Source organism: Oncorhynchus masou, chromosome 22, assembly GCF_036934945.1.
Source record: "Oncorhynchus masou masou isolate Uvic2021 chromosome 22, UVic_Omas_1.1, whole genome shotgun sequence".
Lineage (NCBI taxonomy): Eukaryota > Metazoa > Chordata > Actinopteri > Salmoniformes > Salmonidae > Oncorhynchus > Oncorhynchus masou.
In genome coordinates, this window is record NC_088233.1 from 52,850,331 (window position 1) to 53,138,688 (window position 288,358).

Sequence of the window (288,358 nt, forward strand, 5' to 3'; positions counted from 1 at the left end):
AATCACCTCGAAAACCAAACATGTATTCCTTTCGTATTTTATCTAACAGGTGGCATCCATGAATCTAAATATTCCTGTTACATTGCACAACCTTCAATGTTATGTTTTAATTACGTAAAATTCTGGCAAATTAGTTCGCAAAGAGCCTGGTGGCCCAAACTGTTGCATATACACTGACTCTGCATGCAATGAACGCAAGAGGTGACACAATTTCACCTGGTTAATATTGCCTGCTAACCTGGATTTGTTTTAGCTAAATATGCAGGTTTAAAAATCTATACTGTGTATTGATTTTAAGAAAGGTGTTGATGTTTATGGTTAAGTACACATTGGAGCAATGACAGTCATTGATTGATTGTTTTTTTATCAGATAAGTTTAATGCTTAGCAACTTACCTTGGCTTACTGCATTTGCGTAACAGGCAGGCTCCTTGTGGAGTGCAATGTAATCAGGTGGTTCGAGCATTGGACTAGTTAACTGTAAGGTTGCAAGATTGGATCCCCCAAGCTGCCAAGGTAAAAATCTGTTGTGCTGCCTCGTTCCTAGGCTGTCAAAATCGGCGCCCGAAAATACAGATTTCCGATTGTTATGAAAACTTGAAATCTGTCCTAATTAATTGGTCAACCTCTAGTTTGTATTACAACTAAAGTGGCCAAATAACTTAATAAGCACATTCATTTGCTTTACAAGTGGTTTAGAGCCTAACTGGCATCTATAAGCAGCGCGTGAGTTTTAATATTTGGGAAGATCATTTTCACCATAAAAATGCACTTTTATAATAAAGCATTTCATGCATAATCACATTTACGGTAACTTTTGATAATGGAGTTTTCACACTTATTGCCTACAAACATGTGCACATTGCTGCGCTTATAATGTGAAGAAAAATCGTAAAAGTTTTCGACATTTTAAGCTAAACGTTCTGATCTGTTACGTCAGCCACATTGCATTAAAACATTTTTTTATTCATTTGGAATTTATTGCACCCCACAACTATCTAAGACTACGTTTAGAATATTGATTTCTTGCACAGAATATAATAGGTCAAGTTTTGTACAATGGGAAGATATTAGATTGACATAGGCTAGTGCTTATGCTGTTCGTTAGGTCTACTCATCTTGTTTGCTGACGAAAAGGAAAGATGGAGAGTTCTTCCAATATCTTCAATATGCACCTCGGAATTGAATAAGGACACACTCAGTTGCTTCCCCGATGTGTCTTTCTTCACTTGTAGCCTGTGAGAAAGACCTGATCAAGTGATGGAGAGCCATGAGCGTGAGAGGTGCTTCGGAGCACGCAGCACTCAGAGAAAAGGGCACAACGCAGCACTCCGGGCTGCAAAAGGCATGGATTTTTTTAGGGTGCGTTACGGCCAAAGGGGATGCCACCGTGAAATTCGTAGCATCATCAAGTGCTTGTCAAATTGTGAATGAAAAAAGTACAACTGTTTGTATGATATTAGTTTAGTCAGATTGAGTTTGTCTATTATTGCGATTTAGATGAAGATCAGACCAGATTTAATGAGTAATCAATGCAGAAATCCAGGTAATTCCAAAGGGTTCACAAACTTTTTCTTGCAACAGTAAGATTGTATGTGAGTGTGCGTGTGGGTGTGTAGTAAATGTATGTGCATATTATGTGTGAGTGAGCAAATTATGGAGTGAGTGTTTGTTTGTATTGTGTGTGAGTGTGTTGGGCCCTTGGAGTGAGCATGGATACAGTGCAAATATTGAAATAAAATGTCAATAAAGATACAAGGTGAACTCAGATAGCTCGCCCCCCGTTGCCTGTAGTCCACAATCAGCTCCTTGATCTTGCTGACATTGAGAGAGAGGTTGTTGCTCCCACACCACACTGCCAGGTCACTGACCTCCTCAATGTAGGCTGACTCATCGTCGCATGTGATCAGGCCTACCACCGTCGTGTCTTGATAATGGTGTTGGAGTCATGCATGGCCACACAGTCGTGGGTGAACAGTGAGTACAGGAAGGGACTAAGCACACACCCTTGTGGGGCACCTTTGTTAAGGGTCAGCGTGGCAGAGGGGATGTTGCCTACTCTCACCAACTGGGGTCGGCCCGTCAGTAAGTTCAGGATCCAGTTGCAGAGGGAGGTGTTCAGACCCAGAGTCCTAAGTTTAGTGACGAGTTTGGAGGGGACAATGAACGCTGAGCTCTGGTCAATGAACAGCATTCTCACTTATGTATTTCTCTCATATACTGTAGGTGGGTGAGGGCAGTGTGGAGAGCAATTGAGATTGCGTCGTCTATGGATCTGTTGGGACAGTATGCAAATTAGAGTGGGTCACGGGTGGCTGGGATGGTGGAGTTAATATGTGCCATAAATAGTCTCTCAAAGCACTTCATGATTACAGAAGTGAGTGCTACAAGGTGATAGTCATTGTGGCATGACGCCTTAAGAGTTTTCAGGAAAAGGAATGATTGTGATCATCTTAAAACCTCTCTGGGATATGTGGGACGCTAGTGTCCTACCTGGTCAAAAGCCAGGGAAAACACAAGTGCCAAATTCAAATAAATTACTATAAAAATCAAACTTTCATTAAATCACACATGCAAGATGGCAAATTAAAGCTACACTTGTTGTGAATCTAGCCATCATGTCAGATTTCAAAAAAGCTTTTCGGGAAAATCAAACAATGCTATTATCTGAGGATAGCACCTCCGTAACCAAAAGAGAGAAAGGATGTTTCAACCCTGCAGGCGCAACACAAAACGCAGAAATAAAAATATAATTCATTCCTTTGACGAGCTTCTTTTGTTGGCATTCCAATATGTCCCATAAACATCACAAATGGTCCTTTTGTTCGATTAATTCCGTGGGATATATATGTCCAAAATGTCAATATATTTGGCTCGTTTGATCCAGAAAAACCCTGGTTCCAACTTGAGCAACGTGACTAAAAAATATCTCAAAAGTTACCTGTAAACTTTGCCAAAACATTTCAAACTACTTTTGTAATACAGCGTTAGGTATTTTTTTACGTAAATAATAGATACAATTGAAGACGGGATGATCTGTGTGGGGCGGCAGGGTAGCCTAGTGGTTAGAGCATTTGTCTGTAATCCCTAATGGATTTTAGCCCGTGCCACATGTGGTGGGCGTCAGAGCCTGCGTATTATGATTCCACTTCATTCCTATATTGTCATTTTGTTCGTTTGATGACGCTGCAGAGGTCATAGCAGTCTAGGTTTTCTTGGTCTTCTTGTACTTATTCCTGTCTTCGGCCATAGCGTTAGGGTTGTCTACAATAGCTCTCTGTGCGGTTGTCCCATTCTTTAGTTTTGCGCCAACCTCTGTGTTAATCCAGGGCTTTTGATTGTGGAAGCAGCAAACCCTCACCACGGGTACAATGTCACCAATGCATTTTCTAATGAAGCTTGTGACTGAGGTGGATAGCTCGTCAATGTTATAAGCGAAGTCTCAAAAAATGGCCCAATCAGCGCTAGCAAAGCAGTTCTGTAGCATTACCTCTGATTCTGGTGACCATTTCTCAACGGAGCAAATCGTAGGTATTTCCTATTTCAGCTTCTGCTTGTAAACAGGAAGCACGAGTATGGAGTTATGATCTTATTTGCCTAATGGTGGACTAGGGAGTGCTTTGTAGGCTTGCCTGTGGGTACAATAGCAGTGGTCTCGGACTTTATCGCCCCTAGTGGCATTGGGGACATGTTGATGGAAGTTGGGCATCACGTGTCTTAGTGACGCCAAATTAGCACACCAGTTGTGGTTGATGAAGAGGCAACCCCCCCCCCCGATTTCCCCGACTCCACTGTCCTGTCTGCACGGTGAATGGTGAATCCATTGAGTTGGATGGCCTTGCGGCGTATACATGTTTCTGAAAAGCAAAGATATTGCAGTTCCGAGAGTCCCCATTGGCAGCAAATCCGCGATTGTAGGTCCTCTTATTATCAAGTGCCAGTAGAATGGAGGGAAGAGCTGGCCGGTGTTTCCTTTGCCTTAATCTCACCAGGACCCCCCCCCTCTCTTGCCTCTGTAATGCTAACGTTTCCTCTTGGCTAGCCCAAAAATTGGGTTGGAATTACAAAAACGCCCAGGGCAGATCAGTCAAAGTAGAAGCCGGAATTGGGGTAAGTAACTGCTGATCTGATGTTCAAGAGTTTCTATCGGTTATAAGAAATAATAGCGGATACATTTTCTGAAAATATAATAAAAATAAACAACAAAATAATCACAAAATAGCAAAGTTGGGTCGGAGCTTGAAAAATGGTGGCCATCCAACCATCATTGCTCGTGTCATGCGTGACTTTTCTCCCTGTGACACTGCCTTCTAGATTACTGGGTCTACAGCCTATTATTAACTAAAGACAAAGGCAGGCAGAGGGAGAAGTGTCGAAGAAGAGCAGGCGGAGGGAGACGTGTTGAACAAGAACAGGTTATCAATTATTTACCACTGAGGGGCATTTACCAAGTGCATTGTTTAATGTGGCTGGAGAGAGCAATGTGTTATTTCTATGTTACAAACAACTCTGATAGTAGTCAGGGTCATCAGAAGAATAAATCCCATAGACGTCATGACTGACTGACATTATGAACCCAACAACTAGGATGCCTTCTCAGTTGCTGTTAGTACAAAACAGGGCCCGGTTCCCAATAGCGTTACGCTTACGAGTGTTCGAAGGATGCATCTTTCCTACAACGGCCAAAGATGTAACAACGGCCAACGATGAAACATGCATTTCCCAAAACACAACGCAGATAAACGTTCACTAAGTAGGTTGATGAGGCATATGTCGATAATGATAGAATCGAAAGAAAGACAGGGCTGCTCTCGGATCAACATTCTCCCTTTCAAATCTTACCTTAACATTATTGCACATTACTGATGACGGATCAGCTCCTATGAGATATTATTATGTCTACAAATATGGCAAAAAATACATATAAACATCATGATATTGTGCCTATCGGAGATCTAATGTGTATAAAGTCGGCAAAAAAAAGTATCGAACAACACACTTAGCTGTTCTACCATTAGTCTGAGGCAGTTGTTAAATAACAAGCCTTTTCGAGTGGAACTTTAGAAAAAATGGATTTAGGAAACAGCTTTGAGATTTAACGATGCTCCTACAAAGGTTCTAATGAAAAACGTAGCCTTAACATGTTTTTGGGAAACCCGGGCTATGGTCACAAACAGGTCACAAAACAAAGTTTCAATATAGTTTGAACTCTTTCCATCTGGGACATGCTGTGCGGAAATCGACTATTTGCAATATTGAAGACTAAGGTCTAGATTCAATCAATTTCAGTGCTAACCAGTGATAATTGACAACTGCATGGCAGTTTCATTGTTCTTCTTAATTGAATATCCAAAACATACAATATACTTGCAGTGAAGCCGCTCAACTACTACACCACACCAGTCATCCAACAGACTCCCATTCAGAGCGACACACAGAAGCATCCAGGGTCAACGCCCTGCTCAAGGGCATATCAACAGATCTCTCACAAAGCCAAAAGAAACAGGGACGCCAAACCTCCAAGATTCCCCCACAGTTCCCCATAGCTGTCCCTCAACCATCGGAGACCCCTCCCACAGTCACCCCCCCCAAAAAAGAAAAGAAAATAATAAAAAATCTAATTGATTCCATTCCTCACCCCCAAGAACCCACCCCACCCCCACCCCCAAATGCACCAACAACCAAGAAAATGAACTCATGAGAAAAAAGAAAAAGCAAAAGGACAAAAAACGAAGGACATCAAGGACAACTAAAATCATAACAGCAAGGCCAACTGTATATGTTTGAGTGCATGTCTGGCACCATTTACATATGTTTGTGTCCGTGTATGTGTGTATTTGAATGAGATTGTGTGCATATGCATGTGTACAAACTCCTGCACGGCATCAGCCTCAGGCAAACCGGCATTAGCTATAAAAACACTGCCCCTCAGTGACATTCAAATGTACTTTTTATTATATTTGATTTAGACTTTAAAAAAACGTTTATCTTTGACAATCTTTCTATCTACACAGAGCAACTCCACTCCCACTTGTCTCCAATTCCACATACCAATCCTCAGCTTCCCTCAGTCCATCCCATCTATCTCTGCTTGCCACCATCTTTGGGTTTCTATGCAACACATATCTTTCAACTATGCTGTGATGTTTAACGTACAATTTCAATCTATCTGATCAAATAGAATCCACAGACTGCGAGTTGAAGATAAATACATTTACTAAGAGTATTAGTATATTAGTCATTGACTGACCCGGTCTCTCCAGATCTCCTAATAGTACTATTTCCAGGGGCAATTTTAGATCAATGCTATATATTTTCAGCCACTCCTGAACCTGAGACCAGAAACAGGCTACCTGAGGGCAATACCAAAATAAATGGTCTATTGATTTTGTATCCTCAAAACAAAATCTGCAGAGCTTCGATGATTTTTTGCCCCAAATATTCAACATGTTGTTGGTGGCAAGAAATCTATATAATAATTTTAGCTGAAAAGCACAAAGTCTTGAGTCTTGCGTTGTTTTATATATCAACTCATACACCCTGTACCATGGAATAGGTACAGTGAAGGGGAAAGTATTTGATCCCTTGCTGATTTTGTACGTTTGCCCACTGACAAAGAAAGGATCAGTCTATATTTTTAATGGTGGGTTTATGTGAACAGTGAGAGACAGAATAACAACAAAAAAATCCAGAAAAACTTATGTCAAAAATGTTATATATCTTTTTTAAATGTTAAAATAGTGTCTGTGAGTATAACAGAACTGATTTAGCAGGCGAAAACCTGAGAAAAATCCATTCAGGAAGTAGTTTTAGTTTGTTTTTGTACATTTCTATTCAATGCCATTACAGTATCCATTGACTTAGGACTCTGTTTGCAGTTCCTATGCCTTCCACTAGATGTCAACAGTCTTTAGAAATCATTTAAAGCTTGTATTCTTATAAATGAGAGAGTAAGACCAGTCTGAAAGAGTGGACCCTAACATGACGCAGTTTTTTCAGGCGCATGTGCATTTCTTGTTTACCTTTTATATTGACGACGTTATTGTCCGGTTGAAATATTATAGATCATTTAGGCTAAAAAACAACCTGAGGTTTGAATATAAACATCGTTTGACATGTTTCTATGAACTTTACGTACACAATTTGGATTTTTTTTGTCTGATTGTTTTGACTGAGTTTGAGCCTGTGGATTATTGAAGAAAACGCACTAACAAAACAGAGGTTTTTGGATATAAAGAGACTTCATCGAACAAAAGGAACATTTATTGAGTAAATTAATGTCTTCTGATTGCCACCATATGAAGATCATCAGAGGTAAGGGATTCATTTTATCTCTATTTTTGAGTTTTGTAACGCTTCTGCTTGGCTGGTTACTGTTTGTTCTGGGCTAGTTATGTTCTGGGCTAGGTATGCTTTCACCGAAAAGCATTTTATAAATATGAAAATGTGGTTGGTTTAACAAGAAGTTAATCTTTAAACCTATGTAAAATATGTTTTGTTTTCTGAATTTTTATAATGAGCATTTCTGTAATTGAATTTGGCGCTCTGCAACCTCACTGGATGTTGGCCAGATGGGACGCTAGTGTCCCACATACCCAAGAGAGGTTATTAACCTCTTACACTTATGGTGGCGCTATTTCATTTTTGGAAGAAAAACGTTCCCGTTTTAAACAAGATATTTTGTCACAAAAAGATGCTCGACTATGCATATAATTGCTACTGTTCGAAAGAAAACACTTTGACGTGTCCAGAAATACAAATATCTTCTCTGTGTGTGCCCTTTAACGTGAGCTTCAGGCAAAACCAAGATGACTTGGCATCCAGGAAATGACAAGGATTTTTGAGGCTCTGTCTTTCATGATCTCCTTATATGGCTGTGAACGCAAGAGGAATGAGTCTGCCCTTTCTGTCGTTTCCCCAAGGTGTCTGCAGCATTGTGACGTATTTGTAGGCAGATCGTTGGAAGATTGACCATAAGAGACCACATTTACCACGTGTCCGCCCGGTGTCCTGCGCCGAAATTGGTGCGCAAAAGTCACCTGCCAGTATTTTTCCATGGGGCAGAGAGAGAGAAGCAAGCTTCCAAGAACTGCATGTCAATGAAGAGATATGTGAAAAAACACCTTGAGGATTGATACCAAACAACGTTTGCCATGTTTCGGTCGATATTATGTAGTTAATCCGGAAAAAGTTTCACGTTGTAGGTGACTGCATTTTCGGTTCGTTTCGGTAGCCAGGCGCAATGTAGAAAACGGAACGATTTCTCCTACACACAGACGCTTTCAGGAAACACTGCGCATTTGGTATGTGGCTGGGAGTCTCCTCATTGAAAACATCAGAAGCTCTTCAAAGGTAAATGATTTTATTTATTTGGTTATCTGGCTTTTGTGAAAATGTTGCGTGCTACATGCTACACAAAATGCTATGCTAGCTTTGCATACTCTTACACAAATTAGTCAATTTCTATGGTTCAAAAGCATATTTTGAAAATCTGAGATGACAGTGTTGTTAAGAAAAGGCTAAGCTTGAGAGCAAACGCATTATTTTAATGTTATTTGCGATTTTCAGAAATCGTTAACGTTGCGTTATGCTAATGAGCCTGAGGCTTAGTCACAATCCCGGATCCGGGATGGGGAGTTTCAAGAGGTTAATCCATAATATTTGTCCTGTCTTTTCAGGGAGATGAAATTGAAATTATAGACAGCTCTGCAATGCCTGTTTGAATAGAGAGAGACATGTTGAAAAAATTATATTTTTCAATTAATCGGAAATGAGACATGGCAATGTGCACAAAGGCAAAAAGGCCATTTTTAAACAATAGAGGAGCTTTTCTTAGTAAACTACTTGAGAACCATTTAGGGTTCAAACTAAACTTTTGAATGAGTGAAGCTTTTAGAGAGAGGTTTAGTGCTTTTATATTTAACAATCTCAACCCACCTAATTCATTATATAAATAGCCACGTTTAATTTTGTCTGGTTTAGCGTCCCAGATAAAGCAATAAAAAATTGCTCAGATGATTTAAAAAACAAATCATCAGGAGTAGGCAGCGCCATAAGTAAGTGAGTAAACTGAGATATGACTAAGGAGTTAATCAATGCAATTTTTCCATAAATAGGCAGGTATTTACTTCTCCACGGTTGCAGGATCTTGTCTATTTTTACATGTTTTCCATTGCAATTCATTGTGAAGAGCTTATTTATATATTTTGTGATATGAATACAGAGTATGTCTACTTCACCATCAGCCATTTCATAGGTAAACTGCAAGGTAATGTAAAAGTTTTATTTTTTAAAGATCCAATACGTAATATTGTACACTTATCATAATTAGGTTTAAGTCCAGAGAGTACAGAAAAGTTATCTAGATCTTCAATGAGACATTGCAGGGATCTAACTTGCAAACGTAATATAACACTTGAGTCATCGGCATACATGGACACCTTTGTTTTATGCCTTGGATTTCTAATCCTCTAAAATTATTGGATCTGCTTTTAATAGCTAGCATTCCGATGGCCATAACACATAGATATGGTGACAGCGGACATCCTCGTTTGGCTCTTCTTGACAATTCAAAACTCTCTGAGAAGTAGCCATTAATTTCTATTTTACCCATTGGGTTGCTATACATTATTTTTAACCATTTTATAAGAGAATTACCAAATTTAAAAAAATCCAGTCTTGCCTTTTGAAAATTTGCTATAAATACCATTCCTCGCTTCTTATATGTGTCATGATCTTCTATTATTTCTAGTAGTTGTCGTATATTATCTCCAATGTATCGTCCATGTAAAGAACCTGTCTGATCAGGATGAGCAATACCTGGTAAAACCCTTTTAATTCTGAGTGCTATGCATTTCGCTAGTATTTTTGCATCACAACATTGAAGTGTAAGGGGCCTCCAGTTTTTTAGATAGACTGGGCCTTTATATTAGCCATCTGGGTCTTGTTTTAATGATAGAGAAATCAGACCTTCCTGCTGAGTACCTGACAGACTACCTTTTCTATAGGAGTAGTTAAAAACAATCTAACAATGGAGCTTTTAGTATATCAAAAAATACTTGATATAATGCTACTGGTATGCCATCAAGCCCTGGGGATTTTCCAGGCAGGAAAAGATTTAATAGCCTCAAAGTTATTCCTCTGTAATTTGGCCTTCACACTGATCTTTGTGTACATTTGTTAATTTTTAATTTTTTATATTATTTGGATAGAATTCCTTACCATGATCTTCATTCAGTGGGAGAGGATGAGAAGGAAAAGAGAACATCTGCCTAAAATAATTAGCTTCCTCTTTTAAAATATAATTTGGAGAATCATACAAATGACTCTGTCTTCAGTAACGAGTTTCTGCAAATTATTTTTGTTAGCGTTCTTGTATTGGAGATTCAGGAATCATTTTGTGCATTTCTCTACATATTCCATCAAGTTTGCTTTATTTTTTTAAAGATAATATTAGATCATTTTTTGATAAGTTCCTCAAGTTCTTTTTGATTTTCCTCTAACCTATTTCGTGTCTGTCTGTACTATTAGTTCATGGATTTCCCTTGTTATTGTTTAGCCAGAAACAGTTTTTTATTTTATTATTGATGAATGTTGAATTGAATGACCCCCGAAGGTACATTTAAAGGTATCCCAAATCATAAAGGGATTTTCTGAACCTATGTTACACTGGACAAATTCAGTTATAAATTATTTTGTCTTAGTTCAATATAACTTGTCCTCCAGTAAACTTTGATTACATTTCCAATAGCCCCGTCCACGTGGAAAATCTATAAGACTTAAGTGAATGCCAATTAGATGATGATCTGATTTCATTCTGTCTCCAATTAAAACTATTTTAACCTTTGATGCAAGAGAGAAAGAGACAAACATGTTTGTCGTCTTCATTACTTTCTTAAGTGTCCTCCATGTATATCTCACTAGGTCAGGGTTTTTAAGTCTCCAAATATCCACAATATTTGTGATTTCCTTAAGGGCACGGTGATGATAGTTGGTAGAGTGATTCCCTTTACGGTCCATTGAGGTTCTTAACAGTATGTTAATGTCTCCTACCATAATGATTAGATCAGTTGTTGACTGTAAGTTCAATAAATTTGTATAAATGTTTTCAAAATACTTTCGAAGAAGTATGATGAGCCAAATCTCTTTGCTTCCACTTTCATATTCAAAAGGATCCTTGCGAATCATTCCTGACTATTTTCACATTCACACCCTTTGAGTTCCTTTGTCCATGACAGAAAATTATTTCACCACCCCATTCCTTTTTTCCAAGCAATTTCATCTAAAGATGTAGAGTGAGTTTCCTGTAAACAGTATATGCTATATTCCTTATCTTTTAGCCATGTAAAGGCTGATCTTCTTTTTTTATAATCTGCTAAACCGTTAATTATAACTGGCTACACTTATTTCCCCCCTACTATAACCAGATACTATTCTCAGTCTAAATTGACCATAATTAGTGCTTGTAAAGTCATTGCCATCAGAGGTATTATGATGGTCAAAACTAGAGCTTTTAAATATCTGATATTTAGAATTCAAGAAATAGGTTCTAGCAATATTTGTTTTATTCCCTTGCGTGTGAGCCAATGCCACAGATGTTAGAAAATTGAGACAAGATATTATGTGTGTAGTAAATCTGAGTAAGTTGATGTGTATTATATTGGATGTGATTAAGTGAGAGTGTGTACGATATCTGTATGAGAATAAGACTATAATGTTTGATGTCCAAATAAATAATAACCCCACCAATTTGCATGGTTGAGTGTCTGTATGTTTAACATGTAGTGCCTATAGTCTTAACATTCATTATGATAATTGTAATCCATTTTGTATCACCATCATAGTTGCATACATTTTTACCTTGAACATCATTGAAAAACACATCCCAGCATTTCCATAGCTATTGACATTTCACATGATCATGAGAGAGACCTTGCATTACCGTAGAGAATATCTGCAATATTGAAGACTAAGGTAGATTCAATCTATTTCAGCACTAACCATTGATAATTGACAACTGCATAGCAGGTTCATTGTGTTTGTTTAGGCGATGCCGGAGGTGTAACTGTTTTGGAGCTGTCAAATCAGTGAGCGACTGCTCTTGTCGGAAGTTCAGAGAGAGAAAATGTAGGCCATATAGAAATAGTGACACTCAAATTGAAAATAATTAAACAAAATAAAAATGAGTTACACTGATGCTGGGCCATCTTGACTCCAATGCTTCCCACAATTGTGTCTAGTTGTATGGATGTCCTTATGATGCTGGACCATTATTAGAGACACAAATGGTGAACAGTTGAACATGAAAAACCCAGCAGTGTTGCAGTTTTTGACACAAACCGGTGAGCCTCGCATCTACTACCATACCACGTTTAAAGGCACTTATATATTTTGTCTTGCATGTTCAGCCTCTGAATGGTACACATACGAAATCCATGTCTTAGTTGTCTCAAGGCTTAAAAATCCATCTTTAACCTGTTCCCCTTCCTTCATATACACTGATTGAAGTGGATTTAACAAGTGACATAAATAAGTGATCATAGCTTTCACCTGGATTCACCTTGTCAGTCTTTGTAATGGTAAAAGCAAGTGTTCTTAATGTTTTGTATACTCAGTGTATATCAGCATAATCAAGGTGTAGATTACAACACACATTCCAGTGTTCAAATTTGTAACCAGGCTGCATAGGATTATTACTAATGCTTCCAATGACATGAATGTCCACGATAGGTATAAACGCAGATAGCCGCTTGCTGATTTGACAGCTCCAACGCGGTTATACCTTGACATCAGCTAAATAAAAACAAGGCAATGTCGTTCTCCATGAATGATGCAGCACCCCGTCCCCCTTAGGACAATTGAGGAAACGCACGTGACTCACAAATGTAAGTTCTTTACTATAGCTCCCGCCTTAGGCCAATAAGTATAATTTTGTAAATCTCTATGGCAAGACGCAATATTCACCCATATTTCCTCAAAATCGTTCCAGTGATGTCTGAGATTTCATCTCGGGGTACATCAATGAAACTGCTATGCAGTTGTAAGTATTCACAGGTTAACATTTTCAGTGATTGAATCTAGCCCTCGGCATGTTGGATCTGGTCTCTTGAATGGGAAGACTTACTATTACAGCTTTGTTCACTCAGAATAAAAGTGTTTCCTGATGCACCAAAATTATTATTTAGAATTGCTACCTCACTTAACAATTTCAAAAGAAGGAAGGCAACTGCCTCATGTGGAATGGAAATGTATGTTTCTTGCTAGCAAAGTGGGGTTGAATGAACACAGTCTCATTGCCCCTAAAGATGTTCCTTCCCATTGGGAAATTGAACCCAGATCTCCAGCGTGACAGGTGGGGATACTGAGTTGTGCAAGGCTATGTATGAGCAAAGAAATACTGCGTATCATGTGGGCTGATGTCTTTGTTAAAGCGAAGGCACTGACAGATTTGCCAAATGTTGGTCTTCTTTAGAAGGGAAAAAACACTCACCTCATTTTCTGTCAAATTGACCCTTGGTGAGATCCTCCATGAAAGATGTTTCCATAGGAGATGGATAAATGTTGTTGTGATATGAGTGGGTTGTGGTGTTTGAGTTTCTATTAAGTGAGAGTGAAAATTGTTCTCACCGGAGACCTACACAAGCTCCTTGCCCGCCACTCATGGCAAAATGAAGCTCTTATATTTGTCTCCTCATCTATTGGGATATGCACAGACCTTGGCTTTTAAGTGTTTTTTTTTCATCAAATGACACAGTTATTTTCAGTGGTATTCCACAATCATCATTCCGGTAAATCTCTTTAAACTATGTACCTTATTTAATCAATAGCAGAGATAAAATCACACCAGTCTTAACAGCTTCTACCCCCAAGCCATTACACACCAGTTATATGGCTTAGGGGTAGAAGCTGCTAGGCTTTCCTCTGACACCGCCTAGTATATAGGTCCTGGATGGCAGGAAGCTTGGCCCCAGTGATGTACTGGGCCATACGCACTACCCTCTGTAGCACCTTATGGTCAGATGCATGGCAACCGGTCATGATGCTCTCGATAGTGCCGCTGTATGTGAAACCATGCCAAATCTTTTCAGTCATTTGAGGGGGGAAAGGTGTTGTCGTGGCCTCTTAACGACTGTCTTGGTGTGTTTGAACCATGATAATTTGTTGGTGATGTGTACACCAAAGAACTTGAAACTCTCCACCTACTCCACTACAGCCCGGAAGATGTGAATGGGGTGTGCTCGGTCCTCTTTTTCCACGATCATCGCCTTTGTCTTGCTAACGTTGAGGGAGAGGTTGTTGTCCTGGCACCACACTGCCAGGTCTCTGACATCCTCCCTATAGGCTGTCTCATCGTTGTCGGTGACCATGCCTATCAAGCATCAAATAAAGTAACAGGGTTGACTGTAACGGGGTTGACCGTAAAGGCTGGTTTATAGTCTGTAGACAATTGTCATATTGACATTGTGCACATTCTATTGTCGTCGATGTCGTTGTAAAAAAGTATGAAGACAAAGCGACAGCCTCTGCATGGCATGTTTAACAATACTACTCCACTTAAACATGTGTGGGATTGATTGATAAACAGCATTACTCCAAAGTCAAATAAGAGTGAGAAAATATTGTGTGCTAACTGAACAAATATTATCTCACTCTTATTTGACTTTGGAGCAATGATGTTTATCAATCAATTCCATGCATGTTTACATGGAGTAGTATTGTTAAACATAATGGGCAGTACTTACTGATGATCATCAGCTGCAACTGATCGAAATTGCAGCATATTATGATTGTTAAAGTGATGTACTCTACAGTTATTTTCAGCACAGATAACCTGTCATGAATTGTTCATTCAGTTTTCTGAATTTTTGCAATCACTCAACCTGATACCTTGAGTGTCCCTCCAGCCTCGTACATTGGGAAAATATAACGTAACCTCCCATGTTCCCCTTTGCACCTCTTGTTTCCATGGCAACTTGACAGGGAAGAAGGACATACTATTGGCTGAAAATACTCTAGAAAGAACATGCTCAAAGTTGAACTCTCCAGTAGGTAAAGCTGAAGTAGACCCTTTTGCCAATAGCACCTTCCTCCCAAAATGTGATTCTGTTCCAAAGGGTTACACCATAAAAACATACAACAGGGTTCTTGTTTTGGAACTGGGGCATGTGTTTTTGTCATTACACAATTATGTACTGAGAGTGTGCTGGGGAGAGTACACTGTCTTGTATCTTCAGCATTTCAGATGCTACCCTTAGTGGCTCTGGCACTTGTGATGTCTTAGTGGTCAAACTTCAAGAACATCTAAATGGCCTTTTGAACTCTAAATTATGTTTGCTTTGACTTACAGAGTTTAGACCTAGTTGAAATTATAGATGTTCACACATCATCGGAAGAGTTTATTTAGCAAGTTAATAATGAAGCTTGAAGCTTGCACAGTCGAGCACGATTTTCTACCCACACTTTTTTTTCTGTCTACAAATTATCTGAAAAGTCCCTGTGAATCACATGCAAATAGAGGCTAACACCACCAATGTTCTGATGCTGTATTTTTGCACAGCAAGTAGTAATTACTCCATATGGCAGAAAGAGGAAACCATGACAAAAAACATCAATCTTTTCTTTGCATTCACATTTTGATAAAATGATTTGTGCAATATTTTCCATATAGGCTGTAGCATCAAGTCAGTACTGTATTTTACTATTTGGTATGTCCCAAATAGTACACTTATATGGTGCACTACTACTGTATGTGCCATGGTCAAGAGTAGTGCACTATAACAGGATGCTGGTTTAGACCTAGTGAAAGTATACAATTAGATTTTATCCCTACAGACCTACACAACCCTACTCCACATTTTCAAAGTGAAAGAGTAATATAACATTTTCCAAATTAATAAAAATAAATAAAAATAATGATGATGTCTTGATTGCAGATGTCTTTACACCCCAGAGTTAATATTTGTTGGAAGCACATTTGTCTGCCATTTTATTTACCATAAATTTACTGAGCTTGAGCAATTTTGACAAAAATAATGGATATGTGTTGGCCTAAGAGTTGTGTGAAGTTGGTGGAATCTTATTGAAAATGATGGTGCTTCCACCAAGTATTAACTCTGGGGTGTGAAGACATGTTTCTTATTTTTTTTATTAATTTGGAAAATGTTCTATAACTTTCTTTCACTTTGAAAATGTGGAGTAGGTTGTGTTGTGTATATCTTTAGGGATTAAAATCCAATTCAAACCCTTTTAGATTTAATTATAAGGCAGCAACATATGTGCGTAGACTAGGTACTGTATATATATACAGTGCCTTCAGAAAGTATTCATACCCCTTGACTTATTCCACATTTTGTTGTGTTACAGCCTGAATTCAACATATATTTTTTAATACTAATACAATTGCTCAGAGAAAGACATTTTGTTAATTAAGTCTTCAAAAATAAGATAGGAGTCAAAATATTTGGAACCCCTGTTTTCAATACTCCAGCACGCTCCCCTTGCGGGGATAATGACACTGAGCCTTTTTGTAAAATGTTTTATGAGATTGGAGAACACATTGGGAGGTATCTTACACCATTCCTCCATACAGAATCTTTCCAGATCTTTGATATCCTCTGGGTTTATGGACTGCCCTCTTCAATTCAAACCACAGGTTTCCAATGGGCTTCAAGTCCAGAAACTGAGTTGGCCATTGCAAAATATGGATATTATGGTGAATTTACCATTTCTTTGTTGATTTTTTACATATTTGTTTTTATTTCACCTTCATTTAACCAGGTAGGCCAGTTGAGAACAATTTCTCATTTACAACTGCAACCTGGCCAAGATAAAGCAAAAGACGTACGACACAACAACACAGATTTACACATGTATACAACATCTGTATACAGTGTGTACAAATGTAGTAAGATTAGGGAGGTAAGGCAATAAATAAGCCATAGTTGTGAAATAATTACAATTTAGCAATTAAACACTGGAGTGATAGATGTGCAGAAGACGAATGTGCAAGTAGAGATGCTGGGTTGCAAAGGAGCAAAAAATAAAATAAATAACAATATGGGGATGAGGTAGTCGGTGGGCTATTTACAGATGGGCCTTTGTACAGCTGCAATGATCAGTAAGAAGCTCAAAGTTTGTGAGGGAGATATACGACTCCAGCTTCAGGGATTTTTGCAATTCGTTCCAGTCATTGACAGCAGAGAACTGGAAGGGAAGGCGGCCAAAAAAGGAGTTGGCTTTGGGGTTGACCAGTGAAATATATGTGCTGGAGCGCGTGCAAAGAGTGGGTGCGGCTATGGTGACCATTGAGCTGAGATAAAGCGGGGCTTTACCTAGCAAAGACTTATAGATTACCTGGAGCCAGTGGGTTTGGTGACAAATAAGCGAGGGCCAGCCAACGAGAGCATACAGGTCACAGTGGTGGGTAGTATATGGGGCTTTGGTGACAAAACGGATGGCACTGTGATAGACTACATCCACAGGTGCGGGCAGTGATCGTTTGAAGAGCATGCATTTAGTTTTACTTGCATTTAAGAGCAGGTTGAGGCCATGGAAGGAGTGTTGTATGGCGTTGAAGCTTGTCTGGAGGTTTGCTTACACAGTGTCCAAAGAAGGGACAGAAGTAAACAGAATTGTTTTGTCTGCATAGATGTGGATCAGAGAATCACCATCAGCAAGAGCGACATCATTGATGTATCCAGAGAAAAGAGTCGGACCGAGAATTGAACCCTGTGGCACCCCCATAGAGACTGCCAGAGATACGGACAACAGGCCCTCTGATTTGACACACTGAATTCTGTCTGAGAAGTAGTTGGTGACGCAGGCAAGGCAGTCATTTGAGAAACCAAGGCCAGGTCGACGATGATAGCTGCACAGTATTGTCTTTTATCGATGGCGGTTATGATATCGTTTAGGACCTTGAGCGTGGCTGAGGTGCACCCATGACCTGCTCAGAAACCAGATTGCATAGTGGAAAAGGTATGGTGGGATTCTAAATGGCCGGTGATCTGTTTGTTAACTTGGCTTTAGAAGACTTTAGAAAGGCAGGGTAGGAGAGGTATAGGTCTGTAATAGTTTGGGTCTAGAGTGTCTCCCCCTTTGAAGCGGGGGATGACCACGGCAGCTTACCAATCTTTTGGGAGCTCAGACGATAAGAAAGAAAGGTTGAACAGGATAGTAATTGGGGTGGCAACAATTTTGACTGATCATTTTAGAAAGAGAGGGGCCAGATTGTCTAGCTCAGCTGATTTATAGGGGTTCACATTTTGCAGTTCTTTCAGAACATCAGCTATCTGGATTTGAGTAAAGGAGAAATGGGGAGGCTTTGGCAAGTTGCTGTGGGGGCTACAGAGCTGTTGACCGGGTTTGGGGTAGCCAGGTGGAGAGCATGGTCAGCCGTAGAAAATTGCTTCTTGAAATTCTCGATTATCGTAGATTTATTGGTGGTGACAGTGTTTCCTTGCCTCAGTGCAGTGGGCAGCTGGGAGGAGGTGCTCTTATTCTCCATGGACTTTCTGAACTTTCTGGAGTTTCTGCTACAGGATGCACATTTCTAGCCTTTGCTCTCCTAACTGCCTGTGTATATTGGTTCCTAACTTCCATGAAAGGTTGCATGTCGCGTGGGCTAATCAATGTTAATGCAGTACGCCACATGATGTTTTTGTGCTGGTCAAGGGCAGTCAAGTTTGGAGTGAACCAAGGGCTATGCCTGTTCTTATTTCTACATTATTTGAATGAGGCATGCTTATTTAAGATGGTGAGTAAAACACTTTTAAAGAATAACCAGGCATCCTCTACTGACGGAATGAGCTCAATATCCTTCCAGGATACCCGGGTCAGGTCGATTAGAAAGGCCTGCACGCTGAAGTGTTTTAGGTAGTGCTTGACAGTGATGAGGGGTGGTCATTTGACCGCGGACCCATTACGGACGCAGACAATGAGGCAGTGATCGCTGAGATCCTGGTTGAAGACAGCAAAGGTGTATTTAGAAGGCACGTTGGTCAGGATTATATCTATGAGGGACCCCGTTTTTATGGATTTAAGGTTGTACCTGGTAGGTTCCTTGATAATTTGTGTGAGATTGAGGGTATCTATCTTAGATTGTAGGACGGACGGGGTGTTAAGCATATCCCAGTTTAGGTCACCTAACAGTATAAACTCTGAAGAAAAATGGGAGGTAATTAATTCACATATGGTGTCCAGGGCACAGCTGGGGGCTGAGGGGGTCTATAACAAGTAGCAGCAGTGAGAAACGTATTTCTGGAAAGGTGGATTTTTTAAAGTAGAACCTCGAACTGTTTGGGCACAGACCTGGATAGCATGACACAACTCTGCAGGCTAACTCCACCCCCTTTGGCAGTTCTATCTTGGCGTAAAAGTTTGATAAGTGCTTGGACTTATTGTTTTTCTGGAAGATCCACTTGTGGCCAAGTATCAGCCTCCAGGCAGGCAATCAGGTTTTTGGCTAAAATGTCCCGGTACATGCTAAAGTTCATGATAACGTAGACCTTAACTTCCCCAGGACCAGTGGAAACAAAATAGTCCCATAACATCAAAGATCCACCACCATATTTTACAGTAGGGAGGATGTATTTTCTGAAATGTGACTCATTTCATGAAACTAGGTATATGTCGCACATCACTACTACACTACTTGAACGTAAACATTTTTTTATCGAAATGCATTCTGGATCATGTGAACTTTCATGTGCCTTAATATCAAACTTCTATGCCATCTGTAAATATGAATACAATTGTTAAATTACGTGCCTAGTTAGTTTGGCCATGGAAAAAGTCAGGAACCTTCCCGCTAGCCATGATTGGCTGATATAATGGAATGGCTGGATGTGCCGAGCGATGAGTTCAGATTGGTCTGCCATGTAGCACACTTCTGTCTGTAACAAAGGGCTGCTCAGTATGTGTAATCTTGTCTAATGAGGCTTTTTTTGAAAGACATCACGAAAAATGGCAAAGTGTTGCTCTCTACTTTCTGGAAGACAGAGATTTTGAAATCAGTGGAATGTCTGGTGGAAGCAGAGTATGATAGCTATGTAGATGGAGAAAATTCTGCAGTTTGATTGCAAATCTGTGATGGGACACACAGAAGGCTATTGTACAAAACACCTGTCTCCGGATTACATCTTTAAGGCAACCATGGCATCCGTGACAGAGAGGATGAAGTGTTCATCCGTGAATACGGTAAGAGAGTTTTGCTAGCTAAATTTCCAGATATTATACGCTTCTAATTTTGTCAGAATGTTAAAGTGTACTGATCGCTAACTAGCTAACATTAGCTGGCTGACTCGCGAGCTAACCTTACGTGTATGGTCTGTGTACGAATAATCATATCTCAGAGCCATTCAGAGCCATTGCTAGTTATAGGCTAATGTTAGCTACCTAGCTAACATTGCATCTAGTTGGTTAGCTACCTGCAGATTCATGCAATGTAATAATGTTATGAGTTGGGATTATGGTTCATGTCTTGCTAGCTACATGTCTAATCAAAAGACTCCACTATGCAAGGTACCAATTCAAATTGTAAATAATGATTTTGTTGTAAGTTTATTTTCCTGTAATAATGAATACAAATTAGCTAAAGTTAAGACGTTGTCAGCTATATGATGTGGTCTTTCTTTTAGCGAGCTAACAAGATATAAACAAACCAAAACATTGTTTAAAAGTTGCTTTAAATTGCCTGTTTTGCTGGTTTGACATATACTAAATACATTTTCAAACGGATGGGTTTATTGATGTTTAAAATATATCACTTATGCTATTTTGGACCAATACGTGTACCAAAACATTCAAGGGCCAATTTCTCAAAAGTGGGGTTACAAGTTTATCAACTTTCAAAGCAGAATTACTTTCCCATTTGTTCCTCAACTGTACAGTATGATATACCATTTTTTTATAGCTCTGAGTAGTTTTATCCAATTTCAAATTTTGCTACATAAGACCGAATCGAGCCAATTGATCTCATATGCTTTGTTCTTTCGAAGGCCAAACCCACCGCTGGTGTGTGTGGCCGAAGAGCTCTATTTCCGTGTCATATGACCCTTGCTCCGCCTGGAGTTTAATAAACGACATTGGCACTTGGATTTGAACCGATCGGAACTGCCTGTTCCTATAGCTGACATTGTTTCCTGTAAATCTAGGTCAGTGACAGCTTTGAGCTGTTGGTGATGTGTCTAGCTTAACCTCAAGGACATTAACTAGTTGTGCGAGTCGGGGAGAGGGAATATGTTGATGCAGCACTCGCTACTCCACTGAATCATGAATGCCTGATGCGTTCTGAGATGTGTCGAAAATCAATAGCATGCAGTGTAATGAGTGTGTCTGAGTGTCCTACAGGCATCCTTATGACGATCAAATTGGATGCAGTCCTGTATATCATGCTGTTGACACAGCCATCCCTGTGTAGCAAGCAAAGGTCAGGCTAGATTGCGTACATCAATTTCCTTCAGTCAGAAAGATGCAGTTGGGACTACAAGATTCCTTTGACACAGTTATTCAACACTAAAACAAGTGCATCTGAGTGTAAGCATGCATGCACACACACACATACATACTATTTGAATTCCACCATCAACAATTTCACTATCTTGTGACCGGAGGGGAAATTAACATGGGTCACCACAAACCCATCAAAGATAATATGATACCCATGTAGGTTTGAGTAAAGATTCCTTGCAGCATTGCCACAGATAGATTTAAAAGCATACATGTTTAATAGGCATGGAAATTAAGTGATATCATCTAGGATTTAGGATTAACTCCCAACTTGCTTTTAATGGATTTTTTCTGTTACCTTTTTATCAACCTAATTGAACAATGTTGTAGATAGACAATGGATTTACTTGAGCAGAGGGCTTGTGCTCCTTGTTTTATGAATTAATAAGATTTCAGAAGGCACTTATTCTATCGAATTATTATTAGTGATCATTGTCAGTGAGCCGAGAAAGAGCTTCATGTGGAAATAACACCAATTAGATGTTACTTAGCCCTCACACACTTATATCCATTTCTCAGAGGACAACAAAGCAGTCGATTTAGAGGCAAATGAGGTTTAACCGAGAGCACAATACATTTTTGACACCTTGTGGTTTTAGAGGAATATTATTTGATCCATAAGGCCATAAGACTGATCAGCCAGATGCACACTAACATATTCCGAAGATTTAACTGGCCTACCTTAATTGATTTTATGGAAATGACTTGTTTCATAACTGTAAACAGCCCTTTGTCTTCTCCCAGGAAACAACAAGCTGTGAATATTCCATGCCTTATTAATATTCTGCTTCATCATTCTCATAGCATCAGACATATCACATTGTATTTGTCAGTCTAGTGGCGTATGTCTGACAAAGTCATTATGGACGCCATTTGATCGAAATCATGCAGAGTTTGACTTTCCCCACGTACTTGTTTAGCTTATTTACCTTATTAGGGAAGGACTCAAAGTTGAATGAAATATGTCATATTGTAAATATGTCAAATTGATGCACATTTTTATTCTAGGTCACTTATTAAGTGTTTTGCTAGGCTCCCCATATATTCTCTGTCAATTGAGGCTTACAAAAAGGAAAACAACCTGGCAATAACAATGTCTTCTTGTCTGCAACATACACTTTGAAAGTGGCTGGGTAGAACATTGTGATAATGAGAGTGAGGGGGAGGAGGCACAGTAGGATTTCACATAGCTTCAGATGTTTTGCCATCTCTCCCCCTGCCTCCCTCTCTCTTGATTTGCATGTTGTTACAGTGAGACGACATTGTGAAAAGAAAAGCTCTCTGTCTTTCTATCACCGGGGATAATAGTCTCCCTAGTTGAATCGCCCTGAATCATCTGGCATCGAGACACCTTGCGATCTCTAAGTCATCTGATCTGAGCTCGATCCATCTGGGAGGAGACATGTCATATGTATGCTGTGCAAAGTGCTGTGGCAGGTACAATGCCAGTGTGACTAAAGCCTCAAATAGAGGTACACAAACACAGGGATCTATCTGACAGTCCTCGTGACTAATGCTAGCTGTGTCGTTCCACGAAATGGGTACCTTTTGGACATGCAAACTTAGAAGTTAAAGTTAATTTAAAGTTAATTTCTTCATTCAACATTCAATTGCATGGAGGATATGTTTAGCACTTTCCCATCTCAGGCATTACAATGCTATGAATTAAGAAAATGTATCCGCACTTTTACGACTGTCTGCCAACCCTGTATGGACACTTACAGTGGGGCAAAAAAGTATTTAGTCAGCCACCAATTGTGCAAGTTCTCCTTCTTAAAAATATGAGAGAGGCCTGTAATTTTCATCATAGGTACACTTCAACTATGACATACAAAATGAGAAAACAAAATCCAGAAAATCACATTGTAGGATTTGTAATGAATTTATTTGCAAATTATGGTGGAAAATAAGTATTTGGTCAATAACAAAAGTTTATCTCAATACTTTGTTATATACCCTTTGTTGGCAATGACAGAGGTCAAACGTTTTCTGTAAGTCTTCACAAGTTTTTCACACACTGTTGCTGGTATTTTGGTCTATTCCTCCATGCAGATCTCCTCTAGAGCAGTGATGTTTTGGGGCTGTTAATGGGCAACATGGACTTTCAACTCCCTCCAAAGATTTTCTATGGGGTTGAGATCTGGAGACTGGCTAGGCCACTCCAGGACCTTGAAATGCTTCTTACCAAGCCACTCCTTCGTTGCCCGGGCGGTGTGTTTGGGATCATTGTCGTGCTGAAAGACCCAGCCACATTTCATCTTCAATGCCCTTGTTGATGGAAGGAGGTTTTCACTCAAAATCTCACGATACATGGCCCCATTCATTCTTTCCTTTACACGGATCAGTCATCCTGGACCCTTTGCAGAAAAACAGCCCCAAAGCATGATGTTTCCACCCCCAAGCTTCACAGTAGGTATGGTGTTCTTTGGATGCAACTCAGCATTCTTTGTCCTCCAAACACGACGAGTTGAGTTTGTACCAAAAAGTTATATTTTGGTTTCATCTGACCATATGACATTCTCCCAATCTACTTCTGGATCATCCAAACGCTCTCTAGCAAACTTCGGATGGGCCTGGACATGTACTGGCTTAAGCAGGGGGACACGTCTGGCACTGCAGGATTTGAGTCCCTGGCGGCGTAGTGTGTTACTGATGGTAGGCTTTGTTACTTTGGTCCCAGCTCTCTGCAGGTCATTCACTAGGTCCCCCCGTGTGGTTCTGGGATTTTTGATCACCGTTCTTGTGATCATTTTGACCCCACGGGGTGAGATCTTGCGTGGGGCCCCAGATCGAGGGAGATTATCAGTGGTCTTGTATGTCTTCCATTTCCTAATAATTGCTCCCACGGTTGATTTCTTCAAACCAAGCTGATTTCCTATTGCAGGTTCAGTCTTCCCAGCCTGGTGCAGGTCTACAATTTTGTTTCTGGTGTCCTTTGACAGCTCTTTGGTCTTGGCCATAGTGGAGTGTGATGGTTTGAGTTTGTGGACAGGTGTCTGTTATACTGATAACAAGTTGAAACAGGTGCCATTAATACAGGTGACGAGTGGAGGACAGAGGAGCCTCTTAAAGAAGTAGTTACAGGTCTCCGAGAGCCAGAAATCTTGCTTGTTTGTAGATGACCAAATACTTATTTTCTACCATAATTTGCAAATAAATTCATTAAAAATCCTACAATGTGATTATCTGGATTTTTGTTTCTCATTTTGTCTGTCATAGTTGAAGTGTACCTATGATAAAAAGTACAGGCCTCTCACCTTTAAGTGGGAGAACTTGCACAATTGGTGGCTGACTAAATAATTTTTGCCCCACTGTATGTAGCTTCCTATCAATTATTTAAATCTTTTTTTGAGATAAATCAAATCAAGTTTTGTTTGTCACATGCACCGAATACAACAGGTGTAGGTAGACCTTACGGGGAAATGCTTACTTACAAGTCCTTAACCAACAATGCAGTTGTAAGAAAAATAAGTGTTAAGTAACAAAAAGATAAGTAAAAAATAAGAAATAAAATTAACAAAGAATTAAATAGCAGCAGTAAAATAGCAGTAGTAACACCATATACAGGGTGGTACCAGTACAAACTGGTCCCCCCCTGTTAGTAGAGGTAATTAAGGTTAATATGTACACTACCGGTCAAAAGTTTTAGAACACCTACTCATTCAAAGGTTTGTAATTATTTTTACTATTTTCTACATTGTAGAATAATAGTGAAGACATCAAAACTATGAAATAACACATATGGAATCATGAAGTAACCAAAAAAGTGTTAAACAAATCACAATATATTTTATATTTCAGATTCTTCAAATAGCCACCCTTTGCTTTGATGACAGCTTTGCACACACTTGGCATTCTCTCAACCAGCTTCATGAGGTAGTCACCTGGAACACATTTCAATTAATTAATATAATATCAGTTTGGATCCATGACTCACAGAAAATACCCTATTGAAAGGGACCACACTAATCAACATTAGATTGCAGTGCCTCAATTGAACACCAATTCCTTCCAAACTGCAAAGGCAGAAAAAGATTCAAGACACCTCACTTTATATTTTATTTTTTCACTTTCAATTCCCCTGATAATTTGAAACTAATTCAGCCTTGATGAAGTTTGTTCTTGCAGGTTTGAGGTTAATATGGATCTTTAATTGAATTAATAAAGCACTTGGACTCACACAATTTATGTGTACAGCCAAGCATGGCATGCCCAGAATCCGATTACAGGAATACCCTGCACACTATAGTGACGTTTACCTGTTCCACAGAAACCTGTTTAAAAGAAAATGAGTAAACCCGACAAACAGCCAATTAGTTAGTTAGGCCACTTCTCTCTACCCCTAAGTGGATGGACTTGATGAGGTATAGCTATGCCCTGTGTATAATGTAACTAGCTGTATCAGAGATTATGGTACTCCTTTGAGGAGGAACTCTTAAATAGTAAAGGCAACATACATTTTGGATGCAATCTTTGGCAAAGAGAATGCCAGTGTAGATGTAGGGTACTGGTACCTTTACCAGATTTAGAATGTAGGACACCGGCTTTTATGTTTAGTTTTAGACCTACACATCTTGTGAATTTGTTGCTGATGAAAACCGATACTTTGCGTTGTCCAAGTTTCTCCACTTGACATGACTAGAAGGAAGGGACACTGATCCTTTCCATTGAAGTGAAGATTCTAGCTCTTATGGAGTCTGCATTCTTCCATAATGCTGGAGTCTGATAAGGCTAGAGCACCTCATTTTAGCCGTAGCATAATATTTAGAGGCTAAAAAGCTCCAAGTGGTTAGACATTGACTATGGCCTTTTGTAACAATTCAGTATTTAAAGGCTGACACTATGTATAGTAGAATATAATCATTGAGATGATGTGTTGTACATAGGTCATTTTTGCTTTTCAAGCATCAGACAGGAAACATGCTGATTGCTCACTCTCATACTACCTATCTGGTGACATCTGTGTCAGACACACACACAAAAACAAGAAGATAGTATTTCTCTCTCTAAGACTTAAATTCACCCCAAAAAGCTGGGAGAATAGTCATACATTTGGAGTAAACTGCCCGATGTAGGCTGACATCAACCGCTAATCTTCTATTCACTTGGCTTTGTGAATGAGAGTGGAACTGGATGGAAGTTGGGTAAGAGCTGGGTAAATTGGGCCTCGGGGTAGGTAGAGCATGCTGGTGATATAACTCACAACAGGCCAGTTTTCTTGCACATGGAGCACTGGGGCACTTCCTGTAGGATTGACGGCCAATGCCTCCCTTGTCTTCTCCAGCTGAACACAGAGACTGAAAATAGAAAGCGCCGGCAACAATGCCAAGAAGTGCCACTGGGTCACATGTAGTTTAGCTTAATGAAAATAGGACGGTTTTGTGGGGATTGTCAGAGTTCACTAAAGGGATGACACATTATGTCCAGTGGTGTGGTTGTGTGGGTACCCTCCTCATCCATTCATCTTGCTACAATAGAGTTGAAACTCAGGGGTATTCATTTGAAGGCTTAGTGATCCAAATGTTTTTTTTAAAAGAAGTGTGCACCAGCTTCTGGTCAGCACAATTTTTTTTGTCTTGTAGATGTTCAATGTACCACTATGTCAGGATTGTGTGTAATCTAGGGCTTTGAATATATATATATTCACCTTTCGGTCAATTAAGAACAAATTCTTCTTTACAACGACAGCCTACCAGGAAACAGTGGGTTAACAGCCTTGACATGGGGCAGAAGAACCAATTTTTTACTGTGTCAGGTCCGGGAGTTGAGCCAGCAACCTTTCAGTTACGAGCCCAATGCTCTAACCACTAGGCTACCTGCCACCCCAAATTAAAATTGGTAAGATGAGGAGCATAGGTCTATAGTATACCTAGAACATACAATATACTACCTATGGATAGCATATACAGTGATATGTTAGTCTTCTACATCCAAAAACATATCAGAATGACTCATACCCTATACTGTACAAGGCAGACGAAGATGATAAAACACCTCCCCTCTAGTTCATCTTTTGATTCACTGTTGAAGTCTTATGAAACTGCTCAAATTATGCCAAGGATTGTGTGTTTACCCTATCCCAAGCTGTATGCCAGTTAGCACTGTAAGTCAATTTGGTTCAGGAGCAGACAGGTAGATTTTGAAGTAATAAAGAAAGACATTTGCATTCCTGTTTTGCTGCCCTGCAGAAAGCACCTTAACTATAATGGACCTTGTCCATTTGTGGCTGTCAGCATATGGCTGGGTCGTCCCACTAAATGGTATTTAGATATTTTATGAAGAAATTATGCACCAATATTGAATTTTAAACGGTGGATATATTAAATAAAGTGCACTTTAATATAAACCAGATTTTTAATATGAGTAAAGGATTGCTAATGTCACTTCTAGAAAGATTTAAACCCAATTAATCTATTAAAAAAATCCTAGTTTCAACATCAGTGAAAAGGCCTAATTATTTTTCTACTTTGTCATTTCTGAAGATTATTATTTATATTCATGTGATTATTGATCCATTTATGTCTGTCCTTCATTTTAAGTCTGTCATACAAACAATTTATTCCTTGAAAATAATGGACCATTCCACCAAGTTGAGGTAGTGCGTAGTGCGAGGGTAATGCATACGGCCCAGTACATCACTGGGGCCAAGCTTCCTGCCATCCAGGGCCTCTATAACAGGCGGTGTCAGAGGAAGGACCTAAAAATTGTCGAAGACTCCAGCCACTCTCTTCATAGACTTTTCTCTCTGCTACCACATGGCAAGAGGTACCGGAGCGCCAAGTCTAGGTCCAAAAGGCTTCTACCCCCAAGCCATAAGACTCCTGAACAGCAAATGAAATGGCTACCCCCCCAACCTCTCTCTTTTACGCTACTGCTACTCTCTGTTTATTATCTATGCATATTCACTTTAACTCTACCTGCATATACACTACTTGATAAAAGTTTTGAACACCTACTCATTTTTTTTACTATTTTCTACATTGTATAATATTAATGAAGACAAAAAACAATGAAATAGCAAATATGGAATTATTTTGTAACCAAAAAATATATTAAATAATATATTATATAATTTTGCACGCCCAATTTTTCAGTTTTTGATTTGTTAAAAAAGTTTGAAATATCCAATAAATGTCGTTCCACTTCATGATTGTGTCCCACTTGTTGTTGATTCTTCACAAAAAATACAGTTTTATATCTTTATGTTTGAAGCCTGAAATGTGGCAAAAGGTCGCAAAGTTCAAGGGGGCCGAATACTTTCGCAAGGCACTGTATATAGCCCTTGGTACATCAGCTGATATCTCAAAGTGCTGTTCAGAAACCCAGCCTAAAACCACAAACAGCATTCAATGCAGGTGTTGAAGCACGTTGGCTAGGAAAAACTCCCTAGAAAGGCCAAAACCTAAGAAGAAAAATAGAGAGGAACCAGGCTATGAGGGGTGGCCAGTCCTCTTCTGCTGTGCCGGGTGGAGATTATAACAGAACATGGCCAAGATGTTCAAATGTTCATAAATGACCAGCATGGTCAAATAATAGGTCTGGGACAGGTAGCACGTCCGGTGAACAAGTCAGGATTCCATAGCCTCAGGCAGAACAGTTGAAACTGGAGCAGAGGCACGGCCAGGTGGACTGGGGACAGCAAGGAGTCATCATGCCAGGTAGTCCTGAGGCATGGTTCAAGGGCTCAGGTCCTCCGAGAGAGAGAAAGAAAGAGAGAAAGAGAGAATTAGAGAGAGCATACTTAAATTCACACAGGACACCGGATAAGGCGGGAGAAGTACTCCAGATATAACAAACTGACCCCAGCACCCTGACGCATAAACTACTGCAGCCTAAATACTGGAGGCTGAGACAGGAGGGGTCAGGAGGCACTGTGGCCACATCCGATGATAACCCCAGACAGGGCCAAACAGGAAAGATATAACCCCACCCACTTTGCTAAAGCACAGCCCCACACCACTAGAAGGATATCTTCAACCACCAACTTACCATCCTTAAACAAGTCCGAGCATAGCCCACAAAAATCTCTGCCACGGCACAACCTAAGGGGGGGCGACAACCCAGACAGGAAGAGCCCATCAGTGACTCAACCCACTCAAGTGACTCACCCCTCCTCGGGACGGCATGAAAGAGCACCAGTAAGCCAGTGACTCAGCACCTGTAATAGTTAGAGGCCAGTTGAAAGAGAGGAACCGTCCAGGCAGAGACAGAAAGGGCGGTTCGTTGCTCCAGAGCCTTTCCGTTCACCTTCACACTCCTGGGCCAGACTACACTCAATCATATGACCCACTGAAGAGATGAGTCTTCAGTAAAGACTTAAAGGTTGAGACCCAGTTTGCGTCTCTCACATGGGTAGGCAGACCATTCCATAAAAATTGAGCTCTATAGAAGAAAGCCCTGCCTCCAGCTGTTTGCTTAGAAATTCTAGTGACAATTAGGAGGCCTGCGTCTTGTGACTGTAGCGTACGTGTAGGTATGTACGGCTGGACCAAATCAGAATGATAGGTAGGAGCAAGCACATGTAATGCTTTGTCGGTTAGCAGTAAAACCTTGAAATCAGCCCTTGCCTTGACAGGAAGCCAGTGTAGGGAGGCTAGCACTGGAGTAAGATGATCAAATTTTGGGGTTCTTGTCAGGATTCTAGCAGCCGTATTTAGCACTAACTGAAGTTTATTTAGTGCTTTATCCGGGTAGCCGGAAAGTAGAGCATTGCAGTAGTCTAACCTTGAAGTAACAAAAGCCTGGATGAATTATTCTGCATCATTTTTGGACAGAAAGTTTCTGATTTTTGCAATGTTACGTAGATGGAAAAAAGCTGTCCTTGAAACAGTCTTGATATGTTCGTTGATAGAGAGATCAGGGTCCAGAGTAACGTCGAGGTCCTTCACAGTTTTATTTGAGACGACTGTACAACCATTAAGATTAATTGTCAGATTCAAAAGAAGATCTCTTTGTTTCTTGGGACCTAGAACAAGCATCTCTGTTTTGTCCGAGTTTAAAAGTAGAAAGTTTGCAGCCATCCACCTCCTTATGTCTGAAACACAGGCTTCTAGCGAGGGCAATTTTGGGGCTTCACCATGTTTCATTGAAATGTACAGCTGTGTGTAATCCGCATAGCAGTGAAAGTTAACATTATGTTTTCGAATGAAGCCCAAACCAGACGGGATGGCGTATCTCTACAGAATGCTGTGGTAGCCATGCTGGTTACATGTGCCTTGAATTCTAAATAAATCACAGTGTCACCAGCAAAGCATCCCCACACATCACAGCTCTTGCTCCATTCTTCAAGGTGGGAACCACACATGCGGAGATCATCCGTTCACCCACACCGCATCTCATAAAGACACGGCGGTTGGAACAAAAATATCCAATTTGGACTCCAGACCAAAGGACACATTTCCACCGGTCTAATGTCCATTGTTCGTGTCTCTTGGCCCAAGCAAGTCTATTTTTCTTATTGGTGTTCTTTAGTAGTTTCTTTGAAGCAGTTCAATCATGAAGGCCTGATTCAAACATTCTCCTCTGAACAATTGATGTTGAGATGTGTCTGTTACTTTAACTCTGTAAAGCATTTATTTGGGATGCAATTTCTGAGGCTGATAATTCTAATGAACTTATTCTCTGCAGCAGAGGTATCTCTGGGTCTTCCATTCATTTGTTGGTCCTCATGAGAGCCAGTTTGATGGTTTTTGCGACTGCACTTGAAGAAATTTTCAATGTTCTTGGAATGTTCCGGATTGACTGATCTTTATGTCTTAAAGGGCTAGATGTCCCACCAGCGGGACACCTGTCGACAACTTCCGGTGAAATTGGAGGGTGCGCAGTTAAAATAAATAATCATTAAAATTATGGGTATTAATTAAACATTTAGGTACATACAAGAGTCTTATATTGGTTAAAAGCTTAAAGTCTTGCTCATCTAACTGCATTGTCTGATTTCCAATAGGCGAAAGCGTGCCATGCGATTGTTTGAGGACGGCGCCTCACATTTAAACCAGCACAGGCTACATAAAATCACAAATAGCAATTAAATATTCACTTACTTTTTGAAAATCTTCCTCTGATTTGCAATCCAAAAGGTCCCAGCTACAACATGCATGGTCGTTTTGTTAGATAAAATCCTTCTTTATATTCCAAAAGTCTGTTTAGTTGGCACCATCAAATTGAGTACTCCACCCATTCAACATGCAGAGTAAGGAATCCAAAAATCTACCTCTAGACTTTGGTAAAACAAGTCAAAATACGTTTCTATTTAATCGTCACATACCCTTAAATGTAATTAAACTATAATATTTCATTCGGAAAGAAGTATGTTCAATAGGAAAGCAAAATAAGCAGGTGCACGTCCTCTTCATCGAGTGTACACAGACTGATTTCCAGCTCTGACTCCCAGTACAAAAACTCAAAATTCTTCTTTGTTTGGGAAGAAACAAGCCTGAAACCTTGGATAAAGACTGTTGACATCTAGTGGAAGCTATAGGAATTGCAATCTGGGAGCTGGAATTGCATATGCCCCATAGCTTTCAATTGTAAGAGCATGGGCTCTCTCTCAAAACAATTCAGGTTGTTTTTTCTTTGGATTCTCTCCTACCATATCGATTGTGTTATCGTCCCATACATTATTTTAACATTTATAAAAACTTTAAAGTGTTTTCCCTCCAATGGTACCAATTATATGCATATTCTGGCTTATGGGCCTGAGTAACAGGCAGTTTACTTTGGGCACATCAGTCATACAGGAAGTGGAGAAAAATAGACCCTAGCCTGAAAAAGTTTTAATTTAACATTGCACTCTTTGCCTTGATACAGTAATCACAGATAACATACTTCTACAAATATAGTACCTATCGCATGTACATTAGCTACCATACAAACATGGAACTGTCAAGCAAGTGTATGTTTTTACAATAATGTATCAGTGTGATATTCTATCTAGGTCTACAGCTGACAAACTGTCTGGAAAGCATTTTCCTTTCAATCTAAAAATAGAGATTGTTAGTTGGAGGTCAGTCAATATTTCTGTAGACATTGAGTTGTTGGATCACATACTTCTCCAGTTGCTGTTCTGCTACTGTACTGTAACTGAGTGCAGTCATCATGGAAGTGATAGAAGCATAACATATTATGTAACTTCAAACATAAATGAATCACCCAAGATGGTTAGTGACAGGGCACACATTGATTGGCAGGTCGTTACGATAGACAGCGAAGCAAATTCTACTGGACAAGTTGTTGGCAGTGAATAGAAGCAGGCACATTGAAGGATGCTTTTCGTCAGACATTGGAACAGTGCCCTTCAGTTTATGGTTTTAAGTTATTTATAGACCAATTTAAATGTAAGTGCATACAGCAAAGCCTACATAATCATGCCATAATTTATTACCGATATGTTATGTATGATGTACAGTAAAATCTCTGACACATATTATGTAGTGTGTTTTGAAATTTAGTTTATATGTCAGTGCTTTGAAATGGTCACAAGTTACGGACTAAGCTTGTATGGTAATTTACCAAAGAAATTCTGATCGCTACTGGTGAATTACAATAGTTGGAGTCTGGTGTTCTATTCATAGTTTTAGTTCTCAAGAGTGTGAAATTAAACGTTTAAATTTCTCAATTTTAATGGCACATGCACAAGTACAGTGAAATGCCTTTCTTGCTCTTTCCCAACAATGCAGCAGTCATTCAGTAGTACTATAAAGAAAATACGAAATTCAAGTAAACAAAAACACACGAGAAGTACAAACAAGAAGAACAATATATGTATATATTTACAATATGCAGAGATAGGATTAGATGGTAGGATTAGATACAGTGCCTTTGGAAGGTATTCACACCCATTGACATTTTTCACATTTTGTTACTTTATTCTATAATGGATTAAATAAATCAATTCCCTCAAAAATCTACACACAATACCCCATAATGACAAATCGAAAACAGAAATACGGAAATACCTTATACCTTATTTACATGAGTATTCGGACCCTTTGCTATGAGACTGGAAATTGAGCTCATGTTTCAAATGATAATCCTTGTGATGTTTCTACAACTTGATTGGTCCACCTGTGGTAAATTCACTTGATTGGACATGATTTGGAAAGTCACACACCAGTCTATATAAGGTCCCACAGTTGACAGTTCATGTCAGAGCAAAAACCAAGCCATGAGGTTGAAGGAATTGTCCGTAGAGCTCCGAGACACGATTGTGTCGAGGCACAGATCAGGGAAGGGTAACAAAACATTTCTGCAGGACTGAAGGTCCCCACGAACACAGTGGCCATTTTTTAATTAAAGAAGTTTGGGACCACCAAGGCTCTTCCTAGTGATGGCCAACCAGCCAAACTGAACAATCGGGGGAGAAGGGCCTTGGCCTTGGAGGTGACCAAGAAGCCAATGGCCACTCTGACAAAGCTCTAGAGTTCCTCTGTGGAGATGGGAGAACATTCCAGAAGGACAACCATCTCTGCAGCACTCCACCAATTAGGCCTTTATGGTAGAGTGGCCACATAGAAGCCACTCCACAGTAAAAAGCATATGACAGCCCGCTTGGAGTTTGCCAAAGGCAACTAAAGTCTCTCAGACCATGAAAAACAAGATTCTCTAGACTAATGAAACCAAAATTGAAACCTTTGGCCTAAATGCCCAGTGTGAAGTCTGGAGAAAACCTAGCACCATCCCTACAGTGAAGCATGGTGGTGGTAGCATCATGCTGTAGGGATGTTTTTCAACGTAAGGGACTGGGAGACTAGTCAGGATCGAGGCAAAGATTAACGGAGCAAAGTACAAAGAGATCCTTGATGAAAACGTACTTCATAGTGCTCAGGACCTCAGACTGGCGCGAACATTCACCTTTCAACAGGACAACAACCCTAAGCATACAACCAAGACAACGCAGGAGTGGCTTCGGGACGAGTCTCTGAATGTCCGTGTGTGGGCCAGCCAGAACCCGGACTTTAACCCAATCGCAAATCTCTGGAGAGACCTGAAAATAGCTGTGCAGCCACGCTCCCCATCCAACCTGACAGAGCATTAGAGGATCTGCTGGGAAGAAAAGGAGAAACTCCCCAAATACAGCTTATAGCATCATACCCAAGAAGACTGTAATCACTGCCAAAGGTGCTTCAACAGAGTAAAGAGTCTAAATACTTATTTAAATATGATATTTCAGTTTTATTCATCAATTAGCAAAAATTAATAAAAATCTGTTTGAACACTTTCCGAAGGCACTGTATGTGTAGGTGTAAGGTGACTAGGCATCAGGATATATGATTAACAGAGTAGCAGCAGGGTATAGGATGATTCTAAGTTGTATCTAAGTTTGTATGTGTGTGCAATGTGTGTGTGTGTGCAATGTGTGAGAAAATGGCACGTGTGTGTGTGTGCATACACTCTTAGAAAAAAAGGTGGCAGTAACAATCTTCTTCATCTGTGTCACGCCCTGGTCGAAGTATTTTGTGTTTGTCTTCATTTATTTGGTCAGGCCAGGGTGTGGCATGGGTTTTTGTATGTGGTGTGTTTGAATTGGTATTGTAGCTTAGTGGAGTGTTCTAGTTAAGTCTATGGCTGTCTGAAGTGGTTCTCAATCAGAGGCAGGTGTTTATATTTGTCTCTGATTGGGAACCATATTTAGGCAGCCATATTCTTTGAGTGTTTCGTGGGTGATTGTCCCTAGTGTCCTGATGTCCTTGTTCTGTGTTTATTTACACCAGTATAGGCTGTTTCGGTTTTCGTTACGTTCTTTGTTTTGTAGTGTTTGTAATTGATTCGTGTTTTACGTTTGTTTATTGAACATGGATCGCAATCTACACGCCGCATTTTGGTCCGACTCTCCTTCTCACCTAGAAAGCCATAACAATCTGATGAGGAGTATGAAAGATCTGACCAAAACGCAGCATTGTAAATGTCCATTTTAATGAAAAATAACTGAACACTGAATACAAAATAACCAAGTGAAACAACGAAAATCGTAACAGTCCTATCAGGTGACGAAACACAAAACAGCAAACAACTACCCACCAACACCAGGTGGGAACAGGCTACCTAAGTATGGTTCTCAATCAGAGACAACGATTGACATCTGCCTCTGATTGGGAACCATACCAGGCCAAACACATAGAACTATAACACACAGAACAAAAACATATCAAATCAAATCAAAATCAAATCAAATGCATTTATATATAGCCCTTCGTACATCAGCTGATATCTCAAAGTGCTGGACAGAAACCCAGCCTAAAACCCCAAACAGCAAGCAATGCAGGTGTAGAAGCACGGTGGCTAGGAAAAACTCACTAGAAAGGCCAAAACCTAGGAAGAAACCTGGAGAGGAACCAGGCTATGTGGGGTGGCCAGTCCTCTTCTGGCTGTGCCGGGTGGAGATTATAACAGAACATGGCCAAGATGTTCAAATGTTCATAAATGACCAGCATGGTCGAATAATAATAAGGCAGAACAGTTGAAACTGGAGCAGCAGCACGGTCAGGTGGACTGGGGACATTAAGGAGTCATCATGTCAGGTAGTCCTGGGGCATGGTCCTAGGGCTCAGGTCCTCTGAGAGAGAGAAAGAAAGAGAGAATTAGAGAGAGCATATATGGGGTGGCCAGTCCTCTTCTGGCTGTGCCGGGTGGAGATTATAACAGAACATGGCCAAGATGCTCAAATGTTCATAAATGACCAGCATGGTCGAATAATAATACGGCAGAACAGTTGAAACTGGAGCAGCAGCACGGCCAGGTGGACTGGGGACAGCAAGGAGTCATCATGTCAGGTAGTCCTGGAGCATGGTCCTAGGGCTCAGGTCCTCCGAGAGAGAGAAAGAAAGAGAGAAGGAGAGAATTAGAGAATGCACACTTAGATTCACACAGGACACTGAATAGGACAGGAGAAGTACTCCAGATATAACAAACTGACCCTCGCCCCCCGACACATAAACTACTGCAGCATAAATACTGGAGGCTGAGACAGGAGGGGTCAGGAGACACTGTGGCCCCATCCGAGGACACCCCCGGACAGGGCCAAACAGGAAGGATATAACCCCACCCACTTTGCCAAAGCACAGCCCCCACATCACTAGAGGGATATCTTCAACCACCAACTTACCATCCTGAGACAAGGCTGAGTATAGCCCACAAAGATCTCCGCCACGGCACAACCCAAGGGGGTGCCCACCCCAACTCACACCCTGACCAAACTAAAATAGAGACATAAAAAAGGAACTAAGGTCAGGACGTGACAGTGATCTAGAACCAATAAGGGTTCTTCGGCTGTTCCCAAAGGAGAATCCTTTGAAATCCCATTTTTGGTTCCATGTAGAAACCTTTCCACAGTTCTATCTTGAACCAAAAAAGGTTTATCCTATGGGGACAGCTGAATAACCCTCATGTTTTGGTATTGATTTATTACAATCATTTAGTCACAGTAATATAATGTGCAATGGCAGCATCCCATTGAATGTTATGAACCATCATTGTCTAAGTCTCCTGCTTCCAAAACTCCTAATAGTTTACCCCATGAATGGCAGGCCTGTTTGAATGTACTATTGGAATCCTGTTGACAGAGTTCATAGACAACAAACTCCCTCCATCGCCAACCCTTTAATACGATGACTTTCAAAGTCAGAATGGCCTGTGAGAGTAAAGCTGTGTTCGAATACTCATACTACCCAAGCTAACCGTAATATTTGTGACGTGAATTGAGTATATAGTATGCTTATTGGTCATAGTATGGATATAGTTAGTATGCCAAAAGCTCCCGGATGTCAAACTAAATTCGCCAAAATATGAAGTTTAAACGCAGAGGACACTATTTCCGTACTTTAGGGCCCATAATGTAATTATTCAGGAAATGGGCTTGGTTTCACATCATTTTCAGATTTGAAGAAATGGTGGAAAATATGCAGCCGAAGTCCAACGAGAGCGGATACAAATTCATTGCTTAACTAATTATGACAAATACTTACAAAATGTTGAGCAATGTAATCAAGTAACTACTTTTCAAATAATATACCTTACAGGTTAAGTGGTCCTTACGAACCACATAGCATATCACTACAGCAGTATGTACCGGAATGTTAGCTAGCTACCTAACATTAATTGGCTACTTATACATCAAACTTGCCAGTATATTAACTATAGGCTATCTAACTAACTAATCAACATTTAGTGACTTGATTATTGTCAGGGGATGACGCTGGAGAGGTGAAGCAGGTACGGGGAGTCAAACATTTAATATGGAACGGTCATAGAACGAGACAGGAACAGTGTCAGCACAGAGGTAACACAGACAAAGAGCAATCAATGCAGCAGCGAGGAACGGAGCTGGGGAACTGACAAATATAGGGGAGGTAGTAAGCAGGTAATGAGTGAGTCCAGGTGAGTCCAATGCGCGTGACAAGGGAAGGTAGGTGTGCGTAATAGATGAAGGCAGGAGTGAGTGATGCAGGGCAGTCTGGCGCCCTCGAGTGCCAGGGGGAAGAGTGGGAGCAGGCGTGACAGTACCCCCCCTCTAGGGCGAACCGGCCAAGACATGGGTGCTGGGCAAGCCGGCTGGGGGTAAACTCTCCACGAATCGGCAGGGATGTGGGAGCCTGGTCAATCCGGCTAAGGAAAGGACCCCCGTCGATCCCGCTGCGGCGTGGGAGCCCGATGATCCGGTTGAGCATGACGTGGGTTGGAAACCTGCCGAGACAACCGGGGCAAGGAAACCTCTCGAGCCAGCTAGGGCATGGAAGCCCAACGAGCTGGCTAGGCACCCCCGGTTCCATCGGCCACGACCCAGGAGCAACGTCACCACCAACCGGAATGCCAGAACTCCCTGATGCTTTGTGAAAAGGCTGCTGCATTCTGTCAGGGGATGATGCTGGAGAGGCAAAGCAGTTATGGGGAGTCAAAGATGTAATATGGAACAGACATAGAATGAGACAGGAACAGCATCAGCACACGGGTAACACAGACAAAGAACAATCAATGCAGCAGCGGGGAACATAGCTGGGGAACTGACAAATATAGGGGAGGTAATAAACAGATGATGATGCGAGTGACAAGGGAAGGCAGGTGTGCGTAATAGATGAAGGCAGGAGTGCATGATGCCATGCAGCCTGGCGTCCTCGAGCACCAGAGGGGGGAAGAGCGGGAGCAGGCGTCACAATTATTCCTGTCATTCTTAGCTTAACTAAATGCTATGGTTGTTTTGCGTTCTCAATAGACATTCAGGTGTTTTCGTAAATTCACTCTGGCTATCTACTGCAATTTCAAAACACTGTCGACTTAGTGTACCAGAGCGCAGAATAATGATTTTACGAGCATCCAGTGTGCGCTTCGAGAGCGAAACGCTCTGAATTTACAAACGACCAATCTGATAACGCTGTGAATTTAAGAACAAACCCGAAGTAGTAAAATGTCTAACTTGTCATTTGTTATGCTAACTAGCTATCATGAGTTTGCATAGCAACAGCATCAACTTCTGGTAGACCTGCAAAGAGCTAGTATGCTCAACTGAAAGGATACTGTTCCGTTTATGGTATACTAAAATTAACTATTAGTATATAGTATGTAGTATATACTCATTAAGTATGTAGTATACAGTATGTTACTATGGGTATTCAAACACAGCTTAGGTTTCTCTCAGGAAGCATACTTTTGTTTAGTCATTAACATACATTAAAGGGGGACTTAACTTCCTGATTTGGCCTAGTTTTTCGGCTTGGTCATTAAGAAAGGCAGAGGCCATGACTAAAGCCAATCGAGAGTTTGTTAATGAGGGTGTCTCGTGTCTGTGTTCACAGGTGGCAAGCTTTTGTACATTTACTCTGCCAAAAGAATACACAGTCACTCGCCTTTCTAGATAACTTGAAACAGTCTAACCAGGTCTTGTGTCTTGAAGTCGCCCAGGCTAGCGAGTGCTTGCCAACTTCTTTCACCAATTAGCTTCAGCCTTGACTGGAGTGGGACCGTGGCAAAGTTGGTTTGACACTGGATAGCCCAACTCTGGGACTAGTTAGGGACCATCAATAAATTAGAAAAAAATGTAATGTTGCACGACTTTTAGTTGTCTCATTAAATGCTTTCAAATATTTAAATGTGAATTTGTACAATTTGTAGTTGGTTTGAGGTTTTTAAGTCATTGAGATTTGGAGCTATTAACATTTTAAAATATTGTCCCATGTACAGTACACTGTGTAATTTACTGATGGTCCTAACTAGCCCCATAGGGATAGCGAATGTCAAACAAAATTGACCATGATCATTATGATCTGGTTACTTGCAGTTGCTCTGCAAATGGATGATTACTTGAGTGCTAGCAGATGTGGGCAGGATTGAAATAAACCCAACCAAATTTAAACTGTTAAGGTACCCTTCATACCCTTTCTTGCAAATCTGTTTTGGACCAAACTGATTTAAAACTGACCAACATTAGTGGTGGCTAATTACACTTCCTCTTCCAATTATAATGAGGTCAAAATAATGAAAACTATCTGCCAAATCTATTAATTTTAAAATGTTGATTAGGTTACTTCTCCTTGCCAGTATCATTCACCTGGTGACAAGACAAGGCATGTTAAAAAAATATCTATAAGACTCAAGGTTGGTTGCCCTCAGAAAATTGTACTCTGCGACCTTATTTTTCTTATGGCTAGGGTAAATGTTAGTAATGGGGAAAAATTGCTACAGTTACATAGAGATATTATTTTTGACAATAACACAACATTACTTTTGTGCTAATTGGCTGTACCTGCACCAAGAAGTGTTATCCTTCATAGCTCGTTCCCCATCTTCTATTTTAAATAAGGAATCAATTTGTTTTAAGCACTTATATTTCTATGACTGATCAAAACTCGTTCTCATGGCTCTCTCTTGTCCTTTTGCTTCAGACATATGGTGAGCAATATGTTTGGAACATTAAATCACAATGAAATCACAGTATTGAATCGTAATGCATATAATACTGGCACCTAAATATAATGATAATATTGTATTGTGATGTCCCTTGTAATTCTCAGCCCTAGTAGCTGTCTAAAATCCAACATGGTGTCACTGTGGCCCAAACTCTGTAAGGTCAGATTTTTTCATTCATGTGCTCTTGATGCTTGATTCAGTCTCAATTGAAATAGAAATGTATTAATGCCTGTATAGCAGTTACTTATTACATATGTACAGTTGAAGTCGGAAGTTTACATACATTTAGGTTGTCATTAACTTGTTTTTCAACCACTTCACAAATTTCTTGTTAACAAACTATAGTTTTGGTAAGTCAGTTAGGACATCTACTTTGTGCATGAAACAAGTAACAATTGTTTACAGACAGATTATTTCACTAATCATTCACTGTATCACAATTCCAGTAGATCAGAAGTTTACGTACACTAATTTCACTGTGCCTTTAAACAGCTTGGAAAATTCCAGAAAATTAGAAGCTTCTGATAGGCGAGTTGACATCATTTGAGTCAATTGGAGGTGTACTTGTGGATGTATTTCAAGGCCTACCTTCAAACGCAGTGCCTCTTTGCTTGACATCATGGGAACATCAAAAGAAATCAACCAAGACCTCAGAAACAAAATTGTAGACCTCCATGTCTGGTTCATCCTTGGGAGCAATTTCTTAACGCCTGAAGGTACCAGGTTCATCTGTATAAACAATAGTACGCAAGTATAAACACCATGGGACCATGCAGCCATCATACCGCTCAGGAAGGAGATGCGTTCAGCGGCATGTTGTGGGGTGCTTTGCTGCAGGAGGGACTGGTGGATTTCACAAAATAAATTGCATCATGAGGAAGGACAATTATGTGGATATATTGAAGCAACTCAAGACATCAGCCAGGAAGGTAAAGCTTGGTCGCAAATGGGTCTTCCAAATGGACATTGACCCCATACTTCCAAAGTTGTGGCAAAATGGCTTAAGGACAACAAAGTAAAGGTATTGGAGTGGCCATCACAAAGCCCAGACCTCAATCTTATAGGACATTTGTGGGCAGAACTGAAAAAGCGTGTGAGCAAGGAGGCCAACCTGACTCAGTTACAACCGCTCTGTCAGGAGGAATGGGCCAAAATTCATCCAATTTATTGTGGGAAGCTTGTGGAAGGCTACCTGAAATGTTTGACCCAAGTGAAACAATTTAAAGGCAATGCTACCAAATACTTATTGAGTGTAAGTAAACTTCTGACCCACTGGGAATGTGATGAATGAAATGAAAGCTGAAATAAATAATTCTCTCTTTTATTATTCTGTCATTTCACATTCTTAAAATAAAGTGGTGATCCTAACTGACCTAAGACAGGGGCTTTTACTAGGATTTAATGTCAAGAATTGTGAAAAGCTAAGTGTAATGTATTTGGCTAAGGTGTATGTCATCTTCCGACTTCAACTGTATATATGTATTACAGGCCAGTTTTTCAAGGAATTTGAATGATGAAAGGAAAGACACTGCCAGGCCACAATCCAACCGGCACAACTGTGATTACTGAGTGCTCTAACAACCGACTCTAGGTTTCCACTATTCACACCAGGAGGACATAGTCTTCAGGGATAAATAGAATTCTGACACACTATACATAAAATGTGCCCGGTCACGTTTCTTATTACATCCCTTCCATCCCTGCCTTCTTGAGTGTCAAAAGCCTTTGCTTCATGATGATGTGGTGTAAGGATACAAGACCTCGTATCACCAAGGGTCCTACTGCAGATCTCACTATGACGTAAGTCCTCTCCTTTCCCTGCTTCTGCTTTTGAAGTGTGATGTAGCACCGCATTACATGGCCAATCCTATGAGCAGGCAGCTTTGCAACAACGCAGGTAATTATTTACAGGAGGAATTGTGAGACCTGCTAAAAATATCCCCTTTCCCTCCCTACAAGGTCTCCCTGGTGGTTTGAGAACGGGAGAGGAAGATATGGGGATGCAATCTCTCTCTCTCTCTCCCTCTCTTATTTTCTCTCTCACTTTTTGCTTTTCACTTTCTCCCTCTCTCTCGCTTTTTCTTCTGCTGACATTCTTTTCATTTCAACAGATGACAGTTGAAAACAACAACAGACAGAGCAAAGAACATTGAATATGTCCAAAAACGTACTATTGTGGGAAAGGGTAGCTTTATATTAATGTTTAGCATATAGCTCTAAGAGACTGTTATTATTCAAACAAGCTAATGGAAAAGACATTCTTGTCAAAACAAAATATAATCTGCCTTTGGCGTAAGCGAAGAAAACAAACAGTCTTCACACAACTAAGCAGGTTGTAACCTGTAATGACAGCTAAGTGCCTAAGTCATTAAGACAGTAGGTTTCCTCTAACACTCCATTCTCTTGACGTGCATCTGGAAATAAAATGTCTTTGCAGATCATTTTTAATTCTGGTACTTCTGTGTCTTCTTGTTGGTACTGGTCTATTTCTATTTCTATGTAAATATAATATTTATATGGTTGCTATTGAGTGTCATGTGTGTGCTAAGTACTATAGAAGGAGTTCTATGTCAACTCCTGATAAAAGTAAAGGTATGTGGCTGTAGAACATATGGGCTACAGGATTCTGTATTGTGCAAATTAATTGTTTTGACTCAAAATGAGAGTGGGAACTTGATCAATGGAAAAAGAACTGGGCCATGCAATAGTTATTTATTCATCGCTCCCCAGTAAACTAAATCACACAAAATATTGATGGAGTCATCTGTGACCAGGTTCCCACTATGCTATTTTGAGCTCTGTCTAGTTGACGTCTGCAATTTCCCTGCGGCTAATTGAAGTGTGTGCAGTCTAGTACCTGTCATGTCTGGTCTATGACATGTCTGATAGGTCTGGTGGTCGTCTGCTGGCTGTAGTGCATAAGTGATGTGATCATTACAATTAAATGGTACTCTACCTACCATTCATTGGAAGGGGATTTATAGTTTTAGGATCTGTAGTTTTTCTTTACGTAGCTGACAAGATAGTTGTATGATGGTTCCTTCAGTGTTCTTATAGAGAGGCAATTCTGGTTTTACTGAGAAGGGAGTGTGTGAGAATGAGCAGTTTCTTCACCTTGTCTTAGTTCAAGACTATTGTAGATCAAAGGAGAAAGTTGATTCCTCCACTGATTTTGTTGACTCTCTGGATCTGATACACGCAGTATATTTTCACAAAAGTGTCACTTTCTGTGGCTTATCAGTTGATAGCAGCCACAATCTAAATACACTAGAAAGAAAGCAATATGACAAAGACTAAATTTAGTCCATTCAAGGCTGTTTGTGTAATGAATCACCTTGCCTGAGAGGTGAAGCCTTGTATATTGCCTCCTTGAGCTAATGCCTAGTCTTTAGGTCGGTGGGCTAATGCAGTCAATATAGGGTTCCTCTAAACACTGTTGAAAGGTCAAGGTAGAGTGACACCTTTAAACTGATTATGTTTCACAAAAACTCTATTTTCAAAACTGGCCGTGATTGGGTGGGACTCCCAATCACGGCCAGTTGTGATACAGCCTGGAATCGAACCCTCTACCACTGAGATGCAGTGCCTAAGACCGCTGCACCACTTGGGAGCCCCCTATTATAATCTTGTATTTATTAGTCAATGTATGAGATTGATTGATTACATCACACTATTACAGAGAAAATAACACTATTGATACGCCCAATTTTTCAGTTTTTGATTTGTTAAAAAAGTTTGAAATATCCAATAAATGTCGTTCCACTTCATGATTGTGTCCCACTTGTTGTTGATTCTGCACAAAAAAATACAGTTTTATATCTTTATGTTTGAAGCCTGAAATGTGGCAAAAGGTCGCAAAGTTCAAGGGGGCCGAATACTTTCGCAAGGCACTGTATGACTCAATCGGAAGCCACACGCTCCTTCCTCACTCAACCACTACACTTTTAGAAAAAAATGTTCCAAAAGGGTTCTTCGGCTGTCCCCGTAGGAGAACACTTTTTGGTTCTAGGGAGAACCCTTTTGGGTTCCATGTCGAACCCTCTGTGAAAAGGGCTAGACTTGAAACCCAAAAAGTTTCTACCTGGAACAAAAAATGGTTTGTCAAAAGGTTCTCCAATGGTGCACGAAACCTTTTAGGTTCTAGATAGTACCTTTTTATAAGATTGTACTAAGCAAACCAAGATTGATTCTGTGAAAGTTCACAGAACATTTGTTAGGTCGCGACATATGTTCTCATAACACAAGAACAGTCCTGTCGTGTCGATTATAGAATGTTTGTGTAAAACGTTTGCCTGATGTAGCAAGAATATTCCTAGAACCCATTTAATCTGTCCCAGAATGTTTCATTAGGTTGTGGGAACAGTCTGTTGAGAACAAAACACTAAAACTGTCCAGTTGTGCGGATGATTGTACAATGTTTCTTTTAGGGTGTAAAAAACATTCACCTGATGTTACAAGACTGTTCACAGAACACATTTTGTCTGTCCTTTTAAGGTTTGCACAATGTTTCTTTCGGTTGTGGGAACGTTGTGGGGACATGTGCTATAATTCAGATAATGTTTCTATCAGGGTGCCCAAAATGTTCCTTTGGTTTTGCAAGAATGTTGACAGAACACCTGGTCTTTGTTCCTTAGGGATTAGGCATCCCTTGTTGGCTAGCGGGACACCAGCCTAACAAAATACAATGAAATTTAAGGGCGCCCAATTCAAATAATTAATCATAATATTAAACATTCATGAAAATACAAGTGTCTTATATAATTTAAAAGCTTACATTCTTGTTAATCTAACTGCCTTTACCGATTTCAAAAAGGCTTTACGGTGAAAGCATGCCATGCGATTGTCTGAGGACGGCGCCCCACATCAACGTTTTTCAACCAGCACAGATTTCATAAAATCACAAATCGCGATTAAATAAATCACTTACTTTTGAAGATCTTCCTCTGTTTGCAATCCCAAGGGTCCCAGCTACAACATGAATGGTCGTTTTGTTAGATAAAGTCCTTTATATCCCAAAAGGTCAGTTTAGCTGGCGCCATTGATTTCCGTAATCCACTCGTTCAACATGCTGACAAAGGAGTCCAAAAAGCTACCGCTAAACTTTGTCCAAACAAGTCAAACGACATTTCTACTTAATCCTCAGGTACTCGAAAATGTAAATAAACTATAATATTTCATAATGAAAGTAGTATGTTCAATAGGAAATGAAATGTATTAAGCACGCACATACTCCCTCGTGAGCTGAAAGACTGATTTTGTTCCGGTGCTCTTCTCACCAAAACTCCAAATACTTGTTCGTTTTTCAAAAAACAATCCTGAAACCTTGAATAAAGACTGTTGACATCTAGTGGAAGTCATAGGAATTGCAATCTGGGAGACAGATTTACATAGAAACAATAGGTTCCCATCATAAGAGCCATGGAGCTCAAAAATAAAATTCAGGTTGGATTTTCTTTGATTTTCGCCTGCTATATAAATTCTGTTATAGTCTCAGACATTACTATAATATTTTTAGAAATGTTAAAGTGTTATCTATCCATTGCTACCAATTATATGCATATTCTGGCTTCTGGGCCTGAGTAACAGGCAGTTTTCTTTGGGCACGTCAGTCAGGCAGAAATTCAGGAAACTAGACCCTATCCCAGTTGTCTGGGATGTTGCAAAAAATATTATTGTGACATTCACATAGGTTGTATAGAGCATGTTCCACAATTTCCAAATAAGTCAGTTTTTATGACAGTCATAACATATGTTTTAGGTTTAACATAATATTCTACTGATGTTCACACAATATACATGTTGCCTTGTCTTGGAGGTCCTCAGAACATTTAGAAAATGTTCCACAGTATTTAAGTTTGATCTAATATTACCACAACATTCTCAGAATATACATTTGTAGCTCCTTAAATGGGTACTTTCTGAAGGCACTGTAGGTGTTTGTCGTTATGTAGTCTAAATTCAGTGTCCTTGTCTAACTGCCATTTCCTGAAAGTCAGACTCTTACCAAACACCAACTCACTTTTCTCAGCCTCAGAATGATCTGCATTCACAAAATGTGTGATTATCCTTATATATATTCTCCAGACTTATACATAGGAAATTGTTGATATGTTATCCAACGTTTATTTTAGATTACATTTTCTTTCAAACAATTCACTCAAAATGCATTTTACGTACCTTTCTTTATTAATTTACAGATTGAAAAAAGTCTACATCCAAAATTGGCTATGTATAAGTCCGGTCCTGGAGTGTCTTAACAAAATTAAACCAAAATATTTAGGCTGACATCCAGTCTCCAGATTGGACACGATATGCAAATATGTGCATACTTAATGATATATCACTTAATTTGCCTAATTTTAATAAAATATTTATGTTTTTTTCTTTATACAAAAGTGGTAACCAGTTAATAATAGCAATAAGGCGGCTCTGCTTTGCGTCGTGCCCAAGAACAGCGCTTAATTGTGGAATATTGGCCATATACCCCACTTACTCGGGCTTTATTTCTTAAGTAGGCCAATCCAGGTTATTTGGTTGTGGGATTAGAGGGAACACAGTGCAGACAGTTTTTCAAATCATATCAAATTTGGTTATGCATCTAAAAGATGGAGGGAAGCATAGTAATAACACATTGTGAATTCAGCAAACTTCTGGCCATCTTTTTGAATGGTTGAATAAAGGTTGAAACCTCAATGACCAACGCTTCAACCAAATATTACCCACATTTCAACGTTGAAATGATGTGGCGTGAGAAAAATTCATCATTACTTAGCACCGTACAAACTATCAATCCTCTATCTCCCCAAAAAAGCAGTGTGTCGCTACCTCTCAGCTTCTGATGAATGGAAGCTTGGGTTCTGTGCAGAATTTGCAATTACTTCCCAGTGGCATCTCGGCTTGGGCAAGCTCACAAGCTTTTTTGAAGGACATAAAGGTGAATGCAAAAGCTTCTGTAGCCTCGATTTTCTCCCAGTCTTTGAGGTGTGAATCATTGTGAGTGTCCTTTCTTCAAGCATTTTCTTTCTGGTTCGACCCTGTGCAATCACTTTTGATTTACCACTGAAAAAATACTGGACCTGGAATCTTGCTTTTTGAAAACACTTATTGTCAAGATTTTGTCAGTCAAGCTGCCTGGTTTGATGTGTATAAAATTTCTCCCCATTGCAATGTTCCCGGGTAGGCTTTTGTTCACCTTATTTTTAATGTATTTTTATTTAACATTTATTTAACTAGGCAAGTCAGTTAAAGTCTGCAGGGTAATCGAACAGGCCACATCTAAAGTCAAGCCACAGTTAATAGGTGAGAAACCTTGTTAAACCCTAAAAGAAATAGAAAAAACACGATTGCATTGAAAATAACCATTAAGTCATTCAGGTCGCAGACTTCCTATAGGCATGGTTTGAAACCCACTCCTGACAACTTTTTAGCGCCTGCATGTCATGCACCTTTGTAAAATCCAGTTGAAAAATAAATGACTTAAGGTAATGTAAATGACACCTAGTTAATATGAGTAGTGAATAACTACCGTATTTTTAATATTCTGCAAAAACAGCTAGTTGATGAGCGGCTGAAAGACAATTGCAAGAATCGCGCAATTTCACTGGCGGGCCGGGCCACAAACATGCAAATAACAAAAAGCATCTCGGAACACACAACTCGTCGTGTGTTGCCAGTGGATTGTATTGGCGGGAAGAACAAAAATATTGTCTGCAGGGTAATCGAAGTCGCCACATCTAATGTCAAGCCACAGGTCACAGGTGAGCTGCCTTGTTAAACACTAAAAATAAATAATAACACGATTGCGTTGAAATTACCCATTATGCCATTTGTTAAGATTTCCCCCATGTGGACCTGTTGTTACTCTTACCCTGATGATTGCTGATATTTCCAGACACTTTTTCGGTCTCATCTGAGGAATTTTATCATTTATATCAGAATGGCCATATTCTGAGACCAGTTTAGCGCTCATTCAATGTCGATTTACTACTCTTTTCCCATTTAAGGCCAAATTGAGGTTAAATCAATAACTGGAGTTTTTAATTGATAAAAACAAATGACTATTGAAAGTGCAAGTCAGTATCGTGCAGAAATTTACTACTTTTACCCCATACTCTTTAACCCGATACCCAGGGACTGTGGTCAAGTCAGGTTGGCCAAGCGGTCTAAGGCGCTGCGTTCAGGTCGCAGTCTCCCATGGAGGCGTGGGTTCAAATCCCACTTCTGACAGTCATTTAGTGCCTCTCAGGAGTCCTGCTGCTTAGCAGTAATAAGATGATGAAATAACCACTTCACACAGTGAAATAAAACTTTATAATAAACACTTTCAAATGCAAACCTTCTGGAGCTGAGCAAAGATCTAGGAAAATAAGAAAACTGCTGTACTTAAAAACAAATGAATGAGAGGAACATTTCATGTTATTACATTATAATGAGTTACTGCATTATCTTTCAGCTGTTAAATTATCACTTTCTGTAGGCTATGCCTGTTGGCCCAATCACTCCTATCAAGCCTGTTTACTTCTATCAACGTTGTCGTGGCCGAGTGGTTATGGCTGCTGTCCCTGTACAGGGATCAACATCAGGGGAAATTTCAGAGTGACAACTAAAAATACAATTTTGTAACATTAAACATTCTTGAAAATGCAAGTGTCTTACACCCTTCAAAAGATTAGAATCTCGCTAATCAAACTATTTTTTCCAATTTAAATTAGCTATTACAGAGAACAAATCCCATGCTTTTGTTTGAGAAGAGCAATCAATAACAGAAACATTTTCTGCCATGACAGTTTTTACACATTTACATCTGAAGGTAAATTTATGACTTACATTCTGATATCTTGCTCTTATTTCTCTTCCTGAGTATCCCATTGATCAAATGAAGTGCCGTTTTCTTTGATAAAATCCATTTTTATAGCCTAAATCTAAACATTTTGTAAACTATTTGTGCCGTGAATTGCATCTCTATCATTTTTTTACGGAGCATTTGGCGTGATTCGCCCCTGTAAACAATTGTTTACATAGTCATGGTGGGTGTCAGTGCATTCCTATGGATGTTTGCAACACAGTCAAATAACGTTGTTTTTTTGCGGGGACAATTGACCGAAGTGAGCTGATTTGAAGACAACGATAAATGACTACCTGACGCACCAATAATTTTAGTGAAGCTTAATTGATTGACTATAGTTCTGCCCAATGACCACTTATCTTCTTGAAATCTAGCTGGGTAGATAGCCAATGAGCTGAGGTAAACGCCAGTATGTAATGGTTTGGGGTTGGACCACAATTCCTTGGTTGTAATCGCACGCGCAGGGAACTCCATTTTCGCCTTGACGATCAGAGGGGTTGCTGTAGTAAGGCTTTTTACGCGCAGCTGTATTTCGTAAAGTTGTAGTTTCAACAATTTCATTGAAGATATCCTGGCAAATACTTCATGTAAAGCGAAGTCAAACTCTAAAGTAAAAGTGAAAGTGAGACAGATTTTTTGTTTGAGGAATCTTGGAGTGTTATCATTCAAACGAACTGAGGAGCTGTTTCTGCAAGGACAGGACGTACTTCTGGACGGGTAAGTGCTAATGCCGTTTTATGAAATATAAAAATATATATATATTATATATAAAAAATAATAAAAATGTTTTTATTTTTTTTGCAATGAAATGTGTAGTTTGTTATGTGTGTGTGTGTGTGTTGGTTTGTTTGGGTGTGTGCGTGTGTATATATATATATATATATATATATATATATATATATATATATATATATATATATACACACACAACAATGGCCAGAGTTGAATGGAACACCTTAGTGACTGTGCCCTCTGCTCTATACAATCAATACATATCTGTTTATTTTATGTGATGATAAAAGGCTCATACAATACAAATATGTTTTTTATGTTTTCTTTCACAGTGATAGCAACTCCGACTGGGAGGCCCCGGTGCCAAGCTGCCCGCTCTACCTCTGCCCCCAGTGGTGTTCATATGCTACAGTTCATTACTGCAGGCATGACTGTGCCTCAGAGCCAAAGGGCACAGCATGGAGGCGTCGTTGTGTTCTGTGTCGCATGAAATGCACCACTTGTTCAGTTTGCCTCTGCTTTACATCAGAAAGAGACTGCTATGGGACATGGCACAGGCAGCAAAATATTATGACGAGGACTTCCAAGGGGTGTGTACAGTTTTTTTTAAATATAAAAAAAAAAAAAGAATGTAAACATTTTTTGTGTGTGTGTGTTAGAATTGCTTTTTGATATGTTGTATGTAGTTATTTGCACTGCTGTATACAGTTATAGGTAATTTCACCAATTCGGCCACTTGGGTACATTTGGGCAACTTGTGTGGGACACCTGGGTGACTTCATGCTAAATGTCATGTAGCTCACCCATTCCTGAAGTTATCAGTCTCAAACTTTGCACACCTACAGTTGCCCTCTTGTGTTATCCATCAAAATTATCTCCAGAATCCTATCTGACTGTGTGGCTATTCTAGTACATGTGAAAGATGATACTACAACAATAAAAAACAGAAAACGTATGCTCTTTCTTTCTCTTTTCTTCCACCAGATCTACTGTGTTATATTCTCCTACATTCAATTAACATTTCCACAAACGTCAGAATGTTTCCATTCAAATGATACCAAGAATATGCATATCCTTGCATCTGAAGCTGAGCTACAGGCAGTTAGATTTGGGTATGTCTTCAGGTGGAAATTGAGAACAAAGGGTTGCAGCCATAACAAATTCTTATTTACAATGACAACCTACCAAAAGGCAAAAGGCCTCCTGTGGGGGCTTGGCAGTTCTGAGAAGTGCCTCACTCTTATTTACTTACCGATCAACAAAACAATGAGACGAGGCCTGTTATTACTGAGGTGTACGAGCCGAGCCGCCTTATGATTCCTTGCTGGTCTTGGTCAAAATAAATACAGGCTCTTTGAGCAGTAGAAAATCAGGCAGTGGATGTTTTGGCAAAATGCCCAATACTGTATTAAGGAAAAGTGTGAAGCTGCTCTTTTGTTTCCCTCTATCTCCCTGTCTCTCTCTCTTCCTATGTCTCTAAATATCTCTTTCTTTCTCACCACATCTCTCTCTTTTTGCATTCTAGTTCATTTACTTGTGATGTATTGAACTGAACAAGTCCACAGGCCACTTTTTTCTCCCCAAATAATGATAGTGATTTAAGCTCAGGTGGCTCTAGGGACAGATAAAGTATCCATCCGCCCATTTGTCTCTAGTGCCCTTTCCACCTTGTTTCCAGATTGGCTCTCAGGTCTGTATTGGTGATGTGCAGTTCCCAAACAATTCATTATTTTTGGAAAAACTCTTTTTACTGACTCAAGAATCATTTGTTTTTCTGAGTGACGCGTTTATTTAAGTTGTTTGATTTAATTGCAGGCCATAATTAACTCTACAGCAATATTGATACGCGCCTCAATAAAACAGTTGTCTATCACATGTACATATAGAAAAATAGATCATGCTGCAGACATGCCCCCATTAACATCGATGGAGTGGGTCGAGAGTTTCAAGTTCCTTTTTTGTCCACATCCCAACAGATTATGATGTTCCAAATACACAAAGACAGTCGTGAAGGGGGCATGACACCTTTTCCCCCTCAGGAGACTGAAAAGATATGGCATGGTTCCCCAGACCCTCAAAAAGTTAAACAGCTGGCCAGTTGTATCGCTGCCATCCAGGACCTATATAACTAAGCAATGTCAGAGGCCCCAAAATTGTCAAAGACTCCAGTCGACCAAGTCATAGGTTGTTCTATCTGCTACCGCACGGCAAGCGGTACCGGAGCACCAAGTCTAGGTCCAAAAGGCTCCTTAACAGCTTCTACCCCCAAGCCATAAACTGCTGAACAATTAATCAAATGGACACACGGACTATTTACATTGACACCCCCTCACCCCCCAACACACACTTTGTTTTTACACTGCTGCTATTCTTTGTTTATTATCTACGCATAGTCACTTTACCCCTACCTACACTACCGTTAAAAGGTTTGGGGTCACTTAGCACATTTTATTGCCCATTAAAATAATATTAAATTGTTCAGAAATGCAGTGTAGGCATTGCTAATGTTGTAAATTACTATTGCAGCTTGAAACGGCAGAACACTCCTGTGTTCCAATGGCACATTGTGTTAGTTAATCCAAGTTTATAATTTTAAAAGGCTAACTGATCATAAGAAAACCCTTTTGCAATTTTGTTAGCATAGCTGAAAACTGTTGTGCTGATTAAAGACTGGCCTTCTTTAGACTAGTTGATTATCTGGAGCATCAGCATTTCTGGGTTCGTTTACAGGCTCAAAATGGCCAGAAACAAATAACTTTCTTCTGAAACTCGTCAGTCTATTCTTGTTCTGAGAAAGGCTATTCCATGCAAGAAATTGCCAAAAAACTGAAGATCTCTTACAAAGCTATGTACTACTCCCTTCACAGAGCAGTGCAAACAAACTCTAACCATAATAGAAAGAGGAGTGGGAGGCCCCGGTGCACAACTGATGCAAGAGGACAAGTACATTGGAGCATCGGGCAAGTACATTGGAGTCTAGTTTAAGAAACAAACGCCTCACAAGTCCTCAACTGGCAGCTTCATTAAATAGAAACTGTGAAACACCAGTCTCAACGTCAACAGTGAAGTTGCGACTCCAGGATGCTAGCCATCTAGACCATTTTGAGCCTGTAATCGAACCCACAAATGCTAATACTCCAGAAATCATGAATCAGCTTGCATATGTGTTAGCTTTGTCGTTGGCTAGCTCCTTTGAACAACAATGTCATGACAAGTGAGCAGATGTTCTATGCCAGGCGAAATCATGCCTCATTAACTCATTGTTATGTTTGTATCCAAATACGAAATAGCTTCAATAAATGCAAATGCAGCTAATTTTCTGTTATTTTTGATGTGACTGTAATTTAGCTGTAGTTGACTAGCTAGCAAGTAAGGGATAATGATATTACCAGCCCATATGGGAATGGTACATTTAGAACAAACGACAGGGTCGCATCGATAGGTACAGAACAAAAAGACTGAACGACTGGTTTGCGTCTCCAGCAAACAAACCGATAGAACGAACGACCAGCTGGCTTGGGCAGCAACCCTAGATTTGTGTTGGTATTATATATTGTGTATACAACGGCTTCAAACTCATTACCACTTAAATATACACTACATGACCAAAAGTATCGTTGAATATCTAATTTCAGAATCATGGGCATGAATATGGAGGTGGTCCCCCCTTTGATGCTTTAAAAGCCTCCACTCTGCTGGGAAGGCTTTCCACTAGATGTTGGAACATTGCTGTGGGGACTTGCTTCCATTCAGCCATGAGCAATAGTGAGGTCTGGCAATGATGTTGGGTGATTAGCCATGGCTCACAGTCGGCATTCCATTTCATCCCAAAGGTGTTCAATGGGGTTGAGGTCAGGGCTATGTGCAGGCCAGTTAAGTCCTTCAACACCTGTCTCGACAAACCATTTCTGTATAGACCTCACTTTGTGCACAGGGGCATGTTGAAACAGGAAAGGGCTTTCCCCAAACAGTTGCCACAAAGTCTCTCTCCGCTGCCAACATGTGGAAATCCACCGGATAGTCAGCCACACCGCAGGAGACCTGTCGAAGCTGGATTAGCTTCCGGGAAGCTCCTCTCCCGGAGAATGGGCGTAAAAAAAAATTTTCACCTTCCCACAAACCCCTCCAGACTAACACATATGGCCAGCTGCTGTTCCCATACAGCAGTAGCCCAGGTGAGAGTTCTCCCAGACATCTGCGTGATGAGAGGCTATCTTGGAGAGATTTGAGGGGAAGGAGGAGGACTGAAGCTGAGGGCACACCGAGCTAGAAATGCCCGAGAGGTGCTCGACTCTCCATTGAAGTGTTCTGAGGGGGTAAACGGGGCTCCTGCGAAGGTGGAGTGGCCGATGAGACGGCGCTGCTAGCAGTTCTGTTACTGAGGGGCTGTGGGGTTACCACCGTGGTAGGCTGCCTCCCGGACAACCCACGGAATTACTCCAGCAAACTGTCCAATGCCCAGTCATGGCGTTCCGCCAACATTTGGACCCCTCCATAAGGCCACGAAGCAGTTCCTCGTGCCTCCTGATGGTGGCTCCTTGGGAGGAGATGGCGTCTGTCAGCTGGCTTGCGTCTGCTGGGTCAGTCATGGCCAGTTCATACCCAGATGCAGATTGTGTCGGAGTAACAATGTTTATTACGGCACCAGGGCAGGCAAACGACAGGTCAAGGCAGACAGGGGTCGATACCAAGAGTAGTGGGGCAAAGGTACAGGACGGCAGGCAGGCTCAGGGTTGGGTCAGGCAGAGGTCGGTAATCCAGAGGTGGGGCAAAGGTTCAGGACGCCAAGCAAGCTCAGGGTCAGGGGCAGGCAGAGTGGTCAGGCAGGCTGACTCAGAGACGGGACAGGCAAGGGTCAAAATCAGGAGGTTGAGAAAAAAAGAGACTGGGGCGAAGCAGGAGCTGAGATGCAAAATGCTGGTGGCTTGACAAACAAGTCGAACTGGCAACAGACATACAGAGAACACCGGAATAAATACACAGGGGATAATGGGGAAGATGGGAAACACCTGGAGGGGGGGTGGAGACATTCAAAAAGACAGGTGAAATAGATCAGGGTGTGACAACTTTAGTTTATTTAGGAAGTATTTAACTATATTTAGTTGCATGGTTGGAAAGCATAATTAGGGCTAGGCCCCTTTTTTTCTCAATTTCTGCCTGAATGATGTGTCCAAAGTAAACTGCCTGTTACTCAGGCCCTGAAGCCAGGATATGCATATAATTGGTACCATTGAAAATAAAACACTTTCAAGTTTGTAGAAATGTTAAAATAATGTAGGAGAAAATCCAAAGAAAAACCAACCAGAATACTTTTTGAGAGAGGTCATCCTCTTAGAATGACAAGTAAAAGGTCATATTGAATATTAGCTCCCTGGATGCAATTCCTGGCATCCACAGGGTGTCAGCAGTCTACATTCAAGGTTTTAGGCTTGTAACTTCAAAAACTAATAAGAAATGTCAGTTTTAGTACATGGACACAGTCTTGGAAATCCGTGTTTGCGCGCCATGAAGACAGAACGCAACTGCTAAAACCAGTTTCCTACTGAACTTCTTTCCGTAAGAAATATTATAGTTTGATTACATTTTAGGGTATCTGAGGAGTAAATATAATTGTGCTTTGACTTGATGAAATGAATGGATTACTCAAATCGGTGGCGCCAACTAAACAGACTTTTTGGGATATAACGAAGGTTTTTATCTAACAAAATGACACTACAAGTTATAGCTGGGACCCTTTGGATGACAAATCAGAAGAATTTGTGCTATTTGTGAATTTATGAAGCCTGTGCTGGTAGAAAAATATTTTGATGTGGAGCGCCATCCTAAAACAATCGCATGGCATGTTTTCACTGTAATAGTTACTCTAAATTGGACAGTGCAGTTAGATTAACAAGAATTTAAGCTTTCAGCCGATATAAGACACTTATATGTACCTAAATTTATAATATCCATAATTTTTATGATTATTTATTTGAATTGTGCGACGTCCAGTTTCACCGGAAGTTGTCCCGCTAGCGGAACGTCAAGCCCTAAAGGGCTTGTAAGTAAGCATTTCACGGTAAAGTCTACACCTTTTGTATTCGGTGCAAGTGACAAATACAATTTGATCTGATTTGATTTTTGCATTCGGGCAGGTAGCCTTCTCGTGGCATCCGCCAAGCCCAGATTTATCTGTCGGACTGCCAGATGAAAGCGTGATTCAACACTCCAGAGAATGCGTTTCCACTGCTCCAGAGCCCAATGGGGGTTAGCTTTACACCACTCCAGCCGACACTTGGCATTGCGCATGGTGATCTTAGGCTTGTGTGTGGCTGCTCAGCCATGGAAAACCATTTCATGAAGCCCCCGACAATCAATTCCTGTGCTGAAGTTGCTTCCAGAGGCAGTTTGGAACTCGCTAGTGAGTGTTAATAACCTCTTGAAACTCTAGGGGTGCTATATCATTTTTGGATAAAAAGACGTGCCCGTTTTAAGCGCAATATTTTGTCACAAAAAGATGCTCGACTATGCATATAATTAGTAGCTTTGGAAAGAAAACACTCTGACGTGTCCAGAACTGCAAAAATATTCTCTGTGCGTGCCCTAGAACGTGAGCTACAGGCAAAACCAAGATGAGACGGCATCCAGGAAATCAGCAGGATTTTTGAGGCTCCGTTTTCCATTGTCTCCTTATATGGCTGTGAACGCGAGAGGAATGAGTCTGCCCTTTCTGTCGTTTCCCCAAGGTGTCTGCAGCATTGTGACGTATTTGTAGGTATATCATTGGAAGATTGACCATAAGAGACCACATTTACCAGGTGTCCGCCCGGTGTCCTGCGCCGAAATTGGTGCGCAAAAGTCAGCTGCAAGTATTTTTCCATGGAAGTCAGAGAAGAAAACATGCTTCCACGAACGATATATCAATGAAGAGATATGTGAAAAAACACCGTGAGGATTGATTCCAAACAACGTTTGCCATGTTTCGGTCGATATTATGGAGTTAATTCGGAAAAAGTTTGACGTTGTTGGTGACTGAATTTTCGGTTCGTTTGGTAGCCAAATGTGATGTACAAAACAGAGCGATTTCTCCTACACAAAGATGCTTTCAGGAAAAAACTGGACATTTGCTATGTAACTGAGAGTCTCCTCATTGAAAACATCCGAAGCTCTTCAAAGGTAAATGATTTTATTTATTTGGTTATCTGGTTCCGTGCTAAATGCTACTCAAAATGCTAAGCTAGCTTAGCATACTCTTACACAAATTAGTGAATTGCTATGGTTCAAAAGCATATTTTGAAAATCTGAGATCACAGTGTTGTTAAGAAAAGGCTAAGCTTGAGAGTAGGCGCATTATTTTCATTTTATTTGCGATTTTCAGAAATCGTTAATGTTGCGTTATGCTAATGAGCCTGAGGCTTTATTCACGATCCTGGATCCGGGATGGGGAGTTTCAAGAGGCTGAGGGCAGACAGTTTTTACTTGCTTCAGCACTCGGCAGTCCTGTTCTGTGAGCTTGTGTGGCATACCACTTTGCGGCTGAGCCGTTGTTGATCCTAGATGTTTCTACTTCACAATAACAGCACTTACTGTCTTGTTGGAAAGGTGGCATCCTATGAAGAAATTGAATATTTAAAGAGGAGCTGTGTTAGAGAAGTCTATACTGCCACCGACTGTCGTAACAGCAGACGGTTAAAAACATCTTAGATATAGGGGGCAGCATTTCTACTTTTTGATAAAAAGCGTGCACAATTTCAACTTCCTGCTACTCATGCCAGCAATATATTATATTCATATGATTAGTAGGTGTGGATAGAATACACTCTGAAGTTTCTAAAACTGGTTCAATCATGTCTGTGACTATAACATAACTTATGTAGCAGGCAAAACCCCAAGGAAAAACTGTTCAGAAAAAAAGAAAAAAAAATCCCTCTGACAGTTCCCTAAAATTGTCTTTGTCAAGGGAAATTAGATAGTGCCCATTTTACAGTCTTTGGAATTGGGTTGAAGTTAATCATTGGTGAAAAGAAGAAGAGGCACTTCCTGGCAGACGTTACACTGTTGATAGTTATGTAAGAGGGAAAATCGTGCATGTATTGTTGACTTGCTGTTATTGAATACAGATCGCCACGTCAACAATTTGATCAATTATTAACGTTTAAAAATACCTAAAGTTGGATTACAAAAGTAGTTTGAAATATTTTGGCAAAGTTTATAGGCAACTTTTGAAATGTTTTTTAATGACGTTGTGTTGTGGGAAGCTGTTTTTCCGGATCAAACCTGCTTTATGAATGGACATTTTGGGTATACATGGACGGAATTAATAAAAAAAAGGACCAATTGTGATGTTTATGGGACATATTGGAGTGCCAACAAAGAGGCTTGTCAAAGGTAATGCATGTTTTATATTTTATTTCAGCGTTTTTTGTAGCGCCTAAGCTAACGCTAGTTCTATTGTTTACAACTGGATCAGCTGGTTCAGGGGGTGCATGCTATCAGATAATAGCTTCTCATGCTTTCGCCGAAAAGCATTTTTAAAATCTGGCATGTTGGCTGGATTCACAACGAGTGTAGCTTTAATTGAGTACCCTGCATGTGTGATTTAATGAACGTTTGAGTTTTATCGCGTATTATTTAAATTTGGCGCTATGCATTTCCCGAGGCTATTGGCCACTTGAGACGCTAGCGTCTCCATATCCCTAAGAGGATGCATCTTGATAAATTAGAATACACCTTTTTCCCTTACATTTTTTAATTTTTTATTTCACCTTTATTTAACCAGGTAAGCTAGTTGAGACCAAGTTCTCATTTACAACTGCGACCTGACCAAGATAAAGCAAAGCAGTGCGACACAAAGAAAAACACGGAGTTACACATTAAATAAACGAGAGTACAGTCAATAACACAATAGAGAAAAAAGAAAGTCAATATACAGTGTGTGCAAATGGCATGAGGAGCAAAGGCAATAAATAGGCCATAGCAGTGAAGTAATTACAGTTTAGCAAATTAACACTGAGTGACAGATGAGCAGATGATAATGTGCAAGTAGAAACACTGGTGTGCAAAAGAGCAGAAAAGTAAATAAAAACAATATGGGGATGAGGTAGGTAGATTGGGTGGGTTATTTACAGATGGTCTATGTACAGCTGCAGCGATCGGTTAGCTGCTCAGATAGCTGTTTAAAGTTAGTGAGGGATATATAAGTCTCCAGCTTCAGCGATTTTTGCAATTCGTTCCAGTCATTGGCAGTAGAGAACTGGACCAAGAAGGCCGTTTTCTAATGTTGAATTGTACCTTACATGGTGAAAAATACACATTGATTTAATTGTATATCCCCTCAGACAAATCTGGTGTTTTTTTATAGAATTCAAGCTATATTAGATTCAATCCAGACAGGAACTACTATTTTTGCAGGTGACCTAAATCACAGACAGGCAGAGCAATAAAAAAGGCAAATTCAAGTAGCTTCCTGTAACGACGGGTGAGTGAAATGAGTGAGGAGTCAGATGCAGACAGCGAAATGAACGGAAAAATGCTTTAATGTCCTTCAAATCGTAAAAGGTCCAAAACATGGGTCAATGCCCAAAACACTGGCGCTAAACCAACACAAAACCTAGACGCACACTGAACAGCGAGAAACCCAAAACGAAAACAAGATACATCACCAAACGTAACAACCAACAAGCCCGCACAAACACCAGCGGCAAAACAAACTTAAATAACACCCATCCCAAAACCCCAACAAGGAACAGGTGAAAACAATTAGAGAAAAACAAACGAAAAGGAAAAAGGGATCGGTGGGAGCTAATAGACCGGCGACGACAACCGCCGAGCGCCACCCGAGCAGGAAGGGGAGCCACCTTCGAAGGTATTCGTGACACTTCCAAAGAGGCAGAAATCTACAAATAAATTACAGGTCACCTAGAGATTATTATTCCAATGACAAGTTACTGTACGTCCCATGCACTCAAAAATTTACTGGGTTCGATAATTCATGTCATAGTGATATTGGCTCATTCTGCTGTATCATGAAGAGAATGCAAATTTAAAACCTGAAATGATAAAAGCCCAAAGGCTTTTTACAAGGTAAAGAAGAATTTAAATGGGAATATGATCATCACTTTTGAAGAGAGCCATCAACTACAGGTTAAACTCAAATAAAGCATACTATTTAACGTCAAATAAACCTGGTAAACATCTCACTGCCCTTTTAAATGAATACACACCTAGCCAGTTATAATTTAAAATATAAGGATACAAATGCTTTAATTAGAACCAACAATGCTATTAAAACCTCTTGATACTCCCCATCCCGGATCCGGGATCGTGAATAAAGCCTCAGGCTCATTAGCATAAGGCAACGTTAACGATTTTTGAAAATCGCAAATAAAATGAAAATAATGCGCCTGCTCTCAAGCTTAGCCGTTACTTAACAACACTGTCATCTCAGATTTTCAAAATATGCTTTTGAACCATCGCTATTCACTAATTTGTGTAAGAGTATTGCAAGCTAGCTTAGCATTTTGAGTAGCATTTAGCACGCAACATTTTCACAAAAACCAGATAACCAAATAAATAAAATTATTTACCTTTGAAGAGCTTTGGATGTTTTCAATGAGGAGACTCTCAGTTACATAGCAAATGTTCAGTTTTTCCTGAAAGAATCTTTGTGTAGGAGAAATCGCTCCGTTTTGTACATCACATTTGGCTACCGAAACAAACCGAAAATTCAGTCACCAAAACGTCAAACCTTTTCCAAATTAACTCCATAATATCGACCGAAACATGGCAAACGTTGTTTAGAATCAATCCTCAAGGTGTTTTTTCACATATCTCTTCATTGATATGCAGTTTGTGGAAGCCTGCTTTCCCCTCAGAATCGCATGGAAAAATACCAGCAGCTGAAAAAGACGATGACACACCAATTTCGACGGAGGACACAGGGCGGACACCTGGAAAATGTAGTCTCTTATGGTCAATCTTCCAATGATATGCCTACAAATACGTCACAATGCTGCAGACACCTTGGGGAAACGACAGAAAGGGCAGGCTCATTCCTCTCGCATTCACAGCCATATAAGGAGACAATGGAAAACAGAGCCTCAAAAATCCTGCTGGTTTCCTGGTTGCCGTTTCATCTTGGTTTTGCCTGTAGCTCCCGTTCTAGGGCATCCACAGACAATATCTTTGCAGTTCTTTAAAATTCAGAGTGTTTTCTTTCCAAAGCTATCAATTATATGCATAGTCGAGCATCTTTTTGTGACAAAATATCTTGTTTAAAACGGGAACGTTTTTCATCCAAAAATGAAATAGCGCCCCCAGAGTTTCAAGAGGTTAATGAGACTTTTAAAAGTTTCTATAAATTATGTATATAAATCAGAATGAAACAACCGTTGGACTGATCCTGCAGCTGAAATTGCTTTAGAAGGGGGTGCAAGACAGGGATGTCCTCTTTCCCCCCTTCTGTTTCACTGGCAATTGAACCGCTTGCAGAAAGATTTAGACAGGACACAAACGTAACCCGTATCAGTATTGGTAAACATTAATATAAACTAAACTTATTTGCCAATGAGCTCCTGATATACCTGAACAATATTGGAAATGCAATGCCCCCATTGCTAAAAAATAATGTCAGAATACTCTAAAATCACATGATATAAAATGTACATGGACAAAATTGAAATAGTGGCAATAGGAAAAGTGGACCACAAAAAAATATAAAATACTAACAATGCTTAAACATAGGACATTTAGGCTTAATCCACTATAAACTAATGTATAGAATGTATTATACAAGAGACAAAATGCACAAATTCTACAACAAAACGACAGTCATGCCGTAAGTGTAAAAGTAACAATGACTCAATAATCCATGCCTTCTGGGGATGCTATAAAGTCAAAACAGTCAGCTGACCCACATGCCACTAGAGTGTACACTAATTCTAACTGAAAAAGAGAACTGGGTATTCAACAAGAAAACCCGCCACGTTGCAGACACCGACGTCTTCTTACCGGACAAGCTAAACACCTTCTTCGCCTGCTTCGAGGAAAACACTGTGCTGCCGACGTGGGCCACCGCTGCTTCCGAGGAGTGTGATCTCTCATTCTCCATTGTCATGACGTTGGCCTGGGGGTAGTTTTATGACAGTCATAAATACCTCTTCCCCCCTTTTTCCTCTCTCTACCCTACTGATGTTACATTTGCAAAACCCTTGGTTAACATAGAGATTCTGGGAACATCAGAAGGTGGGGGGAAATGAACAATATTTTGGTAATCTGACCAATTGAACATATGCGGTGGTACTTAATGAATATGATGTCAGTTCGGTTGTCATCTGAGATATTCTCATCAATGATAAGATGATGGAAAGTCTACACATCAGAGTTATTGGATTCACATGGAATTGTTGTTCAATTTAAATGTTTGAACATTAAATTATTTGTGATGGGATGAAATGTGATTTTAGCTTCTAAAATGTGAGATTTGGGTTTTCATAAGGTAGGGCTCTGCTCAATCAGTGGCCCGCCCCTGTGAAGGGACATGGGCTATAAAGCCTTTCAAACACGCCCTCCCTTCTCCCTTCCTATATAAAGCCTTGATGACAATGTAACCTCCTGTTCTGAGGATGTGGGGACGACAGTCCGATGTCAGAATGGTTCAGATAATAACCACAAAACGAAGCCAACATCAGCGTGAGCTTTGGTTGCGAATGGTATGAACTTTTAACTCTTATTCACTACAAAAGTGATACCTCCTAGCCGTTGAGTTAGCAACAGTCGCTGCAAATGAGAGTTAGTATCCCGACTACCACACAACGACGTTACTACAAAGTATTCAATTTACCAGCAGAGACATTCTTCAAAGGACAAAGGACTCGGTTGAGCAACACTGCCTTCCATCTACCACCAACCTACCGAAGCGCAGCTCAGAGTAAATATTTATTGCATTTTCCTGTTCCAAATGGGCGGTAATTTAGAATGCATAAGATATTTACAATAGCACAGCTTTGCCCTTTGTTCCTCAGTCTTCCCGCTCTTTCACTCAAACCCAGCCCTTTTTCTTTTGTGTAACCAGCTGTCATATCTGTTCCACCCGCTAGGGACGTTTTCCTTATGAATTATTTATGTGTATTTGTAATTCTGTGTGATTAGTTAGGTATTTAGTAAATAAATAATTAAACCCAATTTTTTATTGCTGATACAACTTGTTATCCAGGGTTCGTGCAGATAACCAAGAATTTACAACTTTCAGATGAGACTGAATTAAGATGACGATTAATATTGACTGGTATTGATGTAAAATATTACTAGGTCTTTAAGAGTTTATTCCCCGACTCTCTAGTTAATTACATTTACATGATCAGGTAATATTAATTACGGAGAAACGATTTTATAGAATAGCATGTCATATCACTTAATCCGGCATAGCCAAAAACACTACACCATGGATGAAGTGAGTCAGTCATTTAAGCGTGATAACCCTCGCAAGGATGCCAGCCCAGACGGCATCCCTAGCTGCATCCTAAGAGCATGCGCAGACCAGCTGGCTGGGATGTTTAAGGATATATTCAATCCCTCCCTATCCCAGTCCGCTGTCCCCTCTTCCTTCAATATTACCACCATTGTTGCTGTATCCAAGGAATTGAAGGTAACTGAACTAAATGGCTATTGCCCCATAGCACTCAATTCATTCATCATGAAGTGCTTTGAGAGGCTAGCTAAGGATCATATCACCTCCACCTTACCTGACACCCTAGACCCACTGCAATTTGAATACCGCCGCAATAGATCCACGGATGACGCAATCCCCATCGCACTGCACACTGCCCTATCCCATCTGGACAAGAGGAATACCTATGTAAGAATGCTGTTCATTGACTACAGCTCAGCCCTCAACGCCATAGTACCCTCCAACCTCTTCATTAAGCTTGGGCCCTGGGTCTGAAACCCGTCCTGTGCAACTGGGTCCTAGACTTTCTGACGGTCCGCCCACTGGTGGTGAAGGTAGGCAATAACACCTCCACGACACTGATCCTCAACATAGGGGCCCCACAAGGGTGCATGCTCAGCCCCCACCTGTACTCCCTGTACACCCATGACTGCGTGGCCACACATGTATCCAACTCAACCATCAAGTTTGCAGATGACACAACAGTGGTAGGCCTTATTACTAACATCAATGAGACAGCCTACAGGGAGGTGGTGAGGACCCTGGCAGAGTGATACCAGGAAAATAACCTCTCTCTCAACGTCAACAAAAATATTGAGCTGATCGTGGACTTCAGGAGACAACAGAGGTAGCACGCCCCCATCCACATTGATGGGGCCGCAGTGGTGAAGGTGAAAAGCTTGGTGAAGACAAGCGCCTCTTCAACCTCAGGAGGCTGAAGAAATTCAGCTTGGTCCCTAAGACCCTCACGAACATTTACAGATGCACCATTGAGAGCATCCTATCGGCAGTATCACCTGGTCTGATGAAAACAAGATTGAACTCTTTGACTTGAATTCCAAGTGTCACGTGTGGAGGAAACCTGCCAGAATCCCTACGGTGAAGCATGGTGGTGACAGCATCATGGTGTGGGGATGTTTTTCCACGGCAGGGACTGGGAGACTAGTCAGGATCAAGCGAAATATGAACATAGCAAAGGACAGAGAAATCCTTGATGAAAACCTGCTCCAGCGCGCTCTGGACGAAGGTTCACCTTCCAACAGGACAACGACCCTAAGCACACAGCCAAGACAAAGCAGGAGTGGCTTCACTATGAGTCTCTGAATGTCTTTGAGTGTCCCAGTCAGAGCCTGGACTTGAACCCAATCGAACATCTCTGGAGAGACCTGAAAATAGCTGTGCAGCGACGTTCCCCATCCAACCTAACAGAGTTTGACAGGATCTGCAGAGAAGAATGGGAATAACTTTGTAGCGTCATACTCAATAAAACTCAAGGCTGTAATCTCTGCCAATGGTGCTTCAACAAATTACTGAGTAAAGGGTCTGAATAGTTATGTAAATGTGATATTTAAGTTATTCATTTTTTGGGCATAAAAATCTAAAACTCTGTTTTGCTTTGTCATTATGGGGTATTGTGTGTAGATTGATGAGGAAAAATAACAATTTAATAAATTTTAGAAGAAGGCTGTAGCGTATCAAAATTTGAAAAAAGTCAAGGGGTCTGAATACTTTTTGAATGCACTGTATACTGTATTGTAGTCAAGGCCTATCCTATTGCACTATTGCTCTACATATACTATTATATCCAATGTATTTGCAAATAAATTCATTAAAAATCCTACAATGTGATTTTCTGGATTTTTTTTCTCATTTTGTCTGTCATAGTTGAAGTGTACCTATGATGAAAATTACAGGCCTCTCATCTTTTTAAGTGGGAGAACTTGCACAATTGGTGGCTGACTAAATACTTTTTTGCCCCACTGTATACTACATATTCTATCCATACACTGTCCATAATGTATATACATCCCATCATATATACAGTGCCCTCCTGAATTATCGGCACCCTAGGTAAATATGAACAAAAAAGGCTCTCAAAATATCATATGAATCTAAGCTGTAATATATTTCAAATTGTAAAAAATATATATATTGTCATCAAGAAGTCAATATTTCTCAATAATTGGCACCCCTGCATCTAATACTTTGTGCCCCCTTCCTTTGCGAATAATGTTTGATGAGGTGGGAGAACACATAGGAAGGGATTTGAGACCATTCATTTATACAGAAACTCTCCAGATCCTTCAGAGTCCTTGGTCCTCGCATGTGGACTATCCTTTTTCAGCTCACCCCACATGTTTTCAATGGGGTGGGTCAGGGGACTGGGATGGCCATTGCAAAGATTGATTCTATGGTCAGTGAACCATTTTCGTGTGGATTTGGAGGTATGCTTTGGATCGATGTCCTGTTTGAAGATCCAACGATGACCAAGTGTTAACCACCTGGCAGAGGCAGACAGGTTTTGGCCTAAAAATCTCCTGGTACTTAATAGAGTCCATGAATACATGTATCCTACCAAGTTTTACAGGGCCTTTGGAAGTAAAACAGCCCCACAACATCACAGATCCACCACCATACTTCACAGTGGGGATTAGGTTACGGCTCTTTTTACACCAATAGCATCTTTTGTTTTTGTTGCCAAAAATCTATATTTTAGTGTCATCAGACCATAGAACCTGGTTGCAATCAAAGTTCCAATGACATTTTAAGCAAACTCCAGGTGCTTATGTTTGTGGTTTCATGACAGCAGGTGCTTTCTTCTGGCAACCCTTCTAGTTTTGGTGACCCCAACTTGTAATTATCTTCTGCAATTCTCCAACTGTGATCCTTGGAGATGTTTTTTTACCACTTGAACCATCCTTCCCACTGTGCGTTGGGGCAAAATAAACTTGTGTTCTCTTCCAGGCAGGTTCATCACAGCTCCAGTTGTTTTACATTTCTTAATTGTTGCCCTAATAGTGGAGATGGGTATTTTCAGGCGTGTAGCTATCTTTTTATAGCCATTGTCTGATTTGTGAAGGTCAACAACATTTTGTCTCATTTCATTTGTGTATACTATGGCTTTTCCCATGTTGATGGATGACTAAGGGAGTTTAGCCTGTGTGTCACCTCATATTTATACCTCAGTGAAACAGGAATTCATGGATGACTGTTTAAGAGTTCCGAAAAGACTCAGATGTACTTTCAAAAGTAAAATCTTAATCGGAATATACATCAATTTGATTTTGTTTATAAAAATTTGTGGAGGTGCCAATAACAGTGACACAGATGGTGAAAGGTTAGATTCACATCTTTTGAGTGTAAAATCAAGCTGATAAACAACAATTATATTTTTTTAAACCCTTTTTTGGTCATATTTACATTGGGTTGCAACAATTCAGGGAGGACACTGTATATATATTTATATTTCTACTTGTCACACCCTGACCTTAGTTATCTGTGTTTTATGTATTATTTTGCTCAGGTCAGGGTGTGACGAAGGTGGGTATGTGGTTTTTGTCCTGTTTAGGGTTTTTGTATATCTATGGGGTTTTTGTATGTCTAGGTAATGTAGGTCGATGGTGGCCTGAATTGGTTCCCAATCAGAGGCAGCCGTTTATCGTTGTCTCTGATTGGGGATCCTATTTAGGTTGCCATTTTACATTTTGGTTTTGTGGGTTGTCGTCTGTGTAGTTGCCTGTCAGCACTTGGTTGATATAGCGTCGTGGTTGTTTTGTTAAGTGCTCTTTCTTTATTAAAGGAAGTATGTATTCATATCACACTGCCTCTTGGTCTCATCAATACGATGAATGTGACAATACTCCGGATCCCGACCTTGCTCATCCTAATATAGAAATATTAGGATGATCAATGTAATAGAAATATTAGGACCAGCAATGTCAGAGTCCGGAGTATAAATATACAGTACCAGTCAAAGGTTTGGACACCTACTCATTCCAGGGTTTTTCTTTATTTTGACTATTCTGTCATTTCTCTTTGCTTATTTGAGCTGTTCTTGCCATAATATGGACTTGGTCTTTTACTAAATAGGAATATCTTCTGTATTCCACCCCTACCTTGTCACAACACGACTGATTGACTCAAACACATTAAGAAGAAAAGACATTTCACAAATTAACTTTTAACAGGCACACCTGTTTATTGAAATTAATTCCAGGTGACTACCTCATGAAGCTGGTTAAGAGAATGCCAAGAGTGTACTGTCATCAAGGCAAATGGTGGCTACTTTGAAGAATCTAAAATATACAAAATATTTTGATTTGTTTAAAGCTTGTTTGGTTACTACATGATTCCATATGTGTTATTTCATAGTTCTGATGTCTTCACTATTATTCTACAATGTAGAAAATAGTAAAACAAAATAAAGAAAACCCTTGAATGAGTAGGTGTGTCCAAACTTTTGAGTGTTATTGTGTATATTTTTCTTAATTCCATTATTTTACATTTTAGATGTGCATGTATTGTGTGTTACTAGATTACTTCACTGTTGTAGCTAGGAGCACAAGCATTTCGATACATCCACAGTAACATCTGCTAGATATTTGTATGCGACCAATAACATTTGATTGGATTTGAATGTTATACAGTATATTCAATTGCTGCAACTCCCCTAAGGACTCGGTAGAGGCCCATGCGTCCTCCAAAACATGATCCTGCCAAGCCGCACTGCTTCTTGACACACTACTCACTTAACCTGAAAGCAAGCCGCACCAACGTGGCGGAGGAAACCCTGTCCAGCTTGCGACCGAGGTCAGCTTGCAGGTGCCCTGCCCACCACAAGAGGTTGCTAGAGACTGATGAGACAAATAAATCCTGGCCGGCCAAACCCTCCCTAACCCGGACTACTCTGGGCCAATTGTACGCTGCCTCATGGGTCTCCCATTCATGGCTGGGCCGAGACACAGCCTGGGATTGAACCTGGGTCTGTAGTGATGCCTCAGGTACTGCGATGCAGTGCCTTAGACTGCTGCGCCACTCGAGAGGCCTGACCTTATCTTTCATATCAATGAAAAATACTTAATAAAAACAAACTTAGGGTTAAATTGATACACACCTTCACAGGTTAGATTTAGTATTCCCTCATAGTAATATATTGTTGTTACAGCGTAACACTGGAAGGTTAGTGGAAGTGTAGTTTTGTTGGATGGAGGCACCCATAGCTGTATGGAACAGTGCAAAAATTCAACAGTAATTGCATCTTTTATATTTGAAGGATTATTTCTCGCTGATGAAAGATAAGGGCCATATGATTTGAAAGCTGTACTGCAAGTGATAATTATTGGCGTTTCTAAACATTAAAACACAGCCTTGGGATTGTAGTTCACATGAACCTGTCGTGGGCGAAGCTTACCACTGAAAACGGTAGGAAAAAAAAGGCAGAAAGCTGCCTAGAGTTTTTTAAAGCTAATGTTACACATTGACTAATAAGTTACAAACGTGAGGTGTGGCGCATGGCAAACTTGCAGGTACCAGGCTAACTAGCCAACTCCAGTCATGTTCTAACATTTGCTGGTAAACCTAGCTTTAGGTTGCTGGTTTAGGTGGCTAGTCAGTTGCTTGCTGTTTAGTTCGCCATATCTATGACTAAAAAGAGAAAACATTTTACAATCGAGATACAAGAGTAGGAGGCACCACCCCACACCGAGTTGTAGTCTTCAAAGAGTCTGGAAAAATTTGTCACTTTGTACATTTATCAATAAATCTGCCGATAGGAACAATGCTGAAAGACGTCCAATGGCTCTATCAAACATGGATAACCATATCTACATGCATTAATACATATAATGCAATCAATATAACATGGAGGCTTCACAATATGCCACAAAGCAAATATCCCCCCCTCGACCCAATACACCAGTTGTCATAGAGTGTATTGTTCAGCGCGCAAAGCCCAGACCCGCCCTATTCGTAGGCAGTTACATGATCAAATTAAATCCAGATTCCCCCAGGGTGAAATTTTCCTTTGTCTGAGTGAAGATGAAGGAAACCAAGTGGGAAGTGTGGAATACTGATTGAGGGATGCTCAAGAGCAGTGGAGTACTGTCGTATTTATCTCCCTTATACCTTACTCATACAAATAGATAGCTCATGGGATTTAGTTTGGTGTTATACTAGCCTCGATTTACAGGCTTCTCCTTATGTAGCTTGAATCCTGGGGAGAAAAGAGGGTTCAGTAAGAACACAATGCAAGAATATGGCATTTTGCTCTGTTGTAGATATCTGATGAGTATACCAGCGCAGCTTTTCCCTCCCATGTGTATACTTTACATTTGAAATCTGTCCAACGGATGGATGAGAAAGTTTATCTAGTCCTATCAAGTCCAGCCCACTACAATGACTGCTAAATTATACCTGTCCTCTTAGATACAGTATGTCAGTCAAGCTGATGGACAGTGCTTATCTCTCTGGGAGAGAAATGGATCAGGGCCTTTCTCTCTGTCAGTTGATCCATACGTGAGAAGCCGAGTATCCTCCTGGTCGTTCATCAGTTGCAAATCACAGATAAGGCCATTGAGACTACAGAGTATTCTCTGTGGTTGTTCTCATATAGGTACAGGGATGATGGAAACTGTGCACATTGTCCATGATTTTGTTACGGTTGCAACTGTTTTATGCATAGTAAATGTTCAGAAAATTGGGCATCTGGTAATGTGAGGTGGCATGGGATACAATATCAACACTGACCAGAACAGTTTGGAGAACAAGACCAAACAGTTTGTCCTTAAGGCTGGGAACTAAGTATGATTTATGATCAAAGACTTCCTGCTGTTCATGTGTAATGTTGTTATGTCAGCAAACATCTGTATGGTATGCATGAACAAGATAATAATATGTATTCATCACCAGACATATTTTGTAAGTTGGATAAATTGTGACAGTATTTAATAGGCAGATTCTGCTAGCCATTGTGAAATGTTTGGAGAAAGCACCAAAAGTCTGCACAGAAGTATGTGCCTCATCATAAAAATTATTCAGACTCATCTATATTTCTGAGATCAAGCCAGGCACAGTAAGTCTTGCTGTATCACAATTTGCATTCCCCATTAATCTCAGGACTTAAAAATGTCATTCCATTGCACTTTATTTTGTTTATGCTTAAGAAATAAGCTTCATTCCTTTTGCCAGCAATTTCTTTTCTTAGTCACGCAGTAAATCTTGTCATTTCACACCATCTGGCGCTCTAGAAGAACTTGCCTGTTTTCCTATTATTCTTGGACTGATTTCCTTCCATTTGTGCATTTAACATCCCTGGGGTATAATTGTTACTAACTATTATGCCTCTAGCACCTTACAGTAAATATGGCCCTGGCCAATGCCAGCTAGCAAAGATACTTTCATACTAGTCAGTGTGGGAAAATTACAATTAATGTATCACGAGACCTTGAGTCATTGGGGTGGCCCGAAACGGCACTGCCATGTTATTTTTTGTTTACAGAGACAGAGCAGTGTTCTTTCGTCTTCCATAAATGACTTGGTTTTCATTGGTGGAGAAAAATAATAGGTGCTGGAGTCAGCAGAAACTTGCCTGTTTTGGCCTTAAATGGGTAGGAGTCAAGGTGAAGACCTCTGTGGATTCAATGGTTTGGTCTCTCCATAAAGTCACAATAGCAAGGTGCCCTACTTCTGTTTTCCCATTGAGCAGTGCAGCATTTAGCATGATTAACAGGCGTTCTGAGAAGTAGAGCACGCAAGGCAGTAAACCTGCGTCAAGCAGATGCATGGAAATAGATTCACATTTTGCAGGCTTTGACAGTTAGCATGAGTCATGAAACACGAACTCAAGAGGCATTCTCACACACGCACTATCCTTGTGGATCAAACCAAACCAAACAATTGATTGATTCCTATTCAAAATCCTATGTTCCCTAACCCTAAACTTAACCTTAACCCCTAACCCTAACTCTAATTCTAATCCTAACCCTAATTGTAACCCTAAACCTAACACTTTAGCCTAAAACAGCCTTTTTCCTTGTGCGTACTGGCGAATTGTCCCCACGTTCCTTTTTTTACTATCCTTGTAAGGAGTTCTGCAAATTAGCAGGGAAAATAGACAGATAGTAAATAATTCCTGCTGAATTGTGATAATTTTCAGTTTAACGATGAGATCCACATAAAGTGAAACAGAGCCACCAGGTGCATTTGTAATTGTTCTGTTTATGAAATGGAGCAGAGGTGCATTCAGCATCATGATAATACATACTGTACTTTGCTGTACTATGATGTTCAAGGGGGAAAAAAGTTTGTTGTTGGAGTCCTTGTTGCTGTAATATTGCAAACAGACGTCCAACTTTAAGTTAATATGTAGTTTACCATTAGAAAACAATAAATGTAACTCAGTATCTCCTTGACTCATACATAAATGAGAAGTATTTATGAAATCATATACAACACTGTTTGTTCACCCATTGTTGAGTTCTTGTGATTATATTTGTAATGCTACCATGTTGCACTTTAGTCCTGCGGTCAACTTTGGCCATATAGGGCAGTTTCTCGGACACAGATTAAGTCTTGTCAAATCAAGCTTAATGGAGAATCTCAAATCTGTGTCTGGGAAACGGTCCCAAAACATTGATAGTCATTTTAGTCTGACGCTTCCATATCCTTACTCTAAAATCCATTCACTGGATTTATTTAGTAGATATTAAGGAAATCCACCAGACAAACTGCAATTACCATAAGTGAGGGCTAAATTATCCCTTTTTAAATAAGAGACAGATATATATTTAGATATTACTAAAATCATCACTGGCTGTATTATGTCAGCAACAGCACGTCATTATAAAGTTGTCTGAAATACTGAGTCATTAACTTTTACATTCGTTATATATTCATCAACAATCTCAATTTGACATTACATTGTTTAAATTGGAGGATTCCATGGAATTAGACACAGTCAATGCAAAACCCACTTCTTGGAGGCAGACCAAATTATCTGATAAACTTTAAAAGCTTCTTGTAACATTTGAGAAAATGTTATCTGCTTTAGCATTGGGGCCTAGTTGAATTAATAAATCATTGAGACGTTCAGTTTGACTGAACACTGGCTGATTGAATTTGCAAGTCACATTTGGGAGACCCCTGTTGATGGTCCAAATAATTGTGCATGTCAACATAGTTGCAGTTTTATAGTTTAAGCATTTATATATCATCTCTGTGGGTTCACTCAGCACATTTACGCTGTGTAAAACTAATATACCCTTGGAAAGGATCCTTGATACTTTTGCCAGTTTCAGCCTGTAAGAAAACATGCAGGCTTTGTCTATGTCTGACACTTCTCTCACTGACTACAACCTGGTGCTATTTGCGGAACATCGATTGCCCTATTTTCTGGGAAATGTAGCATTTTAACGGTATTATAATTACAGGTTGAAGATTAATATGACAGTGTGAAGCAAATGCATGATGGATGATCTGGAAATTGGCATGGAATAATGTAAACTGTTCTGTGGATCACTACCCATGCAAATTGTACAGTAAAAACGCAAGTCTGCCAGAAGAGCATGTGCTTTGACTTGTGATTAACCATTCGCTATTTCAAATACGAAAAAGTTGTTTATTTATTTATTTGCTTATTTATGTGTTTTCAAATGAGCCCTGTGTAGTAGCTGTGACAGCTTGAAAAGGCCCCCAAAACAGAAAGTGTGTATTTCAAACAAATAACACACAACAATTTAGAATTAATTTGGCAAATTCTGATTAATTACCTTTGCACCTAACAAATGAGTAATTGATTAATTGTTGCTCCTTTAATTAAAGTGGATCTGCCTGGGTCCCCAGCCGTCTTCCTCTAGTTCTATTAAAACTGCTCGTCTCTGATTAGAAATGTAACTAATTCAGTGGCAGGGCTTTGAGCGTCGCTGCTAAGCCACATATTTAGGCCTGTCTGTCTCCCAGGCCTGATGAGGCCCCCTTAATTACCAAGATTGTTTTGTAGCCTCAAATGAAGTCATTAGAGTTAGTTTTCAACTGTCTTCTTTGAGGAAGAGTGTGGTAAATAAGTCTCTTAAACCACAGAAAATTGAGGTTTGGGGGACCACTTAATTGCTTTGCATGTCAACAGAGGACATCCGGGATTGAGAGTTGCATTGAGGAGCTCACTGGGGTTGACTGAGCTGTGGTGTAGGGCTGGGATGGTGTTTTTGTCAGCAGCAGCCACTCCTCCATGCTATTTATTAATTAATGGGGATGTCAAGGGGGAAGGCCATCAAAGCCACAAGTGTTATTGTCCAGACTAGAATGGCATCAATACAACATGAGCCCTAAGGTAGTTAGCGCAGAAGACTCTTGTATACAGTATACCTGGAGGATCAGGTTAAGAACATTCAGTGCACCAACATTGATCATTGTTACTGATTTGATGCATAGTGCACATACCTGGTTTCTCGGGAGGTTAACAGTCCCTAGATAAAAGGTAAGGACGGATAGCTACATGACGGTAGCCTTAAATGATAAATAAATAAATAAAAGCAAACATTCACTAAGATGAAGCACTTACTGTCGTTCTGGCGCGGACAAGGCTTAATTGTCCAAGGCTTACTCGGAAGGGTTACTCACTACTTTTTAGCAAAATAAATGTAATCTTCTATTAAAGTTGTATTTAGCAAAAGTGTGAGAATGACTATATGGGAGATATCCCTCACTTTCTTCCCCCAGGTGATATGGCCTCAATATTCACCACTGTCTTCTGACAGATGTCAATTTTAACGCTACACATTAAATTAACAACCAATGCATACGAAGTCATTGCGTTATCTCACATACGATAATGAAATACCCCCTAGTCATTTTACATGATTGATTTGACCTAATGGACAAAGTTCACAGCTGACTGATTCCAGCATACCTAAATACATCAATATGAATGGCAGAAAATGAATGGTTAAAACTAAAAGCCTGAAAATCATGCTGTACTTATTTGAGAGTATTCCTGAATAAAAACTGCTGTCAATGTTTCAGTTATTGCTTCAAATTCTTGGTTTGAAGAATTCTTGGCGAAGGATTACTAGGGTTAGATTTAGGGAAAGTAGTGGTGTAATATGGCGGCATGAGGTAAACGATAAGTGAGAACTGCTATAGCAACGGAATTTGAAATCATTAACCAACACAATGTTTTCAGAGTAAACATATAGCGGAGACATAAACTGGAGTGAGTAAGCGTTTTTGGAATATATTGGTCAAACTTTAGCATGCATATTGAATAAATCATTATGTTGGGCTACCAACTTTGGGACATGACTTATTGGATTCTGTAAGGGTCAGTAATGGATTTCAGATCGAAATCCAGTAAGGCAACTGATTTCACTGACATTTACACCATAATCAATTTTCTGGTTATCATAGATCAGATATAGCACCTGTGAGTATCCCAGGGTTGTTTTTTGAAGACATTCTTGATTGTTGAATGGTGAGTGGGTCCAGGATAATAGAGTTGGCTACTGTGTATAAAAGTGAAATAAACATGCCATATGCCACTGACAAGGACTGGCATAAGGTCGACTTACAATGCCCCTGTTAGTCATTGAGGAGATTATATGTTCGGTGGGGTGCCAGGGGAGAGAACGGTGTGGCTAATTCTGTCGCCTATCAGGTGGCTTGTGGGGTAACTAATCCTGTTGAAAATATACATGTTTTTGGCCTTGGAATCGAGAGAGGGGCAACAAGGATGCCACTGGCCCTAAGGAGTCAGTCATGTGCACAAGGAGATAGCCTAATCTTGCGACAGGCACTGGAGAAAAAGTCCTCAGCTATTGGTGGCAAAGACTCATGCTAAGGGAAACAATTTGTAACATGCACGCGAACACGAGCGGCCGAGAAGAAAAATGTTTTGGGGGTCGTTTCTGTTTATTCTGTAATTCACTTATGCATACAGTTATAGTCTGTTTCTTATCGTCTCTTCTTGCCCTTGAAATTGCTTTCTGTTCCCAGGCATGCTGGTAGTGTCTTTGCACTGGACTCCTATGATCAATCGAATATGGCTTTCCATTTTGTTTATTTTTTCCCCTTGAGAGGACTTTGGCATATATCGCCCTCCCATTATCCCCCCTCCCTCACCACAATTCCTCTCCTTTGCACTTCCTTGATGCTGTCACTTTTCACAATGACCAGATATGCCATTGCCTCTCCTCCACTTCTCTCCACTGACACCTCTCCTGAGGGTGGGTGTCTGAAGAACTGTCCACCCAACCCACCCCACTCCATCCCAGTCGTTTACTCATCTTTTCCTTACATTGTCAGAATAATCCTCCATGTGCCACCAATCCTCCATCAATTCTACCCTCCAAAGTGGTCAGGATTAGACACTTTTCTACATGTGACTGGAGAGAGAATCCTCAGTGGTCCTGTCAATGTGACGGTGGTGCAGGAATAATTACAGACAGACTGATAAATGATAATAGACCATGATAATGATACTTGATCATGGTAATATATCATTATCAATAGATGATAATAGGGCCATTTGCCTCCCAATGGTGGGGATTTTCTTTATTTGCTGCTGCACCATTCAAACAGATATTTTCATGTAGTAGAATGGAAAGGGGGGCACCAAGATTACTGTTATTACTGGAACTTTATGACAAGCCTTGGAATTATTTGAAATTGTAAGTAATTAAAGCTTTCATCAGTAAAGCAATGACTAAAATTCTATTGAAAAGCTCCAAAATATCATGAATTTTACATACATGAAAGGCTACTAATGTTTCCTGGCATTTGTAGCCATACCTATAATTCCACATACTGACGATATAGTATTTATCTCAAGGGTGGGCTTTCTCAACTATTTTTGTATTCTTGTAGGCTATATGGAGGGGCATGTAAGTCAATCAAATACATAAAAAAGACAATTCAGTCCAAGTAACAGCCAGCTCTGGATAGGCGGCATCAAGAGAGCTGCTAATAGGAGTCAGTCAGTCAAAAGGAAAAGTGTAAGCTAGTGTGTAATTACACACAGTGACTGAGTGCATCGGACAATTACCAGCTCTAATGCTTCATAAATCCACATCAAGGATCTCTCAATCAATATCTAATTCATCACTCTTAGCATTGACTCATTTATTAATTACTCTAGTCATGGACACAGTCTCAACAGCCACTATGAGAGGATTTAATTATTTTGGAGGATGGGGGATGGTTTTGGAGGAGGTGATGTTGATATGTCAGTATATGTATGAAAGCTAAAAAAGGCCTGTTTTTGGTGTGTACAGCCTAATCTCGTTTGGTTACAGCATCTCACAGCTCATCTCTTGCCTTATTGTGTATTATTTACAGTTTGGAATGCTCTACACCCGACTGAATATCTTTAAATTAATTCATAACTTCATAGCATCTCAATTAACATGTCTGTGTGTTCAGTTCACAGTCCAAGATTTGTGTGAACACACATTTTACACATATGATTGGCTTTTGTCTTTTTGTTCCTGATCCAACTCTGGCCAAGATAGTTTATCATGAAAAAACACAACATTAACACATCACAGCTGCTTGAAAACAATCTGCATTCAAATTGTTTTTGCCAGTAATGAGGGAGATGAAAAGTGAGATGTTTTGTTTGGGTACAACAAAATCTCCCCATTTCTGCCAGCACCTCAACCACATAAATCACACCGCAGATGTGAATACTTTGCTTTGGATCCATTTGAATGGCTTCCTTTTCTCCTGCAACAAAATCAAAGCAAAAATATTCCCCTTCTGATTTCCATGTAGTCACCCACTTCGCAATGCAGCATGTAAGTATGTTGCATTCAGATTGAGGGCATTTGCTATTTGCTAAGGCATTCCTACGGTCCTTTCCAAACTGTGGGTTTGTCAGCTTGGCTTAGCTGATTTTGTGTTGACTGGGATAAGATGTGACATCATAGCCAATTAGTCCCAGCTGCAAATTCTATAGTAGGAAACTTTTATAGGGCTCTTGCTTGAGTTCTTATGGGTCAAACTCTCCAAATATTGACATCCCAACCATCTGCTGCCAAAAAGGATTTCAGCTCATTATGAGATGGTGGTTCATTCAGGGATGCAGTCATGTTTATCAAAGGAACACACTTAATTCAACAAGACATACAATGCCTTCAAAAGTGTACTTACCCTTGACTTATTACACATCTTGTTGTGCTACAGCCTGAATTAAAAATGGATTACGTTGAGTTTACCCATCTACACACAATACCTCATGATGAAAAAGTAAAAACATGTTTTTCATTTTTTTGAAATAGGTAATTAAAATGAAATACAGAAATATCTAATTTACAGAGTGCATTTGGAAAGTATTCAGATCCCTTGACTTTCTCCACAGTTTATGTTACAGCCTTATTCTAATATGTATGCAATAGTTTTTTATCCTCATTTAAACACAATACCACATAAATACAAATAAAATAAAAAATGAAATATCACATTTGCAATTGAAGTCGGAAATTTACATACACCTTTGTCAAATACATTTAAACTCAGTTTTTCACAATTACTGACATGTAATCCTAGTAAAAATTATCTGTTTGAAGTCAGTTAGGGTTACCACTTTATTTTAACCTCTTGGAACTCTAGGGGCAGTATTTCATTTTTGGATAAAAAGACGTGCCCGTTTTAAGCGCAATATTTCGTCACAAAACGATGCTCGACTATGCATATAATTGATAGCTTTGGAAAGAAAGCACTCTGACGTTTCCAGAACTGCAAATATATTGTCTGTGAGTGCCCCAGAACAGAATCTACAGGCAAAACCAAGATGAAGCTGCAACCAGGAAATGAGCAGGATTTTTGAGGCTCTGTTTTTCATTGTCTCCTTATATGGCTGTGAATGCGACAGGAATGAGCCTGCCCTATCTATCGTTTCCCCAAGGTGTCTGCAGCATTGTGACGTATTTGTAGGCATATCATTGGAAGATTGACCATAAGAGACTACATTTGCCAGGTGTCCGCCCGGTGTCCTCCGTCGAAATTGGTGCGTCATCTTCAGCTGCTGGTATTTTTCCATGGGATTCTGAGACGAAAGCAGGCTTCCACGAACGGCATATCAATGAAGAGATATGTGAAAAAACACATTGAGGATTGATTCTAAACAACGTTTGCCATGTTTCGGTCGATATTATGGAGTTAATTCGGAAAAAGTTTGACGTTTTGGTGACTGAATTTTCGGTTTGTTTCGGTAGCCAAATGTGATGTACAAAACGGAGCGATTTCTCCTACACAGAATCTTTCAGGAAAAACTGAACATTTGCTATGTAACTGAGAGTCTCCTCATTGAAAACATCCGAAGTTCTTCAAAGGTAAATGATTTTATTTGATTGGTTTTCTGGTTTTTGTGAAAATGTTGCGTGCTAAATGATACGCTAAATGCTAAGCTAGCTATCAATACTCTTACACAAATGCTTGATTTGCTATGGTTCAAAAGCATATTTTAAAAATCTGAGATGACAGTGTTGTTAAGAAAAGGCTAAGTTTGAGAGCAGGCATATTTACTTCATTTAATTTGTGATTTTCAGAAATCGTTAACGTTGCGTTATGGTAATGAGCCTGAGGCTGTATTCACGATCCCGGATCCGGGATGGGTAGTCTTGTGAAATGTCAGAATAATACTAGAGATAATGATTTATTTCAGCTTTTATTTCTTTCATCACATTCCCAGTGGGTCAGAAGTTTACATACGCTCAATTAGTATTTGGTAGCATTGCCTTTAAATTAGGTCAAACGTTTCGGGTAGCCTTCCACGAGATACCCACAATATGTTTGGTGAATTTTGGCCCATTCCTCCTGACAGACCTGGTGTAACGGAGTCAGGTTTGTAGGCCTCCTTGCTAGCACACGCTTTTTCAGCTCTGCCCACAAATGTTTTATAGGGTTGAGGTCAGGGCTTTGTGATGGCCACTCCAATACCTTGACTTTGTTGTCCTTAAGCCAATTTTTCACAAATTTGGAAAATTGCTTGGGGTCATTGTTCATTTGGAAGACCCATTTGTGACCAAGCTTTAACTTCCTGACTGATGTCTTGAGATGTTGCTTCAATATATCACACATAACTGTCCTTCTTCATGAATCCATCTATTTTGTGAAGTGCACCTGTCCCTCCTGCAGCAAATCACCCCCACAACATGATGCTGCCACCACTGTGATTCACGGTTGGGATGGTGTTCTTCGGCTTGCAAGCCTCCCCCTTTTTCCTCCAAATATAACAATGGTCATGATGGCCAAACAGTTACATTTTTGTTTCATCAGACCAGAGTATATTTCTCCAAAAAGTATGTTATTTGTCCCCATCAAAACTTCCAAATTACATATTACAGGTCGACAAAACTGGTCAAACTAAGTGCAGAATCAATCTTCAGGAAGTTATGATCATACAGATCGAATAGCATTCAAACCGGGTCATTCATGTTCATCTGGGGCTGATTGGGACAGACGAAGCACTCAAACGCATATGCGCCTTCAAGCACATGGAAATCTTTTGCGACACTTAGTACTTTCCTTCCCATTAGGTCAAAGTTCACAGCATATGCTCCAATACACTTTCTACTGACTGAGGAGATCTAGTGGAAGACATAGGAAGTGTTTCCAGATCCATAACTTTTTGGGAAGGGAGGGGGCGATGACGTCAAAGTTCCCCCAACTTTCAGGATTTCAAAACTAGTTTGGAAGATTGCCTGCCCTGTGAGCTCTGTTATACTCACAGACATAATTCAAACTGTTTTAGAAACTTCAGAGTGTTTTCTATCCAATATTAATAATAATATGCATATATTAGCAATTTAGGACAGATTTTGATGCAGTTCGCTATGGGCACGCAAATCATCCAAAGGGGAAATAATGCCCCCTATCTCTAACAGGGTACTCTCTGTGCACGGAACCCGCTTGCAGGCTGAAATTCCACAACATACGGTGATCGCTACATAAATAGTCATATTAAACATTCATGAAAATACAAGTGTCTCACATGTATCGAAAGCCTAGAATCTTGCTAAACAACTGCGTTGTCAGATTTCAAAAAGGATTTACTGCAAAAGAATACGATGTGATTATCTGAGCATAGAGCCCCATAAAAATAAATTATAATTTAACCAGCACAGGCGTAACACAATCACAAACTGCTTTAAAATAAATTGTTTACCTTTGACGATCTTCGTCTGTTTGCAATTCCAATGCTCATTGTTACACAATGAACTTTACTTTTGTTTGATAAAATCCGTTTTTATAGCCTAACACGAAACATTTTGTGTACCGCTTGTGTCGTGAATTCCGTCTCATTCCATTTGATGACACATTCCATGTAAATAACCCACACAGAACGTGACTTTTCCAGTCATGTTTGGTTTCACTGCAATCAACTGGTTTGTTTGTAACACAATCAAACCTGATGGCCATTTCACGGGACGTATTGACTGAAAGAAACCGATTTGAAGACAACAAGTCATGACATCATTGTGCACCAATGATTTGCCCGCTGTTTCGTTGATTGACTGTCTTTTAACCCAATACCCACTGATCGTCTTAAAATCTAGCTGGGAAGATAGCCAATGAGAAAGCTAAAGCTAAGTCTAGATATACAGATGTACACACAATTTTAGAATAAATTGATTCGGAAGGTGAGACAGAGATTGTTGTAGGACACTTCATTTAGAGATTGTGGGGGAATATTTTTTGAACGGGAGAGGACATCGTTTTAGACTGGTAAGTTCTTATCATGCTAATGCCCTTGTTTGAAATTAAAAATATAAAATTTTATTTGTGATTTATTTATTTATTTAGAAGCAATATATAAACATGTCATGTCATGAAATGTGAGATGCGTGTGTCTGCTGCCCCACCCCAAACCACATGAAATAGCCTATTTGAGGCTGTTGAGGAGAGGGCAGGACCACATCAATGGCCAAAGTGAAATGGAGACAGTAGATACAGCTGGTCTGTTGTAAAATAAGAAAGACAGTAGATCTAGCTGGTCTGTCAAAATATAATAGAGACAGTAGAACTAGCTGAAATGTCATAATATAAAAGAGACAGTAGATCCAGCAGGTAATAATAATATAAGAATATATTCAACCTAATATATTCAACCTTCAACCTTCAACTCTCTATATACATCTGTTTATTATACCTGTTGATACAGGGCTCATATGTGAAACTATTCTAACTGAACATTTTCTTTCACAGTGACACTGACTCCGAATGGGAGTATTATCCGTTGTTCTGTGTGTATGCTCTCTCGAATTCTCTCATTCTCTCTCTCGGAGGACCTAAGCCCTAGGACCATGCATCAGGACTACCTGGCATGATGACTCCTTGCAGTCCCCGGTCCACCTGGCCTTGCCACTGTTCCAGTTTAAACTGTTCATTTTTACTCTTGAGGTGCTGTCATGTTGCACCCTCTACAACCACTGTGATCTCCACCCGGCAGCCAAAAGAGGACTGGCCACCCCTCATAGCCTGGTTCCTCTCTAGGTTTCTTGCTTGGTTTTTGCATTTCTAGGGAGTTTTTCCTAGCCACCGTGCTTCTACACCTGCATTGCTTGCTGTTTGGGGTTTTAGGCTGGGGCTATATAAATTGATTTGATTTGATAGAGGACTGAGGGTTTTCCAAATATTGAAAGTGTGTAAATGTATATATATATATTTTTTCATATATTTTAATCAATTATTATTATTTTTTTCCATTTGTTTCTTTTCATTTTTTTTCTCCATTTTTTGGGGAGAGTGTGTTAGAATACCATTTTGGTATTTTGTACATAGTTATTTGTTTCAAAATGTATACCTTCACCAATTTGGCCACTTGGGTACATTTGGGCTACTTGTGTGGAACACCTGGGTGACTTCATGATAAATGTCATGTAGCACACTCATTTTGGAAGTTATCATTCTGAAACGTTGCACAAGTACTGTTGCCCTCTTATATTTTTCACTGAAAATTTCCCCATCATCCTATCTGAATGTTTGTTTTATCTTGTTCATTTTAAAGATGATGACATAAAAATAAAAAACATATGGTTTTTTTCATTGTTTTATCTAAACCAGATCTATTATGTTATATTCTCCAACATTCAATTCACATTTATACAAACTTCCGAGTGTTTTCTTTCAAATGGTACCAAGCATATGCATATCCTTGGTTCTTTGTCTGAGCTACAGGCTGTTAGATTTCGGTACGTCTTCAGGCGGAAATTGCACAAAGTAGGGGGGAGCTGTAAATGCAACCACTGTGTCAGATTTCAAAAATCTTTATGGAGAAAGCAAACCATGCAATAGTCTGAGTACAGCCTTTAGACAACAAAGCAGCCAAAAGGATACCCACCATATTGGGTAGTCAACATTACTCAGAAACATCATTTTAAATATTCACTTACCTTTGATGATCTTCATCAGAATGCACTCCCAGGAATCCCAGTTCCACCATAAATGTTTGATTTGTTCGATAATGTCCATCAGTTATGTCCAAATATCATCTTTTGTTCGGGCGTTGGTACACAAATCCAAAAACGCGTTCAGGTCGCGCCGAACTTCGGACGGAAAGTTCAAAAAGTTCCGTTACAGTCCGTAGAAACATGCCAAACTAACTATGGAATCAATCTTTATAATGTTTTTAACATAAAACTTAATTAATGTTCCAATCGGACAATTCCTTTGTCTGTACAAATGAAGTGGAACGTAGCTACCTTTCACCTGAGCGCACAAGACCGAGGCTGTGGCACTCTGCCAGACCACTCACTCAAAGAGCCCTTATGAGCCCCTCCTTTAGAGTAGAATCCTCAAAACAGGTTCTAAATACTTTCAACATCTAGTGGAAGCCTTGAGAAGTGAAACAAAACTAATATCACCCTGTATTTTCAATGGGGGCTGAGTTAAAAAACTACAAACCTCAGATTTCCCACTTCCTGGTTGGATTTTTTCTCAGGTTTTTGCCTGCCATATGAGTTATGTTATACTCAGACATCATTCAAACAGTTTTAGAACCTTTAGAGTGTTTTCTATCCAAATGTATTAATTATATGCATATTCTAGCTTTTACGGCTGAGTTAGCAGGCAGCTTAATTTGGGCACGTTTTTAATCCAAGCTACCCAATACTGCCCCCTACCCCAAAGAAGTTAACGGGGTGCTAAGTTTTGAATTTTCTTTCAATTTTTCAAAATTTGGGTCTTGACTTGATGTGCATTTGCAATATGAACATTTACTGTGGAACACACTCGCCATCTATTGGATTTTTGTTGTGTGACACTTGGCATTTGCCATATGACATTTGCCATAAGCTTTGAATGAAATGATATCCATTTGAGTGGTATTTGACATTGTGTATATGTTTCATACAGTGCCAATATGTTCCTATTCATTTTTGTCCATTTCAGGGGGGTCTTCCCTTACATTAGCTGTTCAGTAGTCTATGGTTTGTGGGTAGAAGCTGTTAACCTCTAGCGTCGAGCAATCCCGTATCTGGGAGCGTAATCATAGCCTCAAGCTCATTAGCATAACACAACGTTAACTAATCATGAAAATCTCAAATTAAATTAAATAAATATATTGGCTCACAAGCTCAGCCTTTTGTTAACCTCTTGAAACTCCCCAAACCGGATCCGGGTTTGTGACTAAGCCTCAGGCTCATTAGCATAACGCAACGTTAAACGATTTCTGAAAATCGCAAATAAAATTAAAATAATGCGTTTGCTCTCAAGCTTAGCCTTTTCTTAACAACACTGTCATCAGATTTTCAAAATATGCTTTTGAACCATAGAAATTGACTAATTTGTGTAAGAGTATGCAAAGCTAGCATAGCATTTTGTGTAGCATGTAGCACGCATTTTCACAACAGCCAGATAACCAAATAAATAAAATCATTTACCTTTGAAGAGCTTCTGATGTTTTCAATGAGGAGACTCCCAGCCACATACCAAATGCGCAGTGTTTCCTGAAAGCGTCTGTGTGTAGGAGAAATCGTTCCGTTTTCTACAAAAGCGAAAATGCAGTCACCTACAACGTGAAACTTTTTCCGGATTAACTACATAATATCGACCGAAACATGGCAAACGTTGTTTGGAATCAATCCTCAAGGTGTTTTTTCACATATCTCTTCATTGACATGCAGTTCTTGGAAGCTCTCTCTGCTCCATGCAAAAATACTGGCAGGTGACTTTTGCGCACCAATTTCGGCGCAGGACACCGGGCGGACACGTGGTAAATGTGGTCTCTTATGGTCAATCTTCCAAGATCTGCCTACAAATAAATGCTGCAGACACCTTCGACAGAAAGGGCAGACTCATTCCTCTTGCGTTCACAGCCATATAAGGAATCATGAAAGACAGAGCCTCAAAAATCCTTGTCATTTCCTGGATGCCAAGTCATCTTGGTTTTGCCTGAAGCTCACGTTCTAGGGCACGCACAGAGAAGATATTTGTATTGCTGGACACGTCAGAGTGTTTTCTTTCGAACAGTAGCAATTATATGCATAGTCGAGCATCTTTTTGTGACAAAATATCTTGTTTAAAACGGGAACGTTTTTCTTCCAAAAATGAAATAGCGCCACCATAAGTGTAAGAGGTTAACAACACTGTCATCTCAGATTTTCAAAATATGCTTTTCAGCCATAGCTACACAAGCATTTGTGTAAGAGTATTGATAGCTAGCATAGCATTAAGCCTAGCATTCAGCAGGCAACATTTTCACAAAAACAAGAAAAGCATTCAAATAAAATCCTTTACCTTTGAAGAACTTCGGATGTTTTCAATGAGGAGACTCTCAGTTAGATAGCAAATGTTCAGTTTTTCCAAAAATATTATTTGAGAAATCGCTCCGTTTTGTTCATCACGTTTGGCTAAGAAAAAACCCCGAAAATTCAGTCATTACAACGCCAAACTTTTTTCCAAATTAACTCCATAACATTGACAGAAACATGGCAAACATTGTTTTAGAATCAATCCTCAAGGTGTTTTTCACATACCTATTCGATGATAAATCATTCGTGGCAGTTGCCTTTCTCCTCTGAACCAAATGGAAAAGTGCACGCAGCTGGAGATGGAGGACACCTGGTAAATGTAGTCTCTTATGGTCAATCTTACAATGATATGCCTACAAATACGTCACAATGCTGCAGACACCTTGGGGAAACGACAGAAAGTGTAGGCTCATTCCTGGCGCATTCACAGCCATATAAGGAGACATTGGAACACAGCGCATTCAAAATCTGGGGCATTTCCTCTATGAAATTTCATCTTGGTTTCGCCTGTAGCATTAGTTCTGTGGCACTCACAGACAATATCTTTGCAGTTTTTAGGAACGTCAGAGTGTTTTCTTGCCAAAGCTGTCAATTATATGCATAGTCGAGCATCTTTTCGTGACAAAATGTTTTGTTATCCAAAAATTAAAAGAGCGCCCCCTATATCAAAGAAGTTAAGAATCCTTTTGGACATAGATTTGGTGCTCCGATACCGCTTACCGTGCGGTAGCAGAGAGAACAATCAATGACTAGGGTGACTGGAGTCTTTGGCAATTTTTAGGGCCTTCTTCTGACAACGCCTAGTATAGAGGTTCTGCATGGCAGGTAGCTTGGCCCCAGTGATGTACTGGGCCATACGCACTACCCTCTGTAGTGCCTTGCGGTCGCAAGCCAAGCATTTGCCATACCAGGCGGTGATGCAACCAGTCAGGATGGTGTCGTGACATGACTTTCATTAATGTGATGACTTATTTATTGAATATTTATCTACTATGTTTATTTGTTACTAGATTAAATTAACCATGTAACAATTAACTCATTAGGAATTTGGGGCACCACGGGAGAAGTTGTTTAACAAGTTACCATTTCCTGAATTAACTCAAGAATATAATATATATATATCGATACCAGTCACTTATTGATTGATCAATTACCTCATATCAGTCTCATTCTGAACGTCGCAGACCTATTGAATCTGTACAAGCCAGACTTACTGATCATTCCCTACCACACAAATTGGTTTGATTATTTATTTACTAACAAACTAAATGATGATACACATACACACGGTATAGGTTATTGATTACAACTTAATACGATGACAACAGGTCCCTCATGGACTAACACAATGACACTTGTTACAGAAGATGGAAAGCTAAAGAGAGAGCGGAAGCAACACTTGGATACATTTGGGAACTACGCTCACAGTAACCCTAATACCTTGGCCTGAACTGCCGCTCTTCTTGGTAGGAAGTAATGCATGTACTTACGTGTTGAAGATATTCGTTGGGTATCTCTGTTGGACCCAGGTCTTCATGGAAAGGGTTCCGCTTTGTGAGAAGGGTTTGATTGGGCCTTCTTCTTCGGGTGGCCTTCTCCAGTGTGGTCATGTGAGGACTGCTTATCTGTGTTGATGATCCCCAGAGTGGTGATGAGAGCAGTGTAGGCGACGATGATTTGAAGAGAATATCCGGATGGTCCTACTTAAACTTCGCTGGTTATAGGCTTAAGTCCACAAAGAAGGGTAAGATAGAAATCTGGATTGTGTTCCTGATAAGCTACAACTGGGGGTGTGGCAATTTTTACATGGATGCTGTCGCACCAAAACCCTACGTTTAGAACTGCTTTCAATCTATAGATATTCTCCAGTTGAACATCTGCCAGCGTCAGTAAAAATCCCAATTCGACGGAATCGCCAACCCCAGACTATAGGTGTCACGACGCTCGCCGAAGTCGGTCCCTCTCCTTGTTTGGGCGGTGTTCGGCGGTCGGCGTTGCCGGCCTTCTAGCAATCGCCGATCCACCTTTCATTTTCCATTTGCTTTGTCTTGTCTTCCCACACATCTGGTTTCAATTCCAATGTTGTGTACTTAACCGTCTGTTTCCCCCATGTCCTTGTCCGGAATTATTTATTGTAAGTGCTTGTGTACGTTATGTCTGGTGTGCGAAGGGGTTTTGTCCCATTGTATGTATTGTTTTTGTTCACGGTGATTTTTATATTTAACTATGCCGTTGTAACACAGTCTTTGCTCTCCTGCGCCTGACTTCTCTGCTGCCAGGACGCACTCCTTACAATAAGCCAAATGTGGCTGTAATGGCTTTATAGTGGTAGCTGAAGTCAATACTTTGTGCACCATTGAGAGGGACACTCGATATGAGGAGAGTATATTCATGGCTAAGTGGTCCATAGAAGAGATAACTTCATGGAGAAAATCCTCCAATAATAATTAAACCAATTGTACATGGGTATAGTCATGGTTTGTGACCTCTACTAGCTTTCCTACCAACAAGAGGGTTTTGTTCAGGAGAGTGGCGTGTGTGTTTACCACCAGAATAGTGTCATGGAGAGACTTTCCCACGTTGCAACCTGAGTGCCTGTGATTTCATATGTTGCTGGAGAAGTGGCATCTCTTCAGTAATCTCCCTAACATTTATTTTGACTGTGGCTAGACTGACTGCGTTGATGGCAGTGGTAGAGCAAATAGTGACACTACGGCTGAACCTATAGCGAGTAGCGCCTCGATGAATCGTTTTTCTGACTGGGTGGTTGAACTTTGAGTTGGGCCAACATATCGGCCTTGTCTAGCTGGGCGTGCTTAACTGCCTGGGTGATCCAGTCTGCCCCGGCCCAACTCAAATGTGCCACAGCTGGAATGTGTTGGTGGTACACATTTTCTTTATCTAGTTATAAGGAGTCCTGGATAATTGTGGAGAACAATTCCCATAGAGGTCAGCTTGTGAGTACATCTGCTGGGTTAGTTTTGGCCAGGTTGCAGAGTGTCAGGATCAGCCAATGAAACTCCAGCTTACAAAAAAGCATAATTGGAGATATTGTTTAACTATTTCAGTGGTTTGTTTTTTTGTAAACTAAAATGTTTTGACAACCAATAAGGCACAGCACGGGACAATATTGAAATGACGGAGCTGTGAGTCGGGAAGCAGAGGTGCAGGTGAAACGTATAATAAAACAACAAAACCTGTAACTAGAAAATTTCATAAGGCTACACGCCGGGAAACAAGAATAATACCAACTAGTGAGAAAACACAAGGGAATGACATGGAAAGGGGAGGAAATGATGAAGGCAATGATTCCAGGTGTGAATCCTAATTATTAGCAGGTGTGCGTAATAATGAATCCCAGGACCGGTGATTAGTATTCTGGCGACGTCGTACACCGGAGCAGGAGGAGTTGTGACAGTACCTCCCCCCTCTGATGTGTGCAGTTCAACGCCGACCAGAGGGACAACCCAGAGGATGAGGAGCGGGTCGGGCCAGGCGGTGAAGGTGGAAATCACAAATTATGTGGGGGCCAGAGTGTCCTCCACCAAAACCCAACAATGCTCCTCTGGGCCATACCCCTCCCAGACCACCAGATACTGGAGCCGGCCCCCACGACATCGGGAATCCAGTAGGGATCTGACAGCATACACCGGGTCCCCCTCAATATCCAGGGGGTGTGTCGTGGGGGACAGTATCATCTAGGACCAGGGACCAGGAACCACCGGCCTTAGAAGGGAGACATGAAAAGAGGGGGAGATGCGATAGTGAGTGGGTAGTTGTAACCTGTGTCACCTTGTTGATCCTCAGGAGAACATGAACACAAACTGGAACACAGGGGTCTCACTGCTGTGGTGGTCTTCCGGTTCCTTCTGACAATGGATGGCACGCAGGACGGAGTCTCACATGTCACTCCACACTTCCTCATCACGCCGGAACTATTCATCTACCGCAAGAGCAGTGGTCTGGCCCGAGGTCCACGGGGCCAGAGCCAGCTGGAAACCCAAAACACACTGGAAGGGGGTCAACCCAGTGGAGGAGTGATGTAGGGAGTCCTGGGCGCACTCTGTCCAGGGAAGGAATCATGCCACTCACCCTGCCGATCCTGACAGTGAATCCTCAGGATCCTCCCCAGCTCCTGGTTCATCCTCTCCACCTGCCTGTTGGACTGAGGCCGATAACCAGAAGTGAGGCTGACCATGACCCCAAGCTTCTCCAAGTAGGCCCTCCAAACTCAATGTGAATTGGGGACCACGGTCAGACTGGAAGGCCATAATGCTGGAAGACTTGCTGAAAGAGTGCCTCTGCAACCCGGAGAGCAGTGGGGAGACCAGAAAGAGGGATTAATCGACATGACTTTGAAAATCTATCCACTACCACCATTCTGGTGAAACCATCAGAGGGGGGAGAGATCAGTTTCAAAGTCTATGGATAGATGTGACCAAGGTCGCTGAGGCACGGGAAGCAACAGGAGCTTCCCTGCTGGGGCATTCTGGGGGACTTGGTTTGAGCACATATGGAACAGGAGTTGACATACCGAGTAACATCCTGCACCAAGGTGGGCCACCAGTATTTCTCAGAGATGGAGTGGATGGTGTGAAGAATACCTGGATGTCCAGGTCAGCAGCCAATCCCTTATCCCTGTGGGAACGTAGATGAGCTCGGAAGGACATTTGGCCACATCTACGTCCCAAACCGCTGGACACACGACTCGGGAGGATGGGATTATGGGTGCCCTCTGGACAGGATCCCTCTCCCAAATCATAGATACGGGACAGAGCATCGGCCTTGATGTTCTTAGAACCTGGGTGATAGATCAGCGTGAAGTTGAACCTGGTGAAGAAAAGTGCCAACCTAGCTTGGCGTGGATTCAGTCTCCTCACTGTCCTTATGTACTCTAGGTTCCGATGGTCTGTGTCTCCACTCCTCTAATCCCATCTTCACCGCAAGGAGCTCCAAATCGCCGACATCATAATTCCTCTCTGCGGAGGACAGTTTCTTAGAGACAAAAAGCACAAGGAAACAATTTCAATGCATTACACTGTCTTTGAGACAAAACTGCTGCCACGCCACCTCAGATGTGTCTACCAACCTACAAGGCCCACTCTTGAGGGAGGTGTGAGTGGTGGCGCTGAAGTTCCTGATGAAGCAGCGGTAGAAGTTGGCAAACCCCAAAATCCATTGAAACCCCTTGATGGTGGTTGGGACTGGCCATGACTTTGTCCTCCATCCTCACTCCCAGTGGAGTGATTTGGTAACTCAGGAAGGATACAGCCCCCTGGTGGAATTGACACTTCTCCACCTTGACGAACAGGTGATTGACCTAGAGGCGTTCCAGGACTGCTCGAATGTGGGTGATGTGATCTTACAGGTTGGTCGAAGATCAGGATGTCATCAATGTATACAATCACCTGCCGTCCGAGCATGTCCCTGAACACCTCGTTGACAAATGCCTGGAACATTAATGGAGTATTAGGGAAGCCAAATACTCATAGTGACCAGATATCGTTCTTAAGACCTTCTTCCACTCATCCCCCTCCCAGATGCGGATGAGATTGTTGGCACTTCGAAAGGTCCAGTTTAGTAAAGAACTGAGCCATGCGGAGTTTCTCTATGGCTGACGGCACCAACGGGAGAAAGTACCAATACTTCTTGATGATGTCATTGAGTCCTCGTTAATCGATACATGGGTGTAATTCTCCCTCCTTCTTGGCCACGAAGAAGAAACCAGCCAACACAGGGGACGTGGATGTGTGGATAAAACCCTGTTGGAGAACCTCTTGAATGTAATCCTCTATGGCCTGGGTCTCAGCCACAGACAAAGGGTAAACGCGTCTGCAAGGAGGTGTAGCACTGGAAAACAGGTCAATGGCACAATCCCAGGGGCGATGAGGAAGGAGACAAGTTGTGCGGGTCTTGGAGAATACCTCCTTAAGGTCCTGGTATTCCTCCAGGATGTTGGGCTGAAGGGCAACCATAGGACTCTCAACCAAAGGGGAAGCAGGTCATTTGGCATTCAGGTGACCAGTTTGTGATTTTTATCCTCGACCATGAGATGATAGGGTTATGGCGTTGGAGCCAAGGGAGGCAGAGGATGATTTTGTTTCCTGGGGCACTTGTGATGAAAAAATATATGCTCTCCTTGTGACTGGACTCTATGGTGAGGGTGAGTGGTTGAGTGATGGTCCTAATTCCTACTGGCCAACAGTCGAGTCCTTGAACTGGACAAGGAGAGGAGAGCGGATAGATTGTAATTTTGAGGGAGGAGGCAAGGGTCTGATCCATAAAGTTTCCTACGGCGCCGGAATCCACTAAAGCTGTAGACACAGTACATGAGGGACAGTCAGACAGAGTGATGGACACCGAAAAGAGTCTAGCAGGAAGAGCTGAATCTGGATTACTCACTCCTGGTCTAGGGGATAGAATATCATGTGACCATCCCTCTGCTCTAGTGGATCCCTCATTCTGAAGTACCGGACACCGCTAGAGCTTGTGCCCTCCTTGCTCACAATACAGACTATCCGCCTGCATCGTTCTGCCATGGAAAGGCTCTGATCCATGGGTTCATGCTCTCCATGGGTTTAGGCTCTGATCCAGAGTACTCGCCGAAGGAGGGAGAGAAGTGATGAGAATGCCTACGCTCCCGGAGAAGGTTATCCAGGCGGATGGCCATCGCAACGAGTGCGTCCAGGGTGAGGTTGTCGTCCCAACAGGCAAGTTCAGTCTGGATCTCCTCGCGTGAAGCGCCGGCTCATTCCATCCACTGGAAGCTGCTACTGTCCAGAAGGTGAACGCATACTCAGCAGCCGTCTGATTCCCCTAGCTGAAGCAGATGCTCACCTCCCTCTCTGCCCTCCGTGGGATGATCAAAAAAGCATTTAAACATAGCCATGAACCCCTCATAAGAATCTAGCTCCTCCTTTCCTCTCTCCCAGATGGCTGTAGCCCATTCCAATGCCCACCCGGTCAGCAGAGAAATAACCATGGCACCCTCTAGGTGGTGGGGGCTCCCAAAAGGTGTGAAAAATAGAGGAGGAATCCACGACATTTGGATGGTGTACCATCGTATTTATCCGGGAGGGATAGACGGGCATCGCTGACCTGAGCGGGTTGCTGAATGAGCCGTTGCGTTGGCTCGTTGGGTAGACTGGCTCTAGAGTATCCTACAATACTTGGTTGCAACGTCAACGAGACACAGCAGACTATGGAGAACCTCTTCCATGGCCATCCCCAGTTGAGCAGGCTGGTCATGGTGTTGACATAGAAGGTACCCTTGTCTGTCTGAGAGATTTCCGACCTACCTGCTGCTTCCATAGTTTGAGTTGGTACTCTGTAATAACGGCGCTGTGAGCAGGTGCAAGTGAACCGTTTAATCAAACAACAAAACCCGCATCAACACAATTCCATAAGAAAAATACCAACTGGTGAGAACTTAAAGGAGTGACATATAAAGGGGAGGATATGATGAAGGTAATGAAGTCCAGGTGTGAATCATAATGAGATAACAGGTGCGCATAATGATGAGTGCCAGGTGTGCGTAATGATGAATCCCAGGACCCGTGGTTAGTACGCCGGAGGGGAGGAGCAGGAGAAGATGTGACAAATGTCAACAGTGATAATGAACATCTTACAGCTGGGAAGAGAAGAAACATACTGATCTGCGACATACTGATCTCCTGGAAGGGATCAGCTGAGGATACTTAAGAATTTTATCTGACTCTGACTTTGCTAGGTTTCCATCTATTCGGTGCTTGTTTGCATCCCTTCTATTCCCATGAGGGTAGGGTACAACTTGATTTGGTTGCTCTGGACCCACTTGAATGTGTTATTTTGTTGACCTTTGCTGATTCTGATTTGATAAAGTACAGGTGACAGCTTCACTATAATCTCGTGTGGTTCCGTCCAGTAGGGCAGGAACTTTGTCACAACCCCCACTGGTTTGGCGTATATGTAGTACCACACCTTATCCCTGACCTCGAACACCTGGTATGAGATATTTTTGTTGTGATGTGTCGTGTCACCTTTTGCACTTCTTTCCAACTTTCCTTGAGTGAACGCAAAGGTGGTCTGGAGGTGGGTTTGCAAGTCTGTCATGTATCATGGCTGCAGTGACTTCTCTTAGTTGGTACAGGAGATGCAGGGGAAGTATAATTTGCCGGCCCGTCATCATCTCAAATGGTATTATTACCATAGACCTGTTGTGTGTGGCTCTGATTGCAATCAGTACCCGTGCGAGTTTGAGGAACTGTGTTTTAGGATCCACCCACCTTTGTGTTGCGTTGGTTTCTGAAACATAAGCCAGTAGGTCCTCTACAAGCGGGAGGTGCTGCTTAGTTGTACACAGCGAACGCGTCGTGTGAGCCTGCCAAAGCCAGCTCGGACACTGGGTGATTGACAGGATCAGACAAGAAAGCCATCAAAATGGCGAGGGACACATCTTGGTGTTGTATTGCTACTAGGTCACCATTCAGGAATGAATGAGTTAGCAACACATTATGTTCTTGCGAAGATGTTTTCCACAGTGCTACATGGCTACCGCAGATACCATGGGTGCCTCGGTGCTGTGAATTGCACCACATTTCGCCATGCTGTTTGCATGGTCATTGAAAAGTTTGTCACGACCAGGTGATTTGGACTTGACTTTCTTCCAATACACCTGTATGTCGTGTTTGGTTATGATGTCATCGCAGGCTAGAATGAGCTCTTTGTTTTTCACTGCTTTGCCATTCAAAGTAGTCATGTGCTTTTGTTTCCAAAACGGAAAGTGGCATAAGAAGGTGAGTCTGGCATAGTTTGAGTTGGTGCAGATTGACAGTTCTGACAAGTTGGGTTTCAGCGCCATTTGTTGTGTGATAAGCATGCCAGCAACTGGCTGGTCTTGTTGCCGAGCTGGATTTGAAGCGGTTTGCACGGAATCTTGTTGTGCCTTACCAATCCCACACCAGATTGCAAGTGGTCTAGATGACAGTAAGAACAGCCATCCATAAATGCATGCCAAGACACACATTCTCTCCAAAGTAGTGATGGTTCAAACGCAACAGTGGAGCTATGTTACACGGGGGTGGTGCGAAGTCGTTGTCGACACACCGCTAAAGCTCCGCCCAAAGGCAGGTTTTCTGCTTTTGCATGGTTGACTACCACATCATGGCTCATCATGTCCTGAAAAAATAGCCCGTTTACTTTGGGAACGTTATTTTTACAAAAATGAAAATAGTTTCAAGAGGATAAGGCACTTCATATTTATGTAACTAAACTACATATGTGTAATTACCCTCTTACCATTAGAATCTAAACATGTCAAAGAGGATCAGATTAAGTAAGGGATAATCAACAAGGAGCAATGCATTCAATGGAGTTGCATTATTTTTCAAAGAATGAATAGAACCCAGAGTTGATTATACCGCTTATACGAAGGCTATATTTGCTGCTAGAAATGTGTTAATTTGCTGTTATAAACTGGGTGGGTCGAGCACTGAATGCTGATTGGCTGACAGCCGTGGTATATCAGACCGTATTCCACGGGTGTAAGGTTCTGCTTTTCTTTTCTCAGTCTACCTTGTGTTCTTGAACAAAGCCCTGTTTCTTTGTGTTCTAGAACGTAGCCCTGTCTTATTATTGTTCATTGATTTCACCTGTGTTCATTTCTCACCTGGTCTCATCAGCTCCCTATTTAGTTCTGTTACGTACACCTCTCGGAAGAGGGAACACAACATCCTGCTACAGCTCAACTCCCCGTGGAGCGAAAGAGGTATGGGATTGTTGGTTGCAAGCAAGAATGACAAAGGCAGAGAGTGGTACCGTTTTACAGGGAATTTATTCCGTCACACTGTAATTTTGGGGAAAAGGGGCTGGACGGAACCAAGGCAAAGAAAGTAAATATCAAAGCCCATCTCCTACCTAACTAGCACCACCTGGTGCACTAATCAAAATACAATTGAGTGGTTCGCCCAGGTCTTACCTAGTGTGTATAGACAGTATATATACTACGGGTATATGTATGCCCGTGGGCCTCTTGCCTAAGAACTCCCTAGGTGCCTTCCCCTTTCCCCCCTGGGAACAAAAACCATTTCAATAGTCAAAACCACTGCATCCTATTGGCACACAACATACACAACCAATCAGCTCTCTCACTCAACACAGGACACACTAGCAGGCTCAATCAACCAATGACATCATTGGTTGAACTCTCCCAGTGCGATAATTCTATTCCGCAGTATGAAATACTTTAATAAAACATCAATGACTAAGTCAATACAATAGGGTTCATAAGGGTTTTAGGTGAGCATTTCTTATTTTCCCTTTTCCGTCTAAAATGAAACCTGTGGTTTCTCTGATCTCCAAAACTTTGACATATCTCTGACATTACCCAAATCTAATCACCTTCCCCCTACAGAGAGGAAAATTAAACAGAACGTTGTCATTATTTGTATGACGTACAACTGTAAGGTATTGGGGCAGAGCTGAAATTATGAATTTCTGCCTTCACTAAAACTGACTTAATCATGAGAATGTATGATAATCGGTGGATTTGTGTGACATGGTAGACTTTTTTTCTTGTATTTGAAAATATGCTTGTGTATTGAAATTCTTCTGGTCAGCATTGGCAACCACGGAGCCATTACCGCTCGTGTGTTGCTACCTCTATTGGCCTAACAACATTGCCTGATGTTTCATAGGGAATAATTGATTATCTATGCAAATGTTGTCTGCTGTTTTATCCAGTCTAAAATTTGACAATAAAGACCAGGACTTTCAAGTGTTGAGGAACTGTCTCGGGAACAACTATGTTGTAATGGCTCAGTGAAGGTATTCTGACAGTCTCCCAATGTATCATTGTGTTAACTATATGATCAAATATTCATGAAATATAACACAATGATAACCAACAAAGATATGAGTTGTGACTAGACTGGCAATAACCAGTTTGTGTACTATGGACCAGTGGATGCAAATACTGTATATTTAATTCTGTTGAATTAAGTATGCATCTTTCATGATGGACAACCTTAAAATGTGTAATATCAACTTATACACCTTCCTGGGTATCAGAGTATGTGTTCTTTCGATAACTCGTATTTCACTTTCTGTCTTGCCATCAATACACCAGCCTGTACTGAGGTTTGTAATGGGTTGTTTTCTGTTGCAGGTGGATGGTCTGTTGAGCAGGGATGCAGCGAGGGAATGTGGTTTAAGGGGAGACAGAGCCAACCTCACACCAGCAGCCTTCTGCCCTCCTCGCAGTGACAAGTTCCCAGTTGGAATCAACAGGCCAGCATTTACTGCCTGTAAGTATATGGAATTTTACCTATACCAATACATCTGTTGTGATAGAGCTATGCTTTTCTGATTTAAAACTGCATATTGTTTTGACCTGCATGTGTATCAATCCTATATGTTTGATAGCCAAATGGATTACGTTTCAGAGAAGTTTATTCTTCTTACCTGATAGATCTCTTTTGTCAAACGTTATGAAATGGATGATACGTCTGGGGTGAATATATTACCCTTCCTCAATCAAAATAGATATAACTAGATTATAGTGTCACCATATGGCTGTATGCAGGAATACCACCCTGTACCCATCTGCTAGCTGGCCCATGAAAGCAAAGCAGGGCACCTCAGAATATCAGGTAGCATTAGTATTGAAGGGCCAGTAGGGGCTACTCATTGTCCCGCTAAGGGTTTTGTCTTTTGGCGGACAAGCTAGAAGGTCTTGACTAACTGTGGACATTAAAGATTATTTGGCACTTGTCCCATGAGCAGAGATATTGTTGGCTGAATTCCTGACCCAGCCCTGCTTCAGATGCACTAATTCAACACTCCACTGCAACCCCCCTGGGTAGTTGCTGTTTTTAATCTTAAAACATAGTTATTTCCTCTCATAGACAAGTTCTGATGCTTTATATCTCATTTCAAAATGGGTCAATATGTGTTGGTGTGGTGATGAAGCTCTACAAACCTGTGTACATGTATACACAACAATGCTGTGTCTTGGCACATCTGTCTTTAAGGGTTTTCTGGCTGATATCCAGCACAGAGCTTGATTAATGGCTTGTCAATAAGGAAATAATTTCCAGCACCACAATCCACTCCTTTTAAGCATAATGGCAAATTGGCAATTTGAAAAGCATTAGACCCAGCAAAGCTTTTCAACAGAGCATGAATTTAATATTCCTTCAGTTCTTTTACACATGCTTGTGCGCACACTGCCTTTTTTATGAAGTTAAACTGCAGGAAGTATTTGTGCTCCTGGGATGTCACCAAGGTAAAGATACATATTAGCAATTAAAACATCTGTTCAAAACAACAAAACACATCCGTTCAGACTCATTTCTCACTCTGTGTATGACAACTGTTTGAGGTTGTAATTTAAATGGTCGCCAATAGCAGGGACATATGTTACTGCTGACCTCAGTAATGTGTCCATGCCCACTCACCCATGGTGGAGGCCTCATCATCACCACTGCCAGCTCTATCATTACATGTGAGCATCATTACCTGGTGACCCATTGCATCTTGTCTGTGCGATTAAAAACATTCTAATACACATTCTGATCCGTTGTTTTCACACACCTTATTAGAAGGTGATGAACACATTTTCTCTGTTCATACAAGCTGTGGTGGACCGCATCTGTATACGCTCATATTTGACCATTTCTTAGACGTCAGTGCTATTTACAGTACCTTCCCACTGGGCACACACTAGTTGAATTAACGCTGTTTAAATGTGAATTTGTCAACTTATTGTGACGTGGAATTAACATGGAAAATACATTGAATTTGAAAAAAAGTAATCAACCAGTATTGATTTCATATAATTTCAACCAGCATTGTAAAAATTTAAATTAGGGTAAAACTTCAACTCAAATACATTGAATTGATTAACATAATCTTCAGAACTATGTGAAGAGTGTAATTTCAAAACACTATATATCCATTTCCAGAAATGTTGGTAAATTATCTTTTATTTTTGTAAGAACTTGTAAGAAACTGAGCTCCGGTGCATCCTGTTTCCACTGAGCATCTACAACTTGGAGTCCACCTGTGGTAAATTCAATTGATTGGATATGATTTGGGAAGGCACACACCTGTCAATATAAGGTCCCACAGTTGACAGTGCATGTCAGTGCAATAACCAAGCCATGAGATTGAAGGAATTCTCTGTAGCGCTCTGGATTATGTCGAGGAACAGATCTGGGGAAAGGTACCGAAACATTTCTGCAGCATTTAAAACCCACAAGAACACAGTGGCCTCCATCATTTTTAAATTGAAGAAGTTTGGAACCACCAAAACTCTTCCTAGAGATGGCTGCCTGTCCAAATTTGAAAGAAGGGCCTTGGTCAGGGAGGTGACCAAGAACCCGATTGTCACTCGGACAGAGCCCCAGAGTTCCACTGTGGAGATGTGAGAACCTTCCAGAAGGCAGCCATCTCTGCAGCACCAATCACCAATCAGGCCTTTATGGTAGAATGGCCAGATGGAAGCTACTCCTCAGTAAAATGCACATGACAGCCCGCTTGGACTCAGACCATGAGAACACAAGAAACCTCGCACCATCCCTACGGTGAAGCATGGTGGTGGCAGCATAATGCTGTGGGGATGTTTGTCAGCAGCAGCCACTGGGAGACTAGTCAGGAACAAGGGACGATGAACAGTAAGATCCTTGATGAAAGCCTCTAGAGCTCTCGGGAACTCAAACTGGGGTGACGGTTCACCTTCCAACAGGACAATGACTTTAAGCACACAGCCAAGACAACGCAGAAGTAGCTTCGGAACAAGTCTCTGAATGTCCTTGAGTGGCCCAGCCAGAGCCCTGAACCCGATCTAACATCTCTGAAGAGATCTGAAAATAGCTGTACTGTAATGCTCCCCATCCAACCTGACAGAGCTTGAAAGGATCTGCAGAGAAGAATGGGAGAAACTCCACAAGTACAGGTGTGCCAACCATGTAGCGTCATACCCAAGAAGAACCGATGCTGTAATCGCTGCCAAAAGTGCTTCAACAATGTGATATTTCAGTTTTTTTTTATATATTTTAAAAACACATTTTTGCTTTTTCATTTTTGGGTGTTGTGTGTAGATTGATGAGGGGAAAAAACATTTAATCAGTTTTAGAATAAGGCTGTAACGCAACAAAATGTGGGAAAAGTCAAGGGCTCTGAATACTTTCCAAATGCACTGTACAGTATATCCGCCTCACTCTCAGAGAAATAAGTAGTAATTCTAGGTTTTACAAATCAAATGTAACAAATAACTACATGTTTAGCTCTCTCTGGTCTGAACGGGGATTTTAGAAGCTATAACTCAGCATCTACATTGGTCATTAGCTATATGTTCACTGAGGCATTTCAATCTATTACATACCTGCTACTTAGCATTCATTTCTTAGAGACTGTACTGAATGTGCAGTTTTATGCAAGGCAAAATGTCAATAATGCAAAGGTCAAGCCATAAGACAGACTGCAGAGGTTTCAGAACACAGTGTTTTTCCCTCCCATTAGAGCCTATAATACAGCAATAGTGTAATTGTGCAAATGTATAGACTCAATAACTGATTATAGGAGAAGGTCCAAAATATTGTATTGTAACAACCGAACAGACAGGGAGTTTTTGCTCACTGCATCTGCCACTGACTGAAATGTTATGTTCAAAGTGGTCGATTGAATTGGAAGTGATATAAACATGGACATTTCTCTATTTACCTACCCTCTGGTGGTGAGAGAAAGAAATGGAATGTAAAAAAAACCTGCATAGCGGTTTGGCTGTGTCATTTGTCTTTAGTCATGCGGAATGCCGTCCATCAGTTTTACTGCACATTGGCTGCCTCTCAACGCAACAGTGATGAGTGATGGCCAAAGTGCCTCCGGATAGCTCTGGCAGGGATGATGAAAATGTGAAAACACCAAGTTACACAGGAAATTGGCCGTTTTGGATGCAATTGACACGAAAGGCGGCTTTTAGAAATGACACAAGCTTAACAGTTCAAAGTGGTGTCTGTTGTAAGGGTTGCAAGATAGTAATGGTCCATTGAGCTTATTGCTGAAGTATTCTCCCTTTATAACTGCAGTTTTTTTCACTGCCCTGGGGCATTGGGATATATATATATTTTTTAGACCAGAGGAGAGAGTGCCCCCTACTGGCCCTCCAACCCCACTTCCAGCAGCATCTGGTCTCCCATCCAGGGACTGACCAGAGCCAACCCCGTTTAGCTTCAGAAGCAAGCCAGCAGTGGTATGCAGGGCGGTATGCTGCTGGCGTACAGAGTCCCATTATCAGCAACCATCACACCTGTGATCCAATGGCACGTTGTGTTAGCTAATCCAAGTTTATCATTTTAAAAGGCTAATTGACCGTTAGAAAACCCTTTTACTATTATGTTAGCACAGCTGAAAACTGTTGTCCTGATTAAAGAAGCAATAAAACTGGCCTTCTTTAAACTAGTTGAGTATCTGGTGCATCAACATTTGTGGGTTTGATTACAGGCTCAAAATGGCAAAAAAATGTCAACAGTGAAGAGGCGACTCCGGGATGCTGGGCCTCGGCAGAGTTGCAAAGAAAAAGCCAGGACTGGCCAATAAAAATAAACGATTAAGATGGGCAAAATAACACAGACACTGGACAGGGGAACTCTGCCTAGAAGGCCAGCATCCCGGAGTCGCCTCATCACTGTTGACGTTGAGACAGGTATTTTGTGGATACTATTTAATGAAGCTGCCAGCCAGTTGAGGACTTGTGGGACGTCTGTTTCTCAAACTAGACACTCCAGTGTACTTGTCCTCTTTCTCAGATGTGCACCGGGGCCTCCCACTCCTCTGTCTGTTCTGGTTAGAGACAGTTTGTGCTGTTCTGTGAAGGGAGTAGTACACAGCGTTGTATGAGATCTTCAGTTTCTTGGCAATTTCTTGCATGGAATAGCCTTCATTTCTCAGATCAAGAACTGATGAGTTTCGGAAGAAAGTTCTTTGTTTCTGGACATTTTGAACCTGTAATCGAATCCACAAATACTGATGCTCCAGATACTTAACTAATCTAACGGCCAGTATCAGCTGTGCTAACAGAATTGCAAAAGTGTGTTCTAATGATCAATTAGCCTTTTAAAATGATAAACTTGGATTAGCTAACACAACGTGCCATTGGAACACAGGTGTGATGGTTGCTGATAATGGGCCTCTGTACGCCCATGTAGATATTCCATTAAAAATCAGCCGTTTCCGGTTACAATAGTTATTTACATTAAAAATGTCTACATTGTATTTCTGATCGACAAAAAATTGTGCTTTTCATTCAAAAACAAGAACAATTCTAAGTGACCCCAAACTTTTTAACAGTAGTGTAAATTGAAATATAATGTGAAGCCACAATCCAATGATTCCTACTGAGGGGTAATGCACTTCAGCGAGAAAGTGCAAGACAAAAGATTGAAATTACTTTGAACAGGGTATGTGTTACGCACTTCTATGAGTAGTGGGTGCGGACACAGGCGCAGAGAGCAGAGGGTAACGGTCACGCACCGAAAACGGTCACGCCACAACACCAGGAGCATACAAATGACCGGCCCAAAAACAGGACCCAAACAGTCTGGAGGAAACGAGAAAATAGCACTACCACAAAAATGAACAGAGGAACAAGCCCGCACAAAAGCAGGGGGGCAAAACCGGCTTAAATAGCCCTAACCAAAAAAACAGGTGTAACCAGTAAGACAAAACTAACAGAAAAGTAAAAGGGGATCGGTGGCAGCTAGTAGACCAGTGACGAAGACCGCCGAGTGCCGCCCAAACAGGAAGAAGAGCCACCTTTAGGTGGGAGTCGTGAGAGTATGGTAGTAGGTGCCAGGCTCACCGAGGATTCTACAAGAGAAAGTCAGGCCATTCCTCTGTGAGCTGAAGCTGAAGTGCAGCTGGCTAATGCAGCAAAACAATGATCCAAAACACACAATCAAGTCTACATGAAAATGGTTAAAAAACAATAAATTAGAATTTTTGCAGTTGTCAAAGTCAGTACCTAATCCCGATTGAGATGTTGTGACAGTGCTTGAAAAGCCCAAAATGTCGCTGAGTTAAATCAGTTCTGCATGCAAGAATCGGCCAAAATTCCTCCACAGCAATGTGAGAGACTGATTAACAACTACAGGATAGCATTTGGTTGCAGTCATTGCAGCAAAAGGTGGCAGAACCAGTTACTGAGTGTTAGGGAACCATTACTTTTTCACACAGGGAATTGGATGTTGGATAACTTTGTTAATTAAATAAGTATACATTTTTTTTGTTATTTGTGAACTGAAGTTCCCTTTGTCTAATGTTAGGTTTTGTTTGAAGATCTGATAAGATTCAGTATAAAACATATTTAAAAATAGAGACAATCTGAAAGGGGGCAAATACTCACTGTCACTGTACAATGAAGAGTTTATTTTCAAAATGCTGTATCCACACGTTTCACATTAGTGTTTTTCACTAGAAATGATTGCTAATGGGTACCTCTGTGTGTGTGTAAAATATTGTTTTCAGATGTGTATTAAAATATACATATTTTTTGCAAAACGCTACATATCCATCGTTTAGCAGGAATGGAATGTTTGTATACTGTATATTTAACTGATATGTGGTTGTCTTACCTAGCGATCTTAAGATCAACTGTAAGTCGTTCTGTGTAAGAGCATCTGTTAAATGTCAAATGTTAATGTAAAAATAAAATGTAATATTGATGTTACAAATGTGTTCTTTGTAAGGATCGACGCTGGTAGATGAGAAGCAGGGCAGGGAGTGAACATTTAATTAACAACAGACATGGAACAGGACAGCGTTTGGACATGAACCTATAACACCATTAATGCAGACACAGGGATCAAACGAGGGAGCAGACTGTTATAGACGGGACAATCAACAAAGGGAAGGAGTCCAGGTGAGTCCAATGAGCTGCTGCGCGTATTGATGGTGATAGGTGTGCGTAATGAAGGGCAGCCTGGTGCCCTCGAGTGCCAGAGAGGGAGAAGGCGTGACATTACCCCCCCCCACACACACTCTAGGGGCGCCACCCGGTGTCCCACCTGGGTGAGCCTGACGGGCCGGGCCGAGGAATGGGCGCTGGAAAAGCCAGGTGGGGCGTAGAAGTCCAATAAAGCGGCAGAGGCGTGGGAGCCTAACGATCCGGCTGAGGCATGAAAGCACGATGATCCCACTGAGGCGTGGGAGCCCGACGAACCGGCTGAGGCGTGGGAGCCTGATTGGCCATCTGAAGCATGAGCTCACCGAGGCAAGACGACCTCTCGAGCCAGCTAAGGCATGGTAGACGAGAAGCAGGTACAGGGAGTGAACGCTAAATTAACAACGGACATGGAACAGGACAGCGTCTGAACATGAACACATAACGACATTAATGCAGACACAGGGAATAAACGGGGGAGCAGACAGTTATAGACGGGGCAATCAACCAAGGGAAGGAGTCCAGGTGAGTCCAATAAGCACTGCTGCGTGTAATGGTGGTGACAGGTGTGCGTAATGAAGGACAGCCTGGCAACCTCAAGGACCAGAGAAGGAGAGCGACATGTTGGATTCACGTCTCCAACTAAACCAAAAATAAAAGTTAAATTGGATTTAAACCAGTAGCTCAGATGAAACTCTCCTGTGTTGTCAACCAAACACAATTCAATATTTGTTAAGGCTATCTTACAAACTAATGTAACATAATGTATTCAAATTTAAATGAGTAACGCATCCATGGCAACATTTTGAGGTTAACCTACTGTAACTATAAATGTCTTCTTATGTAATCATAGAAAGCATGCATGTTCAAGATAGAAAGAAAAGGTGGTGGATATTTGGAGATTTTCACCAATAATCTGCTCAGAATCGCTCAATTGCATTATGTACTTTTAATGTAACCTCAACGGCAATCCAGGTCATTTGGTTGTGCTATTAGATTAATCACAGTGATATCACTGTGTTGTTGTATAAATACAAGATACCTGACATTGTATTCCCATTTGAACTTTTTGTAGTTTTAAATGGCAAAAACGCAGTGAGAGAAATTTGGGTGACCAAAATCAGACATTGTTTTTCCATTGAAATTTGATTGTACTTTTATATGGTTGAATTAAAATAACTGTCTTTTTGAGTGGGTGAAAATAGGTTGTAATCTCATTGATAAACGCCCCAACCAGATATTGCCTAATTATCCACATTGAAATGATTCTCTTTGCCCAGTGGGATGTTTTTGAATGTTAGCAAAGTGTATAGCATTTGAGATAATTGAGCACACAAGTTATATAAAATATAACTTTCTTTGTGTACATTGTCAATTCACATTATTGTAACTATGAAAAAAGCTCTCCTTTGCTTTCCCGTGTGGCACATCCACTGCACTCTCAACACGTCTCTATGGGTAAACTGTAATGTACTACAGTGCCAAATTACAGTATGTGTTTTGCACTCCAGTTGGAGGTTGTAGGGCTGTTATTGTTAACCATTATTTCTTGTTGAAAAAGTGTTAAAAAGTTGATCCAAAGAAGCACGCTGTAGGTCTTGTTTTCCAAATTGTATGACTCGGATCGTTTAATGTTAATGGTACTACAGGTCTAGCAATGTTAACAGAGCAAAGAACATTGAATATGTCCAAAAATGTACTATTGTGGGAAATGTTCAAATCAAATCCAATTTTATTTGTCACATACACATGGTTAGCAGATGTTAATGCGAGTGTAGCGAAATGCTTGTGCTTCTAGTTCCGACAATGCAGTAATAACCAACAAGTAATCTAACTAACAATTCCTAAACTACTGTCTTATACACAGTGTAAGGGGATAAAGAATATGTACATAAGGATATATGAATGAGTGATGGTACAGAGCAGCATAGGCAAGATAGAGTAGATGGTATCGAGTACAGTATATACATATGAGATGAGTATGTAAACAAAGTGGCATAGTTAAAGAGGCTAGTGATACATGTATTACATAAGGATGCAGTCGATGATATAGAGTACAGTATATACGTATGCATATGAGATGAATAATGTAGGGTAAGTAACATTATATAAGGTAGCATTGTTTAAAGTGGCTAGTGATATATTTACATCATTTCCCATCAATTCCCATTATTAAAGTGGCTGGAGTTGAGTCAGTGTCAGTGTGTTGGCAGCAGCCACTCAATGTTAGTGGTGGCTGTTTAACAGTCTGATGGCCTCAGATAGAAGCTGTTTTTCAGTCTCTCGGTCCCAGCTTTGATGCACCTGTACTGACCTCTCCTTCTGGATGATAGCGGGGTGAACAGGCAGTGGCTCGGGTGGTTGATGTCCTTGATGATCTTTATGGCCTTCCTGTAACATCGGGTGGTGTAGGTGTCCTGGGGGGCAGGTAGTTTGCCCCCGATGATGCGTTGCGCAGACCTCACTACCCTCTGGAGAGCCTTACGGTTGAGGGCGGAGCAGTTGCCGTACCAGGCGGTGATACAGCCCGCCAGGATGCTCTCGATTGTGCATCTGTAGAAGTTTGTGAGTGCTTTTGGTGACAAGCCGAATTTCTTCAGCCTCCTGAGGTTGAAGAGGCGCTGCTGCGCTTTCTTCACGATGCTGTCTGTGTGAGTGGACCAATTCAGTTTGCCTGTGATGTGTATGCCGAGGAACTTAAAACTTGCTACTCTCTCCACTACTGTTCCATCGATGTGGATAGGGGGTGTTCCCTCTGCTGTTTCCTGAAGTCCACAATCATCTCCTTAGTTTTGTTGACGTTGAGTGTGAGGTTATTTTTCTGACACCACACTCCACACCAAAATGTTTTGGGAACACACATGTTTTGGGAACATTCTATGTGACATTATGTTACTGTTCATGGTGTCTGATTTTCATTTCTAGGCTGTTAACCATCCTATTTCTGAATAACTGCATAAAGTTTCTGTTTAATTGATCATAGCATTGTGAACTGTGGTTGGGATCAAAGGGTCTGGGGGTTTAGTTTGATTTTGGAAAGTATTTTTTCCCAAAACAAAAACTTTCCCCAAATTGTTCTTGACCTGTTTTTAGCACAACAAGTAAAATATAATGAAGCTGGTGTCAAAGGCCATGTGTTAGAGGACACATGTATATCCACTCCAGTGGCGGTCAGTGCTGTTTAGGATTAGGGAGGATTTTTTTTTTCATGAGCATGGAGTTATTTCTATTACAGCATATTGGATGACTGTCATTCATATTCCATTCACCCAGCTCAGTGTAACAGTGAAATGTTTTAGGCTACATCATGATACTCCAAAATGCCCTATATCCATCATGAGGTGGCTACAACCAACAGGTGGAGAATTCTTTACTAATCAAGGTGCCAGACACATTCAATACCACCTTGCACACTCTTGCCTGCATCTAGCGGATCTAGGTTGTAATCTTTAGTCCTAACAGTTGCAAAAGGTTTTGTTTTGCAACTCAAACAAATTTCTATTGGACAAATTCAGGTAGGTCCCTCCCGTTTAGTTTGCTTCTGTTAAAGAAACATTTTGCAACAGAATTGTCGGAATGAATACACCCCTGATCACCCGCACATACATCGTCACTTTGCTCATTGTATAATTCCTTCTCGCATATATGCACTCTCCTCCTCTCATCTTTTCCAACACAACAGCTGTCTGTTACCAGGCACAACAACCTCTCCATAACCGCTAATGCTAACCGCTACACAGCCTACATCATTGTCACCATATTAACGTTATAGTCAACATAGTAGAACTAATTTGTTATTATACCACACGATATAATCCATGTGTACAATCACACAGTACAGTGTACAGCAAGCAGTTTAGCAATTACACCAGGTGGCCCTTGTGGCAATAGATTAATACAACCGAAAGCTTACCTTGACTTGGAAGAGTTGCAGTGTTGGATAGCTTTAGCAAGCTAGCTAACATACATATAATTATTCTCGGATTGAGTAGGCTAAATTAGCTGCATTAGCTAAGTTAGTGAAACAGAATATCGCTCTCTCTCTTTCTCACTCTGCTGCTTCTCCTTCATTCTTTTTCGAAATTACTATTGTCTTTCTCTCTCTTTGTCACCTACTCACCCCACTTTATGCACTGCATTGCTACTGTAGCTTATGGTTTCAGTACTAGATTCATTCTCTGATCCTTTGATTGGATGTACAACATGTCAGTTCATACTGCAAGTACTCTGATATGTTGGAGGATGTCCTCCGGACGTCATAATAATTACTGTGTATGTTTATGGTGAAACCATAAGCCTCCTAGGATTTGTGTTGAAGTTAATGTACCCGGAGGAGGATGGAAAATATCTGTCTTCCAGCTACACCATGGTGCTACCCTAGAGGGTGCTGTTGAGGCTACTGTAAACCTTCTTTGCAAAACAGTGTGTTTAAATCAGTTATTTGTTGACGTGAATATATTTAGTATAGACTTATCGAAAAAGTTTCACTTTTAATGTTCTTCTGAGCTGCCTCCACTGCTCCACTCATGTCTCTAAATTACTTGTTTCTGCTATGTTAAAGCAAATATAGGGCTAAATAGGCACACATCTCGGAGCTAAATGTGTGTCTGAGGAAGATTTCCTCTAATCCTCACTTCACGGCGCAAAGCGAGAATCCAAGGTCAGCTTTGCCTTGGATGGGGGCATATTTCCATGCTGAAGATGAGGGGATTTGGAGGGCAGGGCTTTGCGATAAGCCTCGCACACACAGGGAACAAGCGTGCACGAATGGCACCTGAGGATCTTCTCGACCCGGCAGACGAAGGCAGTGGTGGCATGTGTGTCTTGTGTAAGGTGGCATGCCTTTAACCTTGAGTGACATTTGGAACTTGGCAGGCTAGTCCATGGGCACTGCTGCGCAAGCTAGCTATAGGAAGACTATTGTTTCTTTGTGGTCTCTCTAGTGTGCACTGTCAGAGCAGGAAATTAATGTGAGCTCTCTATTCTGCCACTGTCAGACAGTGACACTCAGCAGGCGGTGTGCTAGCTAGTGCAAATGTCCAGGGTTTTTCTGGAGTTTGAAGTATGCTAGCTTGAGCCCAGTGCTGTAGCCCACACAACCCAACCACCATACAGCAGAGAAGTCCAGGTCTAGGGTCGATATCTAATTTCATTTTCAAAGGACCCCCTAATCTAGCACAGGTAGTATAGAGACCTCCCATTGACACTAATTTACTGAGAGTCACACCCACGAAGTTCAGTGTTCAGTTAAATTAACACCTTTGTCTGGAATGAGAACCAGCATACTGAGGAGTCCAAGAACCAAGTATATTCCATAATGCCGCAAATCAAACTAATGCGATTCAGTTTGAAACAACACAAATGAGCCTACATTGTGTGGGGAAGGTATGTCATAATGGGAGAATTAGGTACCATAAAATATGAGATTAAATAAACTGACATGCAATTTGTATGACGGCAGTTATAATTGGTGGACAAAAAGTGACCCATTTGTTGATTCAGGGAGCCCTGAATACGCTACATAGGTCACGTAGAGTTCTCAAAGCTTTTCTGTTCAAACAATGTCTGATGATATTTTTTTGAGATTGTGTACTGCACTGCACTTAGGAACCAAAAAAATCCCCCTGTAAGGTTTTTAGTGTTATCTCTATGGTGTGGTCAGGCCGTTGTGGCAGTGTGAAGGTCACCACAGCACCACACCTTTCGAAATGGCATTTAGGCCATTTTAACACAAGAGTCAGGACCCTGCATTGGGAAAGCAGAGGCTTTAACTTGGCTGATGATCTCAAGTAAAATAAATTTTTATTTGTCACATGCTTCGTAAACAACAGGTGTGGACTAACAGTGAAATGTTTACTAATGGGCCAATCCCAACAATGCAGAGAGAAAATATATATATTAATAAGTAGCAGTCAAAAGTTTGGACATACCTACTCACTCAAATGTTTTTCTTTATTTTTACTATTTTCGACATTGCAGAATAATTGTGAAGACATAAAACCTATGAAAAAACAAACATGGAATCATGTAGTAACCAAAACAACGTTAAACAAATCAAAAAATATTTGAGATTCCTCAAAGTAGCCATCATTTGCCTAGATGGCAGCTTTGCACACTTTTGGCATTCTCTCAACCAGCTTCATGAGGTCAACTGGAATGCATTTGAATTAACAGGTGTGCCTTGTTAAAAGTTCCTTTGTGGAATGTCTTTCCTTCTTAATGCGTTTGAGCCAACCAGTTGTGTTGTGACAAGGTAACGTTGATTAACGGAAGATAACCCTATTTGGCAAAAGACCAAGTCCACATTATGGCAAGAAAAGCTCAAATAAGCAAAGCGAAAAGACAGTCCATCATTACTTGAAGACATGAAGGTCAGTCAATCCGGAAAATTTCAAGAACTGAACGTTTTTTCAAGTGCAGTCGCAAAAACCATCAAGCGCTATGTTGAAAGTTGCTCTCATGAGGACCACCTCAGGAAAGGAAAACCCAGAGTTACTCCTGCTGCAGAGGATACGTTAATTGGGGTTAACTGCACCTCATAAATTGCATCCCAAATAAATGCTTCACAGAGTTCAAGTAACAGACACATCTCAACATCTGTCTGTGATTTACTCAGAATTCAAGGCACACTTAACCAGCAGAGATGATCTGGCCTCCACAAACACCCGACCTCAACACATTTGAGATGGTTTGGGATGAGTTGGACTGCAGAGTGAAGGAAAAGCAGCCAACAAGTGCTCAGCATATATGTGGGAACTCCTTCAAGAATGTTAGAAAAGCTTTCCAGTTGAAGCTGATTGAGAGAATGCCAAGAGTGTGCAGAGCGGTCATCAAGGCAAAGGGTGGCTACTTTGAAGAATCTCAAATATGCAGTATATGTTGATATGTGAAATGTAATAGTTTATATGTCTTCGCTATTATTCTACAATGCAGAAAACAGAAAAAATAAAGAAAACACCTGGAATGAGTAGGTGTGTCCACATGTTTGACTGATACTGTAAATACACTGCTCAAAAATATAAAGGAAACACTTAAACAACACAATTTAAGTCCAAGTCAATCACATTTCTGTGAAATAAAACTGTCCACTTAGGAAGCATCACTGATTGACAATAAATATCACAGCTGTTGTGCAAATGGAATAGACAACAGGTGCAAATTATAGGCAATTAGCAAAACACCCCCAACAAAGGAGTGGTTCTGCAGGTGGTGACCACAGACCACTTCTCAGTTCCTATGCTTCCTGGCTGATGTTTTGGTCACTTTTGAATGCTGTCGGTGCTTTCACTCTAGTGGGTAGCATGAGACGGAGTCTACAACCCACACAAGTGGCTCAGGTAGTGCAGCTCATCCAGGATGGACCCTCAATGCGAGCTGTGGCAAGTGACAGACGTGACAGAGTCTGGAGACGCCTTGGAGAACGTTCTGCTGCCTGCAACATCCTCCAGCATGACCGGCTTGGCGGTGGGTCAGTCATGGTGTGGGGTGGCATTTCTTTGGGGGGCCGCACAGCCCTCCATGTGCTCGCCAGAGGTAGCCTGACTGCCATTAGATACCGGGATGAGATCCTCAGACCCCTTGTGAGACCATATGCTGGTGCGGTTGGCCCTGGGTTCCTCCTAATGCAAGACAATGCTAGACCTCATGTGGCTGGAGTGTCAGCAGTTCCTGCAAGAGGAAGGCATTGATGCTATGGACTAGCCCGCCTGTTCCCCAGACCTGAATCCAACTGAGCACTTCTGGGACATCATGTCTCGCTCCATCCAACAACGCCACGTTGCACCACAGACTGTCCAGGAGTTGGCGGGTGCTTTAGTCCAGGTCTGGGAGTAGATCCCTCAGGAGACCATCTGCCACCTCATCAGGACCATGCCCAGGCGTTGTAGGGAGTTCATACAGGCACGTGGAGGCCACACACACTACTGAGCCTCATTTTTGACTTGTTTTAAGGACATTACATCAAAGTTGGATCAGCCTTTAGTGTGGTTTTCCACTTTAATTTTGAGTGTGACTCCAAATCCAGACCTCCATGGGTTGATATATTTGATTTCTATTGATAATTTTTGTGTGATTTTGTTGTCATTACATTCAACTATGTGATGAAGAAAGTATTTAATAAGAATATTTCATTCATTCAGATCAAGGATGTGTTATTTTAGTGTTCCCTTTATTTTTTTGAGCAGTGTATAATAGAAAGGTAAAATACACAATGAGTAATAATAACTTGGCTATATACACAGGGTACCAGAACCGAGTCAATGTGCAGGGGTACGAGGTAATTGACGTAGATGTGTACATTTACAGTGTCTTCAGAAAGTATTCACACCCCTGATTTGTCAACGATCTACACAAAATACTCTAATGTGAAAGTGGAAGAAACATTTGAACATTTGCAAAAAAAGAATATATATAATGTTAAACACTAATATATCTTCATTACATTTGTAAGGTACGTAAGTATTTAACCCCCTGGATCAATACATGTTAGAATCACATTTGACAGCGATTACAGCTGAGTCTTTCTCGGATAGTTCTAAGAGCTTTGCACTCCCAGATTGTACAATATTTGCACTGTATTCTTTTTTAAATTCTTTAAGTTCTTTGTTGTGTTGGTCATTGCTAGACAGGCATTTCCAAGTCTTGTCATAGATTTTCCAGCAAAACTGTAACTTAGGCCACTCAGGAACAGTCAACGTAATCTTAGTAAGCAACTCCTGTGTACATTTGGCCTTGTGTTTTAGGTTATTTTCTTGCTGAAAGGTGAATTTGTCTCCAAGTGTCGGTTGGAAAGCAGACTGAACCAGGTTTACCTGTAGAATTTTGCCTGTGCTTAGCTGTATTCAGTTTTTTTTTCATCCTAAAAAACTCCCTAGTCCTTCCCGATGCTGATGACGAGCATACCCATAACATGATTCAGTCACCACCATGCTTGAAAATATGAAAAGTGGTACTCAGTGATGTGTTTTGTTGAATTTGCCCCAAACATTTCCCCAAATGTATTCAGGACATCTATCTTTGCCACATTTTTGGCAGTTTTACTTGGTGCATGTTTTGAATATTTGTGTTCTGTACAAGCTGCCTTTGTCACACCCTGACCATAGTTTGCTTTGTATGTTTCTATGTCTAGTTTGTCTATGTTTCATGTCTAGTTTGTCTAGTTCTATGTTTGGCCTGATATGGTTCTCAATCAGAGGCAGGTGTGAGTCATTGTCTGTTTGGTGTTGGGTTTTGTGGGTGATTGTCCTTGTTCCTGTCTTGTGTTAGTTTGCACCAGTTTAGGCTGTTTCGGTTTTCACGTTACATTTATTGTTTTTGTATTGATTCGTGTTTCCTTTATTTCCTTTGTTTCATTAAACATGAATCTCAATAGCCACGCCGCATTTTGGTCCGACTCTCCTTCACATAAAGAAAACCGTTACAACCTTCTTTACCGTCTGTAATTTAGGTTTGTATTGTGGATTAACTACATTGTTGTTGATTCATCCTCAGTTTTCTCCTATCGTAGCCATTAAACTCTAACTGTTTTAAGGTCATGGTTAAATCCCTGAGCAGTTTCCTTCCTCTCCGTCAACTGAGTTAGGAAGGACGCCTCTCTTTGTAGTGACTGGGTGTATTGATACCCCATACAGAGTGTAATTAATAACTTCACCATGCTCAAAGGGATATCCAATGTCTGCTTCTTTATTTTTTTACCCTTAGGTGCCCTTTTTTGCAAGGCTTTGGAAAACCTCCCTGGTCTTTGTGGTTGAATCTGTGTTTGGCCCATGCCAAATATTTTCAGCCTCCTGAGTGGGAAGGGGTGTCATGCCCTCTTCACAACTGTGTTGGTGCGTCTGGACCACGATAGATCTTTTGTGATGTGGACACAAAGGAACTTGAAGCTCTCACTACAGCCCCATCGATGTGAATGGGGGGTGGGCTCTGCCCTCTGTTTCCTATAGTCCACGATCAGCTCCTTTGTCTTGCTGATGTTGAGGGAGAAGTTGTTGCCCTGGCACCACACTACTAGGTCTCTGACAAACTCCCTATAGGCTGTCAAATCAAATCAATGTTTATTTGTCACGTGCGCCGAATACAACAGGTAGACCTTACTTAGAGGCTCTAACCAATAGTGCGAAGAAAAAAAAGTGTGAAGGTAAGTAAAGAAAAAACAAACAATAAAAAGTCATTTGAAAATAACAGTAGCAAGGTTATATACATACATTGGTTAGTCAGGCTTATTGAGGTAGTATGTACATGTAGGTATGGTTAAAGTGACTATGCAGTTATGGTGAACAGGGAGTAGCAGTAGCGTAAAAGGAGGGGATGGAGGGTGGTGGGACACAATGCAGATAGCCCGGTTAGCCAATGTGTGGGAGCACTGGTTGGTTGGGCCAATTGAGGTAGTATGTACATGAATGTATAGCTAAAGTGACTATGCATAAAAGATAAACAGAGAGTAGCAGCAGAGTAAAAGAGGGGTTGGGGGGCATGTAAATAGTCCGAGTAACCCTTTGGTTACCTGTTCAGAAGTCTTATGGCTTCTTTGACAATTTTCAGGGCCTTCCTCTGACACCGCCTGGTGTAGAGGTCCTGGATGGCAGGCAGCTTTGCCCCAGTGATGTACTGGGCCGTACGCACTACCGTCTTTAGTGCCTTGCGGTAGGAGGCCAAGCAATTGCCATACCAGGCAGTGATGCAACCGGTCAAAATGCTCTCGATGTTGCAGCTGTAGAACCTTTTGAGGATCTCAGCACCCATGCCAAATCTTTTTAGTTTCCTGAGGGGGAATAGGCTTTGTCGTGCCCCCTTCATACTGTCTTGGTGTGTTTGGACCATTCTAGTTTGTTGTTGTGGACACCAAGGAATTTGAAGCTCTCAACCTGTTCCACTACAGCCCAGTCGGTGAGAATGGGGACGTGCTCGGTGCTCCTTTTCCTGTAGTCCACAATCATCTCCTTAGTCTTGGTTACGTTGAAGGATAGGTTGTTATTCTGGCACCACCCGGCAAGTTCTCTGACCTCCTCCCTAAAGGCTGTCTCGCCGTTGTCATTGATCAGGCCTACCACTGTTGTGTCGTCAGCAAACTTAATGATGTTGTTGGAGTCGTGCCTGGCCATGCAGTCGTGGGTGAACAGGGAGTACAGGAGGGGACTGAGCACACACCCCTGGGGAGCTCCAGTGTTGAGGATCAGCGTGGCAGATGTGTTGCTACCTACCCTCACCACATGGAAGTCCAGGATATAGTTGCAGAGGGAGGTTTTCAGTCCTAGGGTCCTTAGCTTAGTGATGAGCTTGGAGAACACTATGGTGTTGAACGTTGAGCTGTAGTCATTGAACATTATTCTCACATAGGTGTTCCTCTTGTCAAAGTGGGAAAGGTCAGTGTGGAGTGCAATAGAGAGTGTCATCTGTGGATCTGTTGTGACGGTATGCAAATTGAGTGGGTCCAGGGTGTCTGGGATGATGGTGTTGATGTGAGCCATGACCAGTCTTTTGAAGCATTTCATTGTAACATATGTGAGTGCCACGGGGCGATATTCATTTAGACAGGTTACCTTGCCATTCTTGGGCACAGGGACAGGGATGGTCTGCTTAAAACATGTAGGTATGACAGACTGGGTCAGGGAGAGGTTGAAAATGTAAGTGAAGACACTTGCCAGGTGGTCAGTGCAGGCTCTGAGTACGCGTCCTGGTAATCCGTCTGAACGTTAACGTGTTTAAATTTAAATCACCGGCCACTAGGTGCGCTGTTTCTGGATGAGCATTTTCTTGTTTGCTCATTGAGTGTGGTCTTCATGCCAGCATCAGTTTGTGGTGATAAATAGATAGCTACAAAAAAATATACATGAAAAATCTATTGGTTAACAGTATGGTCTACCGCTTATCATGAGGTATTCTAGCTCAGGCGAGCAGAACATCAAGACTTCCTTAATATTTAATTTTTTAGCACCAGCCATTGTTACCTCTTAGGGATAGTGAGATGCTAGCGTCTCAAGTGGCCAATAGCCTCGGGAAATGCATAGCGCCAAATTCAAATAAAAAGCGATAAAACTCAAACGTTCATTAAATCACACATGCAGGGTACTCAATTAAAGCTACACTCGTTGTGAATCCAGCCAACATGTCGGATTTTTAAAATGCTTTTCGGTGAAAGCATGAGAAGCTATTATCTGATAGCATGCAACCCCTCCTGAACCACCTGAACGAGTTGTAAACAAAAGAATTAGCGTAGTCGGCGCTACAAAAAACGCTGAAATAAAATATAAAACATGCATTACCTTTGACGAGCTTCTTTGTTGGCACTCCAATATGTCCCATAAACATCACAATCGGTCCTTTTTTTCGATTAATTCCGTCCGTATACCCAAAATGTCCATTTATAAAGCAGGTTTGATCCGGAAAAAAACAGCTTTCCAAAACACAACGTCACTCCAAAACATTTCAAAAGTTGCCTATAAACTTTGCCAAAATATTTCAAACTACTTTTGTAATACAACTTTAGGTATTTTTAAACATTAATAATCGATCAAATTGTAGACGGGCAAACTGTATTCGATAGAGAAAGTAAACTAAACATGCTCCTTTTTCCCTCCCTCGTAACTATCAAAAGTGTAACGTTTTACCAGGAAGTGCCTCTTCTTCGTTTCACCAATGATTAACTTCAACCCAATTCCAAAGACTGGTGACATCCTGTGGAAGTCTCAGGAACTGTAAAATGGGCGCTATCTAATTTCCCTTGACAAAGACAATTGAGGGAACTGTCAGAGGGAGGTTTTTTTTATTCTGAACAGTTTTTCCTTGTTTTTTGCCTGCTACATAAGTTCTGTTATAGTCACAGACATGATTGAACCAGTTTTAGAAACTTCAGAGTGTTTTCTATCCATGCCTACTAATCATATGCATATAATATATTCCTGGCATGAGTAGCAGGAAGTTGAAATTGTGCACGCTATTTATCAAAAAGTAGAAATGCTGCCCCCTATCTCTAAGAAGTTAACAAAGAGACACGCTTACCCGACGCTGCCATTCTGTCTGCTGATTTATAGAAAAATCTGCTAGATGGACGTATATTATCCATGTCCTTGTTCAGCCACAACTCTGAGAAACATAGTATATCACAGTTCCTCAGGTCCTGTTGATTGGATAGTCTCGAACGTAGCTCGTCCAGTTTGTTCTCCATTGAGAATGGAGGGTAGAGGCGGTTTTGAATGGAGGGTACTCGCCGACCTAGTTTTGTCAGGGTGCCCACACTTCTCCCTCTCTTACACTGCCTTTTTATTTTTCGGCCTGTTCCAGGGGTGAGCGGCATGTCCTGCGTCTCTGACACATTGAAGTAGAAATCTTCATCCTAACAATGTCCAGAATCTCTTTTGGGTCATGGTGGAAACATTGTGTACAAAAAAGTTTAGATCAACGCAAAGTTGGTCAGAGTCCATAAAACGGCTGCTTTCCCTTGACACTTATTTTGATACAGGTGCAGCGAATTGAAATTATACCATCGCTGAGAATCTTTTTGCCACTGGCTTTATCCCTAGACTTGACTTGAAATAAGAAATGTAGCTGCTTAGAAGACAAATATCTTGAGTACCTTTACACCACTGCCGCACGTTTTCTAATGTGGCTGTTGAGAAGACAAGGGTGGCTCCAAATATGCAGTAAATTCAGGCTTTTATTACGCAAGCTACATCTATTTACATTGATTTATGTATTCTCCACCCCACTATCTGTCAGTAATAAGTAATAGGATATTGTTTTTCTTTCGCCTGTCGAAAGCCCCTCCAACACGTTACTCTGTCGTCTTATTTATCACACCCCTTTTTCTTTTACCATCTAAATGCATTTCGTAAACTGCCTTCGTACTGCCCGAACCCTTCGACTGAGAAGTAATGAGATGAATGCTTCATTTGTTAAACCATATTGATCTACTTTAAATTCATTCGTTCGGTATGCTGAAAATGAGGCATGTATCTTTCCTGATCAATGAATGTATAATGTAATGGTTTAAATTATAGAGACCCTACATTCCAAGCAGAAGTCTGATGCTATGGTAACTGGCTTGATGATAGATCTGAAGATTTAAGCAGTAATGTAAAAAATAGCCTGAAATTCAGAAGCTGAGTTCCTATGTTCTAAATCTTCTCTCCACTCCAGCTAGTTGTTTCTCTTGGGAGTCTTATTCACTTATAAGGTGATTTTATGAATTTACAATCAGACCTTTAAGTAGTATATTTAAGTCAATATATTTAGAAAGGATTGCCTAGGCATTTTAATCATCCCTGGAATTGGATAAGATTTACAGAGGGATTAATGGTTGAACAGGCCACCACTTTGCTTAATTATGTCACCTTTGGGGTGCTTCTGTAATGAAAAGTATGGCAGAGCCTTACATGAAATTCAGGATTTTACCTTGGTGCAGGTTAATTCTGTGAATTGCATGCAACACTAGTGTCTTTTTACAAATAAATTATGTAAATCTGTGAATATTCCAAAAAATGCAGGGACACGTTATGACAATTCATGCATAATCCAGCACTTTAACTTTGTTACCATTCCCTGTAGATTAATAATGAATTATCTTTTCATATTAAAAAGAACACACAATGCCCAGTGTGCTCTTTATTTCATGATAATGATTTACATATGATGTGACAATTTAGAAAAAAATAAATTACATACCCAAATCTAACTGCCTGTAGCAAAGATATGCATATTCTTCGTACCATTTGAAAGGAAACACTTTGAAGTTTGTGGAAATGTGAATTGAATGTAGGTGAATATAACACAATAGATCTGGTAGAAGAAAAAAACCCACCCGTGTTTTTTTACCACCATTTTTGAAATGCCAGAGAAAAGGTCACTGTTATAGCCATCACTCTGGTTGGAATTCCGTGTCTACAAGATGGCAGCAGTGTATGTGCAGTTTCAGATGGATAACTTCAAGTATGAATGAACCTCCAGATTTTAGTGTGAATACCCCAGGTACATTTGGGAAAATTGTGAAGGAGACATTCGCATTCATATTCCATTTTTCTGCAAGAAAATCATGAAATCTGTATACTTGGACTTTGATTTAGCTTTCCAAGTATTAGTAGCCATATAGTTCAACATTTGCAAAACAACCAGTTTTTATAACTGAATATCCTAATAATTTTTGTCCAAAATGAAAAGACATGTTACAAGTACAAGGTTACATTTTACAACTTATACTCCCGTAAAGCCCAACTCATTGGCTATCTAACTAGCTTTTTTTGACAAAGATACAGTCGTTCAAGTGATGGCCACCCGCGTCATCGGCATGCTATGAAGGCATTGCTCTCTGACCAAATACGGTGTACTAGGATATACTACACCCCTAACGAAATAGTGAAGTCTTGTTACCTTCTAGGATCTCTGAGGAATAGATACAAATGTGATTTGACTCATTTGAAACGTGGTTTTGGGTGAGGTTTTCACAGATTCCTTTCTTTGCAAATTGAACGAGTGGGAATACAAAAATGGATGATTTTAGGATATGAAAAAGGATTTTATCTAAAGAAACAACACTTCATGTTATCTCTGGGACCCTTTGGATGATAAATCAGAGCAATATTTCTGAATGTAAGTACACATTTCACCTTCAGAGGTGAATTTATCAAACCTATCGCTGTGAAAGAACTCTAGGAGCTCTCCTCAAACAATAGCATGGCATTTTTTTTCAGTAATACCTATTGTAAATTGGGCAGTGCAGTTATATTAACAAGAATTTAGGCTTTCAGCCGATGTAAGACACTACATGTACCGACATTTGTTGTTTATCTAAACTCTACGATCCTGACAACGCGCTGCATGATTTACAACTGTCCTGTTGATGGGATGCCGATACTTCTTGCGTCGAGCAATCCCGGATCCGGGATCCTATTTATAGCCTCAAGCTCATTAGCATAACGCAACGTTAACTATTCATGAAAATCGCAAATGAAATGAAATAAATATATTTGTTCTCAAGCTTAGACTTTTGTTAACAACACTGTCATCTCAGATTTTCAAAATATGCTTTTCAACCATAGCTAAACAAGCATTTGTGTAAGAGTATTGATAGCTAGCATAGCTATAAGCCTAGAATTCAGCCAGCAACATTTTCACAAAAACAAGAAAACCATTCAAATAAAATCATTTACCTTTGAAGAACTTCAGATGTTTTCAATGAAGAGACTCTCAGTTAGATAGCAAATGTTCAGTTTTTCAAAAAATATTATTTGTGTAGGACAAATCGCTCCGTTTTGGCTATGAAAAAAACCTGTATCCAGTTATAGCCTCAAGCTCATTAGCATAACGTAACGTTAACTATTTTTTGAAAATCGCAAATTAAATGAAATGAATGTGCTAGCTCTCAAGCTTAGCCTTTTCTTAACAACATTGTCATCTCAGATTTTCAAAACATGCTTTTGAACCATAGCAAAACAAGCATTTGTGTAAGAGAATTGATAGCTAGCGTAGCATTTAGCAACATTTGCACAAAAACCAGAAAAGGATTCAAATAAAATCATTTACCTTTGAAGAACTTTGGATGTTTTCAATGAGGAGACTCTCAGTTACATAGCAAATGTTCTTGAAAGATTCTTTGTGTAGGGGAAATCGCTCCGTTTTGTACATCACGTTTGGGTACCAAAAAAAACGAAAATTCAGTCATCAAAACGGCGAACTGTTTTCCAAATTAACTCCATAATATCGACTGAAACACGGCAAACGCTGTTTAGAATCAATCCTCAATGTGTTTTTCACATATCTCTTCATTGATATATCGTTCGTGGATGTCTACTTTCTCCTCTGAATCGCTTGGAAAAAGACGTGCAGCCAAAGATGACGCACCAATTTCGACGGAGGACACCGGGCGGACACCTGGCAAATGTAGTCTCTTATGGTCAATCTTCCAATGATATGCCTACAAATACGTCACAATGCTGCAGACACCTTGGGGAAACGATAGATCGGGCAGGCTCATTCCTTACGCATTCACAGCCATATAAGGAGACAATGAAAAACAGAGCCTCAAAAATCCTGCTCATTTCCTGTTTGAAGTTTCATCTTGGTTTCGCCTGTAGCATCAGTTCTGGGGCACTCACAGACAATATCTTTGCAGTTTTGGAAATGTCAGAGTGTTTTCCTTCCAAAGCTGTCAATTATATGCATAGTCGAGCATCTTTTTGTGACAAAATATTGCGCTTATAAATGGCAAGTTTTTTTATCCAATAATGAAATAGCGCCCCCATAGATGTAAGAGGTTAATTAAGAAGTTTTAAAAGAAAATAAATTTGCTAATTTCTCAGACAATCGTAATGCGTGGAAAATGTTTTGCATTTACAAAGTTTATTTTGTGAGGCTCTTTTGAGTTATTCTTCAATGCTATGCCTTTGGAAAGGTAAGGCTGGAGTAAATGTAAATGAACGTCCCACACACAGACAAGTCATCCATACTGACACCTACACACAGACACGCACACTCAGACACATACAGATACACACAAACACATGAACACACACTCAGTGACATTTAATAATTTGTAAAGGGGGAGACTTAGACCCCTCCCAACTATTGGTTATTCCCTCTGCTTAGCAGCTCTTGACAGGTCAGGTTGGGAGGGTGGATGGGAGAGGTTGGTCTGGAGGAGGAAGAGGAGAGAGACAGGACACTGATCTCTGTGATATTACTGCAAGGTCATGAAAAAGAGAGCCAGGGAGATGGGGGGAGAGAGAGAGATTGCAGATCACATTTTCCCCAGAGAGATGAAACCCGCCATTACACATAAATGTGAAACATCAAAAATGTAACTGATGAAAAAAACAATGATTCCTGCCAATTGTCACCACACACATAACTATTAGATATCAGGTTAGCTAACCTGAACCTTAAACTAGTATGTGCATACCGTTTTAATTATAGTTTTACCTGATTAACTGTTCTATACGCCTGCCACATACTTGATTGTCTGTGCAGTGGAAAGCTTCTTAAAAGTTTAGCCGAAAGCAACCGCAATATGCTTGTGTGACAAGTTGACAGACGATTTGACTGAATTAGATTGACATCAAACAATAGCCTGCAGCTCCACATGCGTAACACCCAAATTAATACCCGTCACTCAAACCTCCCAAACCCTCCAACCCCCATGCCCCTCATTGTGGCAACTGAAGCAATTTGCAGTTTCATCTTTGAAATAAATCCCTCTTTATGAAATGGAACTTCATACGTAGGCCATCCATTATCAGTAGCCAGAGCGGTGGTGGGATTGCTGGAGTGCAGGTGAGGCTCTTCATCATGTTGGCAACCACACAGTGTAAAAAAAGGCCCAGAGATGGAGTGTGCAAGTGTGACGGTAAGCAGACCTTTAATGGATCCCGCCAATTACCCTGGCTTTTGTGTTGATGGAGCGTGATAGGTTACAGTGAGCTGAGCTGCAGAGAGGCATGGAGAGGCGGAGAGAGCAGCAGAGCCGGGCCTGATGGGACGAGGGGAGGGGGGGGTCCCAGTAATGGCTTCACATGGCTCGGAGGGTGGACCATCCACCACCAAGAACAATGCATGTCAAGCCACGAGACGGTGGTCTCTGGAATAATTCACGAGCAACGGGTGTACAATGGAGCTAGGACGGACTTGTCGAGAAGGTGGGGTAGCCAGGTTGTGCTCTTCACATGACAACTCTAAATAGGGTAGGCTTCAATAGGATTTCAACCGAATACTAATGGGTGATTTTCCATCATACTCCAATCCTTTGTGGATAGCCCTATACAGCTCCATTCTGATAACCCAGCCCAAAGTATGCATACAGAAGGCATTTGACAAATTACCTACGAACATGCCTGGTGACAAAAACAAATTTGTAGCATCCAAGGAAAATAGCATTGATTGTGAGTGAATGATTTTACTGCGCATTGAGACACGATTTGTTGGGTGTAGTTTGTCTTGGCATGTGAAGGATCGTTTTCTGATGTTGGGAGACGGCTGGAGATGTGTGCCAGACAGAGGTTTCGGCGAAGGCACTTTAATGATCTGTAAAGAGGATCATTGAGGAGGCGCAAGGCAGAATGAATCATTTCAGGAACGAGAGGTATCAAGGTGATTACATTGCATACAGGTTCTCGGGGCACAGAGACCAAGGAGCCTCCCACAAAATGTTCTAGGGTGACGATATTAACGCTATAGATTATAGGGACAATCCTTGACCTTAAATTTGAAGTGTTAATTGGAACTCCATTTGGGGTGTAAAGTCAGACCCTGTGACAACTACTTTCACCAAGAAAACGTTTTCAACTGCACATGTTGTCGACCTTCCAAAAATATTCCCTTTGTGAGCAACAACCCTGTAATAGAAGGCAAATAACAATTGGATTGTAGTACTATTGACATACCCTATGGAGCATTCCAAAACTTTAGACAATGCAAACTTTCACCATTTCTTGAAAAATATGTGCAGTGAACATTGGGACACCTTCAACATCAATTATACATTGCTTTTCCAAGTGCCTGAAAAACATTTATTGACTTAATGTAGTGTTTATCTCCATGTTGGATTCAATTGAGCAATTTGGCTCCTTTATGTCAAAGCACCACTTTGCACACATAATGTTGTAGTTTCCACTTTCGATTATATATACTGTTTGCAATGACAAAAACTTTAACACAATAAAGCCAGTGGTGTAAAGTAAGTTGAAGAACTACTGAAGTACTTTTTAGAGGTATCTATACTTTACTTTAATATTTTTATTTTGGACTTTTACTTTGACTTTTTCTCCAACAAACACCTAAAGAAAATATGTACTTTTTCCTTGACACCCAAAAGTATTCATTACATTTTGAATGTTCAGTCAGGCAGGGCAGCAATATGGTCCATACACGCACCTATCAATATAACACGTTCTCATCCATACAGCCTCTGATCGTGCGAATTTACTAAACACAAACACTGCGTTTCTAAATTATCTCTGAGCTTTAACATGAGGAAATTGATGTGTAGAATTTACTTTTAGTCAAGTATGATAAGTGGGTACATTTCCCACCACTTCACTTCAGTACATTTTAAATCAGATACTTAAAGGCGGCTAGCATAGTCGTTAATTAAGAGCAATAGGCCAGTAATTTAAAAGGTTGCTGATTCGAATTTCTGAGCAGAGTATGTGAAAAATCTGTTGATATGCCCTTGAGCAAGGCACTTAACCTTAATTGCTCCTGTGACGCTATGGATAAGAGTGTCTGCTAAATGTAAACAATGTATTTTTACTCTAGTAGTATGTTACTGGGTGACTTTTTTGAGTCATTTTCTTTTAAGGTACACTATATATGGGAAAGTATGTGGACACCCCTTCAAATTAGTGCGTTTGGCTATTTCAGCCACATCTGTAGCTGAAAGGTGTATAGAATTGAGCACACCGCCATGCAATCTCCATAGACAAACATTGGCAGTAGAATGGCCTTACGGGAGAGCTCAGTGACTTTCAATGTGGCACCATCAACAATTCAGTTTTTCAAATGTCTGTCCTACTAAAGCTGTTCCAGGCAACTGTAAGTGCTGTTATTGTGAAGTGAAAGCATCTAGGAGCAACAATGGGTCAGCCACTAAGTGGTAGGTTCACGCAAGCTCACAGAACGGGACCACCGAGTGATGAAGCGCGTCACTAGTGAAAATTGTCTGTCCTTGGTTGCAACACTCACTATTGAGTTCCAAACTGCCTCTAGAAGCAGCATTAGGAAAAAGCTGTTCTTCGGGATCTTCATAAAATGGGTTTCCATGGCTAAGCAGCCGCACACAAGCCTAAGATCACCATGCGCAATGCCAAGCATCGGCTGGAGTGGTGTAAATCTCGCCACCATTGGACTCTGGAGCAGTGGAAACACATTTTCTGGAGTGATGAATCACACTTCCACCATCTGGCAGTCCAACACCAGGAGAAGGCTACCTGCCTCAATGCATAGTGCCAACTGTAAAGTTTAATGGCCCGGGGCTGTTTTCATGGTTCGAGCTAAGCCCCTTAGTTCCAGTGAAGAAAGATCTTAACACAATGACATTCTAGACAATTCTGTGCTTCCAATTTTTACGGTAACAGTTTGGGTAAGGCCCTTTCCTGTTTCAGCATGACAATGTCCCCGTGCACAGAGAAGTCCATACAGAAATGGTTTGTCAAGATCGGTGTCGAAAAACTTGACTGGTCTGCACAGAGCCCTGACCTCAACCCCATCGACTACCTTTGGGCTGAATTGGAACAACGACTGCGAGCCAGGCCTAATTGCCCAACATCAGTGCCCGACCTCACTAACGCTTGTGGCTGAATGTAAGTAAGTCCCCGCATCAATTTTCCAACATCTCGTGGAAGACTTTCCCAGAAGCGTGGAGGCTGTTATAGCAGCAAAGGGGAGACCAACTCCTTACTAATGCCCATGATTTTGGATTGAGATGTTTGACGTGCAGGTGTCCACATACTTTTGGTAATGTAGTGTATCTTTGCTTTTAATCAAGTATGACAATTGAGTACTTTTTCTACCACTGGCTAAAGCACAATAACATGACATGGAAGCGAAGAAAACAACACTCTTTCTACTTCCACTATTCTATTACCACTCTTTCCAATGTTCCTGTACTGCCTCAATGCCAGTCAAGCGTTACATAACAGGTTAGACATGGTCTGTTTGCTTTGGTGTTTGTATTTTCACAGACACACCCTGGGACATTTTCCACAAAGACTTGTCTGGTTTGGAAAGCAAAGAAGTGGCTGTCACCCTTTCATCAAATGTATTTAGCTCTAAATGGAGGAAAAATACAATCCAATGGTTGGTAAAAGGTCAACACAATTTGACTGTGTACCTGGTTTAAGTCGTAATCCACCACAATGACACATAGGCTGCAGCTATTTTGTGAAATGCAAAAACATATGTTCTATCCATAACATAAACAGACACATAAAGAGCAACTCATTCTGATGCTAGGTAGTTTCAACTGGCTGACTTGGGTAGCTAGCTAGCAAGTTATAATGACAGAAACATAGCTTTGTATACCTTACCAACTTCATTAGCTATTGCAAGCTACATCTTTTCTGTACAGTATGTACCTGTGCTTGTCTGTGTCTTGGCTGAGAAACACCAGACAGGTGTGTTCTTTAGCAACTCATTTTATTTGTCTCCAAGTAGTGGGGCTGATGTTTTTCTTTTACTGAAATGGTTTTAATGAGAAAGGGAATGATTAGTATTATGGCATATGAATCACACAGTAAACACTCGAAATTGGAAGTAAACAATTACCAACTAAACTTCTATCCCTTCAGTTGGTATAGCCTACATTATAATTCCCAACCTGCAATCTGCAGTTCAAACAACAACAAAGTGGTCACCCCACCAGCTTTTTGGGTAAACAGCTTAGGGAAGGGGCTGGAGAAATGTAACCACTCTAAAATTCATAGAGGCTATGGATGCAAGGACTGACCATCCATGAGATCAAAATGATCATTTGAACAATGTTTTGAAGCTATACAGTGTTTGTTTACAATTCCATTGTTTACAAACAAAGCAGTTAAATAAGCTTATATTTGGGGTTCTGATGGGGTTAGACAGTTGAACTAAGCTCATGAGGCATTTCTAAATTATATTCTTCAAGAATCAATGGCTTACAGGTGTAGTAAAAGTCTACACACTCCTTGCACAGTCTTTTCTCTACCAACCTACTTTACATTTTTTTTAAATAAGAAAAAGATCATTGCCCAGATAAAAGGTTAGAGGAAACACTGCGTCAGTCTTCGGAATACTTAAACCTGGGATAGAGTTTAATTTTTTTCAGTGGGACAATTACACACATTTTAGTGCCAGAGACACACTAGAATGACTGTCCAATAGATGTTGAGTTTTCCTGAAAGGTCCAGTCTCAGTCTTGATTTAAATCTGCTTGAAAATCTGAGACAAGGTTTGAATATTGCTGTCCGTCAAATTTACTGAGTTTGGGCAATTTTGGCAAAAACAATGGATATATGTGCAAAGTTGGTATACTCTTATTCTAATTGGTTCACAGCTGTATTGGCTGCCAAAGGTACTTCCACCAAGTACTAGCTCTGGGGTGTGAAGACATACGCAATGAAGATTTTACAAGTGTCTGGAACTATTGGTGGCATGCGACACCAGAATCTTTCAAGCACAGTCACATATCAGCACCGTACAATATATTCTTCCACAAGAAATTCCATAATTTTATGTTTTGTTGATGGTGGTGCATCCCATGGGGGCATAGCCATGCTAGCCAAAATAATGGCCATAATAACTGCCTGTACCATTGGGATGTTAATTGCTTAATTAACTCAGGAACCACACCTATGTCGAAGCATCTGCTTTCAATATACTTTGTATCTCTCATTTACTCAAGTGTTTCCATTATTTTGGCAGTTAACTGTAGGATCAGGCATCATTCTAAAAACATGCTGGGAAATCCCCTTTACATCAACAGAGGGCTCCAGGTAGACTTTTAGATCTAGGATCTTCCCACCCCCACCCTTAACCGTACCCAACAGGACCTATACACTTAAATCAGCTCCTGGATCTGTGCTTAATTTAAGAACAGTTACCACCTACACCCAATCTAACAGGCTATAATCTTATTTCCAGCAGCTCACAACCACCCCATCTCGTCCTTGATTTACTACCGGTACCTGCTTGTGATAGCCACAGGGCTGCTTTGAGATACACAAACAGAATTGTCAATCACCTTACATTAAAGGCCCATTTTAGTCAAAATGCAGTCTTCCCTGAGTTTTGTATCATATTGTACAATAGCTGATGAAAATAATTTACTTTTTTTTATCCAACAGGGTTGGCAGATTTCAAAAAGGCTTTACGGCCAAAGCATACCATGCGATTATCTGAGGACAGCGCCCCACAATAAAACATTTTTTTTAAACAGCACAGGTGTCACAAAATCCCAAATAGCGATAAAATAACATCACTTACCTTTGAAGATCTTCCTCTGTTTGCAATCCCAAGGGTCCCAGCTACACAATGAATGGTCGTTTTGTTCGATAAAGTCCTCCTTTATATCCCAAAAAGTCTGTTTAGTTGGCGCCATTGATTTCAGTAATCCACTCGTTCATCATGCATACGAATCCAAAAAGTTATTGGTAAATTTCATCCAAACAAGTCAAATTATGTTTCTAATTAATCTTCAGGTACTCAAATGTGATCATTTATTTAGATATTAAAGACGAGAATAGTATGTTCAATAGGGAAGATAAATAATGAAGAGCGCGCACCTTATTCACACACGCAACAAGACTACTTTTCTAATGAGGGACACCTTGGATAAAATACAACTACTTGTTTGTTTTTCAAAAACATCTCCTGGAAGCCATAGGTAGTGCAATAAGGGGTCCTATCTATTTGTTTTGAAATGCATTGAAATGGCCTGTGACCTCAAAAACACATTTTCCGGTTGGATTTTCCTCGGGTTTTCGCCTGCCATATCAGTTCTGTTATACTCACAGACATTATTTTATGTTTTAGAAACTTCAGAGTGTTTTCTATCCAATGCTAATTATATTGATATCCTAGTTTCTGGCCTGAGTAACGGGCAGTTTACTTTGGGCACGTCATTCATCCAAACTTCCGAACACTGCCCCCTAGCCTTAAAAGGAATGTAAAGTGTTACCGAACTGTCATTACAGGATGTGTGTGCTTGGAAATAGAGGGACATTCTAGGGGGACAGTGTGGCTACAGTAAATTGTGTTTTTATGCTGGAAAACCAACTGTAAAAGGCTGATTGATTACGTTTAGTGGGATTGGGATGAAATTCATTATAATCGGGGTGATAAAAAATATACAATTCCAACCTGTTTCGTGTGGAGATACTCCTTATCCTATGGGTGTTATCGCATGTATCGGCAGTCTGTCGTCAGTTCCCACCTGGCACATATTACAAATCAACTAGAGACACCCCTCCCTTTCCTTTGCTCTCCCAGCATTTGTGTTCAGCTATGAGCAGCAAGAGATTATTGGCTTTGGTGTCGGGCGGACACCGGCAGTGGCTGAGTCAGCCAACCGGCTGCCCTTTGAAAGCCCTGAGCTCCGTGTGGGGCGAATCCAGCGATGCCCACTGTACAAGTATCACTCTGTCTTCCACAGTCACACAGAGCCTCTCACTGGCATCAACACCCTCTTCTCTGATGCAAGGCCCATGCTGGGATTCATCCCTCTCTCGTTGACTGGTGTAGAAAGAAAGGCCTGTATACAGAGTGTGGTCATGAAATGGAAAAATGTCTCAATGCCTCTGTTCTTACAACAGAATTAAACAGAAAATAATATCTTTGCTGGGAGGCCCTGAGTCAGAGATATGAAAGAGTAAGGGATATAAAAAGGATGTTTTGAGGAGAAAGCTGTGGAAGGACAAGGTGAAAACATAATCAATAATTTAATTAATGTATTATGTTTACTGGAGGACACGATTTTACACAGTGCAGTTATATGTAGTCGAATATAGAAATGTATGCATAACATGGTTTTCATATCATTCCAATGATCCAGCAGGATTTGTTTTGGTTGGTTGGGTTCTGGCCGAACCTACTTTGACATTGTAACACGCCAAAGGCTTGGCCTTGAGGAAGGCTGAGCTGATCTAATGTCTTATTATTGTATCTTTTCAAGAGAGAATACTTCATGGTAGTCATGGTATTGGTGCTATGACATTCTTAAGGTGCACCAATTTCTCTCTTTCAATTTCCTCAACTCCTCTCTGAATTTACACCTATGAGCATAAGCCAATCACCATTAACCCCTTGTGTGTCAAGACCTATTCTCAACAAGAACTTCAGTTCACCAGTCTGTGCAACAAAGGAAAAAAGTCATATGTATTTTAATATTGGCCTTTTTATATAGCCCTTTTTATATAGCCCTTCGTACATCAGCTGATATCTCAAAGTGCTGTACAGAAACCCAGCCTAAAACCCAAAACAGCAAGCAATGCAGGTGTAGAAGCACGGTGGTTAGGAAAAACTCCCTAGAAAGGCCAAAACCTAGGAAGAAACCTAGAGAGGAACCAGGCTATGTGGGGTGGCCAGTCCTCTTCTGGCTGTGCCAGGTGGAGACCATAACAGAACATGGCCAAGATGTTCAAATGTTCATAAATGACCAGCATGGTCGAATAATAATAAGGCAGAACAGTTGAAACTGGAGCAGCAGCACGGCCAGGTGGACTGGGGACAGCAAGGAGTCATCATGTCAGGTAGTCCTGGGGCATGGTCCTAAGGCTCAGGTCCTCCGAGAGAGAGAAGGAGAGAATTAGAGAACGCACACTTAGATTCACACAGGACACCAAATTGGACAGGAGAAGTACTCCAGTACTCCAGATATAACAGACTGACCCCAGCCCCATGACACATAAACTACTGCAGCATAAATACTGGAGGCTGAGACAGGAGGGGTCAGGAGACACTGTGGCCCCATCCGAGGACACCCCCGGACAGGGCCAAACAGGATATAACCCCACCCACTTTGCCAAAGCACAGCCCCCACAACTTTTCTTAAAATACCTCAAGTACTTAATTCCTGGTGACATGCTTTAATATTTGACAATCTGTGCTGTCAAACCATTCCTTAATAGCAAGGAATCCTTCACCACATCCCACAAAGCTATACCAATAATGTAGCTTACTTTTTCGAAAAATCACACTTTGAGAATGACATACAGTAGCAGTCAAAAGTTTGGACACACCTACTCATTCCATGGTTTTTCTTTATTTTGTAATATTTTCTACATTGTAGAATAATAGTGAAGACATCAAGAACACTTATGGAAACATGTTTTAACCAAAAAAGTGTTAGATAAATCAAATATATTTTATATTTGAGATTCTTCAAATTAGCCACCCTTTTCATTGATGACAGCTTTGCACACTCTTGGCATTCTCTCAACCAGCTTCATGAGCAAGTCACCTGCAATGTATTTCAATTAACAGGTGTGCCTTTGTAACAGATGTATATGTACTCTCCATTCGTTGTGTTTTCTCAAAATAAATCACTTCGGCCAGTGGTCCCAGTTGAGCATTTATTTCTGCTGTTGTTAAATGGGAAACAGCACGTTAGTTGTGCAGGGCTTAACGGTATTGATGGCTGTCGATGGCAAAATCCCTTGCATCACATTTTCATACTGGGCGAACAAAATACAAAAATACAACATGTGTAAAAACCTGTTGTTAAATGGGAAACAACACGTTAGTTGTGCAGGGCTTAACGGTATTAACGGTATATAAATCTGTAGCATGAAGACAACTGTGTTAGCAGTGGGCTTATGTGACCATTACATCGGTGTATGATAGCTAACACACTTATTTACAGCAATCATATGCCAAAGCACATCCCAGAAAGCCCCTCAATCCCTAACAGGTACCATATACCCACACATGTATAAATCAGTAACGTACAGCAAACTTGTGCACATTGTAAAATAGAAAACAGTATTCAGAACGTGACCTAACCCTTGCATCACATTTTCATACTGGGAAGACCTGACGTTCACGATCTCCCCCTATCTGCAAGCGGGGCCAATCACAACACACCTTATTGTCATCAGAGTTGAACTGACCAATAAGAATGCTTGAACATTAAGTACACATTTCTTTAGAGGCAAGTGGATACATAACCAACCCTGTTACACCTTGTTAATTTGTGGAATTTCTTTCCCTTTTAATGCATTCGAGCCAATCAGTTCTGTTGTGACAGGTAGGGGTGGTATACAGAAGATAGCCCTATTTGGTAACAGCTCAAATAAGCAGAGAGAAATGCAGTTCATCATTACTTTAAGATATGACGGTCAGTCAATCAGGAACATTTATTAAAGAACTTGGGCAAAAGAACACGAGCAATGGACATTAGACCAGTGGAAATCTGTCCTTTGATCTGATTAGTCTAAATTTGAGATTTTTGGTTCCAACCTCCATGTCTTTGTGAGATTCAGAGGAGGTGAACGGATAATCTCTGCATGTGCGGTTACTACCTTGGAGATGGAGGTGTGATGGTGTAGGGGTGCTTTGCTGTTGACACTGTCTGTGATTTATTTAGAATTAAAGGCACACTTAACCAGCATGGCTACCACATCATTCTGCAACGATACGCCATCCCATCTGGTTTGCACTTAGTGGGACTATCATTTGTTTTCAACAGGACATTGACACAAAACACACCTCCAGGCTGTGTAAGGGCTTTTTGTACAAATATTTCGCTACACCTGCAATAAGGTCTGCTAACAAATGTACGTGACCAATACAATCTGATCTGAATATGTTTTGATATGTTTAACAATTATTTGGTTACTACATGATTCCATATGTGTTATTTCATAGTTTTGATGTGTTCACTATTATTCTAAAATGTAGAAAATTGTAAAAAATAAATAAAAACCCTTGAATGAGTAGGTATGTCCAAACTTTTGACTGGTACTGTATGTCACTGTCACGACTTCTGCCGAAGTCGTTGCCTCTCCTTGTTCGGGCGGTGCTCGGCGTTCGACGTCACCGGTCTTCTAGCCATCATTGATCCATTTTTCATTTTCCATTGGTTTTGTCTTGTCTTCCCACACACGTGTTTTCATTCCCATTCATTACCTGTTGTGTATTTAACCCTCTGTTTCCCCTCATGTCTTTGTCAATGTTGTTTGTTTGTTGTGTTGGTGCGCGACGGGTCCTCGTACCCATGTTTGTTCATGTCTGTACTTTTAGTGTTATGGAGCATGTTCCATGGACATTTATTAAAAGACTCCATTTACACTCCATTTTGACTCTCCTGCTCCTGACTTCCCTGCCACCTATACACACGGTGCTGACAGTCACGGATCAGCAATGATGTCATACCGTATTAAGTCATAAAACAATCACACAGAGTAGGCTTGACACCCTTCCTCTTTTATGAAGACCTTCGGCCCTATACAGAAACAACCCCTAGGCACACCCTAAGCCAGCGGTTCCCAAACTAAGGGTTGCGACCCCACATGAAACGGCATAGGGGATGTTCAGTGTGTTGCGTGGCTATATTGACGAAAAACAGATTCCATATGTGATCAAATGGGGGGCTTTCACAGATGGGGCTCCATCTATGGCAGGGTGACGGGCAGGCCTCTGCACTCTAGTTATGAATGTGTCTCCCTCTGCCTTATGTACGCATTGTATGATACACGAGAACAACTGGCGGCAAAAGAGCTGAGCACAGAACTCAGCAATACTGTATACCGCAGCAGGTAAATTCAATTTTAAACTACATCAAACCACATCCACTGTGCACACGCCTGCTCTCAAAAATATTTGGAGATATAGAATCATTGCATGACAATGTTCTATTTCACTCCATAACAGACTTGGTTGACTTTCTGTTTAATGAAAAGAAAATAACAGAAAACAGCATCAGTAAGTATCTCACACGAGTGATGACTGCTCACCTCCAACACTTGGAAGAGCACTTGGGATCTACTTCCCAATCCATTTGACTGTGATCCTGGATCAGTTGACATGCCAGTAAGTGAAATTGAATAGCTGATCAAGCTATCATGTGAACGAATGCTGCAGACAATGCATTCATGGGTCACTAAGGAACTTTGGTTCCTGACTCTAAGGGAATACCCTGCCATCTGACCTAAAGATCACTGAAGCTCTAAGGTTCTGTATTTATTGTCTTAGTCAACGTTGTGTTCTTGAACTTTCATTTTTGTTCATTGATTTTACCTCTATGACCATTGCCAGCCTGTGACCACGATTCCTGCCTTCTGCGATGGCGAAAATAAACACCTGCCGCACTCTGCACATGAATATACACATTTTACTCCCTGAGTATTCATTATTAATTCAGTATTCAACAAATTAGGATTTGTTGCTAGTTGTCTGGAAAGTACCATAAAACTCATGGTAGTCTACCCTTTTGCCAGCTCATATCTGTGTGAAGCTGAATTCAGTGCTCTCGTCTGCATTAAAACTAAATGTCGATCCAGGTTGGATGTGGCAGCAGAGATGAGGGGTGCACTGTCGACCACGTCCCCTGACTTTGAGAAGCTCCGACACTACATGCATCAAGCACACCCATCTCATTAGTGGATGTGAGACAATTTGCAATTGACTGTCATAACTCCGTATTAAAGGTATGTGATGGTAAGTTGAAAAGTCAATCAGAAATACTGTTCGAATGTTTTTCAATTTACTGCCAAACCCCCAAATAAAAAAGTTAACATTAGCTGTTAGTCATCATTTTTTTACACATGTCTGGGGTCACTTATGTAGATTTAAAAGGATTGAATACGATAAGACATATGGCTGAATGTACTTATCAGAAGGCAAGATGGAGCTACTAGAATATGCTTGTATCTATCTAATTATTTCAGATCTACATGAAATTAAATGCATTTGGGTACAGAGGCTAGGGTTTATTTCTGAATCACACCACTGTGTACAGACTTAGAGAAGGTGCTGTTTTCCATGATGGTTCTTTACTCCCAGGGAGGTTTTCAGGATTACCAGTGGGTTTGTTTAGTGTTCAACTACCCATTGGCAGGTCCTATACACTCTTAGGAAAAAAGGGTTATTTGGCTGTTGCCATAGGAGAACCCTTTTTGGTTCCAGGTAGAACCATTTTGTGTTCCTTGTAGAACCTTCTGTAGAAAGGATTCTACCTGGAACCAGAAAGTGTTCTTCAAAGGGTTCTCCTATAGGGCCAGCCCCCCAAAAAACGTTAGGTTCTAGATAGCACCTTTTTCTCTAAGAGTGTAATGACTAGTCAGGGAGGTTTAGGTAGCACACAGTTATAGCCCAGCATTACTGCTTTATTGATGCACATTCCCCTTGTGTCATGCTCATCCATTTGGATTTCCCTGTAAAGCTTTCACAGGCTTTTTTCGGAAGCGTATTAAGATGGGTCTATTGAAAAGGAGGAAATTAGGAAGCTGGAAATGGATAGAAGATGGAATAAAACCTTCAGCCATTGTTCAAGGATGTGCTACATTCAGCCTCTTATCTCCGTTCATTTCGGCATGGGCTAATTAACGGATTAGAGAAGCAGAAAATCCCCTTTGACCTTTCTGTCAATTGCTAGCAGACATGACAACCATTTCACATTGGATTTTGATGTTGTTCTACAGGGGTGAATTGTGGGTAATGATCGCACTCCCCCCTCCCAAGAGGGTCTCTTGTTTTGCTGGAAGCCACACGTTGAGAAATTGTCATTACCCAGGAACAAATAAAGCTTTGCAATTGAGATCTGACATAACATTTCTCTGGTCAATAATCTGCCCAACAACTGCACTGAAATAACGAGATTCCATCGAGACAGTGTTGTGTAGACAGAGTCAGTGTTATTTATGTCTTAGCCTCCCTGGTGTTATCTGGTCTATGGGAATGGTGATGTTGGGGGAATGGTGGGGTAATGGGGTATGGAGGTTAAATGATATTCTGTGCGCTAGGCCTGTACTTTGTTTACCTTTAGACACCTAATCCTGTGGAATGGATGCCGTATTCATCTTCTCTCCGATAACAAATACTATCAGTTACCAGTACAATATATGCACCCTCTAAGCTTTCTGTGTGTTTCTGAGGTGAAACATATTGATTGAGTCATTCAACTTTATAACATGCAGGTCTTGTCAGTATAGTTTGGTTTATGTTTTAGGGTATGTGCTGACAGAATGAGACCAAATGGTTCCTTTATAAGGTGCGAAATAGTTTGAAAGTCACAGTTAAGTTTTAAGTTTGGGTGCAATGGCCTCAAACCTCAAGGAGACTTGGTGCAGGGTAAGACCATCCTCTCTCTATTTTTATGAATTTGAGATGGCTCCCATCTTCGGAAATGATACTGCACTCCATTGGTATGTCTTCTTTTTAAGTCTTTTCAGTCAAGGATTTGCCGATACACCATATAATACACAAGTCAAGGCACTCCTGTACAACCAATGACTTCAGTGTCAAAATGTGGCTTATGAGACAACCCATGCTCGCAATCGTTTATTGGTTTATGTGTCTTTGTGTATGTAGAAGGTTACTTGCAATTTGTCCTATCTTTTGATCCTGCAGAGACTGCACCTGTGACTGTGTCCCACCAATCTAGTCCATGTCATTGTTGTTCACCTCCCAGCTAGTTTTGATTCACTTCTCTCCCCTTCTCTTCTTATTTGTTTTCTCAGCCTTTTGCATGGCATCATCTTAACCCTGACCCCGTCTGACCCAAACCATGTTGGGGACACAGCCCGGTATAATCTCCTCATCCGAATGACATTATATGGCTCCTTGTTATAGATTTTACATAAACACAGTTATTCCACTCCCTTAGATCATATTTTTCACTTCCATGTTAGTGTTTTAGAGAGGGCATGGAAAGTTCAGCGGTCAAGGGCAGGCTTTTGTTTGTTTTTTGTTGAAGGGCCAAGGCTCACTTTCTAAGTTTGGGCAGCGTTAGTACAACTACGTTTAATGCTGGAAATTGTATGTATAATAGATAAAACATTTGTGATACCTTTCAATTGTGGATATTTGTCCTAACAGTCTATGAGCCAGGGGGTCGATTGGTACCATCTGGGGGGAGAATGTCTGATAGTGGTAGTAATTTGAAGGTCTATGCCTCAACATTTTGATAGCTATCACTCTTTTTCTATAACCTCATGTAAGTGCAATATGTGAGTACAATATCTGCTATTTGATATTCATTCTGGCCAATTCCATGGTAGCTGAATTACACTTTGACTCAGATTTTTTACTTTAAAATGTATGCCAAACAAAAACCATTGATTAAAAAGTTTAACAAACTATACAACTTTCTTTGAACAATTTAGACAGTAAATTTCACCAAAACACATTTACTGAAAAATCTGTGCAGATGCAAACTTTGGTAACAGAATTGCGGTAAAATCTCTCTCAGATTTTCAAAATCTGCACCGAATTAAGATTCAAAGATGTCTGCAGAAACAATGGAGTGTGAGCTATGACATAGCACATTGAGTTTGGTTATTTAACTACAGTACGTGAAGTGGATTTACATCAAGTAAGGGAATTACGTGAACAGAATTACATTATGGGTCCCTTATCTGTACTATACAGAAATACATAATTATGGATATGAATATAATTATCTTCATGGTGATATGTCCTGAATAGGTACACAAAGGTCAAAATATGCAATATCATTATTTTGCATATTTCGGTACTATTCTATAAACGGGCTATTATTGTAATGAGCTCCGTCCCCAAACAATACCACATTTGGTTCGTCCGGACCAGACCAAATCTGAAACAATCGTAGACATCTATGTTTCACAAGTTTCGACACAGTAGAGCACAGCACAGTACATTAAAGTAGATATGTTCAGTACAGTAGAGTACAGTACAATAAGGCACATTATACTGTACTTTACTCGTGTGCTCTATGGTACTGAACTCTACAGTACAGTACTGTACTGTAATGTTCTCTACTCTGCTTTACTGTACATACTGCACTGTGCTGTCCAAATCTGTGAAACATAGATGTCTATGATTGGTTCAGATTTGGTCCGGCCAGAGCGGACTGACCAAATTTCTACTTATTTTCAAAGTCCATGGACATCCGGTGTTGGTTAGTGCTCAGTGGGTGAGGATGCTTGTTATAGTAAATAGAAAGAGGTAGGTGTCATGGTATTTGTCAGTAAGAGCTGAGAGGTGGCATTAAGTGGTGAGAGAGAGAGAGAGAGCGGCAGAGAGAGAGAGGGAGAGTGAGAAGGAGGGGTTGTCCAGACTGTTTTCACAGTCTAGTTCTGACCACCAGACAACAGAAAGAAGAAGAAAATAAAACAGTATGCCAGTGGAAAGGAAGAGGTGACTCAACTGTGGTTTGTGACTACTATAATTTTCCATTGCAGCCAATTCAATTGCAGTAATTCCATTATTAATTTGGTAACATAATTACAAGTTTTAATCACTTAATAATTAATATACAAACTTGATATCAGTAAAAACATTAAGTAATTGGTTGGTCTACCTTCACTTGTTACTTCTGTGAACTGTCATTATCATCTGTCCTCATGAGGGAAGGAAGGTAGAAAATATCTTAAAAGTGCATTTTTGGTAACGGAATTACAAGTCACAATGCAATGTTTGTGCAACTTACAAATTTAAATATAAGTTTAGATATTATATTTTGATGTATTTCTAATACCTTTTTAAGACTTTTCTGGTAGATGTTGTCTAAGACCCTTTTTCCATTTGTTTGACCAGAAATCAATGCCTTGGCCTATTCCTAGTTTTTAGGATTGACATTTTTGGAAAAATGCCTTGATTTCTCAAAAGTATAGACTCTTAGCTTTCATTTGACAACCAATTTCACATCTGGGTTCTTATGGGTCCTTTTAGATGTAAATTCCCATACCTGATTTTACAGCTATATTGTATCACTGTATCTCCAACCAAATCGGTATCATGTTGTTCATATATTGTAGTTTCCGTCACCAGAATAACAAATATATAGAATTTACTGCACAAGTTCCTCAGTGTGCTTTTACGTTATGGCTTCAGTGAATCAACAGCGCACATAATAAAAACATGACCATGAACCCACAGCTTTGCCTCTTCTTATTTTTATTCAATCTTCAATAGATAATAGCTTAGTAGGCCTAACCAATTTTTAGTCCGTAACATGGTCCATTGCATGCTTGTTTTTTGCAATATTGAGATTAGATCTTAAAGCCATTGAAAGATAATGGAGATATGCACAATTGTTTGAAATGGTGTTGGCCTTTAGTTTAAACAGCTGAGAAATGTGTGAAGGGTTAATGTGTGAGCTGTCTTTTAGTCACTCCCAGTACATGGCTTCTACCAAGCAAACAAATAATGCATTGTGTGGACATGTGGCATCGTGATGTACTGTATCTTTGATGCCCCGAAGAGCATTAATGTGAGCAAATGAGAAATAATTTCTATGTGTTACCAATGGTTTGTCATGTTGCAAGCATATGAGTTCGGGAGGGAGGCTCTGCCGAGACGTGATCACAATCACGTTATACCAGCTGCCTTTTGATGTAGTGCTTCCTGGATATTCCTATGGTAGCCCGGACAAATCAGTTAGCATACACATAAAGAAGATCTAGTCGAAGATATGCTGTTCGTTGGCTCTGTTTCTTTTTGGCAAAATAAATATCCTAAAAATAAATAAATCATAGCATGTTTTTGGACTCTTTCGGCAGTTTTTACCTGATTATTAAGTAGAGTACTACTGGACATTTTTGAAGATCCATTTACACTATATTCCTAAAACATAAATTAAAAAAGATGCTGTCGCTGCTTTTGATAAATAGCCCAATGTCAAAACCCTGCTTTTAAGTGTCCAAATCAATAGCCAATAATATGCATTAACAGTTTGTGATATATTGAAAACATAAAATTCACTACCTACACATACAGTGCCTTCAGAAAGAATTCATACTCCTTAACTATTTTCACATTTTGTTGTGTTACAGACAGAATTCAAAATTGATTAAAAAAAATGTTTTCACCCATCTACACACAATCCCCCATAATGACGTAGTGAAAACATATTTTTAACATTTTTGTAAATTGATTTAAAAATACAGAAATATCTAATTTACATTAGTATTCACAACACTGAGTCAATACATGTTTGAATCACCTTTCTGTGTAATTCTCTAAGAGCTTTGCACACCTGCATTGTACAATATTGGCACATTATTAGAAAGAGGAGGAAGGGAAGCGCTACTAAGGGACACAATAGTACATTTTGGTAGATAGAAGGTGCTCTTTGTTAAAAGGGGTAAATTGTTCATCAAAAAGAAGGGAGGACCAAGGCACTCTTCATATAATTGATTAAAATGCCTTTATTAGTATGACATTTTCAATAGAAACAAAGTTTTTAAAAACCAACGCGTTTTGGCTGCATGGCCTTCGTCAGGGAGTACAAAAAAAAAGGAATGCAATGTCCTCTTTTGAACAGCTTTTCAATTAGCCCTAATTGGAAGAGGGAGTGGTTACACAATTGATTGGACACACCTAGTAAGCAATAGTATACACATTAAAAGGTGAAATACTGTAGCTATGTTATCATAAAATTACAACTCCAAGCTAGAAGTAACAGAAGACTAAAAGGTAGTTCTAACCTTAAGTATAACTGGGAGAATTGTCAAGAATAAGAAAGCAATATATCCCATAGTACACTAGAACACAGCAAAACATGAACAACAACAGTCTAACCATAGCTATTGGCAATTGAGCAAAATGTCCACTAGATGAGAGCAAATGGATCCATCACGACAGGAAGGGGGAGAAATCCACATCTTCACTTAAACCAGGGTATTTAGTGGCCTGTAGTTTGTAAATCCATATCTCCATTTAAACCAGGGTATTTAGTGGCCTGTAGTTTGTAAATCCCAAAACTTTCCCTTTGGTTTAATTGTTTAAGACGGTCCCCTTTTCTAATAGAGGCCGGAATATGATCAATACCCATAGCTTGTAGGGAGGCAGGGCTGCCATGGTGTAGGGACTTGTAGTGCCTTGCCATGGGGTAGTCTTCATTACCTACCCGTAAGGCGTACTTGTGTTCCGCTAAGCGGTCTTGAAGGGTCTTTGTCCGTCCAATGTAGAACACCTTGCACTGTGGACATTCCAATCTATAGATGACATGAGTGGTTTTGCAGTTAATGAAATGCTTGACGTAATACTCCATTTTGGAAGCTGTGTCAACAAAATACTTCTTCTGTGCAATATTACTGCAATGGTTTCAATGGTTACATTTAAAAGAGCCCTTGGGTTTGTGGTCAAGCCAAGTTTTTTGAGAGTCACCCGGAAGATAACTGTGTACTGACGAAGTTTTTAAAAACTTTGTTTCTATTGAACATGCCACACTAATAAAGGCATTTTAATCAATTATATGAAGAGTGCCCTGGTCCTCCTTTCTTTTTGATTGGCACATTATTATTTAAGAAGTTGTTTGTTATTGCTAAGTGATTAACCCCCAAAATAGTTTTTCTTGATTATTAAACAACTAACTGACCGGCGTCTGTAAAATTACTTGAATTCCATTTATTTATTTTTTTTTTGTGTGCCCAACGTGTCGTTTCTCTAGTGAGAAATAATGAGAAATCAAATTAGTCACGATTAAAATTAACTCAGTAACTCGGTGGGATGCTGGTCTGAAGGAGGTTTTCATTCAACAAATATTCAACCTCGTTCAAGGCAGAAACATGATAATTACTACAATCACCATAATCCATTGCGCACTTTTTTTCCCATCTCAGGCAGAGATGGATTGACTTTAAAGCCTGCTACATTAGGTTAGATACACACAGACCGCATAGACTGCATGAGAGGAATGTACACAACACAACAACAAGAGAGAGGAATAGAGTTTGTGAAAGTATGCCTTATCTTCTTTGACAAACTACTAAAATAATTTTGTCAGACAGCTCTGCAGCTAGCCTCGCTAAATAGGATGACGAATAACAGAACAGTATGAGTACTACAGAGATAACATTGTCTGGCTGTTTGGCTGCTACTGCCTGAGCAGATATGAGATGATGACTTTAACATAATAAAGTCATCAAATAAAGTAATATAGACAAATGCACAAAATGTAATCTCCTATGTTTCTATTGATGTCTATGCAATGTGGACCTGACAGAGACAATGGAATATTTTCAATGTTTTGGCTATTAAAAAGCAAAAATATTTTTCATTTAATTATTTCATAATACATTTAATGTTTAAAAAAATTACTGAAACCAAAATCGAAAACAGTGATAATCAAACCGACCTATAAAAGTGCTTGTCACTCAGCATTTCTAGACAGCCATTTCCAAGTCTTGCCATAGATTTTCAAGCCAATTTAAGTCAAAACTGCAACTAGGCCACTCAGGAACAGTCAATGCCGTCTTGGTAAGCAACTCCAGACTATATTCGGCCTTGTGTTTTAGATTATTGTCCTGCTGAAAGGTGAATGTTTCCCAATGTCTGTTGGAAAGCAGACTGAATAAGGTTTCCCTCTAGGATTTTGTCTGTGCTTTTCTCTATTCTGTTTATTTTTATCCAATAAAACTCTCTAGTACTTGCCGATGACAATAATACCCATAATATGATGCAGCCACCACCGTGCTTGAAAATATGAAGACTCAGTGATGTGTTGTGTTGGATTTGTCACAAACATAACGCTTTGCATTCAGGACATAAAGTTCATTTCTTTGCCACATTTTTTGCAGTTTTACTTTAGTGCCCTGTTGCAGAAAGAATGCATGTTTTTGAATAAATGTATTCCGTATAGGCTTCCTTCTTTTCACTTTGTCATTTACAGTGCCTTGCGAAAGTATTCGGCCCCCTTGAACTTTGCGACCTTTTGCCACATTTCAGGCTTCAAAATAAAGATATGAAACTGTATTTTTTTGTGAAGAATCAACAACAAGTGGGACACAATCATGAAGTGGAACGACATTTATTGGATATTTCAAACTTTTTTAACAAATCAAAAACTGAAAAATTGGGAGTGCAAAATTATTCAGCCCCCTTAAGTTAATACTTTGTAGCGCCACCTTTTGCTGCGATTACAGCTGTAAGTCGCTTGGGGTATGTCTCTATCAGTTTTGCACATCGAGTGACTGAAACTTTTTCCCATTCCTCCTTGCAAACCAGCTCGAGCTCAGTGAGGTTGGATGGAGAGCATTTGTGAACAGCAGTTTTCAGTTCTTTCCACAGATTCTCGATTGGATTCAGGTCTGGACTTTGACTTGGCCATTCTAACACCTGGATATGTTTATTTTTGAACCATTCCATTGTAGATTTTGCTTTATGTTTTGGATCATTGTCTTGTTGGAAGACAAATCTCCTTCCCAGTCTCAGGTCTTTTGCAGACTCCATCAGGTTTTCTTCCAGAATGGTCCTGTATTTGGCTCCATCCATCTTCCCATCAATTTTAACCATCTTCCCTGTCCCTGCTGAAGAAAAGCAGGCCCAAACCATGATGCTGCCACCACCATGTTTGACAGTAGGGATGGTGTGGTCAGGGTGATGATCTGTGTTGATTTTACGCCAAACATAAAGTTTTGCATTGTTGCCAAAAAGTTCAATTTTGGTTTCATCTGACCAGAGCACCTTCTTCCACATGTTTGGTGTGTCTCCGAGGTGGTTTGTGGCAAACTTTAAACAACACCTTTTATGGATATCTTTAAGAAATGGCTTTCTTCTTGCCACTCTTCCATAAAGGCCAGATTTGTGCAATATACGACTGATTGTTGTCCTATGGACAGAGTCTCCCACCTCAGCTGTAGATCTCTGCAGTTCATCCAGAGTGATCATGGGCCTCTTGGCTGCATCTCTGATCAGTCTTTTCCTTGTATGAGCTGAAAGTTTAGAGGGACGGCCAGGTCTTGGTAGATTTGCAGTGGTCTGATACTCCTTCCATTTCAATATTATCGCTTGCACAGTGCTCCTTGGGATGTTTAAAGCTTGGGAAATCTTTTTGTATCCAAATCCGGCTTTAAACTTCTTCACAACAGTATCTCGAACCTGCCTGGTGTGTTCGTTGTTCTTCATGATGCTCTCTGCGCTTTTAACGGACCTCTGAGACTATCACAGTGCAGGTGCATTTATACGGAGACTTGATTACACACAGGTGGATTGTATTTATCATCATTAGTCATTTAGGTCAACATTGGATCATTCAGAGATCCTCACTGAACTTCTGGAGAGAGTTCGCTGCACTGAAAGTAAAGGGGCTGAATAATTTTGCATGCCCAATTTTTCAGTTTTTGATTTGTTAAAAAAGTTTGAAATATCCAATAAATGTCGTTCCACTTCATGATTGTGTCCCACTTGTTGTTGATTCTTCACAAAAAAATACAGTTTTATATCTTTATGTTTGAAGCCTGAAATGTGGCAAAAGGTCGCAAAGTTCAAGGGGGCCGAATACTTTCGCAAGGCACTGTAGGTTAGTATTGTGGAGTAACTGCAATGTTGTTCATCCATCCTCAGTTTTATCCTACCACAGCCATTAAACTCTGTAACTGTTTTAATCACCATTGGCCTCATGGTGAAATCCCTGAGCAGTTTCCTTCCTCTCCAGCAACTGAGTTAATAACTTCACCATGATCAAAGGGATATTCAATGACACTTTTTAGTTTTTTACCCATGTATCAATAGGTACGCTTCTTTGCGAGGCATTGGAAAACCTCCCTGGTCTTTGTGGTTGAATCTGTGTTTGAAATTCACTGCTCAACCGAAGGACCTTACAGATAATTGTTTGTGTGGGGCAGTGGAGGCTGGTGGGAGGAGCTATAGGGGGCGGGCTCATTGTAATGGCTGGAATTTAATATGGAAATAGAGTCAAACTTGGTTTCCATATGTTTGATAATATTCCATGTATTCCATTCTAGCCATTGAAATGAGACCGTCCTCCTATAGCTCCTCCCACCAGCCTCCACTGGTGTGGGGTACAGAGATGAGGTAGTCATTAAAAAATCATGTTAAACACTATTATTGCACACAGTGAGTCCATGTAACGTATTATATGACTTGTTAAGCAAATGTTTTGAAGTAAATATGAAGTAAATATGTTTCTAAGTAAACACTTCTACATTAATGATGCTACCATGATTACGGATAGTTCTGAATGAATCATGAATAATGATGAGTGAGAAAGTAACAAACCCACAAATATCACACCCCCAAGACATGTTATCCTCTCACTATTACAATAACAGGGGAGGTTAGGATTTTTGGGGGCGTGGTATGATATTTATTCTGTATTTTTCTCCGACATCATTATTCAAGAAATAATCTGAAATGGAACCAAAACAAACAGTGAAAGCTTCCAACAAATTTTTAGAGTCACTAGCTTGGGACCAAATACTTAACTTTTGACTTCTTTAATACACATTTAAGTGAATTTGTTGCAATACTTTTGTTCCCCTAAAATGGGGTGATTATGTACAAAAAAGTGCTGTAATTTCTAAACGGTTAACCCTATATGGATGAAAATACCTTCAAATTAAAGATGACAGTCTGCACTTTAACATAATCATTGTATATTTTCAAATCCAAAGTGTAGGAATACAGACCCAAAACAACAACAAATGTGTCACTGTCCCAATACTTTTGGAGCTCACTGTATTTGTAATGAATAGGAAACCAGTGCAAAACAGCATCGACCACTCATTGTGTGCAATCACTCAAAGGATATGGCTGGGATTTGACCGTCCACAATTTACTAAAGCAACGGTGCCGCAGGAGGCTTTAAAGTGATTGAAATCCCTATGCCCTTCAGGGCTTTTTATACAGGTTTGTGTTTCCCCACCGCCAAAGCCTTCTGAAATAGTGATTATTCTTCAGGCGTTGCTGCACCCTACTGCAGCCTAGCCCAGCACTCATGATCACTACCGCCTGAAAAAAATAAAGGGATGAGATTTGATTTTGGGCCAGATTAGATGTGTGCTGCAGAGCGCAGGGGCCTACAACATATTTTACGAGGAGCCCTCATGTCACAGGGCTATTGTCTGTGCGATGAGATGACAGCCTTGGCCGCCCAACAATGAATTGTGCCTCACCAGTGGAAAAAATAAATTAAAAAGGACATTGTTTCAGAGGCCATGAGCTAGATTCCTTTAGGGGTCTGGGGTCTTGCCTCGATTCATAATAGACCCTTTTTCCAGTAACACATCTGTCAAGATTGGTGGTGGATGGAAAGGAAGAACGAATGACCAGCTCTCAAATGAACAGGAAATGCTGCATCTGACCCTCTCTAATAAAGAAAATGATGCTTCTGGCCTGCATCTGTAAACGTTGCATGATCATAATGCACCTTGACAGCTTTGCACACTCTTGGCATTCTCTCAACCAGCTTCATGAGGTAGTCTGACATAATGCATTTCAATTAACAGGTATGACTTGTTAAAAGTTCAGAAGTGACCCGATTCAGGAAACTAGGCGTATGTCACAAGTCACGACTTCACAGGAGAGCTGTTTGAACGTTTAAAAAAATGTTTTTTATTGAAATGCCTTCTCGAACATGAGAACATTAATATCAAACGTGTATGCCATCTGCAAATACGATACAATTGTTAAATTACAAGCCTAGTTGGTTTAGCCACAGAAAATGCAAGCAACCTTCCTGCTAGCCATGATTGGCTGAGATAATGAGTGGGCTGGACATACCGAAAGAGTTTGGATTGGTCTGCCATATAGCACGTGTCTGTCTATTGGACCCTGTCAGTATGTCTAGGTAATCATGTCAAACGTAGATTTTTAAAAATGTATCTTGTAGTAAAACTGCATAAACCTAATGTCCAGTTAAAGCATATTGTTAGCAATCTATCGCTAGCTGGCTGGCTCGCTAGCTAACATTATGTGTATGCTCTCCACTTTCTGGAGGACCGAGTTTTGATATCAATGGAGTTTGAGTATAATAGCTAAGGCGATGGAGATAACTCCAGTCTGGATTACATGGTCAAACTAAGGGCAACCATGCATAGCATCCAACAGCATCCAACAGACAGGAGATGCATCCAACCATGATGTAAGATATTCTAGCTATCTACATTGTCTCTATTACACATTTCTAATTTTCACAGAAAGTGGTTTCATTTCAAGTGTCATGTTAGCTAGCTAACATTATGTGTATGAGCTTATACTTCGTATCTCAGACACATTTGCTTGACTAGTGCCTGCAACTTGGATCAGGGTAGTTGAAAACAGAACAGGAATTACATCATCAACATGTATTGATCATATTTTTATTAACTCTGCAGATATTTGCTTTAAAGCAAAATCAAATCAAATCAAATTTATTTGTCACATACACATATCTAGCAGATGTTAATGCAAGTGTAGCGAAATGCATGTGCTTCTAGTTCCGACAATGCAGTAATAACCAACGAGTAATCTAACCTAACAATTCCAAAACTACTACCTTATACACACAAGTGTAAAGGGATAAAGAATATGTACATAAAGATATATGAATGAGTGATGGTACAGAACGGCATAGGCAAGATGCATGAGATGGTATTGAGTACAGTATATACATATCAGATGAGTAATGTAGGGTATGTAAACAAAGTGGCATAGTTTAAAGTGGCTAGTGATACATATATTACATAAAGATGCAGTAGATGATATACAGCAGTATGCAAATCCATAGGATGTAGTGATCACAATATAATAGTCATATCTAGGAAAACCAAAGTTCCAAAGGCTGGGCCTAACATAGTGTATAAGAGGTCATATAAGGAGTTTTGAAGTGATTCATATGTTATTGATGTAAAGAATATTTGCTGGTCTGTGGTGTGTAATGAGGAGCAACCAGACACAGTACTTGACACATTTATGAAACTATATATTCCAGTTACTAATAATCACGCACGCATTAAGAAAATGACTGTAAAAACTGTTAAATCCCCTTGGATTGATGAGGAATGAGGGATGAGGCAAAAGGTATGGCAATTAAGTCTGGCAGCCCAACTGATTGGCAAATGAAGAAATCATTTGACTAAAGGAAATAAAAATAAAAATAAACTACACTATGAAACAAAGATAAATCATATAAAGAATGATAGTAAAATGCTTTGGGGCACCTTAAATTAAAAAATTGGGGAAAAAGCCAACTCGGCTCCTTCATTCATTGAATCAGATGGCTCATTCAACACAAAGCCCACTGATATTGCAAACTACTTTTAATGACTTTTTCATTGGCAAGATAAGCAAACTTAGCAAACATGCTAGCAACAAACGCTGACACTACACATCCAAATATATCGGACCAAATTATGAAAGACAAGAATTGTACTTTTGAATTCCGTAAAGTCAGTGTGGAAGAGGTGAAAAAATGATTGTTGTCTATCAACACTGACAAGCCACCTGACAATCTGGATGGAAAACTGACAATCAAGATGGAAAATTACTGAGGATAATAGCAGACGATATTGCCACTCTTATTTGCTACATCTTCAATTTATTTAATATAGTGTGTGCCCTCAAGTCATTCCACTACCCAAAATAGTAAAGCCCCATTTACTGGCTCAAATAGCGAACTAATCAGCCTGCTACCGACCCTTAGTAAACTTCTGGAAAAAAATTGTGGTTGACCAGATAATGCTATTTTTCAATTTTACAATGCTATTTTACAGTGAACATATTGACAACAGAAAGTCAACAAGAACAGCACTTACACAAATGACAGATGATTGGCTGAGAGAAATTGATGATAAAATGTTTGTGGGGGCTGTCTTGTTTGACTTCAGTGCAGCTTTTGACATTATTGATCATAGTCTGCTGCTGGAAAAACATATGTATTATGGCTTTACACACCCTGCTATAATGTTGATAACGACTGACTTGTCTAACAGAGCACAGAGGGTGTTTTTTTATGGAAGCCTATCAAATATAACCCAGATAGAATCAGGAATTCCCCAGGTTAGCTGTTTAGGCCCCTTGCTTTTTCAATTTTTACTAACGACATGCCACTGACTTTGAGTAAAGCCAGAGTTTCTATGTATGCGGATGACTCAACACTATACACGTCAGGTACTACAGCAACTGAAATGACTGCAAAAAAACAACAAAGAGCTGCAGTTAGTTTCAGTCTGGAGACTGGCTAGGCCACTCAGGACCTTGAAATGCTTCTTACCAAACCACTCCTTCGTTGCCCGGGCGGTGTGTTTGGGATCATTGTCATGCTGAAAGACCCAGCCACGTTTCATCTTCAATGCCCTTGCTGATGGAAGGAGGTTTTCACTCAAAATCTCACGATACATGGCCCCATTCATTCTTTCCTTTACACGGATCAGTCGTCCTGGTCCCTTTGCAGAAAAACAGCCCCAAAGCATGATGTTTTCCACCCCCATGCTTCACAGTAGGTATGGTGTTCTTTGGCTGCAACTCAGCATTCTTTGTCCTCCAAACACGACGAGTTGAGTTTTTACCAAAAAGCTCTATTTTGGTTTCATCTGACCATATGACATTCTCCCAATCTTCTTCTGAATCATCCAAATGCTCTCTAGCAAACTTCAGACGGGCCTGGACATGTACTGGCTTAATAAGCAGGGGGACACGTCTGGCACTGCAGGATTTGAGTCCCTGGCAGCGTAGTGTGTTACTGATGGTAGGCTTTGTTACTTTGGTCCCAGCTCTCTGCAGGTCATTCACTAGGTCACCCCGTGTGGTTCTAGGATTTTTGCTCACCGTTCTTGTGATCATTTTGACCCCACGGGGTGAGATCTTGCGTGGAGCCCCAGATCGAGGGAGATTATCAGTGGTCTTGTATGTCTTCCATTTCCTAATAATTGCTCCCACAGTTGATTTCTTCAAACCAAGCTGCTTACCTATTGCAGATTCAGTCTTCCCAGCCTGGTGCATGTCTACAATTTTGTTTCTGGTGTCCTTTGACAGCTCTTTGGTCTTGGCCATAGTGGAGTTTGGAGTGTGAGTGTTTGAGGTTGAGTACAGGTGTCTATAATACTGATAACAAGTTCAAACAGGTGCCATTAATACAGGTAACGAGTGGAGGACAGAGGAGCCTCTTAAAGAAGAAGTTACAGGTCTGTGAGAGCCAGAAATCTTGGTTGTTTGTAGGTGACCAAATAATTATTTTCCACCATAATTTGCAAATAAATTCATTAAAAATCCTACAATGTGATTTTCTGGATTTTCTCATTTTGTCTGTCATAGTTGAAGTGTACCTATGATGCAAATTACAGGCCTCTCATATTTTTAAGTGGGAGAACTTGCACAATTGGTGGTTAACTAAAGACTTTTTTGCCCCACTGTATATATATATATATATATATATATATGTTAGATACAACTTGTTAATACAACATTATCTCCAAGACATTCAATATGGACATTGATACGCCCTCACAAATGGTAGATGCAATGTTTTTAGACTTGTGGGACTTTCTGCTATGCCACAAGCTTAGTGGGATGCCTTTATTTGTTACAGAGGTGATCAAGCAGCACCTACAATTAAAACATTGTTGGTGGATAGAGAGTTGTCATAGGGAGAGATCCACGTTCTACATCTAGCGATAGCGTGATCTCCCCAGATACCTTGAATTTTCACCCAGAGTCACCACCAGTCTCAGACAAGGCTAAATTGTCTGGGTCACAATCACCTACTCCAGTGAGGACCAGGAAGTTATTTTTGGGCCAGTAAGAAAACGCTTGTAAGATAGGGTGTCCTCTCTTGTATACTGTAGGTCAAGCCTGAAGATCTGACCTGCATAAAATCCATCTTGCCTACTACTTAATAAAACAACATACTACTTAGAATGCACTGTTTAGTAAAAACGAATTCAGTAAGCAACAAATATCAACGTACTAGGCTCACCCATCCTGAGAATTCCTCATCTAATTTGCAATTGTGTTGATTCCCGCCATTTGTTCATTTGTGTACAGGACACATCTCATTATCAGCTGCTGTCAAACACACCTGAGCCGGGAAAGACGATTATCTTCCTCCAGTGTGCTGTGAATTCTACTAGATGAAAAGCCGAAATGAGTATGACATCCGTGGCTGTGGAACCCATTTCCAGACACAATTAGGGCTAAAGAGTCTCTGTCCATGTTTAAGGCACTGCTAAAGACCGTGCTGTTCAGAAAAGCTTTCAAGGACCTCTTAATTCTGTTCTGGATTGTTTTTATTATTATTATTATTATTAATACAGTATTATTAAAGTAAACTCCATTTTCAAAATTTCACATACTGTAAATTCGGACACGGCCTATGCTCTTGGCTCTCTTCGTGTTACAGCAGGGTTCATGCAATAGACATACAGTAGATATCAGAAATTGCAGTTTGCTATGGTGGCCTCAAACACTTTATTGACGCTCAAGTGGTTATGGATACACTGAAAAGTATAATTTCTTTTGCACTGACAATGGGTGCAACACAATCTCACACTCAATTCGTGCAAATATGTACAAAACGTTTTTCAGCAGCTTTTGTGTGTTTTTGTGCGTTTTTGGGTAGCTTAATTCATGCGAAAATACACATGTTTGTGCGACTTAATTCATAGGAAATGACAAACATTTTTGTGCGACTTCGTTCATAGGAAAATACACTGCTCAAAAAAACTAAAAGGAAACACTAAAATAATAAATCCTAGATCTGAATGAATGAAATATTCTTATTAAATACTTTTTTCTTTACATAGTTGAATGTGCTGACAACAAAATCACACAAATTTTCAATGGAAATCGAATGTATCAACCCATGGAGGTCTGGATTTGGAGTCACACTCAAAATTAAAGTGGAAAACCACACTACAGGCTGATCCAACTTTGATGTAATGTCCTTAAAATAAGTCAAAATGAGGCTCAGTAGTGTGTGTGACCTCCACATGCCTGTATGACGTCCCTACAACTCCTGGGCATGCTCCTGATGAGGTGGTGGATGGTCTCCTGAGGGATCTCCTCCCAGACCTGGACTAAAGCATCCGCCAACTCCTGGACAGTCTGTAGTGCAACGTGGCGTTGGTGGATGGAGCAAGACATGATGTCCCAGATGTGCTCAATTGGATTCAGGTCTGGGGAACGGGCAGACCAGTCCATAGCATCAATGCCTTCCTCTTGCAGGAACTGCTGACACACTCCAGCCACATGAGGTCTAGAATTGTCTTGCATTAGGAGGAACCCAGGGCCAACCGCACCAGCATTTGGTCTCACAAGGGGTCCGAGGATCTCATCTTGGTACCTAATGGCAGTCAGGCTACCTCTGGCGAGCACATGGATGGCTGTGCGGCCCCCGAAAGAAATTCCACCCCACACCATGACTGACCCACTGCCAAACTAGTCATGCTGGAGGATGTTGCAGGCAGCAGAACGTTCTCCATGGCGTCTCCAGACTCTGTCACGTCTGTCACATGTGCTCAGTGTGAACCTGCTTTCATCTGTGAAGAGCACAGGGCGCCAGTGACGAATTTGCCAATCTTGGTGTTCTCTGGCAAATGCCAAACGTCCTGCACGGTGTTGGGCTGTAAGCACAACCCCCCCCCCCCCCCCCGTGGACGTAGGGCTCTCTTACCATCCTCATGAAGTCTGTTTCTGACCGTTTGAGCAGACACATGCACATTTATGGCCTGCTGGAGGTCATTTTGCAGGGCTCTGGCAGTGCTCCTCCTGCTGATCCTTGCAAAAAGGCAGAGGTAGCGGTCCTGCTGCTGGGTTGTTGCCCTCCTACAGCCTCCTCCACGTCTCCTGAAGTACTGGCCTGTTTCCTGGTAGCGCCTCCATAGTCTGGACACTACGCTTACAGACACAGCAAACCTTCTTGCCACAGCTCGCATTGATGTGCCATCCTGGATAAGATGCACTACCTGAGCCACTTGTGTGGGTTGTAGACTCCGTCTCATGCTACCACTAGAGTGAAAGCACCGCCAGCATTCAAAAGTGACCAAAACATCAGCCAGGAAGTATAGGAACTGAGAAGTGGTCTGTGGTCACCACCTGCAGAACCACTCCTTTATTGGGGGTGTCTTGCTAATTGCCTATAATTTCCACCTGTTGTCTATTCCATTTGCACAACAGCATGTGAAATGTATTGTCAATCAGTGTTGCTTCCTAAGTGGACAGTTTGATTTCACAGAAGTGTGATTGACTTGGAGTTACATTGTGTTGTTTAAGTGTTCCCTTTATTTTTTTGAGCAGTGTATATTTGGGTGGCAAACTTGTGCATTTTTTTTACGTTATTGGGCGATGGTGTTCTGCAGTGCCTTTTTTTATGTCCAACATTTATTTATATTAAAAAACAAACGTGTTAACAACCAAATATCGTTAACTTGTTTAAACTCCCATCCCATCCCGTGAACGGGATCGTTGTCATCATCTGACACTAATTAGCATAACGCAACAGACATAAATACTACTAGAAAATATTCCTATTCATGAAAATCACAAGTGAAATATATTGAAACACAGCTTAGCCTTTTGTTAATCACCCTGTCATCTCAGATTTTCAAAATATGCTTTACAGCCAAAGCAAGACAAGCATTTGTGAAAGTTTATCGATAGCCTAGCATAGCATTATGTCCAGCTAGCAGCAGGTAACTTGGTCACGAAAATCAATCAAATTAAATCGTTTACCTTTGATGAGCTTCGGATGTTTTCACTCGCGAGACTCCCAGTTAGATAGCAAATGTTCCTTTTTTGAAGGCGAAATAGCCTTGTTTGTTCTTCACGTTTGGCTGAGAAATCGACCGGAAATTGCGGTCACGAAAGTGCCGACAAATATTCCAAATTGGCTCCATAATATAGACAGAAATATTGCAAACGTTGTTTATAATCAATTCTCAAGGTGTTTTTTTCAAATATCTATTCGATAATATATCCACCGGGACAATTGGTTTTTCAGTAGGACCTATTGGAAAAATGGCTACGTCTGTATTTTACACGAGAATCACTCTGAGAGCCATCAGGTGACCACTTACACAATGTAGCCGCTTACGGGTATTCTTCAACATAAAGGCGTGAAACTACGTCACAATGCTGTAGAAACCTTGGGGATTACGTAGAAAAAGGAATCTGGTTGATAGCCCATTCACTGCTCAATAGGGACGCATTGGAACGCAGAGCTTTCAAAACATGAGGCACTTCCGGATTGGATTTTTCTCAGGCTTTCGCCGCTAATATTTTTACAGTTTTGGAAACTTTGGAGTGTTTTCTATTCTAAGCTGTCAATTATATGTATATTCTAGCATCTTGTCCTGACAAAATATCCTGTTTACTTTGGGTACGTTATTTTTCCAAAAGTGAAAATACTGCCCCCTAGTCACAATAGGTTTTAATCCACCAGGTTATTACCAAAAAACGTATAATAGTGGCCTTACGTTTATTTTACATTTTTGATTAATCCCAATGTTGTTTTCTATGTGTCACGTTCTGACCTTAGTTCTTTTATTAAGTCTTTGTTTTAGTATGGTCAGGCCGTGAGTTGGGTGGGTTGTCTATGTTCGTTTTTCTATGTTGTGTTTTGCATTTGGCCTGGTATGGTTCTCAATCAGAGACAGGTGTCGTTAGTTGTCTCTGATTGAGAATCATACTTAGGTAGCCTTTTTTCACCTGTGTTTCGTGGGTGATTATTTTCTGTTCTGTGTTTTGTATTTCACCGTTCAGGACTGGTTTATTTCGTTCTCGTTGTTTTTGTTTTGTGTTCATATAATAACACTTATCATGCTGCGCATTGGTCCTCCGATCCTTCTTACTACTCCTCCTCAGAAGAGGAGGACAAGAATCGTTACACTATGCTTGTTTTCGCTTAATACTTTGGGATACTGGTCGGATTTCATGAGGGTTGCCAGAATGGAGTAAAGGTGTATTTGTCTGTTTTTTTGTGGTATTGATGAAGGTATTTAATTGGGGAATGGGGATACATTTTCACGATGGGAAATGAATTAATCAGTAAATGTGGGAAATCCCTGGTATTTGCAGCTTTAACGAGTCTGGATTATGATCATCAAGGACATCAACCACCTGAAACACGGCCTGTTTATCACGATGTCATCTATAAGGTGAGGTCAGTACAGGTGCATCAAAGGTGGGACCGAGAGACTGAAAAACAGGTTCTATCTCAAAGCCATCTGACTGTTAAATAGCCATCACTAGCTGGCTACCACCTGGTTACTCAGCCCTGCACTTTAGAGGCTGCTGACCTATGTACAGAGAAATGGAATCACGGGTAACTTTAATAATGTTTACATACTGCTTTACTAATTTGATATGTATGTACTGTATTCTATTGTATTTTAGTCAATGCCATTCTGACATTGCTCATCCTAATATTTATATATTTCTTAATTCCATTCTTTTACTTTTATATTTGTGTGTATTGTTGTATGTTGTTAGACACTACTGCACTGTTGGAGCTAGGAACACAAGCATTTCCCTACACCCGCAATATCATCTGCTAAATATGTTTGTCACCAATACGATTTGATAAATTAAGCCATATCAATGCAGTTAAACAGGTTAATATAAAATAATGAATTATGTTGGCTTACAATTATGGCACTTCCAAGGCCGTTTCATGATGATTATTATGGTTGGGTATATCACGTTATATACTTTGACTATTCTAACAAGGCATATGCCAGCATTGTAGGACCTACTGCCACTGCCCAGAGGACTATTAGGCTTTCATGGTAATGGCCATTAGAGCTCACTTTGCCACGTATGAGGCCTGGTTAGAATCCCTGTTGCAGCTTTCACTTTCTTCTGCTACACTGGTGGCAGCGTTGGGATCACATCCAGCTCATGTTTAGTTACGTGATCTAGTGGTGGGAAGCATTCTGTTTTTCAACATTGTGTTGGGTGTAATTACATTGACATATTTAGTGATATAAGCAATAATGGGCGTGAAGGAAAGAAGTAGTCACTACAGGTGTGATCAAGTTACCTGAAGCTCAATGGAAAGGGCTATGCTCTGACCAGTTATTCAGAAGAAAATCCTCTGACTGTCTAATTTACTTGCCAGTGTGGACCCAGAGCAAACACATTCTACACATTTACAAACTACCTGTTTAAAGTGTCTGTCACTCTTCTTTATTGAAGAAAGAACATGAAGTAAACTGAACCAAAACAACCGTGACGCTATAATAAGAAAACTGTGCTGACACAAGGAACTGACATAGATAATCACCCACCGAGTACCCAGAGAATATGGCTACCTAAATATGGTTCCCAATCAGAGACAACGATAGACAGCTGCCTCTAATTGAGAACCAATCTAGGCAACTATAGACATACAATTTACCTGGAAAGGAAACAGCCCCATAAACATACAAAACCCCTAGACAAGTCAAAACACATACATCACCCATGTCACACACTGACCTAACCAAAATAACAAGGAAAACAAAGAATACTAAGGTCAGGGTGTGACAGTGTCATGACAACCATGGTGTTCTTCTGTTCCTGAAGCTTATATATCAAATAACCTGACAATGATCCACATCATATGGGTAGACAAATAATGTGTGTGTTATGCAGCACAACACAACCAGCCTTTTTTTAGGAGGAAAACTAGTAATATGAATCACTGTTGATCCATCCTGTTATGATCTAATGAGATGGATGTAGGATTTTCTAAGGCCAAGAATCGAGGCCTTTCCCAGTCATGAAGGACGAAGCTAGGCCCCTCTTGGTTCTTATTGCCGAAGACTGAACTGGGGTTACAGTGCCTTCGCAAAGTATTCAGACCCGTTGACTTTTTCCTTTATTTTGTTACATTACAGCCTTATTCTAAAATGTATTAAATCAAACATTTCCTCAGCAATCTACATGCAATACCCCATAATGACAAAGCAATTTTTTCAAATGTATTAAACATAAAAAACAGATACTTTATTTAAGTAAGTATTCAGACGCTTTGCTATGAGACTACACATTTAGCTCAGGTGCATCATTTTTCCATAAATCATCCTTGATGTTTCTACAACTTAATTGGAGACCACCTGTGGTAAATTAAATTGTTCGGACATGATTTGGAAAGGCACACACCTGTCTAAATAAGGTCCCACATTTGGCAGTGCATGTCAGAGACAAAACCAAGCCATGAGGTCGAAGGAATTGTCAGCAGAGCTCTGAGACAGGATTGTGTCAAGGCACAGATCTGGGAAAGGGTACGAAAACATTTCTGCAGCATTGAAGGTCGCTAAGAACACAGTGGCATCCATCATTCTTAAATGGAACAAGTTTGGAACCACCTAGACTCTTCCTTAGAGCTGGCCATCCTGCCAAACTCAACTACTCCTCAGTAAAAAGGCACATGACAGCCCGCTTGGAGATTGGCAAGTGGGCTGTGATGTGCATCATGGCTTCGGGACAAGTCTCTGAATGACCATGAGTGGCCCAGCCAGAGCCCGGACTTGAACCCGTTCGAACATCTCTGGAGAGACCTGAAAATAGCTGTGCAGCAACGCTCTCCATCCAACCTGACAGAGTTGAGAGGATCTGCAGAGAGGAATGGGTAAAGGGTCTAAATACTTATGTAAATGTGATATATATATATATGCAACATTTTCTACAAATGCTTTTGCTTGGTCATTATGGGGTACTGTGTGTAGATTGATGTGGGAAAAATAAAAAAATTATTAATGCATTTTAGAATAAAGCTGTAACCTAACAAAATGTGGAAAAAGTCAAGGGGTCTGAATACTTTCCGAAGGCACTGTACATGGCAGACTCTCCTACTGCTGCTTACATTGAACATAGCTTAGGTTTAAGGTATTTCATTAATTTCAAATGTATCCCAAAGCAAAAGCATTGGTCGAATATTTTGATAATTTATTAAAAAATACACAGTACCCCATAATGACCAAGCAAAAGCATTTGTAGAAAGTGTTGCTCCGTCTCATGCTACCACTAGAGTGAAGGCACCGCCAGCATTCAAAAGTGACCAAAACATCAGCCAGGAAGAATAGGAACTGAGAAGTGGTCTGTGGCGCCCACCTGCAGAACCACTCCTTTATTGTGGGTGTCTTGCTAATTGCCTATAATTTCCACCTGTTGTCTATTCCATTTGCACAACAGCATGTGAAATTTATTGTCAATCAGTGTTGCTTCCTAAGTGGACAGTTTGATTTCACAGAAGTGTGATTGACTTGAGTTACATTGTGTTGTTTAAGTGTTCCCTTTATTTTTTTGAGCAGTGTATATATATATACACTATGAGCAGTGTATATATATATTATATATATATATATGTATTAATGTTAAAATAAATTAGCAAAGCAACCTAATTAATTTCAGAGTCTCCTATACCACTATTCCCTACATATTATACCTGTCACTCCCTGGTCGAAGTATATTGTGTTTGTCTTCATTTATTTGGTCAGGCCAGGGTGTGACATGGGTTTTTGTGGTGTGTTTTGTCTTGGGGGTGTATAGCATAGTCTATGGCTGCCTGAGGCGGTTCTCAATCAGAGTCAGGTGATTATCGTTGTCTCTGATTGGGAACCATATTTAAGCAGCCATATTCTTTGAGTATTTCGTGGGTGATTGTTCCTGTCTCTGTGTTTGTTGTCACCAGATAGGCTGTATAGGTTTTCACGTTCCGTTTGATGTTTTTGTATTATTCGTTTTTCATTCGTCATTAAACATGTATCAAGAATACCACGCTGCATTTTGGTCCGCTTCTCCTTCACCAGACGAAAGCCGTTACAGAATCACCCACCACAACGGGACCAAGCGGCGTGGTAACAGGCAACAGCAACAGCAGGAGAAACAAAATAAGGATTTCTGGACTTGGGAGGAAATCCTAAACGGAGAAGGACCCTGGGCTCAGCCTGAAGAATATCGCCTCCCCAAAGAAGAACTGGAGGCGAAGAAAGCGGAGAGGCGCCGGTATGAGGAGGCAGCACGGCGACTCGGAAGGAAGCCCGAGAGTCAGCCCCAAAAATGTATTGGGGGGGGGTCAGGGAGAGTGTGGCAGAGTCAGGAGTCAGGCCTGAGCCAACTCTCCCTGTTTATCGTGAGGAGCCAAGGAGGAGACAAGAACCAGAGCCGGTGTTGGAGGTGAGCGAAGCAGAGACTGTGAAGGAGTTAATGGGGAAATTGGAGGAGAGAGAAATGAGGGAGTTGCTGTGTTGGTGCTTTTTGCATGGTATTCGCCCGACAGAGCGTGTCGGGGATTTGCTGGCACCTGGGTCAGCGCTCCATACTCGTCCTGAGGTGCGTGTTAGTCGGCTGGTTAAGATGATATCAGCCTCACGCACCAGGCCTCCCATGCACCTTCCTAGCCTTACACGTCCTGTGCCAGCAGTGTTCTCAAGATCTCCAGTACGCCTTCACAGTCTAGCCCATCCTGTGCCACCTTCACACACCAGCCCTCCGATGGCAGCTCCCCGCACCAGGCTTCCTGTGCGTGTCCTCGGCCCAGTACCACCAGTGCCAGCACCACGCATCAGACCTACAGTGCGCCTCGCCTCTCCAGCGCTGCCGGAGCCTTCCTCCTCTCCTGCGCTGCCGGACTCTCCCGCGCTGCCGGAGTCTCCCGCCTGTTCAGCGCTGCCGGAGCCTTTCTCCTCTACAGCGCTACCAGAGTCTCCCGCCTGTTTAGCGCAGCCAGAGCCTTCCTCCTCTCCTGCACTGCCGGAGTCTCCCGCCTGTTCAGCGCTGCCAGAGCCTTCCTCCTCTACAGCGCTCCTGGAGTCTCCTGCCTGTTCAGCGCAGCCAAAGCTGCCAGCCTGCATGGAGCAGCCAGAGCTGTCAGTCTGCAGGAGCAGCCAGAGCTGTCAGTCTGCAGGAGCAGCCAGAGCTGCCAGTCTGCATGGAGCAGCCAGAGCTGACAGTCTGCAAGGAGCAGCCAGAGCTGCCAGTCTTCATGGAGCAGCCAGAGCTGCCAGTCTGCATGGAGCAGCCAGAGCTGCCAGAGCTGCCAGTCTGCAAGGAGCTGCCAGAGCTATCAGGCCTGACCAAATAAATGAAGACAAACACAATATACTTTTCAGGGCGTGACAGAACCCCCCCCAAGGTGCGGACTCCCGGACGCACATCAAAACAATAGGGAAGGGTCCGGGTGGGCGCCTGTCCATGGTGGCGGCTCCGGCGCGGGACGTGGACCCCACTCTATCAATGTCTTAGTCCCTCCTCCTCGCGTCCGAAGATAGTCCACCCTCGCCGCCGACCATGGCCTAGTAGTCCTCACCCAGAAACCCACTGGACCGAGGGGCAGCTCGGGACAGAGGGGAAGCTCAGCACCGAGAGGAAGCTCAGGCAGGTAGTTGGATCCGGCAGATCCTGACTGGCTGGCGGTTCTGGCAGATCCTGGCTGACTGGCGGATCTGGAAGAGTCTGGTTGACTGGCAGATCTGGAAGAGTCTGGCTGACTGGCGGATCTGTAAGAGTCTGGCTGACTGGCGGATCTGGAAGAGTCTGGCTGACTGGCGGATCTGGAAGAGTCTGGCTGACTGGCAGATCTGGAAGTGTCTGGCTGACTGGCGGATGCTGGCAGACTGACGGATCTGGCTGCTCCATGCTGACTGGCTGCTCTGGCTGCTCCATGCTGACTGGCAGCTTTGGCTGCTCCATGCAGACTGGCATCTTCTAGCTGCTCCATGCAGACTGACAGCTCTGGCTGCTCCAAGCAGACTGACAGCTCTGGCTGCCCCATGCAGACTGGCAGCTCTAGCTGCTCCATGCAGACTGGCAACTCTGGCTGCTCCATGCAGACTGGCAGCTCTGGCTGCTCCATGCAGACTGGCAGCTCTAGCTGCTCCATGACAGGCAGGAGGCTCTAATGCAGCGCTGTAGAGGAGGAAGGCTCTAGAAACGCTGAACAGGCGGGAGACTCCGACAGCGCAGGAGAGGGAGAAAACGCTGGCTGCGCTGAACAGGCGAGGCGCACTGAAGGCCTGATGCGTGGTGCTGGCGCTGGTGGTATTGGGCCGAGGACACGACAGGAAGCCTAGTGCGGGGAGCTGCTACCGGAGGGCTGTGATGTGGAGGTGGTACTGAATAGAGGACACGCACAGGAAGCCTGGTGCGGGGAGCTACCATCGGAGGACTGGTGTGTGAAGGTGGCACAGGATGGACTGGACCGTGAAGGTGTACTGGAGAGCCTGAGAGCAGGACTGGCACAGGACGTGCAAGGCTAGGTAGGTACACAGGAGGCCTAGTGCGTGAGGCTGGCACATTTTTCACCAGCCGACTAACACGCACCTCAGGACTAGTATGGAGCGCTGACCCAGGTGCCATTAAATCCCCGACACGCTCCGTCGGACGAATATTGTACCTAAAGCACCAAACTAGCAACTCCCTCATTACTTTCTCCTCCAATTTCCCCATTAACTCCTTCACAGTCTCTGCTTCGCTCACCTCCAACACCGGTTCTGGTCTCCTCCTTGGCTCTTCACGATAAACAGGGAGAGTTGGCTCAGGTCTGTCCCCTGACTCAGCCACTCCCCCTCTGAGCCCCCCCCCAAGAAAGTTTTGGGGCTTCGCTCTGCGCCGCCGTCTCTTTCTTTTCGACTCCATTCTCCTATAGCCCTCTTCGCATTGCTCCAGCGAATCCCAGGCGGGCTCCGGCACTCTCTCTGGGTCGGCCGCCCACCTGTCTATTTCTTCCCACGTCGTATAGTCCATACTGTACTCCTCTTTGGGCTGCTCCTGTTTCCTCTTCTCCTGCTGCACCTTTGGGCGGCTACACTCCCTGGTTTAGCCCGGTGTCCTCTCCCGTCAAGGATTTCCTCCCATGTCCAGAAATCCTTAGTATACGCAGCTCCTCTTTGGGCTGCTCCTGCCTGTTGACACGCTGCTCGGTCCGTGTGTGGTGGGTGATTCTGTTACGGCGTTCTTCGTTTGTCGAAAGAGAGTCGGACCGAAATGCAGCGTGTTGGTTACTCATGTTTTTAATAGACAAATAACGATACATGAAATAACAAAAACAACAAACGGAACGTGAAAAACCTAAACAGCCTGTCTGGTGAACACTAACACAGAGACAGGAACAATCACCCACGAAATACAAAGTGAAAACCAGGCTACCTAAATACGGTTCCCAATCAGAGACAACGAGAATCACCTGACTCTGATTGAGAACCGCCTCAGGCAGCCAAGCACACACAACACCCCTACTCAGCCGCAATCCCAAATACTACAAACCCCAATACGAAAATACAATACATAAACCCATGTCACACCCTGGCCTAACCAAATATATAACGAAAACACAAAATACAATGACCAAGGCGTGACACTTGCCCTGCATTTGGCAAATCCGACCATAATTCTATCCTCCTGATTCCTGCTCACAAGCTAAAATTAAAGCAGGAAGCACCAGTGACTAGATCAATAAAAAAGTGGTCAGATGAAGCAGATGCTAAGCTACATGACTGTTTTGCTAGCATGGACTGGAATATGTTCTGGGATTCCTCCGATGGCAGTGAGGAGTACACCACATCAGTCATTGGCTTCATCAATAACTGCATTGATGACGTCATCCCCACATTGACCGTGCGTACATTCCCCAACCAGAAGCCATGGATTACTGGCAACATCCGCAATGAGCTAAATGCAAGAGCTGTCGCTTTCAAGGAGTGGGACTCTAACCCGGAAGCTTATCCCGCTATGCCCTCTGATCAAACAGGCAAAGCGTCAATACAGGACGAAGATCAAATCATACTACACCGGCGCTGAGGTTCGTCGGATGTGGCAGGGCTTGCAAACCATTACAGACTACAAAGGGAATTACAGCCGAGAGCTGCCATGTGACACGAGCCTACCCCAGACGAGCTAAACTACTTATATGCTCGCTTTGAGGCAAATAACACTGAAAAATACATGAAAGCATCAGCTGTTCCGGAAGACTTCGTGATCACGCTCTCTGCAGCTGACGTGAGTAAGACCTTTAAACAGGACAACATTCACAAGGCCGCAGGGTCAGATGGATTACCAGAACGTGTACTTCGGGCATGCGCTGACCAACTGGCAAGTGTCTTCACTGACATTTTCAACCTCTCCCTGTCCGAGTCTGTAATACCAACATGTTCTAAGCAGACCACCATAGTGCCTGTGCCCAAGAACATTAAGGTAACCTGCCTAAATGACTACCGAACTGTAGAACTTTGTGCTATGAAAGGCTGGTCATGGCTCACATCAACACTATTATCCCAGAAACCCTAGACCCACTCCAATTTGCATACCGCCCTAAAAGATCTACAGATGATGCAATCTCTATTGCACTTCACACTGCCCTTTCCCACCTGGACAAAAGGAACACCTATGTGAGAATGCTACTCATTGACGACAGCTCAGCGTTCAACACCATAGTGCCCTCAAAGCTCATCAATCAACTAAGGACCCTGGGACTAAACACCTCCCTCTGCTAATGGATCCTGTAATTCTTGACGGGTCTGCCCTAGGTGGTAAGGGTAGGTAACAACACATCCCCCACGCTGATCCTCAACACAGGGGACCCTCAGGGGTGCGTGCTCAGTCCCCTCCTGTACTCCCTGTTCATTCATGACTGCACGGCCATGCACAACTCCAACACCATCATTAAATTTGCTGATGACACAACAGTGGTAGGCCTGATCACCAACAACAATGAGACAGTCTATAGGGAGGAGGTCAGAGACCTTGTCATGTGGTGCCAGGACAACAACCTCACCCTCAACGTGATCAAGACAAAGGAGATGATTGTGGACTACAGGAAAAAGAGAACCCAAGAGGGCACAACAAAACCTATTAACCCTCAGGAGACTGAAAAGATTTGGCATGGGTCCTCAGATCCTCACAAGTTTCTACAGCTGCACCATCTAGAGCATGGTTGCATCTTGCCTGGTATGGCAACTGCTCGGCCTCTGACTGCAAAACACTACAGAGGGTTGGGCGAACGGCCCAGTACATCACTGGGGCCAAGCTTTCTGCCATCCAGGATCTCTATATCAGGTGGTGTTAGGAAGAACCTAAAAATTGTCAAAGACTGCAGCCACCCTAGTCATAGACTGTTCTCTCTGCTACCGCACGGCAAGCGGTACCGGAGCACCAAGTCTAGGTCCAAGAGGCTTCTAAATAGCTTCTACCCCCAAGCCATAAGACTCCTGAACATCTAGTCAAATGGCTAGCCAGACTATTTGCATTGCCCCCCCTCCCCCTCTTTTACACTGCTGCTACATCTGTTGTTGTCATCTATGCGTAGTCACTTTAATAACTCATTGACTCTGTACCGGTACACCACTGTATATAGTCTCGCTATTGTTGTTTTGCTACTGCTCTTTACTTACTTATTTGTTATTTTTATAAACTGCATTGTTGGTTAGGGGCTCGTAAGTAAGCATTTCACTGTAAGGTCTACACCTATTGAATTCGGAGCATGTGACTAATAATATTTGATTTGAAATTAGGGCTAAAAAAAATTGGGGTCAAAGTTTAGAAAAATCTAAAAAACATTTAGTCTGCGAAGAAAGAAAGAAATAAAATACATTATATTGAGGAAGACAGGAACAAGATCACAGAACTGGCTTTACATTTCACTTGGACCATTCACAAACTCTTCCCTCGTGCTAAAGTTGACTTTTTCTGTCTCCCTCACTGATTTTCGATTCCCATATAGCTTGGAGAGCTGGTGAAATGACGGTGCAATTAAGTCCAGTCAATGTAGTGCTCCGGAAAGCTGAGGCATGTTTCCCCACGGAGTGGTTGAACACACAGGCCAATGCCTCAAAAAACACCTTGTCCTCAAAGCCAGGGCCTCTTGCCCATGCATGAACTGATGCTGATGACATTCACATGTAGCTGAGATGCCTTGGTGGCAAAAGTTGCACTGAGGGGTCCACAGATTCCATGCAAGAGGCTGGGGAACACATGGAGTGGAGGGAAAGTATTTTAACACCATGAGACAAGTACAGTATTATCTGAAAAAGCAAAGGTACTTGCATTAAGTGGAATGGTGAGGTATACTTTGATCAATATATAGATACATAACATTTATTTCAATTGCAGAGACCAATGAGCCATTATATCGTCCTCCTCAACATTATTTGAGAGCATGTGTCATGGCATTTCCAAAATCCTTGTAAATGTTGAGGAGTCAGAGTGTGTGGATTATTTAAGGCAGACAGTGCCACCAGGTCTTCAAAATAAGTACTGCTTTCTTTACAGAAAAGGCACAGGCTCTATTTTCTAGAAACCTATATGTTAAAGACTTAATTATCTTAACTGTATTTAAATCAGACACTACATTCAGGTTCATGGACTAGCATCATCCCTCAGTCTTCAAGTAATGAAGGTTTATTGAAGACCATTGGGTTTACTTGGAGTGCATACCCACTGAGATGAATGAATGGCCCTATAGGCTATGTCTTATAATCTCATTTAATGAAAACTGCATTACTAAGTAGAGAGTTTTGTGTTTAATCATCCAATCGATGCATCACTCTGGTCGCTCTAAAATAAGTGTGTGTGGGATGAATAGGCTAAATCACGTGCAAATTAATATGCGTCAAACATGCGTGAGAACACTAATCTACATACACTGACTGTGGTCCGAACAAGGTGCATGCATCAGTTTTGTGCCTCCCTCAACTCTGAGGACAAGAAAGCGAACTGCAGCTACAGACGACAGTCACACAATATCCATCTCGAGTCTGACCGTGCAGACTTGCCTCAAGGAGAGAGAACAGTGTTCTTAGGAACGAATGCGTGGGAGTTGCTCACTTCACTCGCATCCTTTTCCTAGTGGACGATTGAAGGCGCATTGGGAGCCCCTTTCCGACCGAGGGATAGCGAGCTGGCGGAGAGAGGAACCAGTGCGTCGTCGGTAGACAGAAGAACAGGGCAGTTCCTCCGGACTATCCATTTCTATTAAGTCACAGGCGGTATCGGAATCTGGGGGAACCGTGTTTTTTTTATCGTGTCTTTCAAAGCAATGGACTCGAGATAGGGGGTCTCAATTTGCCTCTTTCTTGACAGGGAGTTGCCGTTGGGAGATATGCGTAAGGATGTTTGGAAACAGCAGTAGTAGGTGAGTATCCCTTTAGACTCGCCCGCTGCTCGTATTGTTGCTGTGGTACCAACCTGATCCATTTAGAAAGGACACTCGAAATGGATACCATTTGTATTCATGTTCAATTGATGTCAATAATGAGTACGTTTACATGCATATTAATAACTCGATATTAAACTGATTTTTGCAGTAGGCCGAGTATGGCATTATTCATGCCATTTGTTTATCTTAATCGGCGTAAAGTCATATTTGATGCAAGCATATACCAATTAAAACATCTTTCGAATTATTAAGACGTGTAACATTACGTTTCAGTGGTGTATTTGATTTGCGCATGTGCTAGCAAGAGCAGCGCGAGCCTCCTGCTTTTGCCCCAGTGAAGTGAGTTCGGAAAAATGGAAAGTATGCATTTTAGAAATAGTTTACCCATACAAACGTTATACGTCCGTATTTTTCACAAAAATAACATGATCGCTGTGGTATAACGTTTATTTTGATTGGCGATTTTCTTCATGTATCAAAGTCTTATCAGCTAGTCTGATTTCAGATGTGTGCATGTAAACAGGTTTTTTCGAGAAATCGTTATTCTTGCAACGCATGTACATGTTTACATCGAACTATTACATTACTATTCACAATTATCGTATTATTGTGTGCATGTAACCATTACTCAGTGTCGGCCAAAAGTCGTGTTACAGACGGTGCAAGGGGAGAGAGAGCAGGGCGGGCTCCGGTTTACTAGACTGGTGCGTGGGTTTCGACATATGTATTGTAGCCTCTCCAAATCGGTATCCAAATACAGAATGTATTTCAAACAATTTAGATGCCTAAATGCCTCCGTCTTCTTATTACCACAATGCATTAACATGTGTGGTCATTAATTAAATTGCCTTTAATAATGTTCCAATACAATATTGATTATGTACCTGATTTATAGAGACTGAAAGCTGAATGTTGTAAGTTTCCCTGACAATAGTAAGGCATTTGAATAGGCAGTAGGCTATAAATAATAGAGATATTCACATCCTCTTCAGGTGAATTACCAAACCATTAATGTGCTAATTCAAGTGTAGTAACCTTTTCTAATTCATCCTGTGTACTTGTAGGTATGATTGAGATCATTAAGACTATACCCTCTCGATAGACTACTGAAAAAGGGGTACCAGTTGGTGATTCAGGACATGTATTTCTCTCTCTCCCTCCTCTCTTTCTATTCTCTGTGTGTGTGTGTGTGTGTGCCATGATAGTGTATGTGTGTGTGTGATCTTTCTGTGTGGCGTGTGTGTTATCAGTGAGGATGGTGAAGGATGAGTATATTCAGTATCATAAAAGGTTTCTCGCCTATGCCCGTGAAAATGTATGGTTTACAACTCAGTCACACTGTGACGCAGGAGTGAGCTTTGTGATCAGTCATATTTTATTTATAGGGAAAAGAGTATTTGAAAAGAGGCAGATGGCTCTCACTACATGTGCAGCATAACAACCACTCATTGTTCTTATGTTGTTGATTTGGTTGGAATAATGTGCATCCAAAATTAGTCTCAATGCTGGTTTCCATAATGTTAGTTGATCAAGTATGCAACTAAAATGTGTTTTTATCCAAGACCATATCTTGCATATTTAACTTGAGCATAATGCTACATTGTTCCTTTGTTGTAGCCTACCTGGATTCCAATGTCTGTCCCCTTTTTTTAAAAACAAATACTAGTTTCTTATTGTCATAACTATACATCATATAAATATTATATCATAAGACGATGCGATGCTGGTGCCCTTCTGACATTCATAAACTGATGTATTTTGGATTATAAATAGCCTAAGGGAGGAGAGAAACAGGGAGAGCAGCTTCACTGTAGATGTCATCTCGGATAATAAAGCAGCATCCCTGCTATCTGTGAAACACAAGCCATGTAGATGATGGATGCTTGAACTCTGGAGATGTTGGAGACAGCTTAACATCTGCAAGGGTGTGGCAGTGTGTATTCTCATTGTTTTCACCAATATTGTTGTTGTTTGTTCCGTAAGAGCTTTTGGTTGTATGCCTATCTGGGCATTAAATCAAGGGGGTTGCTGCTAACCGTAGCTGATAGTAGGCTAAGTGTTATCCGCTTTATCCAATCACCCTGCCTTCATTAAACAAATTAAAGCTTGGCAACCTTGCTGTTGCACTGCCTGTCAATGGCGTTCACCTTTTCACCCCCGATGAAGGATAGACAGATGCAGATTAAATGCCCCAGTATCTGTGTGTAAGATGTCGACGATGAGTATAACATTTCTCCTCAGTAAGGGTCAGACACACCAATAGCGTTTGCTGTCGGAGAGTACTTAGCAATTCTGAACGTAATTTGAGAACCGAGTGCGCAACGATCAACAGCGGGTGGTACCTAAAACACAGGGCGCTGAGCGATTGGCAGACCAACTCTAGATTCACATTAGGTGCGAAGTGTGCAAGCCTTCATGCCCAGGAAGCTCTGATTCAAACTCCCATTAAACAGCTTTGCAAAGCGTTATAATGTCAAAATATGTGTAGTTTCGCTGAGCACCCAACTATCTTCTTTTACACCCGTTACGGCCGTTATGTACTTCCAAAAAAGGTTGAAATACTTTTTATATCATAAGGAAGAACACACAGGACGTAATGGGAGTAAATGAAGGTAGTTGCTCAGTGAAACTCCATCTTTGGTGAGTAACAAACTTATTTTGACAACATAATGCTTGCAGAGCTGTCTAATGGGAGTTTGAATCGGAGCTTCCTGGGCGTTAGAGAGGAGACACGTCATACTCATTGTCGGCATCTCTAATGTACAGATACTGGGGCAACCCAACCCCAAAGCAGATGTTATAATATATTACTGGTTGCTTATTTTTGATTTGATTTGTTTCACCTTTATTTAACCAATATATTGTGATATACAACAAGGCACTTAGCAACCGGCAATAAAGGATTTTTCCTTTTAGTATATTTGTTGTGACAAATGCAAAGCTTACACTTAATACCATTAGGTTTTGACATATTTGATGGTTACATTGTCTTTATTTGATCAAATACAGTCCAATATTCCCATGTCATGCATGCAGTAAACCATACATAATCCCAACATCAAGCGGGGATTATTGCTGCATTATAATCACCTTCATCAGATTTTGCATTTTGACTGGTTGCAGTTCAATATGTAACCTGTGTCTAGTTTGAGGTTGGGGAAAAACCGAAAAACCAGACAGTACAACCTAAAGTGCTTACCTACGCCACATAACCTCAAGGTTGGGAAATAAGTGTAGTGTGTAAATAAGACAACATGACTGAAGGCTTGACAACCTACAGTGCAGTACTTAGTTCCACCAAATGACCAGCAGTGCCAGTGAGTCTAATATTGGCTTATGATGTGTTCCAGTGTCGCTGAGAGACACTCATCCTTAGTGTAACGCTGACACCTTCTGCTGTGTTGACAAGGTGTTTATTAGTCCCCGTTGTGAGGCAGTCATTTGGTCATTTCTGTGATGACATAGCACATTATTTTCAGTTGACATAGGGGAGACCAATTAAGTTGTTTACTTGGCCCTTTTCACCCGATGCTACCTCAATGTTGTCAGTGTAATGCCTCAAGGCAAATGCATTGTTCAAAGGACAGTTCGAGACTGGCACTGAGTTTGTTAGCGGGAGGTGTCTTTTTTATTTGGTTTCCAGTCTCCTCTGTACCTCCGTGTTTGTCCTTGGTAGTCCTCCTTTGAATCTTAGTAGCAGCAGTCTCCTCTGTGTGATTCATTCCAGGACAGCCATATGCAATTTTTCAAGGTCTGCCAGAGTGACAGTGGCAGTGTTTGTTAAGATGCTGTGTTGCAGTGTTTCATGTTGCCTCAGTTGTGGACTCCAGCAGTGAGCTGCATTTCTCCTTCTGGTGTGAAATCCTCCCGAGCAGCTTGATGTGGATGGTTTGTCTTCAAATGTGTCACTTGGGGAACAGTTGTTTTACATTGCCTTATCCCTCGCTCCTCTTCTCTCCGCTCAGTCAGGGTTGAACCTCCGTATGATGACATGTATTGTTTCCTTCCATGGCCTTGAGATAAAACTCAGTGACATGTAAAACAGCCAAAGCCTAGTCCCCCCCTCCCCCCTCCCATTTGATGGTGTTTATGAGGCGTCGTAACTAACGTACAATGTTAATATGGTGTGCTTCATGTAGGGGAGAATGGTGTAAGTTGAGCCAAATTGGTTTGTTGAGCCACCCAGTGTGTATAGGAAACCATACACAAAATGTATCTTGACTAAATATTTAGGTCCAACAAACGGATTTTCACAAAGTCAAGTGAATTTGTATTATAGGTTTCATGATTATGATTGTTTTGGACATCAGTTGGTGTTTGCTACAATATACAGTGGTAAACCTAGCTTGCAATTCTGTCCTTATAGCAGTGTGGGCTAATATAGTGAAAATGTTTGCCTTGGGGTTAGTTGCCACTATACCCCATACCAATAATGATTACATTTGGTCAGTTTTATGCATAATGGCCCTGATTCCATTTTTGGGTGGAGATCTAATAAATTAAAGTGTGGCGGAGGTGTGTCTACAGATACTATTCTGACCTTGACTTCATTCCATCACCTTCACACGCAAGGAAACCATGAATAAGGTCTAGCGAACCTACTGGTTCCAAGTGGAAAAGCATCTACTTAATTTGTTTTTAGATAGAAATAACACCAGTCTCCTTGCACTGTAATTTAGTAGTCAATGTGATAAGAGCTATTGATAAGAGCTAGGTAAATTAGTAATCTGTTTGGATAAGGGAATTGTAAATATAAATTACACTTGTTTTAGGTACATTTTACTTGATAATCGCTGCCAACAAATGTAAAACAGTCATATGGCCGCAAACTGAAGTATATCAACCTTCCCACAGAAAAGTTTATGAAATGCTATGCCATTATGCAGAATTTAAATTGTACTGTCTTTTAACTTGCAGGGATGGGCACTATAATGTCTTCAGTAAAGGCGAACTTTCTCTGTTTCTTATTTCTGTCATGTTAAATATTAGCCACTATCAGTGTCGACCATCAGTAAGCATAATAACACATATTCAACTGCCCATTTACTGTTAGTTCCCTTCAGGTGGTATAGACTACATTATCATTCCATTGTTTTGTTTACCTTCATTCACCTCCTCTGTAAATGGTGTCACAGCCTTGTGGTTGTTGCTAAGGATTATTAGTAACAAGTGATGATATAAAAAAGACATGTAGGCTAATTAAAACGTTATGGAGCGCAGACCAAACATGAACAGTTTGAACCTGACACATGGCGCAATACTTGGCTGTGTCATCACACAGTTCCATGGTTAGTGCAGGCAATAGATCAGGGTATAGCCTACTATTGTACACTATCTCCCTATCATAATTCTGTGTACACTAATCTTGCAACAGTACCATGGGTTAAAGAACTGAATTGTGGCAATTTTCAGAATGAATCAAACCACCATTTTTTAGTCATCAATATATTTAGTGCATAAAGGCTCTCCAAACCTGTTATTTTTTATTCATACATACTTTCCTAACACTAAAATCTTCCTAAATAATCTACAAGATCTGAGTATTTTTAAAGCTACCACTTGGTGTTGAAACGGAGACGAATATGCATATATTTAGATGGCTTTCTTTCATTGATGCCTAATACATGAACCCGTTCTCTCGTCTGTCGCCAACATTCTAATTAAAGGTGCGGCTAAAGATAAATGTCCTGAAAAGCCTATTGAATGAAAACTCCATAAGAAAATCTATTGGCCAGCAAGTGTTATGGTTTTCAGAGGTTTAATTCAATCTTTTCAGCCTGTTCAAGGGAACCACACCTGCAAAGCCCGTTACGCCCCATCTTAAGGTAAGTCTGAATACCACCTACTCAGAAGTGCCTAGGAAATCACACTTTTCCTAAGTCTGAATCAGGCCCAACATGCATAGTAGTATTGCAATTTGTGGCCGACTGGCTCATTTCGATCTTATGTAGCAACATTTTAAATGGTCTTTGTTACATAGGATACAAGTAGAGACTCAGTGGTAGAAAATGGTATATAATATTCTACATTTGAGGAACAATTGGAAAGTAATTCTGCTTTGATCAACTTGTAAACCCACTTTTGAGAAAATGGCCCTTAAATATTTTGCTGCACCTACTGGAGAGCTCCTCTTTATCTACACCCGTTCAGCATCATTCACACCATCTTAAGCCTTAGCCCCGCCCATCTCTTTTAGGATTCACATGTGAGGCATGTGCTAAACAACCAAAGATTAAGACTTAAAGCTAGTTTATACTACGTCTATCGACATGTTTGTAGATAGAATATTCATGATGTCACTGTGACACTATTGTTGTCCAACATCAAACTAGTCGTTGTCGTTATGACAAAGAAATTACCATATCATATAGCTGACAAGGTCTTAGTTTGTATTCATTATTCCAGGAAAATAAAATCATAACAAGATCCTTATTTGCAAGATAATTACAGAAAATAGCTTACGGTTGTGAGTGTGACGAAATAAAAGCAGGGCATTCTACCGGAGAATTTTAAAACTTGGACACTGTCTCGTTGGCATAACGTTATATCCTAATTTGACTTTGGTGCATGCAGGTCATGTTTTTCACATTACCATCTCTGGTAAACACATACTATATCAAATCAATGTTATTTGTCACATGCACAGGATACAGAAGGTGTAAACGGTACAGTGAAATTATTACTTGCAAAGACATGTACAATGGAAGTCGGAAGTTTACATACACTTAGGTTGGAGTCATTAAAACTATTTTTTTCAACCACTCCACAAATTTCTTGTTAACAAACTATAGTTTTGGCAAGTCGGTTAGGACATCTACTTTGTGCATTACACAAGTAAGTTTTCCAACAATTCCAGTGGGCCAGAAGTTTATGTACTCTAAGTTGACTGTGCCTTTGAACAGCATGGAAAATTCCTATAAAATTATGGCTTTAGAAGCTTCTGATAGGCTAATTGACATCATTTGAGTGGATTGGAGGGGACAAAGATCATACTTTTTGGAGAAATGTCCTCTGGTCTGATGAAACAATGACCATCGTTATTTTTGGAGGAAAACGGGGGGTGGCTTTAAAGCCCGAAAAACACTATCCCAACCGTGAATTACGAGAGTAGCAGAATCATGTTGTGGGGGTGCTTTGCTGCAGGAGGGACTGGTGCACTTCACAAAGTAGATTGCATCACGAAGAGGGAAAAATTATGTGAATATATTGAACAAACATCTCAAGAAGTTAAAGGTTGGTCGCAAATGGGTCTTCCAAATGGACAATGACCCCATGCATTCTTCCAAAGTTGTGGCAAAATTGCTTAAGGACATCAAAGTCAAGGTATTGGAGTGGCCATCACAAAGCCCTGACCTCAATCTCATAGACAATTTGTGGGCAGAACTGAAAAAGCGTGTGCGAGCAAGGAGGCCTACAAACCTGACTCAGTTACACCAGCTCTGTCAGGAGGAATGGGCCAAAATTCACCCAACTTATTGTGGGAAGCTTGTGGAAGGCTAGTTAAACAAGTTAAAGGCAATGCTACCAAATGCTAATTGACTGTACGTAAACTTCTGACCCACTGAAAATGTGATGAAAGAAATAAAAGCTGAAATAAATCATTCTCTCTACTATTATTCTGACATTTCACATTCTTAAAATAAAGTGGCGATCCTAACTGATCTCAGACAGGACATTTTTACATGGATTAAATGTCAGATATTGTCCCTCCTGCAGCAAAGCACCCCCACAACATGATGCTGCCACCCCCGTAATTCTCGGTTGGGGTGGTGTTTTTCGGCTTGACAGCCTCCCCCTTTTCCCTCCAAACTTAACTATGGTCATTATGGCCAAACATTTCCAGTTTTGTTTCATCAGACCAGAGGACATTTCTCCAAAAAGAACAATCTTTGTCCCCATGTGCAGTTGCAAACTGTAGTCTGGCTTTTTTACAGCGGTTTTGGAGCAGTGGCTTCTTCCTTGCTGAGCGGCATTTCAGGTTATGTCGATATAGGAGTCGTTTTTACTGTGGATATAGATACTTTTGTACCTGTTTCCTCCAGCATCTTCACCAGGTCCTTTGCTGTTCTGGGATTGATTTGCACTTTTTGCACCAAAGTATGTTCATCTCTAGGAGACAGAACGCATCTCCTTCCTGAGCGGTATGAAGGCTGTGTGGTCCCATGGTGTTTATACTTGCGTACTATTGTTTGTACAGATGAATGTGGTACCTTCACGTTTTTGGAAATTGCTCCCAAGGATGAACCAGACTTGTGGAGGTCTACAATCTTTTTTCTGAGGTTTTGGCTGAGTTTTGATTTTCCCATGATGTCAAGCAAAGAGGCACCGAGTTTCAAGGTAGGCCTTGAAATACATCCACTGGTTCACCTCCAATTGACTCAAAATATGTCAATTAGCCTATCAGAAGCTTCTAAAGCCATGACATCATTTTCTGGAATTTCCTAAGCTACTTAAAGGCACAGTCAAATTAGTGTATTATAATTGAAATAATCTGCCTGTAAAAAATTGTTGGAAAAATTACTTCTGTCATGCACAAAGTAGATGTCCTAACCAACTTGCCAAAACTATAGTTTGTTAACAAGAAATGTGTGGAGTGGTTGAATAACAAGTTTTAATGATTCCAACCTAAGTGTATGTAATTTTCTGACTTCAACTGTATATATATATACCCCAATTTGTGTGGAGTCTCCTCCTTCTCTCTAAACATTACATCTTTATTGCTAGGCAGGAAGTTAAGGGATACGGGAAATACACTGTTTATTCTCCCTTAAGGTGACCTGACCTTCACCCCCTTCCTCACTAAACCACATTTTTCCACCCTTATCATTGCCATCCACATGTGATTGCCCTTCCTTTACTCAATATATTCCAAGCTTAATTGCCTCCCATATATATTCCTCCTACAGATAACCATTATCCTCTGGTGTAGACAATGACTATAGCACTCAATATTTCAATAGGATACCTGATAATTAACAATATTCCAAGTTTAGCCAGAATTCAGAGTGTATGCTCAACTTACCCCATACCCAGGTAAAGTTGTTTATCTCTTATTAACCATTTATTCCCATGACTTTACTTTAATAAAATATTTGTTTAATTTGATAACTTTATTTCAAACTATCAATCACTTAGAGAATATATTTTTAGGCTTGCGAAGCAACTGCTTTTTGTCCCTCTCGATTGAGTGTTCTCTCTTCTCTCAGTCTCTGTGTTACGCATTGGATTACGGTGTAGTTAATTACCCCCAAAGTTCTGCCCTAAACTATGTAGAATATTGGCTTGTTGGAAACGACAAGGCCCTACTAAATCGCACAATTTAGGCTTGATCTGATTTCTCTCTACAGAATCTGCACATCGCGCTAACAGAAAAAAACAGGACAAAATGGAATTCAAATACTTGAACCGACATTGGTCAATTAGTTATTTAACAACCGAAAATATCTGATATTTCAGTTAATTGCTCAGCACTAGTTGCAACAGTGTTTTTTTGGGAGACAACTCGGATGCAAACAATGCAGTTGAAATGGGATTTATTGCACTTTTTTGTAATTCAAATTCTTACTTAACGCTATGGAGGTTTTACAGGCCTTGGGCTGAGGCCCCATTTACAGATAATTGTTTTAAAATCTGTAAATGGGATGGGATAATAGTTTCTATATGTCCATATGGGATAATAGTTTCTACATCTGTATATGGAACCTTAGCCTGAGACCCGTAACAGATATTGGGGGTTTGTTCGAGATCGAGGAAACAAGACCCAGATCCACTAAACAAAGGCCTACACTACATATCTCTGTCACAGTTGGTCAGATGGAGTGCATGTTGACATATTCACATTTGGAGACCATGTTGTGGATCTAAAAGCTCTGGCATAATGACTGTGCGTTTCAGCTTTTCAGAAAGCTGAAGTATGGCTCGTACATAACCACTTTCAGAACAAATCAGGTGTATTGTCATTGAGACTGGCAAAAATAGAACAGCCGCTAAATAGAACAAGCACTAATCTTTAAATAAAATGTTCCACTTCAGTGGTAAGAGCCATGTTGAATCACTATTTTCTCTGCCGAGGTGCCTTAAAATGAAAGGACAGTTTTAAGACCGGAGAAAAGGGTTACATCTTGCATAAAGGACAGGACATACTTTATGGGTGATCGTGAGGGTATTACAAGACATTGGTGGTAGGTTGCAATCCGAGGCTTTGTTGGCCACATTAACTGTTATCTATTCATGGACATACCATTGTACACTCCAAATGTCTTACAGTAATGATATTTACCATTACTCTCCATTTTATTACACCGATAGGCACATCATGTTGGTGAATTGAAAAAATAAACCAAACCTTGGACTTCTGCTTTAACAACATAGTAATGCAGTGTTGTAATCGATCACAACTGCAGTTCACCGCTCAATCCCCATGTGGTACTTTGCTATGCGATGAAATGGAAATGACATACCCAGTTTAATCATCTGTGTTAAACCCTGAGAGTTGTCCGTAAGAACCAAAGGAGAGAAGCAGGTCTGTAAGAACCAAATAATAATTGAAATGGACCATGCACTGACTGATTGGATCCTTGAGAAAATGCCAGTGGGCATTTATGAAGTTCAGAGTTACTGCCCATACACATTGTGAACCCTGAGGTAACAGAAACAATAGCTGCTTGTCTTAAAATGGCAATAGCCACCAGAATTGGATGCCTGACGTTCACTTTGACAGTGATATTTCCAGAAGCTGTTCCTTGCCTCATTTATTCTGCCATTAGGATTAAAGCAAGCATCTTCTTTCCAAGCTCAACTTTTGTCTCCCTGTTGCGTAAATAGGGAACTGTAGAGAGCATTCACTCACATTGGATTAGAAAATACTTGATATACACGGAGTGTACATAACATTAGGCTGTTTCCATGACATTTACATTTGACATTTTATTCATTTAGCAGACGCTCTTATCCAGAGCGATTTACAGTAGTGAGTGCATACATTTTCATGCATTTTTTGTGTATGTGTGCCGTTCAGAGAGTGAATGGGCTAGGCAAAATATTTAAGTGCCTTTGAGCGGGGTATGGTAGTAGGTGCCAGGCGCATCGGTTTGTGTGTGTCAAGAACTGCATTGCTGCTGGGTCTTTCGCGCATATTTCAAGAATGGTCCACCACCCAAAGGACATCCAGCCAACTTGACACAACTGTGGGAAGCAGCTGCCTGTGCACATCCAACATCCTCCACGTCCTGTGCCATGTAAAATGCATCATTGACGTTCACTCTATCATCTCGGTCAGTGGTAGGAATAACAGCCTGTCATACAGCACTTGTAGTGCTCAGGAGGATGCATTATTGTGAAAGGCTGTTGTGGTGGTGTTGGGTCAAGGGCTTTGGAGGTGTGATTGTGCTTACTGTGGCCCTCCATGGGGGGAAATCAGTATTCAGTGCACATGGGGCAATCAGTGCCTCGGCCGGTGCCGGCATTGCTGGGAACAAATTAAACTGCATCACCCATCATTGGAAGGATGTGATGATGGACATGCGTGTCACTCACCAAATGGGGGGAGCTGTAAATTGCATTAAGATGGGCGGTTAACGGCCCAGCGTGGGGTCTCCGTAGGGTTTCCTGCCTCGCTGTGAGAGCAGAGACAACCAGCATCAGCTAGCACCACCTGGGTAAAATAATAGAAGTAGCTGAGGTAAGCAGCGCCCAAAAGCAGTTCTGTAATTTGGGTTTGTTTATTTTTTATGGCGGCCATAATGATATACACTGAGTTTATAAAACATTAGGAACCGTTCTAATATTTAGTTGCACCCTCCCCTTTTGCCCTCAGAACAGCCTCAATTTGTTAGGGGGCATGGAAAGTGTTGAAAGTGTTCCACAGGGATGCTGGTCCATGTTGACTCCAATGCTTCCCACAGTTGTGTCAAGTTGGCCGGGATGACCTTTCTGTGGTGGACCATTCTTGATACACAGAGGAAACTGTTGAGCGTGAAAAACCCAGCAGTGTTGCAGCACAAACCAGTGTGCCTGGCACTTACTACCATACCCCTTTCAAAGGCACTTGTCTTGACATTCTGAATGGCACACATACGCAATCCTTGTCTCAAGGCTTAAAATGTATTATTTAACCTGTATCCTCCCTTTCATCTACACTGATTGAAGTGGATTTAACAAGTGACATCAATAAAGAGCTATCACTTGGATTCCCAAACCATAAGACTGCTGAACAATTGATCAAATAGCCACCTGGACTATTTACATTGACCCCCCACTCCTCCCCCCTTTGTTTTTACACTGCTTTTACTGTTTATTATCTATGCATTGTCACTTTACCCCTACCTACATGTGCAAATTACTTCGACTAACCTGTACCCCCACACATTGACTCAGTACTGGTACCCCCTGTATATTTTCCTCGTTATTGTGTTACTTTACATGTTTTACCTTAGTTTGTTAGGTTAATATTTCCTTAACTCTTTTTCTTGAACTGCATTGTTTGGTAATGTTTGAATTGCAATGTTTGGTATGAGCTTGTAATTAAACGTTACTTACAAATAAAATTAGATTCACCTGGTCAGTCTGTCATGGAAAGAACAGGTGTTCTTAATGTTTTGTATACTCAGCAGTATATGTTATGGAGCTGTGACAGGGTTCATTATTCATTAAGTTTCGTCAGTTTAGGGTTTTTGTGGCCCATTTCTGTTTGAGATAAACTGTACTTTGATCCAGGTGTAAAACAGATGCATAGGCATAAGTGAGTTTTCAATGGTTACTACTAGAACAACACTCCAGTGTGACATGCATTTTTCAATGATAATAAGTAGGGGATAAGGGCTAGAGTTGTGTACTAAATCCCAGAAATAATGGCTGTGAAAATACCCTGTTGAGATAGTTGGTGCAACGTTTCAATATGAGTGCTCTTCTCCACACTCTCATCTGCCTCCGGTTAGCTTACCCCTTCGACTGATGAGAAAGAAAGTCAGAGCGTTCGTACGACCCCATGGAACCCAGCACCCTTCAATTTCGACTTGAATGACAAATTCAGATCAGAATGATTTTTATTTGTTATTTTTTATTAAATCACTAAGAACAGTTCACAGTATTGTCAAAGCAAAGATTTTTTTTATCCTACAAAAGCGACATTGATGCAGGCCCTTTGGTTACCAGCTTTGGATTGATGGAAAAGCTTTTGCTGGATAGAAAAAAAATATCCACAGTCTCTTAATGCATACTCTCAAAGCCAATACATTTTTAACCAGATCTAACGTTTTAATGGGTGCCCATCTCTTTAAAAAGATCCAGACGTCTAACAGAGGCCCCTTTTTTTTGTTGCCCCGACTCAGAGACATTAATGTCAGTTAATCACATTAGAATTCATTAAAGACGTGCTCTCTGCATTCAACCACTGCATGAAAATGGGCCCTCCCTGATGCTCGAATTACAGCTTCTCAGATAATTCTAATATTTGAATGTGTTTCAAGCCCATTGTCTCTTCAATTCACGGGATCAATGTGGTTGCTTTTAATCGGTCTGTCAACAGCCACAGCCAGTGTATTCATGGTCTGCAATAATGTGGCCTTTTCCAGTGGAACAAAGGAAAATCTTGATTTTTAGTACTCTAAAAGAGCTGAATTAGAATAGTGTTCATAGCCTTTCATGAGTCTGTGGCTTTGTGGAATGAGCAAGTCAAGAAAAGCAGTGGTGTGTGTTCTCTAAGAAACATGTGTTTTTGCCAATGTCTTAAACAAGAGAAACAACCTGTGCTTTCTTACCAGGTTTCTAATAAGGGTCGGTCAGAAAGAGAGGGAAGGAGAGAGGAATGGTTTGAGAGATAGTGGAAGAGATGGAGAGGGATTCAAAACAGAGTGACAAAGCTATCGATGGAGGGGAAAGTGCAGGAGGAAACAAGAGGTCAGATTTCAGTTTATCGACCAGTAGGGAGGCATGCTTCCATGAGGAGATATCTAGTGTACAGTGCATTAGGAAAGTATTCAGACCCCTTCCCCTTTTCCACATTTTGTTACGTTACAGACTTATTCTAAAATAGATTAAATTAAACAATTTCCTCATCAATCTGAGTATCACATCCGGCCGTGATTTGGAGTCCCATAGGGCGGTGCACAATTGGCCCAGTGTCGTCCGGGTTTGGCCAGGGTAGGCCGTCATTGTAAATAATAATTTGTTCTTAACTGACTTGCCTCGTTAAATAAAGATGTTTTTTTTTATCTGTGCACAATACACCACAATGACAAAGCGAAAACAGGTTTTTAGAAACATTTTTTTTTTATATATTCAGACCCTTTGCTATGAGACTTGAAATTGAGCTCAGGTGCATCCTGTTTCCATTGAGCAACCTTGAGATGTTTCTACAACTTGGAGTCCACCTATGATAAATTCAATTGATTGGACATGATTTGGAAAGGCACACACCTGTCTATATTAGGTACCACAGTTGACAGTGCATGTCAGAGCAAAAACCAAGCTATGAGGTTAAAGGAATTGTACGTAGAGCTCTGAGACAGGATTGTGTTGAGAAACAAATCTGGGGAGGGGTACCAACAAATGTCTGCAGCATTGAAGGTCCCTAAGAACACAGTGGCCTCCATATTCTTAAATGGAAGAAGTTTGAAACCACCAAGACTCTTCATAGAGCTGGCTGCCTGGCCAGCCTGTGCTGGTTGAAATAGTTATTTTTTATGGGGCTCTATCCTCAGATAATCGCATCGTATTCTTTCGCAGTAAATCCTTTTTTAAATCTGACAATGCAGTTGGATTAGCAAGATTCTAGGCTTTCGAAAACATGTGAGACACTTGTAATTTCATGAATGTTTAATATGACTATTTATGTAGCGATCACCATATGTTGTCGAATTTCAGCCCGCTACCGGGTTCCGTGCGCAGATGTTAAAAGGAACCACCAGCTTTCATATGTTCTCAGCAAGGAACTTAAACGTTAGCTTTCTTGCATGGCACATATTGCACTTTCTTCTCCAACACATTGTTTTTGTCAAAAAATAAAAGAGCATTCAATATTTGATTTTTGGAGAGGTTGGTGTAATGCCAGTCGGCAGAGAGGAGATGGGAAGATGGTTGGTTCATGCTCTTGAGACAGCAGGAGCGGTAGAGATACTCTTAATCTTGATACTACCCATCCCGGATCCGGGAGCGTAATCATCGCCTGAAACTAATTAGCATAACGCAGCGGACATAAATATCCCTAGAAAATTTTCCTATTCATGAAAATCACAAATGAAATATATTGAGACACAGCTTAGCCTTTTGTTAATCACACTGTCATCTCAGATTTTCAAAATATGCTTTACAGCCAACGCTAGACAAGCATTTGTGTAAGTTTATCATAGCATAACATTATGCCCTGCTAGCAGCAGGCAACATTTTCACGAAAATAAGAAAAGCAATCAAATTAAATCATTTACCTTTGAAGAACTTTGGATGTTTTCACTCAAGAGACTCCCAGTTAGATAGCAAATGTTCCTTTTTTCCAAAAATGTTATTTTTGTAGGCGAAATAGCTCCGTTTGTTCTTCACGTTTCTCATTAGAAGCGATTGGAAAAATGGCTACTTGTGTACTTTACGCAAGATTTTCTGCGGGAGCCATCGTGTGACCACTTGCTCAATGTGGTCCCTTACGGCTATTCTTCAACATAAATGCGTAAAAAGACATCACAATGCTGTAGACACCTTGCGGAATACGTAGAAAGCGTAAGCGCATTCGTAGCCCATTCACAGCCATATAAGGCGTCATTGGCATGCAGCGCTTTCAAAATATGGGGCACTTCCTGATTGGATTTTCATCTGGGTTTCGACTGTAACATCAGTTCTGTTGCACTCACAGACAATATCTTTGCAGTTTTGGAAATGTCAGAGTGTTTTCTATCCAAAGCTGTCAATTATATGCATAGTCGAGCATCTTGTCGTGACAAAATATCCCGTTTAAAACGGGAACGTTTTTATCCAAAAATGAAATACTGCCCCCAGAGTTTCAAGAGGTTAATGATCGGCTATGAAAAGCAAACTGACATTTACTCCTGAGGTGTTGACTTGCTGCACCCTCGACACCTACTGTGATTATTATTATTTTACCATGCTGGTCATTTATGAACATTTGAACATCTTGGCCAGGTTCTGTTATAATTTCCACCCGGCACAGCCAGAAGAGGACTAGCCACCCCTCATAGCCTGGTTCCTCTCTAGGTTTCTTCCTAGGTTTTGGCCTTTCTAGGGAGTTTTTCCTAGCCACCGTGCTTCTACACCTGCATTGCTTGCTGTTTGGGGTTTTAGGCTGGGTTTCTGTACAGCACTTTGAGATATCAGCTAATGTACAAAGGGCTATATAAATACATTTGATTTGATGCTTGTTTTAATTTGACTTACTGCAGTCAAGTGTTATTGCTCTCTGAGTTTCTAAACTATAAGACCTCCTGCAATTCAACTCTTGAATGCACCATAGAAGAAGACTTCTCTGCCACTCTCCACCCAAATTCTCTAATAGCTAATTGTATGAATGTAATAAGATTTGAGGAAATAATTTAATTAATTGAGTAATGATACATTTGATACGCCAACATCCAATATTCCTAAAGAGCATGAGGGATATCATAATTGTTTCAATCTTCTTTTAGGTAATTGAAACTGACTGCTAATCTCTGTTTTCCAGCAAATGAGTAATATCCCATAATGTGTCATCTAAAGCCCTATTCGTACGGGACTTGTATTACTGTAGAGCGTCAGTTATGTTTTAAGCATCATTTTGTTCCCATGTTCTAACAAAAACTACGTTTAGCACCTTTTAAACAGTAATATCCCTCAAAACACAGGAATGTCTGTTCACACGGGATAAGAATTATTGGAAGACCTGGGAGGTTGACAAAAAAAGTAGGTTATTCGGGCTGGGATTATTACACTACCACAATGTGAAAATTACTGACATAGCAGATTTGACAAAAATTACAGATGTGTTGTTTTGTGCTCATACACTTAATTACATTAGTGACATAAGTAAAAACAAATCCTGTCCGAATAGGGCTTTTGCCATGTAACAAAATAGTTGTCAATTTGTTGAGGTAATCTGAATAGATTTCACCCCATGCTTCCTGAAGCACCTCCCGCAAGTTGGATTGGCTTGATGGGCACTTCTTATGTACCATACGGTCAAGCTGCTCCCACTACAGCTCAATACGGTTGAGATCCGGTGACTGTGCTGGCCACTCCATTATAGACAGCTGACTGCTTCTTAAATAGTTCTTGCATAGTTTGGAGCTGTGCTTTGGATCATTGTCCTGTTGTAGGAGGAAATTGGATCCAATTAAGCGCCATTCACAGGATATGGCATTGCTTTGTAAAATTGAGTGATAGCCTTCCTTCTTCAAGATCCCTTTTACCCTGTACAAATCTCCCACTTTACCACCACCAACGCACCCCCAGACCATCACATTGCCTCCGCCATGCTTAACAGATGGCGTCAAGCACTCCTCTAGCATCTTCATTTTTTCTGAGTCTCTGTACTTGTTTGTGATCCGAACACCTCAATATAAGATTTGTCTGTCCATAACACTTTTTTTTACAATCTTCCTCTGTCCAGTGTCTGTGTTCTTTTGCTCATCTTAATCTTTTATTTTTATTGACCAGTCTGAGATATGGCTTTTTCTTTGCAACTCTGCCTAGAAAGCCAGCATCCCGGAGTTGCCTCTTCACTGTTGATGTTGAGACTGGTATTTTGCGTGTACTATTTCATGAAGCTGCCAGTTGAGGACTTGAGGCATCTGTTTCTCAAACTAGACACACTAATGTACTTGTCCTCTTGCTCAGTTGTGCACCGGGGCCTCCCACTCATCTTTCTATTCTGGTTTGAGATAATTTGAGCTGTTCTGTGAAGAGAGTAGTACACAGCGTTGTACGAGATCCTCAGTTTCTTGGCAGTTTCTCGCTTGGAATAGCCTAAATATCTCAGAACAAGAATTATACTGACGAGTTTCAGAAGAAAGGTCTTTGTTTCTGGCCATTTTGAGCCTGTAATCAAACCCACAAATGCTGATGCTCCAGATACTCAACTAGTCTAAAAAAGGCCAGTTGTATTGCTTCTTTAATCAGCAATACAGTTTTCAGCTGTGCTAAGATAATTGCAAAAGGGTTTTCTATTGATAAATTAGCCTTTTAAAATGATAAACTTGGATTTGCGATTGTGCCATTGGAACACATGAGTGATGGTTGCTGATATTGGACCTCTGTCCACCATAATTTGCAAATAAATTCATTAAAAATCCTACAATGTGATTTTCTGGATTTTATTTTCTCATTTTGTCAGTCATAGTTGAAGTGTACCTATGATGATAATGACAGGCCTCTCTCATCTTTATAAGTGGGAGAACTTGCACAATTGGTGGCTGACTAAATACTTTTTTGCCCCACTGTATGTAAACTTCCGACTTCAACATGCAGATGTTCTATGCATTGGCTTTAGTGATGGATTTTCCCTCGCCTGCTTCCCATCAAATGATGTAATGTTAATGGGATGAGCACACCGAGTTTAACGGGAGAGATGGAGGAGTGTGGCAAGATTGATGAAAGAGTAAAAGTGACGATCAAAGACGAGAACATGAAATGCCATTTGACCTTGTCGGTCTGTGAAGCTAGTAGTTGGGTACCTGCGGGACTGGGAAGGGGAAAGAACAGGTTTTGGGGGCCCCAAGATGCAAGAAGGGGGGCCAAAGTGAACTCAACTCTATCTCATTAGGGATGATCGACAGGTGGGACTGAAAAAAAGGGAAATCAATTCAGGAAGACATCGAGAGTCTAAAGTGCATAAATGACTTTTCTCCGGTGTGTCTTGTACTGAACTGTAATACGACTCCCTATATGCATTCAATTTTTTACTTAAGATGACAAGTAATGGGCTTGGTAAATTGGTGAAGCTGGTGTTAGGCTATGCCTAAAAAGGAGCCTTGGAATTAATTTCCCCCCACTAATGCAGTTTCCCCCAGCCTGAGCATTTGGTAGATATGCAAATGTAAAATAAATAATTCAGATTCTTTGCCGTTCATGGAGCTGTCTCCTGATATGTTTTTAATAAGGAGCGCCGATAAGGAATGCCGGCAGTCAGTGCCATTCACCTTGGCTGCTCGGCCAGCCTCGAGTGTTGGCTCTGTGGACAAATTGAAGTCTCATGCCTTGGGGCAATCCTGGGCACGCGTTCAGGAATCTGCCTTGTCAAGAAACCTGCTATTTTAGTATTTTCCCTAGTTTAATATTTTTACATGTTGGATATTCAATTGAAACTAATTTAAATAAGAAACTACTGTATAAAAGTCCCATGTCATATTCACTACCAATGTGGAAACCAACACTACACAATGGAGATCTCTAAAAGTGTCTCCAAAATGGTTTGATATCAACAGATGATGCATTGCCATGGTATATTACTGTTCAATATCTAGGAATGGGGCAAGGGTGCTCCACCTATGTAATGGTATAGGAGAAAGACCACACTCAGAGGCTAGCTTGGCTATAGCTCACAGTTCAAATACAGTGCTTCATATTGATACTATTCTGACAAGGAGGCAAGATGCCCTTCCACAGGGTGTATTTGATAACACATCTCAAACAGCGAGTGTGTGCTTGGCTTATAAAGGAATCCTCTCATAGAAGACACTTTCATTTCACAGGAAACAAAAGCAACAGACAATTCATTCTCATAAATGAATGGCTGAGTGGCAGAATGCATCACAGATCTCAACACGCAGATAGGTTTTGATTTGTGTTGATATGAAATGTTTTTGGGACCTAATTAGATTTCCCAACACAAAGAGATCTGTAAATTCACATGCGTATGAGCCACCTGAAATACAGTGTCAGATCTTTCATTGCTTTGAAATTGCCATGGAGATGTTTTTTGGGGTGAGTGAGAGCTGAGAAGAGGCCTCGTGATTGTTTTATTTTTAATTTTTTCCTTGTTGAGGGTCACAAGTGTGTTAAAAGTCAAGGCGTTGTCATTGTGTATCCACACAGAGTCACCTTGTCATTGATCTAGCCATAACGTTTGAAATAGATTTCCCTGCCAGGAGTATTCTGCCTCCTCTTGAACTCCTAGGATTAGCAGAGCTTCCAAAATGTGGTTTCTTCCATTCGGTATCTTCTTCACGACCTAAGCAGGAAAACAAAGGCGGTGAAAACAAGGAAGGGAGGACAGCTTAGACAAGTAATTTTGTATTTTAATTACACAGAATTCCCATGAGCTCCCCACTTTTAAACACTTTGAAATTGTTTGTTGTTTTCTTCCCATATAATCTTTGATTATGTGAAGGTCTGAATTCTTTCCCATAAGCCTCTTAGGTAGAACTGGAGAAGGTGGGGATTGCTCGAGGGGGGACCTACACCAGAGTCAAGGGAGGACAGCTTCTTTTTCCAACCACTACTTTTTTATTCACCATCCACCCCTCAGCCCAGTCTTCATTCTGCTTAGTTTCCATTTCTAAGTCAGTATCAATATCGCCATTGAGTGGGTTTTTATCTGACTTAATTAAGGCTTCATCTTTCTATGCGTTCTCTCCAAGGACTGGGATGAGGCTCTGCTATCTCCAAGATGGAGTCTCTCTGGCCTGCTGGCCTTGTTTGTTCTCTTTTGCAATGAGAAAAGACCTGATCAGGAAATTGAGAAATATGGACCTCCTGCAGTCTGGCCAAATCCTTGAGATATAGGCTTGTGTAACTAGGTATTTCTGCATATATTCCATGAACATCAATGCATGGCTTATATGGAAGTTGAAGTTTAGTGTGTTTTGTAGATAGTCAAACCCTATGTGTGTACTAGGAAGATGATACTTTTGATGAGGTGTGTTTTGAACCCTTCAAAGTAGTCTAGGTTGTCAACAACCCAAAATGTGGGTTTGAGATGTTTTAGGCATGCATTTAAAAGTATTGTTGTTTGTTTTGTAGGCGAACTGTCTTTAAGTTAAGAATTTGCAATGTTATTTTCAACCAGTGAACTGATAATGTCAAGAATTTCACTCCATAATGTCTCACCATTAACATCACATCCCCGGTAGGTCTGAATTCTCCTTTTAACCCATATAATCCATAACACACTAGACCGTAGCCTATTATACAGATGCCTTGCCAAGCGGCCATGTTTTGGAGCATTTTTAAATCAGGAGATTCATTCTACACTCTTGGTTCCTAAAGGGTTCTTCGGCTGTCCTCATGGCATAACCCTTTTTTGGTTTCAGGTAGAACCTTTTTTGGTTCCATTAGGAACCCTCTGTGGAAGGTGTTCTACATGGAACCCAAAAGGGTTCTTCAAATGGTTCTCCTATGGGGATGGACAAAGAACCCTTTTAGGTTCTAGATAGCACTTTTTTTCTAAGAATGTAGTTGCGGCGTGGACAATGACTCACTGGCTTGGCAGAGGCATCAGTCCCTGAATTTTAAACAGCCTGTTGTCCTGAGTCAGGATGGGCTCGACACCCATTAAAACCTAGCATAGCAGAGCCTTTTAAATGGTGACTTAAGAGGCAGAACTTTCCCTAGCTCAATATTATATTCTGGCAACCTGTTTATGATTATGTGGGTGGTTTATGAAGCCCTTTGACTTTGCTAGTATTGCGGGGAGGTAAGCTAATTCTGGGTTGTGGAAAAAAACTACGCTTTTTTCCCCCCTCCGTGTGTTAATGTGTTGGTTTCCGGTGCGTTTTTAAAAATTTGCCGCCGTTTTTTGATAAAGCACTTATGATAAATTGTTTTCTCAAGTCACTGCATTGGCATTTTAGAAGATAAATTATTAATGAGTAAACCCGAAGTGACTGCTGAGGCAGTTTTATTTATTTATATATCATTCAAGAGCGTGGGCATTTAAGGGCCCTAAATCAAGAACTGTTTTGGAAAAACAACGGCATTTTTCCTCCTTTATGGATCGCGCTGAGATGAAATTGCATCTCTTGAATCTTTCACTGTTTGTAGACTTGTTTGAAGGTGAGGACGAAGTTGGAGTCTCTTGGAAACTCTTAATTTAAGATGAATATCTCACAGGGTAAACCTTCTGAAAGTATATCCTTTTTAAAAAGTATTACTGTTGGTAAATAACTTGCCTCTTCAAATATAAAGCCTAGCTCTCTTTTGAATGCATTTCTGTGAGTTGTACGCCAGGACTATTGATAGCCAATGGCAGAGTTTGATAAGGTAGTACTATGGGCGTGGGAGGAAGGCCTTAAAATGCTGATTAAATTTTTGCAAGGCTGTTCCACAAAGACTGGCTTGTAATCTGAATTATTTAGCCCAGGGGTATTCTAATCTTACCCTCTGAGGTTCTACCTGATATATAATTGTACCTACCTGGTGTCCCAGGTCTTTTTATTTATTTTCCTGGGCAAGTCAGTTAAGAACAAATTCTTATTTACAATGACAGCCTAGGAACAGTGGGTTAACTGCCTGTTCAGGGGCAGAATGACAGATTTGTACCTTGTCAGCTCGGGGGTTTGAACTTGCAACCTTCTGGTTACTAGTCCAATGCTCTAACCACTAGGGTACCCTGCCGCCCCAAGTCAGTCCCTGATTAGAGGGAAAGAATGAAAAAAACTGAGTTCAATGTCCAGATTTGAATTTGAGGACTCTAGACCATACAATGTGTATATCCAGTTTATTAGTCACTAGGGCTTTCAATTGATTGGTCAACATTTTTAAAGGTGTATTTTTCCATATATAGACACATCCTATGTGGTTTAATCAAATCAACTATACTGAACAAAAATATAAATGCAACATGCAACAATTTAAAAGATTTTACTGAGTTACAGTTCATATAAGGAAATCAATCAATTGAAATAAATTCATTAGGCCCTAATCTATAGATATCTATATCATAATCTATCTATGGATATATCTATATCCAGTGGGGATATAGCCTCTACTAGGAGCCTGGAGGTGCTGTGCCATTTTCTAGCACAGGGTCACTCCTCCCCGCATGAATTACAGCTAATTTCCTAAATATGTCTTTGTGAGCTGCAGGCCAGCAAAGCGATTGGGACATTTTTCTGCTGCAGTGGGAGGAAGACTTTAAATGCCAGCCGTGATTAAAGTCAATATTGCCCAAAACCTGTGGTTGTATTGAAAAGTGCAGTCCATAAGCACAGATGAAGGATATCAAGGATATGGAAGGATTCTGCATGGAGGGATGGTATAAGGTCCCTCCCGACTCATCTTTTTTTTATAGGAAAAAGGCTCAGTTCCTTTATCCTTGCAAGGTGAGGTATTGAAGGTATTGACCAAACATAATAGACCAAACAGTTATATTTTTGTTTCATCAGACCAGAGGACATTTCTCCACAAAGTATGATCTTTGTCCCCATGTGCAATTGCAAACCGTAGTCTGGCTTTTTTATGGCAGTTTTGGAGCAGTGGCTTCTTCCTTGCTGAGCGTCTTTTCAGGTTATGTCGATATAGGACTCGTTTTACTGTGGATATAGATACTTTTGTACCTGTTTCATCCAACATCTTCACAAGGTCATTTGCTGTTGTTCTGCGATTGATTTGCACTTTTCGCACCAAAGTACGTTCATCTCTAGGAGACAGAAACGTATCTCCTTCCTGAGCGGTATGATGGCTGCGTGGTCCCATAGTGTTTTTACTTGCGTACTATTGTTTGTACAGATGAACGTGGTACCTTCAGGCGTTTGGAAATTGCTCCCAAGGATGGACCAGACTTGTGGAGGTCTACAATTTTTTTTCCGGTGTCTTTGCTGATTTCTTTGGATTTGTCCATGATATCAAGCAAAGAGGCACTGAGTTTGAAGGTAGGACTTGAAATACATCCACAGGTACATCTTTATTATACTCAAATAATGTCAATTAGCCTATCAGAAGCTTCTAAAGCCATGACATAATTTTCTGGAATTTTCCAAGCTGTTTAAAGGCTCAGTCAACTTAGTGTATGTAAACGTCTGACCCACTGGAACTGTGATACAGTGAATTATAAGTGAAACAATCTGTCTCTAAACAATTATTGTAAATATCACTTGTGTCATGCACAAAGTAGATGTCCTAACCGACATGCCAAAACTGTAGTTTGTTAACAAGAAATTTGTGGAGTGGTTGAAAAACAAGTTTAAATGACTCCAACCTAAGTGTATGTAAACTTCCGACTTCAACTGTATTTATTTCTGCCCTGCTAGCATTGCCAGTCAGTGCTGTTATTTGTGAAGTGTAGTCTAGGAGCAACAACGGCTCAGCCACGAAGTAGTAGGCCACACAAACTCACAGAATGGGACAGCCAAGTGTTGTAGCACGTCTGTTCCAAACTGGAAGGAACGTCAGTACACCAACTGTTTGTCTGGAGCTTCATGAAATGGGTTTCCATGGCCAAGCAGCCGCACACAAGCCTAAGATCAACATGTGCAAAGCCAAGCCTCGGCTGGAGTGGTGTAAAACTATAAAGTTTGGCGGAGGAGAAATAATGGTCTGGGGCTGTTTTTCATGGTACGGGCTAGGCCCCTTAGTTCCAGTGAAGGGAAATCTTAAAGTTACAGCATACAAGGACATTTTGACCGTTTGGGGAATGCCCTTTCCTGTTTCAGCATGACAATGCCCCCGTGCACAAAGCGTGGTCCATACAGAAATAGTTTGTCGAGATCAGTGTGGAAGAACTTGACTGGCCTTATGTCCAGATACTTTTGGTCATGTAGTGTGTGTCATTCCTGTAAGACAAGAAATGTTGTTGTACAAGCCCTGTTGTACCAGGAGTGCCATAACTATTTGTCATTTTGCTTGGTTGGTTCTGTGATGAGCCCAATTCCTGGACTTTGTTGTGTGGGTAGTCACTGAGAAAAAGGTCATACTCTGCCTGCTTACTGCAAGTGTGAATGGAATGACTAACCACATGTCCAAGACTCTGTGGCCCCCACATTTTAAAACAGAATTCTGTAGAGCACCTTGGGGGCCTTGTTACCACTGTGAATCCTCCCTGCTAAATAAGCAGCGGCGGTGGTGTGTGAAATATGAGACAAGGTGACCTTTGAATCAATTACCTATTTTCTTTATCCATGGCTGCGCAGTTTTCATTTTCGCCAGTTTAGAAGCAAGTGGCACTAAGGAGCTATGAAGGTCGCCTGCTCCTGGGGAGGTAGGAGAACTGACAGAGTGTGGGGAGGTTTGCAGCTATAAGTCTAGGGAGATTGTTCCACCCTGAAATAAGTTGGTTCCCGGTGGGGAATGTGGCCTGTCCTTATTGTACAAACATTGAACTGAGCTGAGTTGTATTTCCAAGGTTGTGTGTTTTTATGTGTGAAAAACAGACCTCCCGCCTGGAAAACATTTTATGAGACTAAAGTAACTGGAATAGTCAGTCCCCACAGCTCAGTGGCTCAGCAGGACTTCAATCTTTCATCTGTAATCAAGTTATTCTTGTCATCGCGTTTCCTCCCTCCCTCCCAACATTGAAACTTCAATGTAGGGCAGATGCCAAGTTTAATTGATTTGCGTTCACCCCTGTTTTTTGGTCAATTAATGTTTTGATTGGAACACTGGAGTGCGATATCAAAAGAGGAGCACACGTTTTTTGGGGTGATTTAATGCCTCAATGCCTCGTCATACTCTGCTGCTTCTCCTTTGAAACGATGCACCATAACAATTTGTGGCTAATTCTGATTCATTCAAAGAGTTTGGGAAGGAGGATAATGAACTACTTCAGACCTAATGAGGGAATCGTGAGCATGGAGACCCTACCTCTTCAGTAGGAACAAACCCTCCACTATCTGCGAAACAATGTGTTCATTAGGACTTGAGGGCTTGGGAGTAACAGAATATAACTTTCTGCTATAATCTAGAAAAGGTATGATCATAAAATGTTACAGATCCTAACTGTGCACTGGCTTCATCACCCATTTCGGAGTGCTAATGTTGCTCTACTGGGGAGACAGCAGACAAAGTCCTTTGAGGCGACAGGTCTAGTTAGACTACTTTGTGGACTACTCTGTGATGTAAATTAGGGTTGGGTGGTATCCAGACTTCCATATCGTCTTTCTCTCATCCCAGGATTTACGGTATTAACAGTTGAGTACACAAGGAGGGACCCAAAAATTGTAAAAAGCCCATTGGGTGTCTACTATCAGAATGCTAAAAAGAATTGCAAAGGTAATAGCGAATTTCTATGTAAACTGCTAGCTGAATATGCTAACAAGCGCAAACGAATATAAACAAATTACAAAGACAGGTAATCCAGTTCATGAAGTTATACATACAGTGCCTTCGGAAGGTGTTGAGACCCCTTGACTTTTCCATATTGTGTTAGGTTACAGCCTTATTCTAAAGTTGATTAAATTGTTTTTCCCCCCCTCAATCTACACACAATATCTCATAATGACAAAGCAAAAACATATTTTTTGTTGTTGCAAAATGAAATATTATATTTCCATAAGTATTTAGACCCTTCGCAGTACTCAGTTGAAGCACCTTTTGGGAGCGATTACAGCGTCAAGTCTTCTTAGGTATAACGCTACAAGCTTGGCACACCTGTGTTTTGGGGAGGTTCTCCCATTCTTCTCTGCAGATCCTCTCAAGCTCTGTCAAGTTGAATGGGGAACGTCGGTGCACAGCTATTTTCAGGTCTTTCCACAGATGTTTAATCCGGTTCAAGTCCCGGCTCTGGCTGGGCCACTCGACATTCAGAGACTTATCCTGAAGCCACTCCTGCTTTGTCTTGGCTGTGTGCTTAGGGTTGTTGTCCTGTTGGAAGGGGAACCTTCAGCCCAGTCTGAGGTCTTGAGCGGTCAAGCAGGTTTTCATCAAGGATCTCTCTGTACTTTGCTCTGTTGATCTTTGCCTCGATCGTGACTAGTCTCCTAGTCCCTGCCGCTGAAACACATACCCACCGCATGATGCGGCCAGCACCATGCTTCATTGTAGACATGACGCTTGGCATTCAGGCCAAATAGTTCAATCTTGGTTTCATCAGACCAGATAATCTTGTTTCTCATGGTCTGAGTGCCTTTTGGCAAACTCCAAGCGGGCTGTCATGTGCCTGTTACTGAGGAGTGGCTTCCGTCTGGCCACTCTACCATAAAGGCCTGATTGGTGGAGTGCTTCAGAAATGGTTGTTCTTCTGGCAGATTCTCCCATCTCCACAGAGGAACTCTAGAGCTTTGTCAGAGTGTTGACCATTGTGTTCTTGGTCACCTCCCTGACCAAGGCCTTCTCCCCTGATTGCTCTGTTTGACCGGGCAGCTAGGTCCACGAAGAGTCGAGGTGGTTCCAAACTTCTTCCATTTTAAGAATGATCAAGGCCACTGTTCTTGGGGACCTTCAATACTGCAGAAATGTTTTAGTACCCTTCCCCAGATCTGTGCCTCGACACACAATCCTGTCTCAGAGCTCTACAGACAATTCCTTCAACCTCATGGCTTGGTTTTTGCTCTTAAGTGTGCTGTCAACATTGGGAACTTTATATAGACAGGTGTGCCTTTCCAAATCATGTCCTATCAATTTAATTTACCACAGGTGGACTCCAAGTTGTAGAAACATCTCAAGGATCATAAATGGAAACGGAATGTACCTGAGCTCAATTTTGAGTCTTATGTAAATAATGTTTTGCAGTTTTTTTATAGCTTTGCAAACATTTCTACAAACCGGTTTTTGCTTTGTCATTATGAGGTATTGTGTGTAGATTGCTGAGGATAATTGTTTTAGGTCCTTTTTAGAATACCGCTGTAACGTAACAAAATGTGGATAAAGTCAATGGGTTTGAATACTTTCCTAAGGCGCTGTATATAGGAAGGGGCTACTGAATGTCATTTTTGGTGATTTTGGAACTTTGCAAGCGATTGTGAACAAGAGACATTGTGCAACTGAACAAATTTGAGGCATGCTTGTCTGAAGGAAGAACAGTATTGGCTCTGGAGCATCATGTGTACACGCTGTGTCTGTTTTGAGTCTGGAGTCGCTAGAGAACAGGCCTGCCTTATCTGCTCATTGAAGAGGGAGAGAGGATCAGACGGGCCGAGAACAAAGAGGAGAAAAAAACAAGGAAATCAAGATAGCAGGGGGAGCTGTACAGATTTCTCAAACATGGCAGAAAGCTATCACTATGATGCCTCGTCTCCTTATTAATTCAGCCGGTTACTTAGTTAATAACTAGCGAGTTAAACCTATGGGTCTCGTTAATGCAGAAATCTGCATTTTTCAAGGAGAAAAAAATACAACGCTGCGTTTTATCACGCTTATTTTGTAGTATCTGCTCGGCATCAGACTAATTTTCTGCTTCAGTTACACTTCCCCACTCGGATGTGAATTCACACGGTCATTCTATCAGCAGACATTGCTCTTGCCTGATATGTTTCTACTTTTCTCTGGTACTTTCTTGTGTTGCTTACTTTTCTCTGGTAAAATGCAAGATTAACTTTAGCAAACTTAGCTGGCTACATTCGTTCTATGAAAAGCATTCAAAATATAATGACCATACCTTGCTTTTTCATTGTAAGTTCATTAACTTGTATGGTTCCCAAACAGACAGAGTTGTACTTCTGTAGTATATATGTATCTTGTGAAAATAAACCTACTGTATTTTCCTGACAAATGTGTTTAACTAATACATTTTCTGTGAAGGAAATCTATAGTTGTTGTCAGAGTCTAGGTGATGTGGGTAAGGCGGAGTCAGGACACAGAGATGAGTAATAATAGTGACTTTACTCAACAATAATCTTCCAACAAGGAGAACGAAAATCCAGAATCACATAAACGAGACAACTGACAAAAATAAACACGCACAAAACCATGATGGCTCCAGAAGGTTAAATAGGGAAATAATTTAAACGTAATGGGAACCAGGTGTGTACAAGGTACAGGACAGACAAAACAAATGGATAAAGAAATGTGGATCGGTGGAGGCCGTTGTGCTATTTACAAACAAACACGTGGCTGTGATCTGCTTTATCTCCTAACGAATTGCACAAGTTGACTGCATGTGTTTACTTATGAGGTTGCTACCAATATTAACATTTTATTAAAATCTTCAAATAAATAGTTTCAAAGGTTTTGACGGTATTGGAAAAACCAAACCTAATGGAAACCAAAACATTTCTGCAGCTTTGAAGGTCCCCAAGAATACAGTGTCCTCCATAATTCTTAAATGGAATAAGTTTGGAACCACTAGCGTTGCACATTTTGGGGAATATTCAGAGGTGGAAACTTCTCATGGGAATTAATGGAAATATATGCAAATGAATATTAATACCATTTAAATGTAGATGTTTTTTGCATTGGATCTAATCTCAGCAAAAAAAGAAATGTCACTTTTTCAGGACCCTGTCTTTCAAAGATAATTCTTAAAAATCCAAAGGGTTCATTGTAAAGGCTTTAAACACTGTTTCAAATGCTTGTTCAATGAACCTTAAACAATGAATGAACATGCACCTGTGGAACGGTTGATAAGACACAACAGCTTACAGACGGTAGGCAATTAAGGTCACAGTTATGAAAACTTAGGACACTAAAGAGGCTTTTCTACTGACTGAAAAACACCAAAAGAAAGTTGCCCAGGGTCCCTGCTCATCTGCGTGAACGTGATTTAGGCATGCTGCAAGGTAGCATGAGGACTGCAGATGTGGCCAGGACAATAAATTGCAATGTGAGGCGCCTATTGGCAGCACTACAGGGAGACGGGATGGACAGCTGATCGTCCTCGCAGTGGCAGACCACGTGTAACATCACCTGCACAGAATTGGTACATCCAAACATCACACCTGTGGGACAGGTACAGGATGGCAACATCTGCCCGAGTTACACCAGGAACACACAATCCCTCCATCAGTGCTCAGACTGTCCGCAATAGGCTGAGAGGCTGGAATGAGGGCTTGGAGCGGGATCGATTTGAAGGTGTAGGGTCCGTCATGCTCTTGGGCGGTGTGTCACAGCATCATCGGACTGAGCTTGTTGTCATTGCAGGGAAGACATCCTCCTCCCTCATGTGGTACCCTTCCTGCAGGCTCATCCTGACATGACTGTCCAGCATGACAATGCCACCAGCCATACTGCTCGTTCTGTGCGTGATTTCCTGCAAGACCGGAATGTCAGTGTTCTGCCATGGCCAGCGAAGAGCCCGGATCTCAAACCCATCTATCACGTCTGAGATCTGTTGCATGGGTCAGGGCTAGGGCCATTCCCCCCAGAAATGGCCTAGAACTTGCACTGCTGTACTTAATGCAGCTTGTGGCCACACCAGATACTGACTTACTTTTGATTTTGAACCCCACCTTTGTTCAGGGACACATTATTCTATTTCTGTTCATCACGTCTGTGGAAATTGTTCAGTTTGTGTCTCAGTTGTTTAATCTTGTTATGTTCATACAAATATTAACACTAAGTTTTCTGAAAATAAACGCAGTTGATAGTTAGAGGACTTTTCTTTTTTACCATATCAAATGTAGACAGAAACATAAACCTTTTACCTTATCATAAGTAGACATACTTGCAAATTATTAAATTCTTCCAAAATAAATTTAAAAAACAATTTAGTTACGAATTGAACTTTAATTAAATTATTTGACTCTTCACATGGGAAGATTTCACTGAACAACCAAAGAAAGAGAATATTAAATGATCCCAAGTGTTCCATCATCGCTCCCCCCAAAAACTTTTTTAACAAGCATCTGTACAATTATAGTCTAGAAACTAAAGCTTTGGTTGTCTTCTTGTCAGACTTCCATGTCTTCTCTCTGGACCTCCTCAATGTCCATCTCTTGAACATCAGTCTCTGAGGCCTTATCTTCACTGTCACCTTGCAACCTTGTTGAGGATGGCTTGTTGTCTGGCTCAAAAATTCTCAAATATGCCCGGATGGCCACCAATTTCTCAACCCTTTTATTGGTCAGTATGTTGCGTGCTTTGGTGTGTGTGTTCCCAAACAAGGACCAGTTGCGCTCTGAGGTGGCTGATGTTGGTGGGATTTGGAGGATGATGGAGGCAATGGGAAAGAGCCTCAGATCCACAAAGTCCCTTCTACCAGGTAGCTGATGAGATATGTTGGCACGACTGCCATATTGCATCTCCATCCCAAAGCCCTTGCTTGAAAGTGTACTTCGCCAGACTGCTAAGAACCTTGTGCTCATCCAGGTCAAGGTGGCGGGACACAGTAGTGATAACACCATAGGCCTTGTTGATCTCTACACCAGACAGGATGCTCTTGCCAGCATGCTTTGGGTCCAACATGTACGCTGCAGCGTCTATGGGCTTCAGGCAGAAGTCTTCACGCTTTTTGATGTATTTCAGAACTGCAGTTTCCTCTGCTTGGAGCAACAGTGAAGTGGGCAGGGCAGTACAGATTTCTTCTCTTTACCTCTGCAAGCAGAGTCTGAACATCAGACATGATTTTTTAAATTATATTTATATTTCACCTTTATTTAACCTGGTAGACCAGTTGAAAACAAGTTCTCATTTACAACTGCGACCTGGCCAAGATAAAGCAAAGCAGTACGACACAAACAACACAGAGTTACATATGGGATAAACAAACGTACAGTCAATAACACAATAGAAAAGTGTGTGCAAATGTAGCATGATCAGGGAGGTAAGACAATAAATAGGCCATAGTGGCGAAATAATTACAATTTAGCAATTCATCACTGGAGTGATAGATGTGCAGAAGATGAATGTGCAAGTAGAGATACTGGGGTGCAAAGGAGAAAAAAATAAATAACATTATGGGGATGAGGTAGTTGGGTGGGCTATTTACAGATGGGCTGTGTACAGCTGCAATGATCAGTAAGCTGCTTTGACAGCTGATGCTTAAAGTTAGAGAGGGAGATATAAGACTCCAGCTTCAGTGATTTTTGGAATTCGTTCCAGTCATTGGCGGCCAAAGGAGGAGTTGGCGTTGGGGATGACCAGTGAAATATACCTGCTGGAGCGCGTGCTACGAGTGGGTGCTGCTATGGTGACCAGTGAGCTGAGATAAGGCAGTGCTTTACCTAGCAAAGACTTACAGATGACCTGGAGCCAGTGGGTTTGGCGACGAATATGAAGCGTGGGCCAGCCAACGAGAATATACAGGTCACAGTGGTGGGTGGTATATGGGGCTTTGGTGACAAAACGGATGGCACTGTGATAGACTACATTCAATTTGCTGAGTGTTGGAGGCTATTTTGTAAATGACATCGCCGAGGTCAAGGATCGGTAGGATAGTCAGTTTTATGTTTGGCATTGGATGGCATTGTCTCCCTCAATCTGTGCAATGACTACTGCTATAGGTTTCAGGAGTTTCAGGCTGCTTACCACCTTCTCCTAAAATACATCATCCAGGAGGATCCACTTGATGGGTCTCTCCATATCGGCAGACTGTGATGTGCCCATATCTTGGAGAGACTACTTTCCATCCAGGAGACTGTCAAACATGATGACAACACCACCACAATGGGTGTTGCTGGGCAGCTTCAATGTGGTGCTCTTATTCTTCTCACTTTGCTTGGTGAGGTAGATTACTGCTATGATTGGATGACCCTTCACATACCTAACCATTTCCTTGGCTCTCTTGTAGCGTGTATCCATTGTTTTCAGTGCCATGATGTAGATAAGGCATATCTGGTTGGAGGGGTGTATACTGGGAGAAGAACATTAAAACATCTCTTCCAACACACATTGCCTGTAAGCATCAGGGGTGAACCAGTTGCATACACAGCTCGAGCAAGACATTCATCAGCATTTCTCTGACTACGTTCCCCATTGATTCAAAAAAACTTCTGATTCCAGGAGGACCATGAGCTGTTGCTATCGATAAGGTGCCTGATTCATAATTTTCACCTCGAATAGAAGTAGAGGGACTTTTGTCAGAGGTTGCTTGTTGTGAGAGCTAAGGGAACTTTATGCTCTTGGCCAGATGATTCTTCTTCTGTGTTGCATTCTTCACGTATGATTTGGCAAAAATATGTATAAATATATATAAAATAAATAAATATATATATATATATATATAAGTATACAATAATTTGCAAATAAATAAATTAAAAATCCTACAATGTGATTTTTCTGGATTTTTTTCCTCATTTTGTCTGTCATAGTTGAAGTGTACCTATGATAAATTACAGGCCTCTCTCATCTTTTTAAGTGGGAGAACTTGCACAATTGCTGGCTGACTAAATACTTTTTTGCCCCACTGTATGTCATTTAAAATATATTCACCCCACCCAGTATTGTAATCAAACTTACCAGAAAGCATGTAGTCCATGGCTCAGACAATGTGGTAGTGTGGGCTCAATAGCATCTCATTAGTGTGCAAGATCTTGAGACCTAGAATTGCCTTAATTGTGTCCCACAAAATGTTAACTGTTATAAACTAACGTTTTTGATGAATTTAAGCATAATACCCCAGATTTCGGGCTTAACTTCCCATGGAAAATTTCCTGGAAAATTCTGACCCTTTGCAACCCTAGGAACCACCAAGACTTTTCCTAGAGCTTGCCGCCCAGCCAATCTGCGGAAAAGGTGACCAAGAACCTGATGGTCACTCTGACAGAGCTCCGGCGTTCCTCTGTGGAGATGGGAGAATCTTCCAGAACGACAAGCATTTCTGTAGCACTCCACCAATCAGGTCTTTATGCTAGAGGTGGCCAGATGGAAGCCACTCCTTAGTAAAAGGCACATGACAGATGAACAGAGCAAAGTAGAAAGAGATCCATGTAAATGTGATATGACATTTGTTTTTCTTTGTCATTATAGGATATTGTGTGTAGATTGAGGGAAATAACAATTTAATCCATTTTAGAATAAAGCTGTAACATAACAAAATGTGGAAGAAGTCAAGGGGTCTGAATACTTTCCGATTGCACTGTATACTAAGGCATTTCAGGTCAGCATCCAAACTCTGTGCTTAGTGAGATGCAGCATTTCAAAAACACAGAGCCATGGTGTGTTTTTATACATTTTCATCCTACTAAGCAATTGGGATACACTTGTTATTATCAAAGCTCCAAAAGTGTCTAGCAAAGAAGTGAAACATTTTGCCGGTTTTCTGCGAAACATCTGTTCACTCGATTCAAAATACTTGCATGTCTATGCATGAAAACAGAGTTTTCAGCGTTGTTAGGCCTCAGTAAGGTGGAGGGAGGTGGTGAGTCTCCGACCCTGCTGGAGGTCGGGTTCAGGACGTGTGTGTCGACAGTCTGAGTCGGTGGGGAACAGCTGGCCGCTGTTGGAATTCTGTACCTTGTTGCACCGACCTGCTTCTTTCTGCAGGATTAAAGCTTTGCGACCCATCTGTCTGGCGTCAACTCAAATCTAAGCCTTGCCATATCAAGGGCAGCCAGAGATGTCCTACCACTTGGCTGAGCATCACAATGACACAGAGGGTCACTTTTGCCTTCAGATTCTGTCAGAGAAGTGAGGATAGGTGGGGAAATGTGGGACTTATACACCTTTCAAACCAAAAGGTTATTCCGTCAGCTTTAGCATGTAGACTTTTCTTTGTCTAAAAGGTATTGCCGGCAACAAAGCTGTAACTTTTTTTCCACCAGCCGACATGGTCATGAGGTATTATGTTTAAATATTCCTGCCAACCCCTCAGGTATGATTGTCCCCTTTCATCTTACCGGCTTTTGTCATACATTAAATCATGAACATTCTGTTTTTCTCCGACATCAAACTTGCCTTTGTCAATATGCATGCCAAAACCTGGTCCAAATAATAACGGTATCTGCTCTATTTTTTGCAACAAAAAAACATCTGTTTAAAAAACATTTAGGATAACGCCCAAGCCTAGCAAACCAGGCAATTAAAAGCAACTTTCTAGACAACGTTTTGGTTTAGTGCTAGGCTTGGGCGTTATCCACACAGTCATACCTTCATACCAACGTTTTACCAAACTGGGATATTTGGTAATACTGGCACTGAACACAAGGAGTGCTATTTTCAAACCCCACTGAGCCTTTGTAACCCAAAGGTTAGCAATGCTAACAGGTACATGTACATGAAAATCCCATAGAGAATGAGCTAATGAGCACATTGTGAACATTTTATACAGTCTGTGACCTAAACTATTTTCAGGACAGACATCCCAGCTCATGAAGTTATACAAGTAACAAAAAAATGTTACTCAGTTTGCTGCACGCACAAAACAAATACTACACAGCAAAGTTCTTGATGCAGAAGGGGATTCTCTGCTTTTACCGGCAAGCAAAACTTAAGTTTGGAAGAAGCTAACCTTAGCTAAGTAGCTAGTTAGCTAACCAAATGCACAACTGCAGAGCATTTAGACCGTTAACTTAATAGTGATAAGATATCTAGTTGGCAAATATTTAGTTGTGAATTCCGTACTCCAACTAGGTCACCTGCCGCATGCTGCACAACAGTGAGTGACTTGTAAACAAACAATTATTTGACAGGTTTAATAAAGAATGCAATTTTATTTATCTCCGAACATATTGCACAAGTTCACTGCAGGTATTTATTTAACATTTGAATATTTGTTTCTACTTTTTATCAAAAAACTTTTAAGAAATTGTTTTGACGGTATTAAAAAAACATCACATGGCTATTTCCAAGCCCAGAATACGGTATACCACCCAAGACTATTTAGTGCTAGCTTGTTAGCTAACTTGGCTATAGCCATCTCATATAAATTACCAAAACATATCTGACAATGTTTTGAGATTAACTGGAGATACATTACAAGGTAGTTAAGTATGGCGAACTGCAAAGTTACTGGTAGGAATGTGAAGAAATTAAAGCAGTGCATTGCATTCTGTCTTTTTGGCATAACTTAGAACTTGATCAACACTGCTATTTGCAGGTTACCATGACAAGGGTCGCAACAACAGGGTCAAAGTTGAATGTCTCTTGCTCAGTTGCCAGCAAATCAATGGCAATATAGAAGGCCAACATGAGGTAAAGATGGGACTGTTTTGAAAAGGCATCATATAAACATTGCCCAATTGTTTTTACAGGAAACATGCTAGGGCTTGTAATTGCCAGGGACCTCACAATACGATTTTATCATGATACTTAGGTGGCGATACAATATGCTGTGCAATTCTCACAATGTGCTGGTTCAATACCGAATCTGATTTTCCAAACATATTTCTCACCATATGTCTGAAGCAAAGGGACAAGAGAGAGCCATGAGAATGAGTTTTGATCAGTCATAGAAATATAAGTGCTTAAAACAAATTGAATACCTATTTAAATGGAGAACAATCTATGAAGGAAAAATACTAGAGCTTTGGTGCAGGTTCGGTCAACTAGCGCAAAAATATTGCGATAATATTGCTATACTGTCAAAATGATATGATATATCACCAAAAATAATATCCCGATATGTAACTGTATCAATCCTATTCAGGGAGCAAATACAAAACATTCATTTGCTAAACTGATTCGATTGGAACCAGTGCTTTGGACAGATGACATGAGAATGCATGAGCAGAAAATAACCACATACCTACTATAAAATACAGTGGTGGATCTTTGATGTTATGGAGCTATTTTGCTTCCACTGGTCCTGGGGCCCTTGTTAAGGTCAACGACATCATGAACTTTACCCACCACCAGGACATTTTAGCCAAAAACATTGTTGCGTCTGCCAGGAGGGCTGAAACTTGGCTGCAAGTGTATCGTCCAGCAAGACAATAACCCAAGCATACATCAAAATCCACAAAGAAATGGTTAAATGGCCACAAAAATCCAGATTTTGCAATGGCCATCTGTCTACGGACTTAAATGCTAGATGCTCTACAGATTTGTTGATATTATGACCATCTGTTGATAAGCAACTGTTTGCTAAGGTTAGGGTTAGGTTTAATTTTAGGGTTAAGGGTTAATGTTAGTAGATTGATAGTTGAAATTGTACTGATAGTCCATCTGTAGATGCGCTAGAGACTATCCAAAGGGTGTCAATTTCGAATCCCACTCTACATATTGCAGATGGTACTAGCAAAGTCATGAAAATAGAATACTAATAAAAAGGAGAGGAGGGGGGCCCTCAGGATTAGACTGGGAGCTGAGTGAGCAGTTTGTCTTGGCGTTGGCTTAGGGCTTTCTTTTAACACTTTGTGAGACAGACACTGTCAGCATCATCAGAAGGATTTTCCTCAGGCTCACAGGTATTTAACCAGAGTAGTTAAGAGGGATTGGTTTGGCACTGAGATAATGTGACAGGTATAATACATGTTCCAGCTGTAGCTAAACACCCAGCAGCCCCTCTGCTCATCTTTGTGGATGTGCTGGTTGTGGAGGATCATTTGTACTGTACAATGGTGTTACTGTGATAATAATTATACAACTTGTTTTGACACTTATACACTGCTCAAAAAAATAAAGGGGACACTTAAACAACACAATGTAACTCCAAGTCAATCACACTTCTGTGAAATTAAACTGTCCACTTAGGAAGCAACACAATTTCACATGCTGTTGTGCAAATGGAATAGACAACAGGTGGAAATTATAGGCAATTAGCAAGACACCCCCAATAAAGCAGTGGTTCTGCAGTTGGTGACCACAGACCACTTCTCAGTTCCTATGCTTCCTGGCTGATGTTTTGGTCACTTTTGAATGCTGGCGGTGCTTTCACTAGTGGTAGCATGAGACGGAGTCTACAACCCACACAAGTGGCTCAGGTAGTGCAGCTCATCCAGGATGGGACATCAATGCGAGCTGTGGCAAGAAGGTTTGCTGTGTCTGTCAGCGTAGTGTCCAGAGCATGGAGGCGCTACCAGGAGACAGGCCAGTACATCAGGAGACGTGGAGGAGGCCGTAGGAGGGCAACAACCCAGCAGCAGGACCGCTACCTCCGCCTTTGTGCAAGGAGAAACACTGCCAGAGCCCTGCAAAATGACCTCCAGCAGGCCACAAATGTGCATGTGTCTGCTCAAACAGTCAGAAACAGACTCCATGAGGGTGGTATGAGGGCCCGACGTCCACAGGTGGGGGTTGTGCTTACAGCCCAACAGCAGGACGTTTGTCATTTGCCAGAGAACACCAAGATTGGCAAATTCGCCACTGGCGCCCTGTGCTCTTCACAGATGAAAGTGGAGGGCTGTGCGGCCCCCCCAAAGAAATGCCACCCCACACCATGACTGACCCACGGACAAACCGGTCATGCTGGAGGATGTTGCAGGCAGCAGAACATTCTCCACGCCGTCTGTCATGTGCTCAGTGTGAACCTGTGCGCTCTCCAGAGGTAACCTGACTGCCATTAGGTACCGAGATGAGATCCTCAGACCCCTTGTGAGACCATATGCTGGTGCGGTTGGCCCTGTGTTCCTCCTAATGCAAGACAATGCAAGACCTCATGTGCCTGGAGTGTGTCAGCAGTACCTGCAAGAGAAAGGCATTGATGCTATGTACTGGCCCGCCCGTTCCCCAGACCTTAATCCAATTGAGCACATCTGGGACATCATGTCTTGCTCCATCCACCAACGCCACGTTGCACCACAGACTGTCCAGGAGTTGGCGGATGCTTTGGTCTGGGAGGAGATCCCTCAGGAGACCATCCGCCACCTCATAAGGACCATGCCCAGGCGTTGTAGGGAGGTCATACAGGCACATGGAGGTCACACACACTATTGAGCCTCATTTTGATTTGTTTTAAGGACATTACATCAAAGTTGGATCAGCCTGTAGTGTGGTTTTCCACTTTAATTTTGAGTGTCACTCCAAATCCAGACCTCCATGGGTTGATACATTTGATTTCCATTGATAATGTGTGATTTTGTTGTCAGCACATTCAACTATGTAAAGAAAAAAGTATTTAATAAGAATATTTCATTAATTCAGATCTAGGATGTGTTATTTTAGTGTATTTTAGTTATTTTTTTGAGCAGTGTATATATAGTTGAAGTTGGAAGTTTACATACACCTTCGCCAAATACATTTCAACTCAATTTTTCACAATTCCTAGTAAATTTAATCCTAGTAAAAATTCCCTGTCTTAGGTCAGTTAGGATCACCACATTATTTTAAGAATGGGAAATGTCAGAATAATAGTAGAGTGATTTATTTCAGCTTTTATTTCTTTCATCACATTCCCAGTGGGTCAGAAGTTTACATGCACTCAATTAGTATTTGGTAGCATTGCCTTTAAATTTAGAACTACCCAGAACTACCCATCCCGGATCCGGTACATTTGTCATCAGCAACTCTGATTAGCATAGCGCAACACTCAAAAAATATTACTAGAAAATATTCATATTCCTGAAATCACAAGTGAAATATAGCGAAACACAGCTTAGCTGTTAATCTTGTTAATCACCCTGTCGTCTCAGATTTAGAAATTATGCTTTACAGCGAAATTAATACAAGCGTTTGTGTAAGTTTATCGATAGCCTAGCATAGCATTATGTACACTTAGCATCAGGAAGCTTGGTCAAGAAAATCAGAAAAGCAATCAAATTAACCATTTACCTTTGATGATCTTTGGATGTTTTCACTCACGAGATTCCCAGTTTGACTGCAAATGTTCCTTTTGTTCCATAAAGATATTTTTTATATCGAAATACCTTCATTAGTTTGGTCCGTTATGCCCAGGAATCCATCGGAAATAGCAGTCACGACAACGCAGACAAAAATTCCAAATTATATCCATAATGTCAACAGAAACATGTCAAACGTTTTTATAATCAATCCTCAAGGTGTTTTTCAAATATCTATTCGATAATATATCAACCGGGACAGTTGGCTTTTCACTAGGACCGGGAGGAACAATGGCCGCCTCTCTATTTTGCGCAAAAATCACTCTGAGAGCCCCCACCTGACCACTTACGTAATGTGTTCACACTCATTCTTCAAAATAAAGGCCTGAAACTATGTCTAAACGCTGTAGACACCTTAGGGAAGCCATAGAAAAGGGAATATGGTTGATATCCCTTTCAATGGTCAATAGGGATGCATAGGAACACAGAACTTTCAAAATAAGAGTCACTTCCTGATTGGATTTTTCTCAGGCTTTCGCATGCAATATCAGTTCTGTTATACTCACAGACAATATTTTTACAGTTTTGGAAACTTTAGAGTGTTTTCTATCCTAAGCTGTCAATTATATGCATATGATAGCATCTGGTCCTGAGAAATAGGCTGTTTACTTTGGGAACGTTATTTTTCCTAAAATAAAAATAGTGCCCCCTAGCTTCAAGGGGTTTTAACTTGGGTCAAACGTTTCGGGTAGCCTTCCACAAGCTTCCCACAATAAGTTGGGTGAATTTTGTCCCATTCCTCCTGACAGAGCTGGTGTAACTGAGTCAGGTTTGTAGGCCTCCTTGATCGCACATGCTTTTTCAGTTCTGCCCACAAATTGTCTATTGGATTGAGATAAGGGCTTTGTTATGGCGACTTCAATACCTTGTCTTTGTTGTCCTTAAGCCATTTTGCCACAACTTTGGAAGTATTCTTGGGGTCATTGTCCATTTGGAAGACCCATTTGCGACCAAGCTTCCTGACTGATATCTTAAGATGTTGCTTCAATATATCCACATCATTTCCATCTTCATGATGCCATCTTTTTTGTGAAGTGCACTTGTTCCTCCTGCAGCAAAGCACCCCCACAACATGATGCTGTCACCCCCGTGCTTCACGGTTGGGATGGTGTTCTTCGGCTTGCAAGCCTCCCCCTTTTTTCCAATGATGGTAATTATGGCCAAACAGTTCTATTTTTGTTTCATCAGACCAGAGGAAATTTCTCCAAAAAATGAGATCTTTGTCCCCATGTGCAGTTGCAAACCGTAGTCTGGCTTTTTTACAGCGGTTTTGGAGCAGTGGATTCTTCCTTGCTGAGCGGCCTTTCAGGTTTGTCGATATAGGACTCGTTTTTACTGTGGATATAGATACTTTTGTACCTGTTTCCTCCAGCATCTTCACAAGGTCCTTTGCTGTTGTTCTGGGATTGATTCAAACTTTTTGCACCAAAGTACGTTCATCTCTTGTAGACAGAACGCATCTCCTTCCTGAGCTGTATGACAGCTGCGTGGTCCCATTTGCGTGCTCTTGTTTGTACAGATGAACGTGGTACCTTCATCCCAAGGATGAACCAGACTTGTAGAGGTCTACAATTTTTTTCTAAGCTCTTGGCTGAATTCTTTTGATTTTCCCATGATGTCAATAAAAGAGGCACTACATTTGAAGGTAGGCCTTGAAATACATCCACATCCACCTCCAATTGACTCAAATGATGTCAATTAGCCTATCAGAAGCTTCTAAAGCCATGACATAATTTTCTGGAATTTCCCAAGCTGTTTAAAGGCACGGTCAACTTAGTGTATGTAAACTTCTGACCCACGAGAATTGTGATACAGGCAATTATAAGTGAAATAATCTGTCTCTAAACAATTGTTGAAAAAATTACTTGCGTCATGCACAGAGTAGATGTCTTAACCGACTTTTCAAAACTATAGTTTGTTAAGAAATTTGTGGAGTGGTTGAAAAACGAGTTTTAATGGCTCCAGCCTAAGTGTATTTAAGCTTCCGACTTCAATTTTGTGTGTGTGTGTGTGTGTGTGTGTGTGTGTGCGCGTATATATGTATATACATATGTAGTATATTACCACACTGTCTTCAAATATGAGCATTTCTAAGTATTTATCTGATTGTTCTAAGAATGAATAGGCAGAGAATTCTTTGGGTCAATTTGTAGATGATAAATCCGAGTCTTCCATTTCCCCAGAAATAAGAACATTTAATGAGAACCTTTATTTTCTGTTAGCTTTTACATTATATTGACATAATTTCAGGCTAGGGTCACTAAAGGTGAATAAGTCCTGAAATTGTATGGTATGTACATTCATTATTTACCTGTGATATGTCTGTGTGACAGCACTGCATCATTAGTATTTTTTTTGCTCATGCCAATAATGTATTGTGATGATAATTATGAAGCTGCCAATCACCCATTCCTGGTGTTTTGGAATAAGAATCTCAGTCCTCTATAATTATCTTGTAAACAGGGAATATAATCACGACAAGTGACACTTCTCTAGAACTTGTCAATTGCACATAGCATTAGCCACACCCTCTGTGCATGATCTCACCCAGCATTTCCATAGCTCTCCAGTTTGCTGTCACTTACACGTTCATCTAGCCGTTCGTTGATATTATCATTGGTCTTGGTCCAATAAGAAGGTCTGTTCTCACTACTGCTGAAATTAATGTATTTCTTCAATGGCGAGTTGATTGGAGTGAGGAACTGCATTCGGATTGCCATGCCTGCAAGGGACAGATAACACAGGATTGTTAACAAAATGGAGCCATAAATGTTTCAACATGGCTAGCATTTCATATAGCCATGTCCTCTGCATCTTTCCCTTTATCTGTCTTCTTATTTAATTGCAATGGAGCATTAGCTGCCGACATATCCTTATTTAAAACAGTCTTGAAAAAGATGTGAAACTGCTTTCATTTCATTTGAACAAAATGAAATAGGGAATTTTTTTGCTGCATCAAAACAATGGAGCTTTTTTGTTTGTTTCATATGAGGCTCGGAAAATCAGGTGCTAGAATGAAATAATCAGACTGGTATTATTTCATCTGGATTTTGACCCCAGTTTTGTGTTGAAGGACTGCCTGTACTCATTACCATCCTAATACCCTACTGTGGTCCTAGACTTCGAATGTTGCAGCCATGTAGCTTTACCAGCAAGGGATTACAGTTGAGCGCTTCCTTGATTAGGTTTTGGTGTCAATGAGGAAGGAGTGGGACATAATAGCATCTCAGAGAGCGATATCCAATGTGTAATAAGCACACACAGCAAAGGCAAAAAGGTGAGGGGAATATAAGGAATGGCAGCTGCACTTCCTCTCCCTGTCAGATGTTCCACCAGCTGCTTAAGCCATCCATCCTGTATGGCGCCCTCATCAGACTGCTTTCACTTGGATCAATTTAGGCAAAAGCTGCAATGTATATATTTTTAGGCGACCTGACCAAGTTCACATAGAAATGTGAGATATAGATAGGTCATTCTCATTGAAAGCAAGTCTAAGAAGTGGTAGACCATTTCTATGCGCGCTATATCTATGCTTCCTGTTACGTTTTGGTTTTGAGTCTTGTACTTTCTGGTTTTGTACACCATCTTCAAATAGATGAAAATATATATCACAGCGGTTTAGATGGTACAATGATTCTCTATACTATACTTGCTTGTTTTGTTGCAAACTATTAGAATTTTATCAACCAGGAAATGTCGGAGCGATTTCTGCATAGTGCACCTTTTATGTAATACAAACAGGAGAAGGATAATTTAGTTACTTCGAAGGCCGCAATGTCTGCTCTGGGACATATGGGCAGTTCTTCAACTCAGACTCATTGACCCCAATTCACTATCCCGCAGAGATGGTGCCTATAAACTTTTTCTTTAAACCTTTTCTCATTGGTTTGAGATGGTATTGACATGCGGGGTGACAAGTAGCCTTGTGGTTAGAGTGTTGGGCCAGTAACTGAAAGGTTGCTAGATCGAATTATCGAGCTGACAAGGTAAAAATCTGCCATTTTGCCCCTGAACAAGGCAGTTAGCCCACTGTTCCTAGGCCATCATTGTAAACAATAATTTGTTCTTAACTGACTTGCCTAGTTAAATAAAGGTTCAAATAAATAAAAAATCTCAGTCTGACCCTTGACCCCCGAGAAGAATCAAATTAAATTGAGAGTGAGGGAAAAAAACATAAACCCCTCTAATTCATCTAATGTCAGTTTGGGGCTTTGCAGAAAGAATTATTGACAATGGTAGTTATATGTCACAATTTAATTAACTGTCTACCATAACAATATTTTGTTTTAAATAGCACATTATTTATCAGATTGTTGCATGGAAGCCTTTAGCTTAGTGTATTTACTTCACACAAAATCTCCATAATTCAAAGCACATGCAATATTGACACTGCACACGCGACCCAATTTCAGTTAATAAACTCTACAGGAAACCCCTACAGTATAGCCTATGTGTGCCTCTTTCAGCTGTCATTGTGGCTCTTCAGACAGTCACAAATTTGATAGTGCTATGCACAATCAACTACATAGGCATCTCTGTCACAGACATTAAGTCTGTTAACAAATCAGAAGAGGAATGGGGGGAAATTATATCTTCTCTTGTACAAAAAATCACAAGAAAGAGGATTTTGACATCCATCATCTGATTGTTTTGAAACAGAAAAGCGTTCCTGTGAAATTATTTTGTTGAAATATAACTATCTGCGAAATTAATCTAATTGATTGCACCCAGATTTGCCATTTTAATTTATAGGACTCATAAAACAATGACTTAGACATGAGGAATATTTTTGTCATCAGTTCATGCAAATTTGATGTATGTGCCACCCAGAACCAATTATAAGGTTAACTGATAGTTGCTAATGGATGCTATTGAGACACAAAACACAGAGAATGGAGGTGAATGTCAATGTTTAGGATCTTAATTTTTGACATTGTATTTAAGATAGATTTTTGTGTATTGCTTGACTTGTGTGCAAGGCCAGATTACAATATTAGTAAGGACATTTGAGGGTTCTGCTCCACATCCTGAAAAATAGGGTGTACAAACCCAACAATACACCACCTATGAAATTGGGTTACAGGTCTCTGCATACTTACAAGAGAAAAATATTTATTATACAGAATTATACTGTATATTGTTAGAATACAAGGCTGAAATTTGGGAATTTGGGAAGAATTTGAGCGAATATCATGAATTATGTCCCCTTTTGAATCGATATCAAATAATTTCTGGGTAACAATTAAGTACCTTACTGTGATTGTTTTAAATTAAAATGGTCAAATAGATTCTTACCAAAGACCAATTTCTCAACCAAGCATTTTGTCTAAGAGTGGTCTAAGTTGGGAGGGGGAAACTGAAAACTAGCTGTTGTTGTTGGCAGATAGATTTGGAACTCTCTTTCTTATTGGTCTGTTGAAACTACCCATCCCGGATCCGGGAGCGTCATCATCATCTGCCACGAATTAGCATAACGCAACGGACATAAATATTACTAGAAAATATTCAGATTCATGAAATCACAAGTGAAATATATTGAAACACAGCTTAGCCTTTTGTTAATCACCCTGTCATCTCAGATTTTGAAAATATGCTTTACAGACAAAGCAAGACAAGCATTTGTGTAAGTTTATCTATAGCCTGGCATAGCATTTTGCCTAGCTAGCAGCAGGCAACCTGGTCACGAAAATCAGAAATGCAATCAAATTAAATCGTTTACCTTTGATGAGCTTTGGATATTTTCACTCACGAGATTCCCAGTTAGATAGCAAAGGTTCCTTTTTTCCAAAAATATTATTTTTGTAGGCGAAATAGCGCCGTTTGTTCTTCACGTTTGGCTGAGAAATCGACCGGAAATTGCAGTCACGAAAACGACGAAAAATATTCCAAATTAGCTCCATAATATCGACAGAAACATGGCAAACTGTCACGCCCTGGTCTTAGTATTTTGTGTTTTATTTATCTATTTGGTCAGGCCAGGGTGTGACATGGGTTTTTGTATTTGGTGTGTTTTGTCTTGGGGTTTTTTCACATGTATTGGGATGGTAGCTTAGGGGGGGTTCTAGGTGAATCTATGGCTGTCTGAAGTGGTTCTCAATCAGAGGCAGGTGTTGATCGTTGTCTCTGATTGGGAACCATACTTAGGCAGCCATATTCTTTGAGTGTTACGTGGGTGATTGTCCTTATGTCCCTTTCCTGTCCTTGTTCCTGTTCGGTGTTAGTTTACACCAGTATAGGCTGTTTTCGGTTTTCTTGTTACGTTTGTTGTTTTTTTGTATTTTGATTCATGTTTATTTTTACTTATTAAACATGGATCGCAATCTACACGCCGCAATTTGGTCCAACTCTCCTTCGCATTTAGAAAACCGTAACACAAACATTGTTTATAATCAATCCTCATGGTGTTTTTCAAATATCTATTCGATATTTTATCCACCGGGACAATTTGCTTTTCAGTAGGACTGAGAGAAAAATGTCTACTTCTGTATTTTACGCGAGAATCACTCTGAGAGGTGACCACTTACGCAATATAGTTGCTTACGTTCATTCTTCAACATAAATGCGTGCAACTACATCAAAATGCTGTAGACACCTTGGGGAATACATAGAAAAAGGAATCTGGTCAATAGGGACGCATTGGAACACAGAGCTTTCAAAACATGAGTCACTTCCGGATTGGATTTTTCTCAGGCTTTCGCCTGCAATATCAGTTCTGTTATACTCACAGACAATATTTTTACAGTTTTGGAAACTTTAGAGTGTTTTCTATCCTAAGCTGTGAATTATATGCATATTCTAGCATCTTGTCCTGACAAAATATCCCGTTTACTACGGGAACGTTTTTCTTCCAAAAATGAAAATACTGTCCCCTAGTCACAAAAGGTTTTAATGGTGGCATAATATTATCTATTTTTGCAAACTTTCTATTGAAATTGATTTTGGTAAGTTCATTTATATTTTTTAAGATGACTAGCGAATAGGTCTACTTCACCATCCGCCCATTTTGTTGGTAAACTAATAGCCCGTTTACTTTGGGAACGTTATTTTTCCTAAAATGAAAATACTACCCCCTAGTTACAAGACGTTTTAACAAAACTACCGTCTGGTGATGTCACCAGGCAGGTCAAAACTCCATCTCACCAAAACAGGAAGAATTTCAGGCGATCATTTCAAACAGCTCTTACACTAAAAGGGTATTATTGTCATTTTAACAATTTCACAGCATTAATCCAACCTCGTAGTGTGGAAATATATACAAGACACAGAAAAATCACATTTCTGACTGTACTGGGCCTGTAATCCAACTTTTTCTATAAATACGCAAGTATGGCTCTTTGCATAAAAATGGAAAGTAGAATTATAAAATCAATTATTAATGACATTGTTAGTAATGATAATACAAATAAAAGGGACTTATATAGTGATTTTCAAGGACCCAAAGTCGCTTTACAATTGTAGAAATATAAAAATCACACTAAACAAAACCATGAATGAAGAGAGGGTGGCTCAAGGAAGGGATAGAGTATAATGTATCAGTGTATGGAGAGGTTAGGATTGGGATTTGGATATGAACCCGATTTAGAGTAAGGTGTGGGATCGGGGTTAGTGGAGGGGGAAAACACTGACGGATAAGATAGAAATTAAATATTGTTTGTTATTACGATTTTAAGACCAGTATCTATCTTTCTGAAGCCACCGCCCTGGCTCTGCATGGTCTATATTGTATTGTAAAAGATTGCTCCAGCTGAATGTTAGCCATAGCACATACATCAGACTTGACACCATTTGTCTTTGATTGCTACTGCTGCCCCACTCCCCACTCTGTTTTAACTCACACAGCACATTCACGCTGGAAATACAGGGTGAAGAAGAAAAAATAAATATTTTATGCTAACGGTACACTCTAAGGATGTGCTCAGCATACGTGTCTCTGAAACAGCATGAATTGGATAACCTTCTCAAAATTGGTTAATTCAAGCTGCACCTGGCCCCTTTTGAAATGCCATAACTTAATACTAGGGAGCTCGCAATGACTGATTGATCTTGAGCAAGGTGCTATGCATGCATGCAAGCCATACACACAGTGGTGTAATGGTGCCTGAAGAATTTTCCCCGCAAAAAACCTAAATGCCCTGCCCGACGAAGGAAATAATTATATGAAAAACAGTGACATACACTCTGAACGACCTAAAATTATAAATCCCGTATTGGTCTTTCACAGTCAGGCCAACCCTAGCTGTACAGTGCAAGGTAGCCTAGTGTTTAAAGCATTGGGCCGGTAACCGAAAGGTTGCTAAATCGAATGCCCGAGCTGACAAGGTAAAAGTCTGTCATTCTGCCCCTGAACAAGGCAGTTAACCCACTGTTCCTAGGCCGTCATTGTAAGTAAGAATGTGTTCTTAACTGACTTGCCCTAGTTAAATAAAGGTAAAATAAAATAAATACAATTATTGTTTGAAACCAGGACATTTTACTTCATATTATGAGGTATGTCTCACCTTACTTGAAAGTAGCCTATAGACAAAATCCCACCACAAAAATGTGAAGGCAATTATTTTTTTTATGAAGACTTACTCATATGCTTTATCCTGTTCTATTGATTTTCTTTCAATTTTCTTTCATTGTCTATTAGGAAAATACATTATCTTGGTCATATTAGCAACCCATGATAATTGTTGCATATTTAACCTCCCCCCTCTTTCTACATTTCCCGTGGATATTTCCATCTGTCTATGCACATTTTAGAACGCCCTTTTCCTGCAAATTTCATTTTAGAACATTCACTCGAAGGTACATTGCTCCATCTAAATTGTGAAGAATTAATAGTATATCAACATTTTAAGCTAAGCATTCGGATCTGTTCCAACAGCCTTATTAATTGAAACGTCAGTGGAGATTTAAGAAGTGAGTATACGCAATGCCCACTGAAAAACAAGTGGGTATACGGCGCGCACACACAAAACCATAACCAGGCAGCATCACATCCGAATGCCAGGAATTGATTCAAATTCTTTGTGATAAATCTACTGTCTGTCCGAGCTCAACATTTCCTCTTATGGATCATGAATGAGTCTAACATGGTGCTGATGTAACCATTGCATGCAAATCCTTCAGCTAACACTGTTCCATCAGTTCACAGTAGCCTCCTGCATCTGAAATGCCTTTGAAGCTCTGTGTAGAGTAGTGAGCATTGCAGGATTCATATGTCAGTTTTCTCCATTATGCAAATACATACCTTATTCCTAGTAACCCCTCACCCCCATTCCTATTTCCTTTGTGCCATTAATATTGCAGCAAATCTTGTACACTCAATTTCAAATTGTGTCACATGAGGATGGCATCGCTTTACATTTTATTGCTTTTCATTGTTGATGTCAAAATGCGTGGCAGAGAATAGTAGTCACTATTTTTCAAAAGAGAACAACCAGTATAATATGTTTTCATAGGACACTCCTTTTCCCACACTTCAAAGCATTTTATATGCAGCAATACTGCAGAATGTGGCTTCAAAACACAATACAAAAGTGATCTCACTTTTCACCAATTTTAATGATAAGGAAATAGCCCAGTGTTATTTAGAGTATCTAATCAGTGATTGTTTTTCTGACATGTCCTTTCTCTGTCTCTCTTGTGTCTCCACAGGTAACCGATAGGATGGGGGCCAGGGAAGCGAGTGGGCACAGCTACCTGGTGGCTTGCTGGCAGCCCATTCTGATTCTGATGCTGGGCACCGTACTGTCCGGTTCCACCACAGGTTGCCCGTCCCGCTGCGAGTGCAATGCCCAGGAGCGCTCAGTCATATGCCACCGCAAGAAGCTTATGTCCGTCCCTGAGGGCATCCCCACAGAAACGCGGCTGCTGGACCTCAGCAAGAACCGCATCAAGACCATCAACATGGATGAGTTCGCAACCTACCCCAACCTGGAGGAGCTGGAGCTCAACGAAAACACCATCTCCGCTATTGAGCCCGGCGCCTTCAACAACCTGTACGGCCTCCGGACATTGGGGCTGCGCAGCAACAAGCTCAAACTCATCCAGCTGGGTGTGTTCACGGGCCTCAGCAACCTCACCCAGTTGGACATCAGTGAGAACAAGATAGTCATCCTGCTGGACTATATGTTCCAAGACCTGTACAACCTGCGCTCCATGGAGGTGGGCGACAATGACTTGGTATTCATCTCCCACCGGGCCTTCCATGGTCTCAGCAGCCTGGAGCAGCTGACTTTGGAAAAGTGCAACCTGACCTCGGTGCCCACCGAGGCCTTCACCCACCTTCACAGTTTGATCTTTCTCAGGCTGCGCCACCTCAACATCTATGTTATTAAGGATTACTCCTTCAAAAGACTGTACCGGCTGAAAGTGCTGGAGATCGCCAACTGGCCCTACCTGGACACCATGACCTCCAATTGCCTCTATGGACTGAACCTCACCTCGCTGACCATCACCAATGGCAACCTGACCTCCATCCCATACGTGGCTCTCCGGCACTTGGTCTACCTACGGTTTCTGAATCTGTCCTATAATCCCATCCACACCATTGAGGGGAATAAGCTCCATGACCTTCTGAGGCTCCAGGAGTTTCACCTGGTTGGGGGCAGGCTGGCTATGATCGAGCCCTACTCGTTCCGGGGCCTAAACTATCTGAAGATCTTCAATGTGTCTGGCAATGCCTTGAGCACCTTGGAGGAGTCTGCGTTCCACTCGGTAGGCAACCTGGAGACTCTGGCGCTTTACGATAACCCCTTGGCATGTGACTGCCGGCTGCTGTGGGTGTTCCGGAGACGCTGGAGGCTCAACTTCAACCGGCAGCAACCCACCTGCGCTTCACCTGAGTTCGTACAGGGAAAAGAGTTTAAAGATTTCCCGGACGTCCTGCAGCCCAACTACTTCACGTGTCGCAAGTCCAGGATCCGGGACCGCAAGGCACAGCAGAAATTTGTGGACGAGGGAACTACTGTTCATTTTGTATGCCAGGCGGACGGTGATCCCGCCCCAGTCATCATGTGGCTCTCACCCCAGAAGCAGTTCATCACGACCAAAACCATCGGACGACTCACAGTTTTCCCAGATGGCACGCTTGAGGTGCGCTACGCACAGATTCAGGATAATGGAACGTATGTGTGTATAGCCAGCAACGCCGGTGGCAATGACACATCTCTCGCCCACCTGCACGTCCACAGCTACTCTCCAGACTGGCCTCACCAACCCAACAAGACCTTTGCATTCATCTCCAACCAGCCCAATGAGAATGGTGGCAATGGGACGCGAACCAACGTCCCGTTCCCTTCGACATCAAGACCTTAATCATCGCCACCACTATGGGTTTCATATCTTTCCTTGGTGTCGTCCTGTTTTGTCTGGTGCTACTCTTTCTATGGAGTAGAGGTAAAGGGGCCACAAAGCACAACATAGAGATTGAGTATGTGCCACGCAAGTCAGACGCTGGGATGAGCAGCAACAACGCAGACGCCCCTCGCAAGTTTAACATGAAAATGATTTAACGGGACCAAGGGAGCAAACAGACTCTACACTTGAAATTGTAAAAAAAAAAAAAAAAACGTCAAATCCTCCCTTACAAATCTGTGGATCCTGGGATGTAATCATGAAGTAATCTGTTTTCCCTGACTTAACTGTTGGAGATGGAGAGAGAAGTTCCTTGCTTTCGTAATATGTTGAGTATATGAGGGGGATGATAGCAAAGCAGACGCTAAACAGCGTTGGCAATTTCTGCAAGGCCTTTAGGTACGTTTGTTCGAAAGCTAATTTTGTTGTGTGCGATTCATATTCTTGTGGATTTATATTGGGAAGAAATTATAGAAAAAAAAGAGATGAACCCTTCTCTATGTATGTAATAACCTGCCTTCACTGTCCTTTTGCCTGTGTTCTTAGTTTATAGATTTTTTACAGAAATTGAAATATTTGTTTACCAAAATGTTAAGAGTAGATTGTATGGGTTGATGAGCACATTTAAACAATCCCTTCTGGTACTTTGTCAGTCAGAATATACAGTACCAGTCAAAGGTTTGGACACACCTACTCATTCAAGGGTCTTTCTTTATTTTTACTATTTTCTACGTTGCAGAGTAATAATGAAGACATCAAACCTATGAAATAACACATATGGAATCATGTAGTAACCAAAAAAGTGTTAAACAAACCAAAATAGATTTTAGATTTTAGATTCTTCAAAGTAGCCACCCTTTGCCTTAATGACAGCGTTCCACACTATTTTCATTCTCTCAACCAGCGTCACCTGGAATACTTTTCCATCAGTCTTAAAGGAGTTCCACATATGCAGAGCACTTGTTGGCTGCTTTTCCTTCACTCTGCTGTACAACTCATCCCAAACCATCTCAATTGAGTTATGGTTGGGTGATTGTGGAGACCAGGTCATCTTGATGCAGCATTCCATCACTCTCCTTCTTGGTTAAATAGCCCTTACACAGCCTGGAAGTGTTTTGGGTCATTGTCCTGTTGAAAAACAAATGATAGTCCCACAAAGCACATACCAGACGGGATGGCGTATCACTGCCGAATGCTGTGGTAGCCATGCTGGTTAAGTGTAAATAAATCAATGACAGTGTCACCAGCAAAGCACCCCAATACCATCACAACTCCTCCATGCTTCACGGTGGGAATCACACATGCAGAGATCATCCGTTCACCTACTCTGCGTCTCACAAAGACATGGCTGTTGGAACCAAAAATCTCCAATTTGGACTCAGAGCAAAGGACAGATTTGCACCGGTCTAATGTCCATTACTCATGTTTCTTGGCTCAAGCATGCCTCTTCTTATTATTGGTGTTCTTTAGTAGTGGTTTCTTTGCAGCAATTCGACCATGAAGGCCTGATTCTCTTCATCTCTTCTGAACAGTTGATGTTGAGATGTGTCTGTTACTTGAACTCTGTGAAGCTTTTATTTGGGCTGCAATTTCTGAGGCTGGTAACTCTAATGAAGTTATCCTCTGCTGCAGAGGTAACTCTGGGTCTTCCTTTCTTGTGGCGGTCCTCATGCAAGCCAAAGTTCTAGAAATTTTCAAGGTTGACTGACCTTCATGTCTTAAAGTAATGATGGACTGTTGTTTCTTTGCTTATTTGAGCTGTTCTTATCATAATATGGACTTGGTCTTTTACCTAATATGGCTATCTTCTGTATACCACCCCTACCTTGTCACAACAGAACTGTTTGGCTCAAACACATTAAGAAGGAAAGAAATTCCACAAATGACCTTTAACAAGGCACACCTGTTTATTGAAATGCATTCCAGGTGACTACCTCATGAAGCTGGTTGAGAGAATGCCAAGAGTATGCAAAGGTTTCTTCAAGGCAAAGGGTGGCTGCTTTGAAGAATCTCAAATATAAAATAATTTTGATTTGTTTAACACTTTTTCTGGTTACTACATAGTTTTGATGTCTCCACTAATATTCTACAATGTAGAAAATAGTAAAATAAAGGAAACCCTTGAATGAGTAGGTATGTCCAAACTTTTGACTGGTGTGTGTCTATATATATATATATATATATATATATATATATATATATATATATATATATATATATATATATATACACACACACACACACACAACATATATGTATGTGTGTATATATGTGTTCTGTATCTCGTCCATATCATTCACTACAGTCGTGGCTGAAAGTTTTGAGAATTACAGAAATATTAATTTCCACAAAGTTTGCTGCTTCAGTGTCTTTAGATATTTTTGTCAGTTTTTTCTATGGAATACTTAAGTATAGTTACAAGTATTTCATAAGTGTTTATTGACAATTGCATGAAGTTGATGCAGAGTCAATATTTGCAGTGTTGACCCTTCTTTTTCAAGTCCTCTGCAATCTGCCCTGGCATGCTGTCAATTAACTTCTGGGCCACATCCTGACTGATGACAGCCCATTCTTGCATAATCAATGCTTGGAGTTTGTCAGAATATGTGGGGTTTTGTTTGTCCTCGTCAACACTCACACCTGTGTTAACGAGAGAATCCCTGACATGATGTCAGCTGGTCCTTTTGTGGCAGGGCTGAGATGCAGTGGAAATGTTTTTGGGGTTTCAGTTCATTTGCATGGCAAAGAGGGACTTTGCAATTAATTGCAATTCATCTGATCACTCTTCATAACATTCTGGAGTATATGCAAATTGCCATCATACAAACTGAGGCAGTAGACTTTGCGAAAATTAATATTTGTGTCATTCTCAAAACTTTTGGCTACGACTGTACACTTTACATTAAGTTGTTTTTATACCTGTGGAGCGCAATGCAATTCCTCTAGTAAACACATTGTTTTTAGTGGAGTAACAATGTTACATAATTATTTAGTAATTGCATTGTAATGGTATAGTATTTCAGTTACTGTTTCTTAGTCTACTCTTTATTGTGTCATAACAAACAATGCACAATTCCATTACTATGCATTTACAAAGCAAAGACAACTTTTTACAATTACTATAACATGTTACTGATGTTGTTAGTAGAGTGATTGAAGCATTACTACAAATGTAAAATAGCAACTTAATTTAAACTGTTACCAAGGGAGTTTCAATTACGTAATTTTGTTGGCATAGTTTTGTTGTATATAAGGTTAGCTGAGTCAGTGCTCTATAGCGGCTTTCGGTTCGAACATGATTCTTCTCAAAACCCCTCTAAATGTATTAATTCATTCATCAAGATTAGATCTCATTATCTCTGTTTTCTTGTGCTAGACACTGTGGCACACAATGTTTATTGGCCATAAACATTGCATTATTTTATCATATTTCATAAAATATAATGATAATATACAGTGCATTCACACCCCTTAACTTTCTCCACATTTTGTTGTGACAGCCTGAATATAAAATGGTCACTGATCTACACATAATACTACATAATGTCAAATACAAATTATTTCAAATTGAAAAAGGTATTCAATCCCTTTTATGGCAAGCCTAAATAAGTTCAGGAGTAAACATTTGCTTAATAAATTGCATGCACTCACTCTGTGTGCAATAATAGTGGTTAACATGATTTGTTAATAACTATCCCATCTCTGTACCCCACACATACAATTGTCTGTAAGGTCCCTTAGTTGAGCAGTGAATTTCAAGCACAGATTGAACCACAAAGACCAGGGAAGTTTTCCAATGCCTGACAAAGGAACGGAACCGATTGGTAAATATAATGAAGCAGACACTGAATATCCGTTTGAGCATGGTGAAGCTGTTTATTAGGCTTTGGATGGTGTATGAATACACCCAGGTACTACAAAGATACAGACTTCCTTCCAAACTGAGTTGCCGGAGAGAAAGAAAACCGCTCAGGGATTTCACCATGAGGCCATGGTGATTATAAAACAGTAACAGAGTTTAATGGCTGTGATATGACAAACCTGAGGATGGCTCAACAACATTGTGGTTACTTCAAAATATTAACCTAAATGACAGAGTGAAAAGAACGATGCCTGTACAGAATAAAACAATATTGCAAAACATGCATCCTGTTTGCAACAACTGCAAAAAATGTGGCATAGGAATTCCATTTTTGTCCTGAATCACTGGGTACCATTCTCAATATTTTCAATCGTGGGGGTGGCTGCATCATAATATGGGTATGCTTGTCGTCAGAAAGGACTGCAAAGGTTTTCCAGGATAAAAAGAAAAGGAATGTAGCTAAGCACAGGCACAATCCTAGAGGAAAACCTGGTTCTGTCTGCTTTCTAACATACACTTAGAAACTAGTTCACCTTTCAGCAGAACAATAAACCTAAAACACAAAACCAAATCTATGCGAGTTGCTTACCAAGACGTCATTGAATGTTTCTGAGTGGCGTACTTAGAGTTTTGACTTAAATTTGCCTCAAAATCTATGGCAAGACTTGACAAATCTGTCTAGCAATGATCAACAACCAACTTGACAGAGCTTGAAGAATTTTCAAAAGAATGTGCAAATATTCCACAAAGCTCTTAGACTTACTAATACATCTTGATTAGATAAGTATTGGGTGTTTTAATTTTCATTAGTAAATTGTATTTCTTTTTTTGTGTAGATTGATGGGGGGAAAAAATGTAAAAGCCAAGTAAATCCATTTAAACCCTACTTTGTAACACAACAAAATGTCGAAAAAGTCTAGGGGCGTAAATACTTTCTGAAGGCACAGTAATTTTATTATATTATCTATTTATTATTTTTTTCTCTGGGGAGCTAAAATCAGCCGAATCGAAAATGTGGTGTTTTTAAACATAGTCTATACGCAAACAATGAACAATGACACAAATAACAGAAATGACACATTATACACACACACACACTTCTCTCTGTTCAGAAGATAATCCAGCAAAAAAAATGTTTGGATGCTACTGTTGATTACACTCTATATGACAACAACTGATGGTATATTCCATTGCATATTATTGTATGAATACCTTGGTATTTGTTTATCTGCTGCCTTTTGAATTATGTTACAGTGCACTCTAAAGAGTCTTACATAATGGGCTTATGTTGTGCTTAACATTTTTTATGGAGAATAAAAGTTGGGATGCTCTACTTTGTTACTAATGTGCTCAGCAACCTGTAAAACACTTAATCCCATGTTAGGGAGATTTGGTTGTCAGAAATATTATTGTTTGAATTTCTCGACCCTCCGCAACCACACCCCCATACAAAAATTCCTTTGCAGGTTTATTTTACTATATGATATCCCAAAAAAGGGTGTAAAGAATTTTTTAAAGTAACTTCCTGCTGATCCTCCTGGATATACAGTATGTGTAATGAATGCCCTTATCTTTTCAACTACACACTGTGGACAGCTGGGCTTTGCGGATATGTGCAGGATAAAGGCTATGTTATTGATGATGGATGAAATTCCAGACAACGACACACAGTAACGGGTTGGAAGTATGGACTGTATATGCAGATGGTGCATCGACACAGATGGTTACACCCATGGAGTGGTCTGAAGCAAGCAGCTTTGGAGTAATCCGTTTTGCTGAAAACCATGGTTCCCTCCCTGGCTGATTATGAATGCTCGCTTTGTTCAAAGTGTGGCAACTGTACTTAGTCTTTTGGTCCCGGTCGAGTCAGAGATTCATGGGAGCCTCATTTCTTTCTCTTGTTCCTTTTTTTATTTTGACCCAGGACTATGTTGAACATGTAGTCCCAGCCAACTTTATATGAAAATATATTTAAAAATCCATGAAAAAAAAATCCATTAAAATTGTTCTGTGCAATAAAGGTAATATGCAGATTTTTTTTTATGTAAGTTTTTTTCTTGATGTTAAATTGTTGAAAATATGGTATGTTGTATTAAACAATCTATGGAGTTTTTTAAACAGATAATAGTCCTATCTTGATTTAAAACTCAAAGCATTTATTTATTTCTAACTACCACTAAAAATGTAAGAAAAGGACTTTCAGATCTGGCGGATGTAGATTACCAAGGGGGGTTGGGGGTTTTGCTTTCTACTCCTCATTATAGCCAATTAGCTATACTGTAGCAGGGATATTCAGATGCTTTAAAGCTAGCTAATTTCCTGTTTACAGGGAAGCATAATCCTTGCTATGCTTCCTGCCCCCTTAAATGTTAATCATTCTCTATCACTAATAGATCAAGGACCATGGAATATTAAGAAAATTAGACATTAAAGCCACAATCCAGCATTTGTTTTACATCCAAATGGCAGCCCTGGACTTTGTTTGCTATGAGGTCTATGCAGGATAAGGCTGGATACATTTTTAAATGAAGAGTTATACTAGGCATATGAGAGGCATATTTTCAGGGTAATGTTCAAGAATCAATGCATTAATTTAAATTACTATTGAATGGCAGTAAATATTTCAGATTGTACCATTTTAATGTTAGAAATGGCTATTATATTGCTACCCTACTACGCTACCCTAGTTTTTCTTGATGATAGCACACAATCCGTATTCCCCTTTTGAACCAAAGGATAACTGAAACACAAACTTGAAAAGGATAAAATATACTTGTGATTTTCCTACAATTGTCTCAATGAACTAGACCAACTAGTGATATACAGTAAAAAAAATAGGAATTTACCTCTGGTTACAGTATCCCAGAGTAACACAATGTTTAGATAGATAAACGCATGTCATCAGATTCATATGTACAGTTGAAGTTGGAAGTTTACATACATTTAGGTTGGAGTCATTAAAACTCATCTTTCAACCACTCCACAATTTTCTTGTTAACAAACTATAGTTTTGGCAAGTCGGTTAGGACATGACACAAGTCATTTTTCCAACAATTGTTTACAGACAGCTTATTTCACATATAATTCATTGTATCACAATTCCAGTGGGTAAGAAGTTAACATACACTAATTAGACTATGCCTTTAAACAGCTTGGAAAATTCCAGATAATGATGTCATGGCTTTAGAAGCTTCTGATACCTGTGGATGTATTTCAAGGCCTACCTTCAATCTCAGTGCCTCTTTGCTTGACATCATGGGAAAATCAAAAGAAATCAGCCAAGACCTCAGAAAAAAAATGGTAGACCTCCACAAGTCTGGTCCATCTTTGGGAGCAATTTCCAAATGCCTGAAGGTACCACATTCATCTGTACGCATGTACAAACACCATGGGACCACGCAGCTGTCATACCGCTCAGGAAGGAGACGCATTCTGTCTCCTAGAGAGGAACGTACATTGGTGCGAAAAGTGCAAATCAATCCCAGAACAACAGCAACTGACCTTGTGAAGATGGTACAAAAGTATCTATATCCACATTAAAACGAGTCCTATATTGAAACAACCTGAAAGGTCGCTCAGCAAGGAAGAAGCCACTTCTCCAAAACCACAATAAAAAATGCCAGACTACAGTTTGCAACTACACATGGGGACAAAGATCACACTTTGTGTAGAAATGGTTATGTTTGGAGGAAAAAGGGGGAGGCTTGCAAGCCGAAGAAAACCATCCCAACCATGAAGCACAGGGGTGGCAGCATCATGTTGCGGGGGTGCTTTGCTGCAGGAGGGACTGGTGTACTTTACAAAATAGATTGCATTGTGTGGAAGGATAATTATGTGGATATATTGACGCAACATCTCAAGACATCAGTCAGGAAGATAAAGCTTGGTTGCAAATGGGTTTTCCAAATGGACAATGACCCCAAGCACACTTCCAAATGGCTCAAGGACAACAAAGTCAAGGTATTGGAGTGGCCATCACAAAGCCCTGACCTGAATGGGCCAAAATTCACCCAACTTATTGTGGGAAGCTTGTGGAAGGGCTACCCGAAACGTTTGTGTCACGTCTAATCAAGGTGGGTGGAATCAGGCGCAGAGAGCAGATAGCGATATAAAGTTTTATTCTCCGGTAAACAAAATAAACAACGGTCAACCCAAATACACACAGGGTGAATTTATCCAACACAGGATAAAGACTAACCGGAGAATAAGAAACAACAAACACCGACAGACAAAACGAATGACAAAATAAACAATCCCGCACAAAACAAGGGCGGGACAACCTACATTAAATACAGACACTAATTAACTAAACAACACACAGGTGAAACCAATTAGACAAAACCAACAGATACACGAAAAAGGGATCGGTAGTGGCTAATAGGACGGTGACGACGACCGCCGAGCACCGCCCGAACCGGCAGGAGAGCCAACTTCGGCGGAAGTCGTGACAGTTTGATCAATGTTAAACAATTTAAAGGTAATGCTGCCAAATACTAATTGAGTGTATGTAAACTTCTGACCCAATGGGAATGTGATTAAAGAAATAAAAGTTGAAATAAATCACTCAACTATTATTCTGACATTTCATCTTCTTAAAATAAAGTGGTGATCCTAAATGACTTAAGACTGAGATGAAATTGATTTGGCGAAGGTGGATGTAAATGTCCAACTGTATATGTAGAATCTTGAACTCATGGCAGGTTTGCCATGGCTCCACATAGCATTACCATATCAAAAATCCCATGTGGCCATATGTATCTGTGATGATTCAATTTAACATGGCTGACATATATAGCTTTATTTTTCATACTGTCAGGAACAGTGGGTTGTGCCCGACGACACAAGCTGCAATGAGTAAACGTTGAAATTTCAGATGCTTTTACTTCAGCGTCTATTGTCTAGGCACGAGGGTGGTTAAAGAGTCCGTAACTCTCCTTATTGATGATTCTGTGGAAGGCGCACGAAACACAGTGGGAGGGTAAGCACGTTGTCCCATCCTCACTGCTGCACTTGAGCGAGGTCCAGCCTGCCCTTTTGTGCCAGTAAATTGATTAGGGAATGCCTTGCAGGTGTGCTGACTAGTTATCCTGCACAGGTGCGTTGGGTGAGCAGAGCTGTGGCGCTGTCTTCGGCTGGCCTGGGTCTGAAGGTTGCGCAGCCTTCCACAGTGCTGAACTGAGTTCCGGTGTCCATGATGCTGAAATGGGCGCACCTGTCTACTGTGCTGTGTTGGCTCTGTCCATGGTGCTGCACTGGGAGTCTTTCCGCAACACCTATGCCCATGCCTCTCACGGTGCCACACATAGAAATCTGCATATGGAAGCATCCACACCTTAGATCCACTTACATATTACCTCACATTGCTGTCATAGCCTCAGCTTCCAGGCCTCGCTCAAGTTGTTCTCAAGAGCCTTTGGAAGTTTATATTGGAAAAGTAGGTATGAGTGGAGCGCTGATTTCAAGAGGCTGCTGGATGATTGGCTGTAAGTAGACACCATTTTTTTTAAACAACTACCCCTTCCATCCATCTTCAGAAGCGCAAATTGATTAATTATTATCTCATTTACGGTGCTTGCATTTCTAGCAGTCTATAGTTTTTTTAATTGATATTTCAGAAATGTTTTTTTTTTACAATTTGGTTGTAATGACACTATCCCATGTGGGGACCATTGAAAATGATTGGCTTTTGGTTTCAAATTTCTACCTATATTCCTATGTGCCTTTTCCAATTGTTGGAAGGGGAGGACAGCTTGGACACCCTTCACCTTCTTTTAGTCTTTTTCTGACAAGAACATCCACAGGCTTTCATACAAAATGTGAGGTAAAAGCATGGTAGAGGCTACTGTCATCATAACATTCTCTAATTTACTGTATTTACAGCCAGTTTTGAAAACAGTGCTTCAAAATACTGTTACTTTACATTAAATCAGTTTATTCAACTAAGTCTGGTTTATTCAACTAAACTAGCTATTGATCCTACCCATTGAGTCCCATTGTTTTGACCTCGATTCTTTGAACTGTTTAAAAATCACTAACATGTCAAATAGACTGTACTGTCAGGCTCTTACATTTACATTACATTTTAGTAATTTAGCTGCTCTTATCCAGAGTGACTTGTTATTGCATTCATCTTAAGATAGCTAGGTGGGTAAACTACATACTGTATCACAGCCATAGTAGGTACATTTTACCTGAATAAAGTAGCTATCAGATTATTTAAGATACTCTTTGAAGAGGTAGGGTTTAAGATGTTTTTGGAAGATCGGGGTGCCAGGGCAGAGAAGAGCTTGGACTGGGTTGAGCAGGGCCAAGAGACCAGAGGTGGCAGAATGGAGTACTTGGGCTGTATATTGTTTGAGTATAGCCTGAAGGTTGGGAGGGTTCCTCTTCATCCAAAATGAGTATGGTATACTTCAGTTTGAGATTGCATTGAGTATGTTTACTGTAGATCTGAAATGTTTACTTTAGATCTGTATACATAATCGCCTCCATCTCAAGGACATTATACGATCTGAGATGCATGTAAGTCATACAGTCATTTTTTATGTAATTCTAAGTAATAGTTGTTTTTTAGCATTTCAGTGCCATTTAGCATACCACAATATAATCGAAGTTCTACATTATCACTACATATTTACCACAGATTCCAATAGTCAATTACATCATGTGAAAATAATACATCTCAATGCACTGAGATATCACATTCACTACACATGAGCAGCACTTGACAAAACGAGAGCAAGAGGAAATAAGATGATTATAGGAATCTTATGGGCTCAAACAGTTTAGTGTTTGATATCACTTCTTTTAGACTTGCAGCAAATGTAATTGCTTTTACATTTAAAAACGAAGCAGAGGACTCCCATTAATCAAATAAACTATGATTAACACAGTGAGTACACATAATAGACCTGAAGTACTTTCCTGTTGTAGTGGCTGAAATACATTAATGACAAGATCATGTAAACTGGAAAACTATAGACGATGGCTGTACCCACTGAAATCTATGACCCTTACTGTGGAGAGGTTAGAGTTGGCTATCTGCCATACAGGCATGGCAAGAGCTGTGTGGTAAGTACCTGTTAAATAATGCTGCAGGGGCGTTGTTTTACTGATATAAAGTGAGCTCCAAAAGTATTTGAACAGGGACACATGTTTTGTTGTTTTGGCTCTGTACTCCAGCACTGGATTTTAAATTATACAATGACTATGACGTTAAAGTGCAGACTGTCAGCTTTAATTTTAAATTGCAGCATGTTTTGTACATAGTCCCCTATTATAAGGGACCAAATTAACTTGTGTATTAAAGTAGTCAAAAATTAAGTATTTGGTCCCATATTCATAGATTATTTAGTGCCCAATAGTTTATAATAAATAATGTTTTATGTCATTTTGGAGTCTATTTTATTGTAAATAAGAATAGAATGTGTTTCTATATACTATTACATTAATGTGGATGCTGCCATGATTATGGATAATCCTGAATGAATCGTGAATGATGAGTGAGAAAGATACAGAGGCATAAATATCATACCCTCACAAAATGCTAACCTCCTGTGTTATTGTAGTGGTGAGAGGTTAGCATGTCTTTGGGGTATGATAAATGTGTCACTGATAAATGTGTCACTGATAAATGTGTCACTGTCCCAGTACTTGTGGAGCTCAATGTTTATCCTGGACCCCAATTAACTCCCTGACCCAACCCCAATCCCAGTGGTATGTTATTTGTACACTTTCCAGATGAAAATGGCTTCTTCTGTTTTTATTTCACCCCCAATTACTATGTGCATGCCAAGAAAAGTAATGTTAAAAATGTAAAGCAGTCTATTTTTTATAGTGTTTCATTATTATTTTGGTTGTTAAAGTATGGATACTATCAGTGGAGAACTGTCAAGGCCTTCTATCCCTTCAGAGAAGGCCCAAATGATTTATAAAATAATTGTTTAATTTAAAAAATTATATTTTATCTTTTCAATATAATTTAAATTATATTTTGGATTATATTCTTCTTTTCAATGTCATTCTGATTCAATCTCTTCAGTTTATGTTGGAAAGTACACCCGTATAACAACCTAATCCTAATTAACCTAATTATGAATCTTATATTTGATTAAAAAAGAACAGAAGCAAATAAGCCATTCAATTCATTGTTAACCAAATTTGACACTCTCTCATTGACCTCCATACAAAACCTCCTCGCCTGGTGAGCGGGAAAAAACTCCCAGTTATCCCTGTCGCTTCGCTTCTTCCTCTGGTAGAAGGCATCTTCCATTTAATTGTATTAGAGCAGAATTTTGGAGTGACGGTGGAATCAACCAATCACATTTTTACAAAAATGTATGGAAACTTCCACCTTCTCAAAAGCCGACAGGTCACTGGGCAATAGCGAGCAGTAGTTAGCTAAGCAGCTAGCTAACGTCCACTGTCCACCAGCACTGTTGAAACTATTACACTCAACTGAACGACTCGATTAGTGTAGTGTTAGACATTTACATTTACATTTACATTTAAGTCATTTAGCAGACACTCTTATCCAGAGTGACTTACAAATTGGTAACTAGCTACATAGTTGTCTTTGCTGTCTTCGTATCCAAGATAATTGTGTAGTTTAGAGTGTGTAGACTTAGAGTGATTATCTTAATTTACCGAGGTTAGCTAGCCAGCAATTTGTCGTCCTTAACGTAGGAGATGCTAGCTAGCTAGCCAACAGCTAGCCAACCTTTACCGAATAGAACTTCAACTACCCGGTCAACATTCCGCTTCGCTCCACAGGTAGTATCACATTTTCATTTCACTTCATTACAGTACAACGGTTTGATTTGTTTGATCGTAGCTAGCTAGCTACATAGCCGTCTTTGTATCTAAGACAATTGTGTAGTCTAGAGCGATTTTCTAGGTTAGCTAGCCAGCAAGGCGTAACGCAATCAACACTGCTAGCTAGCCAGCTAGCCCCGAATAGCAGCACTGTAGAAACTATTACACTCGACGGAACGACTTGATTAGTGTAGTGTCAACATCGCAGCCACTGCCAGCTAGCCTACAAAGTCAACAACGCAGCCACTGCCAGCTAGCCTACTCCAGCAGTACTGTATCATTTCAATCATTTTAGTCAATAAGATTCTTGCTACGTAAGCTTAACTTTCTGAACATTCGAGATGTGTAGTCCACTTGTCATTCCAATCTCCTTTGCATTAGCGTAGCCTCTTCTGTAGCCTGTCAACTATGTGTCTATCTATCCCTGTTCTCTCCTCTCTGCACAGACCATACAAACGCTCCACACCGCGTGGCCGCGGCCACCCTAATCTGGTGGTCCCAGCGCGCACGACCCACGTGGAGTTCCAGGTCTCGGGTAGCCTCTGGGACTGCCGATCTGCAGTCAACAAGGCAGAGTTCATCTCAGCCTATGCCTCCCTCCAGTCCCTCGACTTCTTGGCACTGACGGAAACATGGATCACCACAGATAACACTGCTACTCCTACTGCTCTCTTCGTCCGCCCACGTGTTCTCGCACACCCCGAGAGCTTCTGGTCAGCGGGGTGGTGGCACCGGGATCCTCATCTCTCCCAAGTGGTCATTCTCTCTTTCTCCCCTTACCCATCTGTCTATCGCCTCCTTTGAATTCCATGCTGTCACAGTTACCAGCCCTTTCAAGCTTAACATCCTTATCATTTATCGCCCTCCAGGTTCCCTCGGAGAGTTCATCAATGAGCTTGATGCCTTGATAAGCTCCTTTCCTGAGGACGGCTCACCTCTCACAGTCCTAGGCGACTTTAACCTCCCCACGTCTACCTTTGACTCATTCCTCTCTGCCTCCTTCTTTCCACTCCTCTCCTCTTTTGACCTCACCCTCTCACCTTCCCCCCCTACTCACAAGGCAGGCAATACGCTCGACCTCATCTTTACTAGATGCTGTTCTTCCACTAACCTCATTGCAACTCCCCTCCAAGTCTCCGACCACTACCGTGTATCCTTTTCCCTCTCGCTCTCATCCAACACTTCCCACACTGCCCCTACTCGGATGGTATCGCGCCGTCCCAACCTTCGCTCTCTCTCCCCGCTACTCTCTCCTCTTCCATCCTATCATCTCTTCCCTCTGCTCATACCTTCTCCAACCTATCTCCTGATTCTGCCTCCTCAACCCTCCTCTCTTCCCTTTCTGCATCCTTTGACTCTCTATGTCCCCTATCCTCCAGGCCGGCTCGGTCCTCCCCTCCCGCTCCGTGGCTCGACGACTCATTGCGAGCTCACAGAACAGAGCTCCGGGCAGCCGGCGGAAATGGAGGAAAACTCGCCTCCCTGCGGACCTGGCATCCTTTCACTCCCTCCTCTCTACATTTTCCTCCTCTGTCTCTGCTGCTAAAGCCACTTTCTACCACTCTAAATTCCAAGCATCTGCCTCTAACCCTAGGAAGCTCTTTGCCACCTTCTCCTCCCTCCTGAATCCTCCTCCACCTCCCCCCTCCTCCCTCTCTGCAGATTCAACCATTTTGAAAAGAAGGTCGACGACATCCGATCCTCGTTTGCTAAGTCAAACGACACCGCTGGTTCTGCTCACACTGCCCTACCCTGTGCTCTGACCTCTTTCTCCCCTCTCTCTCCAGATGAAATCTCGCTTCTTGTGACGGCCGGCCGCCCAACAACCTGCCCGCTTGACCCTATCCCCTCCTCTCTTCTCCAGACCATTTCCGGAGACCTTCTCCCTTACCTCACCTCGCTCATCAACTCATCCCTGACCGCTGGCTACGTCCCTTCCGTCTTCAAGAGAACGAGAGTTGCACCCCTTCTGAAAAAACCTACACTCGATCCCTCCGATGTCAACAACTACAGACCAGTATCCCTTCTTTCTTTTCTCTCCAAAACTCTTGAACGTGCCGTCCTTGGCCAGCTCTCCCGCTATCTCTCTCAGAATGACCTTCTTGATCCCAATCAGTCAGGTTTCAAGACTAGTCATTCAACTGAGACTGCTCTTCTCTGTATCACGGAGGCGCTCCGCACTGCTAAAGCTAACTCTCTCTCCTCTGCTCTCATCCTTCTAGACCTATCGGCTGCCTTCGATACTGTGAACCATCAGATCCTCCTCTCCACCCTCTCCGAGTTGGGCATCTCCGGCGCGGCCCACGCTTGGATTGCGTCCTACCCTGACAGGTCGCTCCTACCAGGTGGCGTGGCGAGAATCTGTCTCCTCGCCACGCGCTCTCACCACTGGTGTCCCCCAGGGCTCTGTTCTAGGCCCTCTCCTATTCTCGCTATACACCAAGTCACTTGGCTCTGTCATAACCTCACATGGTCTCTCCTATCATTGCTAGGCAGACGACACACAATTCATCTTCTCCTTTCCCCCTTCTGATGACCAGGTGGCGAATCGCATCTCTGCATGTCTGGCAGACATATCAGTGTGGATGACGGATCACCACCTCAAGCTGAACCTCGGCAAGACGGAGCTGCTCTTCCTCCCGGGGAAGGACTGCCCGTTCCATGATCTCGCCATCACGGTTGACAACTCCATTGTGTCCTCCTCCCAGAGCGCTAAGAACCTTGGCGTGATCCTGGACAACACCCTGTGGTTCTCAACCAACATCATGGCGGTGGCCCGTTCCTGTAGGTTCATGCTCTACAACATCCGCAGAGTACGACCCTGCCTCACACAGGAAGCGGCGCAGGTCCTAATCCAGGCACTTGTCATCTCCCGTCTGGATTACTGCAACTCGCTGTTGGCTGGGCTCCCTGCCTGTGCCATTAAACCCCTACAACTCATCCAGAACGCCGCAGCCCGTCTGGTGTTCAACCTTCCCAAGTTCTCTCACGTCACCCCGCTCCTCCGCTCTCTCCACTGGCTTCCAGTTGAAGCTCGCATCCGCTACAAGACCATGGTGCTTGCCTACGGAGCTGTGAGGGGAACATTTTACCTCCAGGCTCTGATCAGGCCCTACACCCAAACAAGGGCACTGCGTTCATCCACCTCTGGCCTGCTCGCCTCCTTACCACTGAGGAAGTACAGTTCCCGCTCAACCCAGTCAAAACTGTTCGCTGCTCTGGCCCCCAATGGTGGAACAAACTCCCTCACGACGCCAGGACAGCGGAGTCAATCACCACCTTCCGGAGACACCTGAAACCCCACCTCTTCAAGGAATACCTAGGATAGGATAAGTAATCCTTCTCACCCCCCCCCCTTAAATGATTTAGATGCACTATTGTAAAGTGGCTGTTCCACTGGATGTCAGAAGGTGAATTCACCAATTTGTAAGTCGCTCTGGATAAGAGCGTCTGCTAAATGACTTAAATGTAATGTAATGTAATGTTGTTTTCCGACGGTTTATGCTAGCTAATTTTTGTTGTAGGCTAGGTTGCGGCAGTGGCTGCAGTAGCAGATGCTATTGAAGAGGATGTTGATGCTGATTTCTTTGCTTAGCACTATTCAAGATTAACTTTCAAGTTAAGTTTCAAACGATCATCATCTGGTGAGTGGAACATTTTTTTTATGGCAGCTCGCTTGCTGTTGTAGCTATCTATAATAAAAAATAATGCGTTATGCATGTGAAACATTGTTGCATTTAATCTTTAGATCACTGGTTACTTTGTGTGCAGAACATGATAACGATGTTTGCAATGGGAAGTAATAGTTGTACATTTCGATTTGGAAACGCTTAGCCTATCTATTCTGAACAAAAATAGAAATGCAACATGCAACAATTTGAAAAATACAGTTCATAGAAATAAATCAGTCAATTGAAGTAAATTCATTAGGCCCTAATCTATGAATTTCACATGACTGACTGTGGCTCCCAAGTGCCAAACTAAATAATAATATTTCATTTATTCCATTCATACGGCAGCATATGAGGTGTTGGAGGGCATAGGCCCAACCACTTGGGAGCCAGGCTCACCCACCAGGGAGCCAGATCCAGCCAATCAGAATGAGTTTTTCCAAACAAAGTGCTTTATTACAGACATATCGCCTCAGCACCCGCCTCTCCTCCTCAGACAATCCTGCAGGTGAAGAAGCCAGATGTGAAGGTCCTGGGCTGGCGTGGTTAAACGTGGCCTGCGGTTGTGAGGCCAGCTGGATATACTGCCAAATTCTCTAAAACAACATTGTAGGCAGCTTATGTTAGAGAAATGAACCTTCAAATCTATGGCAACAGCTCTGTTGGACATTCCCACAGTCTGCATGCAGATTGCACACTCCCTCAAAACTTGAGACATCTGTGGCATTGTGTTGTGTGACAAAACTGCACATTTTAGAGTGGCCTGTGTAATGATCAGCTTCTTGATATGCCACGCCTGTCAGGTGGATGGATTTTCTTGGCAATGCTCACTAACAGGGATGTAAACAAATTTGAGAGAAAAAAGCTTTTTGTGCATATGGAACATTTCTGTGATGTTGTATTTTAGCTCATGAAACATGGGAAACATTCAGTATAAAACCTAAAAGGCTTCTCCGGCTGTCCCCATAGGATAACCCTTTTGACGAACCCTTTTGGTTCCATGTAGAACCCTTTTGGGTTCCATGTAGAACCCTTTCCACAAAGGGTTCTTTCTACCTATCCTACTCAATAGGCAGTATATTACAAGAGAACACCACTGGGTAAAGCACCGTTGTCTGTGGATCAGCGACGTTCAATAAGACTAATATTTTATTTTACATGGAGTGCGCAGGTATTAGGGTCCCTTCAGCATCACAAGCTTGTCAAACTCACATCCTTTGATGTCACTGTTGTCACTTTTGGTGATAGTGTGATATTGTTGGCGTTAGGCTACCAAAGGTTGTGTAAGCAGTGTGGTTGTTGTTGCTGGTAACATTAGTGTGGGTGCTGTCTCTATGTTCTTTTTGATTTTTGAGTTTGGTACAACGCTTTGGGAAAATAAAATCAGGCCTAGGTCCAATAGCCACGGTTCGCCACTGGATACTATAGTATATGTGTCACAACTCCGACCGAAGGTGGCTCCCCTTCCCGTTCGGGTGGCGCTCGGCGGTCGTTGTCGCCGGCCTACTAGCTGCCACTGATTATTTCCTCCCCCTCCTTATGTGTTTATTGAGTGCACCTGCTTTGAGTTGGGTATAATATTAGTGAGGCTTTATTAGTCAGCCGGCCCGCCTGGTTCCTTGTGCGGGATTAATTATTGTGACCTTCTGTTTTGTGTAACTTGTGTGCACGTCTGTGGGTTTCGTGTTTTCCCATTTCGTGGGTTTTTCTGTTTTTCAGTTTAAGTCCCCCTGTTTGGGGTGTTTGTTTGTTTATACGCCCTGTGTTTTCGTGGGGTTGGCTTATTGTTCGCCGTTTTTTGTGCATTAAAGTAGCACTCCCCTGAACTCTCTGCTTCCTGCGCCTGACTTCTCACCCACTACACTCAGAACGTTACAATATGCTCAAATTAATTATCAACTCATTTTAATTAAGGCACTGTAAATAGAAAGCTAAGAAGCCATTTGTGTATGAAGTAAATATGGGTAAATTAGTCTCCCAGAGAGACTCCAAATAGCATCATTCCCCTATGCGTTTAAATATCCCCTCTCCACATCTAATCATCATGTGATCAGTGGAGGGAGTCACTCCATGGTGGGTGCCCTATTTATATCTACAACTAAATATTCAAATGTATTTTGAAGCAGATTAGCAGAGAGGTGAACGTTCGCACTCCCGTCTTTCCGAAACTTTTCATCTTTCTGGGTCCAGGGAGTTATGTCTGGTGCAGCTTCCTAGGGAAACTCACACTCCGGATCTGAAATGACCTTAAGCTCTGTATAGTCCATAAACAAAAACAAAAAACCCATAACAGAGCATCCCCTCTCGCTTTTCACTGCCTGCTTTTGTCTGCTTTTGTTCTTTCTTTTGGCCGAGTCAAAGATGACCAAGCCTATCTCTGGGTTTTGGTCCAAAAAGTCTATCTGCCAAGGCCCATTTTGGCTGGGACATACCATAGCCTCTGTCTCGCTCTGGGCAATGCAATCTACCCTGTTCATTTATTTAAAACCCCCAATGAAAAGAAATGAGATCCCAATTTGAAAAATGTGACAGCCAAAATTTTGCATCTGTCTGTCATTAAAACCTCCTTATTTGCCACTCGCTAAAATTGAGGCCTTGCTCATGGGCGGTTTACTAGTCCCTATGTTTGTTTTAACCTCACAAGATGCATTACTGTTGTGATTGGGACAGTTATTATCAAGGTAAATACGAGGCTGCCTATTGGGAACATAGAGGCACACCCCTCCCACCATTCTGTTCTATTTCTCGTTGCTTTATCTAAGGCCTGGATATGTCATGTCAAAATAATTGAGTGCTCGATTGTTTCACCTTGAAGTAGAACAACCCTCAAAATTATTTGGCTTCATTCTACTTGCCTCAAGGACACCAGGCTGGGGAAATTAGATGGTGCAGCTGAGGCAGAGACGATGGGAGATATATTATGTGATTGGATGAAAACAGCACTGCAAGGACACTTCATTTGTCAGCATTGTTCAAAGATTTCTTTCTGCATGTGAGTGTGCGTTTCATTTTTCATTGTTTTGTCCGGCCTCTACCCAATATTTTCTGTTTGCCTGTCTGGGCAACTTTCAAGAGGACTGTCTTTTTTTGGTAAAGTCCAAGGTATCTTATTGTCAGTATGGTTTGATGATGATCAAGATGACAGTGCATAACTAAATACATATTTTATGATTATATCTTACAGTCAGTATAGCTAAAGGAGGGCTGAACTTCCTGATTTGGCCTCGTTTTTCATTTTGCTCATTATGAAATTCTGGCGGCCATGACTGTAGCCAAACGAGAGTTGTGTTAGGGTAGAGGTTGAATATGGGTGTTTAGCTCAGCGCAGATGTGGCCTGTAATCCATAGTCCCCCGTGCCAAGGTAACCTTCCTAAATGACTATCGCCCCGTAGCACTCAAATCTATAGCCATGAAAGGCTTTAAAAGGCTGGTCATGGCTCACATCAACACCACCATCCCAGACACTCTGGACTTACTCCAATTCGTATAGCACCCCAACAGATCCACACATAACGCAATCTCTAATGCACTCCACACTGTCCTTACCCACCTGGACAAAAGGAATATCTCTGTAAGAATGCAGTGCTTGACTACAGCTCAACATTCAACACCGTAGTCACCTCCAAGCTCATCACCAAGCTCAGGACCCTGAACACATCCCTCTACAACTGGATCTTGGACTTCCCGATGGGCTGCCCCTCGGTGGTGAGGGTAGGCATCAACACATCCGCCACTCTGACCATCAACACGGGGACCCCTCACCGATATGTGCTTATTCCTCTCCCGTTCTCCCTGTTCAACCACGACTGCGTGGCCGTGCACGACTCCAACACGATCATCAAGTTTGCAGGACTGATCACTGACGACGATGCAGCAGCCTATAGAGAGCACTGCGCGAAAATGGTCCAGATCAGAGGATATCTTAACATGACACATTTTTGATATTCTAGAGAATTACAGACCTTTTCCAATGCATATTTGGAGTTTTGTGGATATGCACCATATCCTGAAACATCTAGATTCAGAATTGGTCTGTCAGACATACTGTATATGATATTGGGATTATTCCAATTATCAAGTATGGACATTTTCCTATGGCCGGATATGGACTCATTCTATATCCTGAGAAATGTGATATCCTATTTTCTCTCTTCATGTTGACAAATACTGACTGTATACATATGTGTTTTCTCAGCACATTCAGGATATAAAGCTATATTGATTCCAGATATGCTTCTCTTGGCTGAGGTCCATATCTGAATCTCGCTATGCTGTTATAAGGACGATTTCTGATGTTTCAGCACCTACTCCATAATTGGACAAATATGTTATCCATATTTTCCTTTCGAGAACAAATCATTTTTGGATTCCCTCCGGATATTGACTCATTCAATGTCCTGAGATAGGCCTATGTGGACATCTTATTTTATATATATATAATGACAAATACTGACAGTAGCCCCACATAGTATATTTTCTCAGCACATACAATGCATATGCGCACAACTAAGGTTCATATCGAGATTTGCAAATCCATTTCTATATGTTAAATAAGGACAATTTCTAATGCTTATTTGAGTTTTGTGGACATGCCCAACAATTGGACAAATATTACATCCATATTATTTTAGGCACTAGCTATCATTTTTGTATTCCCTCTGGATAAGGGTGTGGTGAAACCACAAGCTAAAAGCACTAACTGATAGCCTTGCAACACGAATCACGTATTTTCTACTGTGGAGTTGAAACGGTCATTTATTTCATTTGAGCGTGACAAATGAGTGTGTAAATGGTGTGTGGTCGAACTGACAACTGGAGAAACAAAGAAGTGAGAAGCTCCACAGAAAATACTTCAAAGAAGTAAACACCAAAGTGAGTAGCTCATTGGAGATGTTTCATTTATCCTAGTAACTAGAATCAAGAACGTTAGCTAATGTGGCCAACAGCCAGTTGAGCTAGCTAGCTAGGCTTGATAGGATGGTAACGTTAAAAGCTAACTTGTAGCCCAGCTAGCTAACACATAAATTCAAACCTCAAGGTGACGGCTAACATTTTAAAATATTTAGGCATATTTACTCTTTAATATAAGCTAGCTAGCTAACTAACTAGCAAATAGGCTAGTTTCAACTAGTTTTCTCATCATAAATGAAGCAGGTAAAGTTACCTTGTGGTATGGCTATGTGAAATGACAATATTTTCTTGCAATATTGACACAATATTTATACAAGATTTATGCACTGACAGTTTGGAGTGGATCACAAACCAGCACTACCAAAACTTTGGGTCAAGACTGTGAGGGACTGCCGCTGAATACCCAATCTAAATCCATCACATCCATCATCCATAACAAACAGGGCAGGCTTGGGTATTGAGGGTGTGCAACTTTTATTTTCTGTTAAATAAAATAAAAATAAATTTTTAGCAAAGATTGGCCTACGTTTGTTTCCTTCCTCTCCAGTAAGACTTAGGAAGGATGCATGTATCTTGCAGTGATAGGGTGTATTGATACACCATCCATACTGTAATTAATAACTTCACTATGCTCAAAGGGATATTACATTTCTGCTAAAAAATGTTTTACCTATCTACCAAAGGGTGCCCTTCTTTGCAAGGCATTGAAAACCTGGTCTTTGTGGTTGAATCTGTGTTTGAAATTCACTGCTCAACGGTGGGACTGTACATATAATTGTATGAGTGGGGTACAAAGATGAGGTAGTCATAAAAAAATATAATGTTAAACACTATTATTGATCACAGAATGAGTCCATGCAACTTTTGTGACTTGTTATGCACATGTTTACCCCTGAACGTATTTAGGCGTGCCATAACAAAGGGGTTGAATACTCATTGACTCAAGATATTTCTGCTTTTCCTTTTTAATTACATTTAAAAAATCTAAAAACACAATTCCACTTTGACATTATGGGGTATTGTGTATGCATCAGTGTCAAACAATTTCTTCCATTTTAAATTCAGGCTTTAACACAGCAAAATGTGGAAAAAGTCAAGGGGTGTGAATACTTTCTAAAGGCACTGTATGCACATCTTCGTCTGATATACTACCTAATATTACATGTTAGCTTGATATATTTAGCTAGCTACAGTATCATTCCTCTTTAATCTATGGTATCATAGCTAGCCTAGCTCACTAGCAATGTGAAAAAAATGTGTAGAACCGAAAGTAGCTACTAAATAGTTAACTAGCTAGTCCCATCTATCTACTTAGCTAATGTACTCACCAACACCAGTCACAGAAGTGAACGTGACAGATGTAATCCATTCCTGGACATCTGGCAATATTGTTGAAAAGATTTGAAGTTTGCACCAACTTTTTGGAAACACATTTTCACTCCTATTTCCGAAGTAAAATGTGCATGCGTGTAAGGGGTGCGTACTGACGGCAGAGAAGTCAGGCGCAGGAGAGCAAAAACTGATTTACAATGGCGCAGTTTAATAAACAAAACCACTGTAAACAGAACAATAAATCAATGGGCAAACAAAACCCGGTGCACAAGCACTACAATAACCAATTCTGGACAAGGACATGGGGGGGAAACAGAGGGTTAAATACACAACATGTAATGATGGAATTAAAACCAGGTGTGTGGGAAGACAAGACAAAACAAATAGAAAATGAAAGGTGGATTGGCGATGGCTAGAAGACCGGAAGTCGTGACAGTGCGTTACACCCTTATGCAGACATGACAACATTGTTCACATGGCAGGTGGGGGAGGACCACAACGTGTTGTCTCTGGGCAATTGGGCATCATGTGGCAAATGTGGGCATGTAAGTAATCCGTAATCCAAGCTGTTTCAGTTTGATATGTTAGATAAAGGAAAAAAGACCGACAACAATGTCAAGTTCAACAGCCTTGTTAAGCATTGTACAAATCACTACACGTGGAGTCCGGGGGAACAGTCCGGCGAGTCAAATAACTATCAACTAGACTCTGTAACATCATCCTTTTCAATTGAAAGTGCAAACGTAACGACATGACATTAAGTTCTTAATAGTCAAGTCATAACAATTGAAAAAGCATTACATTTTCTTTTTACTTCAGTTGTCATCTTCCTTTTAATTTTTTTATTTTTTTATTAACAGAGGACAAGTTTTACAGTCTCTTGCTTACAGAGTAAGCCTGTCCGGTTGCTTGCACAGCCGACCCACCCGTGAATAGGTATTGGCTCTGACAGGAGTAGGATTAGGGCCACGAGCTGGAGAGCTTGGTGGGGTAGAAGCCTCACCTTCAGTTAGCTCATGTCTCAATTCTGCGCCCCTTACCCTTAGGCCTGGACTGTATGGCGTGTTCTGGTTTGTCTGCTCTGCTATGCGCAGATCCACCCAATTGCAACAATAGAGGGAGCCACCAACATCCACCAGGTAAGACTCCAAAGTCCTGTGTGGTCTTCCGGCAGCGGTTTCATCCTTATCGTTTCACCCACCTCCAGCTCTGGTAGGTCTCGAGTAGTCCGGTCGTAGAAGCACTTAGCAGGCTGCTTTCTGTGACGCAGTTTGTCCGTGACGCCAACCAGGATGAAGGGCTCAAGTAGCTTGTTAGCTACGGGGATGGTAGTCATCAGACGTCTGGACAGAAGGCATTGTGCTAGGCTGCTGTCCATGTTTTTGGTGGGTGTGTTCCTCCACTGTAAGATCGCTTTCCATGGATCGTTGCTGTTGCGAAAGGCCCTGTTTAACAGTTTTTTTGCGATCTTGACAGCTGACTCTGCCTTGCCATTTGCTTTTGGGTGTCTTAGCGAGGAGGACACATGGTCAAACTCCCATTCTGAGGCGAAACGCTTGAACTGTGCAGTGAATTGTGGGCCATTGATTACCTTGTCAGGCTGACCTTGCCTTGCAAACGGCGCATTGCAGCGCTTTATGACCTTTTCTGCAGACAAGTCAGGGAGCAGTTCAATTTCCCAAAAGTCAGAGTAGTGATCAACGATGAGAAGATAGTCCTTTTGTCTGTGGCTGAATAAGTCCATGCTGACGATTTGCCAGGCCCTTGTGGGCAGTTCATGTGACATAATGGTTTCCTTTTGCTGTTCATGAGCGTTCTCGTTGCATGTGGTACAGTTGCTGACAAAGTCTTTAATTTCTGCTTGCATGTTTGGCCAGTATAATGTTTCACGAGCCTGGCGGTAGCATGCGTCTCCTCCAACGTGACTGGAGTGTATGCGGGTAAGCATCTCTGGACGTAGTGAATTGGGAATAATGACCTTCTGACCTCTGAACAAGACGCCATTTTGCACGCTGATCTCATCTCGAAAGGTGTCTCCTCTTTCAGGTATGGCCAACCTGCGAGAGCCATGGACTTCAGTGACTGTAGGTGTTCGTCCTTGTCAGTGTGTTGCCTGATCTGGGCTAGGCGGTGATCTGTGATGTTTAAGTATTCTGCCTGATTGATCTGTTGAACATCCTGTTGTTCCTGCTGTAGCGAACAGATGGACTGCCGCTTATAGACAGTGCCTCTGCCTGTACATTGTGCTGTTGCCCTGCTCAGTGTGTCGCTGATGTACATCTCTGGTCCTGGCTTGTAAATTACCTTCAGGCTGAAGTTTTGCAGAGTCAGGAGCATACTTTGAAGCTTTGTGGGTGCGTTGAGGAGAGGTTTACTGAATATGGCAATGAGTGGTTTGTGGTCAGTTTCAGCAGTGACCAGCTCTCAACCATATAAGTAGTGATGGAATCGCTGTCAGGAGAAGACGATGCTGAGGCACTCTTTCTCAATTTGTGCATAGTTTTGTTCGGTAGGGGTGAGCGCTCTCGAGGCAAACGCAATGGGCTGGCCTTCCTGCATAAGGCAGCATCCAAGTCCCCTTTGGCTGGAGTCACTCTGGATTGTTACAGGTTTCTTGACGTCGTAGTAGCGCAACACTGGCATGGATGAAGCCAGAGATTTAATCTCCTGCACTGTGGCCTCGTGCTTGGGTAGCCAGTGCCATGGTGTATCTTTGTCCAGCAACCTGCGCAGAGGCTCACAGACTGCTGATAGGTGTGGCATGAACTTTGCAAGATAGTTTGCAAAACCGATGAGACGCTGTACTCCTTTTGCATCAGACGGGTTTAGCATGTCGAGGATCGCTCGGACCTTGTCTGGCTCCGGCTTCAGGCCTTTTGCCGAGAGAATTTGGCCATGGAAGTGGACGTCTTTCACTTTGAACTGCAGCTTCTTCAGGCCAAGGCGAAGCTTAACTGATCGGCAGCGCTCCATCAGTGCCAGGAGCTTCACATCGTGGTCCCGTTCTGCTTCTTCGTCTGTGTCACCACAGCCTACGATCAGGACATCATCGGCGATGGGTTCAATGCCCTTGAGCCCAGCCAGTAACTCGTGCTGCTTACGTTGGTACACCAAACCGGAGCTTGAGCCATGACCCCAGGGGGTCCAGAAGGTAGTCATGAAGCTTATTTCTTCGTCCAGCTTGCATTGAAGGAATGCATCTCGGGCATCCACCAAGGTGAAAATCTTGGCCTTGGGAAGCTTATAGAGGACATCCTCTAGTGTCGGCATGATGTAGTGGGATCGTTTCAGTGCTTGGTTCAGATGCTTTGGGTCGATGCAGACCCTCAGCTTCTTTGTTTTTTGACCATATTGCTGCTCCAGTCAGTTGGTTCAGTCACCGATGTCATGTGGCCATTGGCCTCATACTTGTCCAGCTGGGCCTTCACAGCCACATTGCAAGGAGCACACTGGACTGGAGTGATGCTCTCATCCACTTCAAAGTGTACCTCCCCAGGCACTGATTCAATGGGCATGTTGAATACATAGTCATATCTGCTGAATAGTTGTTCTTTGGACAGGGGTCCATGCTGGACATGATCCACAATGTGCAGGTCATTTTGTACAGTGAACTGCATCTGTCCAAAGCGTTCGCATGTAGAGCCTGAGAGGAGAGGATGTAGACTGGTTTTCCCAATCTCAAACTCTAACTTGTGTTTGCGTCCCTGAAAAACACATTCGGTCTCAAAGGTGCCCATAGAGCTCATTAGCTCTCCTGAGTACAGCTTTAGTCTAGTGTCGCTGTACAATAGATGTGTGTCAGGTGACAGATTGATTTTGTCTTTGAAGCTCATTACGTTGCATGTAGCACCGGAATCCAGTTGACATTGTTGTTTCTTGTTGTGTAATCGTAGTGTCACAAACCATTTATTCCCTCTTGAGTGTACAGCCCCAATGGATTCATGCATGTAAATGTCACTTTCACTGTTCAGCTCTGAATATTGAGTGACATCATCAACACAGTGAATCTTGCCCTCACTCACCCTTCTTTTGGTTTTGAGACAGACTTTTGCAAAGTGATTATTAGTTACACAAGCTCTGCATGGTTTTGCGTAGGCAGGACAGTGCTCTTTGCCACATGTGTGTGTATTTCCACAGTATTTACATGCTACGGGACTCTCTGTGTTCACCGTTCGTGGTGAATTACTCTGGCTCGATTGGTTTTGTCTGAATGCCTAGCAACAGCGTGAACAGTATCAACGTTGGAGCATGTGGTTTTGATTTCCATTGCTCTCATTCTCATGTCAGTGACTTCAACAGTGCGGCACATTTCGATGGCAGTTACTAATGTTAAGCCTCTCTCTCTCTCAGTAGACGCAGGCGCGTATCCTCATTTGCAATTCCCAGTACTATTTTGTCACGAATCAATTCATCTTTCAATCCCCCGTATTCACAAGTGGCAGATTTTTTCTCCCTCAAACGGGTTACAAAGTTGTGTACTGACTCACCCTTTTCCTGTTTGCAGCTTCCGAAAACGAACCGCTCGTAAATGATGTTTCTGGCGGGTTTGAAGTGATTCTCCAATGCATCCAATATAGCTTTTGCATCACAATGTTGTCGTGCTGTGAGGGTGAGATTGTGCCGGTAAATATGCCTGCATTTGCTGCCCATTAAACTCCTCAGAGTTGCCGCTTGTACCTCGTTGGGTTTCTCATGTAGACCGGTCGCCAGCGCATAGTCCTCAAATTCATCCCTGAAGTTGTCCCAATTCCAGTATTCCAGTCCCCTGTGAGAACCATGGGATTTGGTGGCGGAATGTTCGCTGCCATAGCAATGGAATAGGAGATGTCTTTGCCTTCAGTCATCAAGGTAGGTAGTGATGCTAGATAGCCAGCTAACAAAGAGTTGATCAGTGTTGTGAGTAGGAAACGGCGTGTGTTCGCATATGGAGCATAACTGCGCCTATACTGTACTTAGCTACAAAAATAACAAACGTGTGTTTTCCGAGCCACTTCTGATAAACCATGAACCATGTTTCAGTATGATATGTTAGATAAAGGAAAAAAGACCGACACCAATGTCAAGTTCAATAGCCTTGTTAAGCATTGTACAAATCAGTACACGTGGAGTCTGGGGAACAGTCCGGCGAGTCAAATACCTATCAACTAGACTCTGTAACACAAGCCTCTAACATACCTTTAATTCGTGACATATCCTTTTTCATATTTTTCATATTTTTTATTTTACCTTTATTTAACCAGGCAAGTCAGTTAAGAACACATTCTTATTTTCAATGACGGCCTCATCTCGCAAATCTCAGTTTTGGACAAGACTTTATGAACAAAATGATCTTATTAACACTTTGTATGCAATGTTTGATGCCACATAGGCTGTTTTCAAAAGGAGAAGTTGTACAAAACTCTGTGCAGTGTAGCTCACCCCCAGTCCAGGCTTTTTAGAGTTCCTGTAAGCTTTACAAGCCCTGACTAAAACCACGAGGCCAAGAAGCCAACTGCTGAGTGGAGCAGATGAATCACAATGCAATTACAATGCACCCTTAACTGTTATCTCCTCAATGGATGCTACACACAGCCCAGCTACATCAACAGCATATTTTGAATCAGCTTTCTTCACACATTTCTATGAATCAGCAGCATTGAACACATGTTCAGTATGTTCCACCATTTCATTTAAAACTTGTTAAATCCTGCTCCCCCAAGCACCTTAGTTAATCTGTATTTGGCCCTTTTGTCGAAGAAAAAAAAGCAATAGATCGAATATAAATATTGAGTTAATTACTAGCTTGCCACCTAAAATATTCATGAACATGTAAACCACTTATGACCAGACACGCCACAATCATATGTGTTTTCTTAGCTCACCTAAGGAAACATGTAAAAAAGACCAGAAGCCGTCAGTAATTTTCTGAAGAATAAATAATTGCATAGCACTTCTAAAAATCTAATCATGCTTTAAAATGTGGATGATGAAATGGAAGCATCAAGGCAAGTCTTAACATCGCAAAGGGGACTGTGATCAGAGGCGTTATACTTTGAGCCCAAATCCCTTGCTGTTAAATAGTGTGCAGTGTGCAAATCAAACTAGTTCAATGCCTCTAAGAAGACTCTTTCTGTAAAACCCCAGAAATGAACAATACAATAGTACAACGTCGCCCGTATACAGTTATTACAACTCTAAGCTGTTTTGGATTTTCCAACAATTGCTCTGTAGGAACTCAGTATGAAGAATTCCCTCTTATTTAATAGAGCGGAATTGCCCAGCTTTGCAAGGCTTTCAATTATTTAAAAAGGAGTCGAAAAGAGAGACTGGGGTGAGAAAATCCTAGTTCTATTCAAATTACTATCTGCAGAGAGAGGGCACTTGAGATGCCTCAGTTGTCTCTCACACAGTAATACACGAATAGACCACTGAAATGAGTCTCATGGACTCATTGGCAGTGTGAATGAGTGATGACGATTTTAGATAGAATCATTACCAAGTCACTAATGCAGCAGGTCCCCATGCATATAACTACATTTAATTTCACTTCACAATTACATGGAATATTTGAAAAGTCTCTTTTCCATTTTTATTATTATTATTTTCAGGAAACCAGCTAATGAATTCCTACTAGACGAATATGCATTCATTAACGTAACATCCCCCACTGTCATCGCCTGACAATATTATTATTCCTCTGTGACAATATTTATTAATGGAACAAGTAATATGTTTGTATGGTCTTCGCTTATGTACTACTGCTACAGCTGTCATGATTAGGGCTCCCTTGAAAAAGGGATTAAAGTTGCTACACATATAATTTTTGCAATGTAATTTCAGAAAATGTCCATAATATATTGCGGTAATAGAGGAATGACATTGATTTATGCATGACTTACCCGCCAGTGTTGTGGCTTCTGTTGTCCAAATGGGAAAGCTGTTTTGACTATGTGGCTGTGTTAAGTAGTGGAAACTGGGGCAAGAGGCCAATGTAGGAAACACTGTCATTTTCTGGTTGCTAGAATTCTACACGGTTGCTCAATTTCAGTTTATGTGTAGGAAATCATCATACCATCTAAATTGCTTTGAAATATATTTTCAATAACAGCAAAATCTTATTTTTTAAAGCTGTTTCAAAGCTGTTTTAACCACAACCGGAAGTAAAAGGCTCAAGCGCCAGTCACCACCATGTTATGGGGAAATGGGACGTGGGGGAGGGGGAGATTTGTTTTGAATGCAACCTAATGTTGCAATTCACCTAGCTTCCACATAGGGGAACAATTCCAAGAAGTTCTATGTATATATAGCACCTTTAATATCTCAATGGGACTCAGCTTGTTCAGTAAATAAAATAACATTCGCTGCTGATTGTTCCTTGATACAGGGTACATGATGAGGAGGGATAACCACTTCAACAAAAATGCATTTGAATGGTGGTCAGTAATAACTCTACTTCTGATGCATATTATATAGGAGGCATATACAGTAACTCTTTATCATAAATGCAATGCATTATCTAGTGGTATGACCATCAGGAATCCATCTATTGAATTTGCATCATGTTCATATCCCTTCACTCCAAAGTAGGGCTGTCAGAGTAAATCAGCAAACTTTTTGTAATTGTAGTGCTCTTTTTTTATTTGATCGCATTGTCTGAAGTTGTTACAAATACACTGCTATCATCCAAAATACATTGACTAATCTAAACAGCTAAAAACAACAATGTAATAATGTTAAAACAAGTTGACATTAATGATCACATGATTGTAGCAGCTCTCACTCACTCACTCAAGCTAGCCAGCCATTGAGGAAGATTACTCCAGCCATAATAGTGCCATAAATGTAACTAGTAGTAGTTATGATGTCAGAGAAAACTAGATTGAGATATCAAAACAGTGTTGCCTCATCCAGTGTTGGACATCCATAAAAGTAATCTTCTGTCGAAAGGTAAGAGACAATGTTGATATTGTCTAGAGTGAGAAGCCTATTTTGAAAGTGGATTGGGTCTGTGTCTCCGTTTGCTAGGCTGGCCAACAGTCTTTGTGTCATAGCATGCTTTCAAAACTAATGAAGCTAGCTAGCTAGCTATCATGGAAAATGCATATTAAAGAACCTCATACTGTCTGTCTAGTTAACTAAAACACGTTTCAAAACATGAAATCGGTCTACTAATGTATGTTGTGTATTTTTGTAGCTGCATAGAATCTCTTGTTGACTGGCTAGAATGATGTAAATTGTTGCTGTTTGTAGCTACCAATGTCCAGCTAGCTGGCTAACTGACTAGGCTATTTATAACTGGTTGTCTTTAACTATATGAAGCAGCAGGTTTTGGTGATAACTACACTACCGTTCAAAAGTTTATGGTCACTTAGAAATGTCCTTGTTTTTGAAAGAAAAGTTTTTTTTAAATTGTCCATTAAAATAACATCAAATTGATCAGAAATACAGTGTAGACATTGTTAATGTTGTAAATGACTATTGTAGCAGGAAACGTCTGATTTTTAAATGGAAAATCTACATAGGCGTACAGAGGCCCATTATCAGCAACCATCACTCCTGTTTTCCAATGACACGTTGTGTTATCTTATCCAAGTGTATCAGTTTATCATTTGAACGTTGTAAAATAACAAGATTATCTGGTATGATGAAACCAAGATTGAACTATTTGGCCTGAATGCCAAGCATCACATCTGGAGGAAACCTGGTACCATCCCTATGGTGAAGCATGGTGGTGGCAGCATCGGGGACTGGGAGACTAGTCAGGATCAAGGCAAAGATGAACAGAGCAAAGTACAGAGAGATCCTTGGACAAAACCTGCTCCAGAGCGCTCGGGACCTCAGACAAGACAACGACCCTAAGCACTGATAGTTTACCACTCTGTTTGTCAGAACCTACCTGACAAATAGTCAAAACTCAAACCAAGTTTATTCACCCAATGGGTCAAACAGGTGCAAAGATACCTTCCTCCTATGCTGAGTCTCCTCCTTGCACATCTGGACAGCCAATACATCTCTGTTGCTAGACAGGCATTTAGTGATGCCTGTTCTTTCTCACTTCATCTGACCTGATCTCGGCCCAAATTCCTCACTCCTCCCCAACTCACGACTGTCCTGAACCAGATTGTGGCCCTTCTCCTCTCCATAGGATACTTGATATCTAAAAACAAAAAAGTGTATTTTATACTTGAGATTCTTCAAAGTAGCCACCCTTTGCCTTGATGACAGCTTTGCACACTCTTGGCATTCTCTTAAGCAGCTTCATGAGGTGTTCATCTGGAATACATTTCAATTAACAGGTGTGCCTTGTTAATTTGTGGAATATCCTTCTAAATTCATTTTAGCGAATCAGTTGTGATGTGACAAGGTAGGGGTGGTCAGGTTTGTTGGATGTCAGAAGGTGAATTCACCAATTTGTAAGTCGCTCTGGATAAGAGCGTCTGCTAAATGACTTAAATGTAAATGTAAATGTATACAGAAGATAACCCTATTTGGCAACAACAGCTCAAATAAGCAAAGAGAAACGACAGTCCATCATTACTTTAAGGCATGAAGATAAGTCAATCCGGAAAATGTCAATAACTTTGAAAGTTTAATCAAGTGCAGTCGCAAAAACCATCAAGCGCTATGATGAAACTGGCACTCATGAGGACCACCACAGGAAAAGAAGACCCAGAGTTACCTCTGCTGCAGAGGACAAGGTCATTAGATTGACGAGCCTCAGAAAATGTAGCCCAAATAATTGCTTCACAGAGTTCAAGTAACAGACACATCTCAACATTAACTGTTCATAGACTGAGTGAATCAGGCCCTCATGGTCGAATTGCTGCAAAGAAACCACTAGTAAAGGACACCAATAATAAGAAGAGACTTGCTTGGGCGACGAAACATGAGCAATGGACATTAGAAGGTAGAAATCTGTCCTTTGGTCTGATGAGTCCAAATTGAAGATTTTTGATTCCAACCGCTGTGTCTTTGTGAGAGTACGTGAACGGATAATTTCTGTATGGGTGGTTCCCACAGTGAAGCATGGAGGAGGATGTGTGATGGTGTGGGGGTGCACTGTCTATGATTTAATTAGAATTCAAGGCACACTTAACCAGCATGGCTACCACAGCATTCTGCAGTGATACGCCATCCCATCTGTTTTGCGCTTAGTGGGACTGTTTTTCAACAGGACAATGAACCAACACACCTCCAGGCTGTGAAGGGCATTTTGACCAAGGAGGAGAATGATGGAGTGCTGCATCAGATGACGTAGCCTCCACAATCATCCGACCTCAGCCTAATTGAGGGCCTTTCGGTGACAAAACGGATGGCACTGTGATAGACTGCATCCAGTTTGCTGAGTAGAGTGTTGGAGGCTATTTTGTAAATGTAAAATATGTGGGAACTCCTTCAAGACTGTTCACATTCCATGTGAAGCTGGTTGAGAGAATGCCAACAGTGTGCAAAGCTATCATCAAGGCAATTTTTTAAATATTTACAATATATTTTGATTTAACACTTTTGTGGTTACTACATGATTCCATATGTGTCCAAACTTTTGACTGGTACTGTATATGTATGTGTGTGTGTGTGTGTGTGTGTGTGTGTGTGTGTGTGTGTGTGTGTGTGTGTGTGTGTGTGTGTGTGTGTGTGTATGTATGTATGTATGTATGTATGTATGTATGTATGTATGTATGTATGTATGTATGTATGTATGTATGTATGTATGTGTGTGTATACAGTTGAAGTTGAAGTCAGAAGTGTACATACCACCTTAAACAAATGCAGTTTTTCCCAATTCCTGACATATAATCCTAGTAAAATTCCCTCTCTTAGGTCAGTTAGGATCACCACTTTATTTTAAGAATGTGAAATGTCAGAATAATAGCAGAGAGAATGATTCATTACAGCGGTGGGTCCCCAGTGGGTCAGACATTTACATACACTTAATTAGTATTTGGTAGCATTGCCTTTAAATTGTTTAATTTTGGTCAAACGTTTCGGGCAGCCTTCCACAAGATTCCCACGAAGTTGGGTGAATTTTGGCCCATTCCTCCTGACAGAGTTGGTGTAACTGAGTCAGGTTTGTAGGCCTCCTTGCTAGCACACACTTTTTCAGTTCTGCCCACAAATATATGGGATTGAGGTCAGGGCTTTGTGATGGCCACTCCAATACCTTGGCTTTGTTGTCCTTAAGCCATTTTGCCACAACTTTGGAAGTATGCTTGGGGTCATTGTCCATTTGGAAGACCCATCCAGCATCTTCACAAGTTCCTTTGCTGTTGTTCTAGGGTGGATTTTCATTTTTCTCTTTTCACACCAAAATACGTTCATCTCTAGGAGACAGAACGCGTCTCCTTCCTGAGCGGTTTGACTGAGTGGTCCCATGGTGTTTATACTTGCATACTCTTGTTTGTACAGATGAATGTGGTACCTTCAGGCGTTTGGAAATGGCCCCCAAAGATGTACCAATTTTGATTTTGACCCCCCTTCGTCAAGAGACACATTATTCCATTTCTGTTAGTCAAATGTCTGTGGAACTTGTTAAGCTTATTTCTCAGTTGTTGAATCTTATGTTCATACAAATATTTACTGAAAATAAACACAGTTGATAGTGAGAGGACATTTATTTTTGCTGAGTTTATTAGATAACATACTAAGCAAGCTTGCGCTAGCGAATTAAGGTATATGCTTTGTAGGTAACTTAGTTAACACAGGTGTGAGTGTTGACGAAGACAAGGCTGAAGATCACTCTGTCATGCTGATTGAGTTCGAATAACAGACTGGAAGCTTCAAAAGGAGAGTAGTGCTTGGAATCATTGTTCTTCCTCTGTCAACCATGGTTACCTGCAAGGAAACACGTTCCTTCATCATTGCTTTGCACAAACAGGGCTTCACAGGATATTGCTGCAAGAATATTGCTGGCAGTAAGATTGCACCTAAATCAACCATTTATCGAATCATCTAGAACTTCAAGGAGAGTGGTTAAATTCTTGTGAAGAAGGCTTCAGGGCGCCCAAGAAAGTCCAGCAAGCACCAGGACTGTCTCCTGAAGTTGATTCAGCTGCGGGATCGGGGCACCACCAGTACAGAGCTTGCTCAGGAATGGCAGCAGGCAGGTGTGAGTGCATCTGCACGGACAATGAGGCAAATACCTTTGGAGGATGGCCTGGTGTCAAGACGGGCAGCAAAGAAGCCACTTCTCTCCAGGAAAAATATCAGGGACAGACTGATATTCATTTTCATTGATGAATCCCCTTTCCGATTGTTTGGAGCATCCGGTAAAAAGCTTGTCCGGAGAAGACAAGGTGAGCGCTACCATCAGTCCTGTGTCATGCCAACAGTAAAGCATCCTGAGACCATTCATGTGTGGGGTTGCTTCTCAGCCAAGGGAGTGGGCTCACTCACAATTTTGCCTAAGAACACAGCCATGAATAAAGAATGGTACCAACACATCCTCCGAGAGCAACTTCTCCCAACCATCCAGGAAGAGTTCGGTGACGAACAATGCCTTTTCCAGCATGATGGAGCACCTTGCCATAAGGCAAAGTGATAACTAAGTGTCTTGGGAAACAAAATATCAATATTTTGGGTCCATGGACAGGAAACTCGCCAGACCTTAATCCCATTGAGAAGTTGTGGTCAATCCTCAAGAGGCAGGTGGACAAACAAAACCCCACAAATTCTGACAAACTCCAAGCATTGATTGTGCAGGAATGGGCTGCCATCAGTCAGGATGTGGCCCAGAAGTTAATTGACAGCATTCCAGGGCGGATTGCAGAGGTCTTGAAAAAGAAGGGTTAACACTGCAAATATTGACTCTGCATCAAATTAGTGTAATTGTCAATAAAAGCTTTGATACTTATGAAATGCTTGTAACTATACTTTAGTATTCCATAGTAACATCTGACAAAAATATCTAAAGACACTGAAGCAGCAAACTTTGTGCAAATTAATATTTGTGTCATTCTCAAAACTTTTGGTCACGACTGTACATACATACATATTTACATACATACATTCACCTGTCAGTTTATTAGGTACACCCATCTCATACTGGGTCAGACTCCCTTTGACTCCAGAACACCCTGTATTCTTCATGGCATTCTACAACGTGTTGGAAATATTCCACAGAGATGTTGGTCCATGCTGTAGCGATGGCATCACACAGTTGCCGCTAACAACCCGTATCATCTCATCCCAAAGTTTCTCTATTCGGTTGAGTTCTGGGGAATGTGCAGGCCACTCAATTAAACTGAAATGGCTGTCAAGTTCCAGGCAATATTTTTCCACTCCTTAATTGTCCAGTGTTGGTGATCGCGTGCTCACTGGAGCTGCTTTTTATTGTTTTTAGCTGATAGGAGTGGAACCTGATGCTGTCGTCTGCTGCAATAGCCCATCCATACCAAGGGTAGACACGTTGGTCATTCTGAGATGCCAATGTGTTCCGTTACTTGTCTGTTTGTGGCTTGCACGATTCTTGCCATTCTTCTTTGACCTCTCTTATCATATAATGCACTAAGGACACTCGTTTTGCCCATATATGTCTGCCTGCTTTGTTTAACAAGCCATGGCCACGTGACTCACTGTTGGTAGTAGCGATCAATTTTTGTAAATGGGGTGGTGTACCTAATACACTGGCCAATGAGTGTCTATCAATCTACAAAACAGGATGATCTACTTTGGATGCAATTTCAATGGAATTGATGAAGATAGAAAGAGACAGTGCTCAAGTGCACACTCAATTAAACAAACAATTTTCATGTGATATTCTGTTTTAGAACTGCGGCAGCAAATCTTCTTTACGAAAAAGGTTATGGTGCCCCTGAAAGCCAATATGGAGATGTATAAATTAGACATGAATTCAAATTTACTGTATTAGTACTAATATTATTGTAGCATAGGCTATACTGCAGTAAATGTCCCTGTCACAAGAAAAACAGTTTCCTACTGATGATATGATACTGTGCTCCATACTAAAATGGAGCGCTTAGAATGATGATTGATCTTTTATTTATTTGATTTAACTATGCAAGTCAGTTAAGAACAAATTCTTATTTACAATGGTGGCCTACCCTGGCCAAACCAAGACGACGCTGGGCCAATTGTGTTGCCTCCCTACGGGACTCCCAATCACGGCCGGATGTACTACAGCCTGGATTCAATCCAGGGACTGTAATGATGCCTCTTGCACTGAGAGGATGTGCCTTAGCTCCCGAGTGGCGCAGCGGTCTATGTGCTATCATACAGATAGCAGAGAAGGTTGTAAAGGAGTCAGATTTAGACATTGCATGTCATTTAACAGTTTCATTTCACGTCATGCTGTTCATAGCAATAATTAATTATAATTTACCGTTTCTCGCAGTTATTTATCCCGGGAAACGGGAGTGGGTGTGGTTGGAAAATCTGTAAATCTCGGTAGCCCTGTTCTCGCTATTACAGTTTTTCTCATTTGCTAAAACACAATTTCTGAAACCTTGCTCCATTTCCTGAAAACACAAAACCTCATCTTCAAGCACTATTTACATAACTATCTATATATCTAGATATATAGATATATATAGATATATATATATATCTACATAACCTCTGACTCCTCTCGCAAAATGAAACATTCGCCTCCAAACAGTTTTACCTGTGTTCAAAATCAAACACTAATCTCAAATCATAAACAAAGTGATCAAAATGATATACACTCTCAAGCAGTCAGTAAACAATACACCGAAAAATAGAAAACACATTGTTCAAAACATACAATTCTCAGGGAGAAGTAAATTTTTAATCTAAAAAAATATTCTGATTTTTCTGTCAATGTCTTTTGATGAAAGAAAACATGTTCTATCATAGTAGCTCAAAATCGATCACAAATTACTAATCCGCTTTGCTCTTTGCAATTGTTTTTTGTTCTTCCATCTCCTTGTACCCCTATTTTTACAGTACTGTACCCTGCATCTCACAAACTTGTCCTTTGTCTCTGTGATACTGTAATTAGTGTTCTTTGTTGATATGAACCTGCAACCAGTCAAAAACTATTGAGCAGTCGGTACTGTTAATAAATGGAAAGCACAATGTTCCGGGCCATACAATTAGTCCATTGTACAGTATACAGCCTACAATGCACTGTACTACAGTATACAATACTAAAAGGGACAAAAATCAAAGGAGTAAACATGTAATCAATATGCTTCTTCTTGTCTTTGGGCTGGGTCAGGCCAGAGCACTTCGTCGACATCACAAGCAATATTGTCCCTCCTAAGGCAACGGGGGAAGAATCCTCTTGTGTGCCGTATCCAGCCCTGACATGATTCCTCACCTATTTCACCACAGGCTAAATCCATGGCTTGCAGTAGATTTACTCTGGTGTAGTGTTGTCTATCGTACACTTTCCATCTCCAAGAGGAGAAAAACTCCTCAATCGGATTCAAGAAAGGCGAGTATGGAGGGAGGTACAAGTTCATAAACTGGCCATTGATGTTAAACCATTCCCTTACCTGAGCAGCTCGGTGGAAACTGACATTGTCCCACACTATCACATAGGTGGAAATGGGATTCTCATTTAGCTCTTGACCCTGCTGCTCAAATAAAATATATCTTAGATTGGCATCTTAGAAGGTGCTGGGTGTTATATGGACCGAGTGTAACATGGTGATGTAGAGCACCATGGTTGCTGATAGCAGCACAGATTGTGACATTGCCACCTCGTTGACCAGGGCCCACTGTCCAATCATGTTTCGGACTCTGCTTCTCCTCTTTGTTAGATTGAAGACTGCTTCATCGACAAAGATGAACTCATGGGGTCTGTCCAAGGATTCCAAGTCAAATATTGTCTGTGCAGAAAAACAACATACTGTATGCAGGATTCTGTAAGTCGTACAGAGACAGGGCTATACTGTACAATTAGGCTTCTGATTCACATACATTGTATATACTGAAGAGTAATGTCATTCACATAGTATGTGTTAGTACTGTAGACAATCTGGATTACAGTAAATGTTTCTGAATGTACACTTACCTGCACATACTGAGCTCGCAGTTCTTTCACCCTTGGTGAGTTGCGCTCAAAAAGTACTCTGTATACTTGTCTCATTCACATCCTGTTATGATGGAGGACACGGTCAATTGTGGAAATGCTCACACTGTTGATTCCCTGGAAGTTCCACCTGCATGTGGCAGCCTTGCAATTCTACAAAAAGTAGTTGTGCAGTTACAAAACATATTCATGCAGTACAATACATACAGTGATTAACTTTACAAATGTCTATTGAAACAGCTGCATATAGTGTAGTATAGTAAATTTGCATTACAAAAATACAGTAGTATACTGTACCTGTTCTCTTCTCTGAATGTCCTTACTATGGTGGACACAGAAAATCGGCTCAAATTGGGTTGTACTCGAAGTCCTGCTTCACTCATTGTCAGTCCATGGACAAGAACATGGTCTATAACTGTTGCTCGAATTTCATCAGATATTTAGACTCTTTGTCTTCCCCTTCGTCCTCCCTTTCCTCTTTCTTGCCCCCTCCTCCTCTTCCTCCTCGTCGCCCACCTCGCATACACACTCGTCCTCTCACATTGTTTCTTCTATCCATTCTCAGACTTTCTCCCTCCCACCTTTAACAACCTGTTTGCTCTCTGAACTGGCTTATATTGGTTGTGTCGCATCATTTGAAACAGGTTAAATCAATTTTGAGTGGTTGTGTTCAATCAATGACATGTGTTCTCTATTTGTATTTGATTGTTGCCACTTGTGTTTACCAGTATGGATGACATGTGCATTAGAGTGCAGAATGTGTTTTGAGAATGAGAATGTGTTCAGAGTTTTGCTGAAAAGTCTAAGTGAGATCTGCAAATTGGTTTAAGGTATTGACAACAGACTGCATAATTAGCTAAATGAGTCCAGGCAACTGAGAACTTTGTTCAGCCAATGGGTTTTAGTGTTTTAGCGATTGAGAAAAACTGTAAACAGAGGCATGTTTGTGTGTGCCTGCGTTCTTATCTGCCTATATCCACATGGGAATAACACTTGATTTAGTGTGTGTCTGTGCGTGTGTGTGTTTGTACGGTGTGTGTGTACAGCGTGTGTATGTGTTTCACCACTCCTTTCCCCCTGTAGAGTGAAGTCCTATGCAGTCGGCTTGGCAGGTAGCCACAGGCAAGTCAGGTGTTGGCCTCTTTTCCTGTGGCCTACTTTCGTCCAGGGAGGGGGCCTCAGGTCCTGGGGCTCCCACCTCCATACCCATGGTTACGCAGCCTCGCTTCAGCTGAGGACCACAGGCTGTATTTGGTACACCACCTTTCAAAGGTATCCCAGATCTGTCAATGCTCAAATTGCAAGCCTGCCGGGATTATGGCCATGCAGGTCAAATTTTTACCTCTGCTAGAATGAGACTTGATCCCTTGATCTCGTGCTACTCTCAGGTCTGAGAGTGAAAATGTACTGTAAATGCAGGCATCAGGTACAATACTGTACTTCCATGTCACTGTTACAGTTTAAACAATACAATAAGCTAGTGGGTGTATAAGGGAAGGACAATACTGCATATTTCATATTGAGTTAATTCATGACTTATTGCACAGTTATGAAACCCTTGTATGCATAATTATAATGCATATTTTGCTTCGGGCACATCAGCATTCACAGAGAGAGAGAGAGTTAGTAAAGTGAGTACGTTTCAGTTTAGTGCAACAATATTTTGGGGGATACAACTTGAATGCTAGCAATGCACCTACAGTATGATCTAAAAGTTAACTTAATGCTGCAGAGGCTCATGGAAGCGAGGCCCAGATATGGCAGTCAGCTGAATATCAATGTCTCCCATCCTCTGAGTCTGCACGGGATTGAATGAGCTCTCAGATGAACTTCGTCAGCCCTTAAACCATGGAGAGGACGAGTGTCACAATGATATGCAATAAATTGCTTTAGAAAGCAATAAAGGCTCCCCAATAAAGGCTTAGTGGTACATTAAAACATTGCAACACTAATCGCATTACTGAACAAGGGTTGCAGATCCACTCTAAATGTTGGTCACATTACACTGCAATGATGTCATTACAAACATGAGAAAAAGCTGATTTGGCTTTGGTGCCTGAGCTAACAATAATATCTTTTCCCAAAATGCCAGACAAACTCACCTGAAAACATAAAAGCATGTTTCATGTTTCCAGTTTGTCTAGCCACTGTAAAAGTAGTTTACAGATGGTACATCTTCCGGAATGCTGTTGAACCCAATATCCAAGAAACCCTAGACCCACTCCAATTTGCATACCGCCCTAACAGATCCACAAATGTTGCAATCTTTATTGCACTCCACACTGTCCTTTCCCACCTGGACAAAGCAACACCTAAGGGAGAATGCTATTCATTGACTATAGCTCAGCATTCAACACCAGAGTGCCCTCAAAGCTCATCAATAAGCTAAGGACCCTGGGACTAAACACCTCCCTCTGCAAATGGACTGGACTTCCTGGCGGGCTGCACCTAGCTGGTAAGGTTAGGTAGCAACACATCCGCCACGCTGATCCTCAATACTGGAGCCCCTCAGGGGTGCGTTCTCAGTCCCCTCCTGTACTCCCTGTTCACTCATGACTGCACGGCCAGACACAACTAACACCATCATTAAGTTTGCCGATGACACAACAGTGGTAGGCCTGATCACTGACAACGATGAGACAGCGTGTAGGGAGGAGGTCAGAGAACTTGCCGTGTGGTGCCAGGACAACAACCTCTCCCTCAACGTGATCAAGAAGAAGTTCAAGAAGAACGTGATCAAAGAAGATGATTGTGGCTACAGGAAAAGGAGGACCGAGCACACCCTCATTCTCATCGACGGGGCTTTAGTGGAGCAGGTTGACAGCTTCAAGTTCCTTGGTGTCCACATCACAAACAAACTAACATGGTCCAAGCACACCAAGACAGTCGTGAAGAGGGCACAACAAAACCTTTTCCTCCTCAGGAGACTGAAAAGATTTGAAATGGGTCCTCAGATCCTCAAAAGGTTCTACAGCTGCACCATCGAGAGCATCCTGACGGGTTGCATCACTGCCTGGTAGGCAACTGCTCTGCCTCTGACTGCAAGGCATTACAGAGGGTAGTGCGTATGGCCCAGTACATCACCGGGGCCAAGCTTCCTGACATCCAGGACCTCTACACCAGGCGGTCTCAGAAGGAAGGCCCTAAAAATTGTGAAAGACTTCAGCCACCCTAGACTGTTCTCTCTGCCACCGCACGGCAAGCAGTACCGGAGCACCAAGTCTAGGTCCAAGAGGCTTCTAAACTGCTTCTACCCCCAATCCATAAGACTCCTGAACAGCTAATCAAATGGCTACCCAGACCATTTGCACCCTATCCCCCCCCCCACACACACACACTGCTACTACACTGCTCTCTGTTATTATCTATGCATAGCCACTTTTACAACCCTACCTGCATGTACATAATTATCTCCATTACCTTGACACCGGTGCCCTTGCACATTTACACATTTACTCTGTACCGGTACCCCCTGTATATAGCCCCGCTATTGTTATTCACTGCTGGTGTTTAATTATTTGTTTTTCTTATCTCTTACTTTTTTCTTAATTTTTATTTTTAGGTACTTTCTTAAAACTGGTTAAGGGCTTGTAAGTAAGCATTTCACTATAAGGTCTACATCGTATTCGGTGCATGTGACATAAAATTTAATTTATTTTAATTTGTTGTTATCAATAACTACCTACATGTACATATTACCTCAACTAAAACCGGTGCCCCTTCACATTGTACCGGTACGCTCTCCCCAGAAAACTATCCATAGGCTCCTTGTCAAGTGGTCTTTCTTCAACATTATTAACATATTGCACTCCATTAACAGATCATTTTAAAATACTCACAGGGCAGGACAGGGCCAGAGACAAATAGTCAAATACCTAACACCTTGTAGGAAACTCTATTCTCACTCCATTGGACTTAGTGAGTCCATTAGACAGAACCTCCATGTGAGATTAGTGTAGTGGATCCTCGTTGAAAATCTTTGGAAGCCCATCACTGTGTAAATGTGATGAAAGTCCTCATGGCCTGCTAGGAAAAGTAAGGACTAAAGTACATTTTCAAGCCATTCAGGGTTGAATGGGCCTGATATTAAAATATGGGATGGAATTGGGCCTGTATTGTTTTTCTTGTTGTTTTTGTTATGAACAGTATGTCAGCTTTTCAGCATACATTTTCATTTGTTCCAAAGAACCATGTTATGGGTAAGATGGCTGACAAAATGTCACTTCAGCTGAATTCTAAATCAGTTCCTAGCACATATGATGTGTTACTGTCTCTAATAGAAAGGGGAGAGAATGGTACATGATGCAGTTTTATGTTTTTACAAATCTGGACCGTCAATGCATTTCCAGCTCATCCCAGAGCATATAATTTATACCAGACATCGATGGAAGCCGCTGATTACATTTCCCTCACAAATACGTTAAATCAATTTGTCAATTTTCACTTCCACAGAGTATTTGTTACCATTTTAAGGCATTCGAAAAGGAAACATAGTCCCTCACCTTGGAGTGAAAGCCTCGACAATATGCCTGTTCAGTCAATCATATCAACTCACTTTGAGAAACCCTGCCCTGTCACTAATATAGTCATACCAAATGAAGCAGAGAACAGAAAAGTAATTTTAAAGTGAAAATAGTTTGCTGCTGAGCTGGATGATTGCCATCACAATAACAATGAAATTAATATATTCCAAGAGCTTTTTGGAGAAGGAAACTTAATCAATTGAAATGGTGGGGGCACATTTGAAAGCTAGCCAGCATAGCCCCAGTAGTAATGACCAGATTTCAAAGTTCAGTCAAGGATTCATCAGTAGAAAATCTGTCTGAAACAGACAGGACTTTGGAGATCAGTTGCCAACTTTTCTTGTGCAAAATTTCAAAGCTTTTCAAGATACAATATCAACAAGCCCCAGCCCAAAATGCAAAAATGGTTGAAGTGATGTTATGGCATCTTTTATGACATCATCAAGTTGCATACAGTTTTTTCTAAAGACATTTTATGTATCCTTAGCAACCAGACTAATATGTATTTTACCTGGTTGTATCTGACCAGATAATCAAAACATGTCTTTCAAATGACATTTGGATTTTGTCATGAAAATACACTGCTCAAAAAAAATAAAGGGAACACTTAAACAACACAATGTAACTCCAAGTCAATCACACTTCTCTGAAATCAAACTGTCCACTTAGGAAGCAACACTGATTGACAATAAATTTCACATGCTGTTGTGCAAATGGAATAGACAACCGGTGCAAATTATAGGCATTTAGCAAGATACCCCCAATAAAGGAGTGGTTCTGCAGGTGGGCGCCACAGACTGCCATTCGGTACCGAGATGAGATCCTCAGACCCCTTGTGAGACCATATGCTGGTGTGGTTGGCCCTGGGTTCCTCCTAATGCAAGACAAAGCGAGACCTCATGTCGCTGGAGTGTGTCAGCAGTTCCTGCAAGAGGAAGGCATTGATGCTATGGACTGGTCTGCCCGTTCCCCAGACCTGAATCCAATTGAGCACATCTGGGACATCATGTCTCGCTCCATCCACCAACGCCACGTTGCACCACAGAATGTCCAGGAGTTGGCGGATGCTTTAGCCCAGGTGTGGGAGGAGATCCCTCAGGAGACCATCCGCCACCTCATCAGGAGCATTCCCAGGCGTTGTAGGGAGGTCATACAGGCACGTGGAGGCCAAACACACTACTGAGCCTCATTTTGACTTGTTTTAACCTCTTACACTTATGGTGGCGCTATTTCATTTTTCCCGTTTTAAACAAGATATTTTGTCACAAAAAGATGCTCGACTATGCATATAATTGCTACTGTTCGAAAGAAAACACTCTGACGTGTCCAGAAATACAAATATCTTCTCTGTGCGTGCCCTTTAACGTGAGCTTCAGGCAAAACCAAGATGACTTGGCATCCAGGAAATGACAAGGATTTTTGAGGCTCTGTCTTTCATGATCTCCTTATATGGCTGTGAACGCAAGAGGAATGAGTCTGCCCTTTCTGTCGTTTCCCCAAGGTGTCTGCAGCATTGTGACGTATTTGTAGGCAGATCGTTGGAAGATTGACCATAAGAGACCACATTTACCACGTGTCCGCCCGGTGTCCTGCGCCGAAATTGGTGCGCAAAGTCACCTGCCAGTATTTTTCCATGGGGCACAGGAGAGAAGCAAGCTTCCCACGAACTGCATGTCAATGAAGAGATATGTGAAAAAACACCTTGAGGATTGATTCCAAACAACGTTTGCCACCGATATTATGTAGTTAATCCAGTTTCACGTTGTTGGTGACTGCATTTTCGGTTCGTTTTAGCCAGGCGCAATGTAGAAAACGGAACGATTTCTCCTACACACAGACGCTTTCAGGAAACACTGCGCATTTGGTATGTGGCTGGGAGTCTCCTCATTGAAAACATCAGAAGCTCTTCAAAGGTAAATGATTTTATTTATTTGGTTATCTGGCTTTTGTGAAAATGTTGCGTGCTACATGCTACACAAAATGCTATGCTAGCTTTGCATACTCTTACACAAATTAGTCAATTTCTATGGTTCAAAAGCATATTTTGAAAATCTGAGATGACAGTGTTGTTAAGAAAAGGCTAAGCTTGAGAGCAAACGCATTATTTTAATTTTATTTGCGATTTTCAGAAATCGTTAACGTTGCGTTATGCTAATGAGCCTGAGGCTTAGTCACAATCCCGGATCCGGGATGGGGAGTTTCAAGAGGTTATTAAGGACATTACATCAAAGTTGGATCAGCCTGTAGTGTGGTTTTCCACTTTAATTTTGAGTGTGACTCCAAATCCAGACCTCCATGGGTTGATAAATTTGATTTCCATTGATAATTTGTGTGATTTTGTTGTCAGCACATTCAACTATGTAAAGAAAAAAGTATTTCATAAGAATATTAAATTCATTCAGATCTAGGATGTGTTATTTTAGTGTTCCCTTTATTTTTTTGAGCAGTGTACTTATTTACCTGGTAGAATCATCAGAGACTAGTTGGTTGAAATATGATTAAATAATGTCTTGATATAATGCATGTGAAAAAGGTGGACACTGTCATTTATTTATATGGTCATCAACTGCACAGCACAAACAGAGAAGAAAATTGGCATCATTGTGTGTGCAGCTGAACACTGTTTTGGATTTTACAGCCAAGGCCTTACAAGAAATCCTATAGAAGAATGTTCAACCCTCACAGGCCCCTAAGCATGTAGGGATGTGATTTGAATTGGACTGTGACGGAAGGAGTGGGATGTTTTTTTATCTTTCTATTTTATATTATCTCGTTTTTTCCCCCCTTTCCTGCAAAATGTTGCTGGCTGAATTCTAGGCTTATAGCTATGCTAGCTATCAATTCTCTATTCTCTATAATATTTATCTTTGTTAACCTTTAGCGTCGAGCAATCCCGTATCCGGGAGCGTAATCATAGCCTCAAGCTCATTAGCATAACGCAACGTTAACTATTCATGAAAATCGCAAATGAAATGAAATAAATATGCTATCTCTCAAGCTTAGCCTTTTCTTAACAACACTGTCATCTCAGATGTTCAAAATATGCTTTTCAACCATAGCAAAACAAGCATTTGTGTAAGAGTATTGATAGCTAGCGTAGCATTTAGCGTAGCATTTAGCGGGCAACATTTTCACAAAAACCAGAAAAGCATTCAAATAAAATCATTTACCTTTGAAGAACTTCAGATGTTTTCAATGAGGAGACTCTCAGTTAGATAGCAAATGTTCAGTTTTTCCTGAAAGATTCTTTGTGTAGGAGAAAAATGCTACGTTTTGCACATCACTTTTGGCTACCAAAAAAACCTGAAAATTCAGTCACCAAAACGGCAAACTTTTTTTCCAAATTAACTCCATAATATCGACTGAAACATGGCAAACGTTGTTTAGAATCAATCCTCAAGGTGTTTTTCACATATCTCTTCATTGATATATCGTTCGTGGAAGTCTGCTTTCTTCTCTGAATTAAATGGAAAAATACTTGCTGCTGAGGTTTACGCACCAATTTCGATGCAGGACACCGGGCGGACACCTGGTAAATGTGGTCTCTTATGGTCAATCTTCCAATGATATGCCTACAAATACGTCACAATGCTGCAGACACCTTGGGGAAACGGCAGAAATTGTGGGCTCTCTCCTTGCACATTCACAGCCATATAAGGAGACATTGGAAAACAGCGCTTCAAAAATTTTGCTCATTTCCTGTTTGAAGTTTTATCTTTGTTTCGCCTGTAGCATCAGTTCTGTGGCACTCACAGATAATATCTTTGCACTTTTGGAAACGTCAGAGTGTTTTCTTTCCAAAGCTGTCAATTATATGCATAGTCGAGCATCTTTTCGTGACAAAATATCTTGTTTAAAACGGGAACGTTTTTTTATCCAAAAATGAAATACTGCCCCTAGAGTTCAAAGAGGTTAATGAAAGATTTTAAGCATCCCTGTGGAATGCTTTCGACACCTTGTAGGGTCCATGCCCCAATGAATGGAGGCTGATTTGAGGGCATATCGGGGTGCAACTTAATATTAGGAAGGTGTTCCTAATGTTTTGTATACTCGGTGTATATCAGCATAATTTTCAAAATTGGTTTGGCCATTTGGCATACTCACTAACACTGGTATGGCAGAAGCACACTTTTGAGAACAGCCATGATGATGACACTGCACTGTCATGGTAATGATGCATCTATTAAGATACCTAAATATGAGCTCTTGCATAGCATGACATGAATGCGCTATAGATATGCCATGGATAGATTCCATTAACATTCTTTCCCAGAGCTCAGTAATTTCTTCCAAGTTGCATTAGCGGGCCTTTGATAGCATGCAGCTAGATTGTTAAGTCACTTTTTATGTGAACTAAACTAAGCCAGGCAGGCCAGGCAAAGCTGAGAGATGAGGGACATTTTAAATAAGGGAACTAGCCAGCCTGATGTATAGGCCGGTCTGACAGTGCAGTAATCTATGGCCTCCTAATTTTTCACCTATTTTTAAATGGAGGCTCCACATCCTGAGCAACGCTCAGCAATCACGGACAAGACGCCACAGTGAATAATCCAAGCATGAACAAAACATTTGGGGCTTACATGCTAGAATTACATTACAAACCTCCCAGATGATGTGTGCTGTCTTATATTGGAAATCGTAAAGGGATATATGTAGAAAGGGATATGTAGATATGTATCTACACCTCCATGTGCTGTAGACTTCTTTATTTCTGTATCAGTGAAAAGGGTACAGAGATGCATGGTTGTTCCATGCTGGCAGGGGGTAGATTCATTGCAAGGGAACTTTCATCCAAATGATTTGAGCGCAGCACTTCTGGCTTGTTTGACATGAATAGTATGACACGTGATGCCTACAGCATAGGCAGAGGTAAAAGATGTAGAACTCTCTGTTATGCAACACATTGTTCCCTACTGTAACCTGAGGCATAATGGTAATTAATTTATAAAGTCTGTCTTGTTTTCACGCTTATGTGACAAAATACCAAACGCTCTATGACAAAATGCACAAATGAGCCACTCATTGCAAAGGGACAAAAAAGCAAAAACAAACCAGATTATTTTTGGAACAAATTAGTTATTGATAGTTTACCTGTGCATTTTGACAAAGAAATTAGCATCCATTTTGGTGTCCCCTACTGCAGGAGGGATTGGGAACAGGCTCGTTGAGCTCGTTTGTGGTGGCAAAGAGTAATGATGCTCACCTCCTTGTGAAGTGGCTCCAGGATTGTGAAAAGGCTAGCTCGCTCTTCGCAGAGGCACAAAGAGGCAGAGGCACACACATTTTACCTTCATGCTTCCATGGCAATGTGCCTTCTGTCTACAGCCATTACGCACTGTTACATTATTATTTTTACATCTACTTGTGATGTTGAAAGCAGAAACATGGAAATCCCTGACTATTAAATTATCTTTAAAAAAACAACCAGTACAGTGAACTCAGAGGTAGCATAGATTATGGTCTGTGTCTATGTGTATATTTAATAAATTGGCATCCTCTCACTGTTGCGTAACTAAGACCATTGTGTAATTGACGTCAATAGGAGATTTCCCCCAAAAAATGCACTCTTATTTGAGGGTAGTTGCATTCAATAGGATGCATTTTACAGGTTGTGTAACTCAGCTATTGATGTGCCCAGAGAGAAAAGCTTTCCTTTCCATGAAATCAGATATCTCTCATTGACTCTTCATGCAAGTCATGAGACATTCTGAACCTCTGTGAAACATCCAAACTAACCTTGCTGTGGACTGAGAGGTTAAGCAACTAGAAATTAAATTAAATCAAATTTTATTGGTCACATACACATGGTTAGCAGATGTTAATAATGCGAGTGTAGCGAAATGCTTGTGCTTCTAGTTCCGACCGTGCAGTAATATGCTAAGAATGCGAAACGTCCAAACACTGAAGAAGATTGATGGACTGTGAAAGCGCAAGCTTATATAAACAGAAAATCAGAATATGCTTCTCCAGGGTCATGATGTACTTGTTGCGACAAACTATATGTACCTTGGCTTCCATCTAGCAACATACACAATACTTTGATTCGATATTCAATAATAAGGAATTTCCCTCAACCACGCCAACAAATTGGGGAAAACAAACATTCTTTCCCATTCACCCCCTTGTAAAAGAGCCAACCTGGTCTTCAATTTTTTTTTGTTATACCGACATACAAAACATTCTGTAAAGCAGTTGTTGTTCAATGCAAATGTAACCAGGTCAAAAATCTCAACCTACGGATCACAATGCTCTTACTTAGGGAAATAGAGCCTGCGAGAAAAGCCCTGTGGCTGCAGGCTCTTCAGCATGGGAGAGTGGAAAATGTGGGCACCTGGTGTCCAAGTAGGCTACACATAGCTATGTGTTGAGAACATTTCATCACAGGGAAGACATTTAACTTTAATATAGCCCATTTGTAACTCCACTCACTACTTGTAGCTGTATAGTCCATTTGTTTGCGTTGTTGGTCTTGGCTAGCTTATTAATGTTCTTGTCGGTAGCTATCTAACCAGCACTCATTCACTCACATGACTGCTAGTACGTGTAAAGAGGCATGAGGGAAGCCCTACAATATTATGATTTTCTAAGTAGTGGGAATGCTCTGGAGCAGGCAATGTTGAAAAGTTATCCTGAAACGTAATTTTCTTAAATGTAGTTTTGTAATTGACTTAACTTCTTGAAACTCCCCATCCCGGATCCGGGATCGTGACTAAAGCCTCAGGCTCATTAGCATAACGCAACGTTAACGATTTCTGAAAATCGCAAATAAAATGAAAATAATGTGCCTACTCTCAAGCTTAGCCTTTTCTTAACAACACTGTCATCTCAGATTTTCAAAATATGCTTTTGAACCATAGCAATTCACTAATTTGTGTAAGAGTATGCTAAGCTAGCTTAGCATTTTGAGTAGCATTTAGCACGCAACATTTTCACAAAAACCAGATAACCAAATAAATAAAATCATTTACCTTTGAAGAGCTTCGGATGTTTTCAATGAGGAGACTCTCAGTTACATAGCAAATGTGCAGTTTTTCAAAAAAATATTATTTGTGTAGGACAAATCGCTCCGTTTTGTTCACGTTTGGCTATGAAAAAAACCTGTATACAGTTATAGCCTGAAGCTCATTAGCATAATGTAACGTTAACGATTTCTGAAAATCGCAAATAAAATGAAAATAATGCGCCTACTCTCAAGCTTAGCCTTTTCTTAACAACACTGTCATCTCAGATTTTCAAAATATGCTTTTGAACCATAGCAATTCACTAATTTGTGTAAGAGTATGCTAAGCTAGCTTAGCATTTTGAGTAGCATTTAGCACGCAACATTTTCACAAAAACCAGATAACCAAATAAATAAAATCATTTACCTTTGAAGAGCTTCGGATGTTTTCAATGAGGAGACTCTCAGTTACATACCAAATGTCCAGTTTTTCCTGAAAGCGTCTTTGTGTAGGAGAAATCGCTCCGTTTTGTACATGACATTTGGCTACCGAAACGAACCGAAAATTCAGTCACCTACAACGTCAAACTTTTTCTGAATTAACTCCATAATATCGACCGAAACATGGCAAACGTTGTTTGGAATCAATCCTCAAGGTGTTTTTTCACATATCTCTTCATTGATCGTTCGTGGAAACCTGCATTCTTCTCTGAATTCTGTGGAAAAATACTTGCAGCTGACTTTTGCGCACCAATTTCGGCGCAGGACACCGGGCGGACACCTGGTAAATGTGGTCTCTTATGGTCAATCTTCCAATGATATGCCTACAAATACGTCACAATGCTGCAGACACCTTGGGGAAACGACAGAAAGGGCTGACTCACTCCTCTCGCATTCACAGCCATATAAGGAGACAATGGAAAACTGAGCCTCAAAAATCCTGCTCATTTCCTGGATGCCGTTTCATCTTGGTTTTGCCTGTAGCTCACGTTCTAGGGCACGCACAGAAAATATCTTTGCAGTTCTGGAAACGTCAGAGTGTTTTCTTTCCAAAGCTACCAATTATATGCATAGTCGAGCATCTTTTTGCGACAAAATATTGCGCTTAAAACGGGCACGTCTTTTTATCCAAAAATGATATAGCGCCCCCAGAGTTTCAACATTAAACAAGCATACAACAAAATTGGTCTTGGAAAGGTTCAAGTTTTTTCTGTGAGCCAATGGGGTAACCTGGGTTAAATGGGTGTTTTCCTCACAAGTGGGCGTTCTAATACTGTCTGGGACTTTAAGGAGAGTATGCTCGCCAGAAATGTTCTACACATCTCTGTAACCTTGACCTGTCACAATCGTTTAGAGGTGGATTGGATAAAGGGGCAGCATGGTAGGCATACATTTTACTTTTATTTAAATGACACCGAAAAACCAACAAAATACAAAAATGAACGTAAAGCTACATAGAGTGCAGAAAGCAACTACACATAAACTAAAGGTGGAAAAAAAGGCTGCCTAAGTATGATCCCCAATTAGATACAACGATAGACATCTGCCTCTGATTGGGAACCATACCCGGCCAACAAAGAAATAGAAAAAATAGAATTCCAACCAAATCACACCCCGACCTCACCAAATAGAGAAATAAAAAGGCTCTAAGGTCAGGGGGTGACGTGACCAGATCATACCAATAATATTGTATCTATATATAAATATCTCTATTTGTGGGATGCATCAGGAAGCAGCGAGCACAAAATCATTAAAGGTTCAGTCAGTGAGATGACGTCATCTACAAAAGAACATCAGACAATAATAAGACTACCATCATTTGTGGAATGCCAACATTACCAATACAGGCACTCTTGGGATATTTACATTCTGTTGATATAGTTGTGTAAGTAGGTTTCCCCATTGTATATGATTGTTTCACGCACATCATCTTACTGAGTGTATTTAAGAAAAACATCCACCATTTTGTAATCAAAATAGCAACTAGCTTCCAGGCTTACTTCTCCTGGTCCCTCAAGTCCATCTTTTTTTATTTGAGAAAGCATTAATGCTGCAGAACGATCTTAAAAATAATGAAGGAAAATATAATAGTTACACTGCAGCTGTAATCCTTACAAACCAAGGCTGGGTATCCTGCTTTCAATGGGTGATGGTCATTACTAAAGTGCAATATTGACACAGAATGTTTCACTACCTTATGAAAACTTTACCTTTACCTTTAATGCATCAGAAAACACACACACACACACACATACAGAGTGTTACTATATGTAAGGGAACACCCCCCTGAAATGGACAAAAATGAATGGGAAGTTAAGGGTGCGTAAGTGGTGACAGTGAAGTCAAACGCAGGAGAGCAGAACGTTTAAGTAGCTTGGCCACGGAAATCAGGAAAGCAAATCAAATGAATCGTTTACCTTGGATGATCTTCAGATGTTTTCACTCAAGAGTCTCCCAGTTACCCAATAAATGTTCCTTTTCTTCCATTAAGATTATTTTTATATCCAAAATACCTCCGTTTGTTTGGCTCGTTAGGTTCAGAAATCCACAGGAAAGAGCGGTCACGACAACGCAGACAAATTCCAAATAGTATCCGTAATGTCCAGAGAAACGTGTCAAACGTTTTTTATAATCAATCTTCAGGTTGTTTTTAAAATATATAATCAATAATATATCAACCGCAAATGTCTTTCACAGTAGGAGAGGGAAAAGCAATAGCTGTCCAAACTCTGTTGGACGAACAAAACTCACGTGACCACTGGCTCATTTTTCAAAATAAAAGCCTGAAACTATATCTGAAGACTGTTGACACCTTAAGGAAGCGATAGGAATGATTGGTTGATATCCCTTTAAATGGAGCGAAGGCAGGCTATTGAACATGGAGTTTTCAAAATAGAAGCCACTTCCTGTTTTGATTTTCCTCAGGGTTTTGCCTGCAATATCAGTTCTGTTATACTCACAGACAATATTTTGACAGTTTTGGAAACTTTAGAGTGTTTTCTATCCAATACTACTAATAATATGCATATACTGTATTAGCAACTGAGACTGAGGAGCTCGCCATTTACAATGGGCACCTTTTCATCCAAGCTACTCAATACTGCCCCTGCAGTCATATGAAGTTAATTCTCTCCACCTGCCCGTTACTCTCTGGGTGAAAACCTGAGGTAAGGCTGACCGAGAACCCCAGACATTCCATGAACGCCCTCCAGACCCTCGACGTGAACTGGGGACCCTGATCAGACACTATATCCTCAGGCACCCCATAGTTCCAGAAGACATGCGTTAACAGGGCCTCCGCAGTCTGTAGGGAGACCGGGCAAAGGGAGGAGACGACAGGACTTAGAAAATTATCCACAACAGCTAGGATCATGGTGTTTCCCTGTGAAGGTGGAAGATCAGGTATGAAATCCACCGACAGGTGCGACCACGGCCGTTGTGGAACGAGTAAGGGTTGTAATTTACCTCTGGGCAGGTGCGTAGGTGCCTTACACTGGGGTCACACCGAGCAGGAGGAAACATAAACCCTCACATTCTTAGCCAAAATGGGCCACCAGTACTTCCCACCAAGACAGCGCACTGTCCGACCGATCCCAGGATGACCAGAGGAGGGTGATGTGTGGGCCCAATAGATCAGCTGGTCGCGGACAGCAGATGGAATGTACAGATGCCCAGCTGGACACTGAGGGGGAGCGGGCTCTGCACGTAACGCCCGCTCAATGTCCGTGTCCAGCTCCCACACAACCGGCACCACCAAGCAAGAGGCGGGGAGTATGGGAGTGGGATCCATGGACCGCTCCTCTGTGTCATACTGCCGGGACAGTGCTTCTGCCTTAACGTTCTGGGAACCTGGTCTGTACGGATGAAAAACATGGCCCACCTTGCCTGGCGAGGGTTGAGTCTCCTGCGGCCAACAAGGCAGAGTTCATCTCAGCCTATGCCTCCCTCCAGTCCCTCGACTTCTTGCACTGACGGAAACATGGATCACCACAGATAACACTGCTACTCCTACTGCTCTCTCTTCGTCCGCCCACGTGTTCTCGCACACCCGAGCTTCTGGTCAGCGGGGTGGTGGCACCGGGATCCTCATCTCTCCCAAGTGGTCATTTCTCTCTCCCCCTTACCCATCTGTCTATCGCCTCCTTTGAATTCCATGCTGTCACAGGCCCTTTCAAGCTTAACATCCTTATCATTTATCGCCCTCCAGGTTCCTCGGAGAGTTCATCAATGAGCTTGATGCCTTGATAAGCTCCTTTCCTGAAGACGGCTCACCTCTCACAGTCCTGGGCGACTTTAACCTCCCCACGTCTACCTTTGACTCATTCCTCTCTGTCTTTTGACCTCACCCTCTCACCTTCCCCCCTACTCACAAGGCAGGCAACACGCTCACCTCATCTTTACTAGATGCTGTTCTTCTAACCTCATTGCAACTCCCCTCCAAGTCTCCGACCACTACCTTGTATCCTTTTCCCTTCGCTCTCATCCAACACTTCCCACACTGCCCTACTCGGATGGTATGTCCCAACCTTCGCTCTCTCTCCCCCGCTACTCTCTCCTCTTCCATCCTATCATCTCTTCCCTCTGCTCATACCTTCTCCAACCTATCTCCTGATTCTGCCTCCTCAACCCTCCTCTCTTCCCTTTCTGCATCCTTTGACTCTCTACCTATCCTCCAGGCGGCTCGGTCCTCCCCTCCCGCTCCGTGGCTCGATGACTCATTGCGAGCTCACAGAACAGATCTCGCTCCCTGCGGACCTGGCATCCTTTCACTCCCTCCTCTCTACATTTTCCTCCTCTGTCTCTGCTGCTAAAGCCACTTTCTACCACTCTAAATTCCAAGCATCTGCCTCTAACCCTAGGAAGCTCTTTGCCACCTTCTCCTCCCTCCTGAATCCTCCTCCCCCTCCCCCTCCTCCCTCTCTGCAGATGACTTCGTCAACCATTTTGAAAAGAAGGTCGACGACATCCGATCCTCGTTTGCTAAGTCAAACGACACCGCTGGTTCTGCTCACACTGCCCTACCCTGTGCTCTGACCTCTTTCTCCCCTCTCTCTCCAGATGGGCTTCTTGTGACGGCCGGCCGCCCAACAACCTGCCCGCTTGACCCTATCCCCTCCTCTCTTCTCCAGACCATTTCCGGAGACCTTCTCCCTTACCTCACCTCGCTCATCAACTCATCCCACCGCTGGCTACGTCCCTTCCGTCTTCAAGAGAGCGAGAGTTGCACCCCTTCTGAAAAAACCTCTCGATCCCTCCGATGTCAACAACTACAGACCAGTATCCCTTCTTTCTTTTCTCTCCAAAACTCTTGAACATGCCGTCCTTGGCCAGCTCTCCCGCTATCTCTCTCAGAATGACCTTCTTGATCCAAATCAGTCAGGTTTCAAGACTAGTCATTCAACTGAGACTGCTCTTCTCTGTATCACGGAGGCGCTCCGCACTGCTAAAGCTAACTCTCTCCTCTGTCATCCTTCTAGACCTATCGGCTGCCATCGATACTGTGAACCATCAGATCCTCCTCTCCACCCTCTCCGAGTTGGGCATCTCCGGCGCGGCCCACGCTTGGATTGCGTCCTACCTGACAGGTCGCCAGGTGGCGTGGCGAGAACACTCACCGCCCTCTCCTATTCTCGCTATACACCAAGTCACTTGGCTCTGTCATAACCTCACATGGTCTCTCCATTGCTATGCAGACGACACACAATTAAATGACCAGGTGATCGCATCTCTGCATGTCTGGCAGACATATCAGTGTGGATGACGGATCAACCTCAAGCTGAAAAGACTGCTCTTCCTCCCGGGGAAGGACTGCCCGTTCCATGATCTCGCCATCATCCATTGTGTCCTCCTCCCAGAGCGCTAAGAACCTTGGCGTGATCCTGGACAACACCCTGTCGTTCTCAACCAACATCATTGCGGTGGCCCGTTCCTGTAGGTTCATGCTCTACAACATCCGCAGAGTCACCCTGCTTCACACAGGAAGCGGCGCAGGTCCTAATCCAGGCACTTGTCATCTCCCGTCTGGATTACTGCAACTCGCTGTTGGCTGGGCTCCCTGCCTGTGACTCATCCAGAACGCCGCAGCCCGTCTGGTGTTCAACCTTCCCAAGAACCCCGCTCCTCCGCTCTCTCCACTGGCTTCCAACACATGAAGCTCGCATCCGCTACAAGACATGGTGCTTGCCTACGGAGCTGTGAGGGGAACGTAACCGCAGTACCTCCAGGCTCTGATCAGGCCCTACACCCAAGCAAGGGCACTGCGTTCATCCACCTCTGGCCTGCTCGCCTCCCTACCATTGAGGAAGTACAGTTCCCGCTCAGCCCAGTCAAAACTGTTCGCTGCTCTGGCCCCCAATGGTGGAACAAACTCCTCACGACGCCAGGACAGAGGAGTCAATCACACCTTCCGGGAGACACCTGAAACCCCACCTCTTCAAGGAATACCTAGGATAGGATAAGTAATCCTTCTCACCCCCCCTTAATGATTTAGATGCACTATTGTAAAGTGGCTGTTCCACTGGATGTCAGAAGGTGAATTCAAAAGTCGCCAGCGTCTGCTAAATGACTTAAATGTAAATGTAAATGCCCGGATGTACTCCAGATTGCGGTGGTCAGTCCAGATGAGAAAATGTGTTTAGCACCCTCAAGCCAATGTCTCCACGCCTTCAAGGCCTTGACTACAGACAGCAGCTCCTGGTCCCCCACTTCATAGTTTTGCTCCACCGGGCTGAGCTTCTTCAAGAAGAAGTCACATGGGCGGAGCTTCAGTGGAGTAACCGAACGCTGAGAGAGCACGCGTCCACCTCCACTATGAACGCCAAAGAGTGATCCGGATGGCGCCAGAGCCCTTAGTTGCCCAAAAACCCTGTCCGCCTCCTGACCACTCCAATGAGGAATTGTCGCCGGTTATGAACCTGGGTCTCCGGAGTGATCCAGATGGGCCAGCATGAGGCAGACACAAGGTACTTAAACGGTGTATTTAATAAAGAAAAAATCCTAAAATACAAAAAGCCCAAAAGGTGGTAGGAAAAACACAAAAGACCTCAAAAGAAACTCACCAAAAATGCCCAAAAACCCTGACAAGAGCACACAGCCTCAACTGACCACTGACACAGGCATGGGGATCAAGGGAAAAACATAGGGACAAAAAGCCCCTTCAGCAGTGAGGTAATGGGAAGAAACACATGGGCACAAAACCCGTATCGCAACCAGTCACACAATGCACACGTACTACAATAAACAATTCACGACAAGGACATGGGGGAAACAGAGGGAACATATACAACATGTAATTAGGGAATAAAACCAGGTGAGTGTGAAAACAAGACAAAACAAATGGAACATGAAAAATGGATGGGCGATGGCTAGAAAACCGGTGACGTCGACCGCCGAACACCGCCCGAACAAGGAGAGGAACCGACTTCGACAGAAGTTGTGACACTATACTTACAGTAATGTTACATTTTTAGTGCAAAGATGGCTTTTCGGAAACAGCTTGGAGACTACCTATGCACCTTCAGTGGGATCTAATGATAGACTTGACACTTCGAAAGCTCTGGGAAACGAGGCCCAATAGAGAATCTTGTTTCAGAACAAGACCCAGATGCAGACAGTGTCGAAGTGATAAAAGTGTATTACTAGAACAGGGGGCAGGCAAAACGACAGGTAGAGGTCAATTTACCAGGGTGGTGTGACAAGCTACAGAACGGCAGGCAGGCTCAGGGTCAGGACAGACAGAACGGTCAAAACCAGGACACTAGAAAATGACAGGCGCAAGGGAAAACCACTGGTAGGCTTGACGAACAAAACGACAGACTGAGAACACAGGTATAAATACACTGGGGATAATGGGGAAGACGGGTGACACCTGGAGGGGGTGTGGAGACAAGCACAAAGACAGGTGAAACAGATTAGGGTGTGACAAGCAGTGTACCTGGAGAGTGAGACATTCGTTATTCAGAACACCCATTTCATTATCTGCCCTCACCAAGAAAAGATTGTGCAACCAGACTATTATGAAATCAAGAAAAATCTCATAAATGCCAGAACAGGTGGTTTACTCTTGATAAAGCACTCCATACCCCAACTATAAGATAATACCCCAGCTTTCGAATAACACCGCTGTACCTGCACCGTTGTAATTCTCAAAACGTAAATTCATAAAGTGTCAATCAATACACACATTGTGTGACATTTATGTAATTTCAACAAAAAAACTCTGAAGTATGTATTGTAAAATACTGTAAATGAGTTTTACAGCATTGATGCTGTTAAATTGCCCTGCATTATGGGTAAAATGGTGAAAGAGTGAGAGACTATTTTAGAAAATATCTTCTTGAAGCAGCTGTGGAGAATATTTCAGCAGCTGCTGAGTAGGTACATTGACTGCTAGCCGAAGTTGAATTATAATGTTTTATAATGTTTTATAATGTTTTTTCGATCTTCCTCTGTTTGCAATCCCAATGCTCATTGTTACACAATGAATGGTCTTTTGTTTGATAAAATCCATTTTTATAGCCTAACACAAAACATTTTGTGAACCGCTTGTGTTGTGAATTCCGTTTCAATCCATTTTCGACGACACATTCAACTTTTCCAGTCATGTTTGGTTTCATTGCTATCAACTGGTTTGTTTATAACACAACCAAACCTGATGGGTCATTTCGCGGGACGTATTGACTGAAAGGCATCGATTTGAAGACAACAAGTAATGACATCATTGTGCACCAATGATAAGACCGCTGTTTCGTTGATTGACTGTATTTTTACCCTATGACCACTGATCGTCTTGAAATCTAGCTGGGTAGATTGCCAATGAGCTGAGGTAAATGGCAATATGTAATGTTTATGTGTTGGAAGACCAACCCATGTAGTAAACTCCGGTGTAAAGAGCTTCATTCGCCATTGACGATTCATACCGGAAGGAGCAACGCATGTTACACAGCATTGTTTTGGTAAAGCGCATATTCAGCTGTTTATATATCAATCAGTATGGCGACTAAGTCAGGGAAAGCTAAATCTAAGTCTAGATATACAGATTTTTTTAGAAGAAATTGATTGAGGACGATTCATTTAGCGATTCCCAAATGGAGGAATATTTTTTGAACGGAGGGGACATAATTTTGGACTGGTAAGTTCTTCTCATGCTAATGCCGTTGTTTGAAATTAATAATATAAAATATTATTTGTGAAATTAAATAGCTTATTTGAGGCTGTTGGGGGGAGGGCAGGCCCGCAACAATGGCCAAAGTGAAATGGAGACAGTAGATACAGCTGGTCTGTTGTAATATAATAAAGACAGTAGATCTAGCTGGTCTGTCATAATATAATAGAGACAGTAGATCTAGCTGAAATGTCATAATATAAATGAGACAGTAGATCTAGCAGATCTATAATAATATATTCAAACTTATGTTCCCTGTACTCTATATATATCTGTTTATCATACCTGTTGATACAGGGCTCATATGTGAAACTATTCTAACTGAACATTTTCTTTCATAGTGACACTGACTCTGAATGGGAGCCTCCAGTGCCAAGGTGTCCATCCCCACTGAAGCTGGCTCATCCAGCTCCTTCCACAAGTGTTCATCTGCCCAAATTTATTTCTGCAGAAATGGATGTGCCTCAGGGCCAAAGTGGCACAGCATGGAGGCGTCGCTGTGTTTTTTGCTAAATTAAGTCCCCCATCACCTGCACCACATGCTTGGTGACCCTCTGCTTTACAGCAGAAAGAGACTGCTATGGCACCTGGCATCAGCAACACAATATTGTGTAGAGGACTGAGGGTCTTCCAAATATTGAAAGTGTTATTTTGTAAATGTATATACATGTTTTTCATGTTTTTTCTCCATTTTTTGGGTCAGTGTGTTAGAATACCATTTTGGTATTTTGTATATAGTTATTCCTTTCAAAATGTTTAACTTCACCAATTTGGCCACTTGGGTACATTTGGGCTACTTGTGTGGGACACCTGGGTGACTTCATGATAAATGTCATGTAGCACACTCATTTGGGAAGTTATAATTCTGAAACTTTGCACAAGTTCTGTTGCCCTCATGTTTTTCACTGAAATTGTCCCATCATCCTATCTGAATGTTTGTTTTATCTTGTTCATTTTAAAAATGACGATACAACAATAAAAATAAAAAACGTATGCTTTTTTTCATTGTATTATCTAAACCAGATCTATTGTGTTATATTCTCCTACATTCAATTCACATTTACACAAACTTCAGTGTTTTCTTCCAAATGGTACCAAGAATATGCATATCCTTGGTTCTGTGCCTGAGCTACAGGCAGTTAGATTTGGGTATGTCTTCAGCGCGAAAAAAGTAGGGGGATAGCTCTAAGAGGTTTTAATTTAAACAACACTGTTCCATATAATGTTACAGGATTAATAAACCTGTTCATGTTACCAGTAGTATGCAAACAGTTGGTGGCACAGAAAGGAAGGAAAAAGTTGTTGAGTCTGGTAGAATAATCTGTGATATTGTGTAGGCTATAGCAATGTTTTATTAGTTAGAAATGGTTTAAAGTAGGTTTATCTAGCTGTCTTGTATTGGTTCAATGCCTCAATTGATTTCATAAACTATATTGGATATAATGTATGCTGTAGTTTTGAATCAACCCAAGATGGGACAAAGTGCATGACAAGGAGGCTCAGGGGAAGCCAGCTGTTAACTCCTACATTGCCCCGTTCTTCCAAGAGCTGACTGAGTTGGAATGAAGACCTCTTGTGAGGTAAGTACACACACAAGACAACAGCTCGATTTGTCCCTTGTCACCTGTCTTTTTACCAACAGAGTATCAGTTCTCGTGCTCTCTATCGCTCATTCTATTCATTATTTTTCTATACTTGTATTGTATTGATGCTCTTATTTGGTTACATATGTTTTAACTGTTGTTACTTCTAATATCAATTATCAAGTGTTTTGGTAATGCTGTTACCAATTTGAATACATTTATTTTATTTATTTATTACTTATTATATAGATTTCAGTGAGGATTTCACTGTACATTTACAGCATTATCCTGGCACCAGAGTTGTAAAGCAAAATTAGAGTATTAAGCTGGAAAATCTGGTGCCAGAGTACTGCTGTAAATTTACATGGAAAAGTTGACAGTGCAGTTAGTCTGTATTTCAACTCTAAAAAGGACAGATAATGTGATGATTCATGGTGTATTTGTGGTTATGTTGGTTTTTGATATCGATTGAGAAACCAACTTCTTAACAAACTGAGCTCTCAACAAGTTATGTTTACTGGAAGCATGAAGTTCACAAAGTTCATACAAAAGTCAAATTAACTTCCTTGCACCCACATGTACAATTAAAAGCATCTTGGTGTTCTCTTTGGAATAACGACTATGGAGTGACATTCAACCCCCAACTGTATAGTGGCGGTGGTCTGATGCTCCCTTATTATCCCAGCAGAAGGCTGTTGCTCTCTAACAACAGTGGCGCTCTATTGCGTATGCTTATTATCCTTCTCCATAGAAACATCTCACATCTCTCCTGCCAACTGGGCTGACCTCTCTTCCACCACCTTAAAAGGTCTGATGAGAGAGAGAGACAGGGCTGACGTATTCATGTGGGCGATGGGATGCGAAAGCAGGAGTTTATGCCACAGAGGAGGTGGTGGCAGTACAAGATCATTGCACTCGTGTCAAACTCTCAAATGTACTGACAAAACAGCATTGAGGATGGTGAGCATATCTGAGAATATTCCTTAATGCATAGTGCTGAGACTAAAATACATGTATGATTCCAGAGCAAAGGTCAGGGGGTTGGTTTGTAAGGCCACTATATATGTATGAGCTAAGTGGATAAATGCACAACCTAATCACCTTTGGCCATATTGATAGACTTTGGCTGACCCTTGTTTTTACTTGATGGAAGATACCAGACCTGGGATCAAACACTACTTTAAATATTTCTTTATAACTTCAACACTACCCTAAATACGTCTTTATAATTTAAAATAAGTATTATGTGAATGCCTTTGATTGCCTGTTGCAATGGAACCAATATAGAAAGATGAAAATCCATCCCATCTGGCAAGCCTGGAAGCTCAAAATATTTGAACACAAGTCTTGAATATACTGAGGTTGTTTGTGTTTATTCACAGGTGAGTAATGAACTAATGAACTTTGACGAACATTCTTACAGACTGAATATTTGAATATTTCCATTGAGTCTGTGTAAACACATGGCCGTGTTTGCCCAGAGATATTCTACATGTTTTATTCCAACCATGTGCTCAATTAGTTCAATTAAGGCATAATTAAGCAATTACTCTTCTGCTACTGCTTGTTAATTAGTCTTCTTCATTTTTAATTGCAAAATGAGAGTATTACATATTACCTCAACAAAACTGTATAGTGAAACTTCTTGGCAAGCATATATCTGTGTATGTGTAACGAGTTTCATCAGAAGAGGAATCATCAGACCAAAATGCAGCAGGGTACGTGTTCATCTTTAATAATTGCACTGAACACTGAATAAACAAAACAGCAAAAAGGAAAACTGAAACAGTCCTGCAAGGTGAATAACACTAAACAGAAATTAACTACCCACAAAAACATGTGGGGGAAAAGGCTACCTAAGTATGGTTCTCAATCAGAAACAATAGCTGCCTCTGATTGAGAACCACAAACAACAACAAATCCAAAAACATAGTGGATGTGGATTCATTTTTTATTTAACTAGGCAAGTCAGTTAAGAAAAAATGTGTATTTACAGTGACGGCTTACCCTAGTCAAACCCTAACCCGGACAACGCTGGGCCAATTGTGCGCCGCCAATCATGGCCGGTTGTGATACAGCCTGGAAACGAACCCAGGTCTGTAGTGACGTCTCTAGCACTGAGATGCAGTGTGTTAGACGGCTGCGCCACTCGGTAGCAAAGAGGTCAGAAAGTGCTTTTATTAAGTGCTTATGTATCATACCCTTTGCAAGCCAACATTTACAGTATACAACTTCTAAAAAGTAACTTTAATGCATGCAAATGATCAGTGATGATGTGACGGAGATGGATGCCTGATGCTAATGTAATGTTTTGGTTGCCAAAGTATTTCTTTCTGGACTGGAAGGAACAAGCAGAGTGACTACTGATGGACGTGTTACATTGATGAAGCATAAACTAAATCAATTCGACTTGGAGCAGACAACCTTACAGTTATTACAGCCTGCCTTTAATGAACTGCCATGACTTGGGGAGATAATAGGAAGGAGTGAAAAGGTGTTGGAGTGTTTTGTTGTGGATTAATGAAATGCCTCCAAAATGAAAGGCATTTTCAAGTATGTTTACAAATTTAAATAATCACATACGTGTATAACATGGTATATGTATAGTTTAGCAGTGTCGTAGATAAGATTAATATACATGGTTTCTCAATAATTGCTTCTAGTGCTTTAATTCACTTGAATTCAACATATAAAGGAAAGTCCTTGCTGTGCAAATGTAAATAAAATATACAATACTGTATATACAAAAATATGTGGACACCCCTTCAAATTATTGGATTTGGCTATTTCAGACACACTTGTTGCTGACAGTTGTATAACACCGAGCACACAGCCAATGTCCATTGGGAGTATATTGGCCTTATGGAAGAGCTCAGTAACTTTCATTGTGGCACCATCATAGGATGCCAACTTTCCAACAAGTCAGTTCGTCAAATTGTGGAAGGCATGCCGATGCCCCTGTGCACACAGCAAACCCATCGAACACATTTGGGATGAATTAGAACACCGACTGCTAGCCAGGCCTAATCGCCCCACTTCAGTGCCCGGCCTCACTAATGCTCCTGGAGCTGAATGGAAGCACGTCACTGCAGCAATGTTCCATCCTCTATTGGAAAGTCTTCCCTGAAGAGTGAAGGCTGTTATAGCAGAAAAGGGGGGGACCAACTCCATATTAATGCCCATGATTTTGGAATGAGATGTTCGATGAGCAGGTGTCCACATACTTTTGGTCATGTAGTGTATGTTCCTTTATGGGGGTTTCATTGGTATTGTTCAGAGCAGCCGTGCATTTTAACAAGCATATTGCAGCAATTTTAAAGGGGCGCAGATTGCCCTTTTTAATCACTGAAATAATTTAGGCTTGGTCTTTCCTGGGTTAGTTGACAATTCAACATAATTTAAAGTATTTTTCTGGACAAGACACAAAAATAATCTTTATTCTTGTTCACACGTTGCTTTAGTATATCGTCAATCCCCCTTTGAGGATAGTAAATGCTTTTATGTTGAAACAGTATTTCAACTTGTGACACCTCCCTGTTTCGCCAGCATGGTTTAAACACTAATAAAATATTTGCGGCCAATGGAACTACATGGCAAATAGAAACTCAAAAATGACTGTACTTGGGCATATTGAAAGCATGGGGTGTAAACATATATTTTTCTCATAGTGAGAGGTTGCATGGTGACATTCGCCCTTTGCTGAGTACCATATGCTTGCTATTATATGACATGAACTACACTTTGAATTGTTATCTGACATTAATATGCAAGGGAATTTTTCTATTATTATGGTGTTAGTATAGTGTAGTATGGTGTTTGTGTGTGTGTGCGCGTGTGAGCACATTTGCATGAAGAACCTGAAGAAAAGCTGTCTGATAATGTTACCATGGAAACAGTGGTCATCTGTAATCTTGAAACACCGTACATGTGTCTCGTTATTAGATGAGCTCAATATCAGACAAGGAGATGAGACTGAAGATATGAAACCTGTGCTTACATATACAAAACATACTGCAACATGCCTTTCTCAACATATGAGAACAACACGTTCTATGCCAATGATGAGAATCAATGGCGTCAGCATCTTTTTTTATTCCTGCAGATTTGTTTGACGAAACCTGCCAAGGTACGTCACTCGACTCAGCCGAGCTCAGCAGTGAGATTTTCAGGCAGATGATCGCCTGTCAGCAGTGCCTCATTCTCAACTCAATGTTGACGCATCACCCTGCCTTATGCCTTATTCAAGGCTGTCTATTTATGGACACCAAACACAACATACTGTATTGTTGTGTGACATCAATGACTTACTTAATTCCTCCCCAGACCTACTTCCTGCCCCAGCGTCCATACCTTTTGTGCAATCGTCTATTATGCAATTCAGTCACATCTTCCATTCTGCCTTTAGTATGGGAGAAGCCAGCTCAATGAAGGGAGCATGTACGGTGTCCATATTAAGAAAAAAATAAACTGCTGAGACTGAGACTCCTAGTATGGACACCATAAGTGTTGTCTCACCTGGAGGCTCTGAAGTGATGTAAAACCTGCCGGAGAAACTTCATTTGCATATCTCATAAATAAATCATGTCGTATGAACCATATGTTGGACTGAAATTATATTCCATTGCTTCCATCACAATCTGTGCGTTGTTTATGGTATGATTACGATATGGTAATGGTGACCATCACATTTTTCCATTTGGAATTTGTTGTTAGTAAACCCATGTACATAATGGGGAATAGTGCATGGAAGTATATTAGAAGTAAATGAATCTAGTCTGCTGAGCTTTGAGAGCATGGGACTCTGTAAACAATGGAGACAACGGGGAAATGATCTCCCATTACCTTCCTTGCCACCTTCTTCTTCTTCTTCTTCTCTCAGAAAGCAGAGGGGGGGTAATTTTCATATATCAACAAAAAAGGAGGGAGGAGGTGAAGCCTCCTTTCTTCTTTCCTTGAGCTTTCCACTCACCTCCCCTCTATTTATTAAATCAAAGAGCACATGAACGCTTTATTAAATGGGAAATATTGAAATTCAGGCATTTCTGTTTGCTCTCCACTCCTCCGCTCTTAAATTGATTTCACGCTCAGTGGTATCTGCATGGGAAATAGTGTGCTGAATTATTAACCAGAATAATAGGAGGTGGAAATCTCAAGCGGAGGACAACGGGTGACTAACTAAGAATCTTCCCAGAGATAAATGCTGTCCGTCTATCATCTAACAACTTTATACAAGGGGGGAAGGTCCATTGTATTGTCACATGAAAATGGTAGCAACAATTGGGGATTAAACATTCTGATTACATAATACACTGGTGTTTGTCCTCAGATGTACTTTATATTAATCCAATTTGATTGATTTTGTGAGCACAATTAGGCCAAAATTAAATCAAACCCAGCATAGTGGTGTTCATGCCAAGTCTGTTTACAAACTACTGCCCATGGTAGTAACACACACTTATTATTCTGAAAACTGGAAGCATCTCCCATTAGGGGAAGTCTATCAGTTGTAGCAAGTTTTCACAGTAAATCATTATTGCATTATTGACTGGAGTTTAGATTTTGAAAACTTTTACAGACTATGAAACAACGATAAACCTTTCCTGTAAGTAATATGTTCAGAAGTTGATTTGTTTTCTTCCAAGAGTGACTGAAATACGCCAAGGAAATTAAATCATCCCTTTCAGTAGGGAGTCTAAAGTTAGCTTCTTTTGATTCATATCATACTCCATAGTCTCTTCCGAAGTTCTTTATGATAGAAATCTTTAAAAACAAATCCAAATTTGAACTTTTACACTCTTACGTAACCAGTATTCTCTCCTAACAAACATGAAACACAGCAATAACAAACGAGCAGCAAACGACTGTAAATTGGGAGCTGAAAAGGGATCTAGGCAAAAAGCTTTCAATCTGGCTCGCGATGACAGAGACTCGTTTTTAATCTAATAGAGAGCATTTGAGCAGTAAATTAGCATGTTTATGGAGAGGAGGCAGTAGTCCCTAATCCCTGACTGGCATGAGCATGAAATGACGGAGTGAGTCCTCCTACACAGTGGTCTCACATGGCTGTATCTCTCTACTGTTAGAGCTAGCACACTCCCACCGTGTCTTAACTCACACAGCTCCCCCATGTCATGAGATGACCAACTTTACTCCCACACGGTCCATATACGAACAGCCTGAGAAATGCTCATATTCTCTGAATTGCAAAAACAACCAATATTTATATCACATGTAAGGGAATACCCCCCTGAAATGGACAAAAATGAATGGGAAAACATTGGCATAGTACAAACCATGTACACGATGGACAATACCACCCAAATCGGCGTTGATTCATGCAAAATGTTTTGCAAATGCCACATGGCAATTGCCAGTTGTAACACTTCAAAAATCCAACAGGTGGCGTGTGCTCTCCACCGTGTTTTTTCATACAGGAAATGGACCCCAAGTCAACATCCAAAAGCCAAATTTTGAAAAAATGATTTTTTTTGTCAAAAACTTATCACCCCTTAAAAAAGCGCTTTCTGGACCGTTTTTCGAAATTCTTTTGCTTTTTTTGTCAATTATACATGTGTAAGAACTGTATGAATATACTTTTGTCCAATTTTATTATCATAATTTTTTTTTTTTTATTACTTGCGCATAAGGCACATGTTTTGTCCATTTGCAATATGATTTCATAGGAAGTCAAAAGTCAAAAATTCCAAAATTTCATAAAAAACTTCACACACCCTTAAAAAGTGCTTTCTGGACCGTTTTTCGAAATTCTTTCGAATTTTATGTCAATTACACACATATAAGAACTGTATCAACATACTTTAGTCATATTTTATTATCATAATTTTTTTTTTTTACTTGTGCATAAGGCATATGTTTTGTGGGGGCAAAATGTCATAAGAAATTTGACACGCTCAAAAATCCTGCAGAAATGCAAAATTGACTGGCCTGATGAACTCGGGATGGCTGGGCAGTGATTGTTGTTCCTTTCCATCACTCGTGGTGTTGATTTCATCATGTCCATTTGTTTATGTTTTCTCACTTTTGCAAAGTCACTGTGCATTTGCAATATGGTTCAATGGGCATTCACCATCACTAATTTGTCACGCTATAAAAACCGTGCAGGAATGCAAAATTGACTGGCCCGATGAACTCGGGATGGCTGGGCAGTGATTCTGGTACCTCTCCATCGCTCGTTAGGGTTGATTTCAGAATGTCACTTTTGGTGATGGTACCTCACTGTTAAAACATATTGCAAATGTTTTCTCACTTTTGCAAAGTCACTGTGCATTTGCAATATGGTTCAATGGGCATTCACCATCACGAATTTGTCATGCAATAAAAATCGTGCAGGAATGCAAAATTGACTGGCCCGATGAACTCGGGATGGCTGGGCAGTGATTCTGGTACCTCTCCATCGCTCGTTAGGGTTGATTTCAGAATGTCCATTTGTTTATGTTTTCTCACTCTTGCAAAGTCACTGTGCATTTGCAATATGGTTAACTGGGCATTCACCAACACGAATTTGTCATGCTATAAAAATCGTTCAGGAATGCCAAATTGACTGGCCCGATGAACTCGGGATGGCTGGGCAGTGATTCTGGTACCTCTCCATCGCTCGTTAGGGTTGATTTCAGAATGTCACTTTTGGTGATGGTACCTCACCGTTTAAACATATTGCAAATGGACAAGAGTCACCAGCAAGTCACCGTCCATCAGTCAATTTGATATCATTCTGACACCAAACTGATACAAACTGACACCAAACCCACTTTTCCCAACTCGTTTAGGAGCCAAGTATCACATACTTCAGAGCTGGCCCAAAATTCACAACGCCTTTGGTTCAAACCATAAAAAAAACATAAAACACGTAGTTACGTTCTAGCTGCCGGTCCATTTCTTGTGTTATGTGTAGGCCTAGCTGAGGCGACCCCGAATCCCAAGTTTCGGCTCGATAGGTCATTTGGTGTCCGAGTAAAACCCTAATTGGTGCTGAAAATCCACTTTTTTCAATTACTTGCTACGGGGTCCTTGAATGAGCTATCGGACAGAAACGTTGGGTTCTGTCTCTATGGGCCGAGACGGTCACAATGCACCTAGTCTTGTGACTCTGGGACATTTCTAAATGTCGCCATTTTCGTAATGGTCAAAATGAATTGAAGTCATTGCAAATGTACGAGGCTGTTTCTCGGTCCGAGAACCTTCTAGAGCAATGTAACTCACCACGTACTATCGACCTGAGGTCTAGAACAGGATTCTAAAGTTTCGGAACTCTAGGTCTGACGGTTCTTTAAAAGTTCCAACAAGGTTAACTAATGCAGGGAGTGTATGTCTCTACGCACCCCAATGGGTCACTCCTTCCAAGCTGTGTGTGTGTGTGATTTAGTTTTCCTTTGAAATTTTATGGGAAAAATGACTGATTTACAGTTCATGGGGGTTGCCTAATCACATATATGAAGTTTTGGAAAGATCTGATTTTTTTAACCCCTAGAAACAGCCCATGAGACACCAATTATGGCACTTCCAGTTGGCACAGGAAGCTATAAGTCAACACACATCCTCAATGGGGTATTCTATTACAGAATCCTGAGTTTTAAGTCTTTACCATAAAAATTGATTGATTTACAAAGGTTGAATGCACTATGTCTATCAAACTGCAGGCAGGTTATGGATATACACTTTTAGGGTGATTTTAACCACTTCCGGTTGGTCCAGGAAGCTTAGAATCGACACAGGTAGACCTTATAGTGGCCTGATGGACTGATACCGAAGACAGGTTCATACGGCATTCATAACCCATATAGGCTCCAGGTTGAATTTATGGGAGCAGGCAATGTATTCCTATGGGGAGAGATATCATTGTATTCTATGAGATCAAAAATCCCTGTTTTACTGTTAAGGGTTAATGCCCCACGGTCAAAGTTAGGCTTGCACGGATCGGAAGGACCTTAGGAACATTCCTGTGGTGGAATTGTCTTTCTAAACCTAACGGTTCCGCCGCTGTCACCCAAAATCAAATGACGTTGTGGTGCAGGCTTCATTTTGGGCCTACTTTTCTAATGCTCGCTGCTCTCAGACCGAGCGAGCTACGGTCAAGCGGGATATCTCGTTGAACTCGGCACGGCCTAGGGATTATGTTTATGCCATTGCCCGCTCTCTGTGTCTTTAGGCACCGCACTTTTTTACTCCATCCTTGCTGTGTGTGTTTGAGAGAGCTTTTCTTTGACATCTGCTGGTTGAAATGACTGATTTACAGTTCAGGAGGGTTACCTAGTCACACATATGAAGTTTTGGAGAGATGCGACTTTTCTAACCCTTCAAAACAGAGAGTGTGACCCAATTAAAGGCACTTCCGGTTGGCACAGGAAGCTATAAGTAAACACATGTCTTGATTGACATAGCCACTTACAGAATCCTGAGTTTTAAGTCTTTAAGTTGAGAATTGACTGATCTACACAGGGTTGAATGCAGAGTCATTTTCACCTTTGCTGGTGATGTACATCCAAATACCTTTTGGGTGAATTTAACCACTTCCGGTTGCTCCAGGAAGCTTAGAATTGACACAGATAGACCTCATAGTGGTCTGATGGACTGTCATAGAAGACAGGTTCATAAGGCATTCATAACCCACATAGGCTTCAGGTTGAATTTAGAGGTGAAGGCAATGTATTCCTATGGGGAGAGAAGTCAATGCAAACTGTTTGATGTAAACACCTTATTTTAACTGTGAAGGGTTAATGCCACACGGTCAAGATTAGGCTTGCACAGATCGGGAGGACCTTAGGAACAGTCCTGTGTTTGAATTGTCCTTCTAAACCTAACGGTTCCGCCGCTGTCACCCAAAATCAAATGACGTTGTGGTGCAGGCTTCATTTTGGGCCTACTTTTCTCATGGACGCTGCGCTCAGACCGAGCGAGCTACGGTCAAGCGGGGCGCCTCGTTGAACTAGGCACAGTCTGGACACTATGGTGATGCCATTGTTTGTGTTGATTTCAGAATGACATTTTGGTGATGGTCCCTCTCCGCTTAAACATATTGCAAATTAACAAAAGTCAACTAGCAAGTCAGTGTCCATCAGTCAATTAGATGTCATTCTGACACCAAACTGATATCAATTGACACCAAACCCACTTTTCCCAACTCATTTAGAAGCCAACTATCACATATGTCAGAGCAGGCCCATAATTCACAGCGCCTTTAGTTTAAAACATAATAAAAAAGTAAAACACATAGTTACGTTCTAGCTACGGGTCCAGTTCGGACATTATGTGTAGTCCTATGTGAGGCGACCCCGAATCCCGAGTTTCGGCTCGATAGGTCATTCGGTGTCCGAGTAAAACGCTAATTGGTGCTGAAAATCCACTTTTTTCAATTACTTGCTACGGGGTCCTTGAATGAGCTATCGGACAGAAACGTTGGGGTCCGTCTCTATGGGCCGAGCCGGTTTCAATGCACCTAGTCTTGTGTCTCTGAGAATTTTCTAAATGTCGCCATTTTCGTAATGGTCAAAATAAATTGAAGTCATTGCAAATGTACGAGGCTGTTTCTCGGTCCGAGAACCTCCTAGAGCCACCTGACTCACCACACACTATCGACCTGAGGTCTAGAACAGGTTTCTAAAGTTTCGGAACTCTAGGTCTGACGGTGCTTTTTTAGCTCAAACAAAGCTAACTACTGGAGGCACTGTCAGTCTCTACGCACCCCAATACGTCCCTCCTTCCAAGTTGTGTATCTGTGTGATTTAGTTTTCCTTTGAATTTTTATGGGAAAAATGACTGATTTACAGTTCATGGGGGTTGCCTAATCACACATATGAAGTTTTGGACAGATCTGATTTTTTTAACCCTTTGAAACAGCCCCTGAGACACCAATTATGGCACTTACGGTTGACACAGGAAGCTATAAGTCAACACATATCCTCATTGGGCTATGCTTTTACAGACTCCGGAGTTTTAAGTCTTTACGTTAAGAATTGACTGATTTACACAGGGTTCAATGCACTATGTCTATCAAATTGCAGGCAGGGTATGGATATACACTTTTAGGGTGATTTTAAGCACTTCCGGTTGGCCCAGGAAGCTTAGAATCGACACAGGTAGATCTCATAGTGTCCTGATTGACTGTCATCAAAGACAGGTTCATAAGGCATTCATAACCCACATAGGCCTCAGGTTGAATTTAGAGGAGCAGGCAATGTATTCCTATGGGGAGAGTCAATGCAAACTGTTTGATGTAAACACCTTCTTTTAACTGTGAAGGGTTTATGCCACACGGTCAAGGTTAGGCTTGCACAGATCGGGAGGACCTTATGAACATTCCTGTGTTTTGAATTGTCCTTCTAAACCTAACGGTTCCGCCGATGTCACCCAAAATCAAATGACGTTGTGGTGCAGGCTTCATTTTGGGCCTACTTTTCTCATGGTCGCTGCGCTTAGACCGAGCGAGCTACGGTCAAGCGGGATATCTCGTTGAACTCGGCACGGCCTTGGAATTATGTTTATGCCATTGCCTGCTCTCTGTGTCTTTAAGCACCGCGCTTTGTCACTCCATCCTTGCTGTGTGTGTGTGTGAGAGAGCTTTTCTTTGACATCTGTTGGGAGAAATGACTGATTTTACAGTTCAGGAGGGTTGCCTAATCACACATATGAAGTTTTGAAAAGATCTGACCTTTTTAACCCTTGGAAACAGCCACTATGACACCATTTAAGGCACTTCCTGTTGGCACAGGAAGCTATAAATAAACCCATATCCTGATTGGGGTATGTCTTTACAGAATCCTGAGTTTTAAGTCTTTACGTTAACAACTGAGTTATTTACGGAGGGTTTAGTGAGTGTGTTATTTCAGAAAATCATAGAAAATCACAGATCTCGCAGAGCTCCGCAGCACACTTTAAAAATATTCGTATGAACACCCTGCAACTGGATCTGTAACTGTTGAAAAAAAACACCTATATTTGAACATCACCAATCTGTCATTGTGCGATTTCTCTTAATTGACGATAGATAAATGGTTGATTTTTTTTTATTGACACCGGAGGCTCCTTGACTTTGACGTGAAGTGAGAAAATAATTTCTCTATTTTCATTTTGGACCTTTAATCCCAGAAAAATGGCCATAACTCAAAAACCGTTGAGGTCTAGATGCCATCTTGTTCGGGGCCACCTGCCCATTATGTCAAGCCTATGCTCACCAAGTTTCGGCTTCGAAATATTTTCAGTTTTCGAGATAAGGCCCGTCGTGATTCGTGATGTTTTGTCAAATTGCAATTTGATTGCTTATGCCCTC

At 41.2% G+C, this 288,358-nt stretch overlaps 1 protein-coding gene and 1 non-coding gene across 2 annotated transcripts; both read left to right on the forward strand.

Annotated features, from left to right (window-relative positions):
* Positions 1 to 48,546: 48,546 nt before the first annotated feature.
* trnal-cag (transfer RNA leucine (anticodon CAG)) lies at positions 48,547 to 48,629 on the forward strand. Its single transcript has one exon. It is a non-coding gene; the product is annotated as a tRNA-Leu (tRNA).
* A 47,706-nt stretch (positions 48,630 to 96,335) lies between these two features.
* lingo1a (leucine rich repeat and Ig domain containing 1a) lies at positions 96,336 to 217,355 on the forward strand. Its single transcript, XM_064930557.1, is given in 3 exon segments — positions 96,336 to 96,428; positions 213,581 to 215,201; positions 215,204 to 217,355. Coding segments are annotated over 2 exon segments (1,845 nt in total). The 5' UTR covers positions 96,336 to 96,428; positions 213,581 to 213,592; the 3' UTR covers positions 215,440 to 217,355.
* Positions 217,356 to 288,358: the final 71,003 nt, after the last annotated feature.